Source organism: Rhinichthys klamathensis, unplaced genomic scaffold (genome assembly GCF_029890125.1).
Source record: "Rhinichthys klamathensis goyatoka isolate OS25496 unplaced genomic scaffold, OSU_Roscu_1.1 h1tg000432l_1, whole genome shotgun sequence".
Lineage (NCBI taxonomy): Eukaryota > Metazoa > Chordata > Actinopteri > Cypriniformes > Leuciscidae > Rhinichthys > Rhinichthys klamathensis.
In genome coordinates this window covers 209142-497499 of record NW_026606928.1, presented here as the reverse complement: position 1 = coordinate 497499, position 288358 = coordinate 209142, and the positions used below count along the sequence as shown (strand labels likewise).

The following is a 288358-nucleotide window of genomic DNA, read 5'->3' as shown; positions in this document are numbered from 1 at the left end:
GACTGAAGCTAAAGAAAGGCAAGTTGTGTGGGTAGAAAGATTATGGGTGGGTTGCAGCAACACTGAGCTGCTTCAAAGATTGTCACACTCTAATCAGAGAGAGAGAGAGAGAGAGTAAGTTCTTCCATTTCGGGTTAAATCCCTGTTTCATCCTCCATCTCTCTGTCTCTCTCTCCGGGTCATGAAGTCAAGTGCCGTATGAGTCCGTGTTTAGAACAACAGCTCAGCGCATCGTTTGTACATACACACTCACAGCCTGTTTTGATAAACATTCGGTCATTTTTCGTCTCGTAACCCCTGCTGAGAGCATATGCCTTACCCTCTTGTCATTGTGACACGCACACACACTTACACATAAGCACATCAGACGAACTGACAGCCCAATCAAGCCCATGCTGTCATTTCATTTTAATGACTTGCCCTGTCACTCATTCGCTGTTCTGCAGGGAGCAGACGCACACTCACTGCGTCACTAAATAGATGAGTTGAATATAACCTCCATTACCGAAGGAGAGGCTCCGGCGAGCCGAAAAACACAGAACCCAAGAAAGGAACGCAGCTTTCAGACTGTTTGCTCTGGATGTCAGTTTAACATGACACACTAGCTCTACATTGTGTGTTCATTGACTGATAAATTGCGGGGTGGTAAATATTTGGAGGCACGCTTAAGGCCAAAATGTAAAAAGACCAGAAAACGGAAAGGTGACAGTATCGGAATTTCCAAGGTGCTGATTTTGATGAGGGAAGCAACGGCAAATTTATAGAAACGCAGTAAGTCTTTGGAGAATGGTGCAAGAATCTGGATCTCTATCAAAAAAACTGCATAATTCAAACTCTAAAATCTGATTGGATGAGCCATGTTCAAAGTCACTAAAAATTACTATATAAAGGCATGACCTCACATTGAATATTGGATTTTAGATGTAAACAACCTTACTATCAAAAAATGTAAACAATTTTAGTAATGGCAGAAAAAATATCACAGCAATTATTAAAAATAAATTTGACAGTTTAACACATTTTCCCTCATAACCAGACCTTTAGGAACATTAAATGACTCTTTTTCAAACCTTTTTATATTTTCATACTGCAAATATTTTTCTAATAAAAACAATATTTGTGAATAAAATGTCTTGCTTTGAGCCTTCCTATAGAGAGTGTTGTAGTAATATGCGGCTGGCAAAGAGCATTCGCTTAAAGGATGGTATTACCGCATTCCCCACACTTACAAACACACGGGCTGGGGCGCTGCCACGACAACTGAAACCATGACAGTGAGAGGGGGGGTTGAGAAAACACAGCCAAAAAATCCAATGATCACGGTGTGACTTCGGCCCAGAGAGAAGCACACACTCGCATTCGTACACCTCCATAATTACAGAGGAGAATGTTCGAGACAGAAACAGACAGATAAGATTTTAATTAGCAGCTGATTTATGCAAATCAAATTTTTTTTTTTTTGAAGAATCGTATGCCAAAAGCACAGAAATAAAATACTGACCATGCTAACACTAAGAATGATGGTCAAGGTATAGAAAATTCATGTAATTTAAATAAGACGTTTATTGCTCCAGACTGTTAAAGAATGTCAAGGGCATGACCTTTGTCCCCATAACCTGAGCTACATTCACAGATAATTCACGCCTGAGAGTAGGTGATGGATTATTTACATACAGACACATCCGCTTGATGCTGATCGTCTAGAAGTGCTGATTTCAGACTAACTGTGAGTGAAAGCTGGTGCCATTTCATGCTGCAGCTTTCTCTCCTAATTCCCTCTTCTCTTTGTCTCCCCCCCCATTTCCTTGGATTTAATCTGAGTGTCTTTATTTAAACAGCTCTGTGGTTTCGGTGTAACTTTGTGTAGCTGTGTAACATCTGTGTGTCTTTTCGTCTGTGTTGCTAAGCGGACAGGGCATTGGTATCTAGTTAATAATGAGAGAAATTGAGAGGTGAGAAGGACATTTAAATCTTTCCTGCTTCCTTTCATTTATATTTACAAAAGCCTCGCTCACAAAAACCTAAATGATGGATTCTAGAATAAAAAATTACAATTACAACAAAAAATGTTAAGACACAGCAATCGTATGTGAGAGGTGTAGAAAAAAATACAATAGAATTAGAACATTTTTTTACAAATAAAAACTAATAACATATACAAGAGACAATAAAAAATAAACTAGCCTATATATTTTTTAAATATTACAAATACATCTATGTAAAGCACAGAGTTTATTAAAAACAATTAAATCACAAACAACGAAATGGAAAACCCCAAAATGAAAAGGCACCGTGATGAAATGCATAAACAAATGGCTTCGATCCCAACGAAATTCATGAGCTATAAGAAAATAGAAAACTCAAACGATTTCCTTAAATGAGCTGCGTTATTGATAAAGCATTTCCAGCGCGTGCAGGATCAATCCTTTATCATTTTTAATTTTCCGCTCCGCTGCTTTGAGCTCTTGTGAGGATTGAAGACCAGGTGCTTTGAGATTCAAAATGCACTTTAAAGGAGGACTTTAAAGAATAAATTCTTTTAGCAGAATACTATTTTTTGTTGTTGCATGAATTAAAAAGACAAACATCTTAAAATCAGATAAGTTGTGATATGTAGCCTACAGAATTTAATAGTGGCGGCGAATAAATGAAATCTTATCAGGTCGTTCTATTTATTTTTTTTAAACGCATGTTTGTTCATAAAATGTGCAGAATAAAATCGTACATATTTTCACGATGCGTAAATGAAAAAAGATAATTTCTGCATTGCTGTAGTAGCTATACCTCTCTGCAGGACCAGTGAGTACGCGGAGAGAGAGAGAGAGAGAGAGAGAGAGAGAGAGAGAGAGAGAGAGAGAGAGAGAGAGAGAGAGAGAGAGAGAGAGAACGAAAGTTTTTTTAATGTCATTCCAATGCGCTTGGCCGTGTCACGAGAGATGAACAAAACTTACACAGCATTCTCTTTATCTCTTTTTTTTTTGTCTCTGTGCATCGGTCTCTCGCACTACAGAGGTCAACTGTGGAGGGAAACGTGTGTTTTGAGGACCATGACACCTGCTACTAATTAAACCGGGATTGCTGGTCCAAAAATATTTTAGTCGTTAAAAGACCGGGCTTTTACAGGTGTTGACTGGACCAAACGTCACAGTTAAGCGGCTAACAGACACACCGAAGGCCGTTTGATGGCATGCGTATGACAGTCGCACGTCTCGTGCAACCAAATCTGCCACAAACACACACAATCACAGATCTCACACACTCACTTCTGGAGCTTCTCGGCTTCTAGAAAATTCTACATCGTCTGCCTTATATTTCTTGTAAAGTTTTCGTTTTCAGCCTAATTTCGTATCGATTAAGCAACACGAGCTAATACCTCGAATAAAAAGCGTTGCGCGTGCCGGTGGTCAGTGCGCATATAAAGCAAGGACTTTGGGCACGAGAGGCATCTTCAACGCAGAACAAGCGTGACACTATTACCAAATTTAAAGACGTATTATACAGAATATGCCACGAACACAAATACAATAATATCTCTATTGGAACTGACTTACCGATAAGCATGATGTGGAAAAAATATCCTGGTTTCCAAAAAGAAACCAACCAAAAGACAAAAGATCAGCGCAGGAAAATCAGAAGGGTTAATAAATAATCTCCGACAGTTCGATATGTGACTTTTTCCCTCAGATTTCTCACTCTTCGATGAGTCTCACTCTTGTTTCTGGTCCTGGGTTGATGTGTCAGAGGGAACGCTACACACGCGCGCAGTGCTCCGCTGATCTGCGCGTCCTCGACGGGGAGGAGGAGGAGGAGGAGGGAGAGAGTATGATCGACAGTCTTTTACCCCCATCTACTCCCCCACCACCTTCTCTCTCTCGCTCTTTTTGCTGCCCGCCGCTTAACCTGAACGAACGGCACAGATGGGAAAATTAGCTGGTGCTATTTTCTCCTTTCATGGTCCTTGATTTCGGCTAAATAATTCTGTGTGCGTCTGTGAAGGGGGGTGGTATTTTTCTACCTCCAATGATTCTAGATAATTTAGCAGACATAAGATACTCTCAATGATACATTTACTTGGATTAGAACTAAACCATAGCCAATTATGAAGCAAAAATTATGTTTGTTTTGTATTACATATCAAGTGGGATATTGCATTTATACAACAATCATGTAATTGTTCCAGACAAAAACCGGACAGTTAAGGCCTGTTCACACCAAGAACGATAACTGTAAAGACCTATTAGCGTCCACACAAAGGAACGATAACGTTCGTTTTCTTATAAGCAGTCTGTCACTTTAAATGGTAACACTTTCCAATAAGGTTAATTAGTTAACATTAGTTAATGTATTTACTAACATGAACTAACACTGAGCAATACATTTGTTACAGTATTTATTCATCTTTGTTAATGTTATAAAAATCCAGCTGCTCATTGTTTGTTCACAGTGCATTAACTAATGTTAACAAATACAAACTTTTATTTTAATAATGTATTAGTAAATGTTGAAATTAATATTAACTAATAAATGCTGTAGATGTAGTGTTCATTCTTAGTTCATGTTAACTAAGGTATTAACTAAAGAACCTTATTGTAAAGCGTTACCCTTTAAAATAACCTCTTTAAAAGTAGGGTGAATTCTGATTGGCTGTCAATGTTTCTATCTGTCATCAGCTGGAAAAAAATGTCTTTGAAAAGAATGTTCCAAAAGTTCCAAAAGAAGCCAAAGTTGAAAGCCAGTCTGGAACAGCATATGTGAGCGGAGCGGCATGCAGAGATTCACAATCACGTCATAAATTAACAGGTAGGTATAGGCTACATTTAATAACTTACTTTGCAATCATTAAGAAATAGGTTAAGTATGCATATGTGTAATACAATCAGGAGATTGTACATTCAACATGTTGCCAATATCATGTGACCAAAATGACAGTCAGATTGCTTCACCAGCATTTAAAACTCTCTCCCTGGACTCATGGGATGCTCTGTCGAAAATGCACTGTACAGAAACCCTTCCCTACTGTTTTATAAATACTGCAAATTCGGACATACAACTCATGTCACATCTTTACACCTGTATACTATACAGGAGGGAAATAGGCATATTTAGACATTCTCCCATCTCAAATCAACCACTCTCCACAGAACAACCCTAAGAAAACTCAAACTTCGTCTTTCAGGAACATTTCACTCCCTGTTCTGCACACCTGACATACTTTGATATAGAACGTTGTGAGCACAAACAAGTGAACTGAGACAAACAGTGAACCGTCAACCACCTGCCTGATCAGAAAAAGATTAACCAGTGTAGTCTGTGAATGATTGAGAGAGAACAGAAACCGAACAGGAACTCTTTCTGGAAATATTTTAGATATTCACATTACAAAATATGGCTTTAGTTTTTCAATAAATCTGATGGCTGGTATTATCAGCATAGTATCTCCATCAGTGCTCTGGGGCGTTTGGACCCCCTACTGGTGCCATAAACACCTCTCCCAGCTAGAGTTTCCCCTGGAGGTCTTTGTGTCTGTACTGGAGAGTGGACTGGGCTGTATTTGACAAATGACTAGAAAGAAAAGAGGTGCTCTTCATCTTTGTACAGATCATTCGATTCCTTTATTAACATACAGTTAAATCCGTGAAATTAACTTCCTGCATCATCTTTGCTTCCAGATATGTGACCATGACTCCTCTCGCTCAACATATTACGTAATATTGTAGATATAGCACAAACAGTGATCCGATGTATGCCGGTTCTGTGTGCATATGTGTATGTGTTTCAGTTTGCTTAGCCTGAAGCTCTGAGACATTAGCGGTGACAGCAGAGACAGCTGTGCCCTCTTCCTGCCATACTTCCTCCATCCGTCCATCCATCCACACACACACACACACACACACACACACACACACACACACACACACACACACACACACACACACACACACACACACACACACACACACACACACACACACACACACACAGATTAGTGTTTGTCAGTGTGTTGTGCTCAACTAAGAGAACAATCTAATACAATCAAATAAATGATTTGGCCTCTTTAAGAGTATCAAATTAGCATTTTCATCTCTCAGTTTAGATAAAAGAACAGTTCATCATTATTTAAGTTGTTTAAAAAATGTACTGTTATTTTTTTCCATGAATATACACAAATAATTTGTGAGCTGTAGCGGACATGCATGACTTCAGAAGAATCCGAATCTAGAATATCAGGTTTTTATCGTGTTCTAATAGTGTTTTTTAGTTCCATTGGAAATATTTTTTAGAAATATTTTTTTGTGTTTCACAGAAAATAATGAAAGCATTCAGATTTGGAACGACACGAGGGTAATCAAATAATTACAAAATATGCCTTTAAACTAAAACCACATTAAAAAAAACACGTCTCAAGACCTGTAACCACACAATTGCATGAGCAAAATGTAGAGAAAATTGAGTACTTGTCAAAAGTTCTCAAAAGTCAAAACTGTTCCTGAATAATTTGAATAATTCAGCAATTAGTCTTCAAGCCTTCAGTTTCCCAGAGTGCAGTAGGGCGTATTACAAGAGGTGATGGGCAGGTGGAGGAGGAAGTGATTTACTCATCCAGTAGCGTTAAGAGTCTATTACAGCTGCAGACAGACATTCGGAGCAGTATCATGACCTTAGCGTAGCGCTCAGTGAAAATCATTTCAGCTGAAAACATAGCTGGTGTAAATAAAGCAGCCTGCCAATCAATCCCATCATTCAGAACCACTGGAAAACATACAAACGCCATACAGGCGCTTTTGCCAATCCTTAAAATACAGTGAGCATTTCATTTCAAAGGCTCCTACTGCTGTGAGCTAGTCTTTGTTATCTTGTTTCCTTTCATAATTTACTTGCACCTTTATTCCAAATGGCTGCCACGAGCACATGGTAGCGTCTCACTGCCTGGTTATGCTAGCCTCCTCCATCTGCCTCCTCAACACTTGCACAGGTCCAAGCGAATCTGACTGATAACACGGACTGTCAAACAGAAAAACTGCTGATTAAGTCAAGAGCGAGAAACTGGCAGCTTGAGATTTTCGAGGTTGATAAGATCCCATTTTGCTTAGGGAATGATAAAGCTGGACTGTGTTTTTTTTTTTTTTTTTTTTTTACTGCCGTTCACCAGTCCAAATTAAAGTGTCGGAAAATGAATGCATCTGTTTGCATGGATTTTTTTTGTTTAATCGATCTATTAATGTTTTTTATATTATGAAACAAATTTACTATCATTATAACAAGTGCCTATTTAGAGCAGTACATTAAAAATATCTTAAAGTCCTCCAGTAGTCAATAATTGTATCCCTTAAAACTCATCTTTGATCACAAAAATGACATTTAAACAATTTTTCCTTGAAAAAAATTCTTGCCTTAAATTAGCTTAAATGTAACTCTACACCCTTGCCTCATTTAGTATACGCTGTGCCATGAATATGCAAATTAGCCCCGCCTCCAGTTGCTCGCACCAGCTCAGAGATCCACTCGTTGAGCTGATTGGTTACAAGGTAATTTGTGACATAAGAAACACCAGCGATTTCAAACCGCGTTTTTGAGACTGTCTTTGGTTCACTGCAGTTTTAAGGAGAAAATCCTCAGCAATGGTGTTGACTTATGAATTTGTACATGGTTTCCCTTAAAAGCTAATTAAAAACACCACATAGACACATAAACAACATTAAAAGCTTGATTTTCACCACAGAGGGACTTTAATATATAAAGAGTTCTATGCAGATTATTTCCTTTATTTGCAGGATTTTATTATTATTGTAAGAAACATACATGAAGAGATTTGTGTAGATTTGAATTAGCAGCCAATGAATGCAAAACATTTGCTGTAATTAAGTGAATACATTTTGAACAAAACAAACTAAGAGATTTAATGCCACTAGCAATATGAATATGCGTGAGAGAAAGAGTTTTCACACACTTAACCTGGAAAATCGAAGTACAAAAAGGCTTACAACCTAAAGCAAACAACATCCCACAACAGTTGGCGCTCCCGCTGCATGACACTATGGAATAATGACAGGGGCTTGGGGGAGGACAAAGAGAGCGAATACATATGTGTATTTAGGGAGAGAATGGAAAAGAGAATGGAAAGAATGGAGTTTGAGTCTTAAGCACCTGGGAAAGAGAGGGAGAGAGAGAGAAAGAAAGAGAGACTGGAAAGCCAGTAAAAAGAAGTCCATAAAGCAGAGGAAAAAATGAGAGTAAAGGTCGAGCAAAGGAATGACTCTAGCAATCGTGCTAAAAGCCATTCGTTTTGGAGAATTTCTCTTGTGTTTAAGAAAGAAAGAGAAGGTCATACAGGTTTGGCACGGCATGAAGGTGAGTAAATGATGACGGCATTTTCATTTTTCAGTGAACTATTCCTTTAACTTCTGAAAAAGACTGTGTGTGTGTGTGTGTGTGTGTGTGTGTGTGTGAGTGAGAGAGATTTATCACAGTCATGCGCAACATTAACCTACTTTGATTAGATGCTGAGATATATGCAACACACAGAAGCACACACATAGATAGGCTGTCTGCCAACATAGTGTCATATGGAGCTTGAGGTTGCTTCCTGCACATCATTTCCTGTGCTGGCCTGTCACTGCCCATCAGAGCACTGAAGAGATCTGACACTGACAAGAGCTGACAGAGGAAAAACACACACAACACAAACACTCACTGACACCACACATAAACAACAACACACTGAACACACACGTACACACAGCACATACCCTAACTCACAGTACAACAACATATTCAAAACCCAACACAAACAGCATACACAAATATGTCAACAACGATATTATGACAATAAGCAACATCTACTAGAGGGTAATATTTTGATTAGTGTAGAGATGTCAATACAAATATTTTAAAAATTAAACAACATTACATTGTATATTAGATAAATATAAAACATATATATTAGACATTTAAAGATATGAAGATTTCCATTTCAAATGAATGCTGTTCTTTTCAACTTTCTATTCTGTTCTTTTCAACTTTCTATTCATCACAGAGTGCTGAAGATAATGTATGTCTGTATTTCACAAAAATATTAAGTAGAACAACAATTTTTTAACGTAAAAAACTTGTAATTTTTTTTTTAAACATAAGAAATGTTTTTTTTTTTTTTTTTGCAGCAAATCAGCATATTACAATGATTTCTGAAGTATCATTTGACACTGAAGACTGGAGTAATTCAGCTTTGACATCACAGGAAAAAATAAAATTAAAATATATTCAAATATAAAAACGATTTTTTTTAATGTAGTATTTCACACTACTGTATTTTTTACAGAATAAATGTAGCCTTGGTGAGCATAAGAGATGTCTTTCAAAAACATAAAAAAAATAAGTATTTTTGTAATATACATATTTTTTTATGATGCAGTAAAAAGATGTACACAATATTCTAAAAAAATAATATAACAAAATAAATTAGACATAAAAATAATTATAATGATACAAAATTATTTAAATAATGTTACACAATAAAACATGACGAATTGTGTATTCAGAGTGTCTATGGGAATTCAATTCCTTTCTGCAACATTCAAATGAACTCCCCATAATATGAGTGTCACAATGAATCTGAAGTGATTTGCTGAGAATGTAAAACCCGAATATTTCACAGCAGCATATTAGCCTGAGTCAAACACATACACTCCAGTGACCTGCGCTCAATGTCACACACAAGCACACACACTCGCACTGGACCCCTCTTTGTTCTGGGGCAGCATCTGTTTGGTCTGATAAAGGGATTAGGACATCCATTCCCCTGACCAGCCAATGGGGTTTAACCACACTGAGAATAACAGTGTGAGTTGAGTGTGTGTGATAGACGGCATCAGAAACAGAGGAAGACTAGAATCGTGCTGTACACAAGACTGTAATGTTTCTTCTCATAGTGTGAGTGTATATCCAGATTGTGCCATTTTTCGCCTGAATGAGAGAAATGATGAAATCCTAATTACACGCTACAGACATCACCCCAAGCAAAGTCTCGCTCAGTCAAGCGCTGCCCAATAAAACATGCGCTCAGAACCTTTAGCCTTCTCGACATTCCGCTCTCTGCCCTTCCTCTTCATCTGCATGAAAAGAGTTGTTGCGCAGCTACAACACATGAACAGCCATGTATAATTGGGAAAATCAATGTCAAGAAAGACACTCGCACACAAACTCCACTGCATACACACTGATGAACGGTAACGTGTAATAGAGTGGAGTGAGAAAGGCGTTTGTGATTTGTTCACTGTCGGTTTAAGGAATAATTGGCAGAGTTGCTGACAGGACACATTATGCCCGTGATTTAAAACACAGATGACGATGATGATGGTGATGAGGAGACTGATGACAACAGCCATGATGTTGATAATGTTAATGCCACTGTGATTTTTTTTAGTAATAAATAGTACTTCCCCCTCTCTCTGTCTCTTTCACCCTCTGTTCCTGTCGTTCTGCCATACTTTATCATTAACTGCAGCCACCCGGAGCAGCCAACCGGAAAATTTCCATCATGAAACACTAACTCATCTGCATATTACAGCCCTATTCGCTCACTACCCGTGCATAAATTAATACATGAATAACAATGAAAGACCCAGTGTCTCTCTCTGAACCGAATGTGACGTTCCTTTGGTAAAATGTTACGCTGTAAAATCTCCTCATGCTTGAATGTGCTCCAAGGTTGAATCCATATACTTTGTGTGTGTGTGTGCGTTGCGCTTCATTTGTCCGACCTCTAGTTTTACATCTTGATAATTCGCAATTGTACAGGACACTACATTAAAGCAGACGTGTGATATTTTTGTGCCATTAAAATACTGTACTTTTTGTGCACAGTAAGCTATTGTTGAATTCCTGAAGACTGTAAAAAGCTTTGCTCTTTTTTGGCAGTGGCCCAACCCAGCAGCACTGGATCAACCAATGGTGTGAGTTTGGGGCGGGGCTACCTGTTTGACTGACCAATCGCAGATAGGGGGCAGTAGGAATGCTTGACAATGTCATTAAATGTAGAAATTCTGTTTGATGGTGTAAATAAATAAATAAAATAAAAATCACACAGCAGTTTTACCTACAATTCAAACATTCTAGAATAAGAAAAATAATAAGTTATTATTATTTAATTTCATCAAAATTAAATCATTATTTTTGTGGCATTATTATAGTGGTACACAAATTACATCATCTTTAAAGAAAAAAACTGTTGGACAGAGAAAAACAGACTAAAATGGTGATAAAAGAGTAAAGTCGGAAGAAGAGAGAGAGAGAGTAGTACATTGGAATGGCAGAAAAAACGCAGCTGTGCAGACACACTCATGCAGAAAATTTCAGACTTTAATAAATCACACACAGTCACTATAATCCAATACCTCATGCTACATTAGAGGAGACCAGAGACGGACAGCATGAAAGACAGAGAAAGACAAACGCAGGACCAGCATAAACATGCAAAACACAAATCCACAACACACACAAATGAAGCACTGTACCAAAAAATACCAGCATGTGGTAACTAAAACATTGGTATAAATGACACACACACACACACACACACACTATTTAGCAGACGTCTTTCATTCAAAGATCTTCACAATACAACACAATTCTATACCCTTGAAGATTCTTCAGGTTAAGGGTACTTGTTAAAGGTCACTATTAGTAATTTGGTTTTTCAACAACCAATGCAAATGCCAATATCAAGAGAGCATGCTGGCTGATGACAATATGGCCATGACATTTAAAATAAATTATAAATAATTATTAATAAATAGATTCATAATTTTTCAATGATCAAATGTAGTGATTTAATACAATTTTATATAGTTCATTTTACAATACAGTTGTGGTCAGAATTATTGGCAACCCTGGTAAATATGATCAAAGATGGCTGTAAAAATAAATCTGCATTGTTTTTCGCAAAAATCTAACCTTTCATTGAAGTAAAAGAATTGAAAGTGGGGGAAAATCACATTATGAAATTAAATATTTTTCTCCAAAACATGTTGGCCACAATTATTAGCACCACTAGAATGTCTTATGAGTAAAATATATCTGCAGTATATTGCCATTAATGTTTTTTTTTTTTAGCACACCAGGGTGACTAGGAACATGACTTCTTGTTTCACAGGAGTATAACTACGAGGAAACACAAAGGCCAAATTCCCCTAATCATTCATCACAATGAGTAAAACCAAAGAATACAGTTCATCACAAAATAGAAAGTGGCTGTTAGAAAATAGCTAAAGCATTGAAAATTCCCATTTCCACAATCAGGGCAATAATTAAGAAGTTCCAATCAACTTCTTAATTATTAACAATCAAGATGTTACTAATCTGCCTGGAAGAGGACAAGTGTCTATATATTGTCTTAATGCCCGGCGAAGAGGAACTTCGCCGGGCTTGAGTGCCCAAAGACCCTCCAAGGATCACAGATAGAGAATTGCAGAGATTAGTTGAGTCTTGGGGTCAGTAAAACAACAACAACAACAACAACAACCCCTACACCACCACACGTTGTTTGGGAGGGTTCCCAAACAACATGTGGAAAAATCCTCCTCGCTCATCCAAAAACAAATTCCAGCATATTCAGTTCTCAGACACAACTGGAACTTCAAAAGGGACCGGATTCTATGGTCAGATAAAACTAAAAAAATTGTTTTTTTGCCAGCAAACCCACCAGATGGTTTTGGTGCAAACAGGGATAAAAAGTACCCCATGTCCACGGTTAAATATACTGCTGGATCTTTAATGTTGTGGGCCTATTTTTTTTGCTGGAGGTCCTGGGCATCTTGTTCAGATACATGTATCATGGATTCTAGCAAATGGCAACAGATAAAAAAATCAAAACCTGACGGCCTCTGCTAGAAATCGTATAATAGGCGGTGGTTGGATCATCCATCAGGACAACGATCCAGGACAAACATCAAAATCAACAGAAAAATGTGTCACTGCGTACAAAATGAAGCTTCTGCCATGACCATCCCAGTCCCCTGACCTGAACCCTATAGAAAATGAATGGGCTGAACTGAAGAGAAGAAGCACCAACATAGAGCTGTGAATCTGAAGGATCTGGAGAGATTCTGTGTGGAGGAATGGTCTCTGATCTCTTGTCAGGTGTTCTCCAAACTCATCAGGCATTATAGGAGAAAGCTTTTGCAGAAAAAGGTTGCAGAAAGTCTTGAATAAAAGGGTGCGAATTATTGTGGCCAACGTGTTTTGGAGAAAAGCATTTATTTCAAAATGTGATTTTAGATTATTCAGTCTGGCCAATATACTGTATATAATTCTCACTACTCACAATGAATGGTGAATGGTAGATTATAATGTCAGAAATCTTTCAGCTCTTAGTCAGGATCTAAAGCTGAAATTGTCGTGTTAGCAGACTGATCTTTACTCACGCATGCACAGCAGAACTACTATGTACCACTTTTTAGTGCGAGTGTCTAGGGGCGGCCTGAGAGAAGACTGCTAATCTCAGCAGTCATATTACCTAGCATACCCATGATGCACCTTTCTGGGGATTGGGATGGTGGGGGTGTTGAGATAAGGGGAAGGACAGATAAGAACGAGGTGAAATGAAGAATGAGAGAGAAGAGTTAGAAAATAAAGAAAGGGTAGAAGGGGAAATATGTTTTAAAATAGATGGGGTGAGGTAAAATGGTCTGTCAGCTAGAGTGGACCGTTAACAAATATGGACAAAATCAGATGCTCTGAGGGATTTAAACAGTACAGTCTTATTAGCAAATGTAACATTAAACATTTGTTTCTATTATTAAAAGCTAAGCTAATTTTGGAACAAAATACAAGATAGACGTGATGCCCTCTGCATGCACATATCGTGTGTGTGTGTGTGTGTGTGTGTGTGCAGTCATGCTGATTATGTGGGTTTCGGTACAGGGGCCTGGAGGAATCAACAGAAGGTGAGCAGTGATAAGACTAACTTTGTGTGTGTGTGTGTGTGTGTGTGTGTGTGTGTGTGTGTGTGTGTGTGTGTGTGTGTGTGTGTGTGTGTGTGTGTGTATTTGAGTGTCTCAGTAAATCAAGTTTCCAGGCTTTTGCCTACTGACACGAAAGTGAAATAAACACACACAAAAATGTACCAACACAAATGCCTTTAATTCTTCTAAAAGATTTCCAGTCTTACCATAGGCAATCTAGAATTTAGTTTTAATCACTGACAAGTGGAGTGATTTCTAAAATGTTTTAAGTACACTACAGTGAACTTTAGAACGCTACAATCCTAGAACGCATATCATTTATAGGTCCGGTTTTACAGACAGGGTGTTAAGCCAGGATTAGGCCTTACTTCAGTTGGGACATTTAAGTAGCTTTTATAACCGTGCCTTAGGGAAAAAAACATTACTGGTGTGCATCTAGAGACAAAACAATAGCACTGACATATTTTAATATTCGTCAGTGCAAGTTGCTTATAGTTAAAACAGCTCAAACTTGCACTTTAGTTTGTCTGTGAAACCGGGGGTTAGTATACTAATACAATACACTAATTTATTCATAATACAATACACTTTTTTTTAAAAAGTTTAAATTACATTAAAATATTGTCTAAAATGTTGTCTTAAGTTAATTATCTTCAAACTTTGTATATTATTAAAGTCCCTTTTAAGGACATACACTCAGCGGCATAAATTTACAACGCCTCGGGGCAGCTATTTTGGGCATTCAAGACTATGGGCCCTATCATACACCCGGCGCAATGCAGCGGTTTGTTCCACTGTGTTCAGGCACATTGTTGGCGAGTTGCTATTCTGAGGCAACTGAAATAGACTGCGCCAACAACAGTTTTTTATTTTATTTAAAGGGCGCGTTAGTAATGTGCGCCTATAGGCGGGTGCACAATGCAAGTACACAATGCTTATTACACACACAGGGACGCGCAGCACACAAACTAGCCAAATATTAAAAATAAAAGGATTACAATGTAAAAGATTATTATTGTGTACATAAAGATATGGTGGAACCCGGCTTGTCCCGTAGATGGTCTGCTTGCGCACTTTAACCTCACGCATGAGCAGATCCGTTCCCTCTCTGGAGAAGCGTTCAGTCTTTCCACTTGCAAATTCTGTCATGTAAATAGTGAATCCGCCATGGCGCGAGCACAACTGGCTTTTAAAGGGAATGGGAGATGAGACTCTGGTTGGTTTATTTCACGTTACGTCCAAAACACACCCATTACTCAATAAGAGAATAGGGATAACCCTTTTAGACCATGCGACACGTGCGCCGTCCATTTTTCCCGTCGTTAAACTAGCAAAAGTGGATTCGGACACGCCCTGAGTGCACTTGCGCCTTGCGCTTTAGACCATGTACTTAGATCGCTAAAATAGGGCCCCAAGTCCCATCTAATTGAATGGGGGAATCCTGAAATCTCAAAAACTGCTTGTCGCTCAAATAGCGTTAAAAAAGCTTATTTATCAGCAATTGCACATGGGCAGTTCTAAGTGCGAGTCTCAGGTTTCTATGGGAACCGGCAGCTGCAGTGACACAAAGACTTTTATTTAGAAGAAGGGACTAGTGGTGTAACGATACCCTCATGTCACGATTCGATACATATCACGATACGATATTATTGCGACACTCCAAGACATATGGTAAAAGGTTAACAAAAAATTTACTTTTGCTAAAAATGCTAAATTTGATTTTACATTGGGTGTGGAAATGAATAGGCTTGGACTTGGTGCTGGTAACCCAATGCAAAGGACAATTGTGACACCAGAATAAAAATATTCATGATTCTGAAGCTGAAAATACAGAATTATTTTAGACAAATATGATTGATTAGATATATTTAAAATAATGTAGGGCACTTTTTACTGGTAACATAAGACATTTGGCATTATCTGGCCACTGGGCACTTTGTGACTGATAAAAAAAGTATGTTCTATATAGTATGCATGCATGTAGGACCAATGAAATCCAGATATACTAAATCCGCCATGTTGGCTTTGTCATGTGAAATACAAATGTCGCTTCACGGCAATTCACAACTACTCTCCCATGGCTACATCCATTGCACACTTCAGAATCTCTTTGGAAGTAGAAGGTCAACCGGGTACTTTTTGCCTACTGTTTTATGAATACTGTGAATTCATACATGCAACTCTTTCACGTACTGTTTTTCGACAACTATATAGTAGGGATTATAGGGAAGTAAGCATATTCGGCCGCAGCCCAATTGATTGTCTTTATGAATTAATCATTGAATCATTCAATCAAATAATTAGTTCAAACCGATTTTTTTCAGGAATGAAACACTACTACTATGTGTTGCCCCGAGACATGCAGCGTCTTATAATGCTTTGCCTTCGTTTGGAACTTTTGGTTTATTGGCGAAACAAAAATAGACAAAGTAATTGGTGATATTGTGCCTAAAATGTAAGCTATTGCTTAATTAAATGCTTAACTTGCTATATTGTGTGATTGGCTACTGAACCCCGCTGTACAGTGTTCTCCACTTGAAAATGAAAAACACAGTACTGAATCAGTCAGTCACTGTTTTGTGCATCTGGGGATGTGTTTGCAAGCAGATGTGTGATACAGTATGTGTGTGTGGTTAGGCTTCAGGCATTGTTGTATGCTCATGGGAAAGGTTGTCCAGTTTAATTTGACTTCTATTATGCTGTCGGACACTAGCAGAATGGCTAATCAATGAGCCTTTATATCTTTGCGCTTGAATGCAAACACGCACACTCACACAGTGTGCATGCATGCATCTCAAAGGTTCTCCATAAACGCCTTGCACAAATGGGATCGGCATAGAGCTATGCCATTTAGAATCATGCTAAAACCCTGACACACACACACAAACTGCATAAAATCTAACTGCCACCGAGACTGTGAGTGCCTGTACCCCGTTGCTGAAGGGGGCGTCGCCACGTCGAGCATTTCCATGGTGAACATGTTTGGTTGCTATGTAATTATGATCTATTTGTATGAGAGCCTGCACCTGAAGTGGGTCTGACTGCTGCTCATATGATTGGCCGTGCATGCGTGTCTTTTTATGTGTAAGAATCAACAGCATGGAAGTTAGCTTTAATTTCACATTTGCATTACAAGAGAAGGAAAATTGTGTTTGCAGGCCTGGATTTGGAGTGTGGCATTTGCATGTGCTTGCTATCTGCGCACGATTGTGCATAGCTTTGTTTTTGTGTGCCAGGACGAATGAATTGTGCTAGTGGATTATTCCACTGTTGTTCAAATAAATCGACAAATTCCACCTCTAATCATAAGATTTTGTCCGACTCTGCCCATTTCTGTGGAAATAAGGCTGAACGACACAAAGCTGCCACCAGCTGCCTCGCTTTCTCTCTCCTGCAATTATCTCTAGGCCGACATGTAGACGTGCAGCCCCGTCTTTACCACCGTAACTACAACAATCAGCATCTCACGGACCTTTGAAATGCTCCTTCCTAACCTATCAGCTGGGCTTTAAAGCTGCATCACCATGGAAACATAAAAGCCAGTAGAGTCAAAATCACATATTAACTGCAGATGGACACAATGAGGTCTAAGGGTATGAATTACATGAAGATGCCTGTCAGACGTCAGCTGACAACATGAAGGTGGTTGATTATGTTTTAAAAGCCATTTGCATGTCATGTATATATGAATTTGTCAATAACAACCATTTGATGCGTCTTGTAGCACTGGTGAAGAATTTCTACACATTTATTACTAATATTAGGAAAAAATGTTAGGTTACCAAAAAAATCAACACACAGCATTTATATAATATTGTGTTAATTTTTGGACATGAATAGCATTACATGATTGAGCCAAGTTGGACATGTTCCTGGATCAACATATTTTGTTGGTCCTGACCTGAAGCAACATTGCTATCCCAATCATATCCCTTTTATATTTTAGTTCATTATCACATTTGGGGACTGTGGAGTCAAAAAGTTTGGAATCCCCAGCTCAAACCAATCCTTGAAATTCCAGAGGGAAATGATTGGCTGAAGAAAATGATACACTCAGTACTGGTTTGCTTAGCATTTACAGTGTCATTTTTAACACTTAACCTAAAAATAAAATAAAAATGATGACGTATATTTTGCGAACATACAAAACAATGCTGTGTGCTGGTCTAAACCGAGCGACGAGCTCATTGAACAGTGTGTGCATACATATTAGAGCTGCACGATTAATCGTTAAAAGATTGCGATCCCGATTCGAACACCCACGCAATCTTAAAAGTCTATTAAACCTTCAACATTCAAATCTGCGTTTGTTGATCCAGAGAGAGCAGTTGTCGTGTATAGGGTATGAAACAGCTTCAGTCGTTTCAACCCCACAGTATCATTATTTCTGTTACAGTAATTCAGAGAAGTACTGAGATAAAAGTTTATAGTTCGGATAAAAACACTGATGTCTATGGTAGCGACCAACAAAGAGCAAATCACCTTTTGAAAGTAACTTGACGCTTCAAATAAAGATTATATCAATTACATCGTTACACCAGTAGGTGGCGACAAGTGACCGTTAAAAATGTATTTGTCATTAAATCATTCATTTGTTTTGTTCAAAAATGCTGATTCATCCATTAATAAAAAAGTTAAGTCTTCATGAGCGAGTCATTGAATCATTTAAAACAGATTTTTTTTTTTAAAGAATTCAAAGTAATTAAATATTAATTTGCAGCAATTAACATTTTGTCAGAAGCTCTAGTCATTTACATGTTATTTTGTTTAGTTGGCTACACAGAATCGTCAGAGAGTCCTCTATTCTAAACAACACAATTGTGATTCTCAGTTTATCCAGAAACGTACAGCTCTAATACATATGATGGTATTTTTACCAGCTGAGAACTCATGAAGAGAAAAGAATAAAAAACAGCACCAGGAATTTCTCCGTTCATATTTCAGTCAAACCTCACCACAGTTTATTTGTTGACATGTTCCCAGATAAACCTCATCTGCTGACTCCGGAAAAACCAATCAGTACTATCCTCAAAATCAGAGGGCACTGATTGGTTTCAAAGTAAGCATTTCCAGGACTAATAAAGGATGTTGATCCAAGAACAGACCGTATTTGGGTGGATAATGTTAAGCTAGAAGCTCCAGTCTTTGAGCTCCGATTATGACAGGAACACCAGAGAAAGACACACATATCCTACCTGTGTTGCTGTTGTTTATGTGTTTGAGTCTTTTCTGGTGTGTTTTGCCATTGTAGTGTATCTGTGCTTGTGCTGCGGAGTTCAGCTGAATGTTGCACACTTCACAGAGTGTGTACGACCTGTGTTTGCGTTCCCGCTTCGAACGAGGGTTTATAGGTGGGGCGTCCTGTCTGGTAAACTCCATCCCATCAGAGGATACACCCTCATGCCCAGTCAGTCTATTCGATCCGTCTTCAACAGGACTAAATGGACGCTTCATTCCTAAAGAGAGAATACAAGTTTAAAGTTCCTTCATCTGGAATATTGTAGGCATCTGAATGGTCAAGTCAAGCAGTGGCAGAAGTGTTCTACAGTGTGACATGCAATACTCCATCTGAAACTATTTTAAATCACATTTTTTCAATTGTATATTAAAATTAAAACTTGATTGACTTGATTGATAGACGACATGAAAAATTTGCACTTTGAACAATTTTTTTTTTTGTCACATTGAAGTATTATAGACTGATGTGGTGAAACATTACAAATAGTGAAAGAAATTGTGCTGCTTAATATTTTCTTGGAAACCATAGCACATTTTTTCAGGATTCTTTGATGAATAGAAAAAAAAACAGCATTTATTTATTGTAATATTGTATTTATTTATACATGCCTTAACTGTCCATTTTGATCAGTTTAATGCTTCCTTGCTGAATAAAAGTATTAATTTCTCTCAAGAAAAAAAACCCCTACTGACCCCAAGCTCTTGAATGATAATGTATATGTATATATATATATATATATATATATATATATATATATATATATATTATTTGCAACATATTATTTTCACATTATTGACAACCTCTGGGGATTAAAGCAGTGTTACTGACCTCCACTAGGGGGAGATATTCATCAACAATGTCCAAAAAGTTTGTAAATCCTGCATGTTTGTTACAGTTAAAAACAGTCATACATTTTATATGAAACTTTCATCAATGCTCAATTTTTATTTGCTTCTTCATTAAAGAACATTTCTTTGCATGTAGCATATCATTTTGTGCACTACCAGCCTACTATAGCAAACTCCATCTCTGGACTTGTCTATCAAACGCGCGCGCACACACACACACACACTAGAGCTTTTAAATACACATGCACACACTTGTTGGGTTTGAATTTTTTATGGGGACATTTGGGTGTACAGTAGTACATATGAAAGCGCTATATAAATGCCTCATTCATTCATTCATTCCATAGACAATGATTTTTATACGCTACACACTATATATTTTATCCCCTAACCCAAACCACATCACAGAAAACTTTCTGCATTTTTATATTTTCACTTAATATGATTTATAACCTTTTTTTCTCATGATGGGGACCAAAAATGTCCCAACAAGGACAAGGATTTCGAATATTGCCATCTTTGTAGGGACATTTTGTTCCCATAACGTAGGGTACCTGAACCATACACACACAGGCCCCATTGATCCTGCACCTCCTTCTCTAAACACCACTCCCTGACCACAGAGCACAACCACACATCTGTCTTTGCTGCCCAAACACACTGTAAACCCACCCCTCCCATCTCACAACACTCCAACTAATGGTCAAACATGGCAAGCAAAACAGAATGCAAAATTAAGTTAGTCAAACAAACACTATTTAATCAACATACTTGTTCAGAAAGGATTTTGTTTTTATAACAGGGTGATAAACTGTAATCAGGCAGTTTCATAACAATATTCCTCAGAAACTACTGTCCCATTAATGACGGTATACCATTGATACTGTCAGCCATTTATAGCTAAAATATGTAAAAAAAAAAAAAAAAAATCGCTAACCTCTTACAATAACAAAAACGTAGATTGATGACGCATAAGCAGAATCATGGAACTTTATGTCATGCTGATGGATCTAATGTTTATGGATGAGTGAATACATTGATGTTTTTTAACATGACTGTGGTATGAAGCGCGATTGCTAATGAGAGACAGATATCAGCGCCACACACGAGTCCCACGGATATAACGTAATGAGGACATTTCATTCTACCGAACTACCCGCAAGTGCTGAATTACTATCACACAGGTCAGTTTATTAGACGAATGAAACTTGTGAGGTAACGCAGCGCTGCTTCACTTGGTCTGCACTATCACACTAAACAGCATTTGAGTGTGTTGAAAGTTATAATGCTATTTTATGTGTTTGTTGGCTGTATGAGACAGTAAGCTAGATCATTAGAATAACATACTGATCATATTCTAACATTTCATCATGTTGAGCTATATAACATTGATTTCTTTTATGTACATTTGCTCACCTGTCTAATAAAGTACATGCAAGTGCGGCGTCTCTGTCAAGTCCAAGTTTGCCGTGAAGCTCTCGACATCTCGAAAACGCCACGCTGATATTGATTCTCATTTTAGTTGGAACGAAACAACAGTGTGCCGCTAGACGTAACGCAGTTGTCCACATATGTCGCCATGGTTACTATGGCAGTACAAGCGGAAACCAGGGATAACGCGGATATTATGTCATTGATGGGCAACAAGTGACGGGCACTATTTAAAATTGTGAATTTCTCTGAATTTACAAATCCTTGGAAACATTTAGGATAATGTAAGTACATAATTGAAAGAAATATATAACACTGTGCAAAGTGCAAGTGCTTTTTGGATATTTTGATAGAAAATTCTTACATATTGTACCTTTAATCTCTTTACTGCAGGGCTCCACAATAAGGATGGCAGGGGCCAGTGTGAGAGAGTTTATTTTTACTCATGTAGGGTTAAAAATAAAATGTATAATTTTTGTGGTGGTTTAGTTAAAATGTTGGCAGGGAAAGTAAAAATAAATAAATAAATACAGGCCCGTCCAAACCAACCGGACAAAATCATTATTGTTGAGCCCTGTCACTGTTGGTCATGCTGACATCATGGAACAGTTGAGATTCATTGAGCTCCTATTTGTCTTAGTTAAACATCTGAAAAGAGCCCTGAGGTCACCCTGTCGTCTCGACACACAGCTGAAGGAGTGGCAGTGGATCAAGGACAGGGCTGTTAGCGATGTTGGTGTCTTGTTTCACGTCTTCCCATGAGACTGCATCAATCAGTGCACAGATATCCTGCTGAAAGTCACTCGTATAGGGACATATGTGTATTTCTGTCACTCTTGCTCACGCACGCAAACAAACAAATGCACAAACAGCAGGCCAGATTGTTCAGCTCCAAAAATACTCAACTGCAACATGACGTGGTCCACTTCTGAACAGAGCGCCCTCCACAGGTCAAGTTAATATAGCAGTCTTTCAGTTACTGATTGGATCAGTCAGAGTAAATCGACTAAAAAAAATAGGCAGAGTAAAACTAAATACTTAATATATTATAATTATTGCATATATTTGATTAAATATACAATTTATACATTTCATTTGTACAGAACTATTTTCATAGGGAACACGACAAAAATATGATTTTAATGTGTGTAAATTGTGTAATGTGTGTAAATTGTGTAACACACACACACACACACACACACACACACACATATATATATATATATATATATATATATATATATATATATATATATATATATATATATATATATATATATATATATACACACACACACACACACACACCACATGTGGGTACAAAAATTTGAATTTGTTATTATTCTGATTCCACTTGTCACTCCAAACTCTGAAAGGTTCGTCTGATTTCAGCAGTAAACACCACTTTCATTCCAGCCAAATCAAAGATAAGTGGTCATAAGTGGTGAAAGTGAAGATAAAATCAGCTCTGGAATGCCACAGTAATATTTACTATCAGACACAATAAAGATGTGCCAGTAAAAATACAACGTCTGCCAACAGTTTTAAACTCAATCTAGCAAATGGAAGCTAGTTGTGTGCATAACATTATTAGCCACTGGCGTTGTATGTTCAGATGAATCTGACCTGGAGTCTTCTGTTGTTTTTCCACTAAAGTGATGCTGTCTGGTTTGGAGACACAGCCCTGTGGAACACAATGAGTTGTGTGAATGGCTGACTGCATGCTCTCTCCCTAATAAGTTTGCTGAGGGCCGCTGGCATTACCAGTGGAGCTGGGTGTGTTTGTTCAGGCCATGCTATGTGTGCGCGTGTAATGTGTGTGTGTTCAACTCAGTTGGGACAAGAAAAAAAAATGTCATAGCTTAGTAACATCTGCTGTCTGTTTCATAACGTCAGTTTAATCCATGTTAAATGACTTTCTGTATCATATGAGGTGTGTGTGTGTATTGCTGTGTATACGGCCTCTGAATTATCCTTATTAGGGGGCTTTTCCCATCTCATACTGAAATAAGGGTCAATTACATAAGAGTGGCCACTCTTAAGAAAAGGGAAAATCTTTTAAAAACCCTAACTATTTTCAAGAGAAGTTTAAATTTTTTTTGGTAATTTTTAGTTGTTTTTTTTATCAAGGATGCATTAAATTGACCAAAAGGGACACTAAAGACATTTATAATGTTACAAAAGATTTTGATTTCAAATAAATGCTGTTCTTTTTAACTTTCAAAAACATAAAATCTTACTGAAAAAGTGAAAAAACAATCACGATCTAGTCACTGTACGCATGTATTGTATGTATTTTACATTAATACAAAACGGGTGTCTTATCATTGGCACATACTGTATGCAATTATTTTAAATGTATTTCATTAGTAAGCAGAAAATGTAACCAATTCAATTTAATTTTGTATTGATAAACAGTTATTACATTTTAAAGAGCTGGCATGATCCAGTGACGCAGCCAGTTCTGATTATGCTAACAGATGCTGTATAGACTATGGAGGTTCGTGAAGAGCACGATCTGTCCAGGTCTCCTGTCTTTGAGCTGTACAACACCACACAACATCATTATAAATTCAGAATTATGCAAGTGAAGTCAAATAATAGCAGATAGCAAGAGGCGGCCGGCTGATGGTATGCATTAGCATAACTAAACATCCACCTGCACAGCCTCTTATCTCTCTCTCTTTTGCTCGCTGACAGTGCCATATTTTCCAGTGAGGGAAGAGATTGGGCTGTGCTTTATGTGTCTCAGTGATAAGTGAGTGTCCGTGAGATCAGGGAGAGGACGTCTGGGGACTGCTGAATCAAATGTGAGCATTATGAACAACAGAACAGTGGGGAAAATAATCAGGAAAACTCAGTAGAGAGGTCAATTAACCTGCAAGAAATAAACTAGGGTAGAAAACGGTTATTCATCTCAAGAGAATGCGGTGGAAGGCACAATACTAGTGAAATGGTATCAATGAGGCCTCTTTTTACTGATAATGACTCTGAAGTAATCTTAAAACCTACAAAGCAGGAATATGAGTATCTGTGGAAATCTGTTACGGTGTCTTTAGGTATCGTACTCAACCATAACAATACAAAAACGACATGCATGAATCGATTCTCTTGAATAACCACTTAAATTGCTTTGCTCCATCCACTAAATGTAAAACCATCAATATTTACTGGTGCACACATAAAAAACTAAGTTGCAGGAATGAAGTTATGATATATTTTATGCCATATTGAATTTTCTGTTACCAAGTCGAGTGCACGTTTCTTTTGTTACAAAGGCTGCTAAAAGGCGCAATGCTTTATGTGATTCTGGCACTCTTTCAAACACCCACACACAATCACCTAATGCTACACACACACTCTTAGCAGGTCAATCAGCACTCTGACACCCAAGGTTGATGTACTGCATCATCAAATAAGTGTGTGAGCATGTGTGTAAACTAGCTCCAGTCAAAATATATGAGGAACAAACACTCACACATTCAGCAGGCTGTTTTACCAAATGCATGAAGAAAATTCAGATGGAGGAGGAGAATGAGATATGACAATGTTCTCTTATTCATGCAGTGCACCCACCCACAATCATGCACATTGCAGACATTTTGAAAGCAGGTCATTAACAGAAAAAAAAAACAGAAAAACCATTACACAGCCATTAACAAATTATTCTAGCTTTCTGAGCTTTGAGGAGCAAAAAGAACTGTTGTTTTGAAACTGATGCATGACGTCAGGCAAGCAGCAGTCATGATGGACATTGAATACAGAGCTAAACACATACGTTTACTTAGCTATCTAAATGGGGACATTCCATAGACGTAATGGTTTTTATAGTGTACAAATGGTTTATTCTCTCCCCTTACACTAACCCTATACCCCTAAACCTACCCATCACACAAAACTTTCTGCATTTTTAAAAAGCCATTTTTTGGAGATTTTGTCAGATTTTGGTCACTTCTAGGTAAAAATTTGTCCCCAAAATATAGGTACACACACACACACACACACACACACACACACACACACACACACTTACTTATACAAGTTATCCTAATACAAGAAAAGATAATGACTTGTGACTATACACACAATTGTCTCTCTGTGTGTGATTGTAGTAGAATAGTTACAAAAAATAGCCACTATTACTTATGGTGCTTTTCCACTGCATGGTACAGTTCGGTATGTCTCACTTTGACGCTTTTCCACTGCATGGTACGGCTCACTTTAAATGGTACCACCTCTGTTGAGGTTCCAAGCGTACCATGTCTTCACTACCAGCGTCATTGGATTTGCAACACAAGACACCACCAAACCCACAAGATTTAAATAGTCAGCAACAGCAACAGCAGTATTATTTGTTAGCAATATTTTTATAAACGACTTGCATGAAAAAAAAAAAAAAAACTTGTAAAAAGAAATGGCTGAATCGTGGTGACTGGTCAGTAGACGAGGTGCAGACGTTCCTCTCGTTGATAGCTGAGGAGCGGATCCAGCGAGGAGCGGATTTTGCAACCAGGAATGGAAAAGTTTTTCAGCAACTTTAACGAGCAGTCTATAATCCCACCCACTTTGAAGCAGTTTCGGAAGAAACTGCAGTGGAAAAGCAAACCGAGCCGAATCGTATCATGCAGTGAAAAAGCACCATACTGTACAGTGCAATTGCTGAGAAAGGTTAATTTATTTACAGTTTTATTTAACTTAATTTTACATTAGTTGCTTATTTTGAAAAAAAGTTTTTTTTTTTAGATACACAAGAATATCTCTCTCTCTCTCTCTCTCTCTCTCTCTCTCTCTCTCTCTCTCTCTCTCTCCTCTCTCTCTCTCTCTCTCTCTCTCTCTCTCTCTCTCTCTCTCTCTCTCTCTCTCTCTCTCTCTCTCTCTCTCTCTCTCTCACACACACACACACACACACACACGGAATAGCACCCTTATGTCATTCCACCAAAACTTTTTGTTTATCAAAATATATTCTTTTATGTTCCAGAGAAGAAAGTAATACAGGTTTGAAACATAGACAGTAAAAGAAATGGACAGAGCGATCTCATTGGAGCTCAGTTGAGACAGTTGAAGCCCACTTTTAGCGATTTTTGAGAACTTCCGTTCCTGACGCGCAGACTCAAACCGATTAAAACTAAGCTTGATGGCGTGAGCAACCTGTCTGACAGACGTTAATCTTCTAGTAGCTGTGCTACTTTCGCTGTGCTACTCTCGCTGTCCAGAGACGTGGAACTTGAGCAAAGAGTTCTTTGGCGTGAGTGAGCAGGAGTAAGTATTCCGTTGCTTTTATGGACTCATTATCTATGGGCTTCTCCCTTGACGGGACGTCCCCCCGATTGCCTGCGAGCTTCTCCTCCTGTCTGTACGGTCATTTCTGTACAGCGCGACAGAGAGTCGAGTGGTTATGACGCAATCGTTAGCCTATTTTTACTAAATCTGTTTCTACGGGGCCATAGTGTAACATAGAAGGTAATGGAGCTCTTTATACATTGTCGTGTTTCTTTAGAAATAAATAATGGACAAATGGAGTCTTTAAACGCCTCAGATGTAAAGTTATTCGCTGTCAAAGTGACGCAAAAATGAATGGGAGTCAATGGAAATGCTAACGCAAGTGAAGTTCTGCTACAACATGGCGGCACCCGGCCGGCTTCAACTTCCGGTCGATGGATTACCCCCTTGGTTTGAAATGACACAAAGGTAAGCAAATGATGACAGAATTTTCCTTTTTGGATGAAATATACCTTTAAGACAAGAAATACATTTCTCTGAGCCGCATCAACTCAAAGCAACACTCATTATTTTACTACTTCTTCCAGCGTGTGTGTAGTTGAGTTCTGTTGACAACTTTGCGTAGCTCATAAAAAAAAAAAAAAACACTTACTGCGTTGCTCTGATTGGTTGTAGGTCTATCCAATTGAGTGCAGAGTTTTTTTTAACCTGGTTTGGTTAAGACACGCCTCATAATCAAAGCCCTAGCAGTATCAGACTCACATTCTGACTAGAATATGTGTATGACGAAGTCAGGCTAGATAAACGCATCTCAGTCTATCAAAATCTGTTGCTTCAAAGGTCACAGAAATAAGACTGATGCAGTTGCACATTCAATATTACATGACATTTACATTAAAAACATTGCCTCTCTGAAGATGGTGGTGCTCAAATCCCAGTTGGCATTACAGTCTAGAGGAAAAGGAATCTGGAGAAGGTTCAAAAAGGGACTCTTGGATGAGCTTTGGTCTGGAGAACTATGGCAAAAGTACAGTTTGTTTTATAAAATCAATAGTTTTACTGGTTATGAGATTACTCTTATGACATTGGGCCTCATTCATTGAACACAAGCAGAACGATTTTTTGAGCAAATTGTTCAAATCCACTCTGATGTAAATTTTTTACCCAGCCATCCAATCATGGAGGAGGGGTGGGACAAATACAAATACATTGTACTCCTTGTACAATGACTGAACAACAGTGGAAGAGTTTAAAAACGCTTTGGTGGACACACATTAATTGAATATTTATTGTTATGCATATGGCCTATTAGTCTCTTTTGCATTTATGCAATATAATGGAGGCAAACCTGAGAAGGGAGTCCGGAAGATTCCACAGCGTTTCTGGACACGTAATTTGAGTAGTTGTAATTCATAGGCAGGCGGCGATTATGCCAATTGTGAATAAGTGTGCACGTGCGTCCTATTTACGAATGATTGGAATTTATTAACATATACACATTTAACTATCAAATCTGATGTTTACGAAGCGTTTGTGAATCCGGAGGAGAGTTTTTGGGAAGGACCATTTTAAGCGAAAATAACTCAGAACTTACTCATATATTTACGAAAGTTTCATGAATGAGGCCTGTTACTTCTATTACCCATATTGATGACAAATAACAAAAACAAAACATAACATCTCTCTATTATCTCAAATGTTTCTCTAAGGCCCTGATTAGACAGAACGTGTTTTTCAGGTTTGAAAACGTGAGGCGCACCACACTGCCTTTGATTGGTTGACTTTTTAATTTAGAAAAGCGCAGTGCTCTGCGTTTTTTTTTGTTTTGTTTTTTTGCAGGCGGCTAAAACGTGAGGCGCCTGGGTAAAACGTTCACCGCCAATAGAAAACAATAAAAAAATCGGGGCCTAAGACAGCAAAGACATTAAAGGGATACTTCAGGATTTAGCATTAAGCTTTGTATTAGTAGAAAACCTGTAGTATTTTCAAATTACCGTGCTTTCCACCCTCATATCCCCCTGAGACAAGAGATTTATGCATTTTTTGTCTGGAAAAAATCCTCCGATGACGCGAAAATCGTCATTTTGCGTCATCGGAGGATTTTTTGGCCAGAGGCTAAAGACTACAGCCAGTAGTAGGGGCTGTCCCGCATGTTCTCAACCCGCCCATAGAGGGTGGGATCTCACTCACAGAATGTACACACAGTGTCAGACATCTTTTTTGGAAGCTAAGCTATCAGGCTCTTGTTCTGTGGAGAAAGCAGAGTAACTTAGTAGGAGTAAGCTGAGTAGTAGGGGTTACCATTCATCCTCTTTTTCCTGGACATGTCCGGCCGTTGAGATCGTACAAAATGTCCGGGATTCAGCTTTTGCTTTCTGCAGTCGCCATTCATTGTTTACATGAACACCTTTTGTTTCAATCTAACTGAATTCATTCCGATTGGTGAATCTGAATGTAGTGTCTACATGAACGCTAAACAAGTGATCGGTTGATGTGCGTTTTAACATTGCTAAGAAAATTCCCGCTCCTCCGTGAGAGATACGAGACCGGTGCGTCTCACAGGTGTCGCTCATCAGTAATCACGCCACCGGCCTCGCGCCGTTCTCCCACGGCCCTCAGTCTCGTCCTGCTCGCCACAGTAAACATAATGAACGGCGACTGTAGAACGCAAAAGCCGAATCCCGGACATTTTGGGCGATCTCGAAATCCCGGGCAGACTCATCACGGAGACTGACTAGTAGCCTAGACTTGTTGTTTAACTACTGCGCTCTGTTACCGGTAGGCCTGGCCTCCTAGGGCAGCGAAGCAAGTGCATTCTGGGAGTTGTTGTCTTTCATCCACATAAGCCAAAAATACATTTTCTGGCTTTTCTCAGTCTAGAAAGCTCCAAATTCAAAAATAATTTCACATTTCTTCTACATAAATGACCCATTTTAAATACACATTCATCTTTCCAGAGGTGAAGTATCCCTTTAAGGGCCAGATTTACTAGCAGCTTGCGCCAGTGTAAACCCTCTTTTGGCATTAAAAACTACTGTCAGGATTTACAAAAGACACGCAGTGAAAAATTTGAGTTTCACTTTCACATGCAAAATTTATAGGAGGAGAGTATTTAAATGAATCATGCAAAGGGATTTACTAAGGTCTGCGCTAGTCAATTTACCGGTATTTTTATCGCAAAAAAACAAAACAAAACAGGCACTAATTTGCGCTGCTCTTGGTAGATTGCGTTGGTCATTATGGAAATGATCCGGCTGCGTCTGTGTTTTTTAATTTGCTTCTTCAGGAGATCACGCGCAGAACTTTCCACTCCCTTTTACGCTTTTTTGGAATTGCAATCTCAGGGTAATTTGCCCTGTTCAGTAAATCTGGTCCTAAATTACCTCTGACCTGCCTTAATTTTCTACTCAGAAAAAGATCTCAATAATATCACATGCATCTATTTGCCGAGTTTTCAGACCTTAAAATCTCAAATTCAAGATCACTTAAAGGGATAGTTCACTCAAAAAGGTTCCATACAGGTTTGGTACAACATGAAGCAGAGTTAATGATGACAGAATTTTAATTTTTGGGTGAACTATCACTGGTTCCAATTTGTCAAAATACCAAAGTCAACAATCAAAAGAATGTTTAATATGAATGAACTGGAATTCATAGACTTGCACCACATAAAGATAAAAGCCTAATAAATTAAAGTGTAAAACAAATAGACAGAAGGAAGTGAACAAATAAATATAATAGGATAAATAAAAATATAAAGTAGTATCATTTATTCTAATAAATACAATGTAGAAACTAGTTCCCATTCAGAAAAGGAGGGAGGGGGAGAGAAAATGATGCTCCATCTCCATTAAGTGCAGGGATTTGAATGGATTTGGTAGCAGGCCACCTTCATTCCAGCACAAGCAGACTAGTTTCGTAATATAATCATCAAACACTGTACACCTACACCTACTCAGCAGCACCATTCTCAGTAGATGGTTTGAAACTTTTACCATCAGTTGAATCCGTGAGCTCAAGCAATGCTTTTTTAAAAGGTTTCCACATGTTGGCACTGTGTGTGTTGCTTGGATAGTGAGGTGGGCTATTTGCAGCTACACACACACACACACACACACACACACACACACACAGAGCAAAGCCCTTCCAAAGCAAACAAGTAAGTTGATTCAATGTCACTAACACACTAAGGGCAAACTGAACCGGCCTTTTGAATAACCCCTCTCACTCCTTCCATCTGTATATCTGCATGTGTGTAAGGCAGGAGGGCTAGATTAAACAACAGAGGGATTAGTGTGTAACTAAAAACGTTTTCCATCACATTTGTACTCACTTTAGCCCTAATCCATCCTGATTACCCTGTCGATCAAAACGAAAATACACCTGCCACGTTACGACACACACACTCAGACTGATCAAATGATAGAAGAATACTGCCATGGACTTAATAGATCAAGCTGGACTATATCATTTTATTTAATAAATGACACAAACATACACTGTAGGCTTTGGATGTATAAAAGGAAGCGATAAAGACATGGTTGTTGATCTTCCTGTTTGCAGTTATCCTGTATGGCATATTTTGAATAAAAACTTTATTTAAAGCATTTATGGATTCAGCGTGGCTTAAAGCTCAGACACCAAACACACATTCCAGGAATGACAACCACATTTCTAGGCACGGGTTAACCGCAGTGCCATTTGATCATCGCACCCCGTCATGAACCCCTGTCATCTCTTAAATAGCCTGTTTATTGTGTGTGCATTTAAGACTTATTAAACACTGTAAGCCAACATTTGGATCTTTAGATGACATTAGGTGTCACAGAGTTCATTCTCATGTCAGCTTAGAAACATTTAAAGGTGTTGATTTGAACGTGACGGTTATTCCGGGGGGGTTGGGTCACATAAGCCACAGCCTGTGCAATGCAGAAATAAATATCCAAACAAAGCCAAGAAACAAAGCTGAATGCATTTAAACCAAAAGCACTTATGTGAGGCTGCACACATTTACACAGAACTCACTCAAATACAGAGATGTGATTGTGAGCAGTATATACCAGGAGTTCATTCTGAAAAAATTACTTGTGCAAACATGCATCACTAAAAACACCCACTGAAGTGTGTGTGAGAAGGTTCTGAAGGGGTTATAGGGTATAAACCAGGCTTGTTCTGTGTTAAGCTCACCAGCTGACAGGCTGAATATGGTGAGCTCTCTCTTTACTTCAGTACAGCTTCATCAAGCCATCCATCCATCCATCTATCAACTATCAGTCCATCCGTTCATTCAGTTGGGTATCAATCCATCTATCTGTCCATCCATCCTATTTATTATGCAAAGTCATGTTGTACAGATTAAGAGTCACCTCACTTTACAGCTGAGAATGTGTGTGTGTGTGTGGGTGTGCGTCTGGCTTTTGATACATATGGGATAAAGTCTGGGTCAAACTGTGGGCTGTTAATTGGACCAGAGGGCAAAAGTAATTGCTGTTACACACTAACCATCCGCTATACACACACATTATGTTGTACACTTTCCACATTACAAGAAAGGGTAAAAGTAAACGAAATCAATTAGAGGAAAAAAAAAGGGGTAATTAATTGTGTGCTGAGAGCAGAGGGACAGGGTTCTCCACATTCCTGTGGCCGCTTTGGTAGCGAGCAGACTCCCCAGAGGAGCCGTGGCAACCCAAAACAGTTTAGGAGCAAACAGGTGTCAGGATGAGACATGTGCTCGATGAGGAGACACAAGTCACCCTGACACACACATACAAAACAACACATACTTGTCACGTCTGCCCACCTGCTTGCATTTTCCGCAACACTGAGCACCTCAAAATATTTTAATGAACCTATATTTGTGAGACACTTGCGCACACACACACACACACACACACACACTGAGGGTGAATCCTTATAACCCTGAATAATTTTTGTCCGTTTCACATGCAGGCATCCTCTCAGCATGTGTTTTCATGCTCTTTCACACATTAGATATTCATCAGTGCAATTTACACAGACACAAAACACACAGGCGATGCTGGCAATGTGGTACTGCAGAGGAAACAAAATTGCACAACAGATAAAACTTTGAGGAGAGACATATTGTGCAGATTTATAAAAAAAACTGTGACAGACAGACAGGATGGATAGACCGATTTTCAAACAGATCATGGGATAGATAGATTTTCGGAGAGAAAGACAGATTTTAAGACAAGCGAGTGGATAGACAGATTTTCAGACATATAGGCTATATTGATAGACAGATTTTCAGACATTTCAGATGGATAGACAGAATTTCAGACAGGCGGATGGATCGAAATTTTCAGACAGGCTGAGACAGACAGACTGCATGTGTGATGGTTGAAAGCAAACCCATACAAAAGCGATGAACACTTATAATCACACACACTCCCTCCTGCCCAAGAGGACACTTTGCAGGTACTTTCACTATGTACGTGTGTACAGGTCACAGCAATGCCTGGCATGGTTTTAAACCTACAATGTCAGTAATGAGAAATGGTACAGGAGCTCTGTGTGTGTGTGTGTGTGTGTGTGCGTGTGTGTGTGTGTGTGTGTGTGTGTGTGTGTGTGTGTGCACCCGTCTGTGAGATATTCCCCTTCAGGGAAATCGGTGGGGGGTAAAAAGCGAAAGTGTCTCACTTGGCCAGGTTAAAGAGAACATTTAAAAAGAGAGAGAGAGAGAGGACAAAGGAGATAAGCACACAGATAGACAGTCAAAGCATAGGATGGAGGGCTGGAGGAGTCTCTGGAGGTTACAGCTATTCTACACCATCCTCGCTGTCAAAACTGACAAAAGTAGCAATCTGGCAATAGCTGTTTCACTTTGTGCAGATTATAACACCGTAGTGTGCTGTGTCATCCGCAGTTTACAACATAATGGAGGCCAGAGCTGAGACTTTGTGCCATCTTTCCATCAGCTGTGTTTGGAAAGAATCACACGTCACAATTAACTGAAGGAGATAATGTGTGCCAAGGTCAAAGACAGGCAGAAAGAATAATTAAAGGAGCATTTAATAGGCCATTCTGATGCTATTTATACACTGATGGAAAGAATGAGAGAGAAAGAAAAGGATAGAGGGAGAAAGTAGAAAAGATAAAAATGTGTCACGAGCAGTGCATTTTGTATGACACCGGAACACTAGAGGAATACAACTAAGAAAGACTAACAAACATAAGATGTGTGTTTTCGTAGATCTTTAAGGAAAGAGCTGTCCCTTGAAGTAAGCTAAATCTGATAAAACATCCCAGGGTAAAAAAAAATAAAGGATTCGCCAAATGCCAGTAAAGAAGCCTGTAACCTTATTACATGATATAAGTCAACTTGTAGAAATAATGATCGAGATCATCCAACCCATGATGATGTAAGCGACGTGCACAAATTAAATCAATCACATACACATCACAACATTATAAAGTACAGTATAGGAGAAATATATAGGCCTATTCATTTTAAGATTTATAAAATAATACATTTACAAGTGTTATTCATTTATTACTGTGTTTAACTAACTGAGCACAAATATAGATGACGACAAAGTAATCTAAATGTAAAAATAAAGAGAAAGAGCATGGACAAAATAAATCCCAAATTGGCCAATGTATATCCACAAAATACTAATAAAAATATATTTAAAAAAAATCAGCAGATAACCAAAACATCGTACATCCCCACCGAAAAGAAATTAAAATTTTATTTTATATACTTTTCCAATTCAACTGCCATTGATGTAGCATTAAAAAAGTTCAAAAATAACTCAATAATATTGTTTTATTCTAATATTACAAAGTTTTAATAAAAATATGTTTTATTATTATTAATGAATATTTTTTAACTTTTAAGTTTTTGGTTTGACTTTGTCCCTATTAATTATACAAACAAAACAAAAATCTATATGGTAAGTCCTCATTTAGCATATGTACTGTGTGTGTGTGTGTGTGTGTGTGTGTGTTTGGGTAGGTACAGAGCTCCACTGTATTCCACCCTCTCATCCCCTCCACCCATACCTCCTCCGCACCAAACCCAGATCGCCACCTAAAACAGAAACACACACATAAAGGAACACACACACAGAGTGGTCTTGTTCTAAGCGTTGGCTCTATGTGTGTGCTACATGGGCAAAGGGAATATTTAATCATCAGGTAAAAGGAAAGTTCACTCACTGACCAAACACACACAGAGCACCAGTAACATCCCACAAAAGCAGAAACATATACACACACACAAGTACCTATTCATCCACTCCTCTCATGAGCTGATATGAACATTCAAAGCGGCTCTCCTGCTCAGAGTATGAATCACTCAGTGTTGCAGCTCAATCTTTAAATCACCCACTGTGGATTCTTCATGGCTATGTACCAACATCACTAAACCCCTGCAAAAAATAGAAATAAAAAAATGATAGAAACCTTCTCATGAAACCCAAATACGCGGCTCTGCGTGCTCTCCTGCTAGGAAGTCATCAGGAAAAAAGATCAGGAGATACGAGGACACAGAGGAAAGTAAAAATAGATGGATAGAGGAAGAGAAAAGGAGAGATAAGGGGATATAAAGTCAAGAGTCTGCCTCCTCAGTGTGAGTCAGCCGGTCCAGACGTCACCATCTCCTCCAGAGCCCGCTTCACAAGCATGCCGCCTGAGGTGGAGATGGGAGTGGGCTGGGAGTCACACGGGGAGACCTGGACGAGCAGGGGTGTGTTTTGTCCTTGAGAGCCTCATTAATGTTCCCCACTGCAGCACCTCCACAAATAAACAGCAAACACATCAAGGTCTTGAGGTGATCTTTGCCTCTTTGTTGTTTCCAATGATGCAGGACTTTTGATTCTGTCAGCAATAATGAAGACAAGGCATGATGAAATAAAGTTATTTCAAGATCCATTTCAAGATTCCAATAATTATTATAATACATGTTTGTGTATGATGAGTAAAAGATAGGCAGTGTCCATTGACACTAGGGCACATAGTCAAGCATGCTGGCAGAGGCTATTTCCACTAACTCCGCCCACTACTGTTCGGCCAATTTGCCCTTAGTACAAATAGCATATCACTTCTATTTACACTATATGTGTGAATAGTATCTAATCCTATTTGCACCAAGTAAACAACAAGCTATTAATTCGCCTTTGGCTAAGCCCCGCCCCCCTTAGTTACTGTTGCTACGTCCGACAAACAAACTTCATCTGGGCTCTGGTATCAACATGGCTTATGCTGTGACAGCTCTTCCTGCTGAAATTTGATCAAACTTTTATAAAGCAGCAAATAAAGTGTCCGATAGAAGTAGGCAAAAGGGGCTGCAATATACGTTCGAAGGCTATCACGACATACAGGTGAAACGCAAGGAACAACAAGGCATCCAAATAGAGGCAAAAGCATATCGGTCACAGTCAAAAAATGAACCACCGCATATCCTACTAATCGAGACGGATGTTGGGACTAACAATATCAAGGAGCAACACTGTTCATGCAAAGCTGGGTAGGTCTCTATTCACTTCTATAATCGTTATTACAAAGCAAACGGACTACGCGAGTATACGTTGTATTTATTAGCAGCGTGTGCTAGACGACACTTGTCAGGATTTGACTTCGGTTTGGGAAGGGAAAAAAACGGACACCCCCCTCCAACCTCTCTGGGAAACGCGTATCTGTGTTACAAATGCCCCAGGCACAACGTTTAACCATATTTTTGATAAAACTACGACGGTAATAGCCGGCCGAGACCAAAAATATGAGACGCCTGTGTTAAAGTCAATGGAGCGCTGTGAAAAAGTGTCGGACCACTGTGGGAGCTCGTTCTTGGCTGCGCTGTGATTGGTCAATCTACATTCTAGGGTGTGGCTTAGCCAAAGGCGAATTGCCATTAAAGACCCACTCCGATGAAAATAATGTTTTTCTAGGTGTTAACACGTTCTTGTGGCATTTTTCTGATGTTAGAGGACATATCTTGAGAAAAATAAGCTCAAAGTTGTATTTCTGAGTATTTCTACATTCAAATGGCTGTGAATCAGTAGCAGACACTAAAATGCCGGCTAAAATAGACTGGAGTTGTGACGTAGTAACTCCACTGGGCGTCTCCACACGCGACGTCTTGGAGTGAAATAATGTTCGGTGATCGGTAATAACTTTGATTAACTTCGGATAATAATAATTAACGTGTATATAATACTGTTGCCCCACCGGTATTGGGGATGTAAGCTAGCGGGAGACAGAGCTCTCAGCAACGGGCAGGGGGAGGGTCGTCTCCGTGCCAACGGCTCCGCCCACAACGCAGAGGCGAATTGCTAATGAGCTACTGCCGCTCTGCTGAAGCGAAGTCCCAGAAAACGGCACAGGTTTTGTGATTTTGGCTAAAAATGGCATAATCATAATTTAAAGACCACTGGGAATGTTTAAAAATAGCTCAAAATATGATCGGAGTGGGACTTTAATGCAGTACTTGGTGCAAACAGTATTTACTACTATTTACTCTTAAGGTGCTCTAAGCGATGTCACACGTTTTTTAGCCCCGAAACATTTTTTGTCACATACAGCAAACATCTCCGCACTATCCACCCCCTGAACACACTGTAAAAAACCGCTGTCTCTGTAGACAGCCCAGGCTCCACAAATGGCAACAAAAACAAACTGGTCCAACCTGGACCACGAAACATAAACAGTGTTCCAGCCAATAACCGACAAGAATGATTTGGGGGTTGGGGGGTTGGTGCGCGTGCAACGGAAGGGAGGGGGAGGGGATGGGATGAGGAGGAGGGAGGGTCAAGCTAGCCTCCGTTTTGTTTGACAATACTTCGAACGTCAACAAGTGACATCACCCAACATCGCTTAGAGCACCTTTAAATAGCAGCTACCTTCTTTACACAGAGTAAATAGAAGTTACCAGAAAAATGTCACATCAAGATGCAACAACGATGTATTTAGAAGAAGAAAAAAAAGATATCAAGAATTGATTCAATTAATCCAAGCATATCTTGGGATATATATCTTGGGTCAGTAAGATTATTCTTTTTTAAGAAATTAAACAAATAATTCTTCTTAAGGGTGCATTAAACTGATCAAAAGTTACAGTTAAGACATTTATGAAGTTACAAAAAATATTAAGCAGCACAGCCGTTTTCAACATTTATCAGAATTGTTTCTTGAGCATCAAATCAGATGATTTCTGAAAGATCATGTGACACTGAAGACTGGATGTAATGATGCTGAAAATTCAGCTTTGCTGTCACAGAAATAATTAATTTCATTTTAAAATATATTCAAATAGAAAAAAAATATTTTAAATTGTAATAGCATTTCACAATATTACAGTTTTTCACCCTTGATGAGCAGAAGAGACTTTCAAAAAAAACTATTTTACAGACCCCAAACTTTTAAATGGTAATGAATAAGATTTATCAGCCATAGCAACAAACACATTACAACTTACAATTGCACAGGTAAACTTGAACTAAGTGCTTGCCAGAATGTAACTCATGCGAATACACTGCTGCCAACAATGTTTCAATCCAACCATCTGACTGACCAACCATCAATTACATATATTGTTATAGTCACATATCTAAAAAAGCATACAAAATCCATTTGCAGGTGAAAACAGATGTACATGTGTGAAGAGTGAATACACATGTGTGAGTAACACTCAGAGAAAGCATGGGAAGGGATTAGTGTGAGTGCAGAACAATCACTCCCATAATCTCAGCTTTAATCAGAGCAGCGCTCGCTATAAGCCATCACAGAGGCAGAGAGGTTAGTCAGGAGGTTCATACAGGAGGACCTGAAGATGGAAGGAAGCAACAAAACTACAGCAAATTGGAAGGTTCAAGAAGCTCTTTGATCATGGCACAGCTAAATCCCCTCTACTACAATCAGTCTCTGGTTTCTGTCTGTCTCTCCCCCTCTAAAAACACACACACACACACTCATCAAAACATCAGAAGAGTATTGATGCCATCAGAGAGTGCTTCGACAGCTGATTCTGAAGTTTATTTGAGAGCCTCTTTACCATGGCAGAAGAAGCGTATTGGATCAATACTCCCAAATGACTGTGTGTGATAAATAAAAATCCTATAGCCTGATGCTCTTGACTAACACCTATCATTTCTCTCAATACACAGGGATGCTGGGTATTCACACCAGTTTCATTTACCATGATGCATTCTCTCCGTCTATTTCTCTCACACACGCATCTAAGAGACTGAGATCCAGTTGAAATGAAGGCTTGTCTTTCAGCTCCACTTTTTTTTTCAACACAACAATATAGCTCATTTAACATCATCTAATGATTACACTACCTTTATCCCAACTACTGTGCAGAAGTAATAGTCATCACCAGTCACAAACACATTTGAGACGGATTTAAACTGACGAATAAATGTGTGTCCTAGACACTTCAGTGGCACATGCAAAACAATACATAACACAGCTTCTCTACCACCTAAACACTACTATGGTGATAAAATAGATGCAACGAATAAAACACCAATACCAATTCAATAGACAAGTAAATTCAAGAAAGAAAACCAATTGAAACTCAGTATGCAAATATTACAATGATGTAATTTCTGAAGGTGAATAGACTAACAATGGAAGTCAATAGGAGACTTTCCCATAACTCCACTTTTAAATTATTTAAAATTATTACGTTTACAAAGACCAAATTATAAAGCAGACGTGCAACAACCTAAAAAACAAAGTTTAATGTTAAGCTGTTCAAGCTGAATAAATAGAAAAAAATTGTGAGAAAGAATAAGAAATATTCCTGACTAAATATGTCAACTACAAAATTTGGGTAAATGGGAAGTGCATAGTACAATTTGAGAATCGTTAAAAGAGTCTACTTTTTCCATTCTAAAATTTAATTCCACTTCAGATGTGAAAGCTCTCAAGGGTGAACCCCTTTTCTCCAGATATCTACTTGCGTGGCGTCTGCTCGGCATTTACAGACACACACACACACATAGCTCACCTTGAAATACTTTAAGAAGGAGTGGCTACTTAACACTCCACTCATTCTGAGAGAAAAATAAAAGCTTCTGGTACTCACACACATACACTCATAAAAACACTCTGCTTGCTAAAAGCCAAACAGTGGCCTCATTTACGTTAAGACAGGGTTGAAGGTGCCTGGGAAGAAAAATGCCAACCTGTTCCTATACACACTCCATCTCTGTTCACAGAGTGTTTGTTGGCTCCCTGTCAGCCAGTGCAAAAAGCAGGCCAGTGATTCTCAAATGGTTTTATTGCAGGACCTGGATTTGACATTGAACATCAGTAGTGACATAACGTAGTACCAAAACTGTTTATCACAGTAAAGTAATCGAAATAAAAAGGGTATAGAATTACTATAATCGGCAAAGACCCAATAAATTCACAAAACATTCACAACACACGAAAACTAACAGTTCTGCAAATGAAAAACAACAGAAGAAATGTAATTTACATGTGTAAATCCTAACTATGCCTATATCCTACTATGATACAGTATATAGTTGGGGTTTTCATGCAAAGCATCCTCAAATATTATGAAACCCTTGTGAGGCACCCACTTCCAAAAATGTTACCATTTATTTTATAATATTTTTATACATTTATACGTTATATATATATATATATATATATATATATATATATATATATATATTCAATATTTATTGAATATTTAATACATATAAAAAAAAATCTTATAAAAAAAGAAATATATATTCCTATCCAGATCATTTCAGCAGACCAAGCAGCAGATAATTTTTCTACACTATAGTAATGTTAGATGTTTACACCAGGATAGGGATGGGACGATTACCGTTTTCACGATAAACCACGATAAAATGTAGTGACGGTTAGTATTATCGTTTAAAATATAAAAATCATTAAAACCGTGTTTGATTATCGCGATTTTAATAACTCACTGTAAATCCTGTCCAGCCAGCAACAGTCTGACGCAGGCGCGGCACGCAATGTTTTTAAAAAAATTATTATTCGAGAAGGAATGGCGGAAGGCAGTGACCGTGCTCGGGAGATTTTCCAGCCTTTTAAGAGGACCAAATCTGAGGTATGGTCATATTTTGGCTTTTACAAAAGTCCTGAGGGAAACTTGATCGAGGATGGTCACCCTGTCTGCCGAACAAAAAGTCGCTGCAATAGAAACAATACAAATCTGCCGAGTCGTCTTGTGTGACCATCACCCAGTGTTGTATAGCGAACGCAAGGCAAGTTAACTTTGACCTCAATACCAAAACTACGTCTGGGAAATAATTGGGCACAAAATGTTGTTTTGAGTTGAAATATTTTATCTCACTCACTTGAAATAGACGTGAAGCTTCCGCAAAGAAAAGTTCGCAGCAAGTGGCTTTGAGCCAAAGACGAACGAACAACTTCAAACCAGACTATTATTAAGAGTGACATTTTAAGGGATAGTAATGTATAGATTCATTGTACACTTATTACACCGATTATACCAGGTTCTGGTATCATGTTCATTGTTCTGGTAGCTAGCTCCCTACCAGAACAAACCCATTTTGGGGTCACAACCAACCACTGAGAATCAGAATCACTGTCCTAATCCAGTAGAACACTAAAAACAAGAGCAGTAACTAGAATCACACAGTATATTTGTGAGTGCGTGTAGTTGTTTGACCCCTTGTAGGATCCAAACAGTTCCTGAAACTCATCATCTATAATCTGTATACGTGCAGACATCGAACACTTAAATATATACAGGCTGTTTGATTTGTGTCTCCATATGTATGCGTGTCCTGTACAGTAGTGAAAAGAGAAAGGCAGCGGTAGCCACCGGCTGTCAGGTGATGAGAAATGAGAGAGGTCACAGTGCTGAAACATTAACCCACCAGACCTCTCGCCCCCGCTGCGAAGAGGCCAGTTCCCGCTGACCATAGCCTAGAGTCCAACACTCACCGGCGGGGAGCACAGACAGCATGATGAGGGGGCGCTGGAGGCTCGCTTCAGAAAAGGGCAGGTTGTGTGCCCTTGGGGCCTAGACAGCTGTCATACACCATAGTATACACGGTACAGAAGCACATGTACAAGGACACACACTTATACACAGGGGGAAAGTGCAGCAGAGGGTGAGAAGAACAGAGCTGGGGCTACAGGGGAAGGGGAAAGAGAGTTGACAGGGGTTGTCCCACTTGACCGCTCTGTCTGCTGAAGTGATGAAAGCCACCAGGACAGGGTGTAGATATAACACGTGTGCACATACTACACTGTGTCCAAACCACGTTCCAGTGACAAGCAATTTGTCTGTCTACACTGAAAGAGAATATTCTGTGTGACGTGGCACAATGACCTATTTTTAACCTAGATTTAATATTCAGTTATCTGAAGTGGGATTTTTAATGAGATGTGAAAGCATGTGGGTAAAGCTACTGAACAGGCTCTCGCAGGAAAAAAACAAAAACAAAAAATAAAACCAACAGCTTGTTGCGGCTGGTTAGGACAAAACAAAGTACATGGAAGAGGGTTAACTTTCAACGCTTTTGTTTTATCATGTCATGTCTGATTGTCACATGTCTGTCAGCTCATTTAAAAAAGGAATGTCCAATAAACTGCCTGCTTAAATTTCTCAGTTTAGCCGAGTAACAGCTGAGTCGATTTATTGATGCTATTTGAAATGTTGTAGGAAAGCAGAGATAGTAATTGTAAAATATAAAGAAGAAAAAATACGCAAAGTTTGAATGACGCAATGGCACTATCAAAAGGTTTTAAAGGGTCCATGGTTCTGGAGTGTTCGATTTTTCCCTCCTAGAAATCCATCTAACACCAAAAACTGTCCAGAGTCAGACCATTTTAAACCCTCTTTCTGGCCTTAGAATTAAATAGCCTATTGTGGCTATATATGTTAAAGTCTGCATAGTGCACTGAAACTCCCAAAAAGTTCTAAAAAAATGTGTTTTCCATATTTCACAAGGTGGATCGATGGTTAAACAAATAGACCAATATTGAAAGAGGCCATGTAGTCATAAATAGTCATTTTTTGAAATAAATGAAATAAAACTGGTTCTTCCTTTCTCTATTTTCTGCATTTTGCAATTGCAAATAATTCATTTTCTCTTTGTTTCTCTCCTTTCATCTCTCTCCATCACCAGCTCACTCACTGCCATGAAAATAGAATGATTGAAGAGGTCATGAATGATTAAGAGAGAGTGATGAGCTGAGAAGAGTGAATTGACAGAGAGAAAATCCTATATTTAAAAGCAAAGCATTCAGCCCAACAGTTTACATTCCAGTGCAGCTATTACCCGACAGGTGTCATCACCCTCATGCCCTTCAAAGCTTAGAAACAGATCCACACAACTAAACACACATACACATACTACTTTCTGTCTATAATTAAAGTTCTTATCAGTCTCTCATGCGTGCAAGTAGAAATCGAAGCTTACGTGTGAATTCTACCAGAAATTAATTCTATACCAGAAATTCTACTATTCACTCATTGATCAATCATAATGTAGCTTGGGAAATGTGCATTCACTCTCGATCAATAATCAAGTCAATTTAATGTATACCTTTTCAGAAGAATAATGAATGTTATCGGATTAATGTTAAAGAAAAATAAATATAATGTGAAATATTATATCAAACCACATCATTGCACTAAGCTCTTGAAGCTTTTTTGCCTTTTGGACGGTTTATTAATTTATCTTATTAACATACTGAAAAATAAATAGATAAATGTAAACAGCCCCCCTTTTGTTTATTTACACATCAAAACTCTGTCTCACTGTTTTTCCCACATTTGCCGAAAACAACACCTGACAAAGGAACTGCACTGTAATCTGAAGTTGAATGGGTTCAGAAAGAGCAGTTCATTGATAGAAATCTCATTCATCACCATTTATGCACCTACTGAGAAGGTAAATACTGCATGCAGTTATACTGGCAACTTTCCCAGAGTAGATGTTGGACTCAAATAACGAGTGTAAACCGGTTCATTAGTCTTCGCTCAATCAGAAAAGGCTAATAAAAATAGTAAAAAGTGTACTTATACGTTAGCTATACGTACGGTTGCATTGTTTCTGCTTCACATGTGAGAAACACAGATTTTGCTATGTTTCACAGAACCAAGATATGCTGTTGTTGTATAGTAACAGGACCGTATTGCGTGCCATTGAGCATGTTTACATACACACCAGTACACTGATAACTCACAAAAATCAGCTTATTGAAATAACCTGTTGTTTGGGTTTACATGCAAACCAATAACCTGACAAGGCAAGTAAAATGGGTTTACAAGACTTTACTAATAAATCAGGTTATTTCCCGGTAGTGACTTCAAAGCTTAAAGGGGTCATATAATGGTACATGCACTTTTACAAGTCGATTGTACTGAAATGTGTGTTGGCAGTGTCTTTACACAGCCATCATATAATGATAAAAATCCATCCAGTGTTTTTGTCTTAATCTCCTTATATGTTTTCCCCTGCCTCAAATCGAGCCGTTCGACCGTGACACGTCACAAGGTCGGACGCCCCTCCCACGATTGTTGATTGACAGCAGTGTTTCAACACAGTCCCGCCCTGAGCGAGCTGTCATCATAATCCGTCATTGTTGATACACTGGAGCAGAACGGCGTCTAAGCGACTGTGGTGTTCTGTTCTTGGGTGTAATAACGAACACAGCAGTCATTTTCATGTTCCTAAATCCGAACCGCTGAAGACGCAGTGGCTGAGTTTTGTTTTCGAAGGGAATATTCCCCACGATCAACGTCAATGCGTTCATGTTTGCGCGAATCATTTCTCACCAGACTGCTTTATAAACGAGGGTCATTATGAGCTGGATTTGCTAAGAAGCTGCTCCTGAAAAAAGAATCGGTAGCAACTATTTATGTTCCCTCTGCACCTCCAGAAGAAGTGAGTGTTAAGTTTTATTAACCTTTATATTAATCTTTGCAAATCGCGAAAAAAAGTTTTTCATGACCATTAGTTGTAACGTCAATCTGTCAATGAACTAACGTATCCATCAGTAAACACATAGCGTTCGTATCTCACTACTCTACCCTGCCAGTACATACAAAAATAGATCAAAGTGACATTACATTAACCAACCATTCAGAAACGTCCTGTTCGAGCCCTAATTGTCGAACTTCTTTTTCGGCCATCATCTTGTTCGGGTCCGACTCCGGTTCAAACTGATACGGTTGCACAGATGTGTCCTCAGAGACTCCCGCTGCCATTCTTTCTCCAAAATATACCCTCAACTGTTGTCAAGGCAACACTCCACGTGTGTTGTATCTAAACGCCAGCAGAACAGAGGGGCGGAGTGAGCGAAGCTCATTATCATTTAAAGGCATATGCACTGAAACAGCGTGCTGAAAACAGAGTTGTTTTTGACCAGGTAAAATTAGTGTTTTCTTAAAATACTAATGAGAATTTTTAATAAAGGTATATTACAAAGTTTTCATTTAGACCCTAAACATTCATATTAACTTGTACAAAAATGCCATTATATGACCCCTTTAATGATTTGCTCAGTATTTCGGAATGATCATTTATGTAATGTCAGTTGTGATGTTAAATAAAGCATTAAAAACCGAAGAAGAGTATCGGAACATGTCAGCGGGAAACTTAAGGCTCATATATTATCCTCTCATGCAGTAGATGCAGCATTTTGACTGTACCACTTCTTCTGCTGTACGTGATGAGCACAATTTTTTGGAAAGAGTGAGTTTGCAATAGGGATGGGACGAAATATCGTTTGACAAAATATCGCGATACAAAACGTGACGAAACACATCGAGGTCGAAAAAAAATGGATCGCGAAATAAAGATAGATGGTACTGCTGCATGATTTGCGTAGTATATAAATAATTTAGTGTATTATATGTGTGTGTGTGTGTGTGTGTGTGTGTGTGTGTGTGTGTGTGTGTGTGTGTGTGTGTGTGTATGTATATGGGGCAGACATACAGTCTATGGTGGCAGGCTGGCAGCACCATCTGCTGATCAAGCAGGGTAAAACTAAATGAAAAATATATATATATATATATCCGGGGAACGGTGCGGTACGTCATCACGTCAAGACAGCGCATGTTGCAACAACAACACTGCAGTCTACAGCGAGCTAACAAATATTAGCATCAGTACCAACTGCCTTGCCCCCAAACAGCCGACCATGGAGTCAAATGTGTATATATATACCGTAAAACTTCAAATAATAGCCCGGGCTTTTCCCAAATCGTCGAACTGCACCGGCTTGTATTTGAGACAGGCGTCTATATGAGACCTGCCTTTATAATTTAGTGTTGAGATGTTGTTCCTTGAGTCTAAGTAAGCCTAGAGTCTCTAATCTCTAATAATCTCCAAATGCTCCACGTGAAACTGCGGTCTTCCGACCTTTTACTATCGTGTCAATTGATTTTGATTAATATGCGCGAGGGAGAGAGAGCAAGACAGCGCTCGTTTTGTTTGAAGACGTGAGAGTGCGCGCGCGCGGCCGGGGCTCTCTCTCTCTCTCTCTCTGCTCGTTATGCGCCCTGTCAAGCGCAGCAATCAATTCATTCTACATCACTCGCCGATCAAAAAAGGCTTTGGCGGGACACACATTTGCTTTGGCGGCCAAAGCAAATGAATAAGTTTTTTTTTTTTCCTTTTTTGATATCGTATCGTGACGTATCGTATCGTGACCCTGGCATATCGAGGTGCATCGTATCGTGAGTTTAAGTGTATCGTCCCATCCCTAGTTTGCAATACATTACCTCCACCCTTACTGCAAAACACTCGCTCTGTCTGGATGCGCTTAAATTCACAGTAAGGACGCTTTCCTGTCACACATATCACACATGCGCACTTCAATAAGCCAAGAGAAAGCAGGTTGATGCATTTACATGCTGGGCGAAATCGGCATAAGGGGCGATCGTTTATGCATAAAGCCGCTTAAAAAAAGGTTAACGCGTTTACATTACCGATGTGCATGCTTTGTTGGCTTATTAAGCATAATCGGGTTAAAGCAACACTAAGTAAGATTTTTTACCTTAAAATAATGTTTCCAAAATCGTTTCAGTGGTTCATTAAGTCGTAACAGGGTGAAAGGCACTTCTGGATTCGCTTTGCGGTCCTATATCTGCTATAACCACGCTATGTAAGTTTGCCAGATCGGGTCGCGTTTCTGTAGTTCTAATGAGACATAAGAAAACTACAAATTTGACTTGCTTTATGTCAAGCGTTATAAATTACAATAGTCATTATTTTGTTTTTCTTAGTTTCTGATGTCGCAATACATCATACTTTCATGAAATCTTGCAACATACTCTACCTTGTCTGTGGACATCGTTCATTCCAAAGCCGGTGCTGGATAAACAACGAGCATGCGTGCGACAGTAGGCTGCAGTAGGCTAAATTATTTACGACAGCGGTAAGGCCATCCTTAAAAATATTTTGGTTTGCAGTAACAGCAAAAAAAAAAAAAAAAAGGGGTCGGTAGGTAGGTCTATTTTTTTTTTTTTCAAGATTCAATGTAAAAAAAAAAGGATAATTTTGGTCATGGTGATTACGTCGGTATGAATTTAAACAAATTTACATATCGTGACGTCACTGACTGGGTCTTCAACCCATGCCTTCGGGCGCACCATTGCAAACCTCATTCTGATACAGGTTATAGACCACAAACAATTTGAAATCTTTGTCAAAAAAAACATATTTATTGCATTAATTCCAGCTGCATTCATTTGGAAAAAAAATAGGCAGAATCAAAAAAAAAAAAAAAAGAAGCCACTAGATTTCAATGAAAGTGGATTTTCAGAGGGAAACAAATAAATTAAAATGACTAATCTCACCAGCGCCGCGCCGACCAATAAAACAGCGCGTTTGGCACCATTCGTTTACATTTGACCCATACTGTTACAAGCCCCCTTTCTGGTCTAGGGGCAAGAAAGGAGGGTAACAAAAAGTTGCAGGGAGAGAGTGAGAGATTTGACCCATAAACATCTGCTATTATTAACGGAAATCAGTGAGGCCAAATGGCTAGGCGCATTGTAGAAACTATAGGCCTATTAAGTATAGTCCTCCTGACATATTATGGAATGGTCGATTTTCTTTTGTGCTATTTAGTACATTTCGGTATGGGATGTGCAGTTTTGTTGGTCAGCGCGGCGCTGGTGAGATTAGTTTGCGCCGCGATGACCATTGGCTGGCGCAAGCAAACACTTCTCCCTGCGCTGTCGAGTCTGTCGCGGCTCGGTCCATTGAGCCACGCAGATTACAAGTCAGCGCAGCGCGAACTCTGTAACACACCGCGCCGTTTGTCACACTTTCGGTGTGTTTGGCTTCCCACACTTATGTGTGTTTGTTTGTCAGAGCCTGCAGTTGCTGTGTGACGCGCGTTTGCGGTGGGCATATCATGACGAGCTGGACGCGCTCCGAGAAAAGGCCGTTAACATCGATTCCCTATTCTCCTATTTGACCACTAAGAATTTCAAATAATGAGCGACTAAATGTAGGCTCATACAGACGTATTTCACAAGCAGCCGCACCGCAGCCATCACCACCGAGCGCGAACCATTGACAGTGAATGAAACGAAGCGAACGCACAGGCCATAGTGTGACATGCGTAAACCAATGGTGTAAACATAATAGGGCTGCAACAACTAATCGATAAAATCGATAATAATCGATTATGAAAATCGTTGTCAACGAATGTCATTATCGATTAGTTGGTCTGCTTACGTCACGGGGAGCGTTTACTGGTGATTGGTTGAAACAGGCCAATCAGGATGCTCTCTGTCTTACACGCGCTTCATGAGGCACACACGCAAGGTCTCTCTCCCTCCGCTGCTCTGCCGCGCGCTCGCGCTACACGGTTTGGAGCACAGTCTCTTCTGTCCCGCATGCGCGCTCTTGCTTGCGCGCTCAAATCCTGGGAGTTTGAACTAATTTGCGAGGATCAGGGAGCCGCTATCAATATGTGGGTGACTCCCAGAACTTCCGGGAGACTTGGGATGTCTGTATTTTGCGTCTCGAGCATCAGGTTGCACAATCAGTTCGTTCGCAACATAAGTGATGGATTAAAATAGTGCTACCGCAGAAATATTAAATTAAAACGGTCTTTACAAAGCGAAGCACTAAATATAAAGGCAGTTAATAACAGCAGCAGTAAATTATTGTTTTTTAGTCACTGTAGTCAGTGGTTTTCAGCGAATGTTTGTGCACTAATGCATCATTTTTCCTGTCTTTTTAATCAAGCCTGTTAGCTTGCTGCGTACCTCCATTCCGTTCTCTTTATATAGCATTTGTCTACTATTAAGTTTTAATTGTTTTTCAAACGCGATCTACTGCGGCTCTATGTTCACACGCTTGTTTTCAGTCTTTCTATATTTATTTTTACAAATTATCCTTATAATTCAATTAATTTTATTAATAAAAATTAAATGAATTATATATTTGAGATGTTTTTAGTTTATATCTTCACATCTGAACAACATGTCTGTAAATTTGTTTTAACAAAAATTGTGCTAAAACAATATGTTGGATATAAATGTTTTTATTTTTTTTACATTAATGGTTGTCAACTTGCCATCAGCAATTATCATTAAAAACAATGCAAATTTTGATATTTGTAAAACTCAATGTGTGGCTTTTGCACTTTTTAAAGTACACTTTTACACATAAATATCCTAATTTAGGGTTTTAGGTAACACTTTATTTTACGGTGTCCTTGTTACATATGTTACATGTACTTACTCTAGTAATTACAGTAAATTATGCATAATTACATGCAACCCTCAACCTAATCCTACCCTATTCCTATAGTAAGTACATGTAGTATTACTCTGTACTTAAATATATAATTACACTGTAACAAGGACACCTTAAAATAAAGTGTAACCGGGTTTTATTTAGTCATAATAAACAAAAAATCTAATAGAATTTTTTATCCGATTAATCGAAAAATAATCGTCCGATTAATCGATTATCAAAATAATCGTTAGTTGCAGCCCTAAAACATAATCATAATAGATGACGCCACGGGTTTTTATTTAAAAGAAAGAACGTAGCCTACGCAATTTATATTCACAATACTTACTATAATATAATTTATATTATTTTATTGCATTTGTATTAGTTGTTTGAAGAGTAAAAAAAAAAATCGGTCGGTCTTAATGCAAGTTTACAACCGGCAAGTCGGTCGGACTAAAAGGGGAAAAAAATAAATAATTGGGTCGGTCCTAATTTGACAGGGTCGGTCGGGTTACGGCAAACAAGAATATTTTTAAGGATGGCCTAATGGACAATTCCGCTTCCAACCTGTAGGGCGACCGCAGAGGAAAAGTTCCTTGGTGTTGCTTTAAGAAAGTGCATGTAAATGTACTCATTGTTTGTCTGGAGTTGCTGTGCTGCAGGTGACTAACAACGAACTCTTGCTTGAATATACTCGTGTACTATATGTTCATTTCTTGCTCCTTACTGCGCCATTAAAACAATTTTCTGTAAAATTCTGTATAAAAAGATGAGATAGATGTACTGCATCTAAACTAAATCCTTTAAAAAGAGACACAGGCAGAATGTCAAAACATAAATAAGCATATCACTGATATATTGCCAAAATATAGGAGTCTGTTATTAGATCTCCAATGTTATACAGTGATTGGAGGAGAATGTGAGAAAATCCAGCCTTTCCACAAGCCTGTACTGCCAACAGAATCAACTGCTGCCTCTTCACGCTATATCCTGATAGCTAGCATACTCACTTGTGTGGACTTTTACAACCCCTTGCCAACAAATCAAAAAGCATATTTGTATTCATAAATCAGTTCTGTTTGTATTTTATAACTGAGACCAGTTGCAGGACTGAATCTACAGAAGAGGAGAAAGCAAGGTGCATACTAGTCACAATCGCTGCGGAAAAGGGAGTGCATAAACATCATCTTGCCCCAGCTGAGCGCATTTCTTCCCGGTGTGATTTATTTGTTTGCACCGCGGCTGTTCAGGAACACAAGAAGTTTATCAACATCCAGTAAACGTCAAGACCAACATAGCTCGCCTTGGAGTAGGAAAGTGGTTTGTTAAATAAAGGGGCCATGAACTTTGAAATCAAATTTTCCTTGAGCTTTTTACATATAAGGGGTAATTGTATTATAATAATATCTGAAAACTTCCTTGTTGGTACAAAAACCACTTTTATTGTTACCAAGCCCAGAGAACGACTCGTCCTGGAATGTGCCTCTTTATGATGTAATAAGGTAGTAAAAGACCACCTTTGCAGAAGAAAATCAACGCCTTCATCGTCGCAACTTTGGCCCCGCCCACTGGCGTGTTGAGATGACGAGAGGAGAGCTATACAGGATGGACCACAAATAACATTAACTTCCAAAAGATCCTAATACTAGGAATGTGATTATTTTATTTATTTTCAACAATGTGAATGTCTCAGTTGAGCATTATGTATTTTTATGCTGTACATTTCACTGTGGATTCTTTGGTAAAACAGTCGCAATTTTGGCACAGGCTTTGTAAACAGACTTTTACGATATAGACTCGACATGCCACAACATGTAAGTAAGTAGCCTAACTGTTCATTCTAATGCCTGATCTGTGATCAGTGATTTCTGATATGTAATGATTCATGTACAGTCAGATGATCTTTGTCTATGTGCCAGTAAATCAAACCAGTGAGTGACTTGACGGTCTAATGTTAACGGGCTTCACATTGTTTCTCTTAGTAAGATGAAAATAATCTGTTATTTAAACTGCGATTAAATTCGATATAGAACGCAATCAAAGAACACTCCCTTTGCAATCGCTGGAGCTGTCAATCAAACAGTGCGTGTTTATCAGTGACTGAGTTCTGGACTCGCATCAAAACTCCCGTGATAATCAACGAACATCTTATTTACATTGTGTTTGCTCTGTTAGTTTTGAATGATGAAAGCATTCGTTAGTGTGCAGAAATCGAGTTGCAATGACAAGATCATCACATTGCAATGCTCATCACTGCAACCTTTCATGCCACAATATAAATATAATGTCATAGATCAACACGTCAACACTTTCAACACTTAAATCACATAAATCAACACTTTACTCAATTAGTTAACCTTGAGAGCTATAATAGTAAAAGCGTGCTAAAAGTTTTCGAGAGGGTTCCACTTGTAATACTTATTTCATATGCAAAGATATCAGCCAATCACAGGAGTGGGCATTTACACTGAAGTCTCACAGAGCATTCAAATCAGAGGATAAAATCAGGATAGTAAAAATGCTTTTTATTTCTAATTTATGATAATTTTTTATATAAAAATCATTGTAACATTATAAATGCACTACAGGAAAAATGATAAAACAATGCAGTTCATGACCCCTTTAATGCTGAGCAAAGATCCTTAAATCATCTTCTTAGTGTTCTCCCAGAAGCAAAGGCCTTGAGCCTATAGAATGAAGCACTTCCTCTCTTACCGGTAGATCAAAATGTGGCATTCACGCAGCTCGTGGAGAAGAGGTGTATTATGTTATTTAGAGTTATTGTGTTCTTCAAAATGTCTGTGCTTGAAAAAGCCCAAGCACTGCTTTAAATTGTGATCAGTTTACGTCCTGATAAGTAACACAGCTTTTTATGTTCAATATGTCCGTGACAGACACTGCAACCCACCTTCGCACGTTTCATGCATAATTAAAGAGTGAAATAGCGATGTTAAATAAGTATGGTATTGAAAACAATTTAAAATGGTCAAACCCTTCAGAGTGGACAAATAAACTCAACTGGCTCTGATTCTATGCATCATCTCTCATATTGCATCAAGAGACAGATGAGCATCTCTGATCCGCACACCTGCTATGCGATGCTTTCACTCTCCCACTGTGAAATGTGGAAAATGGGTGTTCAGCAATTTCAAATTATGATTAAAGATAATAAGTGAATGAATGATTTGAAATGTAAATGTGATGCATTAAGACATCAGCATCTCCAAAGAAATGAACATTTCTAATCCAAACTAATTCACCTAAATATAATCAAAAGTGAAGACTGAGAGAGCACACCAACCAAATACACATTCAAATCAGAAAAAGGTGATCGCATTTAAATCCATCCGACTAAATGTTTTTGCTCCTAGACGATTCATCCCAAGTAAAGAAAGAAAACATGCAAGCAATGAGAGTCAGACCACATCAGTGAATCTGACTTATCTCTCATGATGACCAACCCGCAGTATACGTATCCTTGTCATGTTTTGGTTTGAGGTAGGGTTGTGGGTTAGTCCCGTCTCACAATGGTGGTAGAACATCCAGGACAAGTTGTGCAACACCCATTTTCAGCACATTTACTGGAAGTGCCCTGCTTTGTTTTCTGCCTGATAAGATGCCATGTTGTCATTTTTTAGATAAGAGTTTAAACCACAGGTGGGTCATCTTGAGCAGGTACATCAAATTTGCAGCACACTAACCAAATCAATATGCCAAATTACTGGAATTAATGTGTTAACTTTCCCCATAAAAATCACAATAAAAATCACAAAATGCAGCTCATAGTTCAACTTTGATAAACTAAAGTATGAAAAAATATATTAAAATACAGGTTATATTTTTTCTTAAATTATAAATGATGATGATGGAAAGCAAGACCCTCCTCTTATTTCCCCTTAATCTGCTTGTACTAAAATCAACGAACTGAAAAATATGATAAATGTCAAGGCACATTCATCATGACGGCGTAATACTGCTTGTCTGAAGCAATGCGATTGTGTGAAGCATTCACACGAAGTTTCATCCATTTGCAGGATGCCAGGGGAATATTGCCTGTTTTGACAGCAGAGTAAACATGGCAATTCTTTATCACAGAGCTCGGCGAAGCACCGACAAAAAAAAACGATTTATTCCCAAAATAATTCCTTCTACAGTTATACTTTTTATACATTGTTTCTACATTCTTGCGATATAAGTTCATCACAGTCTGTATTTGACAACAAAAATATGATTGATGAGTTCGTCAGACAGCATGTCACTCGCGCATCCAAACTTATCCTCCATTCGGTTTGGTCCCACACCTGCAGTTTCAATCTAAACTGAGAGGCATAATGAAAGTATAGCGAATGAATGAAAGGGGTGCTTACCCGTACCGTTGCGTTTGCGAGTCTCTCCGTGGTCCTCCGAGCCCAACATTAGTACCGTACTTCTCGCTCCCCGGTGTTCCCGAGCTGAGCTGAACCAATACTGAGCACCTCGCGGCTCGCGCAGCTCAACGGTCTCACCCGTGCGTCACAAACAAACGGCTCTCCAGGAAAGCGCGTGTCATTCACACTAACGGCGGCGCGCGTGAAAGCTTCCTCAGGGGAACTTTCAGACTTCTCTCCTTTCTTAAATACTATCACACAATATTGTAGCTACAGTGTAGTGGTGTGTGGTGGTGGTCTTTTGAAATGAGGCATAACTCCCCTTTCTCCGTTTTTGTCCAGTTTAATTTGTCCAGCCAAATCCGCTTGATGTTTCTGGATTAAAGACTTTTATAATTATACAACAAGCTAAAATTATATGAAGGTACTTTATAAGAAAACCTAATATCGAAATCTCAAGTTTTAAACAAGTGTTCGACCTTTACTCACTTACCCTTTTGGACCAATAATGCTGCCTTAATTTCCTCGCTTAACGTTATGTGGTCGAGGATGGGATGGGGTCTCCCCCCGCCCAAATTTATTCACTGCCCTCAAAGTAAAAAAAAAAAATACTTAATTTTGTATTACCGATTTGACGGATCATTAATTTGCAACCTCCAATGCAGAAACTGGTCGTCAGCACGTGAAGGTTTACTTCTCGCAGGTAATATGGGCTAACTGATAACCAAAAGGAAGTATATCAAGTTCATTTCAATTCAGGTTTGACTAAAAACGGTCATATCCAAGTGGGTGAGTTTTACACAGACAGACTGTCCATTTTAACTTAGCCTACCTGTTGTTGGGCACATGGGAGGGTAGTCAACTAATCGATGTAGTGGAGGCGCTCACCGTGATTCGTCGCGCTTAGACACATTAGTAATTTTGAAGAAGGCGGTCAGTTTTTTTTATTAAAGCTACAATATGTTTGTTTTTTTGCGCCGCTAGGGGTCGCTAACCTCTTACAATAACAAAGGCGTAGGTTGATGACGCATAAGCGGAATTACATGAAACTTGCCGTCATCCTGATGGATGATCTAATGTTTATGGATGAGTGATTACATTGATGTTTTTTAACATGACTACTCACACAGGTCAGTTATTAGACGATTGAAACTTGTGAGGTAATGCAGCGCTGTTTCACTTGGTCTACTACACTATCACACTAAACAGCATTTGAGTGTGTTGAAAGTTATGTTTGTTGGCTGTATGAGACTATAGTAAGCTAGATCAACATTAGAATAACATAGGCTACTGATCATATTCTAACATCTCATCATGTTGAGATATATAACATTGATTAGTTTTATGTACATGTGCTCACCTGTCTAATAAAGTACAAGAGCGGTGTCTCTGTCAAGTCCAAGTTTGTCACGGACGTGGAGCTCTCGGCATCTCGAAAACACCACGCTGATATTGATCCTCGTTTTAGTTCTCCTTTTGTCCCAAAGTCTGCTTGCCAAGATCCATAATGTTTGAAAGAAACAACAACAGCATGAGCGTGCCGCTAGACGTAATGCAGTTGTGCACGTCTGTCGCAATGGTTACTATGGCAGTACGAGCGGAAACCAGGGATAACGCGGATATTACGTCATTGACAGGCGACAAGTGAACATGGACGAGCCATTATTTAAAATTGGAATTTCTCTGAAATTAAAAATCTTTGGGAACTTTTGGGACATTGTAAGTACATAACAGCAGGAAATATATCACACTGTGCAAGTGATCTTTGGATATTTTATTACAAAAATCGTACATATTGTAGCTTTAATTATATTTTTAATGGCTAAGCTGTTTATCCACAAATGTAGAATCTTTTTTTAAAAATCTCTCCTGTTTGTAGTCTATAAGAATTATTTGGTTTAATATCCAATGTTCAATATCCAATGTTCAATGGATATGAAAGTCCTATCAAAAATGATAAAAACATTATTTATCATTTGTTAATATCTTTGTGATATTATTTATTATATTATATAGTCTGTGCAGATATTTATTTTTATTTTATTTTTATAGCCTCTTCCCTTTTTTAAAATTACTTCCTGTTAGAATGTTGAGAAAGCTGATTGGAATTTAAACTGATTTGGTTTTCTTAATAAAAAAAGGCATTAGTCAGGATAGATGCCATATTGAATTTTACACAGATAAAAATAAGGTGGTGAGGTATAGACTTACAGTCTTTACAATGGCATGCATTGTATAAAAATAATGTAATAATTTTACTAACTTTAACTGTAACTCACAAAATGATTTTTTTGTCTGTTGATAGTGTTTTGGGAAGATGTTTTGTCATTTGAAATTGTGGCATGTTTTTAAACAACATACAATCCATTGTACTTCTATCCCTCACAGCCTTGTTTTCAATCTGGTCAAAAATGAAACATAGTGCTACCCTGACAATGTAACATGTATTTCAATGTATGTTTAGCTTCATTGTGTTTTGGTTCTGTTTTTCCTGTTCCTGTTTGCCTGTGTTCCGTGTCATTGTAAGATGACCTAAGGTGCGTTCCGATTGAAAGGGTCCCTATGCAGTATTCACTGCTCCCTTCACCCTGAGCATATCCATTGAAGTGGACTTTGCTTACAATAATCATTTATTTAAAAAAGCCCTGCATCGTCATCAAAGAAAGGCAACGACGGGTTTGCGCAGATTATAATATAACGTATTTTTTACTTTACTTTCAAATTTAAAATAATACACATATACAAAATACTCAAATTAATTTACTATTTCTGCTAAAATAATACACAAATTTAAAGGTATGAGGGCGATTTCGGATTCAGCCATAGTGTGTGTGCCAGTTTGTTTCCCTTTAGTTACTGTTTACGTTCACCTGTTGTTTATTTAGTTACCTCATTTACCTCTCCTTGTGTATTTAAGCCCTTAGTTCTCCTCAGTGTTTTGACTTACGTCAAGGGTGTAACTTTGGTTTGAGAAGTGGGGGGGGGGGACACAAAATGGGGGACATTTTTTTACGATTTGAATCCCATTTCCTGCATTTACATACATTTAGGGACTATGGTGATGCAAAATCCAGGAAATAATTAAGTTGATTATAATGATAAATTCTGCCAAAAATAAAAGTAGGCTACTAAACTATGTATAACCAAAAAATTTCTTACTTTTTTATTGTTTAATAGGGGCCGATTGCCAAGACTTGAGAGAATCATTTTATAAAGTCAAAATTTTTCATCATTAAAGGCACAATATGTAAGACTTTTGTAATAAAATATCCAAAAATCACTTGCACAGTGTGATATATTTCCTGCAGTTGTGTACTTAAAATATCCCAAAAGTCTCCAAAGATTTTTTATTTCAGAGAAATTCACATTTTAAATAATTGGCCGTCCAGGAAAAAAATGTCGCCTGTCAATGACGCAATATCCGCGCTATCCTCGGTTTCCGTTCATACTGCCATAGCCATGACATAACCATGGCGACAGACGTGGACAACTGCGTAGTGCGTAACGTTTAGCGGCACCAGAGCCCGTCATTCTCTGGCGGCACGCAGTTCTTGTTTCGTTCAAACGTAGACCATCCATGGCAAGCAGACTTTGGGACAAACAAGGAGAACTAAAATGAGGATCAATATCAGCGTGGCGTTTTTGAGATGACGAGAGCTCCACGTCCGCGACTAACTTGGACTCGACAGAGCTTCACGAGTCACGACCTGACAGCTTTATTAGACAGGTGAGCAAATGTACATAAAACAAATCAATGTTATATAACGTTAGCTCAACATGATGAAATGTTAGAATATGGTCAGTATGTTATTCTAATGTTGATCTAGCTTACTGCTAGTTTCGTATAGCAAACAAACTAACACGTAGTATAACATTATAACTTTCAACACACATTTAAATGCCGTTTATTGTGATAGTGTAACGTTAGACCAAGTGAAGCAGCGCTGCGTTACCTCACAAGTTTAATTCGTCTAATAAACTGACCTGTGTGAGTAATCCAGTATCATTGATATTAATATAGCTACTGATGTCTTGATGAAAAGGATTTTCCACCCCAAATTTGAAACATTTATTAGGCTTCAAAAATATCAACAACTTTTAATTTAAGTGAACTTTAAACAATCCTCACATAAACCCATAATAAATGTCATATTTACCTGTGCGCTTCCTGTCTAACAGGTACGAAATATACAGAAATTGAATAAGGTTATCAAATAGTCTGCACTGCATAAATTATAAATTATATATAGAATAATCCTTATTAAAGCTACAAACGTTCTTTAGACAAAATCAGTGAGTAATTTGCTCTATTCCCCTTTGTTCTTTGGTCAACTTTACTGACAGAGAGAATTGGCTGCTGTCCCTTTAAGATCTGTCGCTGATGACAGGATCTTTCGCATTCAATTTTCTCATTTACTCTTGACGTTCATTTAAGATTTTATTTTACTCATTTATGACTGTTCTTGTGAGGATACAATTGACAAAACGGACATTTTGGCATAAATGTGTGTGTTATTATTCAAGCGCGAAAGAGAACTGGATTCTGGAGCGCTGTCTGTGAACAGTTCTCTTTGACGCTTCAATAAGCGCGATACCTGTTTATTAGAACTTTCAGTGAGCTATGAGTTTAGAGTGTGGACTATGGTGTGTGGACGCGACGTACCTGGACGCGGACGCGCGCATCGGCACAGACTATCTCCTGCTCCTCCGTGGCGAGGACGGCGTGTGGTTAAAAAAATCATAACAAACGAACTTGAAATTGGGGGGTGTAATGCTTTTGCTTTTAATATGATGAGGTATTCAAGGAAACTCTAGGTGCACGCCGAAGTCATTTTATCATGAGGATTTATTAACTCAGATCATACATGCAAACATGAGTGCTAACTCTTTAATTGCAAGATGCATACTGGACTGTTCAAAGCTATATTGCATCATTTTACTGACATGGCCAATAAGAACACAGGATACTCTGTCTATGCATATGATTGGTTCTTAGCAGAATGTAAGAATACTACATCCCCCTTCTTTTGAAATAAAACGATATAAGGAAAAGTATTGCATATCACATTAACTAAAAAGAACATTCAGCTTTCAAAAAGTCACATGCACGAACTAAAGCACCAATAGATTATTCTACTGAAGAATTAGCATACTCTATATGTGTTCACATATTAATGTATTGTCACATATAGAAAACACAACTGTTTGAACAATTTTTTTTTTACCTTAAGGGCAGCGATCCGCCTGCACCCTTTTACAATTACAGACCCAGAATGACTCTGGGCTTTATCTGGCGTCCATATCTGGTTCTGTAAGGAATGGGCAGATCACCAGTATGGTCAGGTGTGTGTATAATACCATTGTGTGGTGCACTGTTAATGGGTGTTTCACACAGCTCCGCACCATCATGCCCTGAGGATATGTCCGAACTGTCCTGGGGTTCCTTCGTGTCCAGGAGGTGGCGTCTGTTTCGTCGATATTCCCGTCCATCAGGAGTACGCACGTGGTATGATCTCTCAGTGTCGGCTGTTCTGACAATAACGGCTGGTTTCCAGTATCCTTGCCCCCGTACTCTAACTGCCTGTCCTTCCTTGAGCTGAGATAAGGGTCTAGCCGATCTGTCATAATAGCTTTTTTGATTCTGTTGTTTATGCAACCTTTTTGCTCTGACATCCTTCCTGCTGACAATTTTTGGCAAGAGCTGCTGATTGGTGTTTGGTAGGGTTGACCACAGACGGCGACTCATCAACAGCTGAGCTGGAGACTTGAAACCATCAACAGGGCTGTTGCGATACTCCAGGAGACTGAGGTGTGGATCACTTTTGTTAGCCTTGGCCTTCTCCAGTAACATCTTTGCAGTTTGCACAGATTTCTCTGCTAGTCCATTACTTTGCGGATAGTATGGACTTGTGGTGGTATGCTTAAATTCCCATGTTCTTGCAAACATTGCAAACTCACCCGAGCTGTACTGGGGGCCGTTGTCTGAGATGACAGCCTCTGGAATGCCATGTCGTGCAAAAGCAGCTTTTAGTTTGTCTATCACAGCAGTTGAGGTTGTGCTGCTGAGCTTGTCCAGCTCAAAATATCTGCTGTAGTAGTCTACTGTCACAAGATAATCCTCATTGCTCCAGGTGAACAAATCCGTAGCCACTACTTGCCATGGCCTATCTGGAATTTTGTGACTGATCATAGGTTCTTTGGTGTTGGAGGGGCGAAATGTGAGGCAGATTGAGCATTTCCTAACTATGTTCTCTATTTCTTTCCCCATCCCAGGCCAGAACATGATGTCATGGGCTCTCTGCTTGGTTTTCTCGATGCCTAAGTGACTGGCATGTACACGTGACAGCATGTCTGAACGAAGACTTGTGGGAACGACAATTTTTTTCACCTTTGAAGATTATTCCATGCAGGTATGAAAGCTCATCCCGGTGGTTCCAGAATTCTGACACACTCACAGGACACTTTCTCTTTTCATCAGGCCATCCTCTTTGTATCACTCCTTTCAGTGTCTGGAACTGTGGGTCCTTATCAGTTTGAGTTCTGATTTCCTCCAATTTTGAGTCACTGACAGGAAGACTGCTGTACACTGTGTGCACTTGAATATCCATACCCTCACTTAGGCTTGTATCCTGGTCAGACAGCGACTTTCTGGACAATGTGTCTGCGACAGGGATACCCTTGCCAGGTCGATGCACAATGGTGAAGTTGTACTTTTGGAGCTGAAGGATCATCCTCTGTAGCCTTGGGGGAACTGATGCCAGGGGTTTCCGCATTATTGACTCAAGGGGTTTGTGGTCACTCTCAACAATGATTTGACGGCCATAAATGTATTGATGGAAGCGCTTACAGCCGAATAGTATGGCAAAAAGCTCTTTCTCAATTTGAGCGTAATTGATTTCGCATTCAGAGAGTGACTTTGATGCGTACGCGACAGGTCTTCCATCCTGCAGCAGAACTGCCCCGAGCCCATACTTTGAAGCATCGACTTGTAACCTGATCTCCTTTAGAGGATCAAAATAGGCCAAAACTGGGCCTGGTGCACATGTGAGGAGCTCTTTTATCTTCTCGAAGGCTTTGTCATGCTGGGCATCCCAAACAAATTCACTTGACTCCTTTAGGAGCTGTCGCAGCGGTGCGTTGATTTCAGAAAGGCCAGGTGCAAATTTGGAGAGGTAATTGATCATACCTAGCACTGTCTCGAGTTCTCCTTTGTCTTTAGGTGGCTCCATGTCTCTCACAGCAGCAACTTTGGCAGGGTCGGGCTTTACTCCCTCAGCAGTGAGGAGATGCCCAAAATAGCTCACCTCTGTAGCACAGATGGTACTCTTGTCTGGATTGAGCCTGACTCCTCTCTCTCTGGAGCGCTGCAGCATACAATGGAGATGTTCATCATGTTCAGCTTTGGTCTTACCATAGATGAGGATATCATCAACAATGGCCATGACCCCATTCAAACCTTCATATGTTTCATCAATTTTTCGCTGGAACTCATCTTGGGCTGAAATCAGTCAGAAGGGAAGACGTCGGAAACGGTAACGCCCAAAAGGTGTGTTGAAAGTGGTCATCCTTGAAGATTCCTCAGTGAGCTTAATAGGCCAATAGCCTGATCTAGCATCTAGAACACTGAAATATCGGGCACCAGCTAGCCTGGACGTTATGTCTTCGAGGGTAGGTAATGGGTAGTGAGGTCGCTTAATGGCCTTGTTAAGGTCCCTTGGGTCCAGACAAACCCTTAGCTGACCTGTGCGTGGTTTTTCAGCCACAACCATAGAGTTAACCCATTCGGTAGGCTCTGTGACTTTAACGATGACATTCTGTCTTTCCATGCTCTCAAGCTCCTCTTTAAGACGGCTGCGTAGTGCGAGAGGAACACGTCTGGGTGGGTGGACTACTGGGGTTGCATGCGGATCTAAGTGTATGGTACACTCACCAGGAAATAGTCCAATTCCCTTGAAAACATCTGCAAACTCCTTCAATATTGGCACTTCCACAAAGTCAATGCATCCTTTTAGACCTATGACAGGGGGTGCATTTGTGTCGACTACATAAAAAGTCATAGTCATCTCAATGTCTTTGTGCTTGCATTTCAGGTCACATTTGCCTTTTACCGCCAGGCGTTCACCACCATAGCCAAACAAGGGGCGAGATGTCGGCTGCAGAGTGCGCTGAGTGTTGAGCTTGTCATACTCATACAGGGAAATGACGTTGGCAGATGATTCAGTGTCTAGCTTGAACTTAACTTCAAGTTGTCTTGGACCTACTTTGATATACACAAAAGCTTGCTCTGTGTCTGAACCCTGTCTGCCCTGTGTCACTGAGTCAATAAACAGCTCATCGTACTCATCAACTTGGTCTGAGTTTTCTTCGCTTATTACATGGACAGTTTTCTCACAGCTGGATCGACAGACTTTTGCAAAATGGTTTAATTTACCACATATTTTGCACACTTTTCCTTTTGCAGGGCAGTGAGATCTATCTGTGTGAGGTTTGTTTTCACAGTAGCCGCATCCTTTGTGGTGCACTGGGATAGCATTTCTTGGTTGCCAATTTTCGCTGTATTTCTTTGTGTATTTAGCGTTGCGTTGCTTTGGAACTGCGCCTTTTGATGTATGGCGGGAGATTGCGTGCACTTCATGTTCACGTGAAGCACTCATGCTGTTTGAAATCGTTTTTAGCTGTGCTTGCGCCAACTCATGAGATCTAGCGACATCTATCGCTTTTTCGAGCGTTAACTCGGAGCCCACATTCAAAAGTTTCTCTCACTTTCGGTGAATGTATCCCGAACACAATGCGATCGCGGATCATTTCGTCACTGTTTGCATAATTACAGTCCTTGACAAGCAAACGCAGGTCTGTCACAAACTGTTCAAAGGGCTCTTGGTTTCCTTGCACTTTTTCATGGAATTTATAACGTGCGAATATCACATTCGCTTTGGGCTCGACGTATGCCGCGAAGCGGTCGTAATATGACTTTAAAATCTTTGCGTCATCTGCAGACAGTGACCATGTATTAAAAATATCACGGCCCTTCTCTCCGACCCACAGGAGAAAATAACTACATTTCTCATCCTCACCCTTTGTCTTCAGTGGTCCGCTGAACATCAGCTCCGCGTGCTGTTGAAACTTGCGCCATGCATCAGGCAGGTTAGTTGCTTCCCAGTTCATCGTGGGCATTGGAACTCCAGCGATATCCATCCTTGTTCGATCCGTTTGCTCTGACACCATGTAATGCTTTTGCTTTTAATATGATGAGGTATTCAAGGAAACTCTAGGTGCACGCCGAAGTCATTTTATCATGAGGATTTATTAACTCAGATCATACATGCAAACATGAGTGCTAACTCTTTAATCGCAAGATGCATACTGCACTGTTCAAAGCTATATTGCATCATTTTACTGACATGTGACATGGCCAATAAGAACACAGGATACTCTGTCTATGCATATGATTGGTTCTTAGCAGAATGTAAGAATACTACAGGGGGGACACAAACGGCATTTTGAAAAGTGGGGGGGACATCCCCCCTGTCCCCATAGGAAATTTCGCCCGTGACTTACGTTAACGTTGCTTTTTCGGTGAGTGTTTATTAGTCCTGTTCATGTATTCTTAAGTGTCAGTTAAAGAATATATATTGAATTCTCCGTCGTAGTGGTTACTGACCAGCATATCGTCACAGACTAAGGTTTAAGGTCTGCCTGGAGATGTACTGGTCGTGGGGGCGAAACATCTATGAACGGCGGTGTCCAGCTGATAACCCTGCAGCTGTCCAAACGGCACCGTAGGAGGTGCGACAGGCTGGAAAGCCAGAGCAGGTAATGCCATCTCACCTGTACAACAAACTGAACACCCTGGGCAACCAGTAGAGTTGTCAATCTTCCTCTATAATACTATTCGAATTCCATTCCTTTTTTTATTTAATATTCAAATAATATTCGAATATTAAATGCTCAAATTCATCCTATTATTAATATTTACGACATTACTCAGGCGTATGGATCGCCAATGCCACTATAGCATGTGTTTGTTGTTACACGTTCTGTCCACTGGAGGGACATCTAACATTACAATAAACATTTTATTCGTGCTGAATATGGTTGAAGTGCTTCCAATGGTTTTCGGCTAATATCTCCGTGAAAACTCCACCGAAAATTCTAAAACTTATATCATTCTTTTCAGTTCGACTAGACGGTTCCAACGGGTTCCAATGTGCTCGCCGAATCCGTTGAGTTTTCGCCGAGATATTTGCGCTTCACGGGCCCTTTGGGGGGCGCTTTTTTACGTCGTTAAACATTTACCATTTTTGACAGTATTGTTATGATGATCAACGTGGATAACGATTCCAAATCTTTATGATGTGTTATGATGATTCCAAATCTTTATTGTTCATCAGACGAAACAAAAGCATTTCATTTTCACATGGGTGTAAGCCAAGGTGAGAAAGGCAAGATTGCATAAAAAAAAAAATATATATATATAGGCTATATATATATATATACACATTTATATACACACACATAAAAAAGCAATATTCGAATAGTAATTTCAGCATTCGAATAGCATTGATTTTTTTAATATTCGAATTATATTCGAATTTCGGAACGACGACGAGAAAATCGGAAGTGTGCGTATGGATGGGAGAAGGTGACGTCAAGCAGGGGACTGTGTATACATCAAGGGAAGATGAAGTGTATGAAGCAGGCAGACCAGCAGGCTGAGGAGAGTGGAGAGGATTAGAAGGAGGAGGAGGAGAAGAGAGAAAGAGAGAACCACTTTTTTAGAGATCCCTTCAAGTATGCCCGGCAGTTGTTGGATGAGAAGAGAAGTGGCAAGTTGAACGTCAGTAAGGAGGAGCTGGAGCAATACATCAAGAGCCAGTACAGTGATGACAAACGAACATCACAGCTTGGTTCGCCAGGGTATGTACCACGGCCAGCCCCCCCAACTTTACCGTTCGACAGTTCTCCACCTAAGTTGCGAGAAGTGGAGGAGGTAATCAAGAAGGCAAGGTCAGCATCAGCCCCAGGGCCGAATGGGCTTCCCTAGAAGCTCTACAAGAACTGCCCGCAGGTAGTCAAGGCACTGTGGAAGCTTATGAAAACAGCTTGGAGGAAGCAGCAAGTCCCAGCAGAGTAGCAGCAAGCTATCTGTGTATTTATTCCCAAGGAGCAGAACTCCCAGACCATCAGCCAGTTCAGAAGCATTGTCATAGCAAGGTCTGCGAAATCGCTTCATCACATGTCAGCAGAATGGATAGCCTAGCCAACAACTACATCCGCAAGTGGCTAGGCTTGCCCCGATGCTTTTCAGACACAGGTCTCTTCGGTCGGAGCATGCTGGATCTCCCTATCAAATCCATCAGCCTAGGATATAAGCAGGAGAAGGCTCGCCTTGTGCTGGAGCTAAAGAACTCAGCAGACCCGCTCATAAGGAGTACGAATGTCCCCATCCGCACATAGGCCGCAAATGGAAGGCGCAAGCAGAGGTGGAGCGCGCCATCGCCAGTCTGCAACACCGAGAAGTGATGGGGGCTGTCCAGACCAGTCGTGCTGGGCTGGGCTGGGGAGCAGCGCAGCAATTCTGGTCCAAAGCCACCAAGAGACAGCAGAAGACCATGGTGGTGGACGAAATCACAAGACTGGAGAAGGAGCGCTTCCATCTGAAGGCAATATCCCAGGGCACGCAAGGAGCCTGGACGAGATGGGATGCTACTATCAACAGGCGTATTACCTGGGCGGATATCTGGAGGACACCTCAATCCAGGCTCAGTTTCCTGTTGAGGGTGACCTACGACACCCTTCCATGCCCTAGGAACCTCACACTGTGGTATGGTGATGAAGTGGGCTGTCATCTGTGCGGGAGCGCCAAGGCAAGTCTCTGACACACTTTGTCGGGATGCAGAGTGGCACTGACCCAGGGACGCTTCAGGTGGCGCCATAATGCAATCCTGACAAAACTGGCCGAGATCCTGGAGGGCTGCAGGGTGGCAGCAAACCATTCACCGGCAACTGAAGAGCATGCCCTGACAGGATTTGTAAAGCCTGGCGGTATACACTTATTTCCTGCTCAGAAGAAGAGCAGCATGCTCGCACCTGGTAAAGAGTGGCAGATGCTGGCAGACCTTAGTAAACAGCTGGTCTTTCCAATAGAGATCATGACTACCACTCTCCGACCAGACATAGTCATGTGGTCCACAGTGGCGAAGCGAGCCCTCCTCGTCGAGATAACCAGGAGAATATGGCAGCAGCCCACGAAAGGAAGCACCAGAAGTACGCCGAGTTAGCAGCGGAGTGCAAAGATGCTGGCTGGAAAGCAACTGTTCACCCTGTGGAGATCGGCTGTCGAGGCTTCGTGGGCAAAGCAGCAGTCCAGCTGCTACATGGAGTGGGCGTAACAGGCTCAAGGCTGAGGAAAGCCACGAGGGTGCTGGGTGAGGAAGCGGAGAAAGGGAGCTACAGGCTTTGGTTGAGGAGGAAAGAAATGGGGTGGGGATCATCACCCCAGTGAAGGCAGCTGCATTGGGTGGCAGGGAGACGTCCCCAGCATGCCACCGGCCCCCCTGGCTGGAGATGTACTGGTCGTGGGGGCGAAACATCTATGAACGGCGGTGTCCAGCTGATGACCCTGCAGCTGTCCCAACAGCACCGTAGGAGGCGCGACAGGCTGGAAAGCCAGAGCAGGCAATGTCATCTCACCTGTACAACAAACTGAAACTAACATAAAATTTCCCAATGTTGTTGTTTTTTAAGTTTGTATAATTTTACAAAATAAAACTATAAAGTTTTTGTACTATCGATTTTGTCTCATCCAAATTTAAAGCACTGGCTTCATGGCCTCCTTAGAAAATGCCAATGCCACAGCAGACAAAATATATTACATACAAAAAAGGTAGATACACATATTGTATGCACAGTTAGTCAATTTCATTTCAAGTTTTGTTTCTCAATTTTAACTGTTAAAGATGAGTTTAAATTAGCCAAATAAATAAATAGGCCAGGACTATATATTCCCGACCCATCAAATGTGTCAGTACCCCAGAATGACACCTCCGGCTCCTCCTGAGCTGAGTGGTCTGTGCCAAACTTTCCACATGCTGACCTGTTGGTGGTCATAAATTAAATGCACTCAATGTAAGCCCTATCAACACACCCTAATGCGCCTAGAGTCGGTATGGCAAGGTTTCCTCAAAACTCCCACCTCAAGGACAGCAAGATAAGCTGAAGAGTGTGACGATTACAAAGACTATCCCCACACATCCATAAAGGGCTCACCCTGCCCAACTGCTGCATGTGTGCCACTGCTTTGTCTGTGTTTAATGACCACAGTGACAACAGTTTTAAATTGAGCTGCTGAAAATGATATTTGTCACAACTGCTATAATCATCGTGCTGTCAACGTTGTCATTAATCAGAATCGGATAATTTTGTTGAGGTCTGCCTACCGTGATTAATTTGTAATCTTAATATTGTGGGTGGGTCTACTCTTAAACAATGCATTCTGAAATTGTAATTGATTGGCTATCAACCTTATCAGAGCTCATCAAGAACTTTCTGAGACGTCCATGGGGAAAAGATTTATTCTTGGCTTTGCAGAAAAAGCCCTTTAAAATCAGAGTAGTATAAAAATTACTTCAGATGTCAATGTTAAAATGTAGATTAAACAACAAAGAGGTTGTGGGTTACTTTATATTGTCTATCTAAAACTGGATAAATCAAAATTGGGCAAATCTAAAGCTCTATTTATACTATTATTATTATTATTATTACTTTTTATACTGCTTTTGGTCTTGCCTCAGGTATCTTTAGAGGATAAATATTTTAATGCTTTTGGATTGTTATCGTAGCTGTTTTTTTGTTTGCTCATTTATTGCTTTCAGCACTTGATGGATGCTCTTATAAACACACTTAGAGCTTCACTTTTCTCTACTTTGACGCTCTGATCAACCAACAACAAGCAGCCAACCAAAATAAAACTACAGTCCCACCGTGGAGCAGGACGAAACAGAATATCACACCCCACCTAACTGCACAATGTCAGCAAAATCAAAACATATCTAATCAGTATTGGCTTTCAAACCCAATCCACAGTTTCCATTTGAATCACCTGGTTTCTATGGTAACTGACAGTAAAGTGCACATCATGCTTTCAAACAGTGGGGACTTTCAAATGTAGAGTTGAATGGAGCCTTTTGATGGACTGTGAAGAGATTAAATTTAATAGATTGAAGGAAAAGTGAAAGAACAAGACAAAGACAATAGAAGCTGAAGTCCAACGCTGTCTGGGTTGAACAAGGTGTTATATTAGTTTGATATAAAAGCTCTATGGTTGGGAGAAAAAACAGTTCTCTTCTACACATCTGAATGTGTTTTTCTATGCTTTCTGAAAGTTGTTGGAAACTAAAGGATTGTTATCTGTCCATTGTTGTGGCAAAAATTCTGTTAAACATCATCACTGTGTAAGAGACAACTCGGAATCAAATTTATAAAAGAGAAGTATTTATTCTTGCAAGAATAGGCCCAGTCGCCAACACAGCAGTTAACCTGTGGCAGACTGATCTCATGAAATGGCGTATGTATGACACGCCAATTCGTATTTCCATTTTTGGCGTGCTATCAACACGCATAATCGCTTTTCAGCGTGTTTATCAACGCCTTTGACTTAACGTTATATTACTGTATTATGTATATATAAATATATGACCTACCCCAACCCCGTCCCTAAACCTACCCGTCACTGGGGTTAATACCATTTATGAGTCTTCTCCTACCATCCTAGGAAAAGAAATATCGCTCCACAGATGTAGATATAGATTTTGCTTCGTTTCGCTCGGACATTTAACGGCGTACGCATACACGCGGAATCACTCGGACATTTAATGGCGTAGACATACACGCAAAAGATTTCGGCGTGGACATACACGCGGATAGCTCCAAAATGCGTATAGATAACACGCCACTTGAATTGAAAGTGGCGTGTATGTTTACGCAAAGTCATGATGTCATGTTGCCTGTGGAGTGAGTGAGACACTGAGACACAGAAATGGGCGATCTTATACTGCTCTTCAAGGTCCTTTTCCCTGCAGTTTTCCACAGACAAAATACCCATTACTGCTAGCTTCGATTTATCGCTGGCTGACCCTTTAAGCCCCCCTAGATGACCTCCTGACCCACCTGTTTTCTAGTGTCTCACTCACGCACTTCAGGTGTTAAAACAACATACATAAATTTCAGAGAAGTTCCTCCTTCTCACATCAGACTGCAAATGATAAAACCATATGGCATTCCTTTGCAATGTCCACTGAAAATCAATGAAAATCAAAAATTTCCACAACACCATAAAACCTCATGACTTAAATTTTTCTGTCAGCCTACATCTTTATTCTCCTTTGTAAATTCAAAGTTATATATGCTACTGTGTTATTGTGAATGTAATGGCTGACAACTAATGAATGGATGATATTCAAATTCTATGCTTTTGTTTAAAATAAATGAAAAGCAAAACACTAAAAACTACAATCAGTCATTTGAAATGCTGCAAGTGAATTTAATCATCACAACATCAAAAATGTGCATTACAAAAATGTACGATTCATTTTGAGATTTGCTAAGATTACATTTAAGAGTTTAATAAGAATATAATAATAAGAACATTTTTTAAGATTAACTTTTGACGAAGACCAGGGTAATCCAAATATATAGGGAAATAAAAAAGGGGAAGGACAATATTATATAATATGCACAATTAAATATCCAAAATCAACTTACACTGGTAAATAAAAAAGTAATTATTGAAATTAATATTTATGTAGTTATAGCAATACATGCACTGTTGGTGGTGAATGCTTGTTAGATAAATAAAATACAATTTGTTGAGACCACAGAAAAAATATGCATCCTTCATCCTTTCCTTCCAATTTTCTAGCAATCTACACTCCCATGTCATTTCTCAGCTTCCTTTTCAGAGAGGTGTAATCAACGAGAGAGCAAACTGATGGAATGCACCCTCCATTACATCTCTTAGAAAGAGAGTGTTTAGATAGAGAGAGGGAGATGATTAATTTTCCTCATGCTTAAAGTCACTGCAAAGATCCCTGTCCCCAGTTGGAGCACATAGACACAACTAACTGTTTGTTCCAGCAGACCAGAATCCTTGTAAACACTTGAAACCACTCACGCCCCCATCACCCTCTAACTCTCCTCATTTTGATCTCCATCCACCCTGTTCCAAGATTAAGTGGACAACTACTTAGACACTTGAGTTAGGCTGAGTTACAGTACTATGAACTGTACGGAAGCGTATTGCATTCACTTGAGGAAAAAAAAATCTACTCTGTTTTTCTGAATTAACGAGTTATTTATCTCAGAACTACGAGATATTTTTCATGAAAAAAAGTTTTTGCTCTGTTTTTCTGAATTAATGACTTAATTATCTCAAAATTATGAGTAACTCATTAATTCATAAAAACAGAGTGAAAAAAAATTCTCAAGAAAAATGTATCTCATAATTCTGAGATAATTAACTCGTTAATTCAGAGAAACAGAGCAAACCCTTTTTTTCATGAACAAATATCTTGTTATTCTGAGATAATTAACTCAGAAAAACAGAGTAGATTTTTTTTCTTCAAGTGAATGCAATACGCTTCCGTAGAACTGCATCTGATCATGAAATCATAAAGCTTCATAAAGCAGCTGTTGTCAACCAGGAGGGGACTCAACTAACTTCCAAGGGGGCCAAAAATATTTTAAATGAGACAAAAAAATTTTAAAATAAGCTAAAATGATTGAAAATCAAGATATAGTGTTTTTTATTTTATTTTATTATTTACTTTCTAGTTATGCCAAGCTCTGACAAAATGTTATTGGGTCAAACTTGTGAGTGGGAGAAGCCAAGGGGTATATTAGAGGTATAGGATACCACATATAGATGTGTAATAAAATAAACCCTAAAATGTGTATTATTTTGGGTGTATTTTTCCACTAGTCTTAAATCTATTTTGTTGTGTTTTAAATCTATGCTGAAAACGCTGTGGCATACTATAGGTTTTGAGACACTGATCAGTGTTGTTGTTGTGTATTTATTGAGTCATTTTTAGACATGTAAACCACTTTGGTCATCTTGTGTTGTTTTTAAATGTGCTCAACAAATAAATGTTGATTAATTGATATGAAAGAAAAATAGCCCAACATTTGCAGTGAACAGAAAAAAAGAAAAGAAAAAAGGTTTGCCTGTGTCTTGCCTTAAAAGAAGTCTGTGCTCCTGAATACAAAATGAGGTGGAAAGAGAAATACACTTATTGGCATTATGACCTAATTACACACACATTAGAGACTCTTTTACTTCCACTTTGCAAACCACGACAAAGACTTTCCTTTAGCAGCACACATGATAATAATCACCCACTTAGAAGCGGCCGTCTGGCCTACAAATCACAGTTTGTTTGTTTTTTTCTTGTTTTTTGTCTTAGGGGTGGGTTTTTTTTTCATGTAATGGAAAATGTACTTTTATTATTACTGGGCTAAATTTATACACAGGCATGTGCAGAGGGGGAGGAGGGGGATGGGGGGGGGGGGGGGGGCTTTGGGTGCTCGACTAGCATTCAAGTCACTTGTATTTTGTCTATGTAAATTGATACAACGTTTATTATGCAGTAAACATAATTAAGTATAATTAAAGTATAATTATGCAGCAGTAGTATAATAGTACAGTACTACTGGTCAAATATTTGGACACTTCTATTTTAATGTTTTTTTTAAATACCTTTTCCAGGATTCATTGATGAATAAAAAGTTAAAGGTGCTCTAAGCGATGTCATGTGTTTTTTAGGCCAAAACATTTTTTGTCACATACAGCAAACATCTCCTCACTATCCGCTGGCTGCCTGTCCCCTGAACACACTGTAAAGAAACGCGATCTCTGTAGACAGCCCATGCTTCACAAACAGCACCAAAAACAAACTGCAGCGACCCGCTCCCCAAAACATAACAAACTGTTCCAGCCAATGACCGACAAGAAGGGTTTGGGGGTGTGGTTTGGGGGGTTAGTGTGCGGATGAGGAGGAGGGAGGGTCTAGCTAGCCTCCGTTTTGTTTGACAATAGTTCGAACGTCAACAAGAAGTGACGTCACCCAGGATCGCTTAGAGAACCTTTAAATAGAACAACATTAAATCTTTATTGTCACTTTTTTTTTAATCAATTTAGCACATCCTTGCTAAATAAAAGTATTAATTTTTTTCTTGCTAAATAAAAGTATTCATTTTTTTAAAAGAAAGAAAGAAAATTTCTGACCCCAAACTTTTGAACGGTAGTGTATATTGGTACAAAATATTTATATTTGAAATAGATGCTGTTCTTTTTTTTAACTAAGAATCCTGAAAAAAGTATCAAAGGTTATACGTATATTATAATAGAAAACAATTATTTCAAATTGTAGTAATATTTCACAATATTACTGTTTTTTTCTGTATTTTAGATCAAATAAAATAAATGCTTAAAAGTTTAGTGTCCAAACTTTTGGCCGGTTGGCTACTTATACTATTATACTTATAATACTACTATATACATATATATATATATATATACATATATATAGGCCCCTTTTTTACATTTGAGCCCCTGCCCCTGAAGAACTCTCTGCACGTCCCTGTTTATATATGTATATTTAAATACAATACAGTCACGTGCAGGCAAGGCGAAGGCAAGGAAGGGGTGAGGTGGATAAATAACAGCCGTTGTAACTTTATTAACAAAAACAAAGGCAAACCAACTTGGAAACAGTCCACAGGAGATAACCAATAGAACAGCTTTACCAAAGCAAATATAATACTGACAATGAGTTGAACTAAACTAAGGGCTTAAACAAATGGAACAAGTATCAGGTGCAAAAAACAATCTAGTTCAGTCATGAAACTCTAGGGTGCAGGCTGACTGATAGGTCCTTTACAGGCAATCTTCAAGCAATCACATCATAACTGCATGACACAAGCTGTTTGGCCTCTGCTGATCCTGCAGCCAATGAGATTGCTTGCTCAAATTTTAAACAGTCTGATTCATTCAGTCTGCAATAATTAACAGCAGCAACAGTGTGGCAGTCCGCTAAGACTATATATACTGTATATAAAAAAAATACTTATTTATTATTTATAAAATATTATTTAAAAGCTACCGCTAAGAAAAAATACATCTATGTACCTTGCAACATGACTGACAGTGCAAAAGTTTTTTGGTCAATAACCTTTGAGGTCATTTTCAATACAATCCATAACTGAGAAGTGAGAATCTAGATGGCACCTATTAGATGCTGCTAGAAGGCACTCTTCGTTACCAGGATAAATGACCAATCAGAATCAAGTATTCCAAAGACCCACGTATGAAAGGTTATCTCCGCATGGGATAATTATTATTATTATTATTTTTTTAAGTTTGTGACTTTTTATCTCACAATTCATACTTTTTTTATTCCATGGAGCAAACAAGCTTACTCGTGTAATAAACCTGAGTAAAAAAATAAAACATAAAGTAATGGTGCTGCAGTGTCCATAGACCTTATTCAGAACAGCGCCATGACAGGTGAAAGCGAGGCTGTGAGGGATAGACTGTGTTTTCAACGGCATACGCTGTAAAAACTCCTAGAATTACTCCTCACTGTATACAATTTTCCACATCTCATGTTGTCTGGAGTTTGTCTATTAAAATTTCTTGGAATGATATGTATTTGCAGTGTTTCGTCAGCAGAACAATTCAAAAACACATTGAATAACAGTACAACCCACTGAAGAGATGTGTTTACCCCTCACAGCCTCGCTTTCATTCCCGTTAAAAATCAAAGATGGCGCTGCTGTGAATAAGGTCTATCACAGTTGTACAGAAAGTGCTGGAAAACTCAGAAAACAAAGAAAAAGATGCAGTTCAACTTGTGCATATGGAGTTGACTCATCAATCAGTGCCTCAAACAAAACTCTGAATATATTTCAAGATTTGATTTCACTACAGATGTTGTATGTGTGTATTAATACAGGTCCTTCTCAAAAAATTAGCATATTGTGATAAAGTTCATTATTTTCCATAATGTAATCATAAAAATTAAACTTTCATATATTTTAGATTCATTGCACACCAACTGAAATATTTCAGGTCTTTTATTGTTTTAATACTGATGATTTTGGCATACAGCTCATGAAAACCCAAAATTCCTGTCTAAAAAAATTAGCATATTTCATCCGACCAATAAAAGAAGTGTTTTTAATACAAAAAAAAAAAAAGTCAACCTTCAAATAATTATGTTCAGTTATGCACTCATTAGTCAATACTTGGTCGGGAATCCTTTTGCAGAAATGACTGCTTCAATGCGGCGTGGCATGGAGGCAATCAGCCTGTGGCACTGCTGAGGTATTATGGAGGCCCAGGATGCTTCGATAGCGGCCCAAAGCTCATCCAGAGTGTTGGGTCTTGCGTCTCTCAACTTTCTCTTCACAATATCCCACAGATTCTCTATGGGGTTCAGGTCAGGAGAGTTGGCAGGCCAATTGAGCACAGTAATACCATGGTCAGTAAACCATTTACCAGTGGTTTTGGCACTGTGAGCAGGTGCCAGGTCGTGCTGAAAAATGAAATCTTCATCTCCATAAAGCTTTTCAGCAGATGGAAGCATGAAGTGCTCCAAAATGTCCTGATAGCTAGCTGCATTGACCCTGCCCTTGATAAAACACAGTGCACCAATACCAGCAGCTGACATGGCACCCCAGACCATCACTGACTGTGGGTACTTGACACTGGACTTCAGGCATTTTGGCATTTCCTTCTCCCCAGTCTTCCTCCAGACTCTGGCACCTTGATTTCCGAATGACATGCAAAACTGAGCAACAGTCCAGTGCTGCTTCTCTGTAGCCCAGGTCAGGCGCTTCTGCCGCTGTTTCTGGTTCAAAAGTGGCTTGACCTGGGGAATGCGGCACCTGTAGCCCATTTCCTGCACACGCCTGTGCACGGTGGCTCTGGATGTTTCTACTCCAGACTCAGTCCACTGCTTCCGCAGGTCCCCCAAGGTCTGGAATCGGTCCTTCTCCACAATCTTCCTCAGGGTCCGGTCACCTCTTCTCGTTGTGCAGCGTTTTTTGCCACACTTTTTCCTTCCCACAGACTTCCCACTGAGGTGCCTTGATACAGCACTCTGGGAACAGCCTATTTGTTCAGAAATTTCTTTCTGTCTTACCCTCTTGCTTGAGGGTGTCAATGATGGCCTTCTGGACAGCAGTCAGGTCGGCAGTCTTACCCATGATTGCGGTTTTGAGTAATGAAACCGGCTGGGAGTTTTTAAAAGCCTCAGGAATCTTTTGCAGGTGTTTAGAGTTAATTCGTTGATTCAGATGATTAGGTTAATAGCTCGTTTAGAGACCCTTTTCATGATATGCTAATTTTTTGAGACAGGAATTTGGGGTTTTCATGAGCTGTATGCCAAAATCATCAGTATTAAAACAATAAAAGACCTGAAATATTTCAGTTGGTGTGCAATGAATCTAAAATATATGAAAGTTTAATTTTTATGATTACATTATGGAAAATAATGAACTTTATCACAATATGCTAATTTTTTGAGAAAGACCTGTATACCATAGACTGTAACAAAAAATAGGTATATACTGTACATGGTGTAATGGTCTGGGTGGTATGGTCCTTTAAAACCCATGTTTTGGGGTTTCTCCCGGAGCCCAGAAGTCATGCAGAGTTGGACAGAGGCTGATATATGCTGCGCTATTCTGTATTCTTTTGCGTTTTCCTCTCAATTAAATATATTTGTTCAAGGTAACCTGTGTCAAATGCATCCTTACAACACAGGTTACAATGCGTCATGTGTTGATATGATCTAGCATTGTAAATAAACCCATGTTTATTGTGTCAATGAAGCTTCTTTGAAATTGTAACCTTATGGGATCTATTTCCCTGGTGTGAGAGACTGTATGCAGTAAATAAAAACTTCAAACACATCTGATGAAGAGCATTTGGTTTGTAATTTGTTTTAGGGAGCTGTCCTCAAGCCAATAGACTCCAGTCCATTCATTTCACTGACTGTGTGGCTCTTAATTATTTTGTATTTAATCAATAAACCATTAAGGTGTACAGAGTGTAATCGAAAGACCCTGCTCACCTTCACACCCCAATGAACGTCTAATGAATTAATATACAGGTCCTGTTCAGCTGCAGTTATCGCTTTAAACATTCGCATCATTTCTTTGATCAGCAAGAAATGAGGTGCAATGCGTGTCAAAACGGTATGAAAATGCATCAATATTGTGATAATGGCATCAGTGTTTTTTAAAACACAATGTAATTGCTCACTCTCTCATGTATGTTTATTCTCTGAAATGCATTATTATTTCTCAACTGATTTATCATTCAGGTCACTAATAGAACAAAGGTCACCCATCCTCAATTCCAAGGACCCTCTGTGATCACTTTGTCCATTTTAAATAGGCTATATACTGATTCATTAATTCAGTCCACAATTACAATACATGCTTTTTGTTCCTTACAATGCTACCAAAACATCCACACACACATCAACATATACTGAATATAAATTGTAGAGCAAAGTAAATCCCTTTAGTTTGCTATACTCAATGTTACCAGCATGAACTGTGAAGGAGTGAGTCATTGTTGTGCTGATTATATGAGTGTAGGAGTGAGTAGAAAGAACAATTTAAACACACACACACACACACACACACACACACACACACCAAACAATTACATATTACATTCTTTCTCAAGCTTTATATTCATTGTTGCTCAAATTCATTCAGGTGGTCTGCCTTGATATGAGTCATTAGAATTCATCATTTTGAATCATTATGCATTTTTTTTGGATGGATTTTTAACAATGGATTTCCTTTAAATATTATTCATCTGGGTAAAGAATGAATGTAAAAATGACATATACACTTAAATAATATAAAAATAATTGAAAAAAAAGTTTATAAAAATAAAAGATTGAGTACACTTCAACAAACTAACAGAATATGGCACAAAAATAATCTCGATTATCTCGTTTATGTAATCATTGGAGGCCAAAATTGGGTCACACTTTATATTAGGTGTCTTTAACCACTATGTACTTACATCAGTAAAATAAGTACAATGTCTTGTGTTCATATTGTATTGCAAAACACTTTCTCTGCTATTGAGGTGGGATAGGGGTAAGGTTAGGGTGTAAGGGACGGGGTCAATAGTGTAATTATAGATGCAGTTACAGAAAGGAATACAGATGAAATTACATACAGGTATTTTAAAAATATAGTACAATATAAAATCTTGTAACAATAAGTGCATTTTAACTAATTATTAATTTAAATGTTAGAACATAGTAGTTAAAGTAACCTATATAAAAAGTATAGGACCCAAAATTGTAACTGAAAATAAAATTTAATTAATGGTCCAGGTTATAACACAAAACTGATGTAGTACTGGATGTTGATACTGACATCCCTTTAGGGTGATTATAAGTGAAGCTTCTGAAAGATGTGATGATGGAGAGAGACTCTTAAAATGACCCAGACCAGAGGAGAGAGGCTGAATGTCACCCAGGGATGATTCACCTTTAGTGAGATACTCAAATGATAAGAGTCCTTGACTAGAGGCGCAGCTGAGTGGCTTTACCTAATCCACCCACACAAAAGCACATTTGAACTACAGCACATCAACAGAAAACAAACGGACACTAACATGCACACAGATATTCACACTCTTTACATATAATGGACATACATGCACAAACCCATTTACATTTCACTGAAATACATGCACTCACAGTTGCATCAACAAACACAAATCTTTTTCTCATTGATTAGTCATAAAGGCAGCTGAAGTATCATATGATTCAACTGATCTGAATACCAAACCGAAGTTAATTGAATACTAATGCATTTTAAATGCAACATAAACAGAAAAAGAAAACAAGCCGTAGGCCTATTTCTTACAATAATTATGATATAACTTATAGCCAACTCTTTTGTTAAAGGGATAGTTCACTTTGAAATTAATTTTTGGTATGTTTTGGCTTACCTCAAGGGCATCCAAGATGTAGGTGTCTTTGTTTCCGCAGTAGTTTCAATTTTGATATTTTTAGGTCAAACCGTTCTTGTCTGTCAGTCATATAAGGGTACGCTCACATATCGCGTCTTTTGCGCGCTCAAGTTCGTTATTTCAAATGTAGGCGCGCGGTATGCACGCTCATAATGGAAGCGACGCGGCCGCGGTGCGACGCACTCGTTTTTTCCATGCGCGTCCGCGCCGCATCGAGATAAAAACATCTCAACTTTTCAGAATGCCGCAAGCGCACCATAAGCGCACAGTAGGTCACGTGACAAGAACCAACCGGAGCGCAACCGCCCTAGCGCTTTGGAAAAAGGAGAATGCGGTGCGCCCAGCGTTTTCTACGCGTTTTTAGGCGCTATATGTGAATCCGGCCTAATGCAGGTCTATGGTAACTTCGTCAAAGAGCATGCACAGAGAAGTTCAAATTAAATATGATTTAATGACTCGTAAATGTAAGTACACATTGATGGCCTGAGACACGAAACGAGCAGTTTGTGTGAGAAAACGAACAGTATTTATATCGCTTTTACCTCTTGTAAACACAGCCACGTCCAAGTGATCTGAGGGCGCGGGTGCTTCGGTCTTTTCCGGCAAGCGCCGAAAAGCGCCGGAAGTGATCTCTCGCGCGTGTACGTCACTCATACAATTGTTTTATTTTTTATTTTTTTTAATTGTTTTCTTTTACGATGGTTTAAACATCCCGGATAAGCGTAAATTAGTACCATTTTAATTAGCCGTCTTACCTACAATCTCTGTTCTGTGTAAAAAATGAGTGACGTACACGCGGGAGAGATCACTTCCGGCGCTTTCCGGCGCTTGCCGGAAAAGACCGAAGCGCCCGCGCCCTCAGATCACTTGGACGTGGCTGTGTTTACAAGAGGTAAAAACGATATAAATACTGTTCGTTTTCTCACACAAACTGCTCGTTTCGTGTCTTAGGCCATCAATGTGTACTTACATTTACGAGTCATTAAATCATGTTTAATTTGGACTTCTCTGTGCATGCTCTTTGAGGTGGTGACCATAGACCTGCATTATATGACTGACAGACAAGAACGGTTTGACCTAAAAATATCAAAATTGAAACTACTGCGGAAACAAAGGCACCTACATCTTGGATGCCCTTGAGGTAAGCTAAAACATACCAAAAAATAATTTCAAAGTGAACTATCCCTTTAACTTTGCACTCAATGGCAAGCATTAGTCTGAAAAGTTTTAAAGTTAGCATGAAATATAAATTCACCTTATCTTTTTTCTAAAAAAGGGCTTCCTACAAGTCCGCACTTTTAGGACTTAACGCCGTTTTGACAGTCGGGTAGAAGTCTGCTGCAAAAGTGTGCATCGAGGGCGCATATCGACCGCAAGGTGGGCGCTCTCGAGCATCCTTCTGACGCCTAAAATGACAATGGCATACCCTACGGTCTCATGGACTTAACGGACAAATGCAAGCGGCAGCCATTGTAAGTCAACAAGCCCGAAAGTGCATATGAAGTGCACATTCAGGTCTTCCTCCATCCAATCAACAACTAAAGAATTAGACAAAGACACCATCCTACATATTTTCTTTGCGATATTCGGTTTCACTCAGATGCACGTCACAATAGGAATAAACAATCTGTCGTTACATCGCAACTTTAAACTCAGTTCAGATACCATAAAAATATGAGTCAGGTCTCAACAGACAATCCATAAAAGATACAATCCTGCTTTCCTGCTTTTTCAGGGATGCAAACCAGTGCATAAAAACATATGCTTTTAGAATTAATATCTGAATGAATCTTTTTAGAAATGTTTATGTTAACTTCTATCCATTCAGGCATTTAAGAACATGGACACAAGTATAATCATCTAACATTTCACCTTATTCATCCTCTTTATACACTTCAATTCAATTCCAATTCACATTTATTTGTATAGCACTTTCACAATACATATCGTTTCAAAGCAGCTTTAGAGAAAATGCATGTGTCTACATTACAATTTAGAGTGATCTGTTATCAGAGGTGACTGTGTCTAAGTTATATTTCAGAAATGTACAGTCATGCAGTTAGCCAACAATGTATACATTTAGACAATGTATTAATTTAAAGGGATGGTTGATTATGATTTCACTTTTCTAACTTTAGTTAGTGTGTAATGTTGCTGTTTGAGCATAAGCATAAACAACATCTGCAAAGTTACAATGCTCAAAGTTCAAAGCAAAGGAAGATATTTGCTTTTAAAGAAATCGGTTTTTAAGGACTACAACAAACGGCTGGTAGGGACTACACGAAATTCCTCCCTAAATTTTACATAAACCCCGCCCCCAGGAACACGCAGTCTGTTGAGAAGGTTGAGAAGAGGAAGAGTTATTGCACATTTGTGAGTCTGCTCAAACAGTCGCATCCGTCTTTTCACATTTATTGCAATACGTAACACTAATGCAATAGCATGTCACTCTGTAGGCATCTTACAACAGTTCCCATACAAGTGATTTTATAGATAATCATGACAGAATATGCTAATCAAAGACGTGAAGATAGTTAACTCCACATCAGCTACATAAATTCATCAACTAACCATCCAGAAACGTCCTGTTGCATTCTACATGTTGTCACTTCTTCTTAAGTCTCTTCATTATTGTCTGACTCCAGTTTAAACATAAAGGCTCGTACACACCGGGACGAATATCGGCGCGCGTTATTCGTCAGCGTTTTTCAACGCGTTTTTTGTGTTCACACCCAAGCGATTTTCGCTGACGTTGAGCCGAGTGAACATGCAAATTCATTCCCTGACATTAGATGGCGCTTAATGTAAAACAGAAATAGTCCTATTATATTTTGTAGTCGCTGTCGCGTTTGTCATATAGTTCTTTATGTTCCGACACCAACGAGACCAGCAGCTCTATACATTCATCTTGCCTTGCATCTCCCTCATCTTATTTCTTCCCGGCAGTGTAGACCATAGATTTCCATAATAAAGGCCATTGGCCAGCAGCGCGGACGAGACATCTAGCCTTTATTATGGATATCTATGGTGTAGACGCATCTTCTTCGCCGTTACGTTTGTGTGCTCGGCAAGACCGTTTTGTGTTTGAGCGCCCCCAAGTTGTGTTTTACTGTAACTTCAGAAGCTCCAGACACGTGAGCAAAAGCGCCAATCTCATTGGTCGGATAGTTTTTGACGCGGCGCGTCAAACCAAAAAAACGAACCCGAGGCGTTTTTGAAAAAATTACGCTTTTACGCGTGGCGTTTTTCGCGTCGGTGTGCACACTCACATAGGCGCCCTTTGTTTAGTCACGAGGCGTTAAACGTCTGCGAATAACGCGCGCGAAATTCGTCCCGGTGTGAACAGGCCTTAAGGCAGAACAGTTTCTGACATTTTAGTGCACACACACACAAGCTCTTCAGCTCAAATTTGCATTTAAAGGGACACACACGAAACGACGCGTTTTTACTGACCCTCAAAAGGGAACAAATTTAACATGCTGTAAAAAAATATCTATGGGGTAGCCTGGGAAAACCCAGACAACTTCTGGCAAATTTAGATTTGCTCTGCAAGTTAGTCTGGCAAAGAGCTCATTCAAGCCCATTTCTAATCCGTCGAAATCGCGGGACCAATCAGAAACGTTGGGGCGGGCTTTACACGATGATGACAGCACAGCGACGGTGAAGCAGATTTTGTACATTTACAAAGATAGATGCCGCTGTGGAACTAGGGGTGTGACGGTTATAGTTGAACACCGTCATTAGAACTCTATAACCGCCAAAACCATGTTATAAAAATATTTTTTTCACAAAATGTTTTCATCATAGAGAATGTTTAAATACTAATATCAGTTTAGGTGGGAAACGTAGGCGGAGTTAGTGGTGCTTCGGAGGCTAGTGCTGGAGATGATTCGGGAGAGGTCTGTTCCCCTTTACCGAACAGAGCGCGCGCTGACACGGAGTAAAGCCTTGTTTATACTCGAAGTGTCCGCACGAGTGCGAAGGTGCGCGCGGCAAAAATGATGCGTTCGGTGCGCAAGACCGGCAAGACCCCATTTCGCTTGGCTGTGTGCACAGCTTTTTTTGTAACAGCACGCGCGGCGCCGCGTCCGAGGATGAACGACTTCAAGCCGAATCTGCCCGAGCATGTACGTCTCACCACCGCAGTTTGCGCGTCTAAATTGCAAAGTTCATTGCAAAGTTTTTTTTTTGTTAAGGTTTTGTTTACTGTGTGTGATTTATTTAATGGAAAGCACATTCACTTCTAGTTGTCTTGCTGTTAATTTTAAATAAACGTAGAGCAAGTAGCTAATCAGTGTCTGCTCGTTTATTCAAACTAAGTTGTTCTATAACAGACGAACGTCGCTCTGCATACGTCATCTCCTTCATCGCTCTGATTGGTTTTAGGTCTATCCAATTGCGCCCAGAGGCATTTGAGCTACGTCCGTTGGTGACGCCCCTTTGGAAATGATTTGTCTATGAAGCTTTGCCAGACAGACCATAACTCAGTTACAACTGAGAATGGTCTGGTTTTAACCAGGCTATCTATGCATGGGGTATTTTGGGCTAAAACTTTACATACACACTCTGGGGACATCATAGACTTATTTTACATAGGCTATTGTAAAAAGGGGCATTATACCCTTTAGGGCAGAAACAGTGAGCTTATAGGGTACACATACACTCATACACTTCCAAACTCTTCCAAAACACACAAAAGCATTCAAAGGAAATGAGCTGGGACCTAACTGATATGATCAGTGGACCAAGGAAAACCACTTCCTTTCACATTGCTCCAATCACTCTGGCCACTCCTCACGGCTAGTGGGAAAGCGTGAAATAATAACAGGTTGGATCATCCAAGCACCCTGTTTGCCAACCCATTAGGAAGTGTGCCAGTGTGAGGGGCTGTCATCGCCTAAACTCACCGTTAAACAACGAAACGTCCTGATCTGCACCTGCAACACATTTAACCCATTAAAATGTGTTAATGCCGAATCTGTTGCCAAAGATCCGTTTAGCACATAGCATGCATATCCTTTATAATTATTGACCCACAGTAACGGAGCATGCAATAGCCTACTATCACGCACCCACGAACTAGTCATCCAAACCTAATTTCATCCCTTAATCCTCTCTCTCTCTATCGTTCTCTCATTCGGTGCATTTTTCATTTCCAATCCAAACGCCCCAGAAAAGCGGTAGGCCTAATCCTCCACCGCTCAGCTGATTGAAAAGCATCGGAGGCAAGTTAACGGTTTGTTCACACAAGAAGTTGCTCTGGGTCACACTGAAAACGCTGGTCATATGAGGTGGAGCAAGTGCTTTTATGCAACAAATATATAAGAGCCCTATATAAGGCACCTTTAAGAGCCCTTTACAGTTCAAAATAGTTAATCATTAATTTGTCTCTCGCTCACTAATAGTGATTGGAAGTCCATTGAATTTCCGCAAAAGGTTCTTTCGGACAGTTCGTTTCAATGACCCAGTAAAAATAAAAATTAAATAAAAAATAAGCGGTTAATTTGCGTCATCACGTAATGACGTCACTAGAACGTATTTCTAACATCTTAAAAATTTTATAGTATGTATCATGCCACGCTAAAATATTCAAATAAACCCATATGTGATCGCATATTACTGATTATTGCCTTTCATTCACTTAAGTTAATGGTGGTTGTCATGACATTTTAGACATGTCATGTTTAATCTCTATCCATGCAATAAATGCACATCCTTAAACGAGAAAGCACATTACTGCTGGGCTATGGGCCATTTCAGGTATCCGTAATTAAAATTTAAAATCAATCAGAGTTATGTAAATGTAGGCTATCTTCATTTACAAATAAGGCTTCAGAGAAGGATACTTTCTACATTCTTATATTCTGTTGTCACTCCAGGACTAAGTTCCTCTGATCTTTCGTTGCAAAAAAAGCTATAGCCTTCACCAAATCAGCATATTATGATTACAGTAAAAAGTTACAGTAAAAAGTGTGGCGACCATCCAGTCCATCTATCACCTTATTGCAAAAATATGCAATGTGCAAATGGTTTCCTGGCCGAGAGGGATAGCACTTTATTTTACAGTCCTGTTTTGCATGTACATACATATGTACATATTGTAGTAATGACACTAACTGGGTAACTAAACTCTTACACTCAGTATTTTAGTGGGTAATTCCACTGAAAGTGCACGTACTGTAAAATAAAGTGCAACCCCGAGAGGACATATTAGTTTTGCATATGGAAGCAGAACCTGGACTGCGTTGAGTTCTGTGGAGGTGTGGGTTGGCCGGGGCCAGTGTGGAGTAGAGGTGGGGTGGAAGTATAGGCAGCTTTGAGCCAGAAGCTACTGAGAGAAACAGTGGGCTACTTGTTTAATACAAGTGTGGCCAGTTGAAATGCTCTTGCATTTCAAAACAACCACTTTCTGTTTTTCTCTTGACAGTATTTTGACTGATATTTTTTTCTATCCATCCATCTTCTCATCAACCTCCTTCCGTACAACACCAGCACACCTTCCTTCCCCGCTTGTTTCTCACTTCTTTCCTGTCCTTTCAATGGCTTACATTGGCTAGTGAAGGTTGCCTATGCCTGCAGGGCAGTGTGCATTACTTGTCTGTGTGTGTGAAACAGAGAAAAAGCATGTGTGTGTGTGTCACTCCATTTGCAGCTACATAAATAGCCATTTCCCGCCAGAGCAAACCCACTTTCCCAACACCCACCTTACACACAAGTCCCAGCAGGCACACACACACAGACACACAGACACACACACACACACACACACACTAGACTGATTGCTACAGAAAAGAAAGTTATTATAATACATTATCACAGATTCCCCAAGTCTTTCTCAGGTGATTGTTGTGATACATGAATGACAGCCCCTTTAATCCATTTATACAGTAAAATCAAATGTACACCATCACAACTTATGCACAACTGCATATACACAATTAGAGAGATAAAAAGAATAGATCAGAGAGGCAAAGTAGGAATTTAGAAGAAGGCAGAGGACTTACAGAGCTGTTGCATATTGTGTAATGCTAAAAAAATGTCCCGCATGATCTAGTATTCCCTCTGCAGAATACTCTATTCGGGGGCTGACTGAAGTGATATAAACTTTCTTTACTGCGTATTAATACTTAATTATTAAAACAGGTAATATCTGTCAAATTAAAAATCTCCCTTTGTTTGTTTTCCGTTATCCTTCAGTTAGCAAGCTTAGCCTACTATGTTAGCATATGCTAATTGGTTAAGAAAAGTTATTTTGATACCTAGAACAAGCTAAATCAAAACAACCCTACTTTTTATGAGACTGAGGAACGGGACAGGATTCTGAGTGGTTTTTACTCAACGGTGGCTCATATTAATAAGGACAGAGCAAAGAAATGAATAAAAACATGAGGTAAGAGAGCAACGCTGTACACAATGTATCTCAGGAAAACAAAAGCAAGTATTGCTTGATTACAGATATTTTATTGGGATAGCAACTTACTGTTCGACTGTATTTGTGCGTCATCATCAGTGGACTACAAAAGTATAGGCCTATACCATACAAAATTTGGGTCAAGGGAAGTTTGCTCACCAATTCTAAATGTATGTGATCAAAATAAAAAGTAATATTGTGAAATATAAATACAATTTTCAATAACTTTTCTATATATTTTAAAATGTAATTTATTCCTTTTTTCAGCATCATTGCTCCAGTCTTCAGTGTCACATGATCCTTCAGAAATCAGTCTAAAATGCTGATTTGGTGCTCAATAAACATTTCTATCATTGTTGAAAACGTTGAGTTGCCTTTTCCTTGATTAGATGAGGACAACACAAATAAAACAAAGGTATAAGAGTAGACATAAATGTATTGTACACAGTCAACACTTTTTTGGCACAAATGAAATGCCATACATTTAAAATACAAAAAAAATGTAGCATTATAAATGTCTTTATGTTTGTCTATTTTGATGGATTTAATGCATTCTTCTGAATAAAAGTTTGAATTTTCTCTGTAATTAATTTCTTACAGACCCATACATTTTGTTAATGCACAACCCTGGTCTCGTTGTGGACTAATAATTTCAAAGTGCTTGTTAATTTAAAGTCAATATTTGATTATCTTTGCAATTGTTCATCAAAATGTAATAACTTGCTCTGCCTCTGAAACAAGTTTATTTTTCGGCAGATGCCACAAAACCCATCTTATGTCATGTTTTATCCACATGGGCCATATTCTGGTATAACAGTCACTTTTCGCCATCCAATTACCTCGGATGCATAAGTCATGTCCTATATTTTTGAGTTGCGAAGCGTATTTAATGTTCAGTATATGTTCAACCAAGGTACTGTTTGAATGTGTTTGTGTAGTTTGGTTTACATGTGTTGTCCAAACAAACTAAAGAACTCTGGGCTTTGTTTTCCAGTATTACACATTGTATTGTGCTTAGCAATCTCTCTCTCACTCTCTCTCTCTCTCTTCTCTCACTCACACACACAGTCAAAAACACACGTGCTAACAAACACCTGCCTGTTTGTCGAGAGCTGGCCTGCACAAAAGCCAGATAGAGGTTGATTGAACACAGCAGATGTGAAATTACCCATACCCCATTTGGGCCAATTTCCTTGTCTTTTACTGGCTGTTACTGGCTATCTGAAGAGAGTCAACACATCCATTCAGTCTCTCTTTTGCGCACACACAAATACAGTCTGTGCACACTGTTCTCTCTCTTTTTTTCAGTCTCGTTCAGCATTGTAAATAATTTTTTTTTTTAAAACAGCTCAGTCCACCTGATCATTAATACACAGTTTCTTAGCATAGAAAATAGGAGCCTATTAAATATAAAATTGGGAGAATAAAAGAAAACGAGATTGACAGTGTGTTTTTCATAAAAGCCTGAGAGAGATGGACAAAAGGAGGAGGAGGGGAGGGAGAGACAAAGACAGCATGGAGAGAAAAAAAGACTGAAGGAAAAATGGGTAGACAGTGTGACTGTGCCGATAATGACAGACACACAGCACGTTGAAGAAAAATTAGTTTCTGGCGTTCTTAAAGGAATAGTCAGCCTAAAAAACGAATTCTGTTATTATTTATCAAAGTCATACAATCACTTTGTTTGAGGAACAGACTAAAATTTAGGTCATTACTCAAGGTCTGTTGAGCTTTTAAAAACATAGTCAGGGAGTGGAACTCAAGAAGAATGTTCACATTTTTTTTGCCTCTGTAAAGCAACATATAGTGTTTTGAAAAGGCTGAATATAGATAAAGCATGTTATTATTTATTTTTAATCCAAACAACGAATTAATCATTCTTTTGAGTCAGCTTCTTCCAATAAACCAGTTGATTCCCCAAAGATCCTTTCAGTGAGCAGGGGCCAGTTGCATACACTAAGCCATTATGTTAAGACAGATCTGGTATGACCTGCTAGCAGTTCAGGGGTAGTCAGTCTTACTTCAGTATCAAATTAGACCAATGTATGTTTTTATGTAACTGACTTAAGACTAGTCTTAGTGGTTTAATCAACTGCCAGGTCTTAAAATATATATTTTTTTCTCAGTGTGAAGAACATAGAATTCAAAAGGTTCTATGGATTTTAAAGGTTGTTCATGGAATCATGGATGCCAATTAAGACCATTTATTTTAAAGGTCCCGTTCTTCATGTTTTTTTTGAAGCTTTGATTGTGTTTACAGTGTGCAATATAACATGTTCATGTTTCGCGTGTAAAAAAACACAGTATTTTTCACACAATTTACTTATCTGTATACCGCTGTTTTCACTGTCCAAAAAACGGCCTGATGACTTCCTTGTTCTATGAAGTCCCTCCTTCAGAATTAAGTAACAAGTTCTGATTGTGCCAACGGTTCCTGTGTTGTGATTCGACAGCAGCTTATCGCACGTTGCCGGAAAGGTCACGCCTCTTACCCATAGACAGTATAAGAAGCTCTTACCATGCGCAGCTGAAGTGCTTCTTCTCCGTGGGAGCGCAACAAAACCACGCCCCCTTTTTTGTGTATTCCTGTGGGCGGAGATTAGTAAAAAAAAACTGTTCTTGTTACGTCATTAAAAAAGGAAGTAGAGGGATGTAGTCCAAACCGGCCGTTCGCTGTATGCTTTGAAATGGGACTTCTGTTAAATAAAATATCTCGCTAGGCATTGAACTTTGAGCTTTATAATTTTACAGGTATTATTTATGCTCTAACAGCAACATTACACACTTAAAGTTTGAAAAATGGAATCGCGAAGAACGGGACCTTTAAGAGTGACGATCCAGTTACAGCCTTTCTCAGGTTAACAATTCATTGGAAGAAAATAATTTTAGTGAATTAAATTTCAGTTTTTATTCAAAAGACTTGGGATATGGCACATGATTCTCATGTTTGGGCTCTTCAAAGATCACTATGGTCAGGACAAGACTTGTTAACATTCTTTAAAATCCTTTTGTGCTCCATGAAATAAAGGCAGAATATGGGTTTGGAACAACATGAGGGTCAGTAAGTGACATGATTTTATTTTTGGGTGAACTATTCCTTTAATCACTCCACTACAATCACTTTCTTTTATATATCAAACTATATATAGTCTCAACATGTTAGTGTGGTGGGATGGTTATGGACTGAAAGAACTGGGTTTACAAGCTGGACACAAAAAGCAAAGCATATGTCTCTGAATAGGTTCGCTTTTGCATGCGAGGATCAGTAATTAAAAAACAGGTTTAGCTATAGAAGGTGGAAAGCAATTTCGGAAATATAGATTTGCTTTAGACAAGTCCGTATTTACGTGTAATTTTGTTTTACAATCCTTTTGAACTGACCACAACCATTGGGCAGGAATTTTTATAACATTTGGTTTTGATTACAGGCTCTTTGTTGGACTAAGAGGAATGTCTCTCAGTCTCTATATGTGTGCTGAGTCATTTTAAACTGACGGCAGGAGAAATATTTGGTTTTGTCTTCTTGGCGGAGTCCATTCATCCATCTCCATTCCTTCGCCATCTCTTTTGCACCTGGGTTTCTAAGGACACACACACACACACACCTAAGAACCCTACTGACATGATTAATCCTGTCTGATAACGTCAGACTAGAGCGCACACACACCAACAACATCTGCGCCATGCGTGCTTATGTGCATGCAGTGTTGTTTATATTTCTGACCCATAGCTGTTGCTAGACTCTTTTTTGGGTCTTTCACCTTAAAGGATTAGTTCACCTCAAAATGAAAATTTCCTGATAATTTACTCACCCCAATGCCATCCAAAACGTTCATGTCTTTCTTTCTTCAGTGGAAAAGAAAAATTTTTGTTGTTGAGGAAAACGTGTCAGGATTTTTCTCCACACAATGGACTTCAACGGTAACCAAATTGTTGAAGTCCAAATCAATGCAGTTTCAAAGGGCTTTGAAGTGCTTCAAACGGCTCTGCACGATCCCAGCTGAGGAGGTCTTATCTAGTAAAACGATCGTCCATTTTCTAAAAAAAAATTATAATGTATATACTTTTTTAACCACAATTGTTCGTCTTGTGCTGGTCTGCGACGCGCCAGGCATTAAGTAATAATCACATTGGAAAGGTCATGCTGGACGTAGGAGGAAGTACAGCCCCATTGTTTTAAACATCCAGGATACGCACACGAAAGGACCATTTTAAACAATAAACTGACACAAAGACATAAATATGTCATTCACCATACAATCAAATTTGAACGATCCTCCTTCTCCACGCTTGTAACAATGGGGCGGTATGTCCAGTGTACACAGAGCTAGCTATATTTCACCTCTTTCTACTCACATAATAATTAGCATTTATTTAATTATGTGGTAAATAGCCATATAATAAGCAGGATAATGTGCTGTAATTATTGTGAAAATAAATTCTTACAGGGTTGATTGTGTTATAACAACCTTACACAATGGATAACTATTTAACTATTTATTAAACTATAAGTTTATAATTTTGTAAGATTGGGTTCAACCAAGTCCACACCACACCTATAATGATAATGACACAGAGCGATATTGTTGGTATCACTTTCAGAATGATTATTCAGCCAATCAACGATTAAAACGTTGAGAGCCAATCAGAATCCACTCCACTTATAATAAACCAATCTGTCACATTATCACCACTACGCACAGATAACTGACTGATTGAAGGTAGCCTATGTCATCTGTGATTGAGCTCTTCCTGTCTGTGACAGAATTTTAGCTTTGACTTTTAATGTCCTTGCTAAAGTCCGTGTAAATGAGCAGCATGTGTAGCCTCTGTGGATGCGTGTGATTTATTCTGCGGGCATTGTGTGTGCGTGTGTGTTTAAATGTGTGCTGTGGGCGTTGCTGAAGCACTGATCCATGCAAAACCACACTGGCAGAACACTGCCCTTTATGCCAACCACAGGCCTATAGACGCAAGACTTTCGTTCATCTTTAGAACACAAATGAAGATGTTTTTGATGAAATGTGAGAGATTTCTGTCCCTCTGTTGGGCTAACACTTTGATGCTTCATAAAGAGATCGTAAAACGAATGTATGAATCAAGTGCAAGTGGTGTAGCCTACTCCAAATTTTACGAAGAGACACGATTGCTTTATATGATGAACAGATTGAATTTAGGCTTTTATTCACATAAAGATTAATAAACTCACATAGGCTATCAGTTGTGGTCAACGTTCAAGCATTCGCTTGACGTGTGAGAGGAGAACAAATGAGGTTCGTGTGTAACACAGCAGTGTTTAAATGTGAATAAATGAAATCTGTTCATAAAGCAATCGAGTCTCTTCAGACAATTTGGACTAATCCTAAAATTGTCTACATATTTTGATGGTTTAATCACACCTTTTATGCGGTCATTGTTCATCACATGACTGATGGTTGTCAGCCTAAGGACAACAATGATTTTCTTTTTCCTTTCTATTTAATATACAGTATAAAAAACGAACTGAGCAAAACTGACCTCCAAAATATCCAGGTAGTTTTGAACCCATAGGTAGCTATTGACTTTTACAATGACGTCACTGTCTATAGGTTTGCCTCACAGTCAACGAACCAAAGCATCACAAACCCAAGAGTGTTCAAGTAAGGCAAATCACAGGTGCATACAGTAACCTATTTAACTAAGGGGAAACTCAGAATTAACAGAAAGAAAGCAAAACTGCGTGGCGCCATCTAGTGGCTGACACTAAATTCGTTTGAAAAAATTTCAATCTGAGAAACTCCGCATCGTGAAATAAAGAGATAATCATAATAACTTTTGCTTTTGTTGTCTTCTCACGCAAATCTATGACTGTAGTTTTTTCTCACACACAGGCTCAAAACAGTAAGTATCCACTCGTGAAGCAATCATAAGGACGAAAACACATCACATACAGAGAGAGCATAATTGTTTTATTTATTTTAAAAATGTATATATTACAGATGCAATATACAGAATCTCATTTGTTAATGTTATGTAGAAATTTAAAAAAGAAAGAATATTTAATTTATTCACTTTTTTGAGAAACAGTTTTAAACAGACCTAAACCTAGTCTATAAATGAAGGTTCAAAGATTTCGAAGTGTGTTCATATTTCTCCTCATTTGTAAATCACTTAAATTAAAAGCATCTGTTAAATGAATATATGTAAATGTTCGAGCAATCTGAAAGTGACGGTCTGAGCAGACTACTGTAATGTGCAATGAGGGTCATTAAGAGCTTGGAGTGCATTTATATCATATTGCACAGTAATGTAAACAATAACTAATAATCATAGAGCAGCACAGTCCTGATCCCTGAGAGGGACAACAGAAAAATCAATGAAAATATGTTAAAGATAAATATACTCTCAAAGCATTTAACACACACACACACACACACACACACACACACACACACACACACACACACACACACACACACACACACACACACACACACACACACACACACACACACACACACACACACACACACACACACACACACACACACACACACACACACACACACACACACACACACACACACACACACACACACACACCTTTCTCAGAAAAAATCAAATAAAACAAAACCCATAAATGAAACAAAAAAGACAAAAACTTAATGTACAAAAAGTAAATGGTTGAATTTGAAGTACAAACATTTAAAGTTTACAAACAGCTATATTGTATTGAACAGAGGTTCCAAACTGTATTTTGACTATCACAATCAACCACAAAAGCTGCTATGACCCCCAACATCCATGAATAACCAAGATGTAATCAGGATGGATAATTTCATTTTTAAATTATGCTAATGAACAGTAATCAACAGTCTACAAGATACAAGCCACTGGTATAGAAATACTCACTGCAGACAGAAAACCTGGCACAGTGAGGGTTACAGGGTTCTGACTGAGTTTAGTTGTGTCAGTCATCAAAGTCCAGGTCAGGGAAACAGCTGCTCATGTAGTCAATGAAGTCAAACTCTGTCACCTGGAACTCAACATTCTTCCAGTACTTGCAAGAGACTTTGCCTTGAGGAGTATTCAAGAAAAAGTTCTTTATTTTCAAACAGGGGAGTATCGCCACCATCTTGAATTTAATCTCCAATCCCCATTCCTGAGAGAGAGAGAGAGAGAGAGAAAGATGTAATCTTCTTAAGGAGTTCTTCCTATGTTTATTTGGATAATACAATGTGATCTATTCTTCTTCTTTCTTTCTTTTTTTAACCTGTCCACATTTACTGCAGCTGATAACCCGTCCAGGCTCCCAATCTTCAAAAGTCCTCTCCAGAATCACTTGCCCACCAGTTCTATAATGCCTCCTATGAAATAGACAAACACAAACATGTTCGTTTATAATCATAGTAGGAATTAAGTAAATTATGTTCTTTTGAACTTTTCTATTTATCAAATAATCCTGAAAAATGTAATTACGGTTTCCACAAAAATATTAAGCAGCACAACTGTTCTGAAGATTGATAATAATAAGAAATGTTTCTTGATCATCAAATCATCATATTAGAATGATTTCTGAAGGATCATGTGACACCAAAGAATGGGGTAATGATGCTGAAAATTCAGCTTTGATCACAGGAATACATTACATTTTAAAATATATTTAAATACAAAAGTTACTTTAAATTGTAATCATATTTTACAATATTACTATTTATACTGTATTCATGATCAAATAAATGCCGCTTTGGTGAGCATATGAGACTTCTTTGCAAGCTTGTGTACAGTATAGATATTCATCACTGTTCTACAATTTCCAGAATTATTTGGTCTGTGATATTGACAGTGATGTACTGAGGACTAACTCACTTAAACTCAGGGTTGATATTGACATGGTGTGAATTCTCTATCTTTTTGATATCTTCTCCACTGCAGACACGAAGGAAACATCCTCTGCATTGAAGCTGAACCTGAGCAGGACTGTAGCGCTGCTTCCTCTCATCCTTTTTCTTCTCAGCTTCAATCCGAATCAGAATAGACATTTGTTGGAGTTTAGATATCTGACAAGCAGAAAGAGAAAAGTTTTTTAGGCAATGAAATTTGAATACTTTGAGTTTTTCTATTATATGACTTGCAAAGTCAGATTTAAATTGCAAACCTTGACTCTGAACTCCCTGGGACTCATTCTCTGTACTTGGTCAATAGCTTTTGAGGTCAGACTTTCTAGATACTCATTGGTAAATTCCCTGCGCAGTTCGCGCCCACCTTCTTCAGCCACCACTGAGTAGACGCTGTTCTCAGCTCGAGCCCGCCCACTGGCCTGCTGCTGAGCGATCTCATTGGTCAACAGGCCGTAACGTACAACTAAGTTGCATTCTGGAATATCAAGTCCTTCCTCAGCCACACTGGTAGAGATGAGGAGGTTGTGGAATCCTTGTCTAAAATCTTTGATGGTCTTCTTCTGTACACTCTAAGAACAAATACAAAAAACAGACACATACTGTATACCAAGTAGAGAAAGTTATTAGCAGATTCAGAATTAGTCTGTATTCCCTTCTGTAGATCCTAAATGTTTCTCAACTAAACACGACCAACAAATGCTTTAGAAGATCAAGGGAAACCATTTGAGATGTTTTCTTGCTGTACCTGGTTCATGTGGTCGGCACCAGTACCCGTTCCAGTGAGAATGCCAGCAGTGATTTTGACCTTCAGCAGCTCATGGTTGGAGTTCACCCAGTCATACAGACAATGTGTGCCCCTGCGCGTCTTCGAGAAGATTATACCGCGAGACGTTTTATCTCTAAACTCTTCCAGCAGCGTGAGTTGCAACTGGGCCAGTTTGGGGTTTTCGTAGCGGGCATCCGATGCCAGTTGTTTTAGCTCCACGCGGTTCTCTGAGTAGTAAGAGCAGAAAAATCAGCTTTTCAATCTTTTCCAATCAATTTTGGAGTTAGCACAGATAAATGAATAATACAAATAAAGGGAAAGTTTGAATATGCACAAACGTAATTGAGATTTAAGCAGAAAGCAATATGATCAGTGAACTTTCATTTCGACTTGGAATATGGTGCACAAATCATGTGGACTGCATTTATGGTGCTTTTTTTTTGGCCAATAATTATATCCATCTTATGGAAATTACCCATAAAATATATAAAAATTTTATGCTATTTTATCTAAATAAATTAAAAATGAAACAAAAGAATAAAAACAATGGTTTTAAATGCTACTTGTGAATTTGAACATCACAACATTATAACTTACAATATAAAAATAGTTATCCACTTTGAGATTTGCTAAAGATTACATTTAATAGTGTTAAGTTACTAGTATTTTTTAAGTCAGTGTAAAAATAGGGGAAATGAGGAGGCACAAGTAAATATACAATATCAGCAGATATATATCCAATACTGACTAATGCGATACAAAAAGTATAACACTGGCCCATAACGATATGGTACTGATATATTTTTGTCCTTTTTGAAATTTAACAGTCCCACAATTAAATGCTTTCATTGTATGAAAAGATATTTTTGGATTTCACAGAAGGGAAGATACAAGGTATACAGGTTTGGCGAATAAAGTAAATGATGATGTTTTTGCATGAACTGCCCCTTTAAGAGCATCACATTAATCTACAGCATAGTAAAAAATCCACACCATCAAAAAGTCCCTGGAGAAAGAAGTCTGTTCCATCCAGCAATTTGTTTTTCCTTGAATTGTAGAACTCGTCCAGAACATTGAACGCGTCCACCATGCGAACGGTGTCGTTAATGAGAAGAGCATCGTTGTATTGCCGCAGATGCAGTGCACACTGAGCGATCAGTCTGTTCTCTTCTATTACACCTGATCCAAAAACACACCATCAAATCAAGTGATTTTTTTTTGCAGGGGATTTGGAATGTACAACTCAAAAGTTGTAGTTGCAATGACATCTAACCTGTTTTCTCTAGTTCCACCACATCAGCTTCATATTCCTGTGTGCCCATATCCCGCAGGCTACGGCTCACCGTTGATGGCATGAACTCATGAATCATTGACATCATTAACTTCAAGTGGTCGCCAAATGGATCCTGTTGACACAAACAAACATACACATATTTTGGTCATTGAACGTTCAAGCAGTTGTGCAGTAGAGAATGGCATTATGACTGAGGTGCAGTCTGGAAGCGAACGGAGAACAGTACCAGAGCTCTTTTTTCAACAATGTCATATTGCTTTTTGGGTTTAGGGACAACTTCCTTGAGCGCTGGTGTATAATCCTTGGTGGACACAATTACTGAATCCAGATTGGCACAGATCTGAAAATGAGAGAGAAAGAGTAAGAATTATTTGAATAATTTGGTAAAAAAGTAACACTTTACAATAAGGTCTCATTTGTTAATGCATTAAATAACATGAACAATGAACAATATATACTTTTTTTAACCTTTGTTAATGTTAGTTTATAAAAATGTATTAATGTTAACAGATACACATTTTGATCCTAAAATATATTAGCACATGTTGAGATTATCATTATTAAAGATGAATAAATGCTGTAGAAGAACTATTTAAACCTTATTGTAAAGTGTTACCATTAATTCATAAAGCAAAACACTTCGTGCACAAGGGCTGTGCCACCATCGAATCGAATAATCACGAAATATTTGCTATGACTTTACTAGCAATTTATCTATATTTTTGGCAACAATGGCAGTCAAAATTTATTGCTGAAAAAAATCCAGCTTTTTAAGCCATTTCAGAGCAAATACACAATTATCCATGTTGAAAATCGTCATAAGATATAATCATTTTAGCTGTATCGTTTGAGCTGTATCGTTCCTAATCTGCACATGTGCACACACACACCTGCAAGACATGTTCCACAGCTTTATCCAGTGACTTATTTCCTCCTGTACCAGGTGATGCTGTGAGGCCCAAAACCTGGGGCAGCTTCCCTTCTTTTCTCACTTTCTTCTCCACATAGCGGCCCATAATCTTGTTATAGACACTTTCCTTTTGCGTGTGGTGACATTCATCTATGACCAACAGGGTGAAGTCTAAATAGAAACAATTTATTTAGAGTAACAGGAAGAAAAGGAGACAAAACATTTACAGTTGTAATCGAAATTATTCAAACCCCATTGCAAATCAGGTTTATAGGCAAAATTGACAGCGGTTTCAGCTGTTTGCAATGAACAAATCAAACAAAAGTAATTGAAATAGCTCAACACAACAAATGTTTCAAGTGGTTTCCCCAAATTCAACTGAAAATGCAACTTTTAATGATTTCTGCAGTCTCAAAATTATTCAACCCCCTGAATAGAATCCCTCACAACAGCACAAATCTGCAAAACAGGTGTTGTCTCAAGCACACCTGATGCAACTAATCAAGGGCTTTATTAGTTGCACCAGGTGTGCTTGAGCTAGAACACATGAAATATCTGAACTGACTAGGTTTGTTGAGTGTCACGTTTGACTGCATGTTAGAAATATGGCTAAGTCAAAACAATGAAAACTACAAAGATTTTTTTGATCCAGTCAAGACAAGACACTGTACAATGGGGGTGGTGTACAGCTAGGGTAATGTTCTATTGGATAATAGTATGTGACAGTATTCATGTAAAGAGACACTTTTTTTATATTTATGTGCTATTTGCTGTGTCTTACAAAATCATCAGTTACCTGTGAGATCCACGTGTTTTTCCTCCTCCGTGCTATTCAGGGCGTTCTCCAAAATCTGAGCCGTGCAGATGACCAGGTCTGAGTCCTTGACCAGACACCCAAATAAGTCCTTGTCACCGCTGTCCCCACTGATGGCCTTTATCTTGTATGGCTTCCCAAGATAAAGGTTGAATTCTTTGTCAAAGTGCTGGTCTACCAGGTGCACCTGAGAACAATGAAAATATAAACTCAGCATGCAAATCTAAAGAAAAAGATACAAACAATATTATGCACAGACCCAGTGTAATTGAGCAGTGATCTGGCTTCACCTTGTTGACGAGCACTGCCACTTTGGCATTGGCTGTAGTCTCCAGGTGTTTCTTGGCAACATAAACAGCAGCACGGGTTTTTCCTCCACCAGTGGGCAGCCAGATGATGCTGTTCTCCCCCTTTAGAGCCGTCTGCACCACTTCCTCCTGGTATGATCTAAGAGTGATCTCCATCTACATTCACACAGTCACCAAAACACAGTGGAGGCCATTTACTTTTAATCAAAAATGGTTAGTGTTGTACACTCTTCAATGGGGGTCTATATAGAACCCTAGGGTTCTTAACTCAATTCAATAAAGAACTCTTTGTTTACGAGCTGTTCAATTCATAAAATTTTGTTATACAATGACTGACACAGTTCCTGCTGATTCGGGCACAACATTTTTACCAATTTACCAAAAGTTTACAAATTAAGAGTTTCCCTGTTATTTTCTGGTAAAAATTATATCTGGATTGCAGTTATTATTACAGTAAGATACAGGTATGGAAAAAGTGGTAAAAAAAAACCGAGAGAAAGTTTTAGACCTTTTGGCAACTTTCATAACTTTATTATAAGCATTTAAAGGTGAAATATTACTAGTAGCTTTACCTGTAATGTTTTTGTGCTCTGTTAACTACTTGTGGTCTAATCATAAAGCTAATAATGAATATTCCATGTTAAAAATATCAAAGCTACTACTCTGCTTATGGTTACGAGACTACAAATTAGATCAAAGACATTTCTAAAGTGTCAGTAGATTCACTCACCGGTGCTGCTATCACTGTGGTGGCGAGAGGTCTATGCTACTTTGGAGAGGGTGAACCTTCTTTTCTCTTTAAAACGTCCCTTTATGAGCCTGCTGAGCAGAAAAACGAAACCAAAAACAGAGAAAGGGCCCAGGAGGAGGAGACGAATGACATACAACAAAAGAGGGGCTAAATTCAATGACAGCAGGTGTCTGTAGGCTGATAAATGAAGTATAAGAAATGAAAGAAACTTTTTAATTAGCTTTTGGGTGCTTTTGTTCTTTGATTGTCTCTTGGACACCAGTAATGTGGACATCTAAAACAGAATTTGATTTGTAAATGTGAAGAGAATCATAGGCAGACGCTGCACTGAGAAAGTAATGGAGAGACCTTGATGGGGCCCTATTTTGCAGTCAGTGATGTTAGGAAACGAAAACTGAAGGAACTGTCTTTGTCATTTGCCTTTTAGTCATGCTCAGATCCAAACAAACACATTATGGAAACTGAAACAATACTGTGTGGAGGTTCTAGATAATCATTGGTACTAGATACTGTTTTGTAAAGGATGAACCCCTTTAATTTAGCTTTAAGCACATTTACCAAAAAATCTTATTTTTCAAACTAATTTTTACGTCTTTTCCTAATTAAGGTTAAAAAAAGATTTAAAAATTAAGTAAATAAATATACATTGTTAAACTTAATAAAAATGTATCTAGTGATTGTATTGCAAAATATGACAGTTTGCAAACTCAGGATGATTAATTCCAGTAATTTATTTTCAGCATCATTACTCCAGTCTTCAGTGTCACATGATCCTTCAGAAATAATTCTAATGCTGATTTACTGCTCAAAAAACGTTTCTGATTATTATCGATGTTGGAAACAGTTGCACCGCTAAATATTTTTGTGAAAACTATGATGCATTTTCAAACACATATTCTTTATTCAAAACAGCATTTATTTGAAATATTTATTTTTGTCTTTTGTAACATTATAAATGCGTTTACTCTCCCTTTTGATAAATTTAATGTGTCCATCCTGAATAAAAAGTATATATTTTTTTCCAAAAATAAAAACCTCAGTTATTATTTTCTGTTCAATTATACGATTCTATAATCTCTATTTGCATGATTCAGAATTTGAAAGGCTCAAATAAGCATCACTTCTCAGCAAGGCAAAATTAGATACTTTTTTTAGTTTATTTTCAAAAAAACAGAATTATAGTACACAGAACCGTTGCAATTTACATGCATCATCCAAATGTAACCATATCCAAACGCTTTCTATCACGCCCATCTGTCCTGTTCATGAAAGGGGTCATCAGTGACCCACAGTAAATCCAAAAATAAAGAACCCTGAAATACATCAACATTGCAGCAGTTTGTCAAAGTCATGATTCAAGTAAATGCCCATCACGAGAGACTGGAAAATAAACCAGCTGTCCTGTCTCATGTGTGTGAGCGTTAAACTAGCAGAGAACATGCGGTGTGACAGAAATCACATACATATTTGGATATAGAGATTTGTGCAGTAGTCCATTCGTAGTAGCAGAAAAAGTGTTTTGCAGCTACGATTGAAATGGAAATAGTTGTTCATGGTCCCAAATGGGTGTAAACAGCAGGTTGCAAAAACTGTGAATGCTTACGCCTGGGGTCATGACACACTGAAAGCTTCCAAAGACAGCAAATATTGGTTTGTGAACAAAGATAAACACTTCACAACGGCACTGACAAAGCAAAGTGGACAGAAGTAATTTCCCAGGAGAAAAAAAAAAACATTTGATTATTGTTGTTTGAAGTGATCTGTCATGGAATGAGGCATCTTTTCCAATAAAAGCCATTGACGGAACTCAACAAAAAAGTATGATTTCCCTCATATTGTCAGATTTATACTAAATGGGTACATCCTGTATATGACTGACCGGCTGTTTCAAACAGCTTTGGCTGAGAAGAGTGACACCGCAGTGACATCACTAGAGGCCGAATATTGTCCATCTTTGGCTGCAGCATCTCAGGTCAGAGGAGTTTCGCAGGATATTACTTTAAGTTACACAACTGAATGTTTGTGTATGTAGAGCAATAGCTTGCAGTGTGCATGAGTCATTCGTTTTTTGGCGGAGGATGGGAAAGAAGAACTGAACTGCTAATGGTGATTTCTGTCTAAGCTAACGCCCACATCAAACACACTTTCAGTTTTCATTTTGCCTTAATGCACTGGCATGGCAGAGTCCTACACATTAATATAACCTTGAGTTTTATAACTATATTGTATAAGGGAAAAGTAACAGAAAGCAGCAACTTTTGACAGGTTTGGATGTTGTTCATCCAAATGAAACGTGTGTGTGTATGTGATCACACTCTCTATATTTTCTAACTGGTCCCTTGTTCTAGGCTAGATGCCCGTTACTTGTCAATGAGCCCGGCCTCTTTCAGTTTGAAGTAGAAAAACTTCTCCAGTGTGTTGGCACACTTGCAGTACTCGCTGTCTGGAGGGTTGTACTCTCTGCAGTTCGTGATCACTCGCTGCAGGTCGGCGATAAACAGCTTTTTAGTCACATAATATCGGTTCTTCAGACGCTCCGTCATGGTTTTCAAGTCTAAGTAGGAAGAGAGGTTTATTCAATTGGATGCAATTTGATGTTGTTAAAACTGTATAGATGTTAACTGCTTAATATTGTCTGTCCAGCTAGTCTGACTAATTCAATAGCGGCTCTTCAGAATGGTTGAAATCTCATTAATGTATATGCAGATCACATCAGTACCCACCAATGGGGAAGCGGATGACCTCATAATAGTCAGGCGCTTCAGATTTCTTCACTGGCTCCATGAAAGGCCAGGAGTCTGGATGCGTCTTAACACACAAATGAGATGGTGAGAATGTAACAGAATATTGTGTTGTTAATGTGTTTAGATGAATGTGCGTGTGAGTGTGACAACAGGCCTCTTACTTTAATCTGTGCGAGAAGATTCTTTAACATGTTGTAAAGCAGATCCGGATCTTTCAGCTCTTTACTGCAGAGATAAAATAAGAGAGAATGATGGATACACGCAGGGAACAAAAATAATAGTACTTGTAACATTACTTGCTTTTGACCAGAGTCTCAGTTACTCGCTGGTGGTTGGTAACTTTACTAGGAACTGTAACGAGACTGGCTCATCTCATATATAATACACAAGGTATATAATTTCACAAAAACATCCTCTTATAAGTAAACACAGTTTTCATTGCAATTAAAAATATTGGGGGGAAAAATCCCTGTGTACACATTCACTACCATTAAAAAGTTTGTTTTTTAAATGTTTTTTGAAAGAAGTTTCTTATGCTTACCAAGGCTGCATTTATTTGTTCAAAAATACAGTAAATTTCAGTGATATTGTAAAATATTAAATAAGTGTTTTCTATTTGAATATATTTTAGAATCTAATTTATTCCTGTGATGGCAAAGCAGAATTTCAGCATCATTACTCCAGTCTTCAGTGTCAGATGATCCTTCAGAAATCATTCTTACATGATCATTTGCTGCTCAAGAAACATTTATTATTATTATCAATGTTGAAAATAGCTGCTTAATATTTTTGTGGAAACAGTGATAATTTTTTTTTCAGGATTCTTTGATGAATAGAAGGTTCAAAAGAACAGCATTTATTTGAAATATAAATCTTTTGAAACATTATGAATGTCTTCTCTACTGTCACTTTTGATTAATTTAATGCATCCTTGCTAAATAAAAGTATCAATTCCCTTAATAAAATCTTACGGACCCTAAACAGAAGTGTACACAACATGATATCACTGTAAAATCATCAGTGAGATGTTTTAATATAGAGACATAGATGGTCTCAGATTTCAGAATAAATATGCATAAATTCTCCTCTGACCTTTTCTCCTTGGCACTAGGTTTCCAACCAGTCTCTCCTTAGGAAGACAAAAAAGGAGGGAGAGAGTATTTGTGAATGGAAGGATTTTGTGGGTGCATTATAGCCACTACTGTGAGACGAGCACAAACTTACTGATGCCTGGTATACTCTCCACAGGAATCTGCCGCACACCCTCTTTAAAGCAGGTGAGACCAGGATACACTTTCCTGATCTGATTCTGTTTCCTCTCGATCAGTTTCTTGATTATCTACAGCAGACGACAACAGACCCATATGACTGGAAGTCATTACACTGTAAGAAAGACTGTCTGAAATTGACAAATGGTTAATATGTCCAGCCAATTTCAGATATTTTGAGATGTCAAAAAAGTAGCAAAAATCCTCCTCCAAAAACCAAATACAATACTATAAGACAGGGTTCCTGCACACTTTTTAAAGTCAGATTTAGGCTTTTTAAGACCTTAAGAAATCAAAATTAATACCTTACATTAGGGGTGTGCAATATTGACAAAAATATATCTCGATATTTTCAACGTTTTGTTGATAATAATTAGATGATACTTTACTGATTGTGTTTTTGTGCTGGTGCATGGCTGGTTAAGGCCTGTTGTTGACAGCTGACTCACGAAGATATTCATATTTTCATATTCTATGCAGTGGTCAGTTCACAGCAGTGACAGAAATTAATATTTTTGTTAAAGGGCAATATTTGCAACCTTAAATTGATTTTCCAGGGGCATTTTGACCTACCGGTATATATGGACATTTTTCTAAAATTTTTTAGAGTTATGCATCACCTTTGTCAAATACTAGCATTCAAATTATACAGTAATTATACTTATTTATACAATAATACTTAATTCTACAATAATTATACAGTACCACTGTTACCAGTCAAATTAAATCATTCAATCAAAATCAATCTTTGCAGTGCAGAGGTGACACAGAAGAGGCATCAGAAGTGGCATTAATATATTTACACTCCATTTACAATTGCATAAATAAAGCTATGAGATAGTTGTTTTTTTTAAATCAATATTCAATATTTAAATATTAAATGATTTCTAATTTTAACGTTTTAATTAAAGTATACTTTAAATTTGAAACTAAAACCGTCAGTAGGCGGCGGCAAGTCTTCTTAATAAGTGAGTTGGAGTCATTCATTCAACCGATTCGTTCAAACGGCTGACTCATTCGGGAAAGAAGCAAGTGATTCGTTCAAAACGCGGATTTCAGTCAAGAAATCATCGCTGTCTGTTGCATTGAGACTCATTCATTTTGAAATTCTAGTCGGCGAAATAAAGGGAAAACAAACAATATTGTGTCTAAAAAGTAACTCGCAATGTTAACTTTAACTGTTGTATAACATAAATATCACACTTGAAATTGACCCTTCGCTAAGCAACGAACGAAAACCACCACTGGCCAATCGTGTCTTAGCAATCGCAGAGCCATATAGAGAAATATAGAGTTTTTTTTTTTTCTGGCTCTGAGCAACCGTAACTAGGCGCGGGAGGTCTGGCAAGCTTTCGAGCGAGGGAAACATGCCGAAGCATTGTGCACAGGGATTGTGCAAATCTGATACCCCGTATCCTAAAAGTTTGGACAGGGGAGTGGAATTTTTTTCCTTCCCGAAAATCTTAAAGCCAAGGGGAGAAATGATGGACGTGGATCAAGCAGTGTGGGAGACCCCATTCACAACTAAATGTCAACAGGATTAACAAAAACACCTATTGCTTGGAAATAATGACGGTTCTTTGGTCATAATGCATATTTTAACGTAAAATAAGATGATTAAAGACAAGACGGAGGCTCACTGACATACTTTAAAATATATTTCAGCATGTTGTTAATCGACGGCCTACTACCCCTGACTAAGTAACTTTAACCCAATCCGATCGCGGCTCTCCCGGTGTTAGTGTTATTCCACAAGATTTATGGATAAGCTGTTTGATTTATAATTATTAGGATTATTTTCACATTTCACTTACCCTGCTGTGCACGAACATAGTTGTTCCTCAATCTGTGTGTTTCCCATTTGAATGGTCAGCGAATGAGGCAGCTGCTGCTGGCGCTGGGACTATAAATTAGGCTTTAGCTTAAATTTTTAAGAAATTATTCTCTAATCAGTTGCATATGTCGTGGATATATCCCTCGAATGGAATACTGCAGTCCTTTTTGTCTTGCTCTCTCAGATATTTCACATGTTCGGCAAAAATTACTAATTATCTCATTGAGCTTATTAGGCTTGGTGAAGCGTCAATTGTGCACGGGAAAAGGACACTCTTGCTGATGTGATATTCTAATATAAGAACATAATATGATATAAATATAATATAAAAACTCATTTAGGGAGATACCCATAACTGCACTGACACATCACGCAGTGAAAGCACGATAGACAAATGCCATGTCGGGACATTCTAAAACGCTTAACGTGAATTCGCTTAACGTGGCTTACTGCACTAAGACAGTGATATTAAAAGACCAAACTCAGTACACATCATATTAATAAACCATACTATGTATAAAAAAATCAGATGAGCCCAGAATATGAATACTTCTGCGTCGACCTCCCGCTGTAGCTACGTCGTAGGCTGTGTGTAGCGCGCGTACCCTTCGGTGTACCCTGACGTGCACCTCTCCAAAAATGTAACAACACGTCAATTCTACGCGGACGCAAGCGCTGTGATTGGTCTGCTAGAACCGCTCCCTCGGGTTTCACATGTTCCCTCTGCGTGCATCAACGCGGACAACGACGCAGAAGTGTAAATTAAAACCAACGCGTAGTCTACAGCGTAGAGGCTCCGGCGTACGACGCAGAAGTATAAATCAGCCTTTAGCCACGTTAAGCGTTTTTCACGTTAAGCGTTTTAGAATGTCCCGATGTCAGCAGTGCCTCGTACATCGTTAAAACAATGATTACAATATCATAATAGACAATAAACATAGCACACCACTACGCACATAAAGTATGAACTTACAACTGAACTGACATTTATCAACTTTCTTCTCTTTCTCTCCTCCTCTCATGTGCAGGAGACAGACGTTATTCTGCCGCGAGTGTGATGAAGAATTGTCACGTGAACAAGCAAATAAAAAAATAATAATAATACGTGCGCTAATTAGATAGCTTTAATTTGGAAAGCATTTCAGATATGTCTAAGTCAAACTGTCATCTAAAATTTAAGACCTTTCATAAGTAAAAAATAAGACCTTTTTATGGCCTAATATTTTAAAAATCGAATTTAAGACTAAGACTTTTTAAGGATCCGCGGGAACCCTGTAAGATTTCCCAACACGATGTAAAATTCCCCTCAAGCGGAAGGGAGAAATGTGTGCACTCTCACCTCTTTCTGTCTCTTTATAATGTGTGAGAGTTCGGTGTAGGGTATTCTGGGATTGAGCTCGCACTCCATCAGCGTGGCTCCCTCGTAGTCTTTGATGTAACCAAGGTAGCGGCTCTTAGGTACTTTGATGTCTTTGGAGAAGCCCTACCGACAAAAAGAGGGGTCAACAGATATAGTTGTGCAGTGGAAAAACAGGAAATTACAAGTGAGGCTGGTGGAGTCTGTACAGTCTGGAGCTGTACCTGTTTCTTGAAGTAGCCGATTGCGTATTCGTCAGCATAAGTGAGAAAGTACAGAATGCTGTGCTTGATGTGGTACTCCTTAAGATGATTCATCAGGTGTGTGCCGTAGCCCTAAACATGAACACAAAAATATTATCAATAAATCAAGTGAAAAACACCAATTCAACTCATAGCAAACAGACTATTTATTAAGCTTACAACATATTATAGGGATAGTTCACCCCTGTCATTAATTACTCATCCTCATGTCGTTCCAAACCTGTACGATTTTTGTTCATCTTCGGAACACAAATTAAGATATTTTAAATGAAATCTGAGCGATTTCTGTCCCTCCATTGACAGCTACACTACACAAGTTCATAAAGAGATCGTAAGATCTGAGCGAAAATAAAGCGATCGTGTCTCTTCAGAAAATTTGGACTAAACCGCTCGATTCATTTGGATTAGTTTTACAATCTCTTTATGAACTTTTTGAAGCGTCAAAGTGGTAGTTGTCTGTCTATGGAGGGACAGAAATCTCTCAGATTTCATCAAAAACATCTTCACTTGTGTTCCAAAGATGAACGAATGTCTTACAGGTTTGAAACGGCATCAGGTTAAGTAATTATTAACAGAATTTTCATTTTTGGGTGAACTATCCTTTTAGTATAATATATTCATTTCTGTGATTAAAAACTAGGGCTGTCAAATGATTAATCGCAACCAAAATAAAAGTTTGTGTTTACATAATATATGTGGGTGCACTGTGTATAATTATTTTATATATATATATATATATAAATACACACACATGCTTGTATATATTTAAGAAATATTTTCATGTATATACTGTATATAGATATATATATAATTTTTATTATATATATATATAAATATTTTATATATAAATAATATTTTTTTCTTAAATATACATGCATGTGTGTGTATTTATGTATATACAAAATAATTATACACAGTGCACCCACATATATTATGTAAACACAAACTTTTATTTTGGATGCGATTAATCGCGATTAATCATTTGACAGCCCTATTAAAAACATATCCCTTGACTCCATCTGAAACAGAACCAGTAAACGTATTGCAGTGCATTCTGGTATTGAAGTATCATAAAGTATCTTATGATACGAGATACTTTGTTTGACAGCAAGCAGATTTTAAAAGGTCACTAAGTAGGTAGCTCAATGCAGTTTACATTTAAGCTTTTAGCAGACACTTTTATCCAAAGCAACTTTGACAAATTGCTTTTGTTCCTCTTTTCTAAGAGCCAACAATATTCATAATATACAATGCTGGGTTTATTAGGCAACTAGAATAAGTAGAACAAGTACATTTCCAAATTTTGGAATTCTATTGCTTCAGAAATCCGAATTTTTCAGATAAAACTAATAAAGGATCCTGGTCTTTTTCTTTTGGGCCATCCTTCCAAAATGCAAGCAGTGACACCGACACTGGAATGGCTGCTGTGCTTAGGGGTAATGTTCAGAACTTCCGAAACCTACGGTCTACGTTTATAGAGCACTTTTTGTGCATTGGTAAGGGCTCCCTGGGGTGTTTGATCCCTCCTTCTGGAGGAGAGCCTATAGGACAACCTATAGAGACCGGTCATTGTTCCCTTGTGTTTTATTGTTCAAAGCGAAATGTATCAGCAGTATCCATAATGTGTTTGTCAGTAGTGATGTGTTGAATATGAATATGTATGGGAAATAGGGATGGGACGATTACCGGTTTCACGATAAACCACGATAAAATGTACTGACGGTTAGTATTATCGTTTAAAATTTAATTATCATTAAAACCGTGTTGATTATCGCGATTTTAATAACTCACTGTTGAATATGAATATGTATGGGAAACCTTTTCATGTGCTTTTCTGTAGGTATGTGACTTTATGCAGTCACTTATACCAGCATTTTGTTAATGGTATTACCATTATTTGTGTTTTTATTGTTATTTTTCTTTTATTATTATCTATTTTTTATTTTAATAGCTTTTTTTTTAGGTATGCTCCGATCGATCGGCCGGAGATCGGTATCGGCCGATCATCACATTTTATGACTCGATCGGTACTCACTCAACTTGGCCGATCTCACAAACCGATCACAATTTGATGACGTCAAAACGCGAGGAGGTAGCCTATATGATGCGTGGGGACTTAAATGATTTGGCAGTCATGTCATCGCCGGTGTGGAATTAGGCTGCTATGATGTGTCGAGAAACAATGAAAAAAAATTTGCTATTTGCCGTGTATGTTTCAAAGGAATCTCACATGGAGGATCATTGTCCTCCAGAGAGAGCGCCTTTCTGAAGAGTAGCTTCGCTCGCTCAGTCCACAGCGCCACTCGCTCAGAACGCCCGCAGTGACATGCTGGTTAGAAAATATGTTAAATAAGTTGGGCTGCCCGTGCACGACTAAAGTTTTTTTCTAGTCGACTAGTAGTAGTTAATTTAAGCCATTAGTCTAATCGCATATCTATATTAATTTAATTAAATATATATATGGGAGAAAATATTAAACCATAATGAGCGTCATCATAATAGGCTATATTGCCTATATTCCGCATATCAAGCGCATGTATAAAGCTTGCCACAAAGAACCGGCAAAAGTAATGTTTATGCAGCATGATACATTTTAATTGTTTATTAATAAACTGCAACGATACAGTTGGCGATGTTGACGCCATCTTCGCATAGTGAACGCGCTTATAGAGAGAAATGCACACTTCATACGGATTAGCCTAAGCAGAGAGTAGCCCATTTATTATCGATTTAAATAGTTGTTGTTTTTTTAAAGTAGACATTTCAAGCCTGAACTATACGTTATCAGGTATGTGAGGCAAGTTGAGGTTCGGTTCACTTATGAGACGCGCTCCAGTTCACGCGCCGGCGTGTCCGTGTCCTGATTATATTGTCTGCTATATTTCGCTTATTATTTATTAAATTCAGGCAAATGGATGATGAAACATAGTTTGAAATTAAGATACAATTTTTACAAAACGAAATTCACTTTAAAGAATGGCTTTCTACAAAACAAAACTTAATTAAGTGGTCAAAATCATGTCTGACCCATTCCAAATGTTTTCCGATATATTGGGCATCTTATGATCCTATCTTACTCATCTCATGCGGTATCCTTTTAATAGAATCAACATATATGACTTTTTTTTTTAAAAAGAACACTATATTAGCCTACTATAAAACATAAATATGAAACGTATATTTTTAAGTTATATTTAAACGTCACACCACTCCGCTTTTCTCATGTGTGTGGCCTATGCATGTGTGCGTGCATATGGGGGAGGGGTGCGATTTTCGAATAATAAGCGAATAATACCCAGATCTTCGAATATTATTTTTGCTTGAAATGCCCATCCCTTCTAATGAGTAGCATCAAACTACTCCAATTTGTTCTAATTAAATTAATAATTAATCTAATTAAATTAATTTTGTCCTGCTTAGACTTGTATTAGACCAGGTTTAAGTTACATCAGACTCTCTATTTTAGGTATTTAAATGTTTATTTTGTCCTCCAAAGTTTACTATTGGACAATGCTTAATTAAACCTTGTGGGCTGCATCAGACTGCTCCATTTTGTTTGTATTTATCTTTGTCTTATATTAAGCATCGGTATCGGGATCGGTATCGGCCGATCACCATGACAAGAAATCGGCAATCGGTATCGGCTGCAAAAATCCTGATCGGAGCATCCCTACTTTTTTTATTTATATATACACTTTCACTTTGAAACCATTATTATTATTGACACATTTTCCTTAGTTTAGAGTCACTCTGTCTCTTTGTAAAGGAGAGGAGAACTTATATGAAGCAAAATCCATGTAACAAGGTTCTTGAGGATTGTTTGACTAATGATTGTTTTCTTTATTTTGCTCATTTTTATTTTTCTCCCTGTGCGCGGTACTCGTACTACGGAAGCCCTGAACCGCAACGTAAAAAATAATCCTTACATTTTTGTGTGTGTAATGAATTGGAAACACTCGCTCTGTGCCAGTGGACGTATTATGAATGCCTGTGCGGCAATTATGAACGTGAAACAACGGCAAGCACACACACTAAGAACTTCTACGGAAGACACTCTCGTAATTTTGACTCTTCTCAAAATATTACGACTTTATTCTCGTAATGTTTCGACTTTGCATGCTTTGAATATTTTTTTAATTAAGAGTATTGATACATTAATTAACCAAGAATCATTTTGCGAGAACTGCATGTTCTTCAATTTAAAAAAAAAATCGAGGAGGGAAAAAGTAATATTGAGTTGAGGTGTTTTTTTAAGCATTTTAATTTAGAGTTCAATAATTTAATATATATTTACAATAATTTATTAATTTAAATACTTATAAGTCTTCCTGTCCCCCTGGTTGAGAGCCACTGGTTTAGAGTCATTGAGCCTGCATTGAGTGCGTCTCGTACCTTGACCTGCTCGTTGGAGGTGACCGCACAGAAGACGATCTCTGTGAATCCCTGAGTGGGGAACATCCTGAAGCAGATCCCTCCAATCACACGGCCATCTTTAATCAGAGCCAAGGTCTTGTGCTTCCTGTGGTCAAACAGAGGGAGCAGGGTCAATAGAGGCTGAGGAAGCTAGCGAGACACAAAACCTGACAACAGCTAAAGATTTAGGTAAGTAGTGGGCTCTTTGGGAAAAGGAAGGGGCCACTGCAAACTTACGGGTCAAACACAAGACGTGTGATGTACTCTTTGGGCATGCGGGGAAGTTGATGGGAGAAAACATTTTGCAGGCCCACGAGCCACATTAGAATCTTCTTATTGGACTTCTGAGAGAGAGAGTTACCAATCACATGGAACTCAATGATGCCTCTCCTCTCCTCCAGACGAGCCGTCTCATCACGGGCCGCGTTTGCAGACAACAGACTAGTCTGGGAAACCAGAAAACAGACTAGAAGATTACATTTGACTATTTAACTGTAAATGCAAAACCGAAAATCTTCATGCTACATTATTAAGGCTATCATACGGGTGTGATAAACTCTGACCTCTGGCCCCAGCATGGCAGCAGGGTCTGTGATGGTTTTCATGACTTCATTGACCAGTTCCATTGGGATGTCACCCATCACTCGGATCCGCTTGGCATCCTCCAGAGTCAGTGCCTCAGGAAGCTTACGTTTCTCTCCTGAGAGACAATGCATTACACACTGTTACGAGAGACTGACATGATCATTGTCATCATTCTTAAGTCAACCGCAGGTGTTCTCAACTCTGACCCTTGAGATGCACTTCCCTGCAGAGTTTACCTTCAACCTTGATTAGCTTGTTCATGTGTTTGATTCGAGTTGGAACTGAACTCTACAGGAAAATGGACCTCGAGTGCCAGAGTTGAAAACCCTGGTCTACTGTATATATGAGTGTATACTTAAAATTGTAATACCAATGAACAGAGCACAGTACAGCACAAAGTAAATAAATCTGCAACTTGATCTTCTTACCAGTTATTGGTTCAGAGGAAGCAATGTCCAAACCCGTAACACCTAGAGCAGAACCGCTGCTGCCCTTACTGAGAGGAGAGCCAGACACTGAGACAGGACTCAGTACTAAGGCAGTAAGAGAAGGGGTTTGAAGCAACATAGTCTAAAAAAAGCATGTCAAGCCAAGTCTCTATGGTGGCTAATGCACCAGCAGAAGCATTACAGTTTTCTGTCAGCACAAATTGTTTTATTATTTTGTGCTGTAAGAATTGCTTTATGACACCATAACAACTGTGCATTAATACAGAGTAGCATGCCAAATTGAATATTAAAACAGACCATTCAAAAGACGCTGAGCTGGGACACAAATCTTGTCTGGATTATTGAATGTTTGGAGAATCAAACTATACATTGCCAGACAATGAATGCCACATTAATCTGAGACAATGTTTTTTTTTAACAAGAACATCTTAAAAGATAAAAACTATTTATTGTAGCCTTTATTGACATAGAATGCATTATGGTGGCAGTCTACTTGAAGTTATCTTTATTTGTTTGTAAATTTTTATGTTTTTAGTAATTCATTTAGTTCAATTAACTAAAACCATAGGTTGTTGAAGTTGGCTTAATTTGAAACCATTATAAGGGTGATGTAGCCTAATATTTGTGAATGAAGGTACATGTCATGATTGTATTTTTAACATCAATTTAAATTTGAGAAAGCTGTTGTTACATAAACGCTCATCCCTAATAACCACCTAAACACGCACCTGTTTGATGCCCCAGTTGTGTCCCCTCTGAAGCTGGCATGGTGAAGTCTGCCTCCCAAATGGGGGAGTTTTCTCCATAGATTTCTTCTTCCAACATGGAAAGAAACCTAACAAGCACACACACACAAACATATAATAAATTGGACTATGTGAGAGTGACGGTTTTAAAGCACGTATTGATACGAAGGTCTTACTTGGGGAAGTGTGTGAGGATCAGAGTGCGTTTCTCTGGTGGGAGCTTGTCTTTCTCCACTCTGAACTTCTCCAGTAACTGTCTGCGGGTGACAGTGAAGATGGACTTCAGCAGACTGCGGCCGAACACCTGACAGGTCTCGTACCGTGGCAAGCTGTCATTGCTCTGAGGAACGTGACAGTAACACAGCCACCTGAAACACACACACAAAAACTAATTCACAAAATTGTAATTGTCTTGATTTATACACATAAAAAATATAATGATGAATTTTAACCAAATGTTTTGAAAGAAATCTCACCAAGGCTGCATTTTGTATGATCAAAAATACAGTAAAAACTGAGAATTTAATTACATTTATTAATTAATTTATAGTAAACATTTTAATGCATTTTAATACATTAAAAACAAAACATACTGAGCCCAAACCTTTGAACGCTATATAATGATTTAATATTTTTTTACTATTTTATGTTATTTTTTAAATAAAAATTATGCTTTTAGAAAAATTAGCATACATTTTTTTTGCGATTTATGCTAATTGTATTCCAAAATAAATGTAATTTTGACATTTGATTGTGTGACAGAGCATGCCTTATTTCAAATGAGTGAATCGATCACCTTTTCCTCTTCACAACTAGTTACAGTGCAACTTTTAGCACCAGTCACAGCATTTATATGTATTAGTGATGTGTGACTTACAGTTATATCTGCAAACGTTGCGGATAATCTGCGGGTAAGGTGGGCCAAGTTACAAAAATAACATTACAATTAATTGTGGGTGGATAAGAGACAAATCATTAATGTATTGATTTTAATGAAGACACTGAACACTTATTTCATGGTAAAACGCAAAGAACGAGCGTCACTCTTTTTACTTTCGTTTTCACCAACAATGTATACAGCCTCTCTCTTCAGGGAAAACATATACCCAGTGCCAGAGTTTTACTTAAATAGTTAACCAGGATGAATTAAGTGTTGGTTATGTGATATGTAACGGGGTGTGAAGCGCTGTATATGACAAACTAATAAAGCCTATATCCAGCCTTTGCTTGGGCTGAACGCATCTAATTTCTTGTTCGGGAAGTTGCAGTGACGGAGACAGTGACATTTCAATTCAAGTTTGAAGGGAGTGAAGCCTCTGTTTAGAAAATGGAATTTTGCCAAAGAAGAACATTTAGGCTACTTTAAATAAATGTTAATTTAAAAGCAGCCTATTTCAGTGTAATATGCTACCATATCACGTGAGAATTTGAATAATTGTAATGTGACGATCGGGTGCGGATATCTAAATCAGAGAAAATTATAGGTTTGGGAGGGTGGCGTTTGGATGACTTATTTTTTAGCAGCGGATTCGGGTGATATTAGAGCTGATCTGCTGATATAACTTCGAAACAAACTCATTTACACGTGTTAACTCAAACACACACACACCTAGTATAATCAACTTTGTATGCGGCTGCATCCTCTTTCTGAGCCCTCTGACGGAACTGTGACGGAGTCTCCAGCTTCCAGTAGTTCAGACAGAGCAGAAACATCTTACTGAGCTCATACATGGTCTGCCTCTCCTTAGGCGCCAAATGACTGAACTTATACTGAACAAAGTTCAACACCCCCTGAGGCAGAGAGAGAGATCTTGAGTGCAGAACTCTGCATAAAATGACAAACACAGTCTGCCCATCACTTCCTAAACACTTAAGGGCATTTTACATGCAATGTGACTGGCAGAAAGCTTTGCTTGTGACACACACTTTCTTATACACAACATACATACTTGTTCTATGTTGGGTTTTTCAAAGGGAGGGCTACCGAGAGAGCCTTCCACCACTGGCTTCCCCATCTGCAGAATACACTTCCTCAGCAACTAAGAAAAGAAACAAACAGCCAACAAACAACAGTCAAAAATGTGAAATATTCACCTGACGAATGAACACATTTTTTAAAAAGGCTTCTCAACATGTTAGTAACTCATCTGGAGCATGCCTGCACTTTCAAAAAATTAAGGAAGCGGATCTCAATTGCCCATTTACCTTGAACAAATAAAAGTAGACTTGCTTGGTGTCCGTGTCTTCTTCTTTATGAACAGACATGAAGAGATTCTCCACATCCACCACCATCCCTAACAACCGGTTAATCTCCTCCTCAGACACATTCTCCAGGTGAGACACATGTTCTGCTAAAGATCAATAGATAAGAGAATGTGAACACTACCTGACGGACGCAATAATAATAGCCATGCGTTATATGATGTACATACACAGTTAACATATACTGGCCTGTATAACCACAAAGGCTGCTTATCTCTGGTTTGCATGACATATACTTCATTTCAGAGCCACTTTTTAATATTATTTGGGGCTTTTGCATATTTATTAAACAGACCTTGTCCATGGATTACACTTTGCAGCGTTTGAAACTTTTAGATATCAGTCTATGTAAGCTATGGAATGCAGCAATCAGGTTCCAGAAATAAAAACTTACAAACCTTTAAAAACAGACCTATTTTATTGTTAATTAATGGTATATTAGTTTCAGAATAATATATATATATACAGTGCTGGGTAGTAGCTAACTGATTACCTGTAATCTGAATTACGTAATCAGATTCCAAAAAGTAGGTACTTGTAACTAGATCATGATCCCGACAGACAAGCAATGATTATGTCAAAGATCAAATGTGAATAAGGAATAACAAATTTATTAAGTAAAAATGTAAACTTATAGAGACAAACAAATTGATCAAATAAATAACAGTTTAATAAAATCCAAAGTATTGTATCTAACAGATAAAGATTGTGAAGATCAGAGTAAAGAGAAAGGAGGACAAAAGTAGTAAGATCTTTGCAGAATTAAAGGAGAGGTAGAAGACATGAAGCAGAAGGAGGTGCAGAAGTGAAGAGCAATGAATATATCTGGAGGAAACTTAAACTTATGTTTTGGTCTAATATGAAAAGGTCAAACAGACTTATCAATTATGTCATAGGTCAGAGTGACTGGTCAAATGTCAAAGATAGAGGAAAATAGATGTAGGTGTTGTTGTTTTGACACATTTAAGACCATTAAGAAAATCTGTGAAGTTATCTCATGTCTGCAGACATGTAAACAGACACATTTTGATACAAAGGTACATCACGTAATCAATTCTGATGGAAAATACACCCACTCAATCTTCCAGCACAGAAGAGACACAACTGGAAATAATCAAACATAGAGCATAAAGTAGAATATGCATAAATGATTAAAGAAATCAATAACATGTAAAAGAATAATTAATAAAATAAATAGTATGAATAAAGACATTATCAGAAACATTGACCATTTTGGATACACCAGATTATATTACATTTTAAAATTCTCGTATTAATCAGACTACAGTTACTTGTTTAATGATTACATATATCATTCACACAATGACAGTAAATCATTCCGAATTTGATTCGCCCTAATTCTTCTTATTCATGTTTAAAATTTTCCTATCTATTCTTCCTATAAATTCAGAAAGTCTTCTAGTTCAGTCACTAGTCAAGTGGCATTAATTACATGGAAAATTGAGCGGTCACAAAACATTTGACCACTGAATTTACAGAAATCATTTCACTTAGGAGTGTTTTGTCAACATTGCATATCGAATCAACTCCTGATGAGCACTCAGAGATATTTAACAACGTATTGCTATGTCTTTGGAAGGCCTTTGTCTTTCAAACACTTTTTTTTACTACAGTTTATATTATTTTAAAATTATTCATTTTAATAAAAAATTTGTATGATTTAATTGCCCACTGCAGTTCCTTCACAAACCCCAGTTTGGCAAACCTTGACGTAATGTAAAATTAAATGCTCCTCATGTTGTTGATATTAAAGAATGGAATACATTTTCTTTCTCTTTGTATTTTTATATCAATATGGTACAATATTATCCTATACAAAATCAATGTAGTGCGGTTATATTACCTAAAATGTGTAATGTAATGGATAACGTAACTAACTACCGGCACAATGTTTGTCATGTAATTTAGAATCAGTAACGGACAACAATTTGTAAGTAATCTACCCAGCACTGCTGTGTGTATACTATGTGTATAAACAGTAAATAGATTTTCTTTAAATCAAAATTGTGTTATGCGATAAATTTCGCAGCTGGTTGGTTTGTTTCGGTCCATGGCTTATAGCTATTTAACTCAAACTTTTTAAGAAATCCCTATTCAAAAAATTCTTACGGAACCAAGTCCACTGAAAAAGCGGGCGCGGGCGCGCAATGTTGCACTCTATTATGCAACACTAAAAACTATTAGGATGATGGGTCTGATATTAGTGCGATGTAATAGAACCACCATAGAGGCATTAATCTTACCCAAAGAGTGTCCACAGCTTCGGCAGGCCTCTGTCAGACTGGCTGCCTGCTGCTGGAGCTCCATACGAGCAGCTGTTGGTGGATTGGGGTTTTTCCACCCATTACATTTACAAGCATCATTCGCCTGTGATTAGAGAACACAACTGTGATTTAAAAAACTGTCAATGAGGACAGTTAACATCAGGTTCAATTAGATGTTGATCAGGTGAATATTGTCAAAACATTCATAATGATAAGTATACAGTGGTAACAGTGATAAAATGGTAATACATAATAAAATGTGATATACTAAAGCACACCTAATTTAAGGCGCATGTTATAAAAACATACAAGAATGCATTCAATTAACCACCATATTTTGGCAGCATTTCTGCACTAATTCTGCATAGGTAGGAGTAATTTTCCACTCTTTAGTTCATATGAAGGAGGTTTTCAAAGTCTTGTGTTTCTTATTTTCTAGCCTTAAATCGTCTGTAGTCCTTTATTATTTGTATTCTTACCAGGGAACATATGTGACTAGTTTGCAGACTGTGAGAAGCATTGCCACATGAAAGGCCCGGGCACTCGCTCTATTGTTATGAGCCAAGCTCTCGGTTACCTTGCAGGAAGAAAACACTCCGAGTTTCTCAAGCTTTTTAGCCCGTGGAAACGAGCGGACTTGGGCTTTCTTCTGGCTGGACCATTGCTGTTGACTCAGGCCTGGTCGGGCCGGGTCGCTGCTCCCGGCTCCGGGGTTTGGGTTGGACCCTGCCGGGCCGCTGGACTGAGCTTGCTGAAGCCGGGGCTGCGCGGAGGTCTGTGCCGCCGGGTCCGCCATATCAGCAGCCTCACTTCCCCTCCTAGGATCGCCGCGCACACATCCACCCTGTGCCGTTTCAATAAAGTTTTGTGATAGTTTTCGTCGATACACTGTCTGACCACTGCACTGCGCGTGCGCAATATGGGGAATGCTGGGAGATGTAGTATTACAATCAGTACTACAGAATAAAACGATACGATGCTTTCCACTGGGGGGCATTAAACACTTGAGCTACTTATTTACAGTGGCTACTTTTATTGTACTATATCACTTTAAAAGTGGAGAAAATAAGCGTATTTATTAAACGTTTAGGGCTGGCCAGTTGCATAAACATGGCCACCAAATTAAGACTTGGCCTGATCTAGTCTGAACAACTAGAAATTAGTTAGGGCTAATCAGTCTTAATTTTCAGATTTACATTAGACCATTAGACCTTTTTATGTAACTGACTTAAAAAAATATGACCCGTCTTAAAGAAAAAAATGAGATGACTAAATTGTAAGACTATAAGCAGTTTATGCAAGCAACCGTCCACAGGTCTGGTTGGGTTTTACAGACAGGGCTTAGATTAAAACCGAGTACCGAGATTAGGCCTTAGTTCAAATGGGGCATTCAAGTAGCTTTTAAAAACGTGGTTTAGGGGGGAAAAAAATCATTATTGATGTGCATCTTGAGACAAAACAATGGCACTGACATATTTTAAGATACGCCAGTGCAAGAGTTGCTTTCAGTTCAAACAGCTCTAACATGCACTTTAGTCTGAGACTATTTTACAGCCTTGTCTGGGGGATAGTTGTATAAACTATTTTTTGTAGCAAAATGCATTTTTAATATTTTTCAAAACTAGTCAGCTTAATACATTAGCTGACTGATTATTATTTTATTTTTTTTAGAAAAATAACAAAAGGTAAATAGATGTACATTTGGGACGATTCCGGTTCAGTTATTATTTACTGCTCTAGGCCTTACAAACAAAAATTTGGTTATTTCATTAATTTATTTAGATCAAATATCATTGATAAAAAGGAAACTCGTGTATTTTTAACTACCAGCCAGGGGTGCGTTTCCCGAAAGCATCGTTAGCCAACTATGGTCGCAAGTTGGTCGCGTCTATGGTTGGTCGCAATTACCATTGAACTCTATTGGTAACGACGGAACTTGCGACCATAGTTGGCTAACGATGCTTTTGGGAAACGCAACCCTGATTTAAGTCTTCTGATGAGCCTTAAAGGGGCACAGTATTTTTTTCTCCTCTTTAAAAAGTTGCACACCCAAATAAATGCAGTCATTTTGTAACTGACATATAAAATCAATCCACTCCGATGAGAACAAGACTTCAATCATATCTGCAACCTTATAAAAACTGTTCTATTGTACATTGAGAGGGTCCTCTCATGTTAAGATCACATGACCAGTCAAATACTATTTGCCTAATCTCAGTAACCACCCTGTTATTAAACACTTTCATTCATGGATTAACTTAATCATGATTGATTGTGAAGTGACTTTCTACAATAGCAGCAGTGGCTCAAAACTACTGCATTTGGTGTCAAGTTCAAAAAGACTGCCAGCACAACAAACACAGAGTAAACCTCTACCCATGATGCTCCCTCCACAGCCGCAAAACAATGCATATTCGAAAATTGTTAATGAAACAGAGCACCTTTTAAATTAATTTAGTAATGGTGAATAATTAAGGACCAGGTCTCTGTTCCCAACCTTATTTGGGGGCAGGAATAAGAAAACACCTCCAACTCACCACCTACGTTTAGAAATAACAACAGAACAGACAGAATGTATACCTTCCCCTCCTTTATTGGTAAAATTACAAGTTCTACTAGGTTTGTGTTTTTCCCATTTATTTGCCTTTGTCCATTGCGTCCCTCAGACCCTGCTTGAGACTTCTGGGTCACTGTTCACATGTGTTGTGCTTGTGCTATGTCACAAGTGATACTGAAAATGCCGGTCGAAATAGACGTCCTTCGACATAAAACAGGAGGGAACAATATTGACGAAAAATGACGTTGTCAGAGGACAAAGAAATACCCAGTGCACTCTTAAGAGACCTTAAGTACAAAAACAAGTAAATTCTTACAAAGGTGCTGAATTGAAATTGCTAATGATTGGGGACATTTTCACAGAAAAAAAAAAAAGTACAGGAACAGCAACATTATCATCTCCAATCCCCCCCCCGCCCCCCCCCATCGTAAATATTTGGGATTTTGGTCAGAGGAGGCTGATTTTGCCTTGTGTAATTCATATGTATTTTCTCATTTGTCTGAATGATTTCAAAAACATTTCATTAATGCAAAGAAAGAAAAAAAAGAAAAACACATTGGAGTTATACCACCTGTTAATGCATTTAGATACAAGTAGATATATGTAAATGATTAGAAAAAAAGTCTAGCCTATCAAATCATATACTGGTTTCATTTGTGCTGGAGTAGTGGACGCCTGAGAGACTAATACAAAAGAAATAATAGAGGATCTACAGAACAGCCAGACATAGATGGAAAATAGCCTCTTTTCTCATTCTCCAATTTGTCCTCTCTCCGACAAAGAAGGGATGTGATCAAGGAGAGCAGGAGAAAGATGAGATGTAACTCAATACTGGCAGTATGCATCCACCAAAAGGGAGAGCGCAATTAAATAGTGACGTCACCACTAGATTTTTCATACAAATGAGCAAATGAGAGCATAAGGAAATACAAGCGAGAGACAACTTGTTTTCCCACCAGCAGCAGTCTGGAATTTCTTTTGTTTTAAGTGCGATTGGTTAGATCGGATCACGTGTGTCTCTTTTTTGTTTTGTCAAAACTATATAAGACAAATCAAATAACTCATAGGTGGCAGAGACATGTCATAGCTTCTGTGTGTGTGTCTGAATGTTTGCATGTCGTGTTCTTAGGAGGGATAAATGGTCGAAACATTAATGTGTTGATTTACAAGGGTATCAATGGCCTGTTTCCAGTTCTGAAGCTCTAACTGGCCATAGTTTAGAGCTGGGTCATAAGTGAATGGATCTCACACTATAGATTTATACTGTGTTGTGTGTCTGTATCAGTCCTTGTGTGCATCTGCCAGGTGATTGGTCCAATGGTTAGTTGCCGCCTCCACAGCACTGGCCGCTTCTGCCCTGAGGTGCTGTCTCCTGCAAGTCGACACCTCCTCTGGCCCGTCCGCCACTGCCCGCCCCACCCTGCGGTTCGTTCTTCGGAAGCTTCTTGGCTACAGAATTTTTGAGAAGGAAAACATTTATTCATAAACATACTAGGTTGCTTTGATCTGAATTAAATCAACAGCAGTATTTGAATGATTAGGTGTGGTGTCTAGAGGAGCGTCTTTGCAGCAGGTGAAACTGGTGTCAAGTTGCTGTGTTTTGCTCTGTGCTTGAAGAGAATCAACAACAGAGATGAGATCGTACCAATAGCCATGAAGATCTCGTTCACGTTCATAGCAGTCTTCGCTGACGTTTCCATGAAGAGTAGGCTGTTGTCGTCTGCGTACGCCTGCGCCTCCTAAAGAAAGCATGCAGATGAGTTAAAAACATTTGGAAGCAGATTTACAGAGGTTGTTTTGCGTTCGTGTAAACTTACCTGAAAGTCAACGGCTCTCTTGTTGGCCAGGTCTGCCTTGTTGCCAGCCAGAGCAATGACGATATTTGGACTTGCCTGACGCTGCAACTCCTTTACCCAGTTCTTTGCTCTAGTGAATGTGTCCTAAAACAAAAGACAAAAACAGTAGGAGCAACTGTTAAACAAAGAACAAAAAAATCTAATGAAAAGTTAAGGACCAGTCATAGTGTAGATCAACAGAAGCCTCTAAAGTGAACTGCTATTCTTGAACTTGTTCGATTGGATTTGAGCACATACAGAATCATGGGTGACTTGTCAATTTAATGTGTTAATTTACTGCAATTAATAATTTTCATGTATTTAACCAAGCCCCTGCCCTGACACAAACTCGTAACTTGCTGTCTAAATGCAAAGCATGATGGGAATGTATATTCAATGCTTTACCTGCTTGCAACAATGTAATGTCTATTTAATACAGCATGTAACATTATAATATATATAGCAAGGTTTGGGGTCAGTATTTTTTTTTAACGAAATGAATACTTTTATTCAGCAAGGATGCACTAATTTGAATGAAACTGACAGCATAATGTTACAAAGGTTTCCCATTTCAAATAAATGCTGTTCTTTTGAACATTCTATTCATCATAGAATCCTGAAAGTAAAAAGAACAAAAATATTAAGCAGAATAACTTTAATAGATTCAATTTAGACGTTAACATTAATAAGAATTGTTTCTTTAGCAGCAAATCAGCATATTAGAAGGATCATGTGACACTGTAGTAATGATGCTGAAAATTCAGCTTTGCCATATATTTATAAGGAACTTATTAAAACATGCATATTCCTGTTTTTTTAAAGAAAATACAGTATTTTACATTACAAATAAATAAAAAAGGCTGTATTTTAAGTTTCATTAACAACAAAAAGCCATACATATACTACATACATTAGATTAAAGTCCCCCTGTAGTCAATCATTTGATTTCATCTTTGATCACCAAAATGACATATTTAAAGATTTTATCCTTGAAAAAAAAATTCTTCATGTCTTAAAATAGCTTGAATGTAACTCTATACTAGGGGTGGAACGGTACATGTATTCGTACCGAACCGAAACGGTACGGGCGTCACGGTTCGGTGCACGAATTTACACGGAGAATACACGGTATAAAAATAAATAAAACTCGCGTGAAAATTAATTAATGCAATGCGGAACTACTGTTAGATACGCGGGTTCTTTAGGGACACATGTACCATCGGCTTAGCTCTGAACGCGCGTTCACTTCAAACGTTGGCTTTATACGCGCGTCCTATTCGCTTTGGATTAGCGTCGAACTAGACGCGATAGACGCGAATTTAACGCTCTATTCGCGTTTGGTGTGACCGCATAATGAACAGGCTGCGATGTCAAGATTGCAATGCTGGAGTGTGTGTTTGTGTGTGTGTGTGAGAGAGAGAGGCACGGCCGCGATCGAACAGTGGAAACATAAAAAACATAGGCCTACTCCGTCATTTTGTTCATACAGATCATTAAACCTGCAAAGTGTTTACTTAAATTTGTGTACACTCGCAATAAAACACAACATTGTGCTTTTGTCAAACTGTAACCTACAACTGTCACCCAACCAAAATCTCACACACACACACACACACACACACACACACACACACACACACACACACACACACACACACACACACACACACACACACACACACACACACACACACACACACACACACACACACACACACACACACACACACACACACACACACACACACACACACACACACACACACACAGTTTTAAAAGCAAAACATATTTATCCAACTCCATTTCAAAACAGTCTGTGGGTCCCATCTTTTGGACATTCATCGCATTGGTTTTCATTTCTCGTCCTCGGAGCACTAATCTTACACATTCTACATTGATTAAAAAAGAAAATCGAATGCGTTTTTAATGGTAGTATTATTTTATACAGAAATCAATTATTTATAATTCAGATGAGAATAATGTTACATTGTTAATTAATAATGTTAATTAAAATTAAGGAAAACAAATATATTGATCTGAAATATAGCAAATTAATTTTAAATTAATTCAGGTACAATTACCAAACGTCTTTTTGTCTTTTTATTAATTTAATTAATAAACTAATTATATAAAACTATTGTCAGTGCACTACAAATAAACTGGTTCTATGCCTTTATTAATAAAACTTATTTAAAAAATACAATGCCTTCTGCATTTTTGTTTTGCTTTTCCCTCCATTGTACCGAAATCGTACCGAACCGTGATGTCTGAACCGAGGTATGAACCGAACCGTGACTTCTGTGTACCGTTCCACCCCTACTCTATACCCTTGCCTCATTGAGTATACACGGTTCTATGAATATGTAAATGAACCCCCCCTCCAGTCACTCGCACCAGCTCATACCCCTTTTCCACCAACAAGAACCGGGTGCTGGTTCAGAGCCAGAGCCAGAGCTGGTTCCGCGTTGGTTCGACTGACAAGCTTACTAAGAACCGCTTTGCCTTTCCACCGGCTAGAGAGCCACAACAGAGCCAGATCTTACGTCACTGCATACGTCTCATGTTGCCCAGCAACGCTAGTGCGGTAGCGCCAAACACAAACACGCCAGGTTTGTTCGAGATGCATGGGCTTCTCGCAGATCGATCGCCGCATGACATCAAAGCACTGCGAAAGCGATCCAAAAGCACAAGGAGTCGTATGATCTCCAAACACTCCCGCAGCTCCGATCGGTCCGCGCTGCTCGGATGCATCTCGAACAAGCCATCAACAATAACGGACGTTGCGTTACTATGGATGCTCATTAGGGTTGCCACCTATGTCTGATAAAAAACCGGGACATATCGATTACCCGCCCAACGGGTTGAAGACCAAAAATGAACGGTTGAACACCAAAATTTTAATTTGAACTGTAGGCCTATACACCGAATGCTGCGCAAAAATATAGCCTATATTCGCGCATTTTCAGATTTTTGTTTACGACTTTTTGCCCCTTTATTAAATAAACATTTAAAATATTCACAAATTATATGGACAAAATGGTTTTCTAAGGCCAAACACTATATTTCCATGGCTATAGATGATTTATAGGCTATTATAAATGTTTCTGAAAAAGTACAAGGCATTTTAATTGTTTAAACTAGTATTTTCTAAATCGGCTGGAAACATATCTCCATCTCCGCTGTAAAGCAGATGCGCCTTTAGATAAGAAATTCATATGGATTACATAATCAGACTATTTTCTTTCGATTCGAATTTGTTCGTTTAAAAGTGGACATTTCAAGCTTTAGCCTACATGGGCTTGTTTATTTTTGAGACGCGATCCAGTTCACGGAGACCATAAAAGAGCGCGACTGATTGTTTTATTTTATTTTACAAAAGCACAACGTTTTCTTGTTATTGTGAGTTTACACAAATAAAAGTAGTTGCGAATGATGTATTGTTGCGAATGATGTTTATTTTCTATGACCAGAAATGATAGAGTAGGCCAGCTATTTTAAGTTGTTTCCACTGTTGATAGAAAAACGGAAGTGCTCGCGCCCGCGCCTCGTGCAGCAAGCGCGATCCACACTCCGATTACATGCGCTTCTTGAGGCACAGACTCACAGACACACACTAGCACACACACGCAAGGTCTCTCCGGGTCTCTCGCTCTCTCCCTCTCTCCCGTTGCGTGCGCTACACAGTTTGAACATATATATATTCACGTAGCCTTTCGAAAACCGGGACATTCAGTGTCCCGGGAGAGTGCATAAATTTCCCGGGACAGGTTATTAAAAAGGACAATCCCGGTAAAACCGGGACAGGTGGTAACCCTAATGCTCATGGGTTTGCAAAAATACATCGGAATCCAACGCGTTTGTGCAGCTCGCCGTAACTTACATAGACGGATATTATAATCAAGCTTCTATTAGCTCGACTAGCTGCTATTTAAAAATGGCGGTCACAAGTTTCTATTCGTCTTGTTGGTCACGGTAACCCCGCCCCCAGCCCCTGACGCAAGCGGTTCTTACTTGGCTCTGTTCTAGACCAGCAATGATTTGGTGCTACTTAAGAACCACTTTTTCTGGTTCGGAGCTGGTCCTTTGTGTGTGGAAAAACAAAGAACCGAATTGAAACTAGGCTCTGGCTCCGAACCAGCACCAGCTCTGCCTTGGTGGAAAAGGGGTATCAGAGATTCACTAGTTGCGGTGATTGGTTACAAGGTAGTTTGTGACATCAGAAACACAATCGATTTCAAACCGCGTTTTTGAGACGGTATTTGGTACACTGCAGTTTTAAGGAGAAAATCCTCAGCAATGGTGTTGACTTATGAATTTACACATATAAACAACATTAAAAGCTTGATTTTCACCACAGGGGGACTTTAAGGTTGCCAACAGGAATTGTATCGCCATTGTGATTGTTACTTGACTTTTAGCAAAGGTCTGACTGTGTCCTACAGAATAATAATTAAACCCGGCAGTCAGTCAGGTGAAACCTTATTATTCAGACCTTACCCTTCTGCTGAGCACTACGCTGTGATGTCAGCCTTTATTAGAGCCAAAGCACAACTGACAAAGTCACATTGCAGCTGAGGTGCCACAAAACTCTCAGCTGGTGAACGATTGGCTGTACAAGACACCTGTCTGATGCAACTCTGACTTAAAGGTCTTGATTTCATAATCACAGGCACTCACTGTGTTAGTAATATCGTAGACGACGATGGCCGCCTGGGCTCCTCTGTAATACATAGGGGCCAGGCTGTGATATCGCTCCTGTCCGGCCGTGTCCCAAATCTCAAACTTTACTGTTGTATCATCCAGGCAGACTGTCTGTGTAAGGAAAGCAGCTAGAAGGGAAAGAAAAACAGAAATGTTTATGACATGACGGTAATGTGTATCAGTTTGTACAATCAAAATGATCCTTTTAGCACTTCCTTACAGCTTAACCATTTAAGGGCTGGACATTTGTAGAGGAAGAATGAGAAACATGCATCATCATGATCAGGCCTGTGGAGGAACTGTATAACTCTACAGTTATGTGGAGCAGGATTTGACAAAATGTTCTGCCTCTCATCATAGATGCTTAGGACAACAACTTTGGTGTTGTTGGAGCCGATAGCTATGTGGGAAGCGCGATTGCGCTTTGGGCAACCAGAGTTCGAGTCCCGGCTCACATTTACAAAAGATTTCCATTTCAAATAAATGCTGTTCTTTTGAACTTTCCATTCAAAGAATCAAAAGAATGTGTTATTTGCACAGGCAAGCATTCAAAAATTGTTCAGAAAATTTTGATTTTACAATACACATTAAAATGACGCATACACAGAAAGTGTGCAGAAGCGCAGAAGAAGAAAGACCATCAATATTTCTAATCCCTTTCACTTCAAACTTTGTGCTGAGTCAGGTGCAATCGTCACATGTTTGAGGCTCACATTCATTTCTCCAAAGCACTGCGAGTGCTGTGATCTTTGACCTGCTCATTGACGACAGGATGATGGCATTGAAGGAAAACATGTAGAAGGACAAAAAAAGTGCTGAGAATTTCCTTATTGTCAGCCTTGTGCAAGCATGCGGTATCCTGCCCGTACCAAATGTCACTCCCAGCACTTTTCTTTCTTCGTGTCTGAATTTATTCTACAATCTCTTGCTAAATACAAGACTGAGCCTTAAATGGAACAAATCCACGAATGTCCATGATCAAATTTAGCTTTAAGTTTCCCTAAAACACTGACAACTTGGAGGGACACAATAGCACACGCACTCAGGAAATCCCATTGTTGACTGTTTCCCTTTCCTTCTGGTAGTTTCTCGAACTCCTTTCTCTGTCCATGTAATTCATAACATAAATCTATCTTTTAAATGAAAACCATTTCAAGCTGTATACAGCACACGTGTTTGGTTAGGAGATCAGATATGTGCACATGCATAACTGTGTGTTTGTTTAAAGGGATAGTTCACTTTTAAATTAATTTTTTATATGTTTTAGCTTACCTCAAGGGCATCCAAGATGTAGGTGTCTTTGTTTCCGCAGTATTTTCAATTTTGATATTTTTAGGTCAAACTGTTCTTGTCTGTCAGTCATATAATGCAGGTCTATGGTCACTTCCTCAAAGAGCATGCACAGAGAAGTCCAAATTAAATATGATTTAATGACTCGTAAATGTAAGTACTCATTGATGGCCAGAGACACAAAACGAGCAGTTTGTGTGAGAAAACGAACAGTATTTATATCGTTTTTACCTCTTGTAAACACAGCCACGTCCAAGTGATCTGAGGGCGCGGGCGCTTCGGTCTGTGTTTACAAGAGGTAAAAACGATATAAATACTGTTCGTTTTCTCACACAAACCGCTCGTTTCGTGTCTTAGGCCATCAATGTGTACTTACATTTACGAGTCATTAAATCATGTTTAATTTGGACTTCTCTGTGCATGCTCTCTGAGGAAGTGACCATAGACCTGCATTATATGACTGACAGACAAGAACGGTTTGACCTAAAAATATCAAAATTGAAATTACTGCGGAAACAAAGACACCTACATCTTGGATGCCCTTGAGGTAAGCTAAAACATATCAAAAATTAATTTCAAAGTGAACTATCCCTTTAATACTCCATTAAAACTCATGTGGTCGTCATGCGATTAGCGAGTAAGAACCAGCTTGTCTGCTTCAGACCAAGCCCAGCCCTCTCACCACACATCAACACAAGCCACACAACCTCATATACGCAGAGCGTTCAACATAATCTCACTACATGTATGTTGTATTATAAAATATTATCCTGTAGCTAATCTTTTACAGGAGACATATTCAACAGTTTGACAGCATATTCCCCCTGAAGTCATTCATGTTAAATCAAAGTTTCTTGTTTCTTTCAAAGTTTCTTTCTCTTCAAAATTATCTAGACCAGTGTTTCTCAACTGGTCCGTTTGAGTGTGTAGTCAAACAACAACAACAAAACATAGTTCTATATGTTTTTCTGATGCAAGACTTTTATTTTGAAATATGTGCATGAAAGCTGTTGACTCTTCTGTCGACCGATTAGATACCGATATATTGTGTATCCCTAATATTTTTCCATGTCTGCCGTTTTTCATGTCACATTAACCGAAGAATTTCCAGACTTTTTTTTTAACAGCGATGGAAAAATCTGAAAGCCTATCTTTTGTAATTATGTAACTGTAATTCTCACCCCTGACCACTTGGTGGCGAGTGCGCTCTTGCTGACTATAAAGTTAATGATCAACAAATGAATGGCTTTTCTGAGTTATGTGACATTGTTTACAAGCTGTTTTATTGTCCTCTTTCTGCGGTTGAAACACTGAGCAATTACATGAGATACATGATATGGATTTCTGAGTTGGACTGTATCTTTCAACATATTTTCTGATGTTTATTCTTGTTTATTTCATTCTGTAATATAGTAAAAGATTAAGGGATGATTGCGTTCACTCGCGCTCCACTACACTTACAATGAGGCGCTACAGTGATCTCTTGAGTTTTGTGATAAAATGGACAGAATTTGAAAGCTGAGACTTTGTTTTATATCAAAAGTATACAAAGCTTATTGTGATTTATTGGACACACATTCATGATGAAACCTGAAAAGTGACCCACAGTCTCTGTTCAACTATCTCTTAATAAATAAATAAATGCATAATCTAGCCTATATGCTTGTCCTGTAAATTATAATAATAGATTATGGTGGAATTTTTACGACCCAGTCTGTCAAAATGACGGACAATGCGGAAGTCTAACGCAACCTCTGTTCATGTCATAGCTGAATATATTAACTAGTGAGGAGTTTCGGGCCTGTGTGCATTCTTGTAATGCGAGTTCATATTAAAAAATGTGAGGAAAATCCTCCATCCTTAGAAAGAATAAGCTTGGACATAAACACGCTCTGGCTCACCTCCAATAGTGCTCTCCTGGTACTCGTGGAACTGGCCTTTGACGAAACGGAGCACCAGGCTGGACTTGCCCACGGCAGACTCTCCCAGCAAGACCAGTTTAAACTGGCAGATTTTGTTCCCGACGGGGGCGGCACCGTTGGTCCGCGCTGGTCCACCTCGCCCCGCCATGCCAACAGGCCGGACAACAGGAGAGGAGAGGGCTGACTGGATCTAAGAGGGGTCCTCACTGGATATGACAGGGGTCCTAAAGCAGGATCAATGGAGCTCCGGGGAGGACAGGGTCGAGAGAGAGAGAGAGAGAGAGAGAAAAAATCGGGAAAGAAAGTGAGATAAAGATGGAGAGATGGCTCCAATTGGATGAATAAACCTAGAGGAAAAAGGAGAAAGGAAGTTGATCAACAAAACACATTAATGACCGGGGGCCGTATTCACAAAGAATTTTATCTTACCACTAGGAGTACTCCTAAATCGCACTAAAAAATTTTAGCTAGGAGTTTTCTCTTAAAAGTTATTCACAGCGCCTTTCAGACCTACTCTTAGTAAGGAAAAATGACAACTCCTAAACTAAGAGTGAGTCATCGTTGCTATAGATGACGTCAATTCTCATGCGCGAGCTTCCTCACAATGATCACGGTGATTGGTTGTTAGATGACAGGGCCATCATGCGGAACATAACACAGACGCAACAAATCATGGAATTACGACATCTAAATATGTCTGTGTCCTACACAAAATAATAATAGTAATGTCATCGAAATGCATATATAATGACATGTTTGTGCAGGCCCCAGTGAAGTGTAATTCTAAAAAGGCAGAGAGAGAGAAAAGTCGTGAATTAAATTAAATCAAAGTACCCCAATGAAAACCGCCACTTGCCTAATAATGAAAAACGACACTTGCATTAACACTTGCTTGGTTAATTGACATCATATTAGCCTAAATAGAAAAATAAACTTAAAACAAGGAAATGTTGCTCCTATTGAAGTAATGTAACTTTGAATGACGGTGGATTATGAACTCGCCAAAACGGAAAAGAAAGCCCAACTGGACGCATGATCAGTAACTGCTGCTGGCCCAGTAGATATCAAGCAAAACTAAGTGTGAGACATGGGAGAGGATTTGTTTGCAGATCAATGCAGCATTCCCGCTTGTGTCGCGGACCCCGGACGACTGCGAGAGGCGGTGGAATGCGCTACAATCCTTTGTGAATAGGTCTTAGTGAGTTAGGAGTCCTCTCGACTTCTTTTAAGCTGTCCCAGACTTAGGTGCTACTTTTAGGGCTAAAATGCTTCGTGAATTACTCTTAGTGAAAAAAATTAGGAGTCCTAAAGTTAGGAGTGACACGCCCATTATTTTTAGGAGTTGCTCCTAAATTCACCAGTTAGGAGCTACTTTTAGCCTTAAAATTCTTTGTGAATACGGCCCCAGATATAATTGGCCATATTACAAATTACTTGACTGTGACGCTCCCAAGTTGAGTGAAAGGAAAGGACAGACTCATTACAGGTCGTTAACAGCTATCACACCATTCCAGTGCACTAACCATTAACCATAATGCTCCAATGAAACTCACTACAACAAAAAAAATCCCCTTTACAGATTCCACCCACACTGTGCCGCAATTACAGTTAAAAGCATCCATACAAAAACACGCTAGGTAAATATCAGTGTTATGTCACACATACATTAAAATAGTTCCCCAATTTAAATAACCTACACTTATCAGTGATCCAAAATTATCTGCACCGTATCGACGGAAGAGGTGCTGAAAACAGGTCAGGACCTGCTGTGTTTTTTTTGTGTAGCCTATATTTTGTTATTCGAAGCGCCACACAGACCAACAATAAGCTCAGCTTGGGGCCAAATGAATTGTGGACTGTGGCGGAACATTTTCTTTATACTTTCAGATTGATAAATAAAATTGCTACTGGGGGAAAACTCATATATTCCACTTTTGAAATCTTTATTTTTGTCCTAACTGGGTAGTGTTACGTTCTGTTCATTTAAAAAAGTTTGATTCAATTGATTCTCTGTAGCCAAATACAGACAGCAGAGCTAAAGTAGATCACTAAAACAACTGAGCAAATAAAGGTGAGAGAAAATGAATGCGATTATTACAAGACAGAGAGACACAGGTCTGAGGTCATTATTTTAGCTTGTTAAAGATGGATTCAGATATTCTTTCTGCTGCAGCAGACACAGTAATTGGCAGCAAAAGAGGAGAGAAGAGAAGATAGATATCAATAAATGGATGGACGGACCTCCATCCTAGGTAGGAGAATATTCAGGTATTGAGGCCTGGGCTATCACAAAAAACAAAACATTTTCATTTAAGCAGCATTAAATGAAAGGTTAAAGGCATGTCTCTCCTGTTAATAACTGCAAGAAAAGGCCAATGGAAGTGGTAAGTAGAGGACAATCAAAAAAGTGATTATGGGGAGTGAGATGTCACTGCCAGCGTCAGGTCTTGAGGTTCAGTCTAATCCAGAGCATGTGACGGAGGTTTAGAATCACTCACACACAAATTTCTGCAAACCACATCTTCTCATGCCATTCAACATGCTTTGCACAGAAAGTGGAACATAAATAGAAACAGAATGGCACAAAGGGTTGGCTTGACTATACAGCTAAAACATATTAAACGGGCTGTCTGAAAATTATTTATCTCGCTCAAATATTTGTTGTTTCTTTTTCAAACAGCTATTGTAGCCAATTAGACTCAAAATGTTTAAAGTTAAATTCAATACAAGATACAGCAACAACAACAAAAAAGTCTTGTTTTACATGCTAGCTACTTTCACATTGTCAGTTTTTTGGGATTGACAACCACATTTACTTAGAGGGGTGGTTCTCGAAATGTCCCGTTCAAACAGCAACTTAGAATAGCGTCTAAGGATGTGCGCAACTAATAATTTCATTAACGATTAGGCCTAAATGGTTGCCGTTTAAAGTGTAAATCGCAGGTTAACCACCACAACCAATTAATGTGTAAATTAAAGTGCTCAATATGTATATAATATATTCAGGGCCTGAATTTTGTTTTGGAAAATGGGGGGGAAATCCCCCCTTAGATGATTCTCATGGGGGGGATTTTTTTTGTTTGAGGGGGAGAAAGGGGGGGGCATTTTTTTCAAACAAAATTATTTCATTTATCTTGCCTAAATGTTTGCGCTCATTGCATTTTTACAATGGGGTAATATTGTTGTTAAGAATTTACACATCACAAGGAAGCTTGATTTAAATTGTTTAATTAAATTGAAAAAAGTAGCACAAATAAATACAATAGAATAAATATACAAATAAAGACAATTAAAGAGAAAAGTTTTTGAATAGGTCTAACACTAGTGAGATACTGAATAAAGTAATCAAATGGAAAACAACACTGGGTAGTATTTTAGTCCTGAATAAATTAAATACATAGGCTATTAATCCTGATTCCTTTAACTTAAAGCCATCTTTTGTTGTTTTGACAACAAAATTAATGACAGACACATATGGCTTCCGTCACTTTAAGAGCTAGTGCACGGATCCTGTGTTCATTATACTGGCATGCGTTTTATGCTTATTAAAGACAAAACCGACTATATTTAGAGTATAGCCTACTCACAAAGACCGAAATTGACAATTTTGCGTGTTAAAGCAATATAATCCGCGAAAAATAGTTACTGGCCAGCTGTTTTTGAGGCGGATTTTCTATGAATGTGCGCATAGAAAATAATCTCAGAGAGCGCGCGAGCACTGATTAGTTTAAAATCGCTTGAATGTTTAAACTGGTAAGACTTAAAAAGACTTCAGTCACGATGCACTGCTGGCCCGATTGTGCAAGTGAATATTCCGTCATGTCCCGACCTTACAGTCTATGGTCCCGACTCCAAAACGCGAGTGTGTATGATCGCCGCAGCGCTTGATGCCTGCCTTGCACAACACATTATGAGAAGAGATAGAAGACGCGGCACAGCTGAACACTCACGCTGTTTGTCTGGAAGATAATTGTTAAAAGAATGATTTGATTTTATTATCTGTGTGGATTACGATTGCGGGAATTTCCCGCATTATAAATGGGAGACCTGCGGGAATGATTAGAATTATGCGCAATACCCGCGCCGAAATTCGAGCCCTGATATTTAAAATTTTCTGTCTTAAAATGCGTTAAAATAACATTTATTGAGGTTTCTTCAAAGGTAGCATGTTTTTTACCAGAACTGGGTGATGACGTCATAAGAGGGAGCGCGGGCGGTAATGCACTCTCTCTGTGTGTTCGGGTTGAGGGAGAATAAAACGATTCGCGGGACTCCCGCAAACTAGAAATATCTATGAATAAAACAAAAAAACTAATACATTTTTATTCATCTGTTGCAGAAAAGCAACAAGAACAACTAAAACAAAATAGAAACGATTTACAGGCAGAGTTTCCATTTATAACATGTTTGCAGCGTTGAGCGATGTAGCCAATCACAGACATATGTGTTGATTTCTTGAACGCAATGGCCAATCAGAAGCATTTAAGATAGACTCCCCTCACCGCTCAAAACGGACTTTTTGTTCAGTGATGAATTCTGTATGCTGGAAAATCCTCGAATTATAACAAACAAAGTGTAGATGTTATGAAAGATTCATTGATAATAAACAGAGATGTGTGAGATCGCGATGAACTGATGTCAGCTTTTAAGGAATTATTATGGGAGCGCACTTTGCGCGCAGTCATGCCAAACCATGCATGACTAAGTTAGCCTGCTTGTTTTTATGTTATAAAAGTGGTTTGTGTGTTAGATACATGCAATGTGCTTGCCTTGCATTATGATCATTGTATATTAAACTTGAGCTTTCACTCAAGTAATGTTATTAAAAATTTTAATATATGAAAAAAAATCACATAGGGACACCCATGAACATATCTATGTGATTAATCAAAAATGAATCTTTAAATTGATTTGTTGGACAGAAGACAGAGCCGACATACCAGTTTTTATGTTAAAGCTCCTGTAGGTAATTTTGGAAAAAATTTATTTGCTAAAACTGTCATTATGTCCTGACAGTAGAATATGAGACACATAATCTGTGTAAAAATCAAGCTCCTCTGGCTCCTCCTAGTGGTCCTATTGCCATTTGCAAGAAATACACGCTCCCGGTCAGAAACAACCAATCAGAGCCAGGAGGAATGTCTTAGCAGTGTCAATCACGCTCGTGTACGCGCTGATCACACCCCTCTCTTGCACAGCGCGAGCGCCGGAGCGCGAGCCGTCGTTCAAACTCAAGATTGCCGGCGTGCTGCAGCTGTGCTTATGACGGAGAAACAACCTAAACTGCCAATTCTCGAGTGACACCTGCTCATAAAACAAAGAGGTAAAAGGAAAAAGACTGATGACGATAAACAAGCGAAAAAGAAAGAATTACACAGAGCCCATTGACTCGGTGTCAAAACTCTAGCCGCATAACATGTAGATAAAATGTCACGCACTCTGCTAAGCAACAATTGAAACCTGCTAATTCACTGGCTTGTCATGTTGCTGAAATAATGTACTAGCACACCTTATCTAGCATTATATATATCGCTAGAATAATTACTTACATACTGTAACGTTAGTTACCGTTATATTACCGTTATCTTACTAGCTATTTATAACTTATAGAAAGAGTGCAACGTTATAAAGTTACATGTATTGCAAAATACATAATGATTTGAGGACCAAGTTTGTAGTCAAAGTATGGGCAGGCCATACAATGTAAAGCATATTATTGATGTTTAGTCCCTATTTTACATTTACATTTATTCATTTAGCTGACGCTTTTATCCAAAGCGACTTACAATTGCTATACATGTCAGAGGTCGCACGCCTCTGGAGCAACTAGGGGTTAAGTGTCTTGCTCAGGGACACATTGGTGTCTCACAGTGGATTCGAACCCAGGTCACTCACACCAAAGGCATGTGTCTTATCCACTGCGCCATCACCACCCGTGCGCCATCACCACCCTATTAGTGAATGTGCCATATAACTTTTTATCCGCTGTTATTGGTGGCTCTGTTTACTAGCCTGCGCGTTCACGACAGGCTCCGCAACAGTCAACGTTTTCTCAAAACTCCCTACTGCAGCTTTAAATCAAAGAAATTATCAAAATGCTTGCTTAATGCCAGTGTAATGACTTCTTTAGGAAACTTAATGTCCAAATAAATGCTAAATAAATAAAATAAATCTTATAATCATCAGCAAAAGCCCCTGGAATATATCACTCAGCTGTAAATCACACTACAGAGAAATTCTCAAAACGAGGGCAAAGAAGGATCAAAATATGGGAACAATTGGAACAAAGAGGGAGTGGAGAAATAGAGAGCATGTTTATGAAATATTGATGTGATTTTCATATGTTCTGCTTTACTGATTTTTACCAACGGACTGAAGCATCTTATTAGCAGATGGACAGACATCGTAATGAAAACTTGCAGCAGTATCAATAATAGAGATTATAATGTCATTCATGACATCAGACACCTATCACGGAAGGATGGCTTTTACCGTAATGCCACTCTGTTCTGAAACTGAGTGACCAAATAACAGGCAATGACAATGATGAAATTCCACAGAAGCACTCCACAAAGAACTGCTGTAATTTCCAGGTATTGTAGTTTAATCTACCTACTAAAGACACCTGATTCACTTCCTGTCATCTATCGGTAAGGCCACCGTGTTGAAACCTGTGAGTACATGTCAGCCCGAATCGCTGGCACCAGCATTCCAATCACTATGGCTCATTTCCCTTCTATGCAAAATCACATGCTGAAAATACAGTTCTGTGGTGACCCTTAAATCCAACAAGAAGGAGTGCAATAATACCGTCCCTCCCCCATCAAACACCGTTCACTGGGAGGGAGGGATCTCAACAACAGTGTGGAAATAGGAAACGCTCTCCAGGAAACTGACCAGCTGAAAGGAAATCGCATGCATCCCCATTCCCAACATGGGAGCGCAAGCGGCCTGATCATTAAACAAATGTCTGAGAGGGTGTGTTAGAAAGGACAGTCTGTCTGTCTATCTAAGAAGTTGTTGCAATTTTGCAGAGCAAACACACAGATAACAACACATACACACCCTCCTTAACGCCTGGAAGGGCAAACTGACGCGCTCAACAGCTGCATTCATTAATAATACAACTTAACAGATGCTATTATATGCATCTTGCCTGCTCCATCGGACAATGCCTTTTTTCCATCTCTATGTCTGTTTGTGCAGGCATGTAATCTACTTTGTGCTCCAATTTTTCCTGTTCATTAGAGTCACTTCAAGATCATCTTCAGGTCAGCAGATCTGGGTTTTTCATTTCAGACACATTTGAGTTGGTTTGTACTTTAAATAAACATGTTTCTTCTACATGTCCTGGTGGTGATAAACATTCCTGTATGTGTCCGGTTTTCACCATGACCTAAATACTAAGGGTATGTTTACACGACAACGATGAACTAAAAACGTAAAGTTTTTCGAGTACAGGCGACTACTAAAACTACAAGAAAACGACTAAAAACGCTGTAATATTCATGCCAGGCCAGTAGTCGGCGATGTCACTTTGTAAATAAACACTACGCGCATATATACTGAACACATAATACACGTGCATGATGTCACTGTTTTCACAGATTTGCTTTATTTTAAGTTTACACAATAACAGTACCATTTTCAAAAACCCATTGAAACCCGTTTTCAGGCCCCCAAAACGTGGTTGTTGTGTACTAAATAAATGGCCAAAATGCATAAAAACGTTTCTGTTTTCAGTTGAAAACTGTCATGTAAACGGCCTCTACAAGGCTGTTGGCAAGCAGACCAGTGGTACTTTAGTATTGTTTATATACTATTATAGCATTTATTAATATATTAATTAGTTTTTATGCTATTGGTTTTTGTATTTCTATTTATTTTTAATTTATTTAATTTCAGTTTTAGTAATTTTAGTACTCCAACAACTTAAATGTAATTTCAGTTAGTTAAGTCTTCTAATATTTTATTCTATTTCAGCTTTATTTCAGTTAACAAAAATTGAATGAACGAATTCCTAAGACACTTCTTTCCGGTCGTCATGAATACTGGGATAAGGATTTTTACCAATTGTTCTTTAGAGATTGCATTGCACACACAAATATCAATTTCCACTTGATAAGATACTTTAGTTTAAGATAACACAAATAAAAATAATAGTCATTACAACATTATCTCTGTAAATCACAATTTTAAAAGTCCCTATTCATTTTGTGAACCCTGTTTTAGTTTGATTTTTAGTGATTGAACACCATGCCAGCTTCCAGTGAACCCCGTGTAAAACAATATAATTGGCATAGTCATCATAATCATAAATTGAAAGAGAAAACAAAAACTCAACGGCAAAAAATAACCTTGATCACACCCTGGTTTCTCATTAAGCCCTCAATAACAACAACAACATAAAAGTCATCCGTTAAAGAAACAACATAGTAATGGCCATTTCAATCTAATGAGGAAAGAAATTTGAACTTGATTGCTTTAATGGAAGAAACACAAAAACAGCCTTCTTGATGACCTAAAATGCCTCAAGCAGTTACAAAGCATGCTGGGAAAAGCCACTATGCTCTCCGGAGCAGAACTAGGAGATGAAAGTAATATTCTGTTCCTGTTTGCTCACCTTCACTGACAGCCAAAACAAGAAAGCGACACACATTAACTGAGATACATTTGCATCGTAATGACGTCTCTTTTTATTTTAATTCGCATCACATTATGTTAAGCAATAAGTAGATCCTCCTCACACACGAGAAGCAAACCTATACTATTTTATATCTCAAAGACAATGACATTACGAGACTGTAAAACAGCACTAAAGAATGCAGGTTTCACAAGTCATGTGTGCATCAAGTGCTTCTGCTGAACAAAAGGTCACTATGTGCAACAGGACAGTGAATATGTGTTTTACAAGAAATCCTCTCAGTATCAAAGGTGAACATTCATGATTGACAAAAAATGCTTCATATATATATATATATATTTTTTTTTTTACACACTCACAAGTCTGGACAGGTGATATGATTAATTGAAATAAATTTATCAATTTATCAATAAATCATAATATCACCTTTCTAAAGAGGTGGACTGCTATCATAAAAACATATTGTCATTGCAATCAAACAGCTCTAAGCTCATATCAATGCATGTGCGATCTTAAGTGATGACTCATTTAGCTGACCTGTCAATCAAGCCTCCTCAGGCCACATTATTGACTTCCTCATGAAGTCCGATGTCTTTCACTTCTGATCTGCTCCTCCCACGAGCTCTGACCACAACCATTCAACTCAACGCCGGTGAACCTGCTACACTGATAATAAAAAAATAGAAAAAACGGGCAGAGCTCAAGAAAAGTTTTTGAAAGAGATAAAAGCACACGTTAATATGTAAGACATGTAACGTTAGACGTTTGGAGAATTATCACCCTTACTAATAGCAATACAATCGGCGTTTAGCGACACCACAGAGATGCGTGTTCGGCTGCATCACAACGGTCAAATGATAAGACAAGGAAGCCCTGCTGTAGATGGTCAAACTTCAGAGCTGCTGATCGGGGATCTGATCAAACACACATATTTACATGTGTACACACACACACACACACACACCCATAGAAGCCTTCTCCATTAAACTGACGTTTGCCGTAAGATTGATATTCGGAGCATGACAGATAGATAGAGAGGCCTGAATTATTATTCCTTTTTATGTCGCTGAGGGAAAGATCCAGAGGAGCGGCTCAGGAGCGTTATGAGCATCGGCTAACAGTCTTGACAGTTCCTCTATATCAGTAAACCACGACCAGCTAACAATAACCTTCCAACAAACATATTAATACAAAACCAGATAGAGGTTACCTTGAGATACGAGTGCGGCGCTTTTCTCTTTCTGTCAAATCCCTGGCTGTCAGACTGAGAGAAAATTCCCCTCCAGCCGCCTCAAGCGTCTCCTGTCGACGGGCTTTGGCCTTCACTTCCGCTTTAAGGGACGAACTTCCGTAATCCACCTTCTTCCGAGGAGGAGGGGCTTGTTTTGATATACGTGATGGTGGCCAATAATATCGCGGTAACATTTCTCACCCACAACCACAAGACTATAATAGATTTTTTATTTATATATATATGTTTATATATTTGCCTCTACCTTTCTCATTTTATTTGTTGAAAGGTTACATTTCAAATTATGCTTTTAATTAAAACCATTTTATAGAGAAATTCATTGTTATAGCTATGTTTTGAGAGCAAGTTTTTTTCTCCATGATGGATTTTCTTTTTTGAGAAATTCAATTCAGAAACTACGCATTTGTTTTTGTTTTGTTTTCTAAACTGAAAATGTGACTTATAGCTAACTTTTTGTGTTAGGCAATGCTATTAAAACTATTAAAATCATTCTTGTTAGTTGAAATAAAACAAATAAAACAAAATATAAATATTAGTCTACACGTAAAGATAAACTTAAAAAACGAAAATGAGAAATGTTGCCCTGGCACCATACTGAAATGAATAAGTTTAAGTTGATGTACTAAAATGATTAAAACCAAAAAAAAAAAAAAAAAACTACTAAGGGCTGAATAGTAAAACATAAACATAATAATAAAAAACTATTAAAAATTACAAAACCACATAACTAAAAATAAAATGAAAACTGAAAATATAAAAATAAAAGCTAAATCTACTAAATTAATACATTTTATAATAGTAATATATAAACAATACGTTAAAAAAAGTCATAACCATCGCATGTAATGTCAGTGTCTTGAAGATTAAGCATGATGTAGACTATTTCATTTGTTGTTTTTAATTTGACCATTTGTCTAAAATTAATTTAATTTCTCTTTTATAATAATAAACTATAAACAAATCTTTAAACACTTGATAACCACAGCCATTTGAGGACCCAGGACTCTGTGGGCATAGATATTTAACAATAACAAGGTAATAAGATGGCTTATCCACGGTGGTTATTAGAAGCACGGCTATCAAATACTTTAGTCTGATCTGCAGACAAGTGCTTAAAAAACGGACCCTTGAGTTGCCAAATCAAAACAAGTCCATGAAAACAAGATGAGCTCTGAATGTGGCTGAAGGTCATGTACTAACCAGTAATCACCGAGCTGAGGCGCTACAGGCCAATTAAACTTTTAATAGACTCGGGTTTTTTCTCTCTTGCTTAAACGCTGGCTGATGGTTTCTATCAGGTAAACTAACGCAATGATCCTCAACCTTTTTTTACTCAGGCCCTCAGTCGTCCAACACAAAGATGTTTTCAGAATTTCTAATATTTCTGCTATAATTATACGACAAATCTGCTTGTTTTCAAACTGTCTATTAGAAACAGTGAGTAATAAGATACGATATTGCATTTAATTAAACACGATTCCTTTGTGGGTTACAGAAATTTCAAGAACGGTTTGTTCTTCAGTTAAAACAATAAATAGAGGGGGAGCGCATCGGGCGTAGCCATCATTTTAGAAGTGAGGGGGGTAGAATGTAATAAAGTGTAGGCTAATAGGCTAACAGTTTTTTTTCTGACCCGTCTAATTGATTATATTTGTCTTATCTCTTGCTTTTAATTGGCTCAAAATAAATCACAAATTCTTGGTTATTGTTCAGCAGTGTATTTGGTCACATACAAATGATTTTAATTGATTAATAATATAAAATATTTTATGCCATCCTGGTTGAGAACCACTGAAGTAAATACTCCTCCCCTAGAATAGTTTCATTACGCACATTTTATATGCTACAAACTCCCGTCATTGTACTTTCCCGATATTCCTTTATTTAGCCTAGTTCTTCTCACTCTCACATAGGCCTACTTGTTTCAAATGGAATCTGATCTATCTATAGTGTGATAGATGCAACAAACATGCTAATTACCGCCCAGCGGTGTACGATCAGCGAGCAGCAAGTTGTGCGTAGGTGGCAGACACAGGCTATGCTGACAATTTCTCAACAACTGCTTCTTTATACCATTAATAATGTGATAATTTTACACATAGCAACTGTACTTTGTACTCATTATCAGAAAAAATATTGAGTTCAATAAATGAATACCTTTTAAAAAAAAATGTTTCACTATATGGCCAAACAAATTACAATAGGCCTATACTTTGTACCTTATCTTTTCATATGCTGGCAAGACCCCATCAGCCAATGTTCCAGCTGCATTTCAGATTTAAACAACAGAAAAAGATGCGCAGTCTACAAATATATAGATATCCTTTATGAAATGTTGACATGAGGCATTCATGGCCTGGGGAGGAGCTGAGAGATAACAGGTTGTTAAGATTTTCCCACAACCAAGCAGCATGTGTGGGTAGCCTCCTGTGGCTAATGATGTGTCTGGAGCCCTGATGTAGACAGAAAGAGCGAGATGGTGGGCGTCTAAAGAAACATCTTTTTGGAGAAGATATGTGCAACATAGCCATCTTAGAATGTGTTTAAACTAGATTTTTCCAATATGTATGTTTACTTAGATGTAAGGTTAGGTTAATGGTTCTGATGTTACATTCACATAAACTGAATAATAAAACAACAGTTACCATGTTGATTTCGGATAGTTTCTATGAAAATGATATGTGACAGTGTAAAGCCTATACATAATTAACTAGGTTAGATTTGGTGAATATTTCAGATGAAAGACCAAGAGGATAAACAGCCACAAAAAACCCTCACCTGTTTTGCTCATATTTACCAAGGTTGCCAGTATTAGTGGAAGGCACTGTATATTTCAACCTATTGAGAATTCTTTTTTTTTTTTATGAGAATCGATCAGCCACAAAGCAGCTTAATTAACTGCCAATACAATCTGTTTTTTGTAGGAGGACAGCCTGGTTTCTCATGTAATGGGCCAATCAAACCTACTCCATTAAATGAGCAATGGTGGCAAACACAGTTATGGTTTATTCTCTGAAGAGGGCATTTTCAACAGACAAATTCATTTTTTACAATCGCAAAGCCTTTAATTTAAGCAGGTGCAACTGAGAGATAAGGAATTGGAAGATTTATTTAACAATATAGGCATGAAACAGGCCCAGAAAAATATATACTGTATATGTATCAATCAATATTTTTTCCCAAAACTTTCTGACGATGAAAAAAGAGGATCAGCAACAAAAATAAATGTATATTGTTCTGCACATGCTTTTATAAACATTCTACGTGTAAGAGACAAACAATTCAAGTAGTTTTTGGTAAATTTATACAACTATAACTATATAAAAGAAGTTGGAAACCAAACAATTCTGTTTACTATTGACTTCTATTGTATGACAACAAAAAAAGACATTTCTCAAATGATCTTCTTTTATGTTCCACAAAAGAAAAAGTCATACAGGTCTGCAACAACATGAGGGTGAGTAAATGATGACAAAATTTTGGGGTGAACTGTCCCTTTAGCAGACTTGAAAATGACTTATTATATCATGCAAATATAGGTATATTTTAAAGGTTTTCAAACTGAAAGAGTTTTAAAGTGAGGCTTTGAAAAAGATTCTGGCTCTTCGTAATCTATGACTCAGTCCTAAGGGACACTGTCTTATGCAAAACCTACTTGGTGAAACTGCCAATGTAAAATCAAGCCATGTAAAATAAACCCAACCAGTGGAAACAGATTTGACCTAAATACAATTAACCATGATTCATACTGACCTTTAAGTAGTACTTTAATCTAAAAAGTGGCAATTTTGAAACAATGGCACAGTTGTGCACATTATCGTGCTTATCTAGCATAACCCACGTACACTGCTCCCACAATGCAATGCATTGCATTTGGCTTAAAATGAGGGCATTATCCATGCAACAGACAAAGAGCATGTTAGACGACTCTTCTTAATATGTCCATCACTCCTCCTCAGTGATGGCTTAATCAATGTGTCGTTCCTCAGCAGGTCCTGGTTTCACCTGTTTCCCTCCAGTGGATGAAACGATGGGCTCAAGTGTGTGAACAGGACTTGATCCCACCAGATCATTCTGTCTCAGGCCTGTAGGGAAATGTAGCAAGCTGGAACTACAAATCCCAGAATGCAAATGTGAACTGACTGCTATGAGAGGCTCTGATGGGCCGGCTGGTGTAACGGATAAATGGATGGGTATGGGTGCCCTGGAGTGCAGGTCAGATGTCATCTGTATGTTTAAAGACGGATGCGACTGACTCTGGATGTTATGGGTGCTCAGAGACGATGTGTTGCCGGGACCCCCACTCCGAACCTGAGGGACCAAACCACTGGACGGAAAGGCTGCCGCCAAGCCTAGGAGTGACCCGCCAGTGCAGGGAACATGGTGTCCTAGATAAGGAGAGTTTGGTGTGGTCTTAGAAGTCTGATACGGGTTTGGCTGACTCTCTACACCCAAGGTAGCAACCCTGTCCTGGTCAGGGCAGCATGGAAAATAGGCTGAGTGAGAGCTGGGGGCTTGATTGAGGAGCTCAATGTCCCCTTCCTGCCCCAGGATGGAGCCTCTTTCCTGGGCATGGCTGACGCTGCAAATGCACGTGTGCCTGGATCCTAAAGAATCTCTCAGAGAGGGATCCGGCTGCAGGCAAGGACCAGCCGGCATGTTAAAGGCCAGCCTAGACGGCCAGTCGGCGGTAGAGGAGGCCACGTTGGTGCAGTTGGGTGATGTATGACAGTTGAAAGAGCTGAAGGGAGTAAAAGAGGAGCTGAAGTGCGGTGGGGTCACGTGTGAATGCAGGAATTGCATCATTTCATGGAGCTCCTTGGTCAGTGAGGACACTTCCTGGTTCAGGTGGTTCATCTGGAACAGATTCAAATATTAATGTCAGAATATTAATGAATAACAAATACTGGTGACAAATGTCATAAATAAGAAAACCTATTTTATTTCTGTTGATTTGCAGTAGGTGTTTTCTGATACCTCTGTATTGAGTTGACGGAGACTCTGTCTGACTTCCTCTGTCTCAAGGAGAAGGTTCGCGCCGACCTGAAACGGATCTAAAAGGGCCAAAACGAGTAAGAAACTGACAGTTTTATGTGTAGAATTATTATATTATCAGATAAATCAGTCTCACTGGGATCTCAGGGGTTTTTTCAGATTATTGCGACCTAAATTAACTGAATTTGCAGCAGCTTTTCTCAATAGTTTTTTATTTATTTATTTACAATGGAAATGTACCAATAATAATTATTATGCATTTGGATAATTAGAGTCAGTGAAGGTAGGAGCACAATTAATGGTGGCTTAAATGTGCGTAATCAGTGTGTTTACAGTATATGTACAACAAAACACTGATAACTTTTGAAAATAACACGCGCACACTGAATAAGCTACCAGAATGGGAGTAAAGGTTTACATGCAAAGTGACATTTTTAACATTTATACAATAACAGAACACCGTTTAAGGTTTCTACATGACCTTACAGATTGTCAGGTCATTAAAAGTAATAGGTGTAAGATGCATGTAATTGCCCTCCATAACTGAATAGTAGACTGAAGACATGCAAATAGTCAATAGTCTACTATTATAGTCAATATGTCAACACAAACGGTGTGTTGACATATTGATGTTTTACTAGCATTTCCAGTTAGTTTCAGGAATTTCAGGGGGCGATTAAAGTGATTAAATCCTTACTTAATTTAAATGTTATTTAATACATTTTTAAAATGTATTTCTAGACCCTACAATTTTATAATGCCATGGGAATCATAATAATGAATATAAATAATATATATATATATATTCGGGTAGACATTTTGAGTAAAACATATTTTTTTTAAATCCTTATTCTTAATAAGAGGGATTTCGAATATTGTTGTGGGCAATGGGGGGGATTTAGAGTAAAAAATGTTTGAGAACCTTCTAAACCATATGATCTAAACCATAATGGACTAGTCTAATATTAAGGGAGAGTCCACCTCACCTTTGACCTCTGTGTTAGGAGATGGCTCACTGTGCTCAACATTGAAGTGAAACGCATGTTCGTTATCCTCAATGCCATCAACAACCCTACAGGACAGACATGAGGACATTAGTACATCAAAAATCAATATTATCTGCTGTCAATATCAATAGTATTTTATATGAGTGTTTTCTTCTAGAGGTAGTGCCACTGCAAATATAGTTGAAGCAAAGAATACAAATAATAAAAATAATGAAATAATAAAAAAGTAATAATGAATTCTGGTCTCTGCTTACCGCGGGCTCAGGTCCAGAGGGCTGACACAGTTCAGGGTGGGAATGAGCAGTTTGGCTGGTCTGTGGCAGAAGCTGTTTTCTATTCTTGGGACGGGAACTGCACCTGGAGTCAGATCCTCATGAAGTGGCATCTGAGGAGCAGGGCTTTGTACCCGGGAGCTTTTAATGGGCGATCTGCAGAGACGGAGCATGCTAAGGTGCCGAAACTCCTCCCCTAACATGGCACTCAGATTAGTCTGAGATGAAGGACCACCCAAGCCGGACAGCAGGGGCTTCCTGCCCTGGTTCTGTCCAGCATCCTCCTCTTGCTCTGCCTCCACAATAAAGGGTAGCTTGGAATTGTCATAGCGTTCCTTGGAGAGATAGAAAGGGATAAAAAGTAAAACAAAGGTACCGGTAATGTGATTTAGAGGCCACTGGTTGATATGTTATTTTTTTTTTATTGTATTACCAGTGGAGAATATATTTGAATGTGTCATAATCACAGCCTTAAAGGCTTTATGAATTGTTTTTAGTTCAATTGCAGAGCACAGGAAGTGCATGAGTGTTTGAGTGTGAGAAATAAATACTGCCACTTGAACACTGCACTAGAAAAAGGATAGCAAGTAAACAATGCTAAAATATATCCAAAATTTTACTTGATTATTATTATTTTTTGGAGCTCATAAGAAGCATACCATGCAGGTAAGTTGGATTAATGAATTTTGGCCTACACTGATAAAAATGGTTCTGTGACCCATTTTGGCCTCTTCCCAACATGCACAGGGGCATATAATTACAGTATGCTGACATTTTTGCCACTTTCTTTTTTACACTTTTGGGGGCAGATTTACTAAACGGGGCAAATCAGCGTGAGATCGCAATTCCAAAACAGCACCGATGGGAGTGGAAAGTTCTGCGCGTGATCTACTGACGACGTGCAAAATAATGAACACAGACGCAGTCAGATCATTTCCATAATGACCAACGCAATCTACCAGATAGCATCTGGTTTAAGATGTGTTTTTTTTGGGCGGTAAATAATGGCACAAACACCAGTACATTGACGAGCGCAAACCTTAGTAAATCACCTTGCTTGATTCATTTAAATACTCTCCTACGCCAAAGAGGGTTTGCGTTGGTGCAAGCTGTTAGTAAACCTGGCCCTAGTTGTTGATTTGGTTGCCATGTTTAGAAATAAAAAAAGTATTAAAGGAATGTCTTGTGACATCAGGAGGATGAGTTTATTCCTCTATTAAAATGATTATCAATTTTTTTTAAATAAAACAAACAAAACACAAATGTGTTTTTGTCTTATGGGTGTTTATGTGTTAAATATGCATGTGATGTTTTCAATAAACAATAAAAAAAAAAAAAGTGTTTTTAGAGTTTCATGACCATTTAAGTATCTATACGACAGTTCAATAGTTTGTGGTCAAACGGGTCAAAGTCAAACATTTAAAAAGAAAAATAAATGAATACTTTTATTCAGTAAGGCTGAATTAGATTGTTAAAAAGTCACAGTAAGTACATTTATAACGTTACAAAAGATTTCAAGCTAATCCTGTTCTTTTGATTCCATTCATCAAAAACGTTAAATATACTCTTTTTAAGGTGATACAACTTAAAGTCGGTATGAAATGGAAGTTCTGTCATTACAACTCGGAGTGTTTGGTATGGTAATGGCCATGACAATGTTGATATATTTGGTCTTGGTGGAATAGATCTGCTACGCTGCTGCTGCAGAGCAAGTACGGGACTTGCTACTGCCAATACATACACAGACGCGCTGCTGTGAGCAAGTAAGAAATGCTGCAGCCGTACAATAGCACACATGAATTACTCATAGCAGATCTACACAGGTGGAGCTGGGGAAGTTGGAGGGTTCATGAAAGCGCGCTGCAAATGCTGACCAAGTATTTTAAGGATGAGCAGCAAGCTCATTGGCTACTGATTAGCAGGAACCAATCAGCTGTGCCCTATAGATAATGATGTGATTGCAAGCTGATTGAGGTAAGGACCTATCAGCCTGCATCATCTATAGTTTCATAACAGAACTTTGTATTTGCGAAAGTCTTTTCGTCCCTATAGTGACATATCCAAGTGAAATGACTACTCGACAACAAGAAAAATGTAGGGCGGGACTTGATTTTGTCCATGGGGAATTGATTTGTTTGCTGCATGGTTGTGGTTTGCTATTGCTGTGATGTCATGTGAGTGACAGGTTGCCCCTCCCTTGCGCAGGGGGAACGTTGATGCAAGACAGAGGGAAAAGTTGCAAGAGCAAATAAAAAAAATAAAATAAAAAAATGATGTGCACGGATAAATAATTTATAACAAATACAGCAATATTTCATAAAAAAACAAGAATTGTCGATTTAGTTTTTTCATGGTGACTAAGAAATGTTATTAGAGCTACTTAATCTAAATAGATCATTGTTACAAGGATGGCTAATTTCAAGTCATGGCAAGACTTCTTGTCGACATCAAGTTGGCAAGTTAAGTTGACATGTTTACTTAAGAAATTTAAATAAAAAAATGAAATACTGAACTGAAAAAAAAGTCCATGAAAACGGCTGCCTTTTTAAAGTTCTATGACCAACTCATATTTTACTGTGTGGGGTTTCAAGATCTCTCTGCTTTTGCAAAAGAACATTCAAAATGATTTATGAGTCACTGTTCTGTGCATGTCATCGTGTTCTTCTGAGTTTGTGTGAGTGTGCTTCTGTATCCTTCCTTTGGTTTGTGTGTGTGTGTGTGTGTGTGTGTGTGTGTAGCTGTTCTGATCATTAAGACAGCTGGCACAGCAATGAGACGGAGGGTCAGTGCCACAAACAGATTGCTAATTCACCTGATTCAGACACATCCAGATGAGTTGCTGTCTGCCAGCTGTGATGTTGCACACACACAGCTTCTGCAGTTCAGAGTGACACTGATAATTGGGGAGCTTATGTAATGTGGCCGTAGGATACAGTTATGTCAGAGGAGGTGGATGTGTGCGAGCATGAGAGTGTTAATCAAAAGGCTAAAAGGAATGAGAAAAAAAGAGTCTGATTTATAGACAACAAATCTGCTTGTTACTGTACCTGTGGAAGTCGAGCTGACCGAAAGAATTTGGCATGGCCCTGTTGAGATAAAAGAAAATCCTGAGTACCATTATGACCCAAGCTCACACTGAATACAAATGCACACTTCCAACATATAACATTATATATAGTGTATGTAATATGAGAGAAAGGAAGTCAGGAGGAAGTCAGTTGATTGATAAAGTTATATAATGGTATTATATAAATCTTTAATAAAAGTCTCAAAAATATGTGACTGCCGAATACGGTTTCTGGCCAGACAGAAATATTCCAGATACCAAATTGAATTTGCATATAAAGATGATTTAAACATGTATTGAAATAATAAGTATATAATAATTTGATATACACTGCTGTCAGTAAGATTTCTTTTCAAAGAAATTAATACTTTTATTGAGCAAGGACACATGTTCTTTTGAACTTTCTATTCATGAAGGAATCCTGAAAATAAATGTATCATCACAGTTTCCACAAAAATAAAATCCATGATCAATTGTTGTCAACATTGATAATAATAATAATAATAATAATAAGAGTTTCTTGAGCAGCAAATCAGCATATGGGAAAGATTGCTGAAGGCTGCTGCCTATTTTCTGAAGTAATGACTGCTGAAAATTCAGTTGTGCCATCACAGGAATAAATTATATTTTAAAATATATTTAATCAAGGTCTCTTTTATTTTTCAGATAGAACAAACAAACAAAGGAAATACAATTCACACATGAAATAGTCAAATCTAGTTCCTGTCCATACAAACAAACCACCCAACTCCCCAGTGCCCCCCACCCACAAGTACTGGACCCCCAGCAAATTTCCATACATCCCGGCAAATTCATACATGTATAATTAAAATATCTAGGTAAATAAAAGAAAAAGACAACATCAATAAATAATAATAATAATTAAAGAAAAAAAAAGAAAAAGGGGGTGCAAACAAACGCACAAACCAATCGACAAGAGAAAAAAACAAAACAAAAAAAACAAGGTATGCTCACACAATTGGGTTACATAGATATGTTAGCTGCCATGCCTTCTACAAAGGAAATAAATGGCTGCCAAATGACATACAATTTTCTAGTGGACAGTGTATCTAATTTTTGCTAAGTGAACATAACTCATGACCTCCCTAATCCATTGGCCATATGTTGGGGGGAAAGCATCTTTCCATTTAAAGGGATTCTATGCAGTTTTTTAAGCTTAACTGAACAGCTTCAGAGTTATTGAAATGGTTATATGACTTCTTTCGGGTTGAATGGTGGCCTTCTCAAAACCTAATGAACTTGTCCCTGCTATACAATCACTAATAAACAATCGGTTTTGATGAGGAAAATAAACTATACTACTAGTACGGATTAGAACCCAGAATCTCTGACACACTTGGCAAAAGTTCTGCCACTGAACCATTAAAGTTCATGGGGATAATTGTCGGATCTATGTATTTAATCACGTGAAAATTCTCACCACTAACAACATTAGATCTCATTAAACGACAAATTAAACAATGTACTATTGTATACTATGTAACACGTCACGCCATGTCACGCTCTGCGTGAGTGGTATTTACGACATTAACGTTAAATACGTTAATACGTTAAGTTCTCCGCAGCGACTCTAGGGGTCACTGTTTGACAAAAATGGGATTCCTGCCTGGTGTCCCTTTAAACAGGATAAGCCTATAGCCAACAAAGAGCAGAAGGCCATCATGCTCAGTTGACACCCAGAAAAGGTGGCATCCACCGGAGCCACACCAAACAGTGAAATCAGAGGAGATGGGTGTATTGTTCTTCAACATATTCCAGAGAATGCCTCAAAGATGGACTGCCAAAAATTGTGTAGCTTAGGGCACAACCAAAACATGTGCAGCAGTGTGGCAGGAGCCTGCCTGCACCGATCACACGTACAGTAGGGTCTTAATCTTAGAATGTCCAATGAAATCCAATGAAGACGGTGCACTATTTTAAACTGAACCACAGTGTGTCTGAGGCATATAGAGGAAGAGTAGATTCGCTGTATAATTTTTTGCCATATTTCTTCTGGAATCGTTTCATCTAGGTCTGTTTCCCATTTGAGGCTATGGAGGCTATTCATGTTATGTGTATTGAGCAATGTGTAAATTCTGCCTATTACTTGTTTTATGTTAACTTTACATTTTAAAATTGTTTCAAGCAGAGATTCAGAAGGACTCAACGGGAAACAGTCAGAGTTAGAAGCCACAAAACCTCTAAGCTGTAAATACCTGAAGAAATGTGTTTTCTGAAGACCATATTTCTGTTGTAATTGTATAAAAGTGGTAAACCTATTATAAATGTAGAGGTCAGATAAACCTATTCCATTTCTTGCCCAAACATTAAAAGTTTCATCCATCATTGATGGGACAAACATATGATTCTGTATCAATGGTGTAACAAGTGAAAGATCAGTGAGATTAAAAGGTCCTTCTAAACTGGTTCCAGGTTTTATTTGAATGAATAACAACTGGATTAGTGGTGAAGGCTGAGATAGGCTGTTTGAAGGGTAATTTGGAACATAATAAAGCTGCGGGGGAGGTAGATCCAATGGAGGCCCTCTCTAACACCATCCATTAAGTACTATCTCTTTTTACTGTAGTTTTGACCAATATATATATATACACTCACCTAAAGGATTATTAGGAACACCTGTTCAATTTCTCATTAATGCAATTATCTAGTCAACCAATCACATGGCAGTTGCTTCAATGCATTTAGGGGTGTGGTCCTGGTCAAGACAATCTCCTGAACTCCAAACTGAATGTCAGAATGGGAAAGAAAGGGGATTTAAGCAATTTTGAGCGTGGCATGGTTGTTGGTGCCAGACGGGCCGTTCTGAGTATTTCACAATCTGCTCAGTTACTGGGATTTTCACACACAACCATTTCTAGGGTTTACAAAGAAGGTGTGAAAAGGGAAAAACATCCAGTATGCAGCAGTCCTGTGGGCGAAAATGCCTCGTTGATGCTAGAGGTCAGAGGAGAATGGGCCGACTGATTCAAGCAGATAGAAGAGCAACTTTGACTGAAATAACCACTCGTTACAACCGAGGTATGCAGCAAAGCATTTGTGAAGCCACAACACGCACAATCTTGAGGCGGATGGGCTACAACAGCAGAAGACCACACCGGGTACCACTCATCTCCACTACAAATAGGAAAAAGAGGCTACAATTTGCAAGAGCTCACCAAAATTGGACAGTTGAAGACTGGAAAAATGTTGCCTGGTCTGATCAGTCTCGATTTCTGTTGAGACATTCAGATGGTAGAGTCAGAATTTGGCGTAAACAGAATGAGAACATGGATCCATCATGCCTTGTTACCACTGTGCAGGCTGGTGGTGGTGGTGTAATGGTGTGGGGGATGTTTTCTTGGCACACTTTAGGCCCCTTAGTGCCAATTGGGCATCGTTTAAATGCCACGGCCTACCTGAGCATTGTTTCTGACCACGTCCATCCCTTTATGGCCACCATGTACCCATCCTCTGATGGCTACTTCCAGCAGGATAATGCACCATGTCACAAAGCTCGAATCATTTCAAATTGGTTTCTTGAACATGACAATGAGTTCACTGTACTAAAATGGCCCCCACAGTCACCAGATCTCAACCCAATAGACCATATTTGGGATGTGGTGGAACGGGAGCTTCGTGCCCTGGATGTGCATCCCACAAATCTCCATCAACTGCAAGATGCTATCCTATCAATATGGGCCAACATTTCGAAAGAATGCTTTCAGCACCTTGTTGAATCAATGCCACGTAGAATTAAGGCAGTTCTGAAGGCGAAAGGGGGTCAAACACAGTATTAGTATGGTGTTCCTAATAATACTTTAGGTGAGTGTATATATATATATATATATATATATATATATATATATATATATATATATATATATATTAGGGCTGTCAAATGATTAATCGTGATTAATCACATCCAAAATAAAAGTTTTTTTTTACATAATATATGTGGGTGCACTGTGTATAATTATTTTATATATATAAATACACACACATGCTTGTATATATTTAAGAAATATTTTCATGTATATACTGTATATAGATTTATATATAATTTATATTTATAAATATTTTATATATAAATAATATTTTTTTCTTAAATATACATGCATTTGTGTGTATTTATATATATACAAAATAATTATACACAGTGCACCCACATATATTATGTAAAAAAAACTTTTATTTTGGATGTGATTAATCACGATTAATCATTTGACAGCCCTAATATATATATATATATATATATATATATATGTAAAATGCATTGATATTTTAAAAGCTTGTATACCGTATGTATACAGTGATAGGCGTCGTATTCCTATAGGTAGACGTGGATCAGCTGAGAGTCAGCTGATGCGAGCTTGACTAACGTGACCTCCCAGAACTGACGCTACGCTTGATGATTAAAATGTTGTGAAAAGAAAGAGACTTCTGAGTGATACGAAAGACTAGCACAACTATGTAGGAAGTCAGTTGAATAGGACAACTATATGGTTTAATTGTCATTAAAATATATTTAATGGACACAAACAATTTGACTCCCGAAAACAGTGATTGGCCAATCAGAAGTTGGTCTATCATTTGCATACTGTATATAAATTATTTGAATTAATATACAATTATCATTATTATACAGTATATCTAATTGTTAATTATTTATTGTGTGTTAAAATAAAGCATTTTACCTCTCTGAGGTTATAGGTGAGGTTGTGGTGAATGTCCTCATTGAAGCGGCTGCCATATTCTGGGTAGAGCTCTAGAACCTCCTGCAGCGCTCGGACACTGATGTACTGCAGGTCACAGTAGGTCAGAGCCTTCACATCTGCATTAGCTTTGATCACCTGATCCTTCCCAGGCAGGTCAGCACCAATCAGGTCTCCTTTACCTGTATACCAGACAAACATGTTACTACATGCGAGTCAAGCTGTTGTTTGATTTAATTGTGCTAAGATAAACAGACCACATGCAGAACTGAGCTTATCATTTGAATTAATTATCTATCACTCTATCAGTTTGACTGCCAGATGCCTACTCATTTGGTTTGAGTTGAAAACAGCTCCATCAGCAGCTGCACTAACATTTAATTGATTTGTCTAGATGTAGCCTGCTGGACCTAAATAGACTGAAAGCACTGCCTGTAGGAAGCTAGTTGGATTTGTATTTCAAGATGGGGGGAACAAGACCCTTTAAAGGTGCAGTAAGCGATTTATGAGAAACGTTGTTGAAAGTGGACAACAAACTTGTAACCAATCAACAGTAGAGGGCGTCTCCACTCATGATGGTGGAGATGGCTGAAAGACATTGCAAAAGAGAAAAGCTTAGAGGAATATCACTGGAAAAAGAAGGGTTATGATCAGACACGAGCTTTAGGACCCGCCCCGCGTTAATATTAGAAAAGCTTTACAGCGCTGGAGAGACCTAAGTGGGAAGGCCTGAAATTAGACGCAGGGGTTGCGTTGTTTCTGCTCCATTCGAGAGTAACATTGGTTTTGCTGTGTTTCACAGAACCAAGATATGCTGTTGCTGTAGCTATAGTATCCAGGACTGTTTTGAGTGTCGTTGTTTGTCTGGAGTTTCTGTGCAGCTGTTGACTAACAACAAACTCTTGCTTGAATATAGACCCCTTTTCAGTTAGTAAACATGGTGACTTTTTTTGTGGGCGGAGCTTAGGTGGAGGCAGAACGATCCCTCTCGCCGCTTCACTAACGTTAGTTTGCAAGTTTTGTTAGCTTGTTTTTTAACAATGACTGGAGAAAATCCGATTTTATCTTAATGTGCAAGGTCACTCAGTGTCCAGGACCGCGATTGTTATTCGCAAAAGTTAATTTTAACGGACAGAACCAGATTGGCTGACCCGTACTGTACACACGCTCACTCAATGGATGGACGATCTGACAGGATTAACGTTAACGCTACCTCCGGTTGAGTGGCCTGACTTCTACACCTATCCGAAACCGAGCGTAAAGAGAAACTGAGGGCATATACATTTTTAGGTGCCTATAACCATGTGCTGAATGTACAAGACTTGTGTGGTACGATCCGCAGTTCTGCCTAGCCGAGACGACGTGTAGAAGAAGACGACAATGTAGGCTAAAGAGTGACATTACGGTGCAATTTAAATGTTGTGAATATTTTCTAGAAATAAAAATTCCAGATACAGCATATTCATTTTTCATTGATTCTTGCACCCAACAACACAACAAGATGACATTTAATAATAATAATTTAAGCTCCTTATTATGTAGCCGAATCTGTGGTGGTTTGTATTAGCCGCCTCCAGTTGTCCGTTTGTTTTGCCTCCAGCTAACGCCGTGACGTAACTGTGACGTCGGCGCAAAAGGGGTCTATACTCTTGTGTACTGCATGTTCATTTTTTGCTCTTCCTTGTCATTCGTTCATCATCTTTACTTTATTTTTCACGAAGTATTATTTTTGCTTTGCTTCAGCTATGATAAAGAGACATCGGTTGCGTCCGAAATCGCATACTCTCTTGAGCAGGTACCTTTTTGAATAAGTAATAAGTACTTCACAACTGCTAAAAAAGTATGTTCGATATAAAATGAGTGTGTGTAGTATGAATGTAACCTGGACGCACTACATTCGCTATGTTTTCATTATCATGCAACCTACCAGCGTCAGTTGCGTCACTTCACATGCCATTCACAAATCCTCTCCCATGGCCTCATGAGATAGTAAAGTTTCCATCGTATGCACACTAGTCCTGGACCTGGCCTGTAGACCCGTTCGCAATTTGGTGTTGGGGGAATTTCTCACTTGAACTGAGTAAGTGGGTCCCTAGACATGAAAAATCACAGAGGTGCTCGTCCGCCATAATGCCACGAATTACGTAATGGTCAAATCAAATATGGCCGTCATCGGATGATGATGAAAATCCAACTTCTTTGTTTCTGAATGTTTATACACATGTAATACCTCTATTTTGACTAATTATGGTATGCTGAATTCATTTCTGGCATTGATAGGAACATATTGGGTTATTGTGACCTTGAAAGGGCATGGTCAAGGTCGTTTTCCTATTCTGAAGAATCTCAAAAGACATGTAACATGCGAACTAACTCAATTTACAGTCTGCCCTTTTACTGTGTATTTGTACAACACTAGACAGAATTCACAGAAAATAAGAGGACAAGGTTTAACTTTTCTTGTATTTTACCAGGAGTATCAAATGATTTCCAAGGTTCCTAAAGTTTTCATCTGACTATTGAGCATCGCACTAATTGATCAACAGTGAGCATTACACATGTACATGAGTAACTCAAATTTACTAACTCAAATTTACAGTCTGCCCTCATACTGTGTATTTCTACAGCACTGGACAGAGTTCACAGAAAAAAAATAAGACAATGTTTGACTTTTCTTGTATTTTATAGAGTTCACAGAAAAAAGAAAACAAGGTTTGACTTGTATTTTACCAGAAGTAGTCAAATTTATAAGATTTCCAAGGTTTCTAAAGTTTTCGTCTCACTATTGAGCATCGCACATATTGATCAACATGGAGCATTCTAATATACCTGGCCCCAAAAGCTTGAATTTGGTTGCTTCAATGGCAGATCAGGACAATCTTAATCAAGAAGGGCTCTACCGGCGCTTCTCTATAGGCCAGTGGGCTGTGCAGGATCGCCCTGGCTGGTTCTGTGCTGTGGGAGGTGACATGAAGGTCGAGCAGACCATTCAGCGAGTGTCAAAGGGTCCTGGAGGTCACTGTCGTAGGAGCCACACACAATGCAAATGCTGTATTAGAGTTTGAGCTCTTGTTCCATGAGATTGGGATGATCACTGATTTCCTCAACTTTCTCACCAGCAACCACACTTTGAAACAGACAGAATGCCATCTCCAGCATGCACTGAGCACCACTCGCCGCCTTACATTCAACCAAAATGTTTCAAAGCTGCTGGACTTTGTGCTAGAGCAGCAAAATCCATACTCAGTGACAATCAATGTGCCTGTTCCACTGCACAATCTGCTCACCAAGCAGGCTGTTGACGAGGTGTCGCTCCTCGCTTGCTCAACTGTCTCCAAAATGGGAAGCATGTCTACTGCTCGTACAGGCAGGAGAGGTTAGTTGAGAAGACCAAGAAAATTAGCACAACTGTATCAAAGAGAAAACTACCTCAGTTCAATGAACAACCACAGAAGACACCGACAATCAGTATGAAGGAGCAGAGGTTAGTCTCATCCAAAGACATGGCCGAGGCACATAGGAGTATGGACATTGGTAAGAAGCGGGGCATGAGTATCCGGCAGATACTTTCTTATGATGTGCTTTCAGCATCTCCCCTGTTTGATGGTGACCTTCCAGTTCATGTCAACAAGTCAAAACTTGTCAGTGAGATTGAGCCTCGACTTGATCTCAACCAATGGAGTCCTGAGTCTACCTATGCCACTCATGTTGTGGTAGACTTCAAGTCGAAGATGCGACAGATGCCTCTAGCACAATTCCCTACTTTAGGTGCGGTCATCAATGCCATCATCAGCTCAACATCATCCCTCTGCCAAGAGGCGGAGTTCATCCATCTTGTACTAGATTCCTACATCGAGATGTCCCTGAAAGAAGGGGAGCGCATGCGGCGTACAGACTCAACAACAGGCATCGACATCATTGGCATGAACAGACACACACCCATCCCTCAGCAACTTGACAAGTTCTAGGCATCTGAGGAGAACAAGCGGAATCTCCAACTGTTAGCTCGGGATATGGTATGCAATCGAGCCAGTGCCAATGCAACTATCATTGTCAGCTCTATTGTCATTGATGATGAGGTGCTACCAGCAAAGGCAGCTGGTGGCGAAGAGATCCCAGACCTCTTGAACTGGATTGAGGAAGCTGATGCCAGGTTGCTGGTGCATGTTGAGTGGGCTGTTCGTGTGAAGCAGTGCAAGAGAGTTGTCATAGTCTCCAATGACACAGACACCTTTGCATTGCTTCTCCACTACAGCCCATACTTCCAAGAACTCGGGATGAAAGAGATCTGGCAGCAGTATGGCACTGGTGAGAGGCGGCGAATGCTTCCACTCCATCAAGCAGTTTCTCGTCTTCGTCACTGACAAAGACAGTGATTAAAGCACATATCCTGACTGGAGATGACTGTATGAGCAAGGTGGGGACTAAACCTGCTGCTATGGTTTCTGACCCAGTCCAATACTTAGCCAACTTTGGAGAGGCAGACACCTTGACAGAGCAAGATGCAGCGTTGGCTGAGAAGTACTTGGTGTATGTCTGGGCTGGGGCCAGGTCAACTACAACAGCTAAGATATTTGATTACTTAAGGGTAGAAATCTACACCAGTGGAAGTGCTGGAATTGACGCTCTCCCTCCCACAAGTAGTGGGATCAGAGGCCACATCCAACGAGGGGCTTTTCTGGTTCATACGGCATGCCACTTGCCTGCAACAGCCAAGGACGCCAAAGCAAGACTAGAGCCAACGGAACATGCATGGAAGGAGCACTTTGGCACACTCCTGCCATCAAAATGTCTGAAGCCCTTAAAATGTCTGAAATGTCCCAAAATGTCTGAAGTCTCCTCACAGTATGTAAGTGTGCAGGCAAGTGTGACAATCGCCGATGTGGCTGTCGTGCTGCTGGAGTTTCATGCACCATATTCTGCCATGGAAAAATTATCCTGTAAAAACCCATCCCACTAACATGCATGCACACATACAGTACACTTTGAGAGAAATCAGACTATATGGTGCACTTTTAGTTAATTTGGTATGATGTAATTTTATTACTTATTGATACATAGTTTTATTTGCACCCAATTGTTTTATTTTATATCATTGTACTAACACCCAATTAAAATAAAAGTTCAAACGGATGTTTATAACTGTTACATTTCTTCTCTTCATGTCTTGTTATAATAATAAAAAATCATTGTGGAAAAAAATACAATAAAAAGTGACTATTGAAAAAATAGATCTTAATCGAGTTATTGAAAAATGATGTTGACATTGACATTTCAATGACAAGATGATCCTTAATGTTAAAAATAATATTAGCAATGAATGTTAAATGTCACATTTAGTAGAATTAGACTTATTGCATCTGTTTTTTATTCCTAATAATGGCCAAGTTATGGATAAGTAGTAGGAAGATGACCTTGACCATGACCTTTTAAGGTAAAAAGTCAGCCAATATGGCCATAACAATATCAGAAATTAATTCCACATACCATAATAAGTCTAAATAGAGGTATTACATGTGTATATACATTCAGAAACAAAGAAGTTTGATTTTCATCATCATCCGATGGCGGCCATATTTGATTTGACCATTACGTAATTCGTGGCATTATGGCGGACGAGCACCTCTGTGATTTTTTATGTCTAGGGACCCACTTACTCAGTTCAAGTGAGAAATTCCCCCAACACCAAATTGCGAACGGGTCTACAGGCCAGGTACTGGATTACACTTAAGAATCTCGCTGGAAGAAGTGGGTTATTCGGGTACTTTTACCTACTGTTTTATGAGTACTGTGAATTCGGACATACTGCACTACTCTTGTCATACAGTACTGTTTTCGCCTACTATTTAGTAGAGAAGTATGTGACTTCGGATACAGCCCTCCGCTCTTGTATTGCGTGTTTGTGCATTTTGGGGACAGAGCAATGAAAGGAGGGGTGTGTTTGGTCGAGCTGATTTCAAATATCAACAGTTTTTCTCAAAATTCGCTTACTGCACCTTTAGGACAAGTTGCTTCACTTGGTGACTATTTTGGTACTGCCCTTGGACAGCTTTTTTCTATGTAGATATTTTTCTATACCATACCTAGTATGGCAAGCACCATGCCGTCCTTGAGGACCTCTAAAGACCCAGAGCAGACGAAGTGTTGCGCATGCAGGGCGTCTCCATGGCGAATCAGGTACTCTCCAGGTGCACAGAACGAGGTCTTAATGTGCAAGGATAGTGAACGCAGGCACCCTCTACTGGCAGAGGAGAAGAGAGGCAGCTGCAGAATGTCTTTGTTCAGGTGCATGGCGATGTCTGCCCGCAGCTCGTCTGGGAAGTCATGTAAAAGCTAATGGACAAGTAGACAGATGGATATTACCCACAATAAATTGAGGTGATGTAAAGATCATGTTTACAGTTGTAAAAAAAAGAGGCTATTGTACTCTAACACAGTCCAATGTGATCATTATGCGATAGTAATATTGTTTCAGTCAAGTATTAGATGAGGTCATTCCTCTTCTTAGAGATCAGAATCTCTCTTTCAGTATGATCTCAAACAGATGCAATACCAGCCGTCTACAGTTGTTTTTCAATCACAGCATAAACTAGCAGCATGACAGATGAGAGTGTAAATGAGCTAGGCCACACTTGTCAGTTGTTTTTTTCTTCCCACAGATACACATCGCAGAGGAGTAACTAACTACAGTAATAGTGCTACTAACTAAACTTTATTTTTAGTACTGTGGCTGTAGCTCAGCTGCTTTAATAGTAGTGTAGCTTTTATAGCAACATGTAACTTTTGCCTAATACTGTTTTGTGCACAAAGCTTTACAGCTGAGCAAGCTGAAGAAATAATTAAATACACAGTTCTAAACAAATCTCTCTATAAAAGTCAGATTGATTTTTAGTCACTAATTCAGAGTTAATTCAGATGGTTCATGTAAATCAGGAGTCACCAACCCGTCGATCGCGATCGACAAGTCGATCTTGGAAGCATTTTAAGTCGATCGCGAAGAGTTTTCAAAATCAGAGAAAAAACACCAATATTTGTATTCATTATTATTTATTAATTAAAAATGCACCATGTGTGAGCCTACTGTGTGTAGTAAATGGTGTCTAGGGGATGCGGAGGCGCGCGCGCCGTTACAATGACGTCATTTTTGGCTCATGCGGACGCGGCGAGTATAAACAAGGCTTTACGCTTTAATCAGCTCAGCCACTTCACACTTCACATCAAGCTCTTCAAGCTAACGATACGCAAGGCAAGCTAACGAAAAGATGGTACAACGGTGAGGGAGTAGGACAAGGCTATTGCTAGTTTGAAATCTGCAGGGGTTTTCCTGCATAGACAATTATGAGGCGGCCGCCTCCGTCAAATGTATAGTTAAGAAACAATATAACGTTATAGACTACACACGACCAGAGTGCTGTTTTCCTGAATGCAAGCACGATTGAAACCAAGATATTGATTTCATAACAGTTAATAAACAAATAGTTAAAATTAAGTTACTTACATTTTTAGACGCAATTACTGTTTTTGTTCTGTTTCAGCAGCGAAAATAGTTCCAAACAACAGAACCAGCGCATCTCACAGCAACACTCATCCATTATTCATTACTGAATGATTCAGCGTTTTGACCTAATCGCTCGAGTCAAAGATTCAATTAACGTGACCCATTTTAAACCGCCTCATTCTGAATCAATCAGCCATTTGAACGAATCGTTTGAATGAATGACTCAATGACTCGCTCACTAAGACGGCCGCCTGCCGCTTCTACTGGCGGTTTAGTTTCAAAGTATCATTCTTTTCAACATTCCTTATTTGTATATTCAAAAAATATTCAAAACAATCTCATAATCTCATTTAATACAGTTATAATTTTTCAATGTAAATTATTTAATTTGATTGGTAACAGCCTTGTCTTATTATTTTAATTGAATGTATTGATAAAATGTAAGAATTTGAAATGAAATATAGAGCATACCAGTACATTAAATAAAATTAGGGGGAAAATGCCCTTTATAAAGGTACAAAAAATTATTCCGATAAGAGTGTTTTCAAAAATGAAACATTGGCAATTTAAGTTTAAGGGAGTAGGCTAAAGCCTCTGTTTAGGCTATAAATGAAATGTAATTTTGCCAAAAGAAGAACTTTTAATTTAAATAAATGTTAATTTTAAATCAGCCTACTTCAGTGTGATATGTTACCATATGATCATGCTTAATTGAATAATTGTAATGTGATGATCAGATGCAGATATCTAAATCAAAGAAAATGGGTGGTTGGCGGGTGGATTATTATTATTTTTTTAACAACAGATTTGAGTGACTCAAAGTGCACCAGATTAATGAATTTATCTTAAAAATGTACAAATTTTTCAAAGGTCTGTAATTTGTGTGAAAATATTTTTGAAGAATTGAAGGATGACTGTTGTCATAATATTCTGTATGCTAGTTGCACTTACCATTTTGATTTCAAATAGCCTATGTTTTAAAAGGGAAAATGAAACAGTACATTATTGGCTTAGGCCTGTAATTGACTGATTATTGTGTTTATATATGAGTAATAAGCCTGTGGATATATACTTAACAATGTTATATTACTGTTGAAAATGTTGAATTATAGTTGACAGTTTGTATAGTTATATACTATTTGTATAGTTAAATAAATATTTTGCCAGTGACTAACAGGCAACAAAGAATGTCAAAGTAGAACTACATTGTGGCCTTGTTTTTTCATAATTTTCTGCAAGTGGTAGATCTTGGTTTACATTTGGATTTGGGATGTGATCTTAGGCTTGAAAAGGTTGGTGACCACTGATGTAAATCAACTCGAAAGAACAATTCACTGATTCTTTTAAACCCCAGCAAGAGATTTTCCATACAATTTTCACTTCAAAACTTAATTTGTATAATCTACCAACTCAAAAATAGAAATTGGATTGTTTTTCTATTTTTATTAGTTGCATTTAATTTATATTTATCTCATTCTAGTTATTATTATTTTTTACCACATAAGGACTGCTCTGATTACAAAAAATATACATCACTGAATGTCTTTATGTGCATTCTTTAAATACACTACTTTTCATACAGAGTCGGTAAGACTTTTTAATGTTTTTGAAATAAGTCTCATATGCTTTGCTGCTCAAAAACATTTCTTATCATTTTCAATGTGGAAAACAGTTATGCCGCTTAATATTTTTTTGTGGAAACTGTGGTATAAGGTTTTTTTTCAGGATTCTTTGATGAATGGAATAGAATGAAAAGATCATTTATTAAACATCTTTTGTCTTTACTTAAAATCTTACTTTGATCAATTGAATGTGTCCTTGCTATCTCTATCTATCTATCTATCTATCTATCTATCTATCTATCTATCTATCTATCTATCTATCTATCTATCTATCTATCTATCTATCTATCTATCTATCTATCTATCTATCTATCTATCTATCTATCTATCTATCCATCTATCTATCTATCTATCTATCTATCTATCTTTATCTATCTATCTATCTATCTTTATCTATCTATCTATCTATCTATCTATCTATCTATCTATCTATCTATCTATCTTTATCCATCTATCTATCTATCTATCTATCTATCTATCTATCTATCTATCTATCTATCTATCTATCTATCTATCTATCTATCTATCTATCTATCTATCTATCTATCTATCTATCTATCTATCTATCTATCTTTATCTATCTATCTATCTATCTTTATCTATCTATCTATCTATCTATCTATCTATCTATCTATCTATCTATCTATCTATCTTTATCTATCTATCTATCTATCTATCTATCTATCTATCTATCTATCTTTATCTATCTATCTATCTATCTTTATCTATCTATCTATCTATCTATCTATCTATCTATCTATCTATCTCTATCTATCTATCTTTATCTATCTATCTATCTATCTATCTATCTATCTATCTATCTATCTATCTATCTTTATCTATCTATCTATCTATCTATCTATCTATCTATCTATCTATCTATCTATCTATCTATCTATCTTTATCTATCTATCTATCTATCTTTATCTATCTATCTATCTATCTATCTATCTATCTATCTATCTATCTATCTATCTATCTATCTATCTATCTATCTATCTATCTATCTATCCATTCAAGTTACAAGCTACTAATTTAAAGTAGCTTCTCATACACTGCACCTACAGGCTTCCTTTAGATATTGATCTTTTCATTGTGGCCTATCCAATTACCATTCTTATTGCTTTAACAATGACAGTTTTCAGCATTAGTGTAATTCTCAGAAAGCTATAATTAGTCCATTGAAAGTAGATGTGACCCAGATCTTTGCTCATGAATTGTCCTCTATCTGATGATGCTAGTATATTATCAAACTCTTGATGGGGGCTTTTACACTCTTAGAAAAAAAAAAGTTAATTGGGGTTCTATATTTAACCCTTGATTTTGCTCTTCAATGAACTCCAAAGAACACTTTATTCCAAAAATAAATAGATTCAATCTGAGCCTCCACACAATTAAATATTGAAGATAAAGCAAGTGAATTAAACTGTCATGCTACTGTGTAAATATTTTAGTCATATGTTCCGCAGCTCCCACTCAAGAGCCATGGTCATGTGATGGTTTGTTGGGTCTCACCTCGTTTGCGTTGATACCATTGTTGACAGACCAGGTGGTCTGGAAGTACTCCAGCATGCGCTGTTTCAGCTGCTGAGGCAGGCGATGCACACGGATAAAGTCCTTCAGATCCTTCATGCGTGTGTGGTAGAGCGAACGACGAGAGTACATGCGCTGGATGATGGCTGTCACATTACCAAACACCACCGCATGCATCAGGGCTGATTGAGAGAGAGAGTCTGAATCATCTCAGTGAACAATATGTTCTGCATCTTAAATTAGACACCAAACTTTCCAAAATGAAACACTTGCTTATTTTTTTAATGGGTATCAAAAAGAGGCTTGTTTGACCTACAAACAAGTTAATTATACATTAGGCCTGAAATGTGCTGGTGAACACACCCCCGATAAGCATGGTGCAGATGGAGAAGATCTTCTCAGCGTCTGTGTTGGCACAGACGTTTCCGAACCCGACGCTAGTCAGACTGCTCAACGTGAAGTAGAGCGAAGCGATGTAGGCGCTGCGCAAAGATGGGCCACCAACTGTACCATTCGTGTAAGGAGTCTCCAGACGCTTACCCAACTCCTGTAGCCAACCTACAGATGACAGGAACACAGAGGAAAAGAAAAAAAAAATAAGGGATTGAAACTTCAACTCCATATTGACTTGAAAATCCAGTGATCTAAAAAAGAAGCTAACAGTTGATTTACACTAGCTACCATTCAAAAGTTTTGGATCAGAATTTTTTTAAATAAACATTTATTCATAATTGATCAAAACTTATAGTAAAAACTTTTATAATGTTACCGGACATTTCCATTTCAAATAAATGCTGTTCTTTTGAACTTTATATTCATAAAAAAATAATTCTGTGAAAAAAATTATGGTTTCCACAAAAATATTACGGTTTTCAACATTGATAATAAGAAATGTTTCTTGAGCATCAAATGATCTGTGAAGGATCATGTGACACTGAAGACTGGAGTAATGATGCTGAGAATTCAGCTTTGCCATCACAGGAATAAATTACACTTTACAATATATATATATATTCAAATAGAGAACAGTTCTTTTTAAATTGTCATAATATTGTACAATATTAGTTTTTACTGTATTTTTGATATGGTTTTAAACATAAGACTCAACATAAGACTTTCAAAAACATAAAAAATCTTGCTGACCCAGAATTTTTGAATGGTAGAGTTAATACACAGAGAAAACATACAGTCCCTCACCGATGTCCCAGGTCAGGGGGTCATTGCTGGCAAGCTCTTTGCGTCCAATAACGTACCAAACACATGCCAACCAATGTGCCAGCAGGGCAAATACAGACATTAGTAGTGTCAGGACCACAGCACTGTATTGAGAATAACCATCCAGCTTCTGCAGCAAGCGCAGGAGACGCAGCAAACGCACCGTCTTCAACAAGTGCACAAGGGAAGTCTATAAAACAAACACACACATTAAGAGCAGCCTTCCACTATAATATATTTATGAAAAATATCCATCAATAAATAGAAGAGATATCCCAGCCAGTCACAATTAAATTTGTATTTTTAGGTTTAAGATGTGAAAATAGATTATTTAAATGAGAAAAGTATTTATATATATTTTTTATATATTTTTGTTGGTGTTGTTGCTTGTATGTGCATGCAACAAAAGGCACTTTAAATAAATGTATGCATGCAAGGAAAGTGTCAAGCAGACAAAACAACCATATCCTATACTATTTATAGCTTTAATATGTATTTTTACCACTGAGATGTTGAATAAATAGAGCAGGTCAAAGGGCAGAGCAGCGATGAGGTCCAGGATGAACCAGGTAGTACAGTAGTGCAAACAGATCGAGCGAGCATCATAAACCACCTGACCCGCAGGCCCAACGTAGGTGGTTCGGAAATTCAGAATGATATCTGGGGAGGGGGGGACAAGGCATTTTTAGAAATATGATTTGTTAACAGCATTCAAAAATTAAATAATATTACTCACCAGAGCACTCACAATTTTATAAACAGTGCCCTTTCAATTGAAGACAAATATTGACTGTGGATGCATAAATATTAAAACATGCTAATTGGAGTGATGAAGCCTTGTACATGCTGGACTAAATAAATATTCATGGATCCTGTGCAGATTCTCATTACATAGAACATTTAGTGCCATCAACCAATTATTTTACCACATCTGCGTACATGAGATTAATTAAATTACTGCTGGCTTCAGGTCACAGTGGGGCTTCTGTATTATTATCATTATTGTTTTTACATAAAATGAGACTTAGTTTTATGCTTTGTGTAAAAAGCAGATTGTATTGAGAGTGGGGATTATAAAGACGGTCTCAGGTGGAAACGAGGGTGTGATTGTCACTTCGGTAACATGTTTAAAGTGAAAGCAGCTCTATGCAGATGTCAGAAGTTAACACGGTTTAAAAATGGAACAGAGGTGGAAATGAACCCCAAGAACAGATACATGTAGGACACAATTTTCCACAAAATCAACAACGGTGACACATACCGAGGATGAAGAGCATCTCCACAGCTATGTCGCTGACGATGGTGGTTCTGGAGGCCGAGTCACAGTCCGGGTTGTCTTGTTCGCTGTCATCGGGGGCGGAGAAGCAGACGTTGTAGGGGACGGTGACAGCAACATAAAAGGTTGCAAGGAGGATCAACCAATCCCACAATGCTTTGCACAAGCTGTAATGAAGCAAAATGAAGCGGGATTTCTGCACGGACGCCACCTTGTATTCTGGAAGAGTTGGCTGTGAAAAAACATGCTGTGAAAAGAACATGGGTAACACTTTATTTTTGCATTGTCATTTTTACATGCAGTTACTATAGTAATAATAACTATAAATTAAACCAAACCAAACCAAACGTTGCTTAATATTGCTCAGTACTTAAATGTATAATTACAGTGTAACAAAAATAAAATAAAAATAAACTGTAACCCGAACATAAAAAGAAACAACTTTTTATTTCTACACCCACAAAATGCCTTTGTAACCAGCTGGAGTGCCCTTGAGAGCCACCAGAGGGCACTCCACATCAGACCATTGTCATTCCCTCACAAACTGCATCTCCCATAATTCTCTGCCTGGACTCATCAGCACTCATTGTTTTCACCTGTGTCTCATCTTGTTTGCTCACCCTATATAAGCCTGGTTCTTTCTGTCATTCCCTGCGAAGTCTTGTTTAGTGTTTATACTGCATTTCTAGGGTTGGGTACCGAAACGCGGTGCCAATAGGGAACCGGTTCCGACGTAAACGGTAGTACCCAGACCGAATAAGAACGAAAATTTCGGTGCCTGATTTCGGTGCCTGAGTCTCTGTCATGAGGCACACACACGCAAAGTCTCTCGCTCTCTCCCTCTCCCTCTCCCTCCTCCGCCGTGCGCGCACTATATACGATTTGGAGCACAGTCTGTTCTACATTTACATTTTACATTTATTCATTTAGCTGACGCTTTTATCCAAAGCGACTTACAATTGCTATATATGTCAAAGGTCTATATATATATATATATGTCGCACGCCTCTGGAGCAACTAGGGGTTAAGTGTCTTGCTCAGGGACCACATTGGTGTCTCACAGTGCATTCGAACCCGGGTCTCTCACACCGAAGGCATGTGTCTTATCCAATGCGCCATCACCACCCACTGGTTCTGTCTCGCATGCGCACTCTTGCTCGCTCGCTCTTGATTCCAGGAGATTTTAACTAATTTGCTAGCATCAGGGAGCCGTTATCAATATGCGGGAGACTCCCGGAACGTCTGCTGATAACGAGGGGATTAATGAAGATGCTGAAGACAAAACGCTTCAAGGTTTGGCTGCATTTCACGTGTAAAATTACGCATCAGAACGCCCTCTAGGTGTGCTGATTGTCTGAAGCCCATATAGAATCACGCCAATCCATTGGCTGATGGCACGGGCGCCGCCTTGACGCTCTTACGTCGTCATATTATATTAGCGCGCGCGCGCCATCTGCTCCTCAGATTTCTCTGCCGAAAAAGGAAACTTGTTGGCAGCGCGAGGAGTTTGGCAGCGAACGCAGCGTCTCGTTCCCTATTCAGAGAACATGGGTTACACCAGTAACCAGAGACGTTCTCTTTCATAGGTTCACTCAAAGCTGCGTAGCTAAGACGCAGTGGGAACGAAATACCAAACTCGCCAAGCTAAGCGCTCCCGTAACTAGTACAATGACCAGATAACTTACATGACTGGTTCAAGCAGATAAAACATGGGAACCTTTAGCCATGTCGATATTAGATTACCCTAGTAGTAATCTCTATTAATCTCCAGTATTATTACATTGTTTGATACAATATTGTTTTATTTGATATTATGTAAATGTGACTTTTTATTTGATATTGGTTGATTTATTATTAACATATGTTACTTGTATTTATATATTGTTTAAAGATTTAAGTTAATATTGTGTCCAGTTTGGCCCTGCAAATAAAAGGGTATTATTTTTTGACAAAGTGTGTGCGGCCGGTTTCGTTTTCTAAAGTACCGTTTCAAGAACCGTTTCAGCACAGGAACCATTAAAATAATACCGAGTAGGTACTAGTATCGGATAAAACCCAACCGATACCCAACCCTATGCATTTCTGAGCAATTCCTCTGTTTTCTTTGTTCCTGATTCTTGACATCTGCCTGTGTCTTGGTTTTTCCATTCCTGTCTCACCCTCTGGATTTGTTTGTTTGATTGGACTGACCTCTTGCCTGTTTTCTACTACGATTGTGGATTACCCTTTCAATAAAACTGCATTTGGATCCTCAACCTTCTTGTCTCAGAGCAGTACGTGACAGCCTCCAAATGTATTTGAATTATAATAAACCCTACACATTTCAGGAGAAAAATTTGTTTGAAACTAGGTCATAATCATTATTACTAAGAGCCTCTTAAGTAGAAGGGTTTTCTTTTTTTATGCGCAAGCAAATTATTTCTCAGCAGTTGACGATTAGAGTTGATATGAATCATAAAAGCTGCATGCAATGTCTTCTCCCTAATTCAGTTTTCTAGACTGTAGTTTTCTGACTTTAATGACGGCTGATCTGATCCAAATATTCTTTAATACATCTCTTGAGTGAATGTGGGCCACGCTGTGCCTGTATTATTGGAGTTTTTAAATTAACTGGTGACCCAGCATGCCAAAATGTTCAATGTGCATGTGCTGTCACCTCTTTAAAAAGAAAAAGAATAGTAGCCTAACAGAAGTTGTTTCTCGCTACATTGGTTATGATGGACAGAGGTGGGCTACCTTGCTGCTAAAGATTGAACTTAAGCTAAAGTTTTGTTCTCACAGCTAAAACCATCTGAACTAGATAAAGTTAACTTTATCTAAAAACATTTTTTTAAAGGGGACCTATTATCCCCTTTTTACAATATGTAATATATGTCTCAGATGTCCCCAGAATGTGTTTCAGCTCAAAATACCCCACAGATAATTGTGGGGTATTTTAGACATTTTTGAGTGAAAGGAAAAACATGCTGTTTTTCGTGTGTGTCTTTAAATGCAAATGAGCTGCTGCTCCCGTCCTCTTTCCAGAAGAGGGCGGAGCATTTACAGCTCGTGCCTCGGATACTCTGCCGAAAACTAACAAAACATCTGTTTGGTTTTGATTAACATCTATATCGTGGTCACACTCACGTGACATTGCAGTTCTTCATCATAATGAAAGTAACAAGTTTATTATCTGCATGTGTTTTAAAGCCATATCAGTCTAAACTTCTGATATATGGTTTTCTGAGCACATACATCCGAAGCACATGCACAAAGCTGGATGTCAGACGGCGCGTCCTGTAAATATTAAACTAAGTTCTTTTTCCACGTCTTATTGTGCTTAAATAAAAATGTCAAATACACTCAAGGTTATGTCAAAAACACACAAAGTTCAAATAAACACAATCGGTTATGTCTGTGAACGTAAACAGCAGAAAAAGAAATCGCATGTGTATATTAGATCTGTGTATTAAGGTGAAAGCATAATAAACAGTAGGTACCTACTTCTATTTATGCTGTTAATATGAATCAAACATTGAATAACTTAGTAGCTTTAATAAGAATATATTTCTCACTTGAATGCTGCTGTTAAATGCTCTGGGGAGGAGATAAACATGGAGGACTGTGTACAGCTCACTCAGGGGAGGAGCTAAGCTAATAGGGCAGAGTCTGCCAGCAGTTGTGGGCGGGGCCTATGCATTTGTGATGTCACAAAAGCTACAATCTGCAAACGGCTTTGTTCTGAGACAATGCTTATGATTTATGGGGATAAAAAAAAAGGAGTGGGTGGATTTTTACCATTATAGGGTGGTTGTGTACACATACTTCCGACACACATTTATGTTCAAACACCATCTAAAAGAGAATATAGGTCCCCTTTACATAAAAATGTAGATATTCACAGAAAAACTAATAAATATAAGTCTCAACAAAGACTCACAGTCTTAAAAAAACATGGTGATATCAAACATCGCTTGCAAGTTTGAAAAAGTTAGTGCTTAATGATTCATGTCTGTGAGAGCAACAAGCTGAATGTGGATTAAATCATTAGCCCTAAAGGCCCTTGCAAAAAATCAATAGGTTTAGCTAACTTTTGTTAACTTCCTGAGTGCAGTCTGAATTAATGTTCGTTGACTCTACACACCTGCAGCATTTAGAAAGAAAAAAGCTTGAGACATTTTGAAAAGGTGCAGGTACAGCTCATTATGAAAAACAGCAAGAACATTTAACATGCGCTGTGAAATGCCATGCCAACTCTTCATGCTAACTGTACCTCACCACAAGAGAGAATGTCTTCAAATTCCTGTTTGGTTCTGATTCACAAGCTCTCAATCCAATTCTGATTAATTTGAGTATACTTCAGTTACATGCTAATGCTATAAGTTATACAGGGGAGTGTTTAGGATTGATTCAAATCATCTTCATTTGAACGAATCATTAAAAGAAGCGGCTCATCATAAGAGTCTTTTGTTTCTGGAATCAGACCACACTGGTGGCCCTCTATGTTATTGATTCACTAAAAATATCTGGCACATATGATTCATTTGTTCATCGGACTACACTGGTCGTGTTGTAGCCTATGTTTTTCATACTTGCAGCCCACAAGGACATCTCAAATAAAAGACCTTTATTGCCATTATTATTTCTTTTCATTGTGTTGCATTCAGCACAGACCGCATACTCAGAAAGCACTGCACCTTCTAGCTATCATAGATCATCTGAAATGCAGGACTGGAAGTGCTGTAAAAATACGGTCACACAGCCTCTGAAATAGGCAGATTTTTTTAGAAGATGGATTTTTGGAGTTTAACAATCGAACGATCAAATGAAGATAGCGATTAATTGGATAATCAATATTTTTCCCAAGCCTTAAAAAATAATATTAAATAACATGAGATTTGGATTTTGGTAGATATTTCTGACATTAGCCATTTAAGACAAATGAGATTTTAAGTATCTATTCAACATTTTCTGCATATTAAGGTTATATGTCCTTGCTTTCACAATCCACAATTTTCAATCAAACCGAGGTCATTGTACAAAAAATTGAATATGCTGTTTGGAATTGTTTTCACTTTGACTAAGGTCCAACTCTATCTTCTTTTTTCCCCTCAGGTATGTTGACGATTCAGGTTTTAAATTGGTGTAGTTTCATACAGCTCATTTCTTCATCACTGAAAGTTCAATAGATGTGATTTTGTATACAAAGCTAGTTGTGTACACAATTTATTAAAAAGCATGAAAATCCAACACAATGTAGGCGTTTAGTGAGTTGTAAGGATTTGGGACACCGTGTGCTCTTTTCCAAGTGTCAGGACTGATTGTCCTGTACAAAGGGCTGGTGTCTGAAATGTTTATTTATGAGAGTAAGAATCGCCAGTTGGATGTAAATATTGAATATTCTTCTAGATATCAACACAATTCCAGACATTCAATGAGTCTGACCTTTTCATTTTAACAACTATATTTCTTGATTCATCTCGTTAGCTGGAAGCACAAGGACATTTACTCTTTAAAAGTGTCAATGGATTTCTAAGGTCAGTCATTACCGAACATAATGGCAGAGATAAATCCTGGAATGCCCAGGATATCCACCAGAGGGCACTCCTCCCCAGAACATTGCCATTCCACCATGAACTGCATTTCCCAGAATCCAGAATGATTATTTTCAGCTGTTTCTCATTTACCCCTGTTAGCTCTGTCTATATAAACCTGGTTAACTCAGTCACTCATTGCAAAGTCTTGTATGGGTTACACAGCATTTCTTTGGGTTCTTCTGGTTTCCTGTTCCATGGTGTTGACAATTTGCCTGTATTCTGGATTGCCCTGTTTGCGTAATTACCCCGTTTGCCTCAGTTTGTTTTGGATTGTGTGTGTTTATGTCCTCTTGCCTGTTTATTGGATTACGATTTTGGATTACCCTTTATTAAATACTACATTTGGACCCTCAACCTTGTGTTTCAGAGCAGTTTCGTAACAATTTTTCTTGTTTTAAGCACAGTTAGTCATAATTTAAAATTTACAGAGGTTTATGCTTAAAGCTAGGAAAAACTATTGACAATAGGGTAAGCAAAATTGTATTAAATACATATTCTCTGAATTCAAGTTTATTTTCTTATTTTTATTTACTCAGGCATTTTTCTAATCTTTCATTACTACTGAAAGACTATGAATCTGTAACTTGATACCAGATTACTTGCAATTTACACAGCCAATACATGAGAATATTATAGAAGCTTGTTTCTGCCACAGAATTTTAAAAAAAACTATTACGACTATTTTATCTCACAATTCTGTCTTTTTTCTCGCAATTGCGAGTTTATGTTCTGCCATTCTGACTTTATAGCTCGCCATAGCAAGTTTATATCTGGCAATTCCGAAAAATTACATCAGAATTGTGTGAATTATTTTTTTTTTTTTAATTCGCAATTACCTTTTTTAATTCCGTGGCTTCCATAGAATATTGATTCTGATTTACTACACAAAAATCTCCACAAAAACTAGTGAGAATGATTGTTGTGAGTTTCATATCTGCTTACATTTGGCAGCTTCCTTTTGCTCCTATTGGTGAACTGACAGGTCAGGTGGTACAGAACGCTGCGGCCACGCTCACGAGCTTGACTCAGATGAGTTCGACCGGACTTCCTGTTGTGAGCACCATCCTCTGAAACAAGTAAGAAAAATTAAGTGTAAAAATATCAGATGCCAAAAATTTAAAAGATCAACTTCAATTTGGATCAACTTTGCTTTGTTGGCTCACTCCCAGTCAGTTACCTTCTGTGGTGGAGCCGGGATGTGATTTGCCATACAAATCAGTGATGTTTTTGAAGGATAAGAGAAAAAGAACAACTTCTCCTTTCTCATTTTTAATAGGGACAATGTCCAGCAGACACCAGAATGTGGTACCTGGTAACAGAAGGGAAACCGTGAAAGCTTTAGTATTTAATCCGCCCACAACATCTCATTTGATGTCATCAATCATACAGATCTCGACACTGTGTCCAATGCATTTTGAAGAATTATTCTTTTAAGTGGCCTTTACCGTTCTTTCTGTAATAGCGGACCTCTGTCTGGAACTCTCTCTGTCCTTCCAAGGTTTTCTCCACCTGCTGAGTGACTCTCTCGCTTGTTTCCTGTCCGTGCAGGAACTGACATGTGCATGTCTTCTTCATTACCTCAGTCCGTGCAAACCCGGTGAGCTCGCAAAACCCATCCGAACAGTACACGATGGGGTACCCGCGACTCCCCTGAGCATTTCCCAGCAGGAAGTTACTGTCTGTACACACCAAATATAGACACACAAAGGAAAGAATTGGAAAATGGTGAGATGTAAAAAGTCACTTACTCTGCCTTTCATAAATGCACAAAGTAAATTCAGGATGTTCATCATTATAACATAGAACACTGTGTGCCATTTAGTACTCCCATGATTCTTGCCTTTTCGTTAACATGCTAAATATAGACTTCCTGTTTCATTCTGAATTCTTTAGATCACTGGCAGAAAACTTACAGGTCTGTGTACTGTTTCCATGGCAACTCTGCTATTCATTTCACTTAAGTTTTGCAGGGGTGGTGGTAATTATATAAGAATTGATTGACTGTGAGTGCATGAGTAAAAAGAAGTATAGTTTGTGATCCTAAACAGCCTCCTTTCCTTCATGGTATCAATTTATTGGTTCCAATTAAACCGCCCTGAATATGTACACAAAAGACTAGTGGAAATAATATATGAACCGAAACTCAGTGTATTTGTTCTCTAGTGATGAACAAGCATACACAGAATTCTTTTTTTCCACTCCATATTTTGTTCGGTCAGTCATTCAGATGAGCTTAGACAAATAATCTTAATAAAGCCCTTATTAAACATTGTCAAAGAGATTGAAAGCATGCAATTGATTGGTATCATGTTACTCTTTACACATCTACAATATACATTTCATCCATCAATGTGTTCAATTGTTCCACGTTTGAGTAAGAATCAATAGACGGCACTGGTGCAGAGACACTATAAATAAAGCTTAAGTAAGTTAGATGCATGACCTCACCACCATCGACCTCAGTCCACAGATCAACTCCTAATGTGAGTCCTGCATCTGCGCCACTGATTAATAAACAAATAAATGGCGGGAGTATGAGAGTATGAAGCCATTGAGGATTCTAAATGAGCAAATTAAAACTATTCATGGGGATCAGAATTCATATGCGTACAATAGAGAAAGGCCCTTGACATCTGATAGGGTTTTGCTTCATCTGTTACTAATATTATTTCATACAATGATAGTATTGATATACAATTATTCTGTTACAGTTGAGATACAAGATTGTATGAGAGATTGCCAATTTGTCTGCTCGTTTTTAATTTTTATCATTATCAGAGGCTGGAATCTGTCTGTGGTATCAGATAAGCTAGGAAGAATGCGGTGTGTTAGACTGATGTAAAAACAAAAATATGCCTAATATCAACCTGTAGAGCTAGATCAAGCCCAAAAAAGGCCAAAATCAGACAAGTCAACATTAAAAAGAACATTGTGTTTTTGAATTCTGCTCATAAACATTTCAGGCTTCAACATTTGCATGAGACATTCAGATTTGTTTAGAATTCTTTTATTAATATGAATGATCATGTAATGCACAACTATAAGTAGGAATAATTGAATTTGTAAATTATACATCTATATGTAATCTTAATTAATTTAAATGGAAATAAATTAAAAATTGGATATTTACAGTATACACTCACATTGTATATGTATTCACAAGATTTTATAGAGACAGTAAAGTTGGTGTTCAAACTATGTGTGTATGTGTGTTTATTCACACATAGTCTTTCCCTATCAATCCATTCAAATAGACACTGTTAATGCCACAGAAGCCAGCTGTTTTGACAGATTCAGCTTTCCAAGATGGTGAGATGATATAACTGACAGCTACGAAAACTATCATTATGTGCTGTGGTATTAAGGCAAGATGTTCTTGGTATCTGGCTGCTATGGAAATATATATTTAAAAAATATATATTAGTGTGCTTATTTCTGTCGCTGAGGTTACCAGGAAACTGTCTACAGTTTATTTTTAATATAAACTGTGAAAACAGGTTCATATCCATGCAATCTAATGGAAAATATACACCAGTGTGAAGAAGTTGGTTTTTCCAAAAAACAAGCTGTGACATTTACACTTATGCACTTTCTTCAAAAGTGGCTAACATTGCAGTACACAAATAACTGATAAAAGTTTAGGATCAGTTAAAAAAAAAGAAGAAATTAATACTTTTACTCAGCATGGAGATCAAAAGTTTCAGTAACGTATAATGTTACGGAAGATGTCTATGTCAAATATTGTAAATGTTTTGAACCTTCTATTTTGAAAAAGAAAAAGAAAAAATCCTGAAAAAAATTATCATGGTGTCCACAAAAGTGTTTTCAACATTGATGATAATAATAATAAGAAATGTTTCTTTAGCATCAAATCAGCATATTAGAATGAATTCTGAAGGATCATGTGACACTGAAGACTGGAGTAATGATGCTGAAAATTCAGCTTTACCATCACAGGAATAATTACATTTTAAAACAAATAAATATGATACTGTATAGTGTATATTTCTGAAAAATTAAACAAACCGTTGCATGCATCACATGTGCCTTCATGCACAGTGATTCAAAACATGCTTAAAGTTTTGCAGTACACCATTATCAAATTATTAATATTTTGCTACAATGCAGAACTACCATTTGCAAACCTTCTTTCATTTTAACTTGACTGTATTCAGGTCTAATTGAAAGGCTGAAAAATATAAATTCCTGCAAAACCCCAACATTCAGGCTACTTTATGATATAGACAGCAATACATGATCAATACAACCCTCTGGTGCTCTTCGGTCACTTTTGACCAGAATATTTTCTGTTTTGAATTTTTAAAAATCACAGCTTCATCGGAATGGTACGAAACTTGGTGACTTTTATGGCATTTGGAATGTGAACACAGAAAAAAATTGAGGGCATGATTCGAGCAGGCTAAGTGGTCGTAAAAAAAAAAAAAAGGCACACTGGTGCTCTTCGGTCAAAAATGACCGACCATAGGAAATGAATGGGAAATCGACAAAAACATAAAAGAAACACAACATCAACATTAAGGCCTTGTCAAGTACGTCTCTGTTCTAATAAGCCTCTCCAGATCTTTAGTCTGCCGCAGCTAATTAAAAGTGATTTAAGTGATTATGAAGGAGAAAGAGAGAGACGCATACACATACTCAACATCACGTCTCTCGCTCACACATGCACATACGGACACTGAAATTAGACAGCCAGTGTTGTTTAGGGCGAGTGTGACACGATAGCAGGAGGTTGTTCTAAAAAGTAAGAGAGCAAATGGCCAGCGTGACATTAGTGTGAAAATCTGTCCCCGGGAACGGCAGCGGGAATGATTCATATGATTTATATGATTGGCTGTACAGTGAGTTAAGGACATTGCTTTTTTTAAGAGCATCACACAGAGACATTTTTCCTCAGCATCCCCCAGAACATCCCCGTGCACAAAAAAGCATCGGCTAAGGAGGAGAGGACAAGAGAAAGCAAGTTTTTTTAATATGACTATGTCAATATTTCTGCTTGTTGTGTTGATCCTGTTATTGGTTTGTCATTTTTCTTGTTTTAATAGCCTCATGCATAGAAGTGCTGAGAAGGTGAAAGGCTATTGGCGAATTCTCCTGAGAGCTCATTAAGAGACTCCTTACTGTCTAACCATGAAGACTGACACCAGATGCTTCAATGTATCTGATATTCGGGCAGGTTAAAGATGGTGCAAGCTCTTATTAGACCAGAACATGCTTAGTAACAGTTTGAAATGGAAAACCGTACCCATAAATCGTATATTACAAGTCCATCATAAGGTAAAATGTCTCTTTTCAGACCAAAACTTGATGTGAAAAAGCAAAACGAGACGCAGACTAATGGTGTGTTCACACCAAGAGTGAAACCGCAAATTCACCACATTACAGCAGACGGTGTAATGAGCCAGTTTAACAGAGTTTTTCAGAGTGAATCCAATTCAAATATGTTTCAAATCCATTTAGTTGTAAAAATTCTTACAAATCATTCAATGTGTTTTGAAATCGGATGCTTTTCAGTTTGAACCGTGAGATTGCACTGGATTTGAAAAATGAGTCGGAAATTGGGTGCAGTGAACAAAGCATTGACTAAAGGGCTGTTCACACCAAGAATGAGAACTATAACAATAAAGTTTTAATTCTGTTGAGAATAGGGAAACCCACACTACAATTATAACAGAGAACTGATATCGCTGGAATTATGTTGAATCACTTTCTGAATGTTTTTTTCTCTCCCTTTTTCCAGCAGATGAACGATAAAAACTTTCAGAATCAGCATCAACTTGACAGGCTTTAAAGAGCTTGAGAACTTAAAGTGGTATACGTCATGACTGCAGCTCACACTCATAATAAACAGAATGTTATCGTCCATTGGTCCGTATGCTAATATAGTTATTGCTATAGTTATCGTTCTTGGAGTCAACGGGCCTTAACCTACATGACTATATGAGGTGAATCAACTCATTGATGGTGTAAGTCACTGAATTAATTCATCTCATACAGTCATGTATTGACAGATCAGACTATAACACACTGACTAATACCATTGTGTCCGTCAGTTGCGAGCGGATAGGGCAAGTTCAACACTTCAGCACACTGTATCGCACGTTTGCGGTTTAGTCATGCTCACCTTCATGGCTTTAGTATGCTTTGAGTTCTCTCAAAAGACATGATGGCAGGTAGAGAGGGAGTGAGGACCGCTTATACAAAATTATCCCATCATCTACTGGCCTCCATCTTTTGTTCGCTTGTATTTGCACAGAACTGTAGAGCATAACTCCCACACTACTGAACATTGAGTGGCGTTCATGCAATGAATAACACTTCAGGGTTTTTTTTTTTTTGAGTAGTTCTTCTCTCAAATGTACACACACAAACAAATTCAAACAGCTCCGCCATGATTTATGCACACTGCAAAAGATCACGACTCCAGAACAACACCGAATTCAATTCCTCATCTGACCTACTGACACAAAAATAAGACATTCAACCATTAAGAATGGCACAATTTCTGCCTGCTTCGTGAAGTGGAACTGATGGTGAATTAACATATAGTAAACATTATAATTCTCATTATGTACTTCTTATGATAACCATAGTTTTTTAATCTAAGGATAAAGATGATCTTATTAGCCTAAAATGTACACAGGACTCCAGCAGCTTTCTCTGAACGAAGGTACAACCCGAGTCTGCCCAGAAAAGACATTCTGTATTCTGCATAATTATAATATTATGAAAAATATTTCATGAATAAAAATGTTTTATCTAAAATGTAGCCTTCGCAGAAGGTAATTGAAATAAAGTTGAATATAAAATAAAGATGGAAGATATAATCTTAAGCTTGAAGTGTTGCTTTGGCAACTAACTGAATTAAATAAGTGGAAGTAATAAAATGACTAAAACTAAAACAGAAATAAAATACATTAAAGATAATTAGAACTATTTAAAAAGAAACCGAACTAACAATAATGACAAAAGCACATTAAATTACTAAAATTTAAAAAGGAAAGCGAATTCAAAATATGAATACTCTAATAATATATCAATAACACTAAAATAACATGTCTTCAAATGCCTTTCAGGCTCTTTTACACATTTCTGCAGAGAAAGAGGGTGAAAGCTCAGAGAAAAGCAGAATTACTCACGTGTGCCATCAAAGCGCTTGGCGATGGTGTCAAGAAAGGTGTTCTGAGGGGCCAGGAGCCCTTTCATCACTGGCATGATGACAAATCCTCAGATCTTCATCGCACACTGAACAAGAAAGAAAAGCGAGAGCGAGAGAAAGTAGAGGGGAGCGAGGTGAGGTGATTTTGACCGAGGTTCAAAGTGTGTTGGTGTCTGGCTTATACACGGTGTGAATGACTGCTTGTTAAGGACCGTCTCAGTTCAGCAGCAGCAGTTTCACTTCAATCCTCCATGTCTCTGCACCTCATGTTTAGCAGCACTCAGAAGAAGCTACACTAAGCTCATGGTAGGATGCATTCTTGTCGTCCAGCAGTCTATGTCCGAATGGTTAACTTCGTGGGGATATTGTGCTTACTTTCTACAGCCCATCAGGTTGGTACAGCTGTTCTGCACGCTCTCTTCAATGAAAGAATATGATTTTATGTCGTCTTCTCTCAAAAGCACCTCAAAACATAGACTTCACCTCTTTCCTTGTTGCTTGCATTCAATCTCTGTCTCTTCAATGCCTCACTTCAGTCTTCACACAGCTTGTACACAACTCACTGTTTCTTTGAATTCCTTTTTTCCTTGGTTTCTTAGGTTGTCATAAGGTAGGATGATTCTTTTCATCAGTGGTGTCCTTTCTGAGGCAGGTGCACAATCTCTAATGCATCTCTCTTCCACTCACTGCTATCTCTCTACTCTTCTGTCTGTCTGTCCCTCCCTCTCTCTCTCTCTCTCCCACTCTCTTTAAAAATGAAGAAGCACAAAGAGCAACAATGAAAATGGCTCAAGTAGATCACAGTGAAAATGGTTTGTCAAAAAAAAAATATATATATGATTTCTATATACTGTATATACATTTCAAACATTCTCAGATATAGAAACTTAATTATATAGCCTATATATATATACAAATGTGTATAGTAAATTGATTAAAAATTTACAATAATTAAATTTACCTTAACAGTAAAACACTGATTGTTGCTGTGTGGATATAATTTTATATTTGTTTGCGAGACAATAATCTGCCTGAAAGCCTGCAGAAAAATCTTTTGCATATAACCAAATTAATATGGCACAAGCAGATCTCTCCAGTGACTGAGCGACAGTTATAGAGGCTGAAATGGGAGCAGTACGGAGTCTTAAAACCACAAATAAAGACACTTTAAGGGCTGAAGTGGGTTTAAAGGGACAGTGACATTACTAGAAACACAAGAATTAGGTGCAGAGAAAGAGAGAGGTGGTGCGAAAGGGAAAGCACAACAGCCATCTGTGCTGAGCAGATATTTAAATATATATCCAGACAAAAGCAACATCTCCCACAACACACACAGGAATTTCTATAAGGGTGGAATTTGAAATGATACAGCTCTGGGTCAATACTTACTGGCAGGGCTTTAGGAACTATCTGGAAATGTGTTGTTTTCACAGGCAGTGGGGGAGGGATAAAGCATGGGTCTTTATGAAAAGCACTAATCATCTCCTAAAGAGTGTCAGGATGAGGCAAGCTTTCACATTGATACTGGGGAAAGTTGTCACGTTTGTATATTTCATGAACCATTAAATATCACATATAGGCCTTATATTTTAAATATCACCCCTTAAGCTTTGTGAGTTTTTAATATATTTCTCGACAACAATTTTTTCCCTCAACTTTATTGTAGTGGTATTTTACAATATTTACATCGCCTGCCATCTGCTGACCACAAAACATACTACACATTTCTGAAATTCAACAAATCATCTTTATAAAACAAGAAAGATAATGGTTCTCCCCTGACCGCGACTATAATAAAATGCGCATCATTAACATCTATTAAATTTAGTTGTGTTTTATTAATGAGAAAATTTCACCAAGCCCACTGAGACAGGTTAACTGTTCACTATGGAAAGCAAATGATTTCGTAAAGCCACAAGCTAATTGAGTTGTAATGTTTTTTTTTTTTAAATGGATTTTTTTATTTAGGTAGGCTACGTAAAAAAAAAAAAAAAAATACGTACAACTTTTTATAAAACACACAGCACACATGTGATTTATGTTCGAAAAAACGTTAAGTCTCTTCAAGTAGCTAATGTTAACCACAAACAGTTTTTTAATCAAATCAAAAATGCTATTTTAAAAACCCATTAAGAAGCCTTCCGTATTGGCAATTGACGTCACGAATGAACAGCTTGACTGTGGCTTTTAAAATCGACAAGACTCATCGTTTTTCATACGCGTCCAAATCTTCTAGTACCGTGGTGGGTATCAGATATTTCATCGGACGCTCCAGTCCGAGTCTCACGGGCGCGCTCTCGGTCCCTCCCGCGTGCACGAGCGGCAGGTGCCCCCCGTCCTCGAACCTCTTTCCCATAGTCAGGATTCCCGCGGCTTGATTCCGTGAGCCGTGCAGGAGTTGTTGCAGGCGGTCTTCGACGCGTCTCTCGCCCACTTTACGTTTGCCAAGAGTCAGAATCCCGACAGCAGCGTCGTTATTAAAGCGACCGAAATGCCTGGCGATAGAAGTATCGTTTCGGATTCCCGCGCGGCATAGCAGCTCGTAAAATTTGCAGGATCTCGAAGTGCTCGTGCAGCAGGAGGCCACGCCCTCAGCGTCTCGCGCCACGTGCGCCACCAGCGCCATGAAGAGGAGCAGTTGAACTCTCTGTGGTGAAGAGAAAACGCATTCAATAAATGCTGAATATTATATCATAAATTTGAAGACGTTTTAGATAATAACATTCAAATCACAAATGCAAATGATTTTGTATGGTAACTTGTATCTGAATTTTATTATTGAAAATAATTGTGTTTTTATACCATTGCTGAGTTTGTTGCTGACAAAAATATAAATCCTTTACCACTCTAAATTAAAATAAAATAATACAAATCAGCTACAAGGGGTTCGTTAAACAATGCAACTGATTACGGTTTCTTCTTTATCTGATTGTTACAAAGGAAGTTTACTATTTTGTTTTCCACCGAATTACTGAGTTGGTAACTTACATGAAAATAAAAAAAATCTTTTCCACACTTAAATAAAACCATATAAAAGACCAACCAGCAATAAAATGGGTTTATTTTCAATATTGCAACTGTATTTGTTTGTTTTTATTGAACATTATTTTCTTTATTTCATTATTTTCAATGTCCTGATAGGTAAAAATTTATTTTTTCATCCATAATTAAATAAAATAAAGCTAAAAGTAAATATATATATAAAACAAATAAATCATCTTTATGACACTTTATGATCAGCATTAATGTCAACGGTTTAATCCCCAGATGTAAACCTTAAAATGGTATATAGTCTTCTGTTTAAATTGCTGAAATAACATATGAACTCTTACCTTTGCTGTGCAATCCATGAGTCTGGCTGCTGCCCCGGTCTTGTAGACAAATGTCATGTAGGCTATCTGATGGACTTGATGTTTAAAGTCGATGGTCCTTTTACACTCTGAGATGGGACCAGTGTTTTTATACAGACATGCCACCCACTGCTCCAGCCTCTGAAGTTAATTATAGGCACAAATGACACTGACAATATACCCAGCTGATATTACCACCTTTATTTCTTCAATGTCATGTTTCTCATTTGAAGCTGGATTATGGTACAATAAAGAATTGTTAGGGTTGTTAGCGTCTTTGTCATTAGCGTGTAACCAGGATTGCCTGTATCCAAGTAATTGTACATAAAGCTTTTTAAGACTATTATAGACAAGCTTCGTTAGCGAATGCCAGCAGAATGAGTGTGACAAGGCCTTGACTTAATTAGTTGCAAATGCAGAGGGTCCTGATACAGTAACAAAAGGCTGAATGGAACAAAAGAGCAGCAGCGTCACTAACAAATAAAGAAGGGGAATATGGATGGCAGGATGCCTTTGTGTGAAGTAGAAGGTCAGAGAGCGGTTAGTTAATGATGAACGTTACTCTGAACACATACAGTACACCTGCATTACACCATAGAGGAAGGTCCATTTATTTATATGTTGTGGATTGCATGAATAATGGTATTCACATTATATGTAAATGGGTGTCTTTGGATGGAGTCATAGGACACTACAAGAGAACCCAGACATATTCTGGAGTCTTTCAGACGGTTAATTAATTATAAAGAAATGAGTAGAGAAATGCAAACATGAAGGAATTCAAAATTGATGCCACAAATATCATCTAAGTTGCATGTCTGTGTATAAATGGTTTGTTCCAACGTCATGGGTTTGATTCCCAGAAGTCGCACTGACAAAATTATTTTTATGAGTGCACAGTAAGTCCAAGACATTTGTGATCTTCTGTCATCTACTCTAATGTTCAAAAGTTCAGGGCCAATTAGATTTTTTCTTTAAAGAAAGCTATTACATTGATCTAAGTGACAGTAAAAACGTAATGTTAGAAAAAAATTCTATTTTTAATTTTTTTATTTGGATTTTACATTTGACAAAAAAAAAAAACAGAAAGAAAACAAGATATATTTAGAAAATATATACAAATCAATGAATGATAATATTAACAATACAAATTATTAATAATTAGTAATATCATCAACCATTAATAATGATGGGGGGGGGGGGGGGGGGGCTAAGAACATGAAAATATATCAGTTTCCTCAAAATATTAAGCAAAGAAGCAGAACTGTTTTCAACATTGATAAGAACTGATTGATTTCTGAAGGATCGTGTGACACTGAAGACTGCTGAAAATTCAGCTTTGTAATCACAAGAATAAGTTACATTTTTAAATGTAAATTGTAATATTATTTCGCAATATTACTATACATACAGTATTTTTTATCAAATAAATGCAGCCTTGGTTAAGAGAGAAAATAAAAATCTTACCAACCCCAAACTTTTAAACGGATGTCATTTGATATTCTGAAAATGTAATGCAACACAAGTTTTAAAAAATGACCTGGAGACATTTCTGTTGTCATGTGGGCTTTATAAACAACAGACATCATCTCAGTAAGATGTTATTTGACATTAATGTGACAGTAAACACCCAATTCTTTGACCCAAACTATATCTCCCAAACATTGACATTTCCTGTTCCTGTGAGGTGTCCAATAATGAAAACTGGTACACTGGTAAAGAATGACACCTGTTTACGCAATTATAAAATAACTTCAATTTTAAATAACACCAACCCACAATATTAACAGCAGGAATAACAATAATTATGAACAAGGTGTGTTGTGTTCTTAACGAGATGGTCAAGTGTCTTTACTTTGACTTAAAATGATTCATTCTTCATTTATTGAAATATTTATTTGCTTTTCTGATCATCAGTGGTGCTTTTCTCAACAACTGAGATCCGTATTTACCCAGCGTTTCTAATCTTACCAGTAAAGCCTAGCTCAATGGGACGTGTCCAGTTTCCAGTTTAAAAACAATATACACACTTTTCCTTATTCAAAATACTTCACATACGCATCACACATACATATATATATATATATATATATATATATATACACACACACACACATACACACACACACACACATGACACCTGGAGAAAGGCCCTTTTAGGACCAAGGTGTATTGAGCTGACAGTTTTAAAATGCATAAAAATGCGTAGAGAAGCCAGCAGGGGGAGTGAGAGAGTCTTCAGTTGGTTCTATCATGTTAGTGTGAACTGAGGAGGTGTAAACTATGTTGGTGTAAACCTTTGCCTTTTTTACATGTACTTTTTATTTTCTGTTCTGCTCTGTTTCCCGAAGCTCTCTTTGTTCTCTTTGTTAACTCAAAATGCTATACTTCTCTTTCAGCTGAGTAGTTTTGCACTTTTTGAAAAAATCTTTCTCAATCTGGAGGTTTAAGATTGATTCCTCCATGCGGTTTTGACCCATTTTAGACTTACTGCAGCCTGACATCAAATTTCACAAAAGAAGATATTTTGAAGAATGTTTCAACTGTTTTTATAATTCAATTAAAGTCACTGGTCTCCAAAACATCTTTGGATCCCATTGACTTGCACTGTGTGGACAAAAACCGCAAAAACGATTCTTTTTCAGCATATCTTCTTTTGTGTTCCACATAAAGGTTTGGAACGACATGAGGGAGAGTAAATAATTACCGAATTTTCATTTTTGGCTGAATTATTCCTTTAAATGAGTGCATATGATTGAGATTTGGGGCTTGTGGGAGTCGTGGCTAGAGAAGGTGATCACAGCTAATTTTCAACAGCAGCTGTGTCACAGGAGTGCAGGTCACTGTAATCCTTTAAAACACGACTATACGGTGGGGGGGGGGTAACAATTTAAGACCCGAGCCCGGCAGGCATTGCGGAGCTGGGAAGAAAGTAAAGCGCACTGATCAACATTAAACTGTCTCCAGTGTGTCCTTCACTGACTCAATGCACCTGAATCTTTCCTTTACTGCTCCCTTTCTCTATAATAAAGACCAGCTTCCTCACAATGTGTATAAACTGAAGAAAAAAACCCAGATTGTTTTCTTTCTCTCTCTCAGTGCAGGGTGGTACTGTCCGTCTCAGTCTCGTGGATGGTGTGGAGGGGCCGCGGATGGGGCGGCAGTAGAGGAGAGGCAGGGGACGTGGAGGCTCCGTTCTTGGCCAAGCCGCATGAGTGAGCAGCACACTGAATCTGTCGCAAAGTGTCTACCGCTTCTCCTTTCGCATGCTTCAACAGGTCTGCCTGGCCCTAAAAGACAGGACAAAACAGAGAAGTTTAATCATTAATGTCCTCTCTAAGTCGAGAACTTTTGAAGTTGCAGTAAAAAAAAAAAATCCATCCAAACACACATCATTTTAAAAGTTATTAAAATTGTCAAAATAAATTCATAAATTAATGAAATAATAAAATGATAGTTTACATAGCATGTTTGTAATTGCAAATAAAACACCCTAAAAGAGGATTTGGCAAACTGTTCTGAATTAGATATTAGATATCATGTGCACAAATGAACTATCACAGATTTTATATAAAAATTCGATATTTTTTAAAGAAACTGTTTTGAAAAGAATGCCAGTGAACATAAACATAGGCGTCAGATAACCAAAGGGTTTGCGCAATAGAAACAAGATGAACAAAAATTAGACAGAAGATTGCACATCATGCCAGAACAAAATGTGAAAATGTATATAAAAGGTAATGTTTAATAAAAAATAAAAAAAAATAAAAAAAAACACTTGAAAGAAGTGCTAGATGAAAATACTGAGAATATAAAATCCTTATATGCACTGAAAGTATCCAGTCTGCAGGGGTCAGTCTAACACTAGGTGGTAAAGTCGGTGGCACTGCATAAACAACGGCAGAGCTAGAATATCCCCGATACCCTCTGTAAATCACCGCTCTTTCTGGAAACGTCCCAGAAAGGACTGGATGAAGGGGACAGAGACAGTGTAAAATGATGGGACAGGAAAGGGAGGGGAAAGAGGATCAGGACAGTTTGTCTTCTCATCCTGTGTGTCCCTTAAATCAGTATGTATGTATTTATGTGTGTGTGTGAGAAGACATTTTGAAGGGAAATAATAAATAAATGCTAATATACAAGGACATATTACCAAACCATGCAAACCTTCCCCTGCAAAACATGCACAACCACACATAAATTTGCTTTCTATCTTTCTCACAAGGACACCAGTTCTTTCCAGCCTCGGTTCTTGATTGTTATAAATCTGAGCGTTGGACAAAACTAGCGATTTCCCTGTCAAATGACTGGATAAGAAATGATTAAATATGATAGAGTGAAGCTTATTTGTTTATTTCAGCAGTTAAAATCCAGATGTAACCAAACTCATTTCTCAAAATGACTTCCCTTGAGTTATCATTTATGAGTCAAACATGAACCAGCCGATGAAGAGCTTTCAGGACATAGTGTAAAACTGCATCATGAGGTCACTTGGCGTTTCTATTAGAGAACCAGAGTAAAACAGAATTAACTTTGCTAAATTTGATGACAACTCCCAAGTAGAGCACTGCAACATCAGCTGCACTGCGTTTTTACTCATTCAGACTGCAGTGACTCTCTTTTATACGCAGGACAGGACAGGTGAGACTAGTACAGGCGGCTTTTCCTGCATGTGCTCCAATATGGATCCTCGAAGGACACCTGCATGTGTGCCCAGAGCTGAAGAGGCTCCTTGACCTGGATAGAGGAGTCTTTTGCCATAAATAAGTTATACATTTTAAAACGGATGAATTATGCATACGGGCGTGACGCATATAGACTCTTAGGCTGTGAGGAGAAGAGAGGCTAAAAGCACTGCAGAGAGACAAGGTGGTACATACTTTATAAAGCCTGGATGAAACGTAATGGGTGACAGTTTGATGTCACTTCCTGGAGTAGTGACTCGTCTAACTCCTCCAAATGTGTCACACGAGGTCAAATTAAGCATAAAATGAAGTGGTTTAAGAGCACAATGAAGCACACAGTATTTCAAATGGATGATTAGGCATTTATTTCTTTTTTTTCCAGATCTGAAGTAATTTTCATAAAAGCCGTAAAAAAAACCTGCCACTGCCTGCTTACTCGGCAATTAATGCCACTTGGGTTTGATATTTTGTTGTGTAATTCAGGGGTTGGCAAACTGGGGGCTACAAAGTGCAAGTGGTCTGTACAAAAAAACAAAACACTCATGTCAACTGGAGCTGGGGAAGGTGGAGGGTTTTAGACGAACTCTGAAAGCGTGCTGCAAACTGCTATAGTGACTGGTAACCAGCCATTGAGCAGCAAGCTCATTGGCTGCAGATGCGACATGAACCTAGCCTGGCAAGCCAGACGTACATCAAGATGTTAGGTCTGGGAACTCACAATTAGCATACCTCAATCCGAGGGGCGGGATAAACGGTTGTCTTTCAATATCCCTCGGCACGCAATAGGATAGCGCTACAACCAACCAGAGCAACAAACGGGTGTGGCTGAGTGAGTCCCATGCGTTTTTCCACCAGTGAACCAGCTAGTTGGTATATTAAACTTTTGCCGTATCCGGTCGTCAAAACTCCGAACACATCTTCCTTTTTTAGGAATGACTTAAGTGACGTTCTCGTAACTCCAAGTCATCCAGAGTCGCGGCCAAAGCCGATTCGAAAGACCGCTGTTCGCCAGCAGCATCTTCTTTGTTTTCAAGCAGAGGGAAATCACCTATGGAAATCACGTGGAACCGTCACAACTCTGCCGTCATTATGTTAAGCCCGCCCACCAACTCTATACACGATCTGATTGGCCTGACCAAAGTTTGGTTTTTCCAGCTCGAATGCCAACGGAGAGTTGCTAGACCACACTTTGCTGCAAAATAATTTTTGCTGCCGCTAGGGTGCGTCTAGATTTCTAGGCTAACATGAACCAATCACCTTGCTAAAGTTAAAGCTGTAAATCAGTTTGCGTTAAGGACCCATCAGCCTGTGCCTTCTAGAGTTTCATGACAGAACTTGGCATATATATATATACACACACAACAAACACACACACACACACACACACATATATATATATATATATATATACACTCACCGGCCACTTTATTAGGTACACCTGTCCAACTGCTCGTTAACACTTAATTTCTAAGCAGCCAATCACATGGCGGCAACTCAGTGCATTTAGGCATGTAGACATGGTCAAGACAATCTCCTGCAGTTCAAACCGAGCATCAGTATGGGGAAGAAAGTTGATTTGAGTGACTTTGAACGTGGCATGATTGTTGGTGCCAGAAGGGCTGGTCTGAGTATTTCAGAAACTGCTAATCTACTGGGATTTTCACGCACAACCATCTCTAGGGTTTACAGAGAATGGTCTGAAAAAGAAAAAACATCCAGTGAGCGGCAGTTCTGTGGGCGGAAATGCCTTGTTGATGCCAGAGGTCAGAGGAGAATGGCCAGACTGGTTCGAGCTGATAGAAGGGCAACAGTGACTGAAATAACCACTCGTTACAACCGAGGTATGCAGCAAAGCATTTGTGAAGCCACAACACGCACAACCTTGAGGCGGATGGGCTACAACAGCAGAAGACTCCACCGGGTACCACTCATCTCCACTACAAATAGGAAAAAGAGGCTACAATTTGCAAGAGCTCACCAAAATTGAACAGTTGAAGACTGGAAAAATGTTACCACTGTGCAGGCTGGTGGTGGTGGTGTAATGGTGTGGGGGATGTTTTCCTGGCACACTTTAGGCCCCTTAGTGCCAATTGGGCATCGTTTAAATGCCACGGCCTACCTGAGCATTGTTTCTGACCATGTCCATCCCTTTATGGCCACCATGTACCCATCCTCTGATGGCTACTTCCACCATGTCACAAAGCTCTAATCATTTCAAATTGGTTTCTTGAACATGACAATGAGTTCACTGTACTAAAATGGCCTCCACAGTCACCAGATCTCAACCCAATAGAGCATCTTTGGGATGTGGTGGAACGGGAGATTCGCATCATGGATGTGCAGCCGACAAATCTGCGGCAACTGTGTGATGCCATCATGTCAATATGGACCAAAGTCCCTGAGGAATGCTTCCAGCACCTTGTTGAATCTATGCCACGAAGAATTGAGGCAGTTCTGAAGGCAAAAGGGGGTCCAACCCGTTACTAGCATGGGGTACCTAATAAAGTGGCCGGTGAGTGTATATATATATATATATATATATATATATATATATATATATATATATATATATATTTAGGGCTGTCAAAGTTAAAATGTTAACTTAAAAAATGTATTAAATACTAAGTTTAATGCAATCGTTTTAAAACACTGCTTACTAATATTTTATGATGTTGTACAGTGACAATATAAAATCCAATTTTTTGTTTATTTGGCAAACATTTTATATTTATAATATCACAATTAATATTTTTTCACTCATAAATGGGTTTTACATTTGCATTAAGCAGACGCTTTTATCCAAAGTTAGTCTTTATACATGAAGAAATATATTGCTGCCTTAATACTTTAAGTAGGGTTTGAGAAACCCTGAACCCTGCAGGGAGAGTAATACATTTCAAGTTTGGCTTAAGAATGTATGTAACTACATTCAGTCCGGTGCATGCGGAATAGAAGTAAATAAATCAGCTCATGCACACTAGGACACACAAACAGGAAGGTTTATGTTAGATACACATAGTTCAATCCCTTTTAGGTCTCTTTAGTGCTTTAGTCATCTAATTAAATTAAAGGCTTAATTTAAGACCACAATCTGCCCCACACCTGTGCTACATATCTGTTCTGCAATGGCACACAAACAAATAAATATTTTTTTTTTTCACAAAAAAATATTTATTAAATATACTACAAAAATATTCTAAAACCTAGAGATTTCAACACGATCAAATTGCCATTGACAGTGGAATTAAATCCGCAACTAGACCAGAGACCCATCCGCATTGTTGTTCCGCAATTTGACACTTTCATTAACACTATCGCACACTAAAGGTGACATTTAATCTTTGTTCCCACTGTGTCTGGTTTATCTGTTTACATAAGTATGGACACAATTAATCTGTTAGAAAACATGGCACTTTAGCAAAGCTTATCTTATCATGAACACCATAAATATATCAACACATCTGCAGAGAGATAAAGAGAGAGCAAGAGTGATTAAGGTTTAGCTTGTTGCCAGGAATACAGATATAAATGTCTGATAATGTTGTTAGCAATGTGCACAAATTAACTATCACAGAGTTGGTGAGATAATAGGTAAGACTGGAAAGGCCCTTGAGCATCATTGCTGGTTAATTCCCTTTCTTACTACTGTATGTTATATACAGGGCCTTCTCAAAAAATTTGAATTAGCATATTGTGATAAAGTTCATTATTTTCCATAATGTAATGATAAAAATTAAACTTTCATAATATATTTTAGATTCATTGCACACCAACTGAAATATTTCAGGTCTTTTATTGTTTTAATACTGATGATTTTGGCATACAGCTCATGAAAACCCAAAATTCCTGTCTCAAAAAATTAGCATATCATGAAAAGGGTCTCTAAACAAGCTATTAACCTAATCATCTGAATCAACGAATTAACTCTAAAAACACCTGCAAAAGATTCCTGAGGCTTTTAAAAACTCCCAGCCTGTTTCATTACTCAAAACCGCAATCATGGGTAAGACTGCCGACCTGACTGCTGTCCAGAAGGCCATCATTGACACCCTCAAGCAAGAGGGTAAGACAGAAAGAAATTTCTGAACAAATAGGCTGTTCCCAGAGTGCTGTATCAAGGCACCTCAGTGGGAAGTCTGTGGGAAGGAAAAAGTGTGGCAAAAAACGCTGCACAACGAGAAGAGGTGACCGGACCCTGAGGAAGATTGTCGAGAAGGACCGATTCCAGAGCTTGGGAGACCTGCGGAAGCAGTGGACTGAGTCTGGAGTAGAAACATCCAGAGCCACCGTGCACAGGCGTGTGCAGGAAATGGGCTACAGGTGCCGCATTCCCCAGGTCAAGCCACTTTTGAACCAGAAACAGCGGCAGAAGCGCCTGACCTGGGCTACAGAGAAGCAGCACTGGACTGTTGCTCAGTTTTGCATGTCATTCGGAAATCAAGGTGCCAGAGTCTGGAGGAAGACTGGGGAGAAGGAAATGCCAAAATGCCTGAAGTCCAGTGTCAAGTACCCACAGTCAGTGATGGTCTGGGGTGCCATGTCAGCTGCTGGTGTTGGTGCACTGTGTTTTATCAAGGGCAGGGTCAATGCAGCTAGCTATCAGGAGATTTTGGAGCACTTCATGCTTCCATCTGCTGAAAAGCTTTATGGAGATGAAGATTTCATTTTTCAGCACGACCTGGCACCTGCTCACAGTGCCAAAACCACTGGTAAATGGTTAACTGACCATGGTATTACTGTGCTCAATTGGCCTGCCAACTCTCCTGACCTGAACCCCATAGAGAATCTGTGGGATATTGTGAAGAGAAAGTTGAGAGACGCAAGACCCAACACTCTGGATGAGCTTAAGGCCGCTATCGAAGCATCCTGGGCCTCCATAACACCTCAGCAGTGCCACAGGCTGATTGCCTCCATGCCACGCCGCATTGAAGCAGTCCAGAGCCGGCCGAGCCACTAAGTGACCGTTGCAATTGCAAAGGGCCCCGTGGCCAGCAGAGGGCCCCCTAGAGTCACTGCTAGCTAGTGGGGGGGAAAAAAAATCGCACAACAAAAGTAACATAAAATAAATAAATAAAAAGAAATGGACCTACAGCGCTCTTTATCAGGCATCATGATAAGCACAGAGTTGTTATTTATTTAGTTCTGTATTATGGCAAATCAACCAGGAGCTCCCCGCGAAGGCGCGCGCGCGTCTTGATCCCGACTGCCCCTATGATGTCACTCGTTGTCACTTGGTCAGTCAGTTAGCGACTCTGACGAATCGACGATGTCTGACAATAAACGAAAATATCTTTCTGGCCAAGAAAAACGACAAAAAAGAGCCTGGAAGAAGAGAAGGAGCAAGAAGATAAAGGTACGTAAGCCTGTAGGCTTAATTTTCCGATTTCTGTAATATGGATAATCTGCACTAAAAGTCTTATTTTAACATTAGCCTAAATCGTGCTTGTATTAATTTTCTACAGTTGTTTAACTTACATGGTAATAACATGCTGCATAAAATTGGTTTAGTATTAGGCCTATACCATTTGCTGTGGTGTTACTGTTAAAGCATTTAACAGAACAATATAAACCCAGTTTGGATTCTACACTAAAGGGCTAACATTAGTTTACTCCTTATGTCCCCTTAGGAGCACTATTAAAGTAACGTTATATGCTGCCAGTAAGCAAAGCTCCAGCTGTTGGTGAGTATAAAGGGGCTGTAAAATGATAACCTTCTGCATTTTAAAAATTAAGTCTTACTTTATGTATAATTATTTTCTTTATTTGGATTGGATTTTAATAGTTATATTGAAATGTTACCTTATTCTTAATATTGTTACTATTGATCTTCTTTGTGGTGTTTTAGATGTTATTGTTAATTTTGTTTATTTGAAAAATCTATTTATTATTTTATATAATATTATATTTAAATGTTATTCTATTTGCTCTATTTAATTTAAATTATATATATATATATATATATATATATATATATATATATGTGCTGTAGTTTGTGACTCTTAAACTCTGGTGTCAATAAAAATGTATCTTTGTTCAGTGATAATCACTTTATCTGTCTTTTTATTCAGCAAGTTAATCAGTGTGTGTGTGTGTCTTGCACTGCCATTCAGCTCAGTGGTATCATAATTTTCCTGTTAGACATCCAACATAGTATATACATAATATATATATAGTATAATAGTATATTATATAATATATATATAGTATGGCATAGTTATAAGGTAGTCATTGCTTTTCTTTAGGCCTTAAAACGGTCAAAGGCCTCCAACCAAATTTTGCTTAGGGCCCCCAAAGGTCTAGGGCCGGCTCTGAAGCAGTCATTTCTGCAAAAGGATTCCTGACCAAGTATTGACTATTGAGTGCATAACTAAACATAATTATTTGAAGGTTGACTCTTTTTTTTGTATTAAAAACACTTCTTTTATTGGTCGGATGAAATATGCTAATTTTTTGAGACAGGAATTTTGGGTTTTCATGAGCTGTATGCCAAAATCATCAGTATTAAAACAATAAAAGACCTGAAATATTTCAGTTGGTGTGCAATGAATCTAAAAAATATGAACGTTTAATTTTTATCATTACATTATGGAAAATAATGAACTTTATCTCAATATGCAAATTTTTTGAGAAGGACCTGTATGGTAGCTGACTGCTGTTTACAGATGCACTATATATATATAAAAGATTCACCATTTTTACTCACTAAGGCTACATTTTTTATTTAGAAATACAGTAAAAATAGTAATATTGTAAAATATTATTACAATTCAAAATTGTAATTCAACCATTTTGCTGCTCAAGAAACTATTATTATTATTACTACTATTATTATTATTAGTAGTAGAGGTAGTAGTAGTGTTGAAAACAGTTATGCTGCTTAATATTTTGGTGGAAATATGGAGATCCTTCAATATGGAGATCCTATATTAAGGACAATACTATATTTGGCAAAACTTTTGTATGAGCAATAATATGAAACATTGATATAATTGCATTATACACTTTGATTTTCATGTCTTTCATAATCTACACACACACACATTTTATAAATGATCATGTTCTGTAATTCCAAGGCTTCAGAGTGCAGGTTTAAGGATAATCTACATTGTAAGGTACACAACGATATCAGGACAATAGCTATTTAATTTTAGTCTCGACTAGCGTGAAATCTGATTGGTTGTGGTTGAGCCGCTTGCCAGGAAACACTCCCGTGTAGTAGCACTGAAAGCAAACCTATTAGTAACCCTGTAATGATTATTCCCTATACAAAAGTGTTTTACCTTGTCCAAAATAAGGTAAAGAAGAGGCAACCATGGTATATACATCCCTCAGCCCATAATATACATAAAAGGCACAAACCTTCAGCACAGTGATGTTCCAAGCGTAACTCTCCATGGCCTTCTGCAACTTCCTCCCTTTCAATCCTTCTCTTGCCCCGATTCGATGCAGATCCTCATGAAAGTCCAATCCTAAAGGTGCAATAAAGCAGCATTTGTTATAGTATTTATGAAAGACACAGACAATAACTGCTAGCCAGCGTAACGTGAATCTCAAGAATATGCTTTGTAAACATATGGGCAAAGACATCACAGAGTAATATGGGTGTATTATTGTTAGAAGCTGTTTTTTTTTCTGACACGCTGCCACAGGGCAACCGAATCGCAGTCGTGACTCACTCCATATATCATTCATAGCAGAAACAGCCACAGAGACAGGAAAAAACAAACAGAGCACTGTGACGAATGGATGGATGGACAGATGGATGTACTAAAATGCAAACAGTATGTGAAAAAAAATATCTGCTTCAAACAATAGAGCTGAAGAAAGGCGGTTGGCCTTGACGTTAAAAACGTTAAAAAACGTTTGTTAACCGCATCAGAAAGTGGCAGAAAGTCAGCCAATCTGAAGGCAGATGAAGAAACGCTGCTAATGTCTGTCAAACAAAAGTGGCACAAATGTTCTCTCAAGTAGAAAAGTTTATGTCAGACGACACTTTCAAAAATATGTTTTCTGCCAAGTAAAAAAAACAAAACAATTTTATAGCCATCAATCCCTTACGAAAATCTACTGTGACAGCACATGTAACGGTGTCAGATGTCAATACCATGGTACTTTGGTATAAACCATGGAATTAAATGACTACTGGTATTTAAATGGTACTCCAAAGTACTTCAAAGAATACCATGGTACTTTCTGTTGGTTAATTCTGTCACATTATCTTTCAGTTTACATCTTGCAATTGCGACTCTCAAAATGTGACTATTTCTACTTCTTTTTTATTTATGTATTTTTGGAGTTTTTCCCTTTATTGAGAGTGTAGTGTAGACAGGAAGTGAAGTGGGAGAGAGAGGGGTACGGGTTCGGGAAAGGCCCGTGAGCCAGGACTCGAACTCCCTGCCCACGAGACTATCGGCTCCGACTATTTCCATAAATTTGACAAAGGTTAAAAGAAGTGATGCCACTTATTGTTTCTTGAATGCATTGCCTGTTTGAACTTTACTATAGTTTTCACACTCTTTTTCATGGATAACCATGGTGTAAGAGAAATGTCTGAGAGAGTATTTGTGCAAGTCCAGACATACTCTCTCCAGGCGTAAGCATGAAGGTGTCAAAATATTCCCTAACACCTGCCCACCGTCCACTTCACTCAGCTGGGATTCAGTCCAAGAACAGCTCCTCTAATCTCCACAGCCGATTTTATGCCAACAGATGCTGCTACTGCAAGGCTAGCTGGTCATAAATACTCTTTTTAAGTAAAATGGGCTGTAGTTGCTCAGCATTCATGTGATTTTACACAGGCCCTGAGGCCACAGCTGTAAAAGAGGACAGCCATGCTCATTCAAGTTTATTTGCTTACCATGTCAGTATACTGACAACATTGTTATCTAAATGAGCTCATCTGCAGCTCCACATTTTCAAGGGCACAAAGCGAGGAAGGGCTTGTGAAAAGGAAGTAGAAATAGAGCTGCAAATGACAACAGATTTGCCGGAAGAACCATCATTTTCACACAATGCATTTCTGAGCTGTCACCGAATGAGAGGACAGCTACATGTGTTTGTGTCTGAGAGCCTTTGAAGTTTGATACAGATGAGCGATTGTTTAATGACAGACAAAGTTGCCTTGTTACATTTAATGTGGTTGCTATGGCAATGGTGATGTATGGTGATCCTCTTAGAATAGGTTGCCTCCTGATTGGACGATCGGATGTGACATGTTTGCGTGTGGGATGGAATCGTTGAGTCGGAGGTGTCACGATGAAGGCAAGAGAAAAGGAGGATGAAGAAAAGGATTAAGGGAAGAAATGAAGGACAGGATTAAAGTAACAGGATAAAATACAAGATTGAGCGATTGTGATGAATTGAAAGAAAGATTGTGTTAGTTACGGGCAATATTGAATAGCTGTCTCAATGCGGAGATGATGAAGCCTGTGGAAAGGGAATATTGGCATGTCAAGTAGATTATTACGAACTTAAACTGTATATGCAATTATACAGTTAGTATATTTAGATTAATGCATGTGTGTGTGTTTAAATGCATATAGACGCATAAGTGTGAGAGTTAGGCCTGAAACATCCATCCATCCATCCGATGTGTTGTAGGACAAATAGGTCACAGATCTATTCTGATGAATCACGGATGCCAGGGAAAAACAATGGTAAAAGCAATTTCAAGAGAAAATATGATTTTCTAGCCTTTGATAATAATAGAAACCAACCACATTATGATAGTTATATTATGTTAGACAGTGGATTAGAACTATGCACGTTACTGTTGTATGCACATTTCATTGTTAAAGTTGAGATTTTAAATTATTTTAATGGATTTGCAGTCCTCATATATTTTAATTTTACTGTCAGATGGACAATTTACATTTACCTGAACTTTAGCTTCATGTTTATATATATATAAAAAAAAAATTAAATTTTACTGTCAGAGGGACAATTACGTGAACTTTAGCTTGGCGTTTACTAAAACTTCACAATTTATTTTTACTGTGAAATGTACAATTATGAATGAAATCACTAAGAGTAATTCTGAAATTAGTCAGGGTTCTCTAGTAAAGTGCAGATGTAATGTAACGGCTCCACCATAACAAGAATAGCAATGTACAGCAAGACAATTAAGATTATGTACAAGTCATTACCATTACAAATAATTGGAAAAGAAATGCAATTTTTTTTATATGAATATTTTTCTATTAATCTATATGTCTGTATTTACATTGCATATCTTTTTTGACAAGCCATATTTTTATCACTGCACAATTAATCTCTTATATCGTGTCTACACAGATGTCTACACAAACTCCGGTATTTTAAATCCGGAGTGAATTCTGACTAAATCAAACGACTTTGATTGGTCATTGTGTTCGAGAGATCAACAAACATGTCTGTGATTGGCTCCGTTTTTCACCGCTGCAAAAACACGTTGTAAATAGAAACATTTGACGTTCAGAGCGCAAACACAAATACACACTGAAGTGTTCTCCAATATGATAATATTACAGTATCTACTGAGGGTGCTCTTGCCTTTCATTTGAGGGTGCCAAGCATTTGACTTTGTAATGTTTTTTTTACCCATGTTTTAATTGTATGACAAAAATTATGTGTGATCAAACATTAATTGGCGGACCACCTGCAGTATCACTGCGGACCCCCGGTTGAAGACCCTTGCCTTAAGCAACCATGGGACACGATTAATCATCTTAAGATGAGAGCAGGAACGGACAGTTATACTTGTCCTAGCTCTCAATCCTCTCCATCTTAATTACGTAACTCACTTTTAATTAGCAGAACCGAAGTGTTTGACCAAAGTGTTTATTAGAATGGAGAGGTGCTGGACAAGGGTATCAGCGCCCCACAGCTCTCCGTCTCTCTCCAACAGCTGCCCCCCTCCCCTCACACTGCTAATTTAAGTTCAGATCGGCAGCTGTGACACTCAGATGGACAAGTCCAGATCCGCACGGCAGAATGTGAGAGACGGCGAGTGCTAGAAACGTGTTTATTTTTGAGCCAAAACTAGTAAGAGCAGAGAAGGTCATTAGCAAAGGCATGATTCAACCTCTCCACCAACGTGAGATAGATGGAGGGAGGTGGAAGGACACGAGATGAGAAAGAGTGGGCGACGAGACAGCGCTAGAGCACGCCAACCTTGTTTATTTACTGACACTCTATTGCTCTCTAAAGCAGATTTCTCCATTAACATGGTGACACATAGCCGACCAGGGGTTCTGGCGGAGCGCTATATAAAACTGATTGTTTCGACTTTAGATTCCGATTGGATATGTTGCATTCAAAGCTGCTAAAAAATTACTATAAACACACATACATATTTATGCACACATTCTGTATTAATGCAACCACAAACAATGAACAATAGTTCTTGGCTGAAGATTTTTGATTATTTCACATTTTTATCAATAATAGTTACAGACTTAATTGTGTTGTGTCATGCCACGGTCTCACACTAGATGCTGCACTTAATTGACTTCCATTGATAAGCATGTGGACTTACAATTTGGTGAACTTTGACCGGCAAATTTGTATGACGAGAATAGAGGATCTAAATGTCACAGACTGACACAAACTTGGAGTAGGTGAAATATTTGTACATTTTTAATGTGTAATACCATTCTAAAGTTTGGGCTTAGTAAGATTTGTTCACTTTCAGCAAGGATTCATTAAATTGATCAAAAGTGAGAGTAAAGACATTTACAATGTTGAAAAAAAAAATTCTATTGCAAATAAAATGCTATTCTTTTGAACTGTTTATTCATCAAAGAATCATGGTTTCAACAAAAATATTGAGCAGCACAACGGTTTTCAACATTGATAATAATAAGATAATAATGAAAAGATTGCATTGAGAAAAGAAGTTTCTTGAGCACCAAATCATCATATTAGAATGATTTCTGAAGGATCATGTGACACTGAAGACTGGAGTAATGATGCTGAAAATTTAGCTTTACCATCATAAGAATACATTACATTTTAAAATATTAAAAATGAAAAAAGTTATTTTAAATTGACATAATGTCTTACAATTTCTACTGTTTTACTGTATTTTTGATCAAATAAATGCAGCCTTTTCTTTTTTGAACTGTAGTTTGCTACTATTTTCATTTGTTATTAAAAACAGAAGCCCTAAATCATGATATCAAATCCTATTCTCTGTGGTGTCTTAAAATGTGATTGTGGGCCTTTTCCACTGTAAAATCACTGCATGACCCCTCTAGGTGTATCACTTTATTAATTTATGTTAAAAATTCATAAGTTATAGTTAACTTATATAGTTTTTAATAGTTTTTCAAATAAACATCCTGTTAACATTTTCTCTCTCTCTCTCTCTCTCTCTCTTGCTCAAAGCTTAGCTTTATGTGAACACAGTCGATGGCTTTAGGGCACAAGCCACCTTGCGTCACTTCAAAATAATAGACAATTGTGTCTGTTGGTATGCGTGTTTTATGCCAAAAGTGGGTTTAAAAAAAAGCCCCCGGGCTATTTAATACGTCCACGAGGTCATTTTATTAAAAAGAATGCAAAAAGAGACGAAAAACATAGCTTTCCACTGTGCTCTGGAAAATAATTCACTTCAGCTACAAAATAGATTATCAAGGGGTAGGCCTACACTTATTATTAACCGAGGAAGACAATATGTGTGTGTGCAAGGGTTTATGCTTCCTGTTGCTTCATGAGTAAACAGAAGAAAAAAAAACATTACATTACAGTCATTAACAATGCCTAATTGTTATTGTGAAGTACTGTATTTAAATGATCAACCGGCGTTGTGCTTGCACTGTTAATCTCACTGCTAATATGTGTACTGTATGTGTGTTTGTGTGTGTGTGTTTGTGCAACGATACCTGCTCGCTGTGCTTGTGTAAGTTTAGAGTACACGCCATCGGCTGATTCGATCAGTGTACGACTCGTCTGGATCATCTATAGGAAACCAAAAACAGGAAACAGGAAGTCAGGTCTCAGCAGGAAGTGAGACTTCCAGATCAGGCAAGCCCTTCCCAGAGAAGCCCAAACACATACACACACTCAGTAATAAACTGTATTGACAGAAGAGATTGAGCTGCATTCCACACGCCAGATGAGATGTGCTTCTTGCAGTAAAGCCCTTTCACTGTCTTCTCTATTATTGCTACTAGTGTAATGACACTGTTTATAGCTAAATTTAGAATCAAGTAAGAACATACACGCATTAATACGCAGTATATGCACACACACATAATGTTAAACTGCTTAGGCACTGAGTTTTTTTATGATGTGAACCTGAAAGCACTAACCAAACTAGCTTTACCATGAATAGAAATTCATGCTGGTCTAAGCTGGTGTTGTTAGAGATTTGTCAAATAAATTCTTCAAAATTGCTACTGTGAGACAGGGCTCTACATTCCTGATTCAGAGACTAACAAATACTTTGACACTTGACAAATCATAGTTATTTTGACACTGATGGAGGCCTAATCAATGGAAATCCTACACAGCCAATCACTACTTGGCCTGACGTGCACTGACGCACACACCATATTCCTGCATACACTATATTATAAGGATGTCTGCTCATATCAAAATGGAATTGTGTCATGAAAGTGAAAATACACAGCAGAATGTGATAGAGCAGAAAGGATGCAATCAAAAACAATTTCACATCTTTGCAGAATTTAATCTTTTAATTTCCCATTATAAAGGTACAACTACAAGCAAGAAAGAGCAGAATGTTGCAGTTATTCTGCTGTAGGCTATGACTGAAATCATAAACGCAGCTCCAGTTAATATACACAGGTACTTATGCATACAATACTAAATACATATTTGGATTTATGTAGATAAAATATTCAGGATATATGTTTATATATTCACTATGAATTCTGGAGTTATGATATAATATTCAGATTGTCAACTACTGTATTTATTCAGTAGGATTATTTACACATATTTACAACTATAATCAGGGTATTTGACAGTATATTAAGATTTGTAAGTATATACAACTATATATGCAGGATTTATGAAAATATATTAAATTTACAACAGTATATTCAAGATTTATAACATTACATGTATAATCTGATTTGGAACTATGTATATTTATATTTATAGCTATATATTCAGTATTACTGATTATACATTCATATTTGCAACTGTATTTTTAGATTTACAAAAATAAATTCATTATTTATAACATTATATTGAGATACTATAAATATACAATGCATTCATGACCTCAAAGCTAGATTATTGTAATTATTGTATTTTAATAAACAAACTCCAGCTGGTCCAAAACGCAGCAGCTCGAGTTCTTACTAAAACCAGGAAGTATGACAATAGTAGCACAGTTCTGCCAACACTCCATTGGCTCCCAATAAAACATTGCATACATTTTAAAATCTTGCTAATTACTTACAAAGCACTAAATGGTTTAGCTCCCCAGTACTTGAGCGAGCTCTTAACACATTATAGTCCTTCACGTCTACTGCAATCTCAAAATTCTGGCCAGTTGATAATACCTAGAATATCAAAATCGACTGCCGGTGGTAGATCCTTTTCCTATTTAGCACCCAAACTCTGGAATAGTCTTCCTAGTCTTGTACGGGAAGCAGACAACACATAACACATTATCACCTTTCTATAATTTACATCCGCGGTTAAAGGATTGTTAGGCTGCATTAGGTCAACCGTGAATACTTCCCATAACACCCGATGTACTTGTTACATCGTAAGAAGAATGGCATATGCGCTAATATTAGTCTCTCTGTTTATCCAGAGACTACCATAGTCAGCCGGATCCGGTCCGTATCCAGATCAGATGGTGGACCTGAACCTCCTAGACACAACCACATGTCAGCAGAGACAGTGTCTACTAAAAAATTCCCTGTAAAGGCCTCGTCGACATGACAGCCATCGGAACAGATCCCAGAAAAGACCATTAGAACCAGATAAGTCCTCTGCACAGACCTATGACGAGCTTTGTCTCCATACTGGCATGATGAATCCGAACTTTAAGCAAAAGGAACTGGATAAAACATTTGAATGCTACCAATCCACAATGTAAATTTCTGACTTGTGATGCAGCCTGAATCATAATCACACAGTGAGCGTTCGTTGGTCAGAAGAGAACTGGCCCCCTGACTGAGCCTGGCTTTTAAATAGGTTTTTTTCTCAGATCTGTCACCTGATGGAGTTTGTGTTGCTTGAAACTGTCGCCTCTGGCTTGCTTAGTTGGGGACACTTCATTTTCAACAATATTATTGATCTGCCTGCACTGATGCTGTTGTATGAGAACTGAACTGAGCTGGATGATCACATCACTGTTTGTTTTCTGCAGAACTGTCTTAGAATCAACACTGAACTGACTTCAGCTGAACAACGACAGGATTTTCTATTAGAGCTGCTTGTACAGCCGAAATGAACTTCAATAATGAGCATTATTGAATCATTTCCCTGTTATTACTGTAAAGCTGCTTTGAAACAATCTGTATTGTATAAAGCGCTATTATATATAAATAAAGGTGACTTGACATATACAGAATAGAAACTACCGTACAGATTCAGGATTTAGGACAATTGATGAAACTAAAACAATAATAATAATAATAATTATTATTATTAGATTATATATACTACAAGATTTGCTGGAGCAGCATTCGTTAATTCAGCCATATTTTTATTCAATATAAGTTTATATCATGCTTGTTTTTTGTTCATTTTTGCACTACAACTACTAAACAAGTTAATGTAATATTCCAGCTGAACTATCATGCATTACTCTCATGTTTTGTCCCAATATATTTTGGTTCACATGTGATAGCACTCAGGGTCACGCTGTTGAATTTCACCCTACCGTGTCATAAGCGGTGAGCACTTTACGCAGTAGCTCTGGAATGGGGCCATGGGCTTCCATGGTGGGGTAGGCCTCGCTGAGATTTACCATTACCCGTAGCGCTCGCTCACTGTTCGTGAGCCAGGAGGACACAGTCAGGATACACTGTTTCATGTTAGCTGCCGGAGTCAGACCGCAGAGCTCCTTAAACGACACCATGGCATTCTGGAGAAAAAGATAGCAGAGAAGACATTAGCTTTAGTGATCTACATGAAAAGTGCAGGTCAGTTTCACATTCAAGGTAAATGTGCGATTACCCACAGTAACAGCACACAGTGTGATTCTGTTTACATATACCTCTGACCATGGAGAAGCTCATGTTTACCTCAACCAAGAGAATTAAACACCCTTCTCTGTTTACTAAGTAATTGTTGAATGTGCACAAAAAGACACAGCACTCTGTCAAGTTGGAGGCCAGATCAAAGAGTCCCGGAGAGATGCAGAAAGGACAAAGCTTTGCCTTCTAGTAACTAATGCTGAAGAACTAAATATCTGAGAGTCAAAGACCTGCTCTAGCCAACAATGTAGCCTTGGTTCAGGAAATTATTAGGGATGATATCATACCCATCTGAGAAAAAATATGTTTCTATAATAATAGAGTTTTGTAAACACAGAAGGCCTTTGAGAAGAGCAGCATGGTTTAAGTTCCCATGACATTAAGATCTCAGACCACTTGGATTTTGGGTTGTTTGAGGCGATGCTGTGTTTCTGTGTGTATTAACAAGAGTAAACAAGTGTTCTGATTCACGAGTGAGAGGGTGGACAGCTGCTTGTAAGCTTTTGACACCAATCAGAACAATGCTGTTTTCCTGGCATCCTGACACACACAGAGACCTTAGGGCTTCACAATTAATCAGATTAAAACCAAAATCGCGATATGGCTTAGTGCGATTTTCTGATCTCGAAGGCTGCAATTAACTTAAATATATGCGCTTTGTGTCTCAGAGTGAAGTGTGGCACTGTGTCCTTTTACACACGAGCAACTCATGATCTGTTTTTTTTTTCAATGTCTCAGAGCGGTTTGCAGTAAATTCTGCTCCACACAAAGCCATCTCAGCATCAGCTGTTGGGTTGCATTTGGGAAAGCAACCATATTCCCAAACTTAAAATGAGAAGCACTTAAACCAGCTGCCTGCCATCAACAAAAGAGAAGCTTTAAGATCTCCCAGCGGTTTTACGACAAAATAAAAGCTAGATGGTTTAACATTTTTAAAATGAAAAAACTATTATATTAGCTATATAACCATAAATATTAATATTGTAATTTTACAGTTATTGTTATTGTCATTGTTATATTATTTTCCTCAAGACTTTTTATTTTACAGTGAAATTCTTATAATAGCAATATTGTAGTTTAACAACTACTGCTATCACTAGTAATAATAATAATAATAATATTTTATAGTTATATTGCTGAATAATCACACAATTTTTACCAAATTATTCAGCCCTTAAACAAGCACTGAAAACTTGGGAGCTTTAAAAAATACATTTTAATTGGCAATTGCAATTCTTATCAGAAAAGTCACAATTCAATACAAAAGAAGATATTTTGAAATCTGTTGAGGTTAAAACAACATTGGACCCCAAAGTATGGACAAAAATGGTTCTTCAAAATATCTTCCTTTTTGTTCCACAGAAAAGTCCAAGTCAGGTTTGAAACAACATGATGGTGAGTAAATGATGATGTTTCATTTTGGGGGGGAACTCACCCTTTTATACTCTTTTGGTCTCATGACAGCAATTGTCAGGCTGACAACCATTTCCAATCCAGACACATGTAGTCACATAGTCTTTCACACACACGTGAATTTATATTTAGCACATTTATTAATCTGTCTTCCCTTTGGAGACGACCCCCGCAAGACACTTTAAGCAGGATTTGCTATTCTCTTGGGAAATTTTCTGAAAAAAGGTCCCCACAGGAATACCAAAATATGCTCACACACACACACCCACCTTCCTACTACCTTGTGCCGCAAAATGACAAATGTTTATAACTAAGACTGATGCTCGCATGTAAGGGAAAATGAAAGGGAAAAAGTCGAGTGTTTAAAAACATAGGTGTCTAGGAACAGATTTGGACAATTTGTTCTTATAAAGAGAGCTATCAGCGGTCTCACACACCCACCCACGCATATACACAAGAAGAGCAGCTCTATCTGTCTAATGCTCTATTTTTTTCTTCCATTAGTCATTCATTTTTGTTATTTTCAGTTTAATGAACTCTTGCTGCATGATCTAAATTCCATAATTCAATTCACACACAAACAGTATGGCTCAGGCCAGGAAAGCGCGGGAAAGAGCCGCTTCCGGCACACGCTCGGATAATGTGTTCCAGACACTTCGTCCTGTGTTTGTGAAAACAAGGGTGTTTGTGTTTGCATGGGTCAGGAAGAGTGAGGGTCATGCAAGCTGAGCTATAATGTGAAAATGGATAAAAAATATAGTGTAAAAACAGACTATTGTGACTATAGATCTGGGTAAAAATTGAGCCTGATGTAAGTCATCGAGAACATGCTAAATCATGAATAATATAACGAATTTGGATTCATTGGAATTTGAATTAGCAGGTGAGCCAATAGAGGAAAAAATCATTAAAATATCTATTGTGAATGTAAATTGAGCAAATTTGACATGTACTGTAGGTAAATGTAAGTAAATTCATAATCTACTTTTCCCCCATGTTGTCCCAAACTCAGGTGACTTTCTTTTATGGAACACAAAAGGAGAAATCTTGAACAAGGGGTTTTAAACTGGTATCTGGGGCCACAAGGGGGAGCTGGGGAAAAACATGAACAAATAAAATAAAATAAAATAATTTAAAGTTAAAATATATCTTATTTTAAATTAAGAGAAAAAATAACTGAATAAACAATTAAGTTTAGTCATATTACAGTTTCATTCTGCTCTTTAAACATTGGTAAGAAATCACAAAATGAATAACTTTTTTTGACAGGAAAAAAAAAAAGGGGGGGGGGGGGACTAGAGCAAAATAAACATAAAACATAAAAAATAAACATCTGCTCTTAGCTCTCCTTGATATGTTCAAGAGAAAATTAGCACTTTTCTGATTCATGAACAGATGGTTCTTTCGAGTCAGATCCTTTCAATGAATCAGCTGATATTTCACGAAAGAAAGAAAATCACATGGGTTTAGAATTCAGAAAATTCTCAGTTGATGCTACAATGAAACAAACAACAACTTCTGTTTAGAGCTATATAGCAACATTTCAGCAATAACATTTTCCCATTTAAAGCAGAAGTACATTATCATGAAACTACAGATGCTCTTAAGTTCTCATGCTAAGACAGCTGTGATTTATTGTTGTCGTTGAGGCATAAAGCTATCGCTCCATGGCCATGAAATACTCATATTTACCCATTAAATACGGCAGCACAAGACTAATTCATGCACTCACTGGCTCTGTGCTTTAGACACAATTATAAAGCTCAGTCTAGAATAGGCACGTTAACTTTAGGCAGGATGTTATGCTAGTAAAAAGTGCTGACTCATGACAGTGTGCATAGTAAACACTGAGCGATGTGCACGCCAATATGTCCATATTTAAAGCACAGCAGATTTAGATTTAGATCAGGGTTCAATATGTTTGCAATACAAGCCTGACTAGGGAATTTTTGTCTGAATTACTGATTACTTTATCATGATGGACCGATAGCATCAAATTTAAAACTGACCTGCAAGCCATAATTACAAATGGCTTTGTAAGACTAAAATAGTTCAAGATGTGCTTTCAAAAATAAAAACGTAAAAGTATCCATACCAGAGAAGCATAATCTAATTATCTGCATATTCACATTGGTCTATGTGAGTCTGTGTGTGCTGATGCTGAAGTTGTTGTTTCATTAGTGGGAGAGAGCGGTTCACAGAAGTGACAGATCATTCTACACAAACAACGCTTCCTGTGGGATTGCTATGACACCATGGAGACCATGAAGACCATGCTGTTTAACTGTAGGAGAGAGACATGGAGAAAGAGGAAGCAGCAGCAGACAGCTTGATGTTGAAACTTTATAAGTGATTGAGCAGAATAACATCCTGTCAAGAACAGGATCACTTGGCGCTTGATACTGATGCTCTGCACTCATCTTCCCTGATTTTATTCCAAGATACAGCAGGACTAAATAAAGTGTTACACAACACATGAATTCTTAATGGCAGCATTAAAACCCTACACACATTCTGCAGGGAGTGACTGGCGTTGTTCAGTGTGTTTCCTTTAACTGTTTGCACACTTGAGCATGAAAGGAGTGTTTTCCTGCACCCTCCCCCTTCTTCTCTCCTCTTTAGTGGACATGCATCAGTTTCTCCGATCAGTAATCAGTGGAGAAACTGGCTAATAGGAAACGGATGCACTGTTTGAATTGCACAGTGACTTTTATGAGGATAAATTCTGGCTTTCTTTAAGAAGTTTTAAATAAATTTTAATTAAAAAAACAAATGGAAATCATTTAATTAGCTAAATTAAATACATGTAAAAAATCGTATTTCTCTCTCTCTCTATATATATATATATGTACACACACACACACTTTAAATTTTTTAAAATACAATAGTTATAGCAGAGTTGGATAATGGTTCTAAAAGTTATAAATTTAAATGGACCTTTAAAATACTTTTTTTTTGCTGTTTAGTGGGGTTCCACAGGGGTCCATTCTGGGCTTAAACTTGTTTTCTTTGTATATTAGAAATTCTTGTATTATACCCTTAGGGTCAAACATCGCAAATCGGAAATACCAAAAAGTTACTTTTTTTTTTTTTTTTTAAGCTGCAGTCCGGAGTTTTCCTCTTTGTCGCCATCTCTGTTCGAAATCTGCAATTGCAGTCATTCGCGGATAATCAACTTTACGTGAGTTGTGCCTCGGCACGGCACAGCGCGGATGAATCCAATGTTTTGAGGAGAGTGTGCAGCTGTCAGTTACCACGCCGGTGTGGATACTGGTATTCAGAATCACAGATTCTACTTTTAGGAAGTATGACCAACATAAGAATTTTCACCCTAAAATGTCCTCTGAACAAGTAAGTACATCCACTTTTGTTCTTCTGACCAACTAACTGAAAAAAAGCATTGCAGTAAATCGTGCTGCTTAAATCTAACGATCGCTTATCATATCACGACAAACCGTGCAAATTATACTTTGTTCTCAAATTGTTAATGTTAACAACATCAGCATTGTGTGACTACATTTAAAGCTCTTCAGATATTTATCCTTGTTTTCGCATGTGCCGGTTGCAGTCTCTTTTTCCAAACTCTCAGTCCAAAGTCTTTTGCATTTTACAACGGGTGAATCTCTAGTTGTCACTGGTGATTGTCGTTTGAACCTTTCTCGATCCGCCATCAAATTAATAAGTTTAATTATATCAAGTGCTGTGAGAAAAGGCTATAAGTCTCCACCTCCAAAACATCCTCACAGGCAATATAGCTTATACTAGCCGAGACTCCTTCTTTATGTGTACAGATGTGACGTAATGATGCAAAGACATGCTCGAATTTCTCGCAGAAATCCACCAGTTACCACTGGAATTAAAAACATTATTACAAGCTTACCGCTTTGAATAGAGCTAAGGCAAGCAGATAGTTTTGAACACTGGCTGGTTATGAACTTGGGCAAAAATTTATTTGGGATAATTTTTAACCCAAAAAAGTTATGGACTGGACTGGAGCTTTAAATCTATTGTTTTAAATGCTTCAAGTGAATTTAGGCATCACAACATTATAATGTAAAATACAAAAACAATTATATGAATTTTGAAATATTCTAAAGATTATACTTATATCAGTGTTACATTGTTAAATTATTATTTTTATTATTAAAGATTAACTTTAGTTTAAATGAGCATAAGATTATGGCAAAAGTCATCTAAATGTATCTGCAGTTCATACAGCAGATCGTGGCGTTAGCAATGCCAAAGTCATGAGGTCAGTTTGCAGGAAATGCAAGAACTGATATTATGGACACATTAACTGCACTGTGGATAAAAGTTTCTGCCAAATGAATAAATGTAAATTTAAGCTTTAATTACACAAAGTAAATGACTAGAAACATATTTTACTCTAAAACCTAGGCCTAAGTCATCTGTGTGAACAACAGAGAAATGGACAATGCAAGAAAATAAGAATATACAAAAACACAGATCTGTGATATAGAGAGAGCACAAAAGGCATTCTGGCTAATTAAATAACACAATTACACACATACGTGCACAAATTTAAAGACAAGGGGAGAGATCCACAGCAGAAGGACAGCTAAAGCTGGCCATATGTTTTCTGTCTCTAATCATCTAATGGGATGTCCTTTGAGGTTTTAGTCTTCTTAAATTAGGACCATGCGCTAGAGGTCAGCATGTTAATTCTGCTGAGCAAGAGTAATTTGAAATCAATATTATTTGCAGCTTGCACCCAATCTTTCATGACATGAACTAGAATGATGTATTGCCTTTATAACCCTGCAATTTGACTCTTCTGATAGTATTCAGTGACAACGCATGATTAACATTCTAGCGTTTGAGAAACATCTGTAGTCTCACTGAGTTCTCTCATCTGTAAAAACACATTTTGTGAAAGACGTGAAAACATCTTTAGAAACGAAAACCAGGTATCCAGTTTTAAGGGCAGCATTACTAATGAGCTCAACAACAAATGCTTCCACTCTGGATCTTTCTTGTATCATTACCTCTTTCACTTTCTACCTGTCCCTGACTTCACATGTAATTTTAAGTGTATGTTTTCAATACCGTGTTGTCATAATCCTTGTTACATCCCTTTACCTTCCCTGAACAAGGCAGATTTCAAGACTAAAAGTGGTAGCTGATGCCATTCCACAGGGGAGAATTTTTTTATTTTTTCATTGTAAGACCCATGGCATTGCAAGCGATTTTTTTACTTTAGTTTTCATAGCAAATATATGTTGTGCTTTGACACAACATTTATCATTTGGATTATTTAAATGTGTAGAGTGAATCTACAATCTCCACAGTCACTGAGTCCTGAATAGGGATGCACCGATCCGATACTCAGTATCGGTTCCGATACTACCATTTTTGCCGGATCGGGTATCGGTCAGACGAGGCCGATCCAAATCCGATATTGTGCGTATACTATTCTGTTATTGTTAAGCCCCACAAAAGGCACAAAACTTTATAAAGCACCATAACGTTTTCGTGCACTATATTACAAGTGTTCTGAAGCCATTATATAGTATAATGTGAGATATAAATTAATATTTAAGTAATTAAATTCAAGATCACGTAAACTTTTCCCTCCGCTGTGGCTGTCAGTCATTCTTCATTCAGCATTCAAACAGCGTGTCGCGTTCGGTTACGACAGTCAACACGAGGAAACTCTCTCCAAGATGATTCAATGTTACTATTATTATATTTGATCTGTAGATAGAGGTCTATGGTTTCCCATAAAACAACTTTATCTTGCTGGACTTTATTGCTGTACCTTAAAGGGTTAGTTCACCCAAAAATGAAAATTATGTCATTAATTACTCACCCTCATGTCGTCCCAAGCCCGTAAGACCTCCGTTCATCTTCGGAACACAGTTTAAGATATTTTAGATTTAGTCTGAGAGTTTTCTGTCCCTCCATTGAAAATGTACGATATACTGTCCTTGTCCAGAAAGGAAATAAAGACATCATCAAAGTAGTCCATGTGACATCAGTGGGTTAGTTAGAATTTTTGAAGCATCGAAAATACATTTTGGTCCAAAAATAACAAAAACTACGACTTTATTCAGCATTGTATTGTCTTCCGGTTCTGTTATCAATCCGCGTTCACGAGTCCGCAGTGACGCTGCTGACGTAAGACGCTGCTGACGTGTATCTGGTGCGTCCGTGTATTCGGGTTCAAATAAATATGGCTGGGCAAAAAAATGCAAGTCTTCCTCTGTGTCGAAATCCTTAGACATGTTTGCGAAGATTGTTTTGTTTACAGCGTGCGTCTCCCTCAGACTGTAAACGAAGCTCTTTCGCACCAGATAACACGTCAGCAGCGTCTTACGTCACCAGCGTCACTGAACACGGCCGGAAGAGAATACAATGCTGAATAAAGTCGTAGTTTTTGTTATTTTTGGACCAAAATGTATTTTCGATGCTTCAAAAAATTCTAACTAACCCACTGATGTCACATTACTTTGATGTTGTCTCTATTTCCTTTCTGGACAAGGACAGTATACCGTGTACATTTTCAATGGAGGGACAGAAAGCTCTCGGACTAAATCTAAAATATCTTAAACTGTGTTCCGAAGATGAACGGAGGTCTTACGGGCTTGGAACGACATGAGGGTGAGTCATTAATGACATAATTTTCATTTTGCGCTCTCAAGTTTGTTATTTCAAATGTAGGCGCGCGGTGTGCGCGCTCATAATGGAAGCGACGCGGTCGCGGTGCGACGCGCTAGTTTTTTACAAGCGCGTCCGCGCCGCATCGAGATAAAAACATCTCAACTTTTCAGAATGCCGCAAGCACACTGTAGGTCACGTGACAAGAACCAACCGGAGCAACCGCATAGCGCTTTGGAAAGAGGAGAATGCGGCACACCTAGCGTTTTCTACGCGTTTTTAGGTGCTATATGTGAATGGTGCCTATAATTGTTCTTCACGCGCACACTAACTGAAATGTAAAACTGTTAAAAGAAAAGGCTCAATAAACTATCGCATAGATAGATACTGTATAATACACTACGCATCAATATGTATTTCCTTTGTGCTCGGGATGCGCATTGTGCAGCACTGTATTGGAGCCTTTCATATCATAATACAATGACGCAATGAAAGATTATTAATAGCCTTTCTTGTTCTGTCCTATCATATGTTGCTGCCTCATTAAACAGCTGTGCTATACATTTAAAACATGTCACAATTTTATAGTAGCCTATAGGCTATATATATATAATAATTTATCTTTTTGATTTTTGTTATCTTGTTTTTCATGAATGTATTTTACAACAATACAAAGAGCAATGTGTAAAGTTTTACCAGATTTAGTGTTACACTTATTGTCTCTTATTTGTTCCCCACTAAATAATGTGTTTTTCACTAAATGTTCAGATTTTATACAATTCTTGTGCTCGTGATTTTTCTAGACTAAATTTTACTGCTGAATTATCCACTAATCTAGTTTATAATAGCATTTTTGTCATAGACTATGATCATATATATTTTTTTGATTTGTTGTTTTTCTTTATAATGAAGTTGTCTGTATTTAGTAGATTGTGTTTAACACATAAAAGAGTGATTATCAGTTCAACACACAGAGTTCTAGAAATTCTAGTTGATTGAAAAAAAAACTGCACTGGTATCGGATTGGTATCGGTATCGGCCGATACTCAGAATTTTGGTATCGGATTGGATTAGTTTTGAAAAAGCGGTATCGTTGCATCCCTAGTCCTGAAGCTATACAAACATCATTAATACTTGTTTATCAATATCAGTGCTTGCTGTCAGAACATCAATTTCTCAAAAGACTCAAGATTTAGAGCAAACAGACTCAACAACCAAATCTTAAAATCATTGAGCCTGAAAAGACCCTACCTGTACGTTTTCCCGTAGATCTGTTGCTTCTCGTAGTGGCTGGGTCGATGCCCTGAAGAGCTCATCTACTACTTTGATCCCTGTGGTCTTAGTAGAGGTGTATTCTCTTGCTTTGCGGCCCTTTCTCACAGAGAGACCCCTCTTATGGGCCTTACCCCCACCTCGCCGGTTTGTAATGGCAACATGAACAAACAACGTGGTGTTAGGCAAAAACTCCCCTGTAAGTGACTGCAGTGGTACGTGCCGGTAGCCAGGAAGCAGGCACTCAAAAGGAATGGTGTACTGGCCAATAAATTCATCACCAATGTAGTCATCATCAAGGACTACAAAACGCAAAGCAGCCAATTCGGGAAGGTTGATCTGGAACTCGAAGCTTTCATCAAAAATTGGATTGTCACCATTTTGCGAGACAGTTTTTGTGCGTTGTTCTGTGCAGTCTGCAGGAATTCCATGGATCTCCACATAGATGTATGGCTCTACCACATCACCTTTAGCAGCAGAGCCTCGTGGCTTTGGTAGGTTTTGGCCGCTGATTACCTTGATGTGAAGGAGCTGGGCTGAGACTCCAGGAAGCGAGTCACGAGCGTTTGCACTAAAATATGACACCTCCTCGCGCATTATTGCTGGACGCAGGACATAACCACAGTTGCCATTTTGCCTAAACCAGCCAAGGTTCAAATCCATCATCAAACCTGGAGTCTGGTAATTCATTGCCACAATTTGGCAACCACACTTCCAGAAGTCCTGTGGATTCATGTTGCTAGCATCAATGCGCATGGGTGTTGGGTACACCCGTGACAGAAAACGCTTATTGTAAGAGACAAAGTCCTCAGGAAACTCATTGGCAAAGTGGTTGGCGTCAACCTCATTAAAGGAGCAAATCTCCCAATACCTCTGTTCCCGTTTCGACATCTCAAAGTCACGGAACTGCACAGATTTGCAGAGGGTGACTAGGTCAGAAAGTTCTTTGCAGAGTCGTAGTCGTTTGCAGCCAATTCCGTTGAGCTGATCCTTATCGTCACCACCCATCATTCTCCTGGACATCTCAAACCCTTCTTCTTCATCTGTGACCTCCCCTTCAGAGTCTTGAGAGTCTGTAGGCAGGCGCTTCCCTTTGATAAGTATCTTTCCCTTGAGTTTCTCAGGGGAGGGCAAGTAATGGTCCTCCATATTAGGAGGTTCAATGTGCAGTTTGTCCCCAAGAATCTTCTTTAAGTGTTGAGCCAGGGCCCTCTGTTGGGGAACACTGCAGTGTGTGACAAGACAGAGGATTAGTGGATACTCTGAACTCTCGAAAGCATAGTGGTTAATGACATCTAGAACTTTACAGAAGGCCAGCTGGGATGCAACAGAGCTACCAACATAGACTACGGGTTCACAGTCAGGGCCATCCCAGACTACGACCTCTATGCTTCGACAACCCATGCGTAGCGCCCTAACGTAGCTGCTGAGGTCCGATGAGCCCCAATAGTGATCTTCCAAAAGTGAGGCGTTGTGGGAAGAGTTGATGTAGTAGTGTGAAAGGGGCTGCGTCATATCCTGACAAACATGCTTGTGCTGCGGGTCAAAAATGTGGCACTCGGATGACAGGAGGTAGTGTGTGAAGCCATCTATGGACAAGTAGCCATTGTTACGTCCTTCAGCGGAGGGTTCGTACTTATGAACAATCTCCCGACACATTTCCTCTGTGACTCCCTCCACTCCCTGCTCCACCTCCACAAAGAGCATCAAGTCTTTGGAGTCTAGGTACTCTTTGTTGCTGGAGAACTGCACCAGCAAGAAAAAGATCTCAGGGCGTGTACACAGTTCACAGTAGGCTTCTACAAACGTATCTAAATCAATGCCTTCACCATAGCAGTCCTTGGCTTTTTGTAGCTCTTTGAATTTCAGTTCAATGCGAGACTCCCTCATGCCAGGATTGAGACCCTTGATGATTTGGGTGGCCCGGAATAAGTCAATGTGTCCTTGCATTTCTGGATCAGCTAGCTCGAACACTGACCCAATCCAGGATGTTCTTACACTAGGTTGATTGGGTTCGACTACGCCCACCATGTGCCGCCCATATGAGACCAGGTACCGTAGTCCCATCACCCAGGTGCTAACCACTTCTGCCGTGCTTGCGACCAGATCCAGGGACTCATAGTTGTCTCCATATAGAATTGAGAATGCACACTCATCTGGGAACTGATCTGAAAGGCCGTTGCTGCGTAGGACGGGTGTTTTCTTTCCCAATCGAACTTCTTTGATGCTCTTGATCTCAAGCTTGGCTTTCTCAGAGTCTTTCTTCGATGGCTCCCAGCGGAGCCAGCGCATGTCAGGGTCCAATATGAAGTAACGATTGTACATGCGAGAATTGGAGCGCACTTTCTTCATCTCACAGCCTTCCATCATGAAGGCCATGCAGGCAGCTGTGCTGTTCATCTTGCGGTCACTTGGCATAGAGCTGAACGAGACAGTCTTCTTCCTTGCCTGCCTCTGCTTTGAAACATCCTGCAGAAAGAGCACAAAGAAGACTGGTGATTATCGCTGACATAGACAATCTAAAAAGGAAGCATACATATAATGTATTTTTCCATTATCAAGCCTACTGAACATGCTAATGTTTTACAATGCTGGGGACAAAGGTGAAAAGAGCAATAATTATTTTACAATAACATCATAATAACTAAATTTCTCCTCAAAATAAATCTCTCCCAAAATACCAATACATAATCAACAATTGACAATTTTATTTTATTTTCTCTGAAAATGCGCCGACACAACTTTCCAAAGTTTTGTTTGGTCCAAACATTTCACCGACGACTGTTTCCTCAACTCGATGAACGTCTGAAAATAAATCGATCGAGCTACCAAGCAACAATTTCTGATGTGTAACCTAATTGTTCAAGTTCAGACAGGTAATCTTTCTCTCAAAATCGTTCAATACTGTTTATGCATCAGTAAGTCAAGCCAGTGACAAAAATATCTACTTCACATCATTTCTTTTAGTAGGATGAAAATAATCTTATTTAAATTCTGAACAAATTATACAGAAAGCGATACAAAGAACAATCTTTCCACACAGCGCGAGTTTATCTGGACAACTCGTTATGAAATCAATGACGCACGTTACACTGCACAACGAAGCTCTTACTGTATGTACATCATCGTGTTTGCATTGGTGAAAGCATTAGAGAGAGTTCAGAAACTGCGTTGCAAAGATAAGATCTTCATGGTCGCGATCAACAGACTGTCATCTGCTTGCTCAATGCTCATCATGGCAACATTTTATGTGATGGGAATAGATCTAAATACTTTAAAAACTTCTCACGATTCGTTAATCTCGATAGCTGTAATAGTAAAAACGTATAATAGCTGTAGTAAAAGTATTCAAGAGTTTCACATGTAATACATAGCTATTTCATATGCAAGCATGTCAGCCAATCACAGCAGTGGCCGGTTACACTGAATCCCACAGTAGACACGCCCCTTCAAACAGAGCGTTCAAATCAGAGGCTAAAATCAGGCTAGGAAAATTGCCTTTTATTTCTAAATTATGACTATTTTTGATCTACAAAACATACTAACATTATAAGGCCAACCTAGGAAACATTATAAAATAATAAAATAACCCCATGTCAGGGGACCTTTAACTGGAGGGAAATACATGTCATTGTTGTAATTGAATTTATTCATATTTATTTAAATTCCACTAATTAAATTAAACAAGCAAGTCATTCATCCCTATCACATTAATGTCACATTAGTTGAGAACTGAATATCGCTGTGGTATTGATATGCTGTGGTATTGTATTGATATAATGAATATCAGAAAATTTCACTGGAATCAACTTCACTGAATTTTAGAGATTGTGACAACCCTTGCATAGAGCAATCACACATGTTATCTTTTCCAGGAAAGATAAAGACTGTATCTAGACAGTAGTGATCCCTAAGGTGGAAGTCAGGTGCAAATCAATGACAATAGGCAATAAAATGTTGACAAATTTACAACTATATACATTAGGGCAGACATGTATCAAAGTAAAAAATGAAAGCTATGGCCTGGAAGAAATATAAGGAAACTTACATAAAATGCTATCTAAACCCACCTCATCTAGAAATCCAAAGTACCCATTTTACCACACAGGTCAATGTGATCTATCACACAGCAATCAATATAAAACAGACAGGAAAGAGCAGTCAAAGGCTGATAAGACACTTAAATAAAGCTTTTAACATATAACCTCTGATAACAACCATTGGCTGCCCTTTTTTATGAAAACAGTACACCTACACATACATTCATGCATTAAAAAACATTAAAGAAAGAAATATAGAGTGCAGTGATGATTAAATCAAAAACACACACACACACACACACACACACACACACACACACACACACACACACACACACACACACACACACACACACACACACACACAACGAATGTGTCTAACACATCCAGACACTACCAATCTTAAACAAGCAAAAAGAGCATGCATACACAGAAGATCAGATATATGAATATGTTCACTGCCAAAGAACATCAAAATAGATCTGATTACTTGATCTAAATATGAACTCTGGAATGGAGTCTTTCAAGTCAAAGCACAAGCAGGGAGAAATACCAGGGGAGTCTTTAGCTGGATCAAAACCATATCAAGCTCATATCACATCAACCCACCTGTGATGAAGAGAACTGTTATGACAGCTGAGCATCACATACTCTTGACACACATGTACAAAAGCATGCACAAACGTCACAATACACTGTTTAAAGGCTGCATTAAATAAAAGAGTGTTGTGGAAGTTAGTCCAGTAACTTTGAGACTATTTGAAGAGGGAGACCTGATATGGCGGCAGGATGGCGCTGGCTCTGACACACACACACACACACACACACACTTTAATTTGCCTCTACTCTGTTACCGCTATGGTCCGGGTACACACGAGTTTGAATTTGAATTTCATTCAAATTCAATACACTCATCGCACCGCTACAATGAACTCACATAGCATTCACATGCATACATATACTTTCAAGTATAATTAGGCTACCAGTTAGTTGAGCATCGAAACCTTTCATACTCCCACTAGTTTTTGTAAATGTTTGACTACAATAGGGGAGGAGCCAACAGTATAAAAGAGGAAGCTTGCTTCACTCATTGACGCTCGGTAGGCCGATGCCTGAGTGTGAAAATGTGGCGGCGCAAATAATTCAACCTGTTGTTTTCCTCTATGAAACTGTATATTGTGGATATGTGTGAACCTTTTTATTATTATTATTTTTCGGTTTATTTAATATTTGTTCCCAGTGGTAGAGATCTTTTTTATTTTGGACCATAACACATCCAAGGAGTGGCCTGCCCAAACCCATTTCAATCTACCTAGTACAGTCTTCCCTGAATTGCTTTTCATTGGCTCTGTCTGATTTAAACCATGGTGCAACCACTTTAATGCGAGTTTGCAGTCTGAATTGAATGGGAAAAAATAGTACAGTTAGTCACAAAATGATGGTAAGAAAACTGCAAGTTATCATTACTTTCAACGATGTCCGAAGTCTCGAAATGAAACACGTTTTGCATAGATGAGATTAGATGAGAATTTGCACCACTGAATATATTTTATCATATTGGCTGTTTATTTTTATATAAGCTTTATTTATTTTATTTTATTATTTTAAAAAGACAGTCCCATCCCGAACTCCCACCATTAATTAGGCTGGCTCAAACAAACACTCGAAACAGTGAAACAAACGACTTTAACATTTAACACTTCAAGTAATGTATCTGTATTACTATTTATATTCAAACAGGCTTGTAATGAATTGTGCTAGAAACCGGATTAAATTAGCAAAATAAAGGCCAGGCAAGTACCAGGCAACTACCAAGCACAGAGGCTTGTATTTCATTTCCTGGAAAATTCTAAGCTTATTTGGGCACTTGGATTATTTGGACATCACTGCACAGGCAATCATTTCACCAAGCAATGTGCATGCTATTGGGAGCAGATCTGTGAGGGTCGTCTGCGCGTTAGCCTTGTTTCATAACACAGCTGTGTTTGCACTGAACTGCTGAAGGGTGTCTGCATTCAGACTGCTCCTGTCCTGAGAGAGAATGTCAATGTCAGTGCATGTTTGAATTTGTCTCCATGTGACGAGGAGTAACAGAGAAAAAGAGAGGTTAAGGGTCAGAGTGCACCAAGTTGACAGAGAATGATTGGTCCCTGACCTTTGTCATTTAAAAGGATAACAGAACATACATCTACACAAAGCTAAACATACGAGACATGAGAAGGAGCACGACTGTCTTCACTCACAGCTATTTACACTAGTCAAAGTGTCATCCTGTCTGTTAAAGGAATACACAAACATATCCTTATCAAATAGTCTGTTCCTCCTTATATGTGCCCATAGAAAAAAAAAAAAAAAGACAGATCTCTTTACCATCTTATTTTGTTCTCCTAGACAGCAATAACATTAAATGGTAACTTAATCAGTATTGTCTCTTGCTGTCCAGTCAATAAAGTAAATAAATAACTCCTTAAAGGGACAGTTATGACAAATGAAGATTTCGGCATCATTTACTCAACCTTATCAAACCTGGATGAGTTTCTTTCTTCTGTTGAACACAAAAGAAGAATTTTTGAAGAATGTTGAATACTAATGAAGTCAATGACTACTGTCAACTGTCTGGTTATTCTTCAAAATATCTTCTTTTGTGTTCAACAGAAGAAAGAAACTCAAACAGGTTTGTAACAACTAGACGGTGCATAAATGATGACAGAATCTTCATTTTTGGGCGAACTATCCCTTTAAAACAAGATCATTTTACTTGAGAAGCATTTTTAGAGAATATGTGAATAAAGTAAATTTTTTTCTTTTCCTGTTTACATTATATATATATATATATATATATATATTTATTTATTTATTAAGCATAGATCTAGCAAAATTTAGTGAAGTTTATGCTTACAACATGCAAAATAATTTTTTTTTTGCTGGAAATCGAGATGAAAAATGCTTCCTTTTTTTACATTGAAGACAGTGTACTCAGATTAAAATATATAAAATATCTAATAAGTATAAAAATATATAATTTTTTCCAAAACAAAATGATTTGAGTTATGCCTTTAAAAAAAAAAAATCATCAAATTGTATGGCTCTATACACTTACAATTGGGAATTTTAATGGAAAAATCAAAGACAAAGTTGATACTTAAAAAGAAATATAGGTGACAACTTGCGAGGAAATGAAAACAACCTTTGAGCAACGTTTGTTTAGTTGGATTGATATTTTAACATAAGCATTGAGCTGGCCATGCTAAATAAACACTTATTTTCAATCAGTGAGTCATGATGTGGCTCAAAACCCAATAACAAACAAACACAGACATTTGCTAAGAAATCTAATTGATTCATTTGAATAATAATAAAAAGGTTAATATAAAAATGTATATCTGCTGAGTTTTTGATGAACACTGCCGGTGAAAAAAAAACAAAAAAAAAAACACGGCGAATGGTATTACTTCGCGCATTTGATTTAAATCACAGCAAAGGACACACATATAACGATAAAGTTCAAAGAGGTTAATTAATCATGCTGTTGAAAAAAGAAGATAGAACATGCATGAAAGCGTAAGCAATTCTCTCGTCTGCGCTTTGAAATGATATTGGTAATGTTACAAACACAAACACACATACTGTCACAACAGCAAAAATCAGAAGACTTCATATAACTGTTGACCCCTGCGTAGGAACTGCTCAGACTAAAAAACATTAAAGACTATTAACACATTCACATAACAGTGAATGTTCACAGAACTAAGCATACATGCATGTGTATGTTGAAGAGAACAGGAAGGGTCTCCCTGGTGTTATCTGCCTTGCACTCAGCTCATATTTTAGGGATTATTTTTTATATTTTTCCAGCTTGGGCATGTATACTCCATAGGGACCAATTAGAGCGCTGCCTGTGATACTGTACTTCACTGCTCATACCAGCTTAAATGAATGTGTACGAGCATTAATGTATGTGCACGCCGTGCAATCAGTATGTGCTACATGTCTCAGTGCCTGTAAATCCGTCGGTCTTTGTGTTTGTGAGAGTGTGTGACGTCTGAGTGTGATTTTTCTCTGTCAGCTGCAATACAGGTTGCACTCAAGCTTTCTGCAGAGGTATAGGCAATGCATATTACTCATTCAACTCATAATATAAATCCTTTAACAGATCTCTGTCTCTCAACATGGTGTATTTCAACTCTCTTTTCTCTCTCACCTATTTTCCTCCATTAGATACAGATGTTTCACTGACATGTTTGGTTTAGACAGCTGATATAACTAGAACATACCTGCTGTGATTTTCCCCCCCACAACATTCTGTGAAATTTCTCTTTCCATTGCCAATTAAGTAGAAACCCCTTAATCATTCAGTTTAGCAGTGCATTAATTAGTTGTTCATTCTGTAATACTTTGGAATTAAGTTAACATAAATAAACTAGGCACCTGTTCTGAATCAGTAATTACCTATAGAATATGCTTATGTTATGCTTTAGTCAATCAGCACTTATGAGAGGTCATTCCACTTTATTAATGGTGAAAACTTGTTAGAGACTATCAGTACATTGGTTTGTTTCTTCTGATTGGTCAGAAGGTCTGAACTCATACAGTATATGCATTATGATGCAATCACTCCTCAGGAGGCAAATGAATGGTCTGGTTTGGTCTGTATAAATAGATCTAAGTATGGTCTCATTGTGTGGGTTTGCTTTATAGAGAATGTGTCACTTCTGAAAGCTGTAATGGCATTGGGTTTGACCTGACATTTACATTGCATAATGCATTTATGCATTTGGCCGATGCTTTCATCCATGCTTTCATCCAAAGTGTATTCAAGGTATTCATTTTTATCACTTCATGCATTTTCTGGGAATCAAACCCATGACCTTTGCATAGTGTCATTATGTTTGAGTGAGCTACATGACAACTATACTAAAACTTTATAATAAAAAATGTCTCATAAAAAAAAAAAAAACAGTTTTCCAACACTCAATGCATATAAAACATATGGTTCTGTTCTGACATTGTATTTGGGCCGAAATCAATCAATTCAAATGTACCAAATTTTTATGTTTCTTGGCAACCACATAAAGCCTACAGTGAACAGAGTAATTAACTATATTATATGCCAGAACATTTTTCTAATATTAATAATAAACGTAACAATTTCTTTTGAAGAACACTGATATGGCCGGCAGCAGCCATATCACCCTGTAGCCCAAGACTGGTTGCCCACTGAAGCTAAGCAGGGTTGATGCTGGTTAGTACCTGGATGGGAGACCTTCTGAGAAAACCAGGTTGCTGCTGGAAGAGGTGTTAGTGAGGCCAGCAGGGGGCGCTCACCCTGTGGTCTGTGTGGGTCCTAACGCCCCAGTGTAGTGATGGGGACACTATACTGTAACGAGCACTGTCCTTCGGATGAGACATTAAACCGAGGTCCCGACTCTCTGTGGTCACAAAAAAATCGAAAGAGTAGGCATCCTGGCCAAATTTGCCAAGTGGCCTGTCTATCATGGCCTTTGTAATTGTGTTTAGTAGTGGTTTGTCCAATGAACTAACCAGTTCCCTTCTGTCTGTGTAATCTGCGTTTGTATGTGACCGCACATTGTGTTCTCAAGTTTGTGTGTATTTAAAAAATGTACGAGAGCCAGTTTTAGCAAACTCACTCTGCTAAAATTACAGACTGAGGAAACGAAACACAATCTCAAACTGCAGACCAACCAACTGAAAGAAAGAGGGGAACAAAGAGCCAGAGTGAGTGAAAGAGAACACGGTGGGAGTTACAGAGAGGGAATGAATGGAATTGACCTTTCGCCGGCCCTTCCCCCAAAACGGCCATTGTCCAATCACACATCATAGCAACCGTTACTATGTGAGCAGATCCGTCAAACATTGACTCCAAGCAAGATGGTGAAGCGGTGCGCCCACAGCGTTTGTAAATCGGACACTAGGTACCCCGAGAGATTGTCTGGAGGAGTTGTGTTCTTTCCGTTTCCAAAGCCGAAAACACAACGTGAGCGGTGCCTAAAATGGATAAAAATAGTGTGGACGGCCCCACTCCCAGTTAAATGTGTCGAACATGGTAACTCGCGTGCAGCGTGCGCGAAACTGAGACACTGAGATCAGATTAGTCAAACAGTAACGTAATTACATTCAATATTTTGGGTGGAAATGGTGATACTTTTTTCAGGATTCTTTGACGAATGGAAAGGTTAATAAACAGCATTTATTTACATTTATTAAATAGAAATCTTCTGTAACATTATACATGTCTCTCCACTGTCACTTTTGATCAATTTAATGCATCCATGATGAATTAAAGTATTAATTTCTCTCTTTCCACAAATGTTTGAATGGTATCATTGTTCCCACAAAAATGTTAAGCACTGCAACTGTTTTCAACACTGATAAAAATAATAAGAAATGTTTCTTGAGCAGCAAATATTAGAATGATTTCTGAAGGATCACATGACACTTAAGACTGGAGTAATGATGCTGAAAATACAGCTTTGATATCACAGGAATAAATTACATGTATTAAAATAGAAAACAATTATTTTAAATTGTAATAATATTTCACAATATTACTCTTTTTACTGCATTTTTGATCAAATAAATGCTGCCTTTGTGAGCATATGTGCATATTTTCAAAAGTGATATGAAGACTTCTACATTGTTGCAAAAATACATATATATATCAAATAAATGCTATACAGTATATATACACATGGGTGGATGGGTGGGTGGGTGGATAGATAGATAGATAGATAGTCTTTTTCTGTGTGTTTGTAAGAGTGTAAATATAAGCATTTCTTTATTTAGCACAGATGTCTTGGCTTGGTTCTGCTACATGAGGGTTCCTCTGGCATGTGACACGGGCCGCCCCTGCAATGGCATAACCCACACACTGCTATAAATACATCCAGCATGGGTGCACTGCTATAAAGCTGCTCAGCCTACTGAGCACCTCTGAGCCTTTGGATGTCTCCTGACGCTCCAATGGACCAAAACTTCAGACCTCAAAGCAAAAAAAAGGCTTTTTCTTTGTCTTGCTGCCAAAATGCAAAGGCTACAGTATTTGGTTTCTGTTCTACGCAAAGGAGCAAAGAATAAACCCAACTTGACTCTGATTTGACAGATGCACTATGCAAACTGTCACTGCACTCTGTTGTCTTGATTGCGCCGTGTGCGCTTGCCGTTTGATGTCGCTGTTCTTTTGTACCTGCTGATGTTCCACAGAGTTTAAAAGAGCTGTTTTTGAGATCTGAACTATTTCCGCATGAACATATCCAGAAGCCTGAACTGTAAAATCTAAAAGGTTTTTCACTAATCTATATTTCCATGTACCCCTTCTTCCTATAGACCAAAGCATTTGAGCAGGATTGTGAGAGAGCTTGTTTTTAAGAATATAATTTAAAGCTGGAGAAAAAAAGAGAAAAAAATTAATTATGTATTGCGTGTATTGTTCTATTTCTGTTTTTAATAGGACAAAATAACTAAATTAATAAATATTCAATTATTTATCCAAACAACACATTCAAATATTAAGTGACTTTACTCATCAACATTGTGGTTTCCTATTACAGTTTTTCTCAGTCTCTTTGGTACATTTATCAGATCAGAATTGAAATTCTCAAAACTACCCGTTCAATCTTCACATCGTTGTGACACTTGTGCACATCAAAAAAGCAGTTTCTCATTTCTTTGAACAAGTTGCAAATGCTTTGGTACATCCATGCAAATGATTATGTACAATTCTCTGCTGTTTCCTACATTATCAATTGCTTATGTCATGTTGATCAAAATGTATTATAATGGGTCTCTGTTGAATAGTCTCAACATTTAGGCATTAGTTCATAGAATAAGTCTTTACATGGAAAATGGTTTAACAAGTTGTCATAATATGTCAGATTTTAAAGTAACACTATGTAGACCCTTGTGATGGTACATCGACTTACAATAGGTTAAATGACACGTCTGCCATAGCCTGACGTGGTCTGTATCACTTTTACTTGCACTATATAACTTCGGGTTTCGGGTAGTAACCGGAGCACAAAAAGAACTACAAAATTCGACTGCTTTACGGCATACGTCATTTCACCCACCACTTCCTCAAATTGTCTGTGGCCATTGTTGATTCCAAACCCGGTGCTGGATAAACAGCGAGCGTGCGTGCGACAGTAGGCTGCGGTAGGCCAAATTATTTACGACAGCGGTAATGGACAATTCCGCTTCCAACCTGTAGGGCGACCACAGAGGAAAAGTTACTTGGTGTTGCTTTAACTGTAGTTTTTAATTTATTAATTACGCAAAAAATATATAAAATTTATCATCTAACCATTTTTTTTTTATCTATAAACAGTGAGTAATAAAAAAAATAAAAAATAAAAATAAAAAAGACAAATAAACTTAAAAATACACAAATCCTTGACAGTACTTCAGAGAATGCACCACATACCAGTACATTATCTGCATTGTTCAAACATAAACGTACACTCACCTAAAGGATTATTAGGAACACCATACTAATACTGTGTTTGACCCCCTTTCGCCTTCAGAACTGCCTTAATTCTACGTGGCATTGATTCAACAAGGTGCTGAAAGCATTCTTTAGAAATGTTAAAAAATAAATCTTTAGATTTGTGGGATGCACATCCAGGGCACGAAGCTCCCGTTCCACCACATCCCAAAGATGCTCTATTGGGTTGAGATCTGGTGACTGTGGGGGGGGGGGCCATTTTAGTACAGTGAACTCATTGTCATGTTCAAGAAACCAATTTGAAATGATTCAAGCTTTGTGACATGGTGCATTATCCTGCTGGAAGTAGCCATCAGAGGATGGGTACATGGTGGCCATAAAGGGATGGACATGGTCAGAAACAATGCTCAGGAAGGCCGTGGCATTTAAACGATGCCCAATTGGCACTAAGGGGCCTAAAGTGTGCCAAGAAAACATCCCCCACACCATTACACCACCACCACCAGCCTGCACAGTGGTAACAAGGCATGATGGATCCATGTTCTCATTCTGTTTACGCCAAATTCTGACTCTACCATCTGAATGTCTCAACAGAAATCGAGACTCATCAGACCAGGCAACATTTTTGTCCAATTTTTGGTGAGCTCTTGCAAATTGTAGCCTCTTTTTCCTATTTGTAGTGGAGATGAGTGGTACCTGGTGGGGTCTTCTGCTGTTGTAGCCCATCCGCCTCAAGGTTGTGCGTGTTGTGGCTTCACAAATGCTTTGCTGCATACCTCAGTTGTAACGAGTGGTTATTTCAGTCAAAGTTGCTCTTCTATCAGCTTGAATCAGTCGGCCCATTCTCCTCTGACCTCTAGCATCAACAAGGCATTTTCGCCCACAGGACTGCCTTATACTGGATGTTTTTCCCTTTTCACACCATTTTTTGTAAACCCTAGAAATGGTTGTGCGTGAAAATCCCAGTAACTGAGCAGATTGTGAAATACTCAGACCGGCCCGCCTGGCACCAACGACCATGCCACGCTCAAAATTGCTTAAATCACCTTTCTTTCCCATTCTGACATTCAGTTTGGAGTTCAGGAGATTGCCTTGACCAGGACCACATCCCTAAATGCATTGAAGCATCTGCCATGTGATTGGTTGATTAGATAATTGCATTAATGAGAAATTGAACAGGTGTGCCTAATAATCCTTTAGGTGAGTGTATATTAAGTCTATTTATTTCAAGCAAATTTTCAATTAATGCCCAATTCTGTCGAAAAATGTCCGATTTTAACTGCAAATCTGCAGTCATCTTCTCAAATATGTATATCTGTTTCAGTCTATGTGTCCATTCTGTCACAGTGGGTTCATGCACCTTCATCCAATTCACAGTGATTATCTTCCTAGCTGCCATTAACAATATATGCAATACAAATAAGTGGAATTTACTGAACAGATCTGAGGGGAAACCATCAAGAAAAAAAAAATCTGGGCGCATTGGAATATCTCTTTCTAAACCTTTATTAATTTCCCTCCCCTTAGCGGTCACCCCCCTTTTTGAGAATGGGGGTTAAAATGCACTATTCAAACTTAAATGCTTGTAATTCAAGAATGCTTTGAAATATATATACCCAAGTTTGGTCTTGTTTTAAAGAAAACACTCAGCAGATTATTGCTGAAGTGAGAACACTTCAAAAAATGAAAGTATGAAAAAGTTATGGAAGTTTAAATTTACAGTAAATCAAATATACTGTACTATATATTTTTTATTTTATATAATATATATTTTACAAAATATTTTTTACTATAAAATTACTATAAAATCAAAGCCATAAATCTAACCAAGTTATGTTCCAAATTTGAAGTTGATATCACAAAAATTGAAGTTCCCATGAGATTTTGTTTATGCGTAGTGCCAAAAATAGCCACCGGGTGCCATTGAATTCCATTGAATTTAGTTGTATACATTCTGCCTTAACAAATTAATACATTTCTGTCCAAATATAAATTCTGTCACAAAATTTGGAACCTTGAGACACAGACCTTTCTGACAATATGTGTTTTGTCAAGATTAGAAAAGATTTTGATCATAAATTATGAAATATAATGATGCCCAAACGGGGAGGAGCCTGATAAAATAATTTAGAGTACCGTTTCTATGAAAACGCAACGTTCAATTATAAAACGGTTTTCACAGGATGAATTCTGAGTTTATAAGCTTTCAAATTATACCTAATTTATGATAACTACAAAAATATGTGATATAATAAAAAAAGGCGATAAAAAAGATAAAATTATATTTTAGAGGATAATATATATATATATATATATATATATAATCATTTTTAGAGGATAATATTATATTATAATTTTTATTGAAAAATACTAGATTATATGTTTTATTATGAACTTTTAGCATACAAACAGAAGTTTCAATGATTAAAAGTGGGTGCATCGACTTTTTGTGACAAAGGTCAGACCTCCTGTTATGATGCAGATTTTTTGAGGTGCACTCTTGTCATAAATTCATCAATTACTCTTATACATAATTTGTAACACAAAACAGGGGTAGAATGTCTATTTAGAAATCTTAGACCTTTCCAACGATATATAATTTGTCATAATTAGATTAGGATTTAATAGAAATATAGTGAAGTAAAGTTTGGCATCCCGGTAGCGGGACGGTGACAGTTAACCCCCTGCCAATTCACTTGTACTTTGGGGCATTCCCAGAATATATGCACATAGTCCCCCACCATCCCACAATCTCTCCAGCATTGTGATTATGGCGAAGTACTGTCAAATTTGGCAACCACCAGTGGAACTCTAAAGAATTTTCATTTTCCAATCAAATTCCTTCCACATTTGACTGCTGATACCCTTATGACAGCCAGCACATATATTTATCCACATCTCATCCTCAATTACAGTATTTAACTCTAGTTCCCAGTTTTTTTTATATAAAAACGTGTCATCAGATTGATCCTGCATTAACTTCCCATAAATATGTGCTGTATGATTTTTAGTAGGTAGATCATGTTCAATAATATTGATAAACTATTTTTCAACATTTGTTGGAGATCTTTTAATTATGTCCCAATGTTTATGAATTGTGATATAATGTCGTAATTGTAAATATCTAAAGATATCATTAGATCTCAGTGTAAACATCACATAATTGAGAAAAAGATCTTATGGTTTCTACATCAAACATTTTAATAATTATCTTTAAACCACTCTCTTCCCATCTATTAAAGGCACTATCCCATATAGAAGGGAGGAAATCTGGGTTACCTTTAATAGGTATTGCACGTGATAAGGTTAATACTCCTCTAAACTTTTTTAGTATTGTGGACCAAATTTTGACAGTATGCTGTATCCATATGTTTGTTTTCTTCACTCTTTTCTGTGCTTGCAAGTCCATGAACGGCAGAACTGTCGATGCCAAACCAAGCAGCCATGCCCTAAGCTGAGCAGCCCAATAATAGTATCTAAGATTAGGAAGGTTCAAAGCCCCTCTATCTTTATTTGACATAAGTATTTTAAGTCTTATTCTTATTCTCACCTCAAAAAGCTGTGTGTAGTTTGCCAAGTATAAATGTGATGCCATGGGTGTAAGGGTAACACCTAAGTATTTGAAACCCCTACTAAACCATCAGAAAGATACTTCATTATCTAACTGATTAGGCCAACGTCCTGAAATCATCATTGCTGAAAAGCACATTTCAGGGCCCAGTTTATGGCCAGGCCCCTCTGTCCGTAACAGTGGACAAAGGTTTGCTACATTTTGATTGCATCTTGGTGGACTAACACAAACAAACGCTCCAACGCCATGCTAGGCCTATGACAACAGCCAAACACCTCTAAGAGGGCAAGAAGAAGACCTCTGGTACTAAGCCCGGGAAGGATAGGACTTCTCATTGGTCCACATGCAGTTTCTGCCCTTCACCCATCTAGAGACTAATTCCTAAGGTTTTGGCCTATGACCGGCATAAAAATTCCTCAGGACCTCTGGATTCAGCAGCAGTGGCTGAATCAAAGGGAGGCCACAATGATCCATCCAAATCCATTCATAACCATGTTTGGAACCTTAAAACTGATGTAAACTACACACATCCATTTGCATAGTTATTCAGAGAAATAAGTATTCTCAGTGACAGCTATTTGTAATGCAACATCTTACACAAATTCAGCTGTTAATGTACAAATGACTGACTACATGACAGTTCAATCTTTTCCCATCTTGTTTGGATTCTGTTTGTTTAGAATATTGTCAAAGGTATTATGGTGGTGTTTTGGAAAATGAGAAATGCGTTGGTAAAACTTTAAAGACACTTTAAAGACTTCTAACTGTGAGCTTTATGCAAATGAGTTCCACAGGGGAAAGAAGGGTGGGCCACACCGTGTGTGTCTCTTCTGATGCCAGCAGCCAATCACAGCACTAGAATGTAGAAGCGCCAAATTCTAATCTCCTCCTCATCGAAAGAGAAATAGGTACCCTTTCAACAGACACTCCTTATTCTGGGTCTCCGGTTCATCCAGTGAGAGATTAACAGATACATTCTCGTTCCGAGTCCCAGCCTACAAGGGTGAGACAGTAACAGCCATAACCAGGCTCAGTGGCCCATTACAAGGAAGGCAGCAACAGATATGACCACGTTCCGAGTCTGTGAGGAAAGAGATTTTAACAAACACTACCTTCAGAGTCTTCATCCAGCGAGACAGTAACAACAATAGCTCGTCCCAAGTCTCCACGCCACAAAGACACACAAAAAAGCGGATTGACCAAGCTCTGAGTGTCTGGCCCAGAGAGGCAGAAGACAAACAGACATTTAAAACTAAGTTAAGCTCAGGACCTTCACTTCAGTGTACCTTTGTCTGCATGTTCCAGATTGTTAAGGACCTTCTGGACCTACTTCAGGGCCTCATCTGCATGTTCCAGACATTGGGAACCTTTGGTGCTCCAGGATATCAGCATCCCACAGAGCTTCGTGTTAAAGACCGTTGAAACAGATTCCGGCTCCAGTATTATATGATATATAATACATTAGAGGAAATATAGCTGATGCTAGTTAATAAATACTCTTTCAATAATTTGTTTGATGCATAATAAGGTTCTTCACCTTATTAGTTTCAAAGAAACAAAAGTTTCAACTTCCATAGCCACACTCAACCTAATCAATTGTATTTAATGCGTCTTATGCACTTTATTGCTTTATCATTCATGGTATTCATTTTGTAGCTGTGTTAGTTATTCTTGTTTATCTTTTTCTTAATAAAATGTATTACACTTGTGTCTTACTTGTGTTGATAATACAGAGAGAGGCTCTACAAGTTAACGATATCTCACCAATCTTTCAGATAAATCAGCTGACCAACTCCCTCCAGTTTACCCTAATTCTAAATGATTGAACAGCCTCCTGTTGGGAGTGTTATCAAACTGCCAAGGTAAAAGTCCTGGTGCCCCGAACTAAGAGAGCAGGGGAAGTGGTCATCTGATGTACTACCAGGGCTCGAGACTAACGGCGTCCTATCGTCCTGGGGACGATAGAAAATCGAACAGAAATATTCTCCAGGACGCCTACAGGACGAAAGATATTTTTGTATGTGTGTTCATTTATTTCTAGCCTATGGGCTAACTTACTTAGAAAATGTCAAAATTAACCGACCAAGTGCTGACTACAACGGAGCGCGTCTTCTCATGCTATATAGCCTAACGTTACTATCACCGGCGGCTACTCACCCAGAGACTTGTTCCGCGGTACATCTATCAAATGGCTTAATGACATCGTAAATATGTTGCGCTGGTTAAACAACAGATATTCAACGAATAAAAACTAGACAAAAATGTTAGATAGTGACGATTTGGGAAGCGATCAGTCATAACTGATGTCCTGCGTGTAGATGCGCACATTTGTAGGCTACTGTAACGTGCTGATCTACCCAGCGGGACACGGGTTGACATGCGCTGCATGTTTCATAAAACGTTAAAATATGTAAACGTCTGGGAGAATGAGTAGAGCAGAGTATATATGAATAAGAGTGACGACGCAAAAAATACCTCTATTCGGTTTTCTGTGCGCACACACCCGACCGAAACGTGCAGCCATGCACATAGACGCCTATACAGCGCGCGAGGACTGATTGAGCTCTCTTTCGTGTCTGAGTGGACAAATACACACAACATTATGTCTAAATGTCCGTTTTGGAGAGTATTCATGTAAACTGTGTTGGTTATGTCTTAAACAGTTGTGAGAGAATCGGATGTGCATCAGTGCAATTGTATCCGCATGTCATTAGACATGATCCGACGTCTTAAAGTGACAGTGCGTAATAAACCTAATGCGGTCCGTGTCCTTAATATTGATCAAGCAACAAAAGAAAAAGAGAAAAGCATTCACTGCTCGTTAATAGCTTTAATGTTATATTTAATATAATTAGTTCATACAAATAACTGTCTGCTGCTTGAAAGAATACAGAATTATGTATGCAAGTAGTTATAAAGAATGCATATATCATTAATTGAAAAGAAGACTGTTCTATTTTAGGAAAAGTGGTTTTATTTAATTTTAAGATATTTTAAGCAGTTAAATCTGTATCTGTATTGCATGTTCAAACTTTAAAATCATTCATATTAACAGGTTAATAGATGTTTTCTCCGGCACGAAGATCTCAGTACAAAGACTGAGATGAAAACAGAATTTCCCCCAAATTCTGTGTTCTAGGGAAGTCATATTACACTTTTTAAAGCCCTTTCTCTTATTAACACGTTTCCAGATGATCAGCTATGACACATTACCACTTTGAGATATTTAGTCACCAGTATTTATTTGTTATTGTTTAATCCAACCAACTCAACCAACTCAAAAACGTTTTGAGCTGTATGTATTTTTCTCTTATTTTTCGTAGCCTATGTAAAAAAAAATAAAAAGGAAAAAAAACATTTTTATTCTGCATGAATACAAAAAAACGACCAACAACTATAACTATAGATCATAATAACAAAGTACAGAAACAACAGTTTTATTTTGGGACGGTTGACATTCACTTTAGGACGGTTCAAATTGGTTTTCAGGACGGTTCCAGGACGGAGGTGAAAAAAGTTAGTCTGGAGCCCTGTGTACTACTCATGACCACACCTTAAGTGACCTGTGATACAAAAATCACAACATCAGTGGTGACGTGACAACCAATCACAACAATACCAATGTCTAAAATAATTTCCATTTTAGTATTATAGACTTATAATACTAAGAATTTAGTAAATTAGACTATAAAGATTATGAAGAATCTTAAATCACAGCCTAACACACATCTGATTTGAGAATTTGACCGCTTAAAGGAGATGCAGGAGGACGTGTGTTAATTATCTTTAAACCGCTCAGCATCTGCATACAGTAAAGGTGACCTGCTGATTACCCAGAATGTGCTGTGGTCACATATCAAGGCCACATACCCTGTGGAAGTAGGACGCTGGATAGCCCTGCACGTACTTGCTACTTCCTTTGGGAGAATAAAGAGTGGATGCTAGGTAAGTACCTCTGCGGAAACAACTCTTCTCACCTTGTTTCCCAAGGGGTCAACGCAAGAGAACAAACAGCGCAAAGTCTATCTGACCTGAATTCAGTTTTCGCAGTTTCCATTACAGCAACATCTGAAGGAGAACCCAGGACAGCACTGAGTAATGACTCATGGATACCCTCAGCAGTATTCCTGATCTGGATATAGCATTCAAACAGATTCACATATGCTAGTATGTCTATGCATGTACAATTAGATTAACCATCAGATTTGAACAGCAAGCGAACAGCTGCATTTCGAGCAAAATAATAATTTAAATGAACAGGTCCTTCACAATAAGGGCCTTTGTTTAGAGAGTCAACAGCAGCAATTTTCCTTCCACTCAATGGAACAACAAAGACACACACATACTTCACAAAATGAATCAGAGCGAAAATCTCATAGAACTCACATAGGTCCTAAAGTTCACAACACCACTCTAAAGTAGGAAAAATCCCACCAGCCAGCTTTTTATCAAAAGAGCTCACTTCTGCTAACCATACAGCTCTGTATCACATAGCCTGTGAACACAATCACTGAAGCATATCGTGACTTACAAAAGTCAGCGGGTCCCTTCTCGTTCTCAGAATGAGATCTCACCCTGTGAAGAACACAAAATACACTCAGACAGAAATAGAGACTTTGAGAAAATAGAGAAATTAAACTTTGGAATAACACAAAGAGCCTGATATAAACATGCACAAAGGATTCTTCTTCATACACACAAGTACAGCATTAGTCAGAGCTCTCCAGGGAGAGATGAGGACCTGTTTTCATGTTTCAAAAGGTAAATGGCCATACGTGACTAATAAAAAACTGTGGCGAAGCTATTTAATGATGGTCTTCCAGCTGAGGTGAGTGTTGAGAGGACGGAACGGCAGCACTCAGTCTGGGGGAGGAAGGCTGTATACAGAATTAGCAAAGCCGTTCGGACTTTCCCAAAAGCACCTGTACGTCATTGTCTGCTATTGAATGAAGAGTGCAGATGAGTGGAAAACTCGTTCTGGAACAATCCACCACTCAACCCAACATATGTTTATGAATTCAATATTTATTTGTCAAAAAATACAGTATATTACTAGAATTACATAAGCCCAAAACATACTTTATGGTAGTACAGTATGTGAATGCAAATGCTTCTAATTGCCGAATTGACATAAATAGCCTTTTTCTACTCTATATCTGTGTGTTGTGTTCAGCAGAAAAAAGAAAGTCATAGAGGTTTGAAACAACTTGAGGGTGAGTAAATGACAGAACTATAATGGAGTGAATTTAGTTTTAATAATATTTCACGGAAAAACATGATGCACACATGCGTAGCCAATTTCACATGCTGAAACCTAATTCAGAGAGATGTTATAAATAGACGATTATTAAAATATAATGTTTTTGGATATTTTTCGCGTGGTATCTTGTAGTATAATTTAATGAGGATAAGAAAGAGTGCAGTGTGTTTGTGTCACAGCAGTGTGTTTGTACCTGTACTGTATGTCATGTCAATTCATAACCCTACTCATTGCATTTGCAGAGCGCTATAGCATATCGTGTAAACTGTCTTCTTTTATAGTCAGTTTTCCCTTTCAGTCATGCAGTATTCAATAGTTAGATTCAATTCAATGAACTCTCGATGTTCTTTTATTAGTTATTATCTGTAGTTCAAAGGTAAGAAGTGTGTGCTGTAAGAAAACCTTTAAGGTTCCATTCCTGAACTTTTTCTCCTCAAACAGCATTTTTTGCCACAGCTTATCCAGAAGAAGGGAGAAAGAGAGTGATTTGAATGATTATGTGTAGGTGTTGTGTACTAAAGCTTTGATATGCTGCCAGCCTTCCACTGAACACAAATGCACTTTTTTGCTTTCTCCACAAGGTGCGACCTCTTCTCTCTACACCACAGACAAAACTGCCTACAGTTGTGCTAGCTCTCCCCCTCTCACACATCAGCTTTATGCAGTAGAAATAATAATATTTGCTTACATATTTGCCAGAGGTTTTTTACTGTCAAGACTCTGTAGGTTTATGGGTATTTTTAGACAGGCAGGTCCAAGGCTACTACCACACACAAACACTGCCTTTTGTTTTACGGTCAGTCTTCAGGAAACTTGCTTTAAAGGTGCAGTCACACTTACTGTTGTTTGGTGAAATTTCGTGGATGAAATTCAGTCTTTTAAATAGGAATCTACCCCATCTGGAGTTTCACGTGAGGGTGGACATTTTCCAATGGTTCCAATCAATGGTCTCCCACATTGATCAACAGAAAGCTCCAAGTGACTTCTGTGTGAGCTGTGCTTCATGCACTGTTGACAATAGACAATATATTTTTATTGCCTGGGAAATTTCACTGAAACGTCACTAATGTGACCGCACCTTAATACAAAAATACACATTTCGTTTGTTTTTGTTTTTTACATTCTGCATATTTTTCCTAAAAAATTGGATAAACACTTTTCATCCATCAAATCATTGCACAAGTGCAATTCCCTCATTTGTAAGTAACTTTGAACTAAAGCATAAATGCTAAGTGAATAAATGTAAATCATGACATGCCTCTAAACATATTTAGGTTAAAAGTTAAAACATTTTTTTTTTTATAAACCATATTAAAATGTACTGTTCAGCCCTCCTCCATCCTGCAGCTATCAGAATCATTTCCAATATCTTTTTCCCTAAGATCTGTTCCACACAAGGTCATCTGTGCCTGCACAGCCGTATCACACTTAGGGAGACTGAGGGCCCGCTGTCATCTGTAATGTTGTAAATCTGGGTCTGACGGAGGCTTAATTGAGTAGAACAGTAGCATTGATTAATGCAGGAAGAAACTCTAATGTTCTACAAACTTTCCAACAACCTCCCCTCTAATGTCCTCCAAACGTTTAGGTGACATTGAAGCAAGGTAATAGTGAAAGAGATAAAGTGAAAGGCAAAGGATGATAAATCAATAGCCGTGTTTCCACTGTCCACTGATGTGAGTGCATGTGCTAGTGCATGCCAGGGCCAGTCATGCTTTCACTGTCACTTCCGGGCTTGATTGGGCCTCATCTGGGGTTTCCTCGGCGCCAACGGCCAGGGGTTTTTAGCCCCGCCGAATACCTTGGTCCAAAGCGGGCCAACTGGGGCTTTGAGGAGTGGTTATGAACAAAGGCTGGGTTTACCTGAGTCAGGAGACGGTCAACACCGCTGCTCATTTCCCATGTTATTATACCAGGCTACCAGCTAACTTCAAAATGTACTTCTTTTTTTTTTTAGCTCAAAACTCACTTTCAGGCACCAGCGAGGGTTTGAAATAACTTCCTTGAAATCCGATGGGGATTCTGATCACCGTATGAGGCAGAAATATATTTATATGCGATGCTAAAGGCTACTTATGCTAACCATTGCAATAATAAATACACATATGTTTATGGAAAATACCAGAGACTGCTTGAAGAACGTAGACAAATTATATATGTATTTATTTGGTTTAATGTTTTATCTGTCTCTTCCCTGTGCCTTTGATGATACGGGACTAATGCATCCACATACATGTCATTAAAACAAGCACTGTGGTTTTCTTCTCGTGAGCTCCCTTTGTTGCTCTGATGGAAGCATATAATAAAATAAAATAAAATAAAATAAAATAAATGGAAGTGCACATCAACTAGGACACATCTGTCATATGAGCCATATAGCTGAATTCAGTCGACTTCTCTTGTTTTATACAGTGCCAAAGATATTTTCTATCTTGTAAAACTGCCCTTAAAGGGGTAATGAATTGAGAAATCCTTTAATAAAATATGAGTTACCATGTGTCAATATTGCTTTGTCTGTAACAGATCGTTTGGTATGTGCACAGCTGCACACTACTTTTTCTTTACTAAAAATTATGAAAGATGAATATAAGAACGACAGTGCAACAAACAATGATCATTCATTCATAATTATTTATCCTGTCTAGAACTGTGGTAACTTTATTTGCCACAACTAAAGCAAACGTAATACGCATCAATGTTAGTTGGCAAATGTTTCAACTGAGATAAACACCTTTCTGTAGCATCTTCGTTTGAACACCAATTTAATATCATAAAATACAAATTTAAATATTTATTCATTATGTATTGTCTTGTCTTCTGATTCGGGTTCAGACTCTGGCTTTGAACATCTATAGCTGAATTTCACCAGTTGTCATTTTTCAACATCGGGAGTTTTCAAAACAATTCCTCACATGCAATGGCTGGGACATTGAAAATGATTTTAAAGGTACAATATGTAGAATTTTTGCAGTAAAATATCCAAAAACCACTACCCACTGAGCAAGCGACGTCTGTGGACATACAAAACAGGTTGATATCACGTCCGTCCGTCCAGGCCATAATCTGAACGTCCATTGACATCCAGAATTAGTTGATTAATGACAATGAGAAATTATGTCCAATCTGGCTATAATCTAAACGTCCACTGACAGCCAGAACTAGTTGAGAAAAGACGTTCATACTGGCTATAATCTGGACGTCCGGTGACATCCAGAATTAGTCGATGAATGACTTGAAAAAATATGTCCAATCTGGCCATAATCTAAACGTCCACTGACAGCCAGAACTAGTTGAGAAAAGACGTTCATACTGGCTATAATCTGGACGTCCGTTGACATCCAGAAATGGTCCATAAATGACCTGAATAAAGATGTCCAATCTGGCCATTATCTTAACGTCCACTGACAGCCAGAACTAGTTGAGAAAAGACGTTCATACTGACTATAATCTGGACGTCCGTTGACATCCAGAAATGGTCCATAAATGACGTGAATAAAGATGTCCAATCTGGCCATAATCTAAACGTCCACTGACAGCCAGAACTAGTTGAGAAAAGACGTTCATACTGACTATAATCTGGACGTCCGTTGACATCCAGAAATGGTCTATAAATGACGTGAATAAAGATGTCCAATCTGGCCATTATCTTAACGTCCACTGACAGCCAGAACTAGTTGAGAAAAGACGTTCATACTGGCTATGATCTGGACGTCCGTTGACATCCAGAAATGGTCCATAAATGACGTGAATAAAGATGTCCAATCTGGCCATTATCTTAACGTCCACTGACAGCCAGAACTAGTTGAGAAAAGACGTTCATACTGACTATAATCTGGACGTCCGTTGACATCCAGAAATGGTCCATAAATGACGTGAATAAAGATGTCCAATCTGGCCATTATCTTAACGTCCACTGACAGCCAGAACTAGTTGAGAAAAGACGTTCATACTGACTATAATCTGGACGTCCGGTGACATCCAGAAATGGTCCATAAATGACGTGAATAAAGCTGTCCAATCTGGCCATAATCTAAACGTCCACTGACAGCCAGAACTAGTTGAGAAAAGACGTTCATACTGACTATAATCTGGACGTCCGTTGACATCCAGAAATGGTCCATAAATGACGTGAATAAAGATGTCCAATCTGGCCATTATCTTAACGTCCACTGACAGCCAGAACTAGTTGAGAAAAGACGTTCATACTGGCTATTATCTGGACGTCCATTGACATCCAGAAATGGTCCATAAATGACGTGAATAAAGATGTCCAATCTGGCCATTATCTTAACGTCCACTGACAGCCAGAACTAGTTGAGAAAAGACGTTCATACTGACTATAATCTGGACGTCCGGTGACATCCAGAAATGGTCCATAAATGACGTGAATAAAGCTGTCCAATCTGGCCATTATCTTAACGTCCACTGACAGCCAGAACTAGTTGAGAAAAGACGTTCATACTGACTATAATCTGGACGTCCGTTGACATCCAGAAACAGTCAATAAATTACGTAAATAAAAGATGTCCAATCTGGCCATAATCTAAACGTCCACTGACAGCCAGAACTAGTTCAGAACAGATGTTCATACTGCACTGTAAAAAAAAAATCCTAATTTTACAGTAAATAACTTCCTATTTTCATCATTGTGGTGGCGTTCATGTGTGTTCAATTCGTAAATACGATCTTTATGACATGTCTTGAATGCATCAATAGCTCTATTTTAGGGACAATCCTTACAAACAATCATTGCTAAAATACATTACAGACTGTCACAGTGAGAAGATCTTTGTCCTTTATCAATGCTAAAGACCTAACCACTGCAGTCAACACCTTGGAGTATCCATGCTGTTAAATAAAAGTCTGTAGACAAGGGTTAAGGTTAGGGTTAACCCCTTAATTTCTAACCCCCGGTTTCACAGACAGGGTTTAGATATAAAGCCAGGATTAGGCCTTAGTTAAATTTGGGCATTCAATTATAGCTTTTAAAAATGTACCTTAGAAGAAAAAAACATTACTGGTGTGCATCTTGAGACAAAACAATGGCACTGACATAAGATATGTCAGTATAGCCTACAAGTTGCTTTCAGGTAATACAGCTCAAACGTGCATTTTAGTCTGGACTACAGGCTTAAGCCTTGCCTGTGAAACCCAGGGTATTATGTTGTAACTTAATTATGCCAATGTTAGCAAGTGTTGCGTTGGACAGAGGGATTAACCCTAAACCAACATGTTGTGTAACAGTACCACAAAGCATTTTGACATTTATTAGGCATTAGAGTGTTTCTAAAGGAAAGGTCAAGAATTTGTGAAAGTGCAAAAGGGTCATTATGGGTCACATGAATGTAACTCTAATGTCACCACCATGATACCAATCCATTAGTTTTTCACATACGTCATACAGAATTGTATATGAATAGATATGCAGTGTTTGCTCTGTTTAATTATACTGTTTGCTCTATTAAATTGCTGTTTATCAGAACAGTGATAAATAAATGTTATTATATATGGTATACAAGTTACTGTATGTTTAATCTTTCATTTTTTATCTTTCGTTTTTTATCTTTCTTTTTTATCTTTCATTTTTTTTCTTTCATTTTTTATCTTTCATTTTTAATCATGCACTGCAATGAAAACACATTTAAACAATTGATTAAATATAACAGCCAGCCTACAAATACAACTAAATAGCACGTGTATATTTTTTTCCTATTCTTTCTTTTAAAACATTTCATATTGTCCTGTTATTGCAATGTTTTCACACTATTGGCTGTCTCTCCGAGTTGTTTTGAGCATGATTGGTTATTCTGACTGTCATCCAGGAATCTGGCCAATGACAACTATGCGCGCCTTTACGAGTCAAGTTTGAATACGTCAGTTGAAGTGAGTGGGTGTGTGTGCTGCTGCTCGGGACCTACTTCGGTTTTGTGGCTTTTACATTGTTTAAAACATGGATTATTTTACATCGGACTGCTAAATGTTTATTTTGAGCGAGTTGCGGGATGTAAATGAAGAACAAACAAGGAATATGGACAACGAACAACGGACATATTGCAATCTACGGAAGGTAACGTAAATAACTTTTTATTTTATACAAATTCTAATACATCAAAACATAGTGTATTAAATTGAGAATCTAAACGCGATTAGAGAAATATTGATATTAGTACGGTATTCCAATGTATTAGGCTAATTATGTGCTGAGCTAGCATGTATATTGTCAGCTAACTTAGTTTATGATAAAAAATAAAATAAAACTCAGCATTGGAGCTTTACAATGAGTGAACTGAGAACATTGTCTCTTTAGACAGAAGAACTCAAACCACACTCCTTTACTCGAGTCTAGAAGAATCTGCAAACTAGGCTTTTAAATTGTTGATCGCGGGATTTAACGTTAAAGTTAGGCCTAACGTTATTATATGTCTTGGAGCTGGTGAGTGAGTCAATTTTGCAAGCTTTTGCAAATGTCTCTGTTAGTAGCCTAAGTAAAAACAAATAGCTAATATTGCTGTGTGTTTCCTTCATGATCCAGGCATTTTGGGAGTAACGTTAAATATTATCCAGCCACACGATCTTCAGATGGTGAGTATTGTCATAAAAAACACGTGAAATAGAGGCAGAACATGGACACTCTGCTCAAAGGCACACTGGTTCAAACCCTCCAGACAATGTTTTATCTTCTATCTTCTTGAGTTTATACAGGCCTAGCTGACCCAAAAATAAATGTCTAACTTACTTTTGTGAAACACAAGAATGTTGGGAATAAAACAACTGTATGTTCCATTGCATGAGAAAAACAAAAACAAATAAGGCATTTCTCAAGATATCTTAATTATGGTTCTACATAAGAAACTCATACAGTTTCAACATGAGGGTGAGTAGGCTAAATAATGAGAGAACTCTTCTTTTTTTTGGATGAGCTGTTCTTTTAAGGACATTTGCTAAATTAACCATGGTTTTTATTATAGTAAAGGTGTAGAAACCATGTTTTTTATGGTGGATTGATTACAATAATTTATTACCATTTGGTTAGTGTCACAAAACATTGTTAATTTTAGTAAGGATTCTCCAGATTTATATAACACATAACCTGTATAATTTATTCAAGGAACACATTCAAAATGGTCCTATGTCACCCAGATCAATAATCTATTAACACACTTTTTAACTTTTTTTTTTTTAGATCAAGCATTGGAACAATGTTTACGGAGCAGAACAGGCACCAACAGAGAAACAAGTCCATCACTAGTAAGTATCCACTGCAGTATCTAAAACCGTAGTCAATTTTAAAGGCACAGTGCACTCCAAAATAAAATAAAAATCTCTTTTTTTCCGTGCCATTCCAGATGTATATGACTTTCTTTCCACAAAGATTTTTTGAAAAATTATCCATTATTGTAAGCCAATATAATGCAAGTGCATGCACCAGAAACTTCATACAGTACAGCCTGATGTGTTGTTCACACAAGATGTTTTCTGGATTTATCATGTGAGCTTTACAATGCTCTTGGACTTTTTCGACCTTCCGCATTTTGGTGTCTATTCACTTGCAGTATTTAACACAAACACAAGAGATGAATAATTTTTCTAAAAGTCTAGTTTATTTTTTCTAAAATGTGTTCATCTGAAGAAAGAAAATCACATACCCTTTCGGACGGCATAAGGTAGAGAAAATAAAGGGGGTATCAGTTTACTCTCCTTTAGCTACTATTTATAAACCTTACATGTGATTTAATAAATTTAAAATTAAAGGGGTGTTCCAAGCAAACAGCTATGTGTGTTTATATTAGGGGTGTACGATTCAGAAAATGTCACGATTCCGATTTTTAGGCTCAAGATTCGATTCAATAGCGATTTTCGATGCAAAAACAATTCTCGATTAAAAAAAACCATTCACAGTATGTAAATGTAGTTACTTTTCCTATGTAGGTATTAGGGATGTGCATCTCCATAACTGAGGCGATACGCATGTCGATGCTTAGCCAACGATTCGATACATTAAAGATAGGCTACATATAAGCAGCTACCGATGCAATGCAATGCGATTCACTATTATTACGATGCGGTGCGATTCGATTTCAACTCAACGCGATGCGATTCAATGTAATACGATGCAATGGAGAAAAATATGATGCTATGCAATTCAATATTCAATTATTTTATTTATTTTGTTCATATTTTGTGCCATCTGACTTTTAACGCATGGCTCTTTCACATACAAAAGATTTGGTTTTCACAACAACAACAAAACATAGCGTTGCGACGTTCGTCTGTTATAGGACAACTTAGTTTGAATAAACGAGCAGACACTGCTACTTGCTCTACGTTTATTTAAAATTAACAGCCAGACAACTAGCAGTGACTTGAGCTTTCCATTAAATGAATCACACACAGTAAACAAATCCTTAACAAAAAAAAAATCAAACAGGCTTATTCTGGTGGGTGCGGTGATGCGGTGGTGTAACATGTAAGGCTGGTGCTGCCAATAAGCACCTAAAATCTGTCACAAAGAACCGGCAAAAGTAATGATTATGAATATGTAAAATATAGCAATGAGATATTTTAATTGTTTATTAATAAACAAGTGTTTTCTTTGCCAGTGTCGGCTGCAAAGATGAGGTTGACGATGCTGACTCGCGATCTTCGCAGTAGTCAACGCGCCAGAGAGAAATACACAATTCATACGGATTATCTGCTTATTACATAAGCAGAGAGCAGTCTGCAGTCTGTTTTCTTACGTTTTGAATTGTTCTGTTTAAAAGTAGACCTGTCTGTGAGGCAAGTAGGCTACCTTATATGCTGAGTTTCGGTTCATTTATGAGATGAGCTCCAGTTCACGCGCCGGCGCCTCCGTGTTTATCGTCTGCTATATTTACTTCTTATTTATTAAATCCAGGCAATTGGTTGATGAAACATTGATTAAAATTAAGATACAATTAATACAAAACTAAATGCACTTTAAAGAAAGGTTTTGTGCTTTCTGTTTGATGTGTCTGTGAAATTTTTAAAGCATCTTTTAGTGCCGCGTTCAGAGCGCTCATGTCCGTAACATTGTTTTTTCCTCATAAATGCGAACACAAATTTTTTTTTTTTACAATTTTTGTTCTGTGGAGACTACAGTTAGGCCTACTCATAATTTGTATTCTGAATACGTAACACTGGTATATGTATTCCGTTACTCCCCAACACTGATATTAGTATAACCTTATCTGAAATATATTTTAATAACACGGTTTTGGCGGTTATAGAGTTCGAATGACGGTGTTCAACTATAACCGTCGGTCTCACGGTTATATAATAACCGTCACACCCCTAGTTTTAACATAAACAATAATAAAAATAAAAAAAACCTTTCACAAACAGGTCTTTAATAACTGTATTCAAATGTAAATAAATATATATGTTAGGGGTGTGACGGTTCACAAAATTCACGGTTCGGTACGTTTTTGATACAGCAAAAAGAAAGAAAAGCCAGAGAAATTTCCTTGATTTAATTTTTTTAATAATTTTTCATCATAAAGTATGATAATTTTTTACTTTGAGCAGTGATGGAGCTACACTTGACTCTTCTTAGGAGCATATAAAACAAAAACAGCTCCTTGCTCCTTGAAAAAAATTAATTGTAATATTGTAGTAGTTATAAACAAAGGTTTATTTTATTTCAGATTAACATTTGAGGGCAGCAATTTTATTCATAATGTCGAAATAAAACCGACGTACTGAAAGCATTATAGCCTACCATTCCTGCCAAACTTCCATGGTTACAGTTAGTAGTGTTACTACAGTAAATCCATGGTGAATGTTGCTGATCTGTGGGCACTGGATAGTTCAGTCATGGCACAATGTTAATAACGGAGAAATGTGAATGTTTCTCACTAGATCTCGCTGCGATATTATTACTTCAGTGGCAAATTCAACTGCTTTCTTTACTGGATCTCTTAGTGCTGTGTAGTAACAGTGTTGCTTGATCAAGACGCTGGATTGGTCCAAACTGATAAACGATCCGTCAACCACACAATAACGAGTAGCGCAGCTGCAGTTTCGTTCCGCTTACATTACGTTTGCTATTTGATGTTGGGCAATGTTGTGGTCGCGGCAGCGTCTCTTACATTATGAGCACGCTTGCCATGCCCCTACATTTTAAATAACGAAATTTTGGTCAGCAGGAAAAATGGTCCAACAAACCGTTCGGTTTGTAATGCACACTGAACCGAAAGCCTCGTACCGAACGGTTCAATACGAATACGAATATATATATGTATATGTGTGTGTGTATATATATGTATGTGTGTGTGGAATGCTTTATATCAGGCTTGATGTAATTTTACTTGATTTGTGATTTAATAACTATTTCATTTCATTGATTCGAGTACTAAAATTTTCTATGCATCTCTGCTGCAAGCTAAACCACAACAGTGGCGTTTGTATTTATTTATTTTACATGTGTATTTTTTTGCTTTGATTGTAGCTGCTGTCATGAAATGGGACCCAGCTGCAACAGAGGCCCAAATAAAGTCTGCAGCCGATCATCTGAAACATGCCCCCGGGAGAGTCGGGGCTTGCCGCTATAAATGAAGCTTTTAGCTTTTTCTGAAGCTTATAGCAGCCACATTTTGTTAATTGATATGTTATACTGTTTTAACAACATTTTATAGATTATTTAAAGGGAAATTGTGCTAATTTATAACTTTACTGTTCTGGCTTTTAAGTTTTGGTCCAGTAGAACAAAATAGTAATAAAATATATATTTTGAGATTTAAATAGTTGATTTCTTGGAGTGATCAGTTTGGTTTACAGGCAAATGGTAAGCAGTTTATTACAATTATATTGATAAAACATACAAATGCAAGACTTGTATATACACTACACAGTTCCCGTATTCAATTGAGTATTCAATATTATTAAAATTCTTTCAAATCTTATTTAGGTCTGTGTGTCTGCAGTTTCATGACACGACAACCATTAACAATGAGTAACTGGGTTTTTCTCAGTGAGAACTAACTCACTGCCACTGTTTTGAAGTAAAGATTTTTTAAAGTTGGATCCTTGCAAAATGCACAAATGGGATTTCCGTTTCAATATGGGTCTTTAACAGTCTTCTTTGACATTTCTACTACAGAAAACGTGACTAATACAACTTTTATTCTGGCTGCCTTTAGATGTCTAACAATTACGTCTGTAGCATGTCTTTAATTGACGTCTAAACAATGTCCAAAAAAACGTATAAAAAACGTTCATTCTGGCTCCTGTGAGGACGTCTTCTGGATGTCTAACAATTACGTCTGTAGCACGTCTTTAATTTAGGTCTAAACAATGTCCTGAAAAGACGTATAAAAACCTTTCATTCTGGCTCCTGTGAAGACGTCTTCTGGATGTCTAACAATTACGTCTGTAGCACGTCTTTAATTTACGTCTAAACAATGTCCAGAAAAGACATATAAAAACCTTTCATTCTGGCTCCTGTGAGGACGTCTTCTGGATGTCTAACAATTACGTCTGTAGCACGTCTTTAATTTACGTCTAAACAATGTCCTGAAAAGACGTATAAAAACCTTTCATTTTGGCTCCTGTGAAGACGTCTTCTGGATGTCTAACAATTACGTCTTTTAGACGTCTTTAATTTACGTCTAAACAATGTCCAGAAAAGACGTATAAAAAACTTTCATTCTGGCTCCTGTGAGGACGTCTTCTGGATGTCTAACAATTACGTCTGTAGCACGTCTTTAATTTACGTCTAAACAATGTCCTGAAAAGACGTATAAAAACCTTTCATTTTGGCTCCTGTGAAGACGTCTTCTGGATGTCTAACAATTACGTCTGTAGCACGTCTTTAATTTACGTCTAAACAATGTCCAGAAAAGACGTATAAAAAACTTTCATTCTGGCTCCTGTGAAGACGTCTTCTGGATGTTTAAAAATTACGTCTGTAGCACGTCTTTAATTGACGTCTAAACAACGTCCTGAAAAGACGTATAAAAAACTTTCATTCTGGCTCCTGTGAGGACGTCTTTTGGATGTCTAACAATTACGTCTTTTAGACGTATTATAGACGACTGTTTGCTCGCTGGGTAGGCCAATGTTATATATTTTGTTTAGTTGATTACTTACAATATCCCCAATGTTTCCAACTATTTGTAAATTGTGAGAAAAATTGCGATTTTAACCAAGGAAACGGGTCGTGTCAAGAGGGGTGAGGAGTCGCCAGTCAATGGCGTCATATCCGCGTTACCCTCGGTTTCCGCTCGCACTGCCATAGTAACCATGGTGACAGACGTGGACAACTGGGTTATGCTGGTTCGCTCACGCTGTTGTTGATTTGTTCAAACATTTTGGACCATGGCAAGCAGACTTTGAGACAAAAAGAGGACTAGAACGAAGATCAACATCTTTCGAGATGCCGAGAGCTCCACGTCCGCGACTAACTTCGACTTGACAGAGACGCGAGTGTTGCATGTACTTTATTAGACAGGTGAGCAAATGTACATAAAACTAATCAATGCTATTTAGTTCAATATGATGAAATGTTAGAATATGAGCTGTATGTTATTCTAATGTTGATCTAGTTTACTGTCTCATACAGCCAACACACAACCTAACTAACAACATTCAACACACTCAAATGCCGTTTAGTGTGATAGTGTAACTGTTAGAGCAAGTGAAACAGCGCTGCGTTACCTCAAGTTTAATTCATCTAATAAACTGACCTGTGTGAGTATTAATCCAGCACTTGCGTGTAGTTCGGCAGAATGAAATGTCCTTATTCCTTTATATCCGCGGGACTCGTGTTGCGTGTGACGTTGGTATATGTCTCTCATTAGCAATCGCGCCCTGCTTCACACCACAGTCATGTTAAAAACATCACTGTATTCACTCATCCATAAAAGATCCATCAGCTTGACGACAAGATCCATAATTCCGCTTGATGCTTTGCGTCATCGATATACGCCTTAGTTATTGTAAGAGATTAGCGACCCCTGGTGGCGAAAAATTACATACTGTACGTTGGGTGGAACGGTACACAGAAGTCACGGTTCGGTTCATACCTCGGTTCAGACATCACGGTTCGGTACGATTTCGGTACAATGGAGGGAAAAGCAAAACAAAAATGCAGAAGGCATTGTATATTTTAAATAAGTTTTATTAATAAAGGCATAGAACCAGTTTATTTGTAGTGCACTGACAATAGTTTTATATAATTAGTTTATTAAATTAATAAAAAGACAAAAAGACCTTGCGATATGTTTGGTAGTTGTACTATTAATTAAAAATTATTTTGCTATATTTCAGATCAACACACACACACACACACACACACACACACACACACACTCCAGCATTGCAATCTTGACATCGCAGCCTGTTCATTATGCGGTCACGGTCACACCAAACGCGAATAGAGCGTCAAATTCGCGTCTAGTTCGACGCTAGTCCAAAGCGAATGGGACTTCAGTGGAAATCCCGCCCTGCAGCCGATTCTAAAGTTTTCATTGGTCATGTCAATCACTGTACTGATTGCCTACACCAAACACTGATCCCTAAACCTACCCGTCACCGTCACTGTAACCTAAACCAATGAAATCGGCTGCAGGGCGGGATTTCCACTGAAGTGGTTTGGGGGAAAAAAATCACGCGTATAAAGCCAACGTTTGAAGTGAACGCGCGTTCAGAGCTAAGCCGATGGTACAGATTATGTGTCCCTAAAGAACCCGCGTATCTAACAGTAGTTCCGCATTACATTAATTGTTTTGCACGCGAGTTTTATTTATTTTTATACCGTGTATTCTCCGTGTAAATTCGTGCACCGAACCGTGACGCCCGTACCGTTTCGGTTCGATACGAAAACATGTACCGTTCTACCCCTATTTAATATGCAAAACCAATCATAGTAGTGAGCGTTTACTAGTTTTGGATGTGACACGCCTATCAAAACAGTGTGTTTCAATGAGAGGGTCAAAAACAGAATATAAAATTGCCTATAGCTTCTAAATTAGGATGTTTTGATGTAAAAAAAAAAACGGACCCATACACACATTTATCTATCAAAGCAAAGTGAGGACATATGGTATACCTCTATTGTTTTATATATTCTAATTACTAGACTATTCTAAAACCACTAATAAAAATAAATCCAATTGAACATGTTCCAACGGGAGATTTATTAATTTTTACCAAGATAAAGCCATGTAAACCCACACATCTAATGACTACACCACCGCACTAAATGACCTCAGGAGTCATGAATCTCTCTGCTAATTGTGCTTTCTGATATTGACACTGAATTAGATTATTAACCATTTGCCATTCCCAATTAGCCGGCCAATTGATTGCTAAAGGTAATTAACAAGCTGAATCATAATACCAGAGTAAAGTCAATGTATTGTTGTGTTCCCTCCCTTAATAGTCTTTGCACTTTTAGTAATTATGAAATAACCCATAAGGCTTAAGCCATTCATGAATTTTACTTTATTTTCAACCAGACAAAATGTAGGACAGATTGTATCCATCAGGAACTGATTAATTCAAACAAAAAGCAAATTTGTCAAGCAAGTTGTCAGCAAGTTATCAGATTTTGATTTTCACAAATGACTAAAAATGATGCACAGTAAAACAAGTAAACAGGGTCAATTTTGATTTAATGTTGACTTTAGGTAATAGAGTTCTTCAAGGCTTTTGACTTTGAGGCGATAAACAAAAAGAGACTCAATGAAGTCAAGGCCTCGTTGTCCTGCTATAAATTACCTACTGACAAAAAGAGGCCATGGAGGGTTGGGACACAGGAAATCCGCATCTGAGAAGCTCTCAATCTCATTAAAGTGTTAAGCACTAATCATGAACGCTGGGCAAGAATGCTTTAGAGCTGGAGGAGTGATGGATGTCAGACACGGTGTCTCAAACCACAGAGAGCTGCCTACATTCACAACGGTTTCAGGCTTTATAGACGTGTACATGTACTATCTAGTACATAGAAATATATACATCGAAAACATTTTGTATGTATATACAAAATGTCCTCAAAAACAAATTATTTTTAATATATTTTACTATACATTTTACAGGCATGCATTTTAAAATCTACGTATATTTCTGTATACATCTTTCAAGGAGTCAATGATGGACAGCATTTCAGCAGCATCGCCTATTTCTTTTATTTCAGAAACAGTGGCCAGAGGAAGTGCAGGAAAGGCTGGTTGCTAAGCAATGTGAATGTCTTTTAAAATATTATTGGCATGGCAAGTTCAAGGACTCCTTCCTCAGACGTTCCCAGCACAGGGAGTAGGTGCAAAAACACTTTTTTCCAATTAAGCTAATTGAAAATTAGTACTAAGCTGGTGGCCTGAATCATGAATAAAAATAGCGGTTTGATTCTTTGCAAACTCAAACCCATTTCTTTTCACACTGTATTTTGGTCATGTTACTATGACAGTGAGTACTACCACTTGTTTACCACTGTAGTGGAGTAATGACTCAAAAGGAGAAGATGCCAGTTTAACTGTAAAACTTTAAGTGCACTTGTCTTTGTCTGCTGCAGATGCCGCACAACTTGCAAAAGGTGCAAAAAATGCAAGCCACTCTCATTGAGAAATGCATTATACTACTATAGTAAGTGTGACTGGGAATATGCAAAGATGCACATTAGACAATAATCTGCGTTAAAATTATATTTTTTAAACTTCTTTGGCATTAAATCCTGCTTTAAAAACGCAATGGAAAGCTTGTACAATATGTTTTCTAACAATTCTGGTAAAACTTGCATCCTGGATTGAGAAACATGAAGGGCTGAAATGGATCCTAATGACTGTAATTCCCAAAGGGAGCCGTCATACTGACACGATTTTCCACTGTTGACAGGAATATATATGTTGTCCACACATAATGAGACTGTGGCTTAAGGGAAGACCTAGGCTCTGGAATGCAGCAGAGACAGGAATCAGCTGCCCGGCCGGGGGTGGATCTGTTTCTCTGGCCTTATGTGCTGGGTCAGCAGGATAGCAGAGGAATCCTGACCTCATCTGCCCTCAGAATCAAACTCAAAACGTTGGTATGCTGTGCTGGACATGTACAAAGAAAGGTGCATGCATACAAACAAGTTTCTGTGCATCACTTAAAATGCCCACATCTCAGGCAATGAGAAAGATATTGAATGCTTAAACATAAATACATGTCTGTATGGTTGTTTGAGTCTCTGTGCATGTATAGCATCTATATGTCTCTATGTTTGTTTTTATCCTACACTGTAGCTTTTCAACAGTTGAGTTATCATCAGACTGAAACTCCCAGACTACAAAACCGTTAACAGATCACATCTGATTTCCTGCCTCTTCTGTTTCAACTTTCATATCAATTACACCCTCAACTACACACACCCACACACAGTCATCACAGTTTTCTATTAAGGTGGGGACTTTCCTCTTGTACTGAGCTAATATTTTCTATTGCCTAACCGTATACCAAACTCTCACAGAAATCTCTCAGCATTTTTACACTTTCATTAGTCCCCCCCCAATCCCCCACCCCACCCCACCCCACCCCACCCCACCCCACACCGCACACCCCTGAATTCAGGCTGAATAATTTAAAAGACTGATGTGTTGATATTGGTCCAGCCTTTAGTGAAAGACTCAATCAAACACTTAATATCAAATCAGTCTGATAGAGACTATGCACTTCCTATTAGAGAAAGAAAGAAAGAAAGAAAGAAAGAAAGAAAGAAAGAAAGAAAGAAAGAAAGAAAGAAAGAAAGAAAGAAAGAAAGAAAGAAAGAAAGAAAGAAAGAAAGAAAGAAAGAAAGAAAGAAAGAAAGAAAGAAAGAAAGAAAGAAAGAAAGAAAGAATTCACAAAACTCTGAAAAATCATTACACGAAGTGGCAAGCCAAACGAGGTTATCCACAAACCTATTGGGTATCTCAGGGCCATCTGGATTGCTGTGGCCAGATTCAATAGAAAACCCATTCAATTTAGCCATTAGACAGCCTGGGCCACATTTCCAACAGTCAAGGACTCTGAAGGGACAGATTATATGTTGGTAGGAGATGCTTTCACTGCCTGATGACGTATAGATCAGCAATCTGTAGGGAAATAATATCTGAAAAGGCAGTGTACTGTATATCACTGCGCCAGTGTTTACAAGATGCAAAGAGTCGCTGACACGAGAGACTGGTTTAGTCAAGCCTTTAGGGGCAGAAAAACAACACACACACACAACCCCACGCGCATGCAGTTAATCAGAGCATTAACGCTCAACGTCACGATCCACGTTACACTCCACACTGGCGCTGCTAATGTTAACAACTACTCACAATTACAAACACACCCATCTTGTGTTTTCATGTTTTGTGGGGACTTTCCATAGACATACTGTTTTTTATACTGTACAACATATTCTCTCCCCTTATACTAACCCTACCCCTAAACCTACCCATCACACAAAACTTTCTGCATTTTTACATTTTCAAAAGACAGGATGATTTATAAGCTGTTTTCCTCATGGAAACCAAAAATGACCCCACAAGGACGAGGATTTCGGATATTGCCATCTTTGTGGGGACATTTTGTCCTCATAATGTAGGGTTTACCAGGAGACTGTAATTTCAGTTTTCAGTAAGAATAAGGCACACAGAAACAGACTACAAAAGTATGAGTACAAAAACACAACATTTCATAATTGTTGATCTTTGAAGATAGCTGAATTACGCCATGCAAAGAGAGTAAATGACTTTAGGATTTGATTTATAAATCAATTACAAAATGAAAAGGTTATACACACCACCGCGCTCAAAAGTTTGGGGTCAGTACATTTTTTAAAGAAATTAATACTTTTTACTCAGCAAGGCAAGGGTGCATTAAAAGTGACAGTAAAGGCTTTTACATTGTTACTTTCTATTCATCAATCTGATTCAATCAAGAATCTTGTAAACAATATTAAGCTATTAAACTGTTTTCAACATTGATATTATAAAAAAAAAATCTTGATCACCAAATCAGCATATTAGAATGATTTCTGAAGGATCATGTGATCAAGGTAATGATGCTGAAAATTCACAGGAATAAATTCCATTTCAACATTTATTTTAATAGAAAATAGTTATTTTAAATTATAATAATATTAGTAGTGTTTTTACTGTGTTTTTGGAGGGAAAAAAGCAGCCTTGGTGAGCATTCTTTCAAAAACATTTTAAAAATCGTACCGACCCCAAACGTTTGAATGATAGTGTAAAAAAAATATGGTAGTAAGTATGGTTAAAACACTTAGATGTCAACACTTAACTTTTGGTTGCTGAACAGTTGTTGTACGGTCAAGTACTGAAATTTGCGAAATGATGATAAAACATGTGGTTTTTTTCTACCACAGTACTTTTTCATAGACCATGGAACCCCAACTCTTAAGGGCAATCTGCACTAAGTGTGTTTACGTGTATTTGCACTAATGTTTGATAAATGGCTCCCTAATCTGATTGAATATGCTTATCCTCTAATTTAAAATCCTTTCACTTTTATTTCTCTATCAATTCCCTCATCTTGTCTCCTTTCCTCTCCCTGTCAGCACACCTCCCTACACATATGGACATCTGTCTAAACGTGAATATTCATAATATACAAACTAAGGAGAAGATTAAACAGATGGTGCGTGTGCGTGCGCGCAAGGGGATATTCTAATTACAGGTCATCATTATTCATTTTTACTTTCCAGTCCACACACAAAGGCTACAACTTGTTGGGATAAAACAAAAGCCAACTTATAACAAATACGTATGTACACACGTGCGCGCATCTAGTAAAGCCCTGCCTGTTGTCTGTTCTTCATCTCACATGTTTGCTCTCTGACAGCTATCCAACAGCTTTGCGTGTGTCTGAATACTTATGATTCTCACAGTTTCTGGGGTGATTCTGGGAGAAAATTATGCAAAATTAATTTAAACATGCAAAATGTGTTAAACAGAGCTGTACACTTTCACAGGAATAGTAAGAAAACAAACAAATTGGCTGAAATATTTGATAAATGAACCTGCAAGGGGCTGGAGATGTGTACACTTTGGTAAATGTATTCTGAATCCACAGAAATCTACACATGCATATTCCATGCATGCCTGCTTATGACATTGTTTGTGGTCAAGGAAATTACAAAAATAAAACATACCTAATGCACTCCACAATCTCCTTCTCACTCTCGTTATAATAATTAATAATTTTCAGTGCATCTAAAAAAAAAAATCAAATACATCTTTTGCCGTTTAAATGGTCCTCAGTTGCTTCTGCCTGAGAAAATCATCTACAAACACCCACAAGTGTGTGTGTGTGTGTGTGTGTGTGTCTGTGCGTCTTAGAAAAATCTGACTCACTGTTCATACGAGAGAATAATAACAAATACAATAACAAATACATCTCTGAAGCAAACAAACACACATAAATGCCTACAGTCAGCATCCTTATCAACAACAACAATGCCTCAAGTTCTCAACTTGATATTCACATTTCATATACACACACACACTTGAAATGCTGGAATTAAGGCTGGAATGCAGCTGAGATCCCTCAGGATAACATCCTTCCCACTAAACACACACACACACACACATACAGAAGGCTGACGGGGAGCATGGGAGGTGAGATTGTTGTGACTCACACAACAAATAGTGAAAGAACAGAACAACAAACTCTTCTATTCAGAAATGTATTTATTTATGAACATTATTAGAGGATCAGCCCCATGAGATGAAACATCTCGTTTTCATGGGGGTCCTCAAATAAAATAAAATAAATAAAAGGCCAGCTGCAATAATCTATTCAATTGTTTACTACTTCCTCTCTGGTAATTTGTTTTCTTTTCTTTTAAATCAACATTTGTCTGTCTGTCTGTCATACTGGATCCTAAAATTATGAAATCATGATGGGTTATTGAGACAAATTTGAGACAAAGATTAATTGTCCCGCCAGCTTTACTAACTATTGGACCGATCACAAAAATTCCCAAAGTCCACTCTAGAAAACATGGAGACAAACACGAAATTAGTCTAGTTTAGTCTTTATGCTGAAAAAGATCAAATTACACACACACAGAGCTTATGCTTTCAAATTATGCCCTTATGCTCACCAATTAAGGCTGCATTTATTTGATCAGAAATATAGTCAAATCTGTAAGAGTGTGAAATATTATTACAATTTTAAATTTCTATTTTGATATATTTTAAAATGCAATTTATTCCTGTGGTGTCAAAGCTGAATTTTCTGATCCTTCCTACATGATCCTTCAGAAATCATTCTAATATGATGATTTGATGCTCAAGAAACATTTATTATTACCAATGTTGAAAACAGTTGTGCTGCTTAATATGCGATACATTCTTTTTTTCAGGATTCTTTGACATGCAGACAGCTTAAAAGAATAGAATTTATTGGAAATATAAATATTTATTAACATTAAAAAGTCTTTACTGTAATCTTTGCTGATTTCTTTTCTTTTTTTAAGTTACAAACCACAAACATTTGTAGTGAATGTAGATGTGACTATGATTTCAGTCACAGTGTGTGATATTTATAGTACACTCTCTAAAAAAGGATGGAATGCGTTACAGGATCAAATAAAACCTGGAATGTATACATGGATTTAGGCTACATACAAACTGATTATTTCATTAATTTCTGAATCAAAGTGTAGTGAATCTGTGCAATATTTTGCAACTAATAACTCAAGTCTGAACTCTATGATACAATCAATGTTCCAGACTGTTGGAGAGGGACATTAGATAATAACTGGTTTTTAATGGGAATGAGGCAAGCACAGATTTGGTACTGACAGCTGAGTTAAACACAGGTGTTTGGGGAGGACAGGCAAAGATGAAAGACGTACACATAGGACTGGTAATGATTTGCAAATAAAATAAGCAACATTGTGAATATTGCGATGATTTTAAAATGGTTTCTTAATTTGCCCATCACGTTACCAAAAGAAGAGTGTCATTTGACTAATGATCCTACTATATGAGAGCATCAAGACAAACTTTTTGGAGTTATAGTAATTTTAGATGCTTAAGTGTATAGTTTAGATGTTTAGAAGCATGTATTAAAACCATTAATTTTCATAATCCCTCATATAACCCTATATGCCATTTTTTATGCATTACAATGCAGAGTAAAAACGATACTGTTATTGTATTGTTAAAATATATATTAAATATAATTTTTACTTGTGTGACAGACGTTTTTACTGTATTTTAGTAATTAGCAGCAGTGACATTTTTAAAATACGTGAGAGCAATTAAGTAACAAGATAAATACTGATTGCTGAAAAGTCTGAAAAATATTAAGATATTCAAAATGTACACAGGTCTAGAATTGCCGTATTAACATTACACTCCAGAGGCCAGAAAGAGAAATACAGAGAGACATTGATGCATGAAGTTGACAGCACATGCTCAGTCTCTCAGTGGCAGGATGTGTCACTGAGGTCAATATGTTTTGTAAATGGAAATAAAAGCACCAATGGAACGGTGAGCAGTCCTCTTCCTCTCTTTCTCTGACTGAGGCCAATGGTAGGTTTAGTTGAAATTAACCTCTCAATTGCACAAATAACACACAACAAAGTATCAAAATGCACCAAAAAGTTAATCCTTAAAGTCCCACTCCGATCATATTTTGAGCTATTTTTAAACATTCCCAGTGGTCTTTAAATTATGATTATGCCATTTTTAGCCAAAATCACAAAACCTGTGCCGTTTTCTGGGACTTCGCTTCAGCAGAGCGGCAGTAGCTCATTAGCAATTCGCCTCTGCGTTGTGGGCGGAGCCGTTGGCACGGAGACGACCCTCCCCCTGCCCGTTGCTGAGAGCTCTGTCTCTCCCGCTAGCTTACATCCCCAATACCGGTGGGGCAACAGTATTATATACACGTTAATTATTATTATCCGAAGTTAATCAAAGTTATCACCGATCACAGATCATTATTTCACTCCAAGACGTCGCGTGTGGAGACGCCCAGTGGAGTTACTACGTCACAACTCCAGTCTATTTTAGCCGGCATTTTAGCGTCTGCTACTGATTCACAGCCATTTGAATGTAGAAATGCTCAGAAATACAACTTTGAGCTTATTTTTCTCAAGATATGTCCTCTAACATCAGAAAAATGCCACAAGAACATGTTAACACCTAGAAAAACATTATTTTTATCGGAGTGGGTCTTTAAATGTACTTGGGTCGCTGGCGCAGCAGTCTAAGCAGAGATGTCCAGACTTCCCTCGCCCTAGACACTTCCTCCAGCTTTTCCGGGGGGACACCAAGGCGTTCCCAGGCCAGCCGGGAGACATAGTCCCTCCAGCGTGTCCTAGGTCTTCCCCGGGGTCTCCTCCCGGTGGGACGTGCCCGGAACACCTTCCCGGGAAGGCGTCCAGGAGGCATCCGGAACAGATGCCCGAGCCACCTCAGCTGACACCTCTCGATGTGGAGGAGCAGCGGCTCTACACTGAGCTCCTCCCGAGTGGCCGAGCTTCTCACCCTATCTTCAAGGGAACGCCGAGCCACCCTGCGGAGAAAGCTCATTTTGTCCGCCTGTATCCGGTAGGGCTGTCAACGAATATTCTAAATTCGAATATATATTCGAATAGTTTTAAAAAACAGAAATTCGAAGGTGAAAATTAATATTCGAATGTGGGGGGAAAAACGCGGTAGCGGAGGTGTGCGCGCGCGCTGCCTGAGGGATCAGGAACAGGTCACAGCTGAGTCGCACTGGCACAGCGTCACTGCTGAAAGTTGACTTATATGGAAGATGGCAGAAAGTGCAGAGCCCAATTTGACTGCAGCAGAGAAAGTGATTTTAACCCCCCAAAATCTAAAAAGCCATGTCTGGAAGTACTTCGATTTTGGTCGGTGGATGGTAAAATTGTGGAGCCGCGAGATAAAGTTGTATGCAAGCTATGCAAGATGCAGTTAGCATACCATTCGACCACTGGCAACATGAGGTCACATCTCGAAAATGTGCACCCAAATGAGCATGGCATAATGTGTGGAACTCCAGCTAAACAGCAGCGTCTTGACACTTATTTTGCACCGCCCACCACAAGCTCTTTGTCTGCAACACGACAAGAGGCCATCACGCAGAAATTAATTTCGTTCATCTGTAAGGACATGAAGACCGATCAGTGTCGTGGATGGGGCAGGCTTCAGGGAGTTCTGTCAATCAATGGAGCCGAGGTACAGTATTCCTTGCCGTGGAACAGTCACCAATAGAATTGTAGAAGTGTGTAACAGCACCTCAGCCAAAATAAAGGAAGCAATCAAAGACAAAGATGTGGCTCTTACCACGGACGGGTGGACCTCCCTAGCGACAGCATCCTATGTTACAGCAACGGCCCATTGGATTAATGATGACTGGGAAATGCTTAACATTGTGCTAAAAACAAAAGAGCTTAAGGTAAGCCACACTGCAGAGAATGTAGGCGAATACATTCAAGAGATATTGGAAGTTTTTGGCATAGAAAGGGGATCTGTGATTGCCATCACAACGGACAATGCCACTAATTACGTCAATGCAGTGGAGAGACATCTTCAAACAGTAAATATACCATGTGTGGCGCACACAATAAACTTGGCTGTGCGTAAAGGGCTCGGGATCAGAACCATTGAAATCCCCGTTAGTAGGCTGAAATTGGCGACCTCACATTTCAGCAAATCTTCCGCCGACAGCTACCTCCTTCGGCAGAAACAACAACTTTTGGGATTGAAAACTGAGAAGCTGATTAACGGCTGTCCGACGCGATGGAACAGCACATATGAAATGATCTGCCGGGCATCGGAGCAGCAAGCAGCTGTGTCTGCTGTCATCTTCGAGAAAAAACTGTCAAGAATGGAGCTGACCACAAGCGAATGGTCCCTAATGGAAAAGGTGAGCATAGTGTATGAAATATGTACCGTAATAGGCTGGACAAATGCAAAACTTTCCTAATATATTTTTTAAATAGGTAGAATGATGGCCCTAATTTACTTTGTGTGAATGTAGCTGGACAAATGCAAACCTGTCCTACTGTCAACGCATTATATTTACTTATTTATTGCAGGTGCAAGAGGTCCTTAAACCCTTTAAAGTGGCAACAGAAGCACTTTCAACTGACAAATATCCAACAGCGTCGGCTGTACTGCCTTTAACACATGTTCTGCTCGCTCAACTGAACAAGCGAACGCCAAACGAAATAGAACAACCTGCATTGTCAGAGATGAAGACAAAGATCGTCACAGATCTGGAGAAGCGTTATAGAGAGGAAAAGGGCGCATTTATGGTGCTTAACAAAGCGAGTTACCTGGATCCACTGTTTCATCGCCTCGTTCATTTGAAAGAGGAGCAGAGACGGCAGGTGCAGGTGGCTATACTGGAGGAGATGAAACAAGTGAATGTGACAGGAGGCACAGGCAGTGAGGCCGCTGCCGGACAGCCCCGTGATCAGCAACCCGCAGAGAAAACTGCGTTATCTGCTATGGGGTGTCTCTTCGGAGACACGCATTGCACATACAGCCCAGATCAGGACATCAGTCTGCTGCTTCAAAAAGAGATGTCGATGTATGAACAAGAGTCTCGAATACCTGCTCAACAAAATCCTCTCATGTGGTGGAAAACTTTGGGCTCTGGGAGATACCCTCACGTCGCCCAGATGGCAAAGAAATATCTTTCCATCCCCGGATCCTCAGTGTGCTCTGAGCGCGTCTTTTCCTCCGCTGGGAATATAGTAAATAAAAAGAGATCAGCACTGGCCCCTTCAAATGTGGACTGTCTTGTGTTTTTGGCAAATAACCTGTAGACCCGACGGTGACAGTGCACTAAAAAGACAATGGAATAAATTGCAGTCAGTTTTTTTTTCTTCCTTTTTTTAATACAAGCACCAATAATGTAAGTAGCCTTTTTCGTTTGTAATAGCACTCTATTTTTGAAGAACCTCAGGGTAAAAGTTCGTTGTCACATTTCTCGGAATTGTGTGCCTCATTTTTTTTAACGTTAAACAGAAACATTAGTGTACTGTACTGACTGATTAGATATTGCAGGCACGAGCGAGAGTGAGGTCTGCGGTCTTTGCCATTAGTTGTTTTACTTGTTTTTGTGTAGGTAATACATTGTTAAATATGTTTAAATTTAAATAAACTACCTATACAAGAAGTTATGTCTCTTTGTATTCATTTGTCCTGTTATTGACGTAATGTGCGTCATTGAAAAAATGCGCAACCAGATATTCGAATAGTTCGAATATATGTGTGTTTTTTAGAGGGAATATTCGAACGTCATTTTTGAGCAATTTTGACAGCCCTAGTATCCGGGATCTTGTCCTTTCGGTCATGACCCAAAGCTCATGACCATAGGTGAGAGTCCACCTATGAGAGTTATGAGAGGCCATATAAACCCATAACATGAAAATAATTATCGATATATGAGCCAGTATTTTAACATCAGTGCATCCTTCTCACATGATAAAACTCCTACAAATGTTGTTCACAGACACCAGCGTAATCTTAATAGCAAATAACCTAAAACAACTGCAAGTGAGCTGTAATCTGATTATTTTAACTAGTATAAACAGGCTCAACACAAGAAATGTTCCAGAAAGCTGCGGCTGATCTGCCAACAGGATCTTGGGTAGTTTTCTGTGGAGGGTCTCTCAGAAAATGTTTAGGAACTGTCTTGAGTTCAGTACTGGCACAGTTTAACTCTAGATTCCAATACACAGAATAATTTCACTCCACTGCTGAAGACACACACACACACACGGCTCACTGCACAGGATCTCAGCAAGCAAAAACCTTGAGCAACAGATTGAATCAACATGACAGCCCAAAACAAGGATGCTATTTCCATTTGCACACGACCAAATCCTACACACAATGTGTCCACACACACACACACACACACAGCATGTGCACGCCTCCTCTACTTTCATGGCACTAGATGCCATCGTATCAAAGCCATCTGTGTACCAGCAGTACTGGCACCTTGAGTAGAGAGAAAGCGAGGACAGAGCTGGCTCTGCTTTGGCAACAAAGAACCAAGCTTAACTACAGCCGATTGTACCAGAGACGGATTTAGAACTCTTGCACTTTAAAACAAACTACAGAAGGGAAAGCTGACAGGTTTATAAGGTGTTAAAGGCATTATTTATCTAGATTTCTATTTAGTGATCTAGAAAATTGGCAGTCATCAAGTCTTTGGTATCTATCTATCTATCTATCTATCTATCTATCTATCTATCTATCTATCTATCTATCTATCTATCTATCTATCTATCTACCCATCCATCCACCCATGTGTATTTATACTGTATATACAGCATTTATTTGAAATATATATATTTTTGTAACAATGTAGAAGTCATCATATCACTTTTGAAAATATGCACATATGCTCACAAAGGCAGCATTTATTTGATCAAAAATGCAGTAAAAAGAGTAAAATTGTGAAATATTATTACAACTTAAAATAATCGTTTTCTATTTAAACATGTAATTTATTTCTGTGATATCAAAGCTGTATTTTCAGCATCATTACTCCAGTCTTCAGTGTCATATGATCCTTAAGAAATCATTCTAATATTTGCTGCTCAAGAAAAATTTCTTATTATTTTTATCAGTGTTGAAAACAGTTGCACTGCTTAACATTTTTGTGGAAACAATGATACCATTCAAACATTTGTGGAAAGAGAGAAATTAATACTTTAATTCATCATGGATGCATTAAATTGATCAAAAGTGACAGTGAAGAGACATTTATAATATTACAAAAGATATTTAGTAAATGCTTTAATAAATGTAATAAATGTAATAAATGCTGTTTATTAACCTTTCCATTCGTCAAAGAATCCTGAAAAAAGTATCACAATTTCCACAAAATATTGAAGGAGCACAACCTTTTTGAACATTGATAAAAATAATCAGAAATGTTTCTTGATCATCACATTATCATGATTTCTGAAGGATCATTCAGCTTTGCATGCTGCCTTGTTTTGAGGTGTTTTGAAGTTTGATCTTCCATCTGGTATTTTTTTATTTCATTAGTTGTTGTTTACTGCTCTAGGGGATGTCTTTTTTTAGTTCAAAAACTAGTCTGGACTGTTTTTTTGTTTCACACAGCCTGCAAACACAGGAGGACAGGGCAAATATATTACTAACAAAACTTGAAGTAATAAAATGTCTACTTATTTTATGTCTTGTATTTACAGTAGGTCTACTTTATATATCAGGTGCCTTATTACCTTACACAGTGCCTTATTACTAACATGGGAACAGTGCTCTTTCTAGCACAGTGCCAGGTACAACATATAATAACAGGGAATTTACATTGAGGTTGTCAGGTTGGTGGATGGCGATTGATCATCCCGAATTTGAGCCAGACGCCTGGCTGAGAGGGTTGGCGAGTGTACTATCAAGATTGTCTCTTCGGGACTTTTAAAGAGTGTTTCCACTGTTGTTTACTCTACCTTGGGGAACAAGTGTCTTTAAGGTGTGGAGCCAAGAGTCTACACAGCACAGATAAACTTACCCTGCAGCTACTTATCCGAGATGTTTTAATGGTGAATTCACCCACATCTGCTCTATGTGTGTTTGCATGATCAGTCATCAGTTAAGAGTAAATAACTACAAATAGGGTACATGCAGGACTTTTTTACAAAATTGTATAAAAAGTCAATAATGGCAGCTTTCATTTTTGGGTGAATTATCTCTTTAAGGTGTGGTCACATTAGTGGAATTTTGCATGCAAAAAATGTCAATTGTCAATAGCGTAGAGATGTATGATTCAGAGCAATATATTTCTTAAAGCATTTATTATTCTTAGTTCACAGTGCATTAAAAATATGTTAACAAATACAACCGGATTTTAAAGATGTATCAGTAATTTTGACCATTGACAAAGATTAATAAATGCTGCAGAAGTATTGTTCATTGTTAGTTCATGTAACTTCGCAGAATTTTAACCCACTTTGTATTGTTACATTGTCCGTAGTATATGTAAAAGAACAATGTTTACTCATTCTCTGTGTTACCAGGACTGAAAAATTCACATTTATTTGTCAGCAAAATATGACAGTGACTTTTTGACAGCTCCAGGGCTTTTTTGAAAACTACAGATTATAATTCCGCATTTTTGTATTCCCGCCCAAAGACAGTCGGATCAACAGAGGATTTTTAACAGAATAGTTCATGGCCTAAAACACTGTGTTCATGCTCATCCGGTTTTAAATGTTGACTACAAACACGGATTTGTAGATTCGTTGCAGCCTTTAGCCACTGCCTACAACACACTGGATCCTTCACTGGAAACCAGAAGTAACTCACTGCCGCTAAACGTTTATTCTTAGAATTTTTGCACCCGGGAACAATACAAGTCGACACCATTATGAATAAAAGTTTGCTAAGAAGAATTTCCTACTAAAGTAAAGCGGTAATTTGATTGCGTATTTATGGTGAGAGTGGCCTTGGACAGCAACATGCCCAGTGCATTTTGGGTGTTGAAGTTTTCTTACTTATTTGGCAAAAGGGAAGACCACAGCCTTTTTTCCCCTAGTAAGGTAGCACAGATTTCGCCTTTCTACTGTATAGGCAGCCAGGTTTTATTGAAAGCCCATTTCACTAGCGGTGAAGTACCCCTTTAACTAATGTAGTGTTAAAAATGAAACCTTATTGTAAAGTGTTACCAAAGTCACTTTCAAACCAAGCAACTTTCTGTTGGTCAGCGCAACATTTTCACACTCACGTGCAACTTCTAATTGTGCGAATATGGACTGACTGGGTTTGAAATTTGATGGTAAAAGTGACCACACCTGAAAAAATTAATATGAAGTAATTGGTTCAAACATGAAATATTGAGGAGCAAAATGCAAATGATTAATTTTAAATCGCACATGACGGAAAAAATGACTCATGGTTTAGTGAACGAGTCGGGTTGGGTGAATTTAGTAAGGGCTCTGCCTCTGAAGAGTTTTGTGAATCTTTTTGACTGACTGGTTAAAAAGAAACAGTTCATAAGAGTTTTTTTTTTTAGAATTAGACGTAATGCACTGAGCTGTCTGTGTTCATGTGATAAGGAAACACTGGCACGCACTCTCAAAAAAAAATAATGCCACCTTACAGGATCGCCAAGAGCAACAAGATTTAAAATATTTGTTCCAAATATTTAAGTTTTGTTGCATTTACAACCATTTTGTTCACAGTCTGGATCGTTTCTGCATTAACAAGAACATGAGTAAATGACACAGTTTCCACTTTTGGGTGAACTATCCTTTTTATCAGGGTTCCAGACTTAAAAAATGACTAGTGTGCAACTGGCTCCAAAAATGAAATATTTAGGAGCTAAAATCCTTTAGCTGTCAAATGCAATGATTCATTTTGAATCAGACATGACCAAAAAAGTACTCCCAGTTCAGTGAGGGAGTAAGGCTGTTTTCCGAATCTTTCTGACTGACTCATTAAAAAGAACCAGTTCATAAGAGTCATTTTTTTTAGAATTGGACGTAATGGCCGTGCCAGCTCAAAGGACTGGCAATAGCAAGATTTTAAATGAGTGTTTCAAATGTTTATTTTTGATGCATTTGCAACTATTTTAATCACAGTCTGGATCCCTGCTTTAACATTTCTAAAGTAATATGACTTTCATTATGGGGTGACTATTGCTTTAATGTTTTTGTTAAGCAGTGATGCAACTTTCAAGAATCATCTACAATGCAAATGACGACAAAAAATAAAACAGAGATTTACAGGTATCCTACAGGCAAAGATACACTGATTTCCATGCATGTGACAACCACAAACACATACAGTGCTGAAACATGATCTGCTATGTGCTGATAACTCTCATTTCCTGTTTTTTTCTTTTTGAAAGCCAGCCAACTTCCCCCGTGCCTCATGCACTCCTCATCCAGGCAATACTTCACCATGTGACAGAATGACAGGGTAAAAATGAGAGAAGATGCAAATGCATAAGCAGTCAAGAGTAAACAGTCCAATCAGTTGGAATGTTAGATGGGTTTTTAATGAAAGAGGATAAATCTGTTCCCTTTCTAGGGATTCTCTCTCACCATTTACAGACACCTGACTTTCTGCTCACACAACTTGATGGATGGATATAATTACATATGCATGTATGAAATTGATGAATGATTCATTGAATTTTATGCTGAAAATCTCAGATTGAAAAAAATCCTTTAACAATGGCAGAAAGACACTGGGCTTTCTTTTAAGAGACAGACAGACATTAAGTTAATTACTGTACCTTTTCAAACATATATCTATTCAACGATATAATCTAGTCATATTTTTGTGGGACGAAAATAATTAGGATGACAGGATTAAACTTCAACAGATACATTTACATGAAACAGAACAACAGAAACTAGAATACACCCTAATATAAAACTGAGTCGAGAACATAAACAGGGTGTATATGTGATCTTAGTAACAGCTCTGAACGATTCACTCACTGAGTGAGTCTGATTCGAATGGCTAAAGTCAAGTGGTGATCACACTACACTTTTTGTTCTACTGACTTGCATTAAAACGTATGTGACTGCATGTGAGGAGACCGGATGTGAGGAGACCGGAAATGCAAGCTTTGGATTTTGCTGCATTCCAAAGTTCAAGTCTGATGAACTCTGACCTGCAAATTCGTATCACATGAAGACGTGTGGCCAATAGAAGATCAATATATCACGATGTGACCTTTGAAATGAATTAAAATAATGCAAACTTTTAAAAAAATATATTATTTTGAGAAATAAAATCAAAACAGTCAAAGAGCCTAAAGTTTGCCAAACCAATCAATTTCAGGTGAAAATCTAATGCACTGCTCTACACTAACTGACTGAATCTTCATGACTGAAATGCAATTGTCTACCAATAGCGATGAAATCCCACAGTCTCTATGTTAAAGCCAGTCTTCATCAGCCCAGTCCACTGGTTGATGAGATGACAGATTTGTGGTCAGCCCGATAGACTTACAATGGATGTAAACAGCTCCTGCCTTTTCAATGAAGTCACTGTGGTAATTTGTAGCATGTGATATACTGAGCTTCGCACAGAGGATCAGAGTCGATGAAAAAGTGCCACAAACTGGGCCTGCAGCCAGATGCCTTACCTGCTGCCAGGAGCGGCAGGCAAAAAGAGGACAGGCTTGGAAAGAGGGGAAAATGGGTTTCTTGAATTACCTTTCAGTTGTGTATGCATGAAATAAGTGCACAATGATTGGTATGAGTTTACACCACCAGATATCTCATCTACCTGCCTTCCTGAGAAACAATGGGAACACAGACAAGAACAGAAAGCATCCAGGACGGGGTGTACATTGTTGTGTTAAATGAACCTCCTGAGCAGCTGAATGACTCTGAGAATTTCATGACCACCTTAACTGAATTCAAGACTATAGTGTGGACTGTACCACTTTTCACACTAACCATACAGTAGTACACAAAATTAGAAAAATTGTGTCTTAAATCACAGTATACAATGACATATTTTAGTGTTTTATTTTATTATTTATTTAGACATTTTAAATATCCCCGTTTTCAAAGACAATAACATGAAATTAATTATCAGCTTATTGTATAGGCCAGAATTGCAGTGCATACTAAGTATGCATGCATGCATACTTGTGTAAAGTAATATTTATTTTTAAGCAAACTATTAAGCTTTATGCTAACATATATGTTTCAAATGCAAACAGTATGCAATACATGAGTCTGTTGCTTTAAGAGAAGTACATTTAGTGCAAAATAAAACTGCTGAAATAAAAAAAAAAATAGCTTAAACCAGCCTACGGTGGTTACACTGCCTGGTTTGATGGTTTTAGCGGCGTTTGGCAGCTTGGATAGGCTACAAAAACAGCTAGACCAGCAACACCACCTTAAGCTGGTTTTTAAGCGTCAGCAGGGACGTGGCTTTGTTTTGGCATAATGCTAGTGCTAGTTCATCAGAACAACATGTAACTAACACAAACCAGATGCAAAAGCATTATGTGTGAGAAAAACACTGTCATTGGAACACTGTTTCGCTCCAGCTAGATGAGTATTCAGTTTCATCACGGCCTCACTGGTCTGGGATACTAGATTGAAAGTATAGCTTTTGGATAACAGAGCCACTTCCTGAGAGGGGGGTGAGGGGAAACACACTTGGTGGGGGGAGGTGACAGGAGAAAGAGAGAAAGAAAGAAGGGTCCCAATCTGGTACACATGAGGTCATTTCTGGGAAGAGGAGAGAGAGTATGCCCAGATTTCACACCATGAACAACAGACTCACAGATGCACTGTCTGTCTGCCTGCCTATCTGTCTCTCTCGCTCTCTCTCTCAAAAAAAGGTGATTATGCATAAAAGAAAAACGTGAGAAAGGAATATAAACCGTTTTAGTAAGCATATTCATAATGTGTCTACCGACTTTCTAATGACATTTTAAATATACATTTTATATATTTGATTAAAATATGTTTCAAAATTTCAGGGATATGATTTTATATTTTAATTTTAAAATAAAATTATGCTCTTATGCTCACCAGCCAGGGCTGCATTAATTTGATCAAAAATGCTGCAAAAACAGTTATGCTGCTTAATATTTTTGTGGAAATCTTGAACTTTTCTCAGGATTTGCTGATGAATAGAAAGTTTAAAATAACAGTGTAATACTTACTATAAATAGAAATATTTTTTTTTAAAACTATGAATGTCTATAATTTTGATCAATTAAATGTGTCCTTGCTGAAATAATACATTTATTTCTTGAAAAAATATATATTATTAAAATTAGAAAAAGAATTAGAAAAATCTGTTTATATTGAATTAAGTGGATTATAATTATATTGTATCATGTCAACTACCCAAAATTATTTAATGTCAGTTGCCACTTTATACACATATTCACACACACGTTATGTTTTCATGTTTTAGGGGGACTTTCCATAGACATAATGTTTTTTATACTGACAAACTGTTTATTCTCTCGCCGTACACTAACACTACCCCTAAACCCACCCATCACACAAAACTTTCTGCATTTTTTCCATTTAAAAAAAAAAAAACATCCCATCGTATGACTTAAGCGGTTTTCTTTATTGGGGACCAAAAAATGTCCCCACAAGGACAAGGATTTCTGATATTGCCATCTTTGTAGGTTTACCAGGCCACACACACACACTGAGTGTGCTCTGCAGCTGATCCAAGATCCAGGTGTTATGTAATGCTGACAAGTGAACGCGTCCTTCTGGCAACTTTCGGGAGCCTGGTGACAAATTGTAAACGTGGATCGACTGGACCGTTACCAACATAACACACATATATCCTTAACATACGGTCTTTCTAGACTAATATAGAGATCCCTCAAACATCAAATATGTTTGATGATTGATCATGGAAATCCATGACTAGACAAAGCTTCACACACTCGCAGAAAGCCTGAGTGTATTTGATGTCTCCACTAAAGCGTATGTGTGAACTCCAGAGACCATGTGACCCAGATTCCCAGCATACTCTTCTTCGGTATCTGTGTGTGTTTTCCAAATGTCACTTTCATATGAACTCTTTACTTACAATGAACATGAACAGAGACAGCCTTACAACACTGAAGTCAAACCCCATTATGTGCAGGGCAGATGGAGTGGTACTCAGCACAAATTAGCTTAGCAGAAGCCTGCGTGAGGCAGCATTATCATCACACGCGGTGTGGCCCCGCAGACCACCTCAGCACACCCGCATTAGATTCAGCAGAGGGCGATTTATCCAACACACAAATTCCTCCAGCCATTCTAATCTCAAAACCTCCAGACAGCCGACCTGAGCGCTTCTCCCCAGATGACACCAAAAGGAGAGCCATCTATGGCCAAAATCCATTACCACACTCAAGAAAATCAATGATGCAGCATGGATTTGAGTGGACTGTTTATACCAGCAGTGCATTTATTCTCAGGACTGGAATTTTGTTATTTGAGTTATTTTCATTAACTAAAACTATTAAAACACATTTTAGTTGTTTAGTTAATAAAGCTGAAATTGAAAGCTAATTCAGAATATTAATAAAAACCACATAAATAATTCTAAACCAACACTGAAGCACACAGAACAATAACAAAATAAATAAAAACATAGATAAATAAAGATATTGGAAGAATCTGATGAGAAATTAGCTTCTTTGGCAAGAGAGGACCAGGCCTGGACTTTACATTGTGTTTTGTTTATGTTTCTGCGACAGTCGTCCGGGAGGGGCTGACGCTTTACTTTCGTTTCACGAGTTCACACTTACATACAATTAAAGGGAATAAAGTATAATGCGTATTTGGCGTGCTGTCCGGGGGGAGGGCTCCGAGCTCGGAATTCGGCCCAAACCCAGAGTACTCCCCCGCTGTATGTAAAGGGGTTTAGGAATAGAAGAGTGGAGAAGGGGTGGTGGAGGGACGGTGCTAAACTGTCAGAGAAATGAGGTGAGACTGCTGAGTCTACACGTTTTAATCATGATTGCTGAGTGCTCTCCACCCGTGTTAATTATCTGAACGTGCTTCTCCCGAACTTTGTTAAAGCTGCAGTCCGGCATTTTTCCTCTTTGTCGCCATCTCTGTTCGAAATCTGCAATTGCAGTCATTCGCGGAATTATCAACTTTACGTGGGTTGTAGTTCAACACCCTCGACACGGCACAGCGCGGATGAACACAGTGTTTGAGGAGAGTGTGCAGCTGTCAGTCACCGCGCCGATGTGGATATTGTCATTCAGAATCACAGATTATTCTTTTTGGAAGTATGACCAACATAAGAATTTTCACCGGGAAATGTCATCTGAACTAGTAAGAAACATTCACTTTTGTTCTGGTTCTGACATTGCAGTAAATCGCGCTGATTAAATCTAACAATTGCTTATAAGTTATCATTTCACGCAAAACCGTGCAAAGTAGCTATACTATGTTCTCTAATTGTTGATGTTAACAACGTCAGCAAGCATTGCGTGACTACATTGTAATGTCCTTCCGATATTATCCTTGTTTTCGCATGGGTCCGGTTGCAGTCTCTTTTTTTCTGTAGCCACTCCGAAGTCCGAATGAAGTCTTTTGCATTTTACAGCGGGTGAGTCTCTAGTTGTCACTGATGATGATCGTCGTTTGAACCTTTCTGGATCCGCCATCAAATTGATAAGTTTAATTATATCAAGTGCTGTGAGAAAAGGCTATAAATCTCTACCTCCAACATCCTCACACGCAATATAGCTTATACTAGCCGAGACTCCTTCTTTATGTGTACAGATGTGACGTAATGACGCAAAGACATGCTCGAATCTCCCGCGGAAATCCACCAGTACCACTAAAATTAAAAACATTATTACAAGCTTACCGTTTTGCATCGAGCTAAGGCAAACAGATAGTTTTGAACACTGGCTGGTTATGTATTTTATCAAATATGTATTTTGGATAATTTTTAACCCAAAAAAAGCTACGGACAGCAGCTTTAATAAAACATCGTTTTGTGTTTGTGCTAAACGTTCGCCGGTTCCCGCCTCCTTCTTCCCTTATCAACTAACCTTACAATAAACTACAGCCTAAAGCCATTATACAGCCATAAGTCAGCCACTTATTAATGTCATAATTAATGTCTGCCCGACACCATAAACACTAGCCGTGTGATAACATCATCAGAAAATGTCACATTTATGCCGTGGCCTGACTTCACCTGTTGTTTCCTAATATGCAGAGGCGTGCACATTGCTACCGAGTCTAGATATTTTTCCATTTGTCAATGACATTTGCTCGGTTTAACAGCATCTGATTTGATTAAATGCTCCTGTGTTCACTCAACCAAGCACACAACAACCCACACACAACCCTCTCCCTTTCACTTTTTCCCTTTCTCGCATACTATTGATACAAATCACCCACCGCTATTCTCTGAGCGGCGATATGAACTCATAAGAAAGATTGTGAATTGATTACCAACAGAAATGTCACTAATGCAGGTTTGTATTTTTAAGCTGTGATTTATGATGCATTTGTGACTGACAACTCAGAGATTTAATAGTCGTCAATCATTATTCTTCAAGGATGATGCATCTATCGCCCTCCTAAACAACGTCTACAGTCTTAGGGCCGGTTTACACAGAACACGTTTCTGCTGTTAAAAATGCGAGACGCAGATCAGTGTAATGAAAAATAGCGCTAGGTCTAGAGATGGATTTTTTTTACAAGTTGAACTTCTTCTAACTTGAGCCTTTTTAGAATGAGATGCTGCAAAAGACGTGAGCGCAACAGTTAGAGACGTCCATCTAGCGCATTTACATTGAAAAACAATGGAAAAGTAGCCCAGTGGAATGGAAAAACGTGTTCTGTGTGAACAGCCCCTCAGTCAGGAATCAGGATAACTGCCCACACAGGTTATAGTAACCTAATCCCATTTTACTAGTAAGATCAATGCAAAAGCCCTGGGCCTAAAAAGATAAGAAGGCAAGACTCAGAGCAGAGGTGAGGTGAAGGAAAGCTATAAAGCAAGACAGATTCTCCTTTCTGGATTTCTGGATTGCTTTGGCCCAGGGCGGTTTGACTGGAGAATCTGTTGTAGCAAGTTTAACTAACAGAGTTTTAGCTAAGGACAAGTTGGTCTGCTAGACTGTCACTTTTAACATCTCATACTATACGAAAGCATATTGCATGACACCTGGAAACACTCTCTGCAACCTGCTGTAAGCATAGATGGAAAATCATCTTTAAAGTCCCCATGAATTCAAAATTGACCATACTTACTTTGTTTGCCTAAATTGATCGTTTTGTGGTGAACAATTCATCCATGCAAGTCAATCCACACAAAAAATTATTTTGACTTCGTAATCTTTAATCAAAATCTGAAATTTCCCCTCCCCTCTGCATTGGAGGACCTTCCCTGATGACGTAGGTTTGACGGTTTGGGTGTCTGCTTAACATCCGTAATCACGCCCCTCCAACTGACAGTATACAGGCGGAATGAAAACACCTACTTTTCTAGATCCAATCAGGTGCTAGTTGGAAAAAAGCCACGCCCACTATTTTGCCTCATTTAGTATTCCGTTTCTCTCGGAAATGTCACAACACTGTAGAAAAGTCGTTTGCAACTTCCGGTTCACGGGGACTTTAAAGGTAGCATAGCATCACATCTTTTCTCACAGTGCCAGAAACGGGTCGATAAAGAATGGTCTCTCTAAATCCCTCCAAATCCCTCCTTTCCCGAGAGCCTGCTCTGATTGGTCAGATCGCCCAGTCTGTTGTGATTGGTCTATCACTATTTGGAAACAGATATTTCCATATCTGAATTTGACATGTCGACAACACGAACAAAATTCTTCTAGGCCAATGAAGTCCATAGGATGGCATTATGCAATTACAAACCTACTTATGCTCGTGCAGGAAATAAGACTATAGAACTACTGAAGACTCATTTCAGGCAGTCATTAACTCCATTTATCGTGCTTAAATCTTTTAAACTTTGCAGACCTTTTACATTCTCAAACAGCCACATTGCATGAAAAGAAATATCAAGAAAAGCACAATAGGGGCCCTTTCAACCGGGGAAGAAATAGGTCTTCTAAAAAGATAATGGCATGAAACAGTATTCGCAAAAGAGCAGCCAAACCAAGCCTTATGGCAATAAGACAGCTAGTTGATTTCTAGCAACTGGGTAACGGAGATTTAAGTATAGGAAAGTTGATTCTCCATATGAGACTTAAATTATGTGTATTAGTGGGTGTCTTAATTAAAGACTGCTTACTTCCAGTCAGCTAAATCTTCTACACAACCACCACAAATTCACACCAAGTTTACTTTGAGAGCTCAGATGTCGGCACTTCGCTTGTTTCCCTGTCACACTGGTCCTCTCGTGGGTGCCAAGACACCCACACAGTCACATAGGAATTCAATAAATTGAGGGAATGGGAGAGAACCATGCTGTTTTGTGTCAGTTGCTAAGCAAAGTTAATCAACCCAATGACAATTTTGACGTTCGGCTCTTGGTTCATCTCAAACAGCAGCATTGACCCACAATGACACACTGAGCAAAACAGCCTCTGCTTTAAAACATTAAGGGTGAAGACAATTTTTGTGTCTTGAACTGTCCTCACACTGTCTTAGTGTTTACCTTTTTTCTCCTTCCATCTCTCTTTTGACCTAAGAACAATCTTGACATTATAGGTCAAGGTGCAGTGATTCCTAACAGCATTGTGCATTAACAACTAAGCCACTCCATCATCTATTGTTTGACTATGGTAATGCCATTGCCAACTAATCAGTTGTATTGATTCATTTATCCAACCCAAAGCCTTTGGTTTGCACCGTCATCCATTACAATTCACCCAATTGTGCGGTTCAGGCCCTCTGTAAACTATAACGAATAATGTTTACAATTAAAACGCCACTTGACAGCTGTCCTTCCAGTCATTGTGTTGCTTAAGGTTCAGCTTAAGTTCAGAACTGCACTGTCACCTGTGGTATACAGCTGTCATGTAAATATGTTTCTGAGTACCTTAACAGACATCAGTAAAATAATAATAAAACACGTTATGATCCAGGATTGTAACCAGGTCGTCTGACAGACAAAATCTGATGAGATGCCTACCCGGACAGCATTTTGGATGCAGTGGGGCTCACTTTCATGGCAATTAACCTTTTTTTCAGGTTTTGGTGAATCAGTAACTAAATCATATGAATTCGGAACCTTATTCACACATTTTTCATCCTATCTACTTAAGTCCCACTGGCAGTTTGTTTTAGGGGTACAAATCACATCATACAAATCAATGGGTTGTATAATTAGTTTGATCAATATAGGTATCAATATACTGTAGGTACCGGTAATCAGTCAATATATGATCAATAGGTAATCAGTCAATATATGATCAATAGGTAATCAGTTATTGGTTCTTTAACATCAGGTCTACCGATAAGTGCCGCCATTCTGTGCTTAAAAGTGTAGCTTACTTATTCAAATTTATTGTTTAGTTTAACAAGTTAACAACAGAAAATAAAATTACAAATTTAATTAATTATGAAAAACTTTTTACATACTTGGTAAAGTAAGTTTTAAGCTTACTTGACTTACATAACTCAAAATTGTCCAAAGGAAATTTGCATAAATATAACTTGCAAAAACAATAGGCCTACTAATTAAATACTTAAAATGGTTAAAATATTCATAATGGGTAGTAGCCAATATGTTAAATGCTGCAGCCTACTGATTATTTATTAGGCCTACTCAAAATAATCATCAAAATACTCTAAAAATCTACATATCGGTTATCTAATAATTGTCAATCTCTTTAGTGGGCATAAGATGTCCATAAAACTGGTATTCCAAAATCTTCTACATAGGCATCTCACTTGATTTTGAGCCAACGTATCAGGAGGACAGTGGAAAACAGCGGAGGGCAAAAGAAATTACCTATAGAAACAGTTAAGAAGGTAGCAATGCTACTACTACATAATGTGTTTCCTGCAGTGGACGGTTCCGTGGGCATTTGCACCGCTGCAGAGCTCTGAAAGTCTTCAGTCAATAACAAAATGATGACACTCACTCACCTTCATAATACCGCAAGGTGGATTCCCGGTGCCGGTGCACCTCTCTGCAGAACTGTCGCGGTTCCGGGTACCGATCCGAGGGCTGCTGTGCTCCCTGTAGCCCCGTCCGTTAAAGTATACCCCTTCGGCCCCGTACACCGGGTGCGCAGCCGCCGACACGTCCAGGTATGGCTGGTAGGTATCGCTGATGCTCAGTCCCGATGCCGCCACCGCGTCCCGGGTCAGAGTGGTCGCCTCGGAGACGAGCTCGTATAAGGGTCCCGCCACGGATTCGGAAGCCTGCGGCTCAGCCATCGCGCGCTCTACCGTTAGCTACGCCAAAAAACTCACCATCGGAGTGAGTGAGCCTGTGATTTTAAGAGCCCACGGCGAGACAAACAGCCATAGGAATCCTGTGAGTCCGCGTGAAACCGTAAAATCCATGAACAGAGAAGGCACCGCACGTCCTCTGCCAACCGAGGTGGTGAATGGATTGTGCGGGCGGATGGATTCAAACTCCTCACTCCTCCTCCCTCCTCACTCCCCACTCCCCACTCCCCCTCTCTCTCTCACCCCCTCGTCGCCACTGGGAGAAAATAAAGCGCACAGATGGCGTTCGCGCCGTGTTCAGCCGGTAGGCGTCCGTAACTACCGAGATAATACAGGGTTATGAGGGCCAATTAGCCTCGTTCTGTCGTTTGATTGACAGACGCCCTATAAGCAGTGATGGAAGCATTTCCGATTTCTCGGTGTTGCAGCCTACGCGTTCAGTCACTATACTGTCCCTCCAGCGTCTCTCATGCGTAACCAATCAAGGATGACTGAAGATGGTTGTGACTGTATTAAAAACACATTTGGAGAGTCAGGTCCTGCCACTTGATTTGCAAACTATCCCAGCCATCTCACTTAAACGGAATCATTCAAATCCATAAACAAGAGCTGATTTATATAAACTCAACGATTTCCAGCCTGCAAAATGATAAACAAATGCCTCCGCCTGTGAAATTATCCAGTAATTGCCCCTTTTAAAAAGGCAGCAATGGATGTTTTGATTTATAAATAAATGCATAATTGCATGGGAAAATAAGGGAACAAACAAAGTATAGTATATATTTTTTATTATATTAGCCTATAAAGTTGTCACAACCTTGTAAAGCCAAACACAGTTTCTAAAGTTTTGGGCAAGACCAGAGGAAAATTGTATTGCTCTCTCCAAGCCTGATTATTTTTTTATTAAGGATATAATAACTGTCTGTATATACATACACACAAAAATATAATGTTATGACAGATTACACAAAAAATATATTGTAAGTGGCTTAGATGGTGCACAGGATCAAACACAAAGACAAAACACCATCAGGGTAGCACACATTAAACTTAAAGTAATGCAATAAACATTAACTAAATAACATAAAGTGTAACACAGAACACCCCAATGCACATTACTGACAACAAAAAATCAGAAGAAACTAAATTATTTATGTCAAATATAATCATATAATATATGACACATATTATGTGATGTGTCATGCAGGACTTGAATGTCCCTTTACTGTTTTTCACCATAAATTATAGACTACATTAATTCATAGTTTTTTTTACTGTTTTTACACATTTTTTTTGAGTTTTTACATTTACACAGTAATGCAATGTCAGATCAATTACAAATTGTCACTAAGTTTTTACTGTAGCATTTTTACACTTTTTAACAGTATTTAATATTGACTGAATTTGATCATAAATGCTTGAGTTCATACTGAAATGTTTTGATTGCAGATATCATGAAAGATCTTTTTATTTATTCTTGTATTTACATTAGCCAATATTTTGATTAATCCTCAAAACACTGAAACCCTGTGTACTTTCATATAACCTCTGCTGTTTTTATTCAAAGCTAATGATATTCTCTATCCTGTAACCCTTACAGCCTGACCTTCATGCCCCCCCCCCCCCCCCCCCCCCCCACACACACACACACACACACACACTTATCGGCAACTATGTGCACATAGACATAAAAAAGAACAGACAGAAAGAGAGGAAATATTATACTGTCAAATTATATCCTCCAGAAAAGCCAAATCACATTAGCTGGTGATGGCATGATAGAAATCATATGCTTCTCTGCCTGAGCAGCCATTACAGCATAATTCATCACTCCCAGACTGTTGCAATCAAATGCCGAGCTGGGGCATTAAGGCCAGACAAGAGCAATATGACTCAGAACAAGGTCATAAACAGCTGACCAGAGCGCCATTGCCACATACTCCTACAAAACTGCATGGCACGTTTACATTTACATTTAATCATTTAGCAGACGCTTTTATCCTAAGTGATTTTAAAAAGAGGAGAAGGCTACAATAGCGCAACAATAATCAAGTGTTATGACGAGTAGCACAGTACACGTAGCAAGTTTTTTGTGAAAATAAATAAAAAATAGATTTGAAATAGAATAGAATAGAAAGTGTAAGTATTATTGGGTCAAGTGTTGACCCAATAATAAAAAAGATGTGTCTTTAGCCGTTTCTTGAAAGCGGCTGAAGACTCAGCTGCTTGGATTGAGTTAGGCTGGTCATTCCACCAGCAGGGAACAGGCAAGGAAAAGATTCGCGAAAGTGATTTCGTGCCTCTTTGGAATGGCACCACAAGGCACCATAAGGCACCATTAGCCCCTTTCGCACCAGGTAGTTCTAGGAATAGGAATTTAGAACTAGCCACCAGGGTGGTTCCCCAAGAACTAAATGTTCTCCTTTCCTGGTTGCATTTTCCTGGTTGCATTCACACCGCCAGTAGGAACTTTGAAGTGACGTGAGCCATGCCTGTTGTTGAAACTTTAATTTTGTTGGTGCTGCGGACTTTTATTTTGACTGCGCTGAGAAAGTCAGAGCCTGAGCGCACAGCGCTCCCATTCTCCGTCTTCATTAGTTTACGATCTGTTTAACAGTCTTAACTAATATGTAATTAGATATAACTGTTATACAAAGAAAGTAGACAATATATGAAAAAGTATTTGTTTCGTCAAGAAAGAAGTATTCACTTCAAGTTCCTGTTAAGAAAATTCCTGAAGAGGGCAGTGCAGTGTGGTGGGTGAGCTGGAACCTGATTCTGAACCATTTCCAGGGGGAAATAATATAGTGGTGCACCTCTGAGAGCACATGCTGGTGGAAACGTTTGGAGAAGGTCTCTTCATTGACAAACAAGGACTTTCACACATTCAGTTCAAATTCAAGCTTGAAGACGCAACTGGTATGAACATTAACTTTCAATTATGTTGATGTAAAATAACAACTTTGAGGTTGTTGAAAATGTCAGTATTGTGTTTTTGACCAAATGAAGCGTTTCAAAGCATTATTGCTTTCTGATACAACCTTAGACAGTATAAGAAGTGGACAGAGCCATCTCATTGGAACTCAGTTGAGACAGTTGAAGCCCATTTTTAGCGATTTTTGAGCACTTCCGTTCCTGATGCGCAGACTCAAACCGACTCAAACTAAGCTTGATGACGTGAGCAACCTGTCTGACAGACGTTAATCTTCTAGTAGCTGTGCGTGAAAATTGCCAACGTTAATCTTGCAGAGACGGGGAACTTGAGCAAAGAGTTCTTTGGCGTGAGTGAGCAGGAGTAAGTATTCCGTTGCTTTTATGGACTCATTATCTATGGGCTTCTTCCGTGACAGGACGTCTCCCCGATTGCCTGCGAGCTTCTCCTCCTGTCTGTATGGTCATTTCTGTACAGCGCGACAGAGAGTCGAGTGGTTATGACGCAATCGTTAGCCTATTTTTACTAAATCTGTTTCTACGGGGCCATAATGTAACATAGAAGGTAATGGAGCCCTTTATACATTGTCATGTTTCTTTAAAAATAAATAATGGACAAATGTAGTCTTTGAACGCCTCAGATGTAAAGCTATTCGCTGTCAAAGTGACGCCAAAATGAATGGGAGTCAATGGAAATGCTAACGCAAGTGAAGTTCTGCTACAACATGGCGGCACCCGGCCGGCTTTAACTTCCGGTCGATGGATTACCCCCTTGGATACAATAGGCTTTATGCCGAGCGTCACGTGACCAAACCGGAAAACAGGTCTCATTGTGTCGAAAATGGTTCATTACTCGAAGCTTCATTCAAATTGCAGCACCATCTCCTGGTGAAGTAAATGTAATGCAACAAAGCTGACAACCATAAAATGCAAGTAGGCGTATATGTTAACGCCCCGTTTATTACGTGTTTACCGAGGTGATCAAAGCTGAAACAGTGTTAGTGCTGTGAAACTCATTTATGTAGGTGAATTTTACAGATACTGCGAATTTCACGTGTTCACCTTGATAATAAAACATTAAGCATGATGTGTGTGTGTAATTATTTCTTTAGACAAGGACAGAAGATCAGACCAGCTTAAAAAAAGTTGGAAACCATCATCGAAATTCTAATGGTTTCTATTAAAATACCAATAGGAACCATTGGCTTTTACCATTGAAACCACTACAGAATTATTTTTTGTAGTGTGCTTGGGAGTGGGACATATTCCATTAGGATTTAATGGAACCCAACCACCCCCACCAATAGAACCCAACACATATCAGTAGAGACCCACAGAGACCACTATAATTCCCATTACAACCAATAAAATTCCCATGAAAACCATAAAATTCAATAGAATTTCTGTAATGGTTTCTATAGTTTTTTTTAGCAGGGCAGTATCATGCATGAAAGCTTTATCTTGTTTAGCTGTGGGAAGCAGAACTCGTTAACTGGTGGGACTGATATTTTTGTATGTTGAAAAGGATGTGCTTGTGTAACTGGTTGTACTTGTATAATGTAGCAGAGGGTTTTTGAAGTTTCTGTCTTTCTCCATATCATTCACTACATATGTAAAAAATATCTGTATGCAGAAATGTCAAAGAACTAACCTTATTCGGGGAAATAAGTTTAAAGTGTTCCCAAACTTGGGAACGACTTCTCTTTCTCGCTGGCTCCATCACAACACTGAAATAAACTCAATCCACTCTCAACAATAACGCCAATCCAAACACCGACTACTACAACCCACGGTGTTGCCATGGTTTGGCTTCACTTTTATAAGAAATACAGCCGCCAGGTTTCAAACCTGTCAACACTGGATTGGGCTGTCAAAGCAGTCAGGAGTAAACCAGTGTGTTTGCTTCAAACGTCATTTTCACGTGACTAGTGACGTAATGATACAAGCTTGAAGTTTGAAGCAAGCTTCGGAGCGTCGGTGTCAGACGTAACATCACTAGATGTTGCGACTTAGACACTTCGCCCTTCCAAAACACCCTGAAGGACCTACCCGAGAGGTAAGACTTGAACCACTGGAGTGCGATTGCTGAGATGCCCATTGTCATGAGGATTGACAGGAGGAACTGGTGGTTAACCATGTCAAAAGCATCAGACACCAGTATGTAAAAGTAGAATAAAGTACCAGTATGAAGAGAGGTGTTGAAGATATGAGTGAGTGCAGGTACAACTGAAGAAGAAATGGCTTGAATGAGACGAGTGGGGATAGGATCAAGTGGACAGGTATAGGGTGATTGGAAAGGATGAGTTTGGAGACTTCTGCCTCTGAGAGCAAGACAAGTGTATCATTTATTAATTGTCAGACTAAGACATCAGGGTGGTGGATGAGGAATTGTCTCAAGAACAAATGTCCATAATTCCCTCTGCACAATCAGTTGATGCCATCAAAACATTTATTTTTGTTTAAATTTTTTTACATACATTTCTTCTGAGAAACTATTTTCTGGCCAGGGTTTGACTTCATGTTTCCTTTCACAATGAAGCCCTTCAGTTCTAATGGGTGAAAAATACTTTGGTTTCATCCACTTTTTTCTTTCTCTAGAGCTGAATGAGGACAGCAGCCTTGCCGTGACCCCAAAACATCCTTGCAGATGACACTCCACTCCCACCATCATGCAGTGCACCAATTCATTAGGAGTTCTCTTAGAAATGCAGTGATTTATTGAATGGCGTGTTTGTCTTAGTGTGAGAATACTGAAGAGGGATTGATGAAGGGAGACTAGCAAGAGAAAACCAGGAAGTTTATGACAGACAGACAGAACTCCACCCATTTTTGATTGGGGAGGATGAGAGAAAACGGCTCTTAATATAGATTTGCCTCCAGCAGGCCACAGTATGCTCTGAAGGGATTTTGCTCTGAAGCATAACTTTAGAAAGAGATAGAGAACATGTCTGGAGATCCATCAAAACTCATTAGGGGAGAGCAGGGATAATTTTAACACAATGTTTTTACATTTACTCAGAAAATGTTTAGTCTAAACATTTTAAATTTGATTTCACACATCTTTGTATATAGCAGACCAAGGTTTCAATCATAAAAACCCAAGCTGGATATTTGTAGAGATGGTATGGGATAAAAAGTAGCAGTAATTAGTATTAACAGTAATTATAAAACATGCTTAAACACTAAATATATCTCAAGTATATATCTTTTAATAGTGACATAAGGCTATTTGTAATCATACAGCAAGTGTGGACAAGAAGTTAAAATTAAAATTCACTCTATCTTTTTAAATGCATGTTTTGGATCTTATTGTGAACCATTAATCTGTGCATATGTTTCAATTTTCTTTTAAAGTTTTGATTTTGTAATGTTTAATCAAAATGCCATAACCGGATCTTCCGGTGAAAACAACAGGCTGCAAGCTCATGTTCATGCCATGTTCCTCTACATCACAAAATCCAATCAAATTCCCCCACTATCCATTTTTTTTCTTTTTTGATAATCCATTACACATGGATGTATGTCACAATACAAAATAAATGTCGCTATACTTCTATTTTATCGCAACTTTGGCCCTGTCCCAAATGGCACACTTCATGTGCACTTGTGGCCTTACAATGGCCACAGCATGCATGTGTCTTTTAAAGTCCACAAGACCGTAGGGTGGCCCATTTGTCATTTTAGGTTTCGGAAGGGTACTTACCAGCATCCTCTTCGCGGCCGATATGCCCTCGATGCACACTTTTGCCGAGCCCGCGAGCTTCGCTACAGACTTCTACCTGACTTCAAAGCAGCATTACGTGTGGGCTCGGAGAAAGATCGCAAGGGCTTAGGGGGTTCCATTTGCGACAGGGCCTTTAATGTGGGAAATACATAATGTACACAACAAATATAGCCTACTTTTTTAAATGTAAAAATCTATATCCCTCATCCACATCCTCATGCAACTGATACAAAACCATTCCTAAAACGCATAACTTTGCAAGGGGTTCACTCATTTGAGTAAGGCAGATAGGAAACAACAGATAAAGAGAGAAAACAATTATCAACCGATAAAGAGAGAAAAAGTGTATCACTTTGATCTCTCTTTTAGCAAATTAGGCTATTCATTTCTTACCATTGCCCACAACAACATCCTGAGACAGGAAGAGTGTCATGTTTCAATTTTACACCCTCCAACGATTCACAGCAAAACATCTCATCACAGACTCCACCCTGAACCCGCCATGCAAAAACTCATTCAAACAAAACAATAAACATATGAAAATCATATAATCAAAAAAAAAAAAATCCTACTGCAGATTCATAAACTACAACTAAACACAAATGAGTCATGGTGCACTGTGTATTTTTTTTAGCGGCATCTAGTGGTGAGGTTGCGAATTGCAACCAACAGAAGTTATGGTGGCCGACAGGAAAAGATGTCGTCGTCTGGAACGGCAGAGAGTAGCCAAGGGGGTAATCCACCAGCCGGAAACTGAAGTCTCCCCGGGGGCCGCCATTGGCTAACAAGCCTTCACCTGCTGTTAGCATCCCATTGACTCCCATTCATTTTTGCGTCACTTTGACAGCGAATAACTTTACATCTGAGGCGTTTAAAGACTCCATTTGTCCATTGTTTATTTCTAAAGAAACACGACAATGTATAAAAGGCTCCACTACCTTGTATCTTACGGTATGGCCCCGTAGAAGCCGTTTTTGTAAAAATAGGCTAACGATTGCGTCATAACACGCGACTCTCTGTCGCGCAGTAGAGAAATTACCGTATAGACAGAAGTAGAAGCTCGCGCGCAATCGGGGGGACGTGGAGGCATAAAGTCAAGGGAGAAGCCCATAGAGAGTCATAAAGTTGCTCCTGCTGCGAGCTCATGGACAGCTAATACTCACGAACTCCGGCTCTGCAAGATTCGGAAGGGAATGATTCAGATTCCTCTTGGCACAGCTACTAGAAGACGTACAAGTTGCTCACGTCACATCTACGTCGTCAAGCTCAGTTTGAGCCTGCGCAGTACGCTTGGCAATCAGGAAGTGAGTGCTTCTAATTGACTTAACTTTTCTCCGTTGAAGTCTATGGGGTTGATGTGTCCATTTCTTTTACTGTCTATGAGAGTAGCTAGTTAAGCAATGATGTTTCTTTACAAAGATAAATTATGTTTACTTAATTATTCAGTAAAACGATGTTATTGTGAATATTATTGTTACTTGTTCATCATTGTGTCAGTGTTTTATTCGCTGACTTTAGCTAGCTTCTTTGCACGAAGAACAACATAGTGACGAAACGAGTTTGTCTGTTTAGGGATCCCGTAGAAACATGTCGGCGCATTTCAATGTAAGGGGACCCGTGGTGTATGTAGATAGAAATGGCTCATTCTAAGGTAATAAAAACATAACGGTTCATTAAGTAAGGTCTTTATACACCACTGAAAACATAGTTATGTATATAATATTGCATTTTGTCTGAAAGAAGAATGTCATTCACCTAGGATGGCTTCAGGGTGAGTAAATCATGGCATAATATTCATTTTTGGGTGAACTATCACTTTAATGGAATGTGTTTTGTTACAAAGAAACAAAAGCTAAGAAAATAGTTAATTAAACTTTGCCGGAGCTTGCAGCCAATACTCCTGTCTCACAGCATCTCTTTTATTATTCTACAGTACAGGCAAGAGTGGTTCATTCAACTTACCAATTCAGGCTTCCCAGCCCTGATGCGGGTAACATCGTCTTGCTTTTATCCACTACAAACCTGTTGCGGACCCCATCCGAATGATGGCCAAAACTTTACTAATAATTTTTATGAAGTTTATTGTACATCACACAAAAGATGAAGTGTCCGTTTTCACTCCAGAAAAGTGGGGAAAAGGGGAAGTTAGGACTATTGTAAGGGCCCACACACCTTTGGGGCCCACAGAGATCGATTTTATTAATGGAATGAATGCAGTAGGGGGCCCAACCTCATAATCTTTCATAAGGCCCAAAATTGCTAGTGGTGCCACTGTCCTTGAGTAACAATTTTTAGCGAACCCTGTGTTTTGTATTGTCCCTTTGTATTGAACCTCGATCACAAAGCGGTCTGGAGTTAAATGATTTGCGTAGACATAAACGAATTTAGGTATATTTTGCGGCGCATTACCTTCAAAAATAAAAATAATCCACTGCGTCCTCAGTGGCTTGGATGATGGGAGAAAATGAAGACTCTTATGTTCACTCATACATCCAACAACAGGACACCGGGATTGCTTACGAGACATTGGGTCTCATTCATGAAACACGAGCAGAACGAATTTTTGTGTAAATCGTGTGTAAAGTGGTTCTGCCGTAAATTTTCGGATTCATTAAAATGTTCGTATTTTCCAAATGTTTGTTGGTACACAAGAAATCTACACCTGCTCCCAGCCACGCGTAAATAGTGCGCTTAACACCCGAACGTTTTGCTCATTAATAAGGCTGCATTTTAATTCACCTTAATCGGGTATATATTTGCACAGCATTTTGAAAAAATATTATATATAGTAATTACATACGGTTTTTCTTATTATGAGAGCCAGTAATAGCATCTGCGATGGTGGTCCTTCTCCAGTTTGAATACTATTTTTCCGAAGTGAACTAATTCGTTTTTTGCTCTCAAGCTTAATGTCGAACCATTTTCTTCTCACTTCTGGGAATGTTCGATTAACAGATGAAACTCCATTAACTGCATCTGTAATATGCTGCCAAGCTTCCTTTTTTTTAGGACCCGATACGCCACTATGTACGCTTGAAAATAAAATGTGGCGTTTTGAATGAACTTCTGATAATAAAACTTCAATTTCTGCATCTGAGAATTTTTTTTTTTCATTCGCATTCATGTCATAATATGATGCCCATATATAGTTGTCAGTCGGTTTTAATGGGCGGGATTTATGGTAATTGAGAATGAACGTGCACGCGCATCCCATTTACGAATGATTGGAATTCATTAACACACACACACATTTCACTATCACATCTGACGTTTACGAAGTATTTGTGAATCAGGAGAAGAGTTTTCGGGAATGTCTCTTTACGCGCAAATCACTCGCATATTTACTCGTATATTTACGAATGTTTCATGAATGAGACCCAATGTCACTACAGCTGCTCGAGCGCTGAGAAAACGGCGGATAGTGTACAATCGCTGAGGGCGGAAACTATGGTAATGCAGGCCTGTCAGTCAGTGGCCATGGGCAGGGCCTAAGCAGTATGATGTCACACTGCTCAGAGAATCAAAACGGCATGTCTAATAAGACTGCTTTGGTTTAATGGTGATTAAAATAAAAGGAGAGGGTGGATTTTTATCATTGTAGGCTGATTGTGTTCACACACTGCCAACACACATTTATGTCCAAACCACCACTATTAGTCGACTAATCGCATGTCGCACGCATACATCATGCCGCAAAAGTAGCCTAATGATAATAAATGTGTCGGAAAAAATAACAAGGAGGCATTTTAATTGTTTATTAATAAACTGTTTTCTGAGTCAGTGTCGGCTGCAAACATATCTTCATACATCTCCGCTGTAAAGTGGATGGGCCTTTAGAGAGAAATGCACCTTTCATACGGTTTACATAATCAGAGGGTATTTACTTTTGATTCGAATTTGTTTGTTTAAAAGTAGATATTTCAAGTTTTATATAGATATATTTCTCATGTAAAGTGAGGCAAGTCTTAATTTTTGAGACGCGCTTGTTGTATTTCAAATTTATTAAATGTTTAATTTAGATTCCAATACAATAGAATATAAACTGAGAAACTTCTGTACATTGTGTTTTACATTTTAAGATTATGATGATGATGATATCAGCTGTTAAGCATGAGATTCCTGCCAGTCCTGTTCTCTCTATTGTAAGATAAATGAATCAGATTACTGAGACTCTTTGTCTTTAATGGCTCTGGGAGCCCCTGGCTCAGTTGTTGAATAGTTAGGCTGATTGGATTATCATCAATGTATTTGAATAAGACTGTTATGCTGATGAGATCAGGACTGGGGAAATGGGCTGACTCCTGTACTTCATTTACATGCCACCACTGGCACTAGGTAATCCCACCCCCTTGAAATGTATATAAACTACAATACTGCTTTAGTTAGACTTGATGACTGCAGCTACCGACAGCTTGTGTTCTCAATAAAGAATCCTGCTGAAGATACAACCAAGTCTCCTGGTCTTCGCTTCTGAGTTTCCAACAGTTTTGGCGCCGTGACCCGGATAGAGCTACTCACCTGAATCCAGATTGAAACTTCAAGCTCAACAAAGATCTGACTGAGTTCCAGACTTAATCTTTCTGTACAACCAAGGGTTGGTGAGTGAAACTCTATCCAAAAGAACCATTAAGACCAGTACAAATTTGATATCCTCTGCGCCGTCAGAGAAGAGTTAACAGACAGCTGTAGAGTTTGGTTAACTAAGTTATCCTCTAAAGTTTTCTTTTAGAGATAAAAGTTATCCTCTGTTGAGGCAGGGAAGATTCATCCTCTGTTCAACCAGGGAAGGTTAACAACAGCTACAGTGTGTTAACAGTAGTTTATTCTCTGCTTTGCCAGGGAAGTGTTTCATCCTCTGTATAGTCAGGGAAGGTTGTTTAACGGAATAGAGAAGGTTTATCCTCTGTAAAGTTAGGGAAGATGTATCCTCTGCTTTACCAGGGAAGGTGATATATCCTCTGTTTCGTCAGGGAAGAATTGGTTATCCTCTGTTTCAGGCAGGGAAGATTAGCATCATGTGCTAATAATTTGGTTATCCTGTGTTTACACGCGTAACGCGTCTTTGCATTGACTTAACATTGAAATCACTTGCGCCGGACGCTCTATTCGCGTCTGGTGTGAACGCACCATTAGAAGAACCTGAGCGAGCTGTCCTAAAGTTTCAGTGGAAACTGGCGGAACTACTTCAGGGTTGTAGGCAGGCTGAGAAGGAGCAGAATTATGCATAGTATTTATTTTACTATCTTGCAACTTCTTCCTACACTCTTTCTCCCAATGTCCTAATTTTCCACAGTAGTTGCATTTGCCTTCCCTTTTAGGCCAACTATTGTCTTGTTTTGTTGTGTTAAATGTAGCTGCTGCTACTCTCACTTTGGCCTTAACAACAGCATCTCTTTCCCATGTAGCTAACCTGTCTAGGTTACTTCTGAGAGTTCTGTTAGACCAAGTTAGATCAAGGAATGGCAAGGCTCTTCTGTACTCCGTTACAAGGCCATGTGCCCATATGCGGACTAGGGGTCCTTTGTCATCTAGCACATTATCAGAATCATCCACTATTCCACTGTAAGTTACGGCTGACTGACAAAACCTTTCAGTGTATTCACTTACAGTTTCTTCTTCCCTTTGCACACAGTTAGTGATTCTGGACCAGTCTATTTTGGGTCCCATGATATTCTTTAGAATTTTCAAAACACCTTCTCTCAAATCACCTTTACTGGTATGTTGCAGTTCAGAAGTAACAGCAGACTCAAAACTGTTGAATTCAGATTCAGTTAGAATTTGTGACATCAGCTGTGTGACTTCTGCCAACAACATGTCATAGAGACGCATTTTACTGATCAATGGAGTACCATGGGTCGAAGCGCTGCCAGCAGTACTGTGTAGTATGAGAGCGTCACCTAACAGATCAGTAGGACTGAGCCCTCATGAGATTATTAGTGGACGCCCAATGCAGATGCCAGGTGTGATTGATCTTAGAAATGCTGATGTACACATTGCCTCAGATGCCCTGATTGCTTATTGTGAAAACCTTACAAAGGCAGTACAGAGTGCCAAAAGAGAGAGCTGAGTCGTGTTGGCAGAATCCACCAGAAGGTGGACACGCAATCATCCCAGGTCAATGGGTCATGATAAAGTCTTTCAGAAACAAGCCATTAGAGCCTAAGTGGCACGGACCACATCAAGTGATGTTGATTACAGCAGCTGCAGTATTGTGTCAGCGAAGGAAAACCTGGACTCGTGTCACACTGTAAAGTTGTTACCCCACCTACAGGGGTAGGATAGGATACGGACCAGTGAGGAGCCCAGGGAAGAACCGAATGCAACAAGCTTCGGGGGCCAACCCTGCGGTGAAGACTCCCTCGTGGGCCTTCGCCATACACTAGTCCATCCTTTCCTCACTGTTCTTTAGGTGTCGCAGGAATTAAGAAATAGGGAAAGAAGGAACAACAATAGCAGACTCGGAAAAGGATACAACCCTAGTGTTTGAACAAATACTGCTCTACTGCTCTTTTGTTTTCTTTCTTCCTCTGTGCAGATACCACTTGATGGCTGTCCCGAGACCCATATGCACCAATCTCCTCACCTGCGTATGAAGCCACAACCTTCAAGAAAACAACTAGACCCACTGCCAAGCCAACTATCACAAAAGAAACAGAAAAGAAAAAAAATACACAACGCAGAGACCCACATATGGAACCTTCAGATTGTCGTACTACTAACCATCATGGACATCGCACAAAGTGTGGACTCCAGAAACAACATATTATTAAAGCAGATGAAGATGTAAAAAAACGCCTTGTTGGCTGGAAAGAACGTTTGCATGCCACACCCGAATATGGCTGCATTCCATGACTCACTTGTGCACAAACATGGTGGCCAAGAACTGTTGGAGCATTAATCCCGTCTTATGGTGTCATACAGGCCCTTGATCAAGTCAGAAGCTTATCGAATTCTGTACAGAAATTGGCCAATGATACGGCTTTGGCCCTGGGTAACATCACGGACACTCTCGATTCGCACAAGATAATGATCTTACAGAACAGAGTGGCCTTGGGTTACATTCTATCAACGCAAGGGGGAGCCTGCACCATTTGTCGGCCCTGAATGCTCCACCGGCTTAATGGATCCAACAGAGAACTTGAACAAAATCCAACAAGACATTTTTGATCTTTCAGCAAAATTATACCAGATGACTGAAGATAGTTCTTCATGGTTGGGAAACTTGTTAGGTAAACCCTGGCTGTGGATCAAGGAAATAGCAATTCTGCTGTTGTTTCTCCTACTGGCGTCCTATCTATGCGTCCACAGTATCGAGTGTTTCATTCAACAAATGACTCACGCCCCTCACAAGAAAATGACAGTTCCAACCAGAAAAGACTATTACCCGTAAGAACTTCACGGACCCTAATTGCATGTTTGTTTCTGTGTCAGCATGCAATTACAGAAAATCAACACAGAGCATGCGCTATGTGCCTGTAACGATCACAGACTCTCAAAGGGGGAACTGTTGTATTACAAATTTATTAAATGTTTAATTTAGGTTCCAATACAATAGAATATAAACTGAGAAACTTCTGTACATTGTGTTTTACATTTTAAGGTTATGGTGATGATGATATCAGCTGTTAAGTTCCTATTATCACTGTAAAGCCACTTTGGAACAATCCACATTGTTAAAAGCGCTATATAAATGAAGATGACTTGACTTGCTTGTCTTCCCACACAACCGGATGTCGAGATGGCAACTGTGGACAACTCTTCCTATCCTTCTTACGTGCTACTTGTGATGAAGTTTCTGATGTGCTAACCTGAAGTAGCTCATAAATGGGTTTCGCCAACCTAGCAAAATCTTGACTGTAGCTTCGATAATAGCTCAGGATGCCCACAAGGCGGCGGACTTCTCCAACGTTTTGATGTGTTTTGTCACGGTGTACAAGCAGCCTCCAGATTTTTTGGGTCCACTCTTACTCCATCTGCAGACACAAGACGACCCAGGTACCAGACCTCTTGTTTAAACAACTTGCACTTAGCTGGACGTAGCTTGACTCCATGCCGCCGAAGAGCTCTGAACACAACTCGCAGTTTCTCCACATGCTCTTCAAAGGATTTGCCAAAACACAGCACATCATCCAGGTAGGGCAGGCAACACTCATTGCAGATGGAATTGAACATCTTTTCCATATTCCACTGAAAAGCAGATGGGGTATTTGATAGACCAAAGGGTATCCTTACCCATTCAAATAGGCCCTAAGGGTTCACAAATGCGGTCAAGTGCCTCGACACTTCAGGATCTCCATATCAGCTGACAGTTAAGCGTTCTTAGCAATTTGTGGATTGGTGGAATAAACTCAGGACAACAATGTGCGTGTGATCAGATCTGGTCTTGCTGGTTTATCTATTTTTCCAAAATGTTCACATTAGAACAAACACAAATGTAAAAAAAAAAATGTCACAATAAATCGTTTTTTATGAAACTTCACTGTTTCAGTCTCTTTAAAAGACAAATTATAATTTGTGTATAATGTGCATACAGCGTTTTCATGAAGATCTGTCCATCAGTCAATCACTGTGTTACTCATTTGCATATTCAAAATGCTGTTCAGTAACATGACTTATAGAGCTTTCACTCAATTCAAATGAACTAAACAAACACAAATTCAAACAAGACACCCAAGCGCCTTTTTGACGCTCTCGGCCGCTGCGCATCCGCGCATCCCAAGATG

General features: G+C 38.4%; 7 protein-coding genes across 8 annotated transcripts in view; all 7 read right to left on the bottom strand.

Moving 5' to 3' along the window:
* Positions 1–53847, bottom strand: part of znf385c (zinc finger protein 385C) — a 93598-nt gene extending 39751 nt beyond the window's left edge. Inside the window, exons 1-2 of one of the 2 annotated variants that reach the window (XM_056235881.1) lie at positions 53764–53847; positions 19154–19414 (exon numbers count right to left, since the gene is read on the bottom strand). In XM_056235881.1, coding sequence (XP_056091856.1) covers positions 19154–19414; positions 53764–53812 — 310 coding nt within the window. In that variant the 5' untranslated portion in view covers positions 53813–53847. The remainder of the gene's footprint in view (positions 1–19153; positions 19415–53763) is intronic. The other variant, XM_056235882.1, reaches the window with a different exon arrangement.
* A 38149-nt stretch (positions 53848–91996) lies between these two features.
* dhx58 (DEXH (Asp-Glu-X-His) box polypeptide 58) lies at positions 91997–98065 on the bottom strand. Its single transcript, XM_056235873.1, has 12 exons — positions 97947–98065; positions 97199–97372; positions 96891–97095; positions 96075–96265; positions 95411–95524; positions 95164–95296; positions 94884–95069; positions 93870–94117; positions 93382–93693; positions 93093–93283; positions 92497–92590; positions 91997–92385 (listed from the first exon to the last, which is right to left on the bottom strand). Exons 2-12 carry the CDS (start codon positions 97370–97372, stop codon positions 92194–92196), a joined length of 2040 nt encoding a protein of 679 aa, XP_056091848.1. The 5' UTR covers positions 97947–98065; the 3' UTR covers positions 91997–92193.
* Positions 98066–99764: 1699 nt separating this feature from the next.
* kat2a (K(lysine) acetyltransferase 2A) lies at positions 99765–117045 on the bottom strand. The gene is made up of 18 exons (XM_056235872.1): positions 116751–117045; positions 116153–116276; positions 113832–113977; positions 113576–113665; positions 113236–113417; positions 111803–111994; positions 111609–111715; positions 110860–110964; positions 110410–110546; positions 110084–110292; positions 109826–109952; positions 105395–105505; positions 105153–105296; positions 101936–102050; positions 101804–101840; positions 100873–100936; positions 100691–100775; positions 99765–100521 (listed from the first exon to the last, which is right to left on the bottom strand). Exons 1-18 carry the CDS (start codon positions 116967–116969, stop codon positions 100328–100330), a joined length of 2388 nt encoding a protein of 795 aa, XP_056091847.1. The 5' UTR covers positions 116970–117045; the 3' UTR covers positions 99765–100327.
* A 2103-nt stretch (positions 117046–119148) lies between these two features.
* On the bottom strand, positions 119149–138475 carry rab5c (RAB5C, member RAS oncogene family). Its single transcript, XM_056235885.1, has 6 exons — positions 138333–138475; positions 128458–128825; positions 125243–125394; positions 120548–120670; positions 120376–120469; positions 119149–120179 (listed from the first exon to the last, which is right to left on the bottom strand). The coding sequence occupies exons 2-6, from the start codon at positions 128624–128626 to the stop codon at positions 120052–120054; spliced, it is 666 nt and encodes a 221-aa protein (XP_056091860.1). The 5' UTR covers positions 128627–128825; positions 138333–138475; the 3' UTR covers positions 119149–120051.
* Positions 138476–141898: 3423 nt separating this feature from the next.
* Positions 141899–178463, bottom strand: kcnh4a (potassium voltage-gated channel, subfamily H (eag-related), member 4a). The gene is made up of 16 exons (XM_056235883.1): positions 178305–178463; positions 172593–172826; positions 172325–172456; positions 172090–172214; positions 165557–165818; positions 164798–164955; positions 164278–164485; positions 163444–163638; positions 163063–163262; positions 158511–158760; positions 152410–152609; positions 147696–147734; positions 144631–144983; positions 144356–144441; positions 143352–143428; positions 141899–143231 (listed from the first exon to the last, which is right to left on the bottom strand). Exons 1-16 carry the CDS (start codon positions 178378–178380, stop codon positions 142341–142343), a joined length of 3486 nt encoding a protein of 1161 aa, XP_056091858.1. The 5' UTR covers positions 178381–178463; the 3' UTR covers positions 141899–142340.
* A 2064-nt stretch (positions 178464–180527) lies between these two features.
* On the bottom strand, positions 180528–181736 carry hcrt (hypocretin (orexin) neuropeptide precursor). Its single transcript, XM_056235886.1, has 2 exons — positions 181657–181736; positions 180528–180971 (listed from the first exon to the last, which is right to left on the bottom strand). The coding sequence occupies exons 1-2, from the start codon at positions 181711–181713 to the stop codon at positions 180528–180530; spliced, it is 501 nt and encodes a 166-aa protein (XP_056091861.1). The 5' UTR covers positions 181714–181736.
* A 2611-nt stretch (positions 181737–184347) lies between these two features.
* plcl5 (phospholipase C like 5) lies at positions 184348–273182 on the bottom strand. The gene is made up of 6 exons (XM_056235884.1): positions 272672–273182; positions 211808–214297; positions 202210–202413; positions 199223–199298; positions 193719–193828; positions 184348–184964 (listed from the first exon to the last, which is right to left on the bottom strand). The coding sequence occupies exons 1-6, from the start codon at positions 272963–272965 to the stop codon at positions 184770–184772; spliced, it is 3369 nt and encodes a 1122-aa protein (XP_056091859.1). The 5' UTR covers positions 272966–273182; the 3' UTR covers positions 184348–184769.
* Positions 273183–288358: the final 15176 nt, after the last annotated feature.

Excerpts from the sequence above, each read along its gene's own strand:
- rab5c (XM_056235885.1), bottom strand. The coding sequence starts at position 128,626 with ATGGCGGGGCGAGGTGGACCAGCGCGGACCAACGGTGCCGCCCCCGTC. Across the intron at positions 120,470-120,547 it reads AGAGAGCCGTTGACTTTCAG|GAGGCGCAGGCGTACGCAGA; the intron begins GTAAGTTTACAC and ends TGCTTTCTTTAG. Across the intron at positions 120,180-120,375 it reads CGAGATCTTCATGGCTATTG|CCAAGAAGCTTCCGAAGAAC; the intron begins GTACGATCTCAT and ends AAAATTCTGTAG.
- kcnh4a (XM_056235883.1), bottom strand. The coding sequence starts at position 178,380 with ATGCCAGTGATGAAAGGGCTCCTGGCCCCTCAGAACACCTTTCTTGAC. Across the intron at positions 172,457-172,592 it reads CCGCTATTACAGAAAGAACG|GTACCACATTCTGGTGTCTG; the intron begins GTAAAGGCCACT and ends TTCTGTTACCAG. Across the intron at positions 164,486-164,797 it reads ATTTATTCAACATCTCAGTG|ACTTCCCTTGTGCACTTGTT; the intron begins GTAAAAATACAT and ends TTTGTTTTATAG.
- dhx58 (XM_056235873.1), bottom strand. The coding sequence starts at position 97,372 with ATGGAGATCACTCTTAGATCATACCAGGAGGAAGTGGTGCAGACGGCT. Across the intron at positions 95,070-95,163 it reads GGTGGAACTAGAGAAAACAG|GTGTAATAGAAGAGAACAGA; the intron begins GTTAGATGTCAT and ends TTTTTGGATCAG. Across the intron at positions 93,284-93,381 it reads CCAGGGAGTTCAGAGTCAAG|ATATCTAAACTCCAACAAAT; the intron begins GTTTGCAATTTA and ends TCTGCTTGTCAG.
- hcrt (XM_056235886.1), bottom strand. The coding sequence starts at position 181,713 with ATGACATTTGTCTACAAGACCGGGGCAGCAGCCAGACTCATGGATTGC. Across the intron at positions 180,972-181,656 it reads TCATGGATTGCACAGCAAAG|AGAGTTCAACTGCTCCTCTT; the intron begins GTAAGAGTTCAT and ends TCTTCACCACAG.
- kat2a (XM_056235872.1), bottom strand. The coding sequence starts at position 116,969 with ATGGCGGACCCGGCGGCACAGACCTCCGCGCAGCCCCGGCTTCAGCAA. Across the intron at positions 101,841-101,935 it reads GGAGAGTATACCAGGCATCA|GAGAGACTGGTTGGAAACCT; the intron begins GTAAGTTTGTGC and ends TGTCTTCCTAAG. Across the intron at positions 100,937-101,803 it reads CCTAGTGCCAAGGAGAAAAG|TAAAGAGCTGAAAGATCCGG; the intron begins GTCAGAGGAGAA and ends TTATCTCTGCAG.
- plcl5 (XM_056235884.1), bottom strand. The coding sequence starts at position 272,965 with ATGGCTGAGCCGCAGGCTTCCGAATCCGTGGCGGGACCCTTATACGAG. Across the intron at positions 202,414-211,807 it reads ATCTACGGGAAAACGTACAG|AATGCCATGGTGTCGTTTAA; the intron begins GTAGGGTCTTTT and ends CTTTTTCTCCAG. Across the intron at positions 184,965-193,718 it reads GGAACATCACTGTGCTGAAG|GGCCAGGCAGACCTGTTGAA; the intron begins GTTTGTGCCTTT and ends CCTGTCTTTTAG.